Source organism: Monodelphis domestica, chromosome 4, assembly GCF_027887165.1.
Source record: "Monodelphis domestica isolate mMonDom1 chromosome 4, mMonDom1.pri, whole genome shotgun sequence".
Taxonomy (NCBI): domain Eukaryota; kingdom Metazoa; phylum Chordata; class Mammalia; order Didelphimorphia; family Didelphidae; genus Monodelphis; species Monodelphis domestica.
Genome location: NC_077230.1, coordinates 309,991,102 through 310,279,459, shown reverse-complemented (window position 1 = coordinate 310,279,459; position 288,358 = coordinate 309,991,102). Strand labels below are relative to the sequence as shown.

Below are 288,358 nucleotides of genomic sequence, written 5' to 3'. Positions count from 1 at the left end.
TTCCCAAGGACTCTGACACAGAGTCCTACCTGCTCCCACTGAGCTCAGCACAGTGAGACCCATGGGGACTAGGGCTCAGCATGTAGGGGTAGCTCCTTAGGAACTGGTGTGAGGAGACCCTAAGACCCAGCACCCAGTGAGGGCTAGAGCAGAGACTGTGGATTTGGGGACTATAGTCTCATGCTTTTAAATCCTGATTCAATTTAAGGGTAGGTAGCAGACTAGTTCAGTAGCTTGAGAGCTAGCCCTGTAGACTGGAGATTCTAGGTTAAAAATTCAGGATGGGTTAAGTGAGTCACTGGAACAGGTGGCCACTGGCTAACCTCTAAGAGAGGGAAAAGGACTGTTTTCTTTCTAATTTTCTTTCCTCCCTTCACCCTCAAACATTCCTTAGGACTAAGGTAAGAGGAAGTAATTTGGGGGATTCTTTTCTCTTCTCCCTTCCCCCCTCACACATTCCTTTCTCCATGCTTTTGTAGTTAAGGCCTATCCTCAAATGTCTCACCCTCTACAAGCAGTTGTAGAACCACCATGTGGTGAGAAGTAAAACTGCAGGAAATTTAAAAGAAATTTCCTTTACTACTAGTACTACTAGTGATTCAAAAGAATAATATTAAATTGAATACATTTAAATACAAGGATTATTAATAGTTATATATTAATAATATTGAATTAAAATTAAAACCAAATTTATGAAATTGAACAAAGCCAAAATTAAATCAAATTAATTAAATGCGATATACTTTTAGAACACAATATTATTAACAATACTATCAATAACAATAATTATTAATTTCAGTAGCGATTATTAGTCACTACCAACTATTATTAATTATTATTATTGATGATTGATTCTTGTTTATTATTATTTACTATTATTAATTACTACTAAGAATAATTATAATAAATACATATTCATTATTAATACTATTGCTGTGCAACAATTATTTAGTTCCTTATATTAGCTTATTTTTTTAAAACCTACTCTCATTGCCTTCCACAATAACATTGAAGAAATTTGTCTCCATTTTTTTATGTTTTAGGAACATTTCATTGTATAAACTTACCATTTAGCAATACTCAAACTAGCTTAAATAGGCAGATTAAGACAGACAGACTAGACACTATGGGAAATACTGCAATACACCAAGGGAAATCAGAAAATATTCCTCCTGATTCACCCCTGCATAAACTTTTAAATTCTTGGGGTGATCCTAATCTTCCTAAGGATAATTGGGTGACAAAAAAGGAAGCTCAAAAGTTTTGCAAAGCCTAGATGGGCATATATTATACATGGCCAAAATATGGATCCTTTGACTTCAAGATCTTAAAGGATTTGAAGTTAGCCATTAAAAACCAAATATTCCAAAAAGTATAAATCTATCACTCTACCGTCCCTTACCATCCCACTACTCATACCCTCAAGAGTTTCCTCCTTCTCACTACACAGGGCCTGCCTTTTTTCCTATTCCTACCTTCCTTATTATCCTTTTCCCTACCCTCCTACCCTTGATCTTACTATGACTCCTCCTCTAGACTTCATCCATCCTACTCCTTTCCACCATGCCCCCAGTCCCACCCCCTCCTCTCCACCCTGACTCCAGGCCCACACCCTCTCCTCTTAACCCTGCCCCCATTCCTCTCCACCCTGTCCCCAGCCCCACGCCCTTCCTCTCTTTACCACCCCCAACCCCACCCACAATCTTTTTTATCCTGCCTCCCTACCTGCTGACCAGCCCCTCCCTCTCCATTCACCCACTCCTCCTTCCCCTATTAGCCTCACTACAACCCACTCCATTGAAATCCAGAAAACAGGCCAAGCAGCAGATACCACAGATAATTCAAATAAAGGCCTATTTCCTCTCAGAGATGTTCCTACTTATAATAGATGTGGAGATTTAGTAAACATTAGACATCATACACCTTTCTCTCCACAGGACATTGAGAGATTCAAGGAAAAATCTCCCTCCTTTCTATCTGAGCTTGTGCTTGTGATAAATAATGTTGGAAACATTTTCTACACATATAATCCCATATGAATTGATGTGGAAGATTTGTTCCAGGCCTTGATAATAGAAAGGGAAATAAATAAGATTCTTTCTCTTGTTAATCAGGCTCAGGGAGAGGGAATACCAAGTTGGCCAACTGAAGATTCCAAAGGGAACCCAAATTCAGAGCAAGATTACTTACAACTATGCCAGGCTTGAAATGCATTACTAAAACAATGAGAGCCTATTCTGATAGACCTGGTATGTGGACTAAATTCGAAAATCTAAAACAAGAAGATAATGAAAATCTCAGTTTATGGATAGGCTTGTTGAGCTGGGAGGAAGGTATAGAGAATTGGATCTTGATAGTAGTAGTCTCTCGGTAACCAAGGATGACATTTGTCTTTGTGTGCTTTCATCTGTGATGTAGGTGAGTGTGCACAAAAAACAATTGTGCGTGAAGGAGATTTAAGTGGAAAAGTCAATGCACAGAGAGAGTCCCACTCTCTTGGCATTGGAAGCCTGGGTCCATTGGCACGAAAAATCGTTACACTTGGAGACTTCCTCATCTGCATTGGATGGCCATGTTGTCCTTTGTGCTCCAACACGCCCTAAGCACTCCACAGTGCTTTGCTGCGTCGCCATCTCAGCCGTTGAACCTTCTTATTGGTTTCTTCTGTCTGTTCAGCTGAAGCAGTCTTCACATGCTGGGTGAGCAAAGCCTTAGTTCACCAGGGGTCTACGACCCAATGGGTACCCTCACAAGGTTTAGCCGGCCTGTCAAAGCCATTGCCCAGAGTGAAGTTGCTGCCGCATGCTAGCAGCTACTAGGAGCCATAAGTGAGAGCTAGGTGTCGGGTTAGGGTCAGAGGTTGGAGAGCTGCCCTAGAAGGGCATGACAAGCCCTCCATACCAGAGATGCTACTCCTCCCTGAGCACCCCATATACCCCTGGATCTTGATAGGAAATGGTATATTACACAAGTCAAGATAAAATTTGTAAAAAAACAGTTGTAAGCTAGTTAAGAACTATTTTATGACTAGCTGTCCAAACTGGCCCAATATGGACTTCGAAGAATTGAAAGGAGTAGCAGTTTATGTTTTTGAGGGACAAAAGAAGAAGGAGGAGAACATTGATTTAATGAAAACATTAAGGAATGAAATAAAGGGATGAACTGCTAAACAGGGAGAGAAGAATAAAGAGAACACTACTTTAGTGGAGACTTCAGGGAAGGAAATAAAATAATTAGCCAAAAGAATTGCAAAGGCAAAGTAAGAAGAGATCATAGCTCCCTTACGAGACTCCACAAAACAACTACTAACATGATATATTTGTGGAAGGGTGGTCCATGTAATTATGGACTGTAGAAAGAGAAATCAGGTAAATATAAATAGAAGCTTCAAGAATAATGTCAATAATAGGAGAAATACAATTCAAATGAGGCAACTCATAACTCACACCACAACCCCTGTACACAATGCAGGGGAACCCAGAGAAATAGCCAGGAATCTTTCTGATGGTGTGAAGGGAGAGAGAATGCTCTAGAGTGGAGGATTGAGACCTTTGACTTCCCAGACCCTGATGTGATCATGGCTATTATCCCAGTCCAATCCCCTCCCCAAGATAAAAAATAAATTAAAAACCTCACATGACCCTAAAAGTTGGGAACACATATTATGATTGCCTATTAGAAACTTGAGCTTCTAAGTCAGTTTTGATGAGTAAACATGATTCTGAATGTAATCCTATTGGCTCTTTGAATGTAATAGGTATGTTGGGAGCACCTCTAAAGGTTCAAAGCTTTCCCCTTGAATGTTGTCTGTGGGACCCCTCTCAGTGGAACATTCTTTCCCTCTTAATGCCAGATTCCCCTACAAATTTGTTAGAGAGAGATCTTTTATGAAAACTTAGAGCCACAATAACATGCTTTCCAGATGGCTCTATGAAGCTATAATTGCCTGAGAAATGCTTAAAATTATTTCCTATATTTCTTTCAGACAGTCAGGATATGAGAGAAATCACACACACACACACACACACACACACACACACACACACACACACACACACACACCTTTGAAATCCCAGCAGATATACCTGAATCTCTATGGGCTACATCTTCTTCCAATGTTGGACTACATAAATCAGCTGATCCCATTCAGATTAAAACAAAAATTCCCCACCTCCTTCCATAATTTAGTATCCTCTATTAAAAGAGGCAATTGAGGGAATTTCCCCAGTGATAGAATCATTAATATAACAAGGAATAATAATCCCATGCAAATCTGAATATAAAATATCTATTCTCTCTGTAATGAAGTTAAAACTAGGCCCTGATGGAAAATGTGTATATAGGTTTATACCAGATTTGAGGGCTATGAATAATCATGTCATAAAAAGACATCCTGTGGTTGCAAACACAAACACAAAAATTTCTTCTATTTCCCAGCACACCTACATACTTTACTGTAGTGGATTCATGCTCTGCATTTTTCTCGATGCCAATTTATGAGGATTCCAGGCATATCTTTGCTTTTACCTAGAAAGGCTTCCAGTGGACATGGTGTTATCTTCCCCAAGGGTACATGGAAATTCACCCTCCTTGCACAAATTTTGGCCCAAGATACAGATAATATTCAATTTAAACATAGTTGCTTAATTAAATATGTAGATGATTTACTCGAGGCTTCACCAAATGAAGCAGCATGCCAAGAAGATAGCAAACACCTTCTGTTAGAACTATACAAGAGAGACCACAAGGTCTCAAAGGCAAAGATTCAGTGGTGTCTTGCCAAAGTGGAATATTTAGGGTTCATTTTAACTGGTAGGTCCCATTCTATTTCTCCTAAGCACATTGAAGATATTAAAAAATTAAGCACCCCCCCCCACTATTAAAAAACAGTGGAGAGCAATCTTAGGGGCAGCGGGTTTTTTTATACAATGGATTCCTTGTTATGGGGAAATCACAAAACCCCTTATAGCCCTAACAAAGGAATCAGTCACTGAAGTGCTTAGATTAGAACCAGAACACTTGTCAGCCCTCTCATATTTAAAACAAGCTATCTTATTTTCCCCTGCTCTAGGTATCCCACATTATGATAAACCATTCACTTTATATGTACATGAACAGAGAGTGGCTTCAGGTGTTTTAACCCAAAGTCTAGGACCAGCTCAGTGTCTAGTTGCTTATTATTCAGCCCAACTGGACCCAGTAGCTTTAGGAGCACCACCATGCCTCAGAGGCGTAGCTGCCACAGCTTTATTGACAACTAAGGTGGCTGACTTAGTATTGGAATGCCCATTGACAATTATGTGCCCACATGAAGTAGAATCATTGTTGCTCAGGCATAGGACTCGGGCATTCTCTGATCAAAGGCTCACAAGATATGAAAAACCTCACTGAACAACAAAAATATAATTTTAAAACACTGTACAACTCTTAAAGCTGCCAGCTTACTTCCTGATTTGCTAATCTCTGGAGAACCATTACATAGCTGTGAAACTTTAGTGTCCATGGCTAAAAAGCCTTGGGAAGATCTCCTGGATGCTCCTTTAGACAATCCAGTTCTGGTCTTCTTTACTGATGGTTCTTCTTTCATGAAGGATGCTATATGTTACACTGGAGCTGCTGTGGTCCCAGAATTTGCCACTGTGTGGACAGTTTAACTAGCCTCAAATTTAAGTGCTCAAGGCGCAGAACTGATAGCCCTAAAACATGCCTGTATAATTGCCAAGAGTAAGGAGGCAACAATTTATACAGGCTCAAGATATGCATTTGGAATTTGTCATGCAGTCAGTATGTTATGGCTTCAGAGAGGATTTTTTTACCTCAGCTGGGAAAATTATAGCAAATGCAGAAATTATTAATGAAGTTCTTTTTGCTCTACAGCTACCTGAAGTCCTAGCTATAATTCATTGCTCTGCCCATACAGGTGGAACTGATCCTGTCTCTAAGGGAAATGATTGGGCTGATGCCATTGCAAAGTTAGCAACTGTAGAAGGACCTGAATTAATTTTAAGATTAACAAGAAATAATGGATCAGATTTATCACTTTTCTATAATGAAAAGGAAGTAGTTAAAACAGAAGCAACAATTTAAGGCAAAAGAGATAAATGTACCAACAACATGGAAATGGGTTTGAATCAAGAACACATGTGATACCCAATGGAATCACGCGTGGGCTATGGGAGAGGTGGTGGGAGGGGGGAGGGAAGAAAAGAAAATGATCTTTGTTTCCAATGAATAGTGTTTGGAAATGACCAAATAAAAATTAAAAAAAAAACAGATAAATGGAGTATGGGTGTCCTCTGAAGGAAAACCCCTACTCCCTAGAAGTTTTTATCACCAAATATGCCAATCAGTGCATAAGAATGGTCACTTTGGCACTCAGGGTACTGAAGACTGTGTTAAAAAGGTATGAATAGCCCCTGATATAACTAACATAACCTCAAAATTGTGTGTAGCCTGCTCCACATTCCAGGCATATAACTAACATGCTTTTCAAGGCAAGGCTTTTGGTGGGAGTCCATTGGCGTACACACCTTTTGGGCATTTACAAATTGACTTTATTACAATGCCTAAAGCTGGACATTACAAAGTTTGCCTGGTCATAGTAGATAAGGTGACCAGATGGCAGAGGCTTTTCCTAGAGCCTGAGCCACAGCAGCTTTTCTTGGTAAAGTGCTTTTAAGAGAAATTATCCCTTACTTTGGCCTGCCAGCACAAATTGATTCAGACAGGGGAACCCATTACTGATTCTCTTTTGTCCCAGATTTATTCTTGTCTGGAGATCACTCCCCAATTCCATACCATATCACCCCCAGTGCTCAAGCCAAGTTGAGAGAATGAATAGAGAATTTAAAACCATGATTGGAAAATTGTGCACTGAGACTCACTTAAAATGGCCTAAAGTCCTCCCCTTAGCTTTGTCTATCTTTGTAGCAGACCTAGAGAAGATTTACATATCTCACCATTGGAGATGTTTTTTGGACATCCCCCAATGCTGGCTAAGCCTTTTTCTCCTGTATACACATCATTACTAGGCAGGGACACTTCTATTTCTTTTTATATACAGGATTTACAGGTCAGATTGTGAGAACTCCCCGAATCTGGAGATGTGGTACAAGCAGGACCTCTAGACATCTCACTTCATGACCTACACCTAGGAACCAAAGAGAACATAAAGAACTTCCATCACGCTGGAATGCCTGCCTAGGAAGGTCCATTTCAAGTACTGTTATCCATTCCAACATCTATTAAAATTGGAGAAAAGACTCCTGGATTCATTAGTAGTAGTAGTAGTCTCTCAGTAACCGAGGATGACGATTGTCTTTGTGCGTTTTCTTCTATGGTGTATAGATGAGTGTGCACAAAGATACTTGTGTGTGAAGGAAATTTAAGTGGAAAAGTCGTTGCACAGAGACAGTCCCACTCTCTCGGCATTGGAAGCCTGGGTCCATTGGCACGAAAAATCGTTACACCTGGAGACTTCCTCAGCTGCATTGGATGGCCATATTGTCCTTTGTGCTCCAACACGCCCTAAGCACTCCACAGTGCTTTGCTGTGTCACCATCTCAGCCGTTGAACCTTCTTATTGGTTTCTTCCATCTGTTCAGCCAAAGCAGTCTTCACATGCTGGGTGAGCAAAGTCCTGGTTCACCAGGGGTCGACAACCTGATGGCTACCCTCACAAGGTTTAGCCAGCCTGTCAAAGTTGTTGCCTGGGGTGTGGCTGCTGCCACATGCTAGCAGCTACTGGGAGCCACAAGTGAGAGCTGGGTGTCAAGTGGGGGTCAGAGGCTGGAGAGCTGCCCTAGGAGGGCATGACAAGCCCTCCATACCATACCCCTCCCTGAGCACCCCATACTACCATGTAAAAGGGGTACCTTCTATTGATATGGAATGACTGTATTCAGTCACATTTATTGTACTTACTGATTGTTTTAAGATTTAATTTTGTTTTTAAATTCACATATTAATCTGATCTATAATATTCCATTTTACTATGTCACCTTCAATTACTGTGTTTTGGCTATTGGCTATATACTCTGGTACATTGTATTTATTTGTACACTCCCCCTATGACTGGACTGGTGATGATACCATTATAAATGTCCATAGACAAGTTGGACAAACTCTTTTCTGGGGAAAAACCATTGGACCTCACAGGTACTAGGTATGTCACCAGATCCATTGGAGATCTGTTTTGTCATGGGCAACAATTCCAGTCCACAGTAATGATACATTACCACAATTTGCAATACAAGGAAGTCACGTGTTGTCTAAAAGGCCCTTTGCTCCTTTTGCTTTTATTAATTGTCACATTAATGATTTTGGGTGGGCCCCATTGAAATGGTTATGACCTGTATCAGTGACTTTTGAAAAATTTGATGAGCTAAAAATCTTGATTGATTTTAATGGGTCTTCAAAAGTAATTTTCAGATATCTAGGAGCACCACTACCTATGACTGATCATTCGCCCAACCTTTGACTTGTGTATAAGAAGAGGTAAGGGTCCATTGAGTAGTAGTAAGTACATGGGAGGCAAGACACATTACAAACATACTACTGCATTCCCTATCTCCACATTTATCTGTGCTAGAGTACAGCTTAAAAATGAAATGGATGGGACATTTAAATACATGTATTTTATGGCTATTACAATCTCATCCCAGAGGAGGGAAGATTTCCCATGGCATTTGGTCACCCCTGGACAGTTCTATATTTGTAACTCCTCAACTTCTAACTCTACCCTTCCACCAGGATGTTATGATACTTTTGGTTTAGCCTATTTTATTCCACCTATATCTGTGCATGATCATGATGTTGGCTGGATAGACAAATCAACAGCTGGAATTATAGGTTTTGGGTGGCATTCTAGACCCAAGAGGTTAAGACCAAATTCAGTAGCCTCTTCATCAGAAGGACAGACATTTTTCTGGGCTCTCTGCCAAATTTTGGAATGATGGCAGTAATAGACTCTGTTAGGAATATCTCAGCTGGGGTTGAAATATTGGCTCAAGACATAGCTTAAGCTATCTCCCAAACCACTAAAGCCATCTCTTATCTACAGGAGGAGATTGACTCCTCAGCAAAAACAAAATCTTATAAAATCAACTGGCCCTCAACATGCTCACAGTCACATTGGGAGGTTTGTGTGTATTTATTAATAAGTCTTGTTGTTCTTATGTAAATAGGTCTGGTAAACTTGTAACAAATATCCATGAGCTTCAAAAGCTTCTTAATGACATACAGCAAGTAGTTATAGAGACTCATGTGAATCCTAATGGTAGCTGGTGGAACCTCTTATGGCTGCAAGGAATGAGTTTGTTTGCAGTTGTCCTAAAATGGGTCCTTATAATTTTGGGGATTTTGGTACTTCTTAGAATCTGTATTAGTTGTTGTACTATTGTTTTTTAAAGGCTTTTTTACCTGGTGAAAAAATTATGTACACTCACACTGTGGATCCTGGACAACTTAAGAGGGAATTAGGTCTCACTTTTGATTGAGCATGTTTTGTGTTCTGCCTATACTTGACTAACACATTGTCACATGGAATGTGCACAGTGGAATTATGATTTTTTTTAATTTTTAATTTTATTTTTGCAATACGATATTTGATTTTTTCTTTTTTTCCCTCCTATCCTTGGAAGTACTTGAAGTATATGAAATCTGTATTAATGTTTTTAACTTGAAGAATAAAGTATACAGTATAAGTTTACAATGTCTATTGACCCTAATCACTATGCATATCTGAAAGTTTTAGACTATGGAAACCTGCCCTTTTGTTTTTATAAATATTATGGGACTTTGTTTAATGCTTATGTCTGATTCCCAGAGAAGGGAACAAAAGAGCCACTATATAGTGCCAAGAAGCATGAGGTCAAAAAAAGGACCAAACCAATCCAGGGAGGATTGTTGAACTCCTATGCCAATACAAAAGGACTTGAACCTAGTGTGAGACCTGAGTTTGTGGTGCTTGACATATGTTAAGATACAGGACATCTAGTACCACATTCCTTTTGCAATATTCTGTCCAAGGACCTCAGGTTGGCTATCATTCTGGCTCCTCCTATCCCAGACAGTGAAGGTACAATCAGACCAAGGAATAATTTTTCCCATTTTCTGCTAAAACCAAATCCCTTCTCTCTTATGGTTTGGCAATTTTCTGTAGTCCTGGCTGCAAAGGGGTACAGTGTGATATTTCTGCTATTGTTCTACAGGCTTGTGTGACATAAGTCACTTTAATTGGTCTTTGCTACTGATTCAAGAACCTGTTACAGGTTTATTTTTTACTCAGAATTTTATAAACTTAAGATTTTTATTTTTTCTTATTTTCATACTTACTATTTTTATACAGAATTTAATTTTTGCTTTTTATTTGGCATTTTTGGTGAGTTTGTTTTTCTTTTGACAATTGTTTCATATACTCATAATTCAGCTATATATTCCAGGGTGATTCTGGTGTTTGTCAACACCCTCTTCAGGGGGAATTGTGTAATTATCCTAAAATCCAAGATTTAAAATTTTTTGGAGAAATTTCTGAAAAGAAACTTGCCAACATCCCAAATCAAGAAAGGGGAAAGAAATGGAGAAGGTGCTGTCAAGATGCCTACAGAAGCCAGACACTGCATCAAAAGATCCAAAATGAACTTTGGGATATAATGTTATTAGTGGTAGTCTCTAGGTGACCAAGAATGACAATTATCTTTGTGCATTATCATCTATTGATGTACCCTCATGTGGCTTTGGAGTCCAAAGACTGAGGCGCACAGTTTGTGGCACATGGGGCATGGGACGCCAGTTGTTATGGGAGGTGCAGTTGTGGCCTGGTGTCAGCATTCACGCGCAGCGGCAAGACGTCGACATCGTTTTTCTTCAAAGGTGGTGGAGGCATGGTGAATGTGGGTTCGCCAGCTGCTTCTGTCAGAGGCAGCGAGTTCTAGTTGCTTTGGTGTGATGCCAGCCCACTTCAAGTTGGACTTGAGCTGATCCTTGAATCTTTTCTTTGGTCGGCCTTGTTTCCTGAGTCCAGCTGACAGTTCACCATAGAATACCTGTCTTGGTATTCGCTGTGGGTCCATGGGGATGACGTGTCCAGACCATCGTAGCTGGATCTTGAGGACCATGACTTCGATGCTGGTGGAGTTGGCTATGTCGAGGACTTCCTGATTGGTGATTCGGTCCTGCCATTGGATCCTCATGATTGACCGGAGGGAGCGTTGGTGGAATTGCTCCAGCTGTTTCATGTGCTTCCGGTACAGTGTCCATGTCTCACAACCGTACAGGAGCGAGCTGAGGACCACTGCGTTGTACACTTTGAGCTTCGTCGCAGTACTTACACTGCTGTGTTGGAGAACTTTAGAGCGCAGCCGCCTGAGTGCCTGGCTGGCCTTTTGGATCCTGGCATTGATCTCGTGGTCTAGGGACCCGTCGTTGGCAATGGTGGTACCCAGGTACTTGAAAGTGTTGATGTTACAAAGCTGCGTGCCTTTGATTGCAATGCATGGCTGGTTAGTTGGCCTCCCTGGTGCATGGTTGGAATAGCACCTCTGTTTTGCTGAGGCTGATAGTCAGGCCAAACAGTTTTGTTGCGGTGGAGAACCTGTCCACAATGGTTTGGAGATGATTTTCTTGGTGGGCCATGAGAGCACAGTCATCTGCGAAGAGAGCTTCCAGGATGAATCTCTCTGTTGTCTTTGTTTTTGCAGTCAGGTGGCGAAGGTCAAATAGTGAGCCATCCAGCCGGTATTTGATGTAGACGCCCAGGTCTAGATCCATCACAGCATGTCGTAATACTTGGGTGAAAAATAGGTTGAATAGTACCGGAGCAAGGACACAGCCTGTTTCACGCCATTGGAGATGTTGAAGCTATCGGAAGTCTCTCCACCAGATAGGACTTCCCCTGTCATGTCGACATGAAAGGGCTGGATCAGTTTGACAAATTTTGCTGGGCAATCGAGCTTGCTGAGGATCACCCACAATGCATCCCTGTTCACTGTGTCAAATGCCTTTGTCAGGTCTATGAAGACAATGTAGAGATTCAGGTTCTGCTCAAGGTATTTTTCCTGCATTTGCCTCACTGTGAAGACCATGTCAATGGTGCTGCGATCTGGTCGGAAGCCACATTGTGATTCAGGTAGGTTCTGCTCTGAAACAGATGACAGGAGTCTCTTGAGTATAACACGGGAGAGGATCTTTCCAGCAGTGGAGAGTAGTGAGATGCCTCTGTAGTTGTCATAGGCTGCTCGTGAGCCTTTGTTCTTGTATAGGGCTACGATGGAGGCATCTCTGAGTTCTGGGGGCATGTCTTCCTCTTCCCATATGCTGGTCAGCACTATGTGGAATGCCTGGAGTGCTTTTCCATTTAAGGCCTTGTACACCTCGGTTGGGATCCCATCTTTACCAGGTGCCTTGCCTGCACTCATTTGTTTAATGGCTTTTTGGACTTCCTCTATTGAAGGAGGGACGTCAAGTTGTTCAATGGTGCAGTTTTGGGGGATCTGGTCAAGGGCTCTTTGGTCGACTGAAGAGGGTCGGTTGAGAAGCTGACTGAAGTGTTCTTTCCACCTGTTGCTGATGCCTTTTTTATCTTTTATGAGAGTGTCACTGTCAGAGGATATCAAGGGAGTAGTAGTGGGTGGGTTTTAATGGCCCATAGACAGTCTTGAGGGCACTGAAAAATTGTTTGTAGTTTTTCGTATCAGCAAAGCGCTGGATTTCTTCTGCCTTTTTTTCCCACCATCGGTCTTGCATCTTCCTGATCTCACACTGCACTGTGGCTTGGAGAGACTTGAATCTGTCCTTTTTAGGAGCAGAGTTTGGGTTATTTTGCCACTCCATAAAGGCTTTGTTCTCACTTACTGGAAGCTCAACTGAGAAATGGAACCAGTTCAGAGACGCAGTGAAGGAAACATCAAAGGCAGTCCTAGGCCCCAAACAACGTAACCACCGGGACTGGTTTGATGAGAACAACACTGCTATTGAAGACCTATTGGGATATAATGAAATGAACTGAAAAGGGTTGAACATACTTATTATAAATGTAAACTCTTATGCTAAAGGGGACTGCCCCCACCTGGCATTTTGTCAATGTGTCTAACAATCAGTTTTGTATTTTTCTTCTCATGTTTCTCTCTTATCTCTAACTATTGTAACTTCCTCTTAGAAAGTGCAATATTGTATGTGCCTTTAGATAGAAGATATTTAGAGGTATAAGATAGTTATGTTTAAATGATCCATTGGGGAGACTGGTCTCCCAAAGGATCACAGGAGAATTGTGTCAAGGGAAGTTCATCCTCTCCCCCTCTTTGGTTGCTGACCTGTCTGTCAACATTCTTCACATACTAGAGTTACAGCTGTGAACATCTGTGAACGTCCTGTACATCAATATCAGAAAGTGAGTGGAACATACCTGGTCTTTTTTGCATGGACATGGGGCTAGAAAGACAGGTGAGGGAGAGGAAGATGCTTGCAGACTAGGCAACACATGCTCTGAGAACTAAAATTAAGAGATTTAATTGATGCTTTTCTACCTTTTATGTTAATAAGCTTTATGAAAAATAACTGGTAAATTTATTAATTTTAATTATAACAGTGCCAAAGTTAGAATTATAAAGTTTTGATAAGATATGGACCCTACCTTCATCGAGTTGAACATTAAAACATAGCTAGCTTACTAGCACACATCCCAAGAACCCTGACTTAGAACACCAAACCATCACTATATATATTTTACATGTGCCTAATGGTTTGCATGTTGTCTCTCTCATTAGAATATGAGTACTCTCGGAATTTAATACAATGCATTGCACATAGCAAACATTTGATAAATAAAACTGATAAACCAAGGATACATATGCACATGGATGAGGAAGGCATGGTTTAATTGTACAATAAGTAAGGATAATAATACAACAAAATATCACTGTCAAATTTGGACAGTGTTATATATGTGAATTTTTAGAATCTTCTTAAATTTGTCTCTTAATTCAGTTCAATTGAATATGTATCTACTATGTACTAAGTACTGGACTGGGTACTTTAGATGATTGTTATCATTTGGTCCTTCAGTACTATTAAACTCTTCATGTCTCCATATGGGGTTTTCTTGACAAACATACTAGAATGGTTTTTCATTTCCTTCTCCAATATATTAAGGAAATTTGTGGTTAAGTAACTTGCCTAGGGTCACAAAGCTAATAAGGGTCTGAGCCTAGATTTGAACTCAGGTCTTCCTGACTCCAGGCCCAGAATTCTTTCCATTGTGCCACCCAACTTCCTTATTTGAACAAATGAAACAGTCTATCTCTTAAGATGATTTCATTCTTTTAGATGAGTGAGACAACGTGAATACATAAAAGTAAATATATATATATATATATATATATATGTTAATGAACAAGGGGATGAAGTAGGTCTAGTATGGGGATCAGTATTCTAATAGTAAAACAGGGGTTCCAAAGGACAAGAGGGAAAGTGATGGAAGAATGGCATAAGGATTTCTGAGGGATAAGGTTAAAGATAAGGGAATGGAAAGTGGAGGTTAGAGAAGAGATTTTTGGTTTTGTGAATCTGCAACTTGGAAACACAAGAATTCCTTGGGGACACAGAACAGAAGACTATCATATTTTTCATAGTAGTAAAGGTAATATTGATTAATTATAACTTTCTGAGAACCAGGTGAAAGGGAAGTGATAGATGTCCCCACAGTAGGGCAGGAATCTAGCCCTTCATCCACAATTGTCAAGATGAAAGTTGGCTGGTGGGGAAGAAAAAAATCAGATAATATTGGTAACTCTTCCACATTGTGTCTTTCCCTATCACAGTTTCTACGTATCATGAGTTGGCATATGAAAGTAAATGGGATTGGGGAGGGGAGGGGAGTTTTGAGAAGGCCACAGACAAAACACAAAGACCAGCAGATGTCACAGAAAAAGTTTAGAAATTCAGAAATACATAAAATATATGCATAGTGTTATATACTTTTAATATATAATATGCAATATTATATATTATTATATGTTAATATATAAAGTTATATACTTTTGTATTATATCTCTTAACACCATAAATATATACAATTTCTTTTAAAAAACTTTAATATTTAGAAAAATAACAGAAAAGCTAACAGAAAAAAATGCAAAGGCTAGAAATGTAGAGACATCTTAAAATATTTAGTAATTCATAAATGTGTGTAAAGTACTGTAAACACCCCATAAAAGAAAAAAAGAAATAATTCAGACTTCTTCTCTGATACAAAGGGAGGGTAAAAAAAGTTTATGGAGATTTTTCCAGATTGTGGGTGCTATGCCTAAATCCCTACAATGTGGAAAAGATACCTGTTGTTTGAAATTTTAAGGATAGATGTTTGGTCTCAGTTGTTTCAAGGCACTTAACAGAGCCCAGGTCCATATAGCTAACATGTAGGAGAATATCACTCAGCAAGGAGGATTAGAAGCCAGGTCTTCCTGGTTCCTAAGCCCATGCTCTTGTGACCATACCTTATTCCCTCTAGTGAATAGTAATAAATATGCCCAAAAAGAACATCAATAAAACCTTTTAAATGAATAGAAGACAAAAAATACAAAGAGAAGTCAAATATGACAATTTTCTTAAATTGCCTATTTGTGTGTATATGCACATTTCTTAACAAACCTATACATAACAGAAATACAGTCATGTTCTTTATGTATTTATCATGCTGTTCTTTGTATTTTGAAATGCTTATATTTGTTGGTTAAGTTTACAGGAAACAATATAATTTTTTCAAAGGGTGAGTTTAATCAAGGAAATCCCTAATCAGTTTGGTAAATTTCTTTTTTTTATATTGACATGTATCAAGAGGCTTAAATGAGAAAATAGATATAAAGTACTTTATAAATCTTAACCCTATATAAATCTAATTTATTACTATTATTAATGTACAGTCATCAGGCCTCCAGTCTGATGTGAACTTTATTCCCTGAACCTCCAACTCACCTCAAACAATGTTTATAGAGCAATATCAGGGTGTGCTGGTAAATGTTTAACAATCAGAAAAATAAATTTATGTACACATACTTTCTATTTCAAGTTTAATCTGAATTAGTAATACTTTATTAAGTCTGGATAATCAACAAAACAATAAATTAAGCTCTAATTTGTAACAACTGCTTATTTCTGAAATAAATATACTCCTACTTAGCTGGCGCTAGTTAAATCCCTGACCCTAGCCTTTTGCTTAGATTAAATAAGAAGCTCTTCTGATTGATTCTTATTATCTAGGATTGCTTTCAAGATGATTAGCAATTGAGAGTCAGTAGGTATAGATTCTTGGAAGAGTCATCTGTCATCACTATCTTCCCCTTTTCCCTCATTACTTAAAAGGTAGCTGTAATAAAACCTCTTTTTTCCCCTTTTCTCAAACTCACAGGATAAGATTTAAAGCTAGAAGCAGGACTTCTGAAGCTAGTTAGTCCAAATATCACATTTTCCAAATGGGAAAAATGAGACCCACAGAGGCTAAATGACTTCCCAAGGACTCTTCTTTTGGCTTCTAGAGAAAAGTTCAATAAGTAGATGATTTCTCCCTGCTTCCCTCTTGCTAGCAGAAAATTGACTAGGAGTAGAAACAAAAGGAAGTCCAAGGACTTTGAGTTCCTGGCTACTTTCTTCCTTTCTGTTTTATTTTCTGAAAACAGATCAGAAGCATAGGATTAGACTTTGCTCATTCCTGAGAATAAATTTTTCATGAAAATAGAAAGTTGAGATCCAAAGCATTAGCATTCGCTTTTCCTCACTGATTTACTCTCTAATATTGAGTGAAAGCACACTCAGAATAGATCTCACCATGACTTCTCTCCTATGCTTCTCTGCTCTCAGGCCAGTCTCCCAAGTCATCAAATAGCACACAGAAGACCTAAAACTACTTCCTTACATTCCTAAATATCATTCATGGAACTGCTAATGCCTATTTCTCATAGCTGGTTCTGCAAAATCATGTGGAACGAAACCTTCTTGTTCAACAGAACAACTACTAGTCTTTGTTCTCTGTTCTGCCCTATAATATGGTGGTTGTCTTTGCTACTCAAAAAGGACCAAAATTACATCACTCTGATGGAGTCAATGCACAGTGTATCTGATTGTGGCTAATCAAACCAATAAGAAAGCTCTATCACAGGTTAGGAACAAATAGTCCATATTAACATTTGGGATGGATATATATATGTGTGTGTGGTTACAAAATTTATGAAATCTTGTAACAGAACAAATATATAGAGCTAAGCGCATCTATATGTTGCAGTTGATAGAGCACCCAACCCAGCTGGAGTCAAGAAGATCTGAGTTCATTTCTAGCCTCAGACACTTACTAGCTTACTGTTCCTGGGCAAGTCACTTAACCCTGTTTGCCTCAGTTTCTTCATATGTAAATTGGTCTGTAGAAGGAAATGGCAAACCACTCCAGTGTCTTTGCCAAGAAAATCCCAAAAAGGGGTCACAAAAAGTTAGACACAACTAAAATGACTGAACAACAAAGATAGAGTCTAATGTCAAGTCGTGTCCTCTCCCTCTGCTCCCAAGTGTCATCTCAAGTGCTATCTCCTAAATAAGTCTTCATTCCACTGAGTGGAAGCAATATGATTGTAGATAAATAAATGCACAACAGAAATATAAGTATTCCATTTTTTGTGAGCCATGATATTGTTAGAACTGTTCAAGTATAAGTTAACTTCCTCACTTTTCCACATCGGCCAGGATTATTAAAAGCAGGGAAAATATGTTGCATGTATGTGGTATTTGCCCCCAATTGGATTAATATGAAACCCAATTGTGAGCCATTTGGGCAAGAAGAATATATCTTTTAGGATTTGGAAGAGAACCTCTAATAACCTAAGGAACTTCCTTGTTAAGTGCCTCTTAACATTTTTTCTATCAATTTTTATTTTTTTAAATCCTCCAAACTGCTTTTAAAATATACTGAAAATTCCTCCTACCAAAAAAAAAATACAGTATTTAGTAAAGGGACTATTTAAGGGCTCTGACTCTAAGAAACCACTGTATCAAATATCAATAGAGACCTTCATTCCATTACATTCATATACTATAATTTGTTCATCTACTTATTTCCTAGATGATGGATACCCCCCTTAGTTTCTTGTTCTTTGCCACCACAAATTACAAAAGGGACCATTTAAGAGAAATCTGGGAAGATTAATATGAACTGATGCAAAGTTGAACCAGAAGAAAAAACTGCACAATAACAACATTGCAAAGACAAAGGATTTTGAAAGACTTGAGAACTCTGGTCAAATATAATGCAATTATTGTGGAGAAGGAGCCAGACATCCTCATGAATTGCCATTCACAGAATAGGCAAACCAGTCTAGCTGAAACAGCAGTAAGGAGATGGGAAAGATGAATAGTAGCATTTGTCAGGCAATTCAACAAAACTTGCCATGTTGACCACCATCAGCTTTCAAGCTCTGACAAGATAGCTTAGTGTCCCATTAACCATTTGATATGCTTCAAATGCCAATAGTCATTATTGAGGGCAAAAATTGTTGTGGAAAAGGGACCCACTTTTTTCTCACCATCAGTGACAACTGCTGACCATGTATCACCAACCAGCTGAACCAAAAGAGTGACAACATTCCCCAAATTAGTGGTCTTGGTTCCAGACTAGCTCTCATTGTTATCATCTGGAAAGGCAACTTCTATGAAAAAGGGGACAGTCATCCACACCAAATGAAAGTTGGTATTGCTGAAGCCGAAAGGAACCCTGAGGGAGAGGTTCTTATTTCTGTAGAGTATGATATAAATAGGTTTCATTTATGTATAGTATGAATTTTGTGATTCTGTAAATGTAAATATTTGTAATTGTATATTATTTGAGACTTATATGTTGCAAGAATTCTTGTTCTTTCTCTCTTTACTGCTCCCTGTTTAAAATAAAGAGTATAGAATAGTTTTGGTTTAAAGAGTTTTTCTTAATTTCTCCCTTTTTATGTTGAAGAGGAAAGGGAGCAAAAGGATTTCTGAGTAGGAGCCCCCATGTTGTGCAAACTGTCAATTGGTGATAGTTAGAAGGGTGTGGCTGAGAGTTAGTCAGTTACAGCTGGCAGTTAGAAAGGGGCTTTTGCTCTCTGGGTCCCCTGGGGAGAGGAGTGTGTGGCTCCCTCTCTCTGGGACTGTGAGGAGTCAGAGAAATGGATTTAAGGACTTAATGGCCTTATTGATTATTGATTATCTTGGGTAGATAGGTACATAGATATTAGGTAAATTATTAGATAGTCAGAGTAGACAAGTTAAGCCACAGCCTCGCTCTGGCAAAAGGTAATGCCCTTGAAGGAAGATAGATTTAGGATTTTCTAATTTTAGTTAGGATTTGGAAGATTACTCTCACTTTCCTTCTTTCTAATTCCTATCTGTTTTTTCCTAATAATAAACGAAGAATTTTGTATTTAGAAGCTGTTCTCCTGACTTTTCCTACCCCAAAAATTTAGCCCTTTACACCTGGAAGGACTTGTATGAAACTATGAAGAATGAAGAACAGAACAAGAACAGTTTCTATTATAACAATCATATTGTAAAAATGAACAGTTCTGAAAGACCCAAGAACTCTGATCAATCCAATGACCAAATGTGGTTCCAGAGACCTGTAATGAGGAATGCTATCCTTAAAAGAGGTGATAGACTATATATCTAGGTTGAGATCCATTTTAGACATAGCAATATGAGAATTTATTTTGCCTGACTATATTTATCTTTTACAAAGGTGTTGTTTTAATTTGGGTAGGGGGAAAGAGAAAGCAGTGAGAGGGGAAAAATAAATACTTATTAAATGAAAAAATCTTTTTTTTTTCATTGCAAACAACTCATATCTCCTCCTTTCATAGGGTATAACTTGCTTTTCAAAATCTAACAGGACAAATGAATTCCAAGTAAAGGGAAAAAAAGGATGACTGTTTTGCTCCCTTGGTAGTCTGTTGGTCTTACTAGATTGAATTTGTTTTTTTAGAGATACGTCTCTAGAGAATCATAGATTCTAAATTCATTGCTAAGCTTATACAATCCTATACCAGTTTCTCCATTTTGCCCAAATGGAAAAAACCTTAACAGCCATCTAGTGCAATTCAGCACAGAAAAATGGTCTCTACAAAATAGAGATAGATAGCTTCTGATTGAAGATAGCCAAATGATAAGGAGTTTGCTTTCCCAAGGCAAACCATTTTGCTTTTGGAGAAAATAATTCTAAGTCCCCACACACACATTAAGTCTAAACTAGTATTATTACCACATTCCAAATATTTTTAAATGAATTGATTTATTTATACTTTTAATTAAATGAATTTTAGAAGTCTTTCTCTTAAAAATTTTATGCATATATGTGTGTATATATATATATATATATATGTACTGCTCTTTTAGCCTTACAAATTTCATAAGGGAGATGTTCCAGATATTGTTGTTCCCACATATAAGGAAACTGAGGTTAAGAAAGATTAAATGATTTTCTCAGCTGAGAAATGACAGAGGTGGGATTCAGACCCAGGTGGGTGGACAGGTACCACAATGTACTGTGTTATCTTATGGCTCTTTGCATTTTCTACATGTTCCTCTGTCCTCTGAGACTAAACATAATAAGTCTAATAACTCTTCCACATAACAGCTCTTCAAATACTCAAAGTCAACAACAATATCCTACTAGAAACTACTTTCTTCCATGTTAATAATACCAGTTCCTTTAACCAATCTATCTCATATGCCATAGACTCTAGGTCCTTCACCATTTTAGTTGTAATCTTCTGGACATTTTCTGGCTTATTAGTGGCCTTCCTAAACTGTGGTACCAGGAACTCAACATAATATTTCAGATGTGGTTTAATCAGGACAAAGTATGGCAAAATTATCACTTGTTTATTCCCGAAAGTTATGCTTAGCTTTGCTCAGCTCAAATTCACAGTAGATGTTTTTGCTATAATATCATACCATTGATTCATTTTGAGTTTAAACCCCTAAGTCAGCAATGGCAAAGGTTTTCAAGTTCATCTGCAACTTCAAGGCCTGTGAGCCTCCTGCATTACCCCAGAGAGTGGAGGGAAGAAATGCTCACTTTGGTTGAGGGACAGGGCATGAAAAAAATATCATCAGGAGCTGGGAAGAGGGTGAACAGAGAAGCTCCCTCATGTCAGCTCGGCACACTTGCCAATCCTCGCCAATACTGCTGTAAGCCTTCTTATCTTTTTAATACAAATTGCTTTCTAATTCTACAACTCCCTTCTTGTCCTTGTTCAGTAAATTTTAATATAAATAAAAGATTTTATACTTTTTCTATATTAAGTTTTATAAGTTTGAATGGAATGTTCTAGCTCATCAAAATCTCTTTGGATCTTGCCAGTTAGTGTATCAATTATCCCTCCCACCTTTATGTCTTCTGAAAATTTGGGAATCATTACATCTCTCCTTCATCCAAGTCACTGATAAAAATGTTAAATTGCACAGGACAAGTAAAAATTCCTGGGATGCTCCTCTAGAGACTTAATTATAAGATGATATAGGATAATTATTGATTACTCAGGAATGTTGCCATTTAGCCAATTCTAAATCTATCAAACTCAATTTTGTCAAACACTTAGCTAAAATCCAGCTAATCTATATATGAATCATCTGATGTATCAGTTAATAACCTTATCAAAAAAAAGAAATGAATTTAGTCTAGGAGTTATTCTTGAGGAAGGCATTCATGCTGGCTCTTTGTGATCATTACTTCCTTTTCTAAGTATTTTCTAGCTCTGGTGCTATAATATTCTACTGGGTGTTCGTTGCAGATTTACAACTTGATGAAAGGAAAAGCTTTCCAACAAAAAGTTATTCAAAGGTATCCAAATCCAGTTACTTTCACCCTTAAGTGTTCCAATGGACCACTTGTGAGTACCCAATCCATGGTAGTACATTCTGATCTCATATTGGACTGATCATCCATAGCAAAATACACCACACCCTGATTCCCAAATCACTTATATCATTAGTCTTCAAAAATAAAAGACAAACAACAATGAAAATATAATGGACTAATGGGAAGGTAGTATGTTCTTTAAATAGAGGTTTTTCAAAACAAAGTTAGTATGACCACTTGCTAGATAGAAGGAATTCTCTTTAAACAGTAGCCTTGTTTATGCAGATTAGTCTTCTTTACATAGCCTCTAGATGGAAGGAACACTTTCATTAAGATAAAGTGATAAAAGGAAAAGAAAAAGAAAATGTATACTGATTGTCAAATGATGTTGCATATTACTACTGTTATGGATGAACATTTTTATAGCTAATGTAAGTAGGAAAAGAGTATGCACTTCCAATATATGTATGAAAAGGTAACTTTCAGTTTGGGAGAGAAAATGATCCTAATGTAGATGTGAGGATTGGCTCTCTTTGACAACACGATAAAGTGATCCCTTGCTTGTATGAGAACAACTTTGTGTTGTAAGGAGGCAGAATATTAAAAACTGGATAAATGGTATAAAGAAATACAGGTTCAAGGGTATTAATTAAATAGGTAATCATATTGATGTCTTCAAACCTACAAGCAGGATTGTATCTCAACTAATTTGTTAATCTGCTTTATGAGAAAGGGTAAAACTTAAACAATAAGAAATCATAATAAACATTTAGAGATTAAGGCATGATTAAAATAATTTTAAAAGAGGGATTTTGGAGAGTTATAACTTTTCAAATAAAAGGTGAGTCACTGAGATTCAAGAAGCTCTCATTTAAGTTATTGAAGATACAAGAGAGGAAAAGGAACCAAAGTTATGAACCAGAAGAACCTGAAGAAAAGAGTTGAATATAGAGCAATGCAATTGAACATCTTCACTCTCAGAGTGGTGACAGTTGGAAGCAGGGAACTGATTGAAGGCTTTAACTGAACAATTCTTGATTGGCCAAAGGAAAAATGGGCTTAATTGGTTGAGAGTTCCAGTGACTAATTGCTCTTTAATGCCAGCTAGAATTAGAGAAAGATGAAGCTCCTGTGAGACCTTGTTTTCTGCTGCCATATCTGACTTGAAAGGGAAAAGGAGAAAATACTTAGCAGCTACTTTAATATCTTGGTGAACTGGATTAAAACATCAAACTAACTTGTGCTTGGTAAACACTGTGACTGGGCAATTACAGCATCTAAATAAATGAATAAATAATTGGCTGGTTTGGTCTGTGCAAATGATAGGCAGTTAGTTAAATAAGCTTACAGTTCTCTGATGTAAAGAGACCTACTATTCACATTAAGAGCTAACTCTTTCTAAATGTCCATTTTAGAGGAATGGTTAATTAAAAGAACTTGTAAAAGCTACATTTGAGTATAAAAGAAAATAGACCTTATCTAAGAGAAGAGTGGTAAGTATCAATAGTGGGAAGAAAAGTTGTTTTGTGTGAGGCCAATATCCATGAATAGATTAATGACATTAAAGCCTGCAGTCAGAATTGTGTTACTCTTAAAATGATCATATTGGTTCTGTCTTTTTTTTAATTGATCCTGTTTACATTTAGTTGATTCTTTTCCCTGTTACTGCCTAACTCATGGTTCTGTGTCTCTGAACTTAGTTCAGAAATTCAGCTAGACTGTATTGAGATAAGTTTAGAAATCCAGCTCTCCTGCTAACCACAGTTCTATTCTTCTCTCAAGGAAATCTATTATCCTTGAGAAACACAGATGGACACTAAAGAATCTGGTCTAGTATCTTTAAACCTTCAACTGTCCTTCAAAAATATTTGGTTTGTCATCCAAAGAAATCTGGTCTTTGGTCATTAAACATTGAGAGAAGTCACTCACCAAGTTTATTGATTACTAGTAGCCTAACTAATAAATTGATCATGCTCAGACCATTGTTTCTCAATTTACTTTAATTTTCAAATTTAACACCCCAAGTACATGAATTATCCTCCCATATATATGTGTGTGTATATATACATATATATATATATATATATATCCTTGCTATGTACCTTTAAATCATATCTATCCTTCCTTATAGTTATTAAATGCATTAATGGAAGAGGGTAATCTGGTTTCATATGTTAAATTTGATCACAGTCATTATTAGATTATGGGTTCCTCGAGGGCAGCAGCCATCTTTACTTTCTTTGTATTCCCAGATTTTAGTACAATGTCTGGCACATAGTTGATGTTTAAGAAATGATTATTGACTACTATGTGTATTGTATTGTCAGAAAAAGCTTGGCCAAGTTAGGTAGCAGGTACCTCTTTATTGAGGAAAACTTCCTAAACTCTATGCAACTGCATCATTAGTTCCTTACACGTGAAATATACCTAGGCAATCCCCTTTACCTACTACATATGGGAACTAATTGGCAAATGGCTTCCCTTAACTCTATTTTGCACAGATGTGAGTTGTTGCAGATGGTGTCTATGGTGTATTCTAACTCAGATGTTGAGTGAATACACAGTTTCCATTACCTTTACTTTCTTTCCACTCCTAGGAGATGTTAACAAGTATTTCTTTATTTTTGCCCCTTTCATAGTTCTTAGCATCTTAACTAAATTCTATCATTTTGTCAACTTCCTGGTCACCCATTGCCTAAGCAAAATGAAGACCTTTTGCTGAGCCCACACTTTCTCTGTTGTTGAAAAAGTGGGGGGAAAAATTATATCATTTTCTGTGACAGAAGACACAAATCTCCCTGGGTCAAAACTCTTCTAATGTCATGACAGATTAGGACTCTATTTTTAAAAGAACTTACTCTTTGTCATCACTATAAATCCTTCTGGTCTCACAAAAGCTTGCCCAAGGACCTGGCCAAGTCATTCTTCAACTATAAATTCAGATTAAATGATGACAAATCTTTTTCCTTTTCCTTTTCCAACTTGGTATCCTCCTTCTTGATATTAAACTCCAAACTAAGATATAACAAATACAAATTTTGATGTCCCTCCAACTCTTTGGAGGTATGTCTCCACTGGAGGGAATGTGCCCTACTTTCTGAGGAGCTAGCAAAGCACTTAAACCTTAAAGCATCTCTCATGTTCCTGAATGGAACAATTTGAATAATCCATAAACCACTCCAGCCAGCTATCAGCTCTGTTTTTAGGGTGCAGTCAGAGAAGAGGACTTTGCTTCTTGAAATGAGAGGGGTAGTCCTCAAAGGAACACAATTCATCTTGGGAATCCTGAAGTCCTAGCACTACATAGGTATACTTCAGCACAAATAGGCTGAGATTCTATAGTACCTCAGCTATGGTACCTCTTTTTGCTGAATGTGGAAAGAGAGATCAGAATTGTGAGATTAGTAACAATGACAAAGACAAAAAGAGGAAATGAAAGGTCATGTGAAGAACAGCAAGAAGGTCAGGCTCACTGTACTGCAAATGTACATAAAGGGCAGTAACATGCATTAACACTGGAAAGGTAAGGTGGAGACAGGTCTTGAAAGACCTTAAATTCCAAATAGAAGCTTATATTTGATATGAGATATAATAGCAGCAAGGAGGTATGGTGGCTAGAGTACCAGGCACAGAGTCAGGAAGACTTGGGTTCACATCAAGCCTCAGACATTTTCTAGCTTAATATTCCTGGGCAAGTCACTTAACCCTGTTTGCCTCAGTATCCTCATCTGTAAAATGAACTAGAGGAGGAAATGGCAAACTACTCCAGTATTTTTTCCCAGAAAACCTCAACTGGAGTCACAAAGAGTCAGACACAACTGAACAACAAAAAATACTAGAAGTAATAAGGAACCCCTGGAGCTTAATGAATTTGGGAGTGATGTGGCCATATTTGCACTTTAGGAAAATTAGTTTGGCAGCTGAATTGCTGATTTAAGAAACTGAAATGGGGCACAGTAGTATTACAACATATAACACAACAATAAATCCCTTACTTAATTTAGAGAAGAGAAAGAGTATTTTATTTGAGACATCATAAACTCACCCTGAGTTGATTTAGAGAAACCAGAAGGAGAATCAATAGGAAGGGGAGGGAAGAAGAAGGGTGAATGGAGGGAAGAAGAGAGGAAAGGAGGAAGGGAGGAAGGAAGAAGATTAATACTCCTTATCTTTAGTTGTCATTTACTATTCAAATAATTCCCTTATTACAATTTGGCACCCCTCTCTTCCACAGCAAGCAGGCTAGAGAAAAGAATGGGAGGGCAAAGGGGCAGAGAAAATCATTCATATAACCATGGATTATAGTTGGGAGCACTCAGCAGCAAGAGCCTGATAATGATTGAAAATTGCTTGAGGAGCAGGAGATTAAGACCTCATTTTTATAGAGTGTTAGGGGAAACAAACCAACTTCTATCTGAGCCATTTTGGAGTTCGTTCATTATGTCTGAATTATCTCAAAGTTGTGAGTAAAACTTTAAAGTTGGCATGGCCATATCATCTCAAAATTATTAGCACCATTTGGTATACTGCTGATAACACTGGAGATGTCTAGAACTTAATCTGAAATGTACACATTATAAGACCAAAAGGCCCTGACACCAAGGCCTAGATGGCTTCCCCTGATACACAGCACGTGTTGCCAGGATGTCATTTTATATATGATACAATTTGTTAATTATGCTCCTTTGATCTTTGGAAGAGTGTACATGGCTTCTAGGTTCTACTCTGAAATCTTCCTTCCTGCTATTGCTTCTTTATACTAGCTATTTATATAAATTACTTACTTTACTGACTTTCCTGGCTTCTGGAGATATTGGTTCCAGAGATTCCTGCCTTGGCTTTGGAGGAGGCTGTGTTGATGGAACTCTAGCTGAAGATACCACTGGATGTGGGGAAGCCCCTGTCTCTTTAGCTACCTTTTTTCCATTTTCACTCTTTCTATCTCTTTGTAAATAAAGCTACTAAAAGTAAATTTTAACTTGTTATATCTTTAAATCAGCTACCACAAAATTACTTTAGAATTCTCATATTTAACATAAAACCTAAATTTAATTTCTTATACTCCTCTTATTTGCCTTCCTTCAGTTACTCTTAGAGTGTAACAGCCTTGTGAAGACATGGAAGAATTTACTTGTTACTTTAAAGATTAAAATCAAACCAAATAAAAGTTCTAAGATTTTTAAAGGGGGAACTTGCCCCCAAATTAAGAAAGAACCAATTCTGTTAGTTGAAAACATATCCTGTTAGACTCAGGACCACTAGGGAATTCACTCTCTCCTACTAAGAGGCTCTTATTTCTGGATTCACAAGTAAACTAGAATGCCAAGAGGAGCCTGATCCTAAAGAGAAGTAGCAGGTTTTTTCTTCACTGTCCTTGACTCTTTATACTCCATCAACCCTGACCCAACCCTGGTGAAAATCCCTTAAAAGACACTTAGGTCTGGTTCACATCCAGAGACTCAAAAAGAAGCAAAAAAAGTACTCAGTGGTTCAGTAAAAGGAATGTTTAAAATGAAAAGCATTTACCTTGATAAAGGCTGAATCAATAACCTACAACTCCTAGTATATTCTTTCAGGAAGTTGATTCTTAAAACATTAAAACTTAAAAACTCTAGTAAGACTGTTGACTAAATATTAAATCTTCACCATGACTCTATCTGCTCAAATGATTCTCTCAAGGTCCATGTCTCATACAGTTGGTCCAGGGCTTGGGTTCATCATCTCTTTGTGAATATCTTTTCTAAAAAGGAAATAGTTGCCAAACTTTCTCCTGCACCCAGGCAGTTTTGACTAACAGATCTCAAACTCTCTAACTTATGAAATTGCCTCCAAGACCAAAAATGTCCATGCTAGGATCACTTTGTGATCAACTATATTCAGGGAAAGAAAGACAAATTAGTCTCCTCCACACAGAACATATATGACCTGTCATGCATGAGAAGCTGCTTGGGTGGGAGGACAGAGGGATGCCCTCTCTCTAATTCATGAAAAGTTCTAGAACTTTAGAGGTCTAGTTCTAGAGGAAAGAAAGTGAGAGTAAAAATTGTCTTTCCCTTTAAAGTCTACTGAGTTGACAATCTTCCTGTCTTAATGGCTAATTTCCTTCTACATAAGTATCCTTTGATGCCAACAAGTTACTGATGGATTGTCATGTTATGCCAAAGCAACAAATCTATGCACTGAATGCCACATTCAACCTACCAGAAGTGACCCAAGGTCTTACAGATGAAGGTAGAGGACTTAGTTGGTTATCTCCATTATAAAAAGTAATGGGAAAAGTTGTTTATTTATACCTGGTGAAATCACCATTATTCTTACCAAGTGTCTAAGTTTTCACTAAGTATATACAAGGTAGCGACATTTCTATCCCACCCACCTCACACACACACCCCCAGGTGGCAATTCCTATACAAATCTGGGAAACTAATATTTAGGAATCTCTATAGTTGAGAGATGGCACATTGTAATATGATTAATGTTTCATAGAAATAAGATCCCACATTGCTGTCGCAAATGTCTGAGAAACAAGGACAAATGTGGGAAGCAGTTTCTACTCCAGCATGAGAGACTGTCACAGCAAATGAAATGTCATTACTTTCAACTACTAACATTTAACAATAATAACTAAGAAAAAGGAAATGGAACATCAGCTCTCATAGACAGACCTAGGAAAGAAAACTTAACATTTTGGCTTTTGAATCCAAAATTTGATTTCTGCTTAATAAATTGCATTTTTAGAAATATTTGTCATCAGTGTCTCAAAGTTTAGAAGAGAATAGAACTAAAATGAGAAATGAATACATTCCTTCTTTGGAAATATAAATTATTGGGAGAGATAAATGCTCTGAGTTATTCCAAAATTTGAAATCAGTTCCATATAATACTTTAGAAGCTATAGGCTTCTATAGACTTTGGACCATGGCTAAGGAATGAACTGTAACTATACCAAATAATAATATTGTCATTTATCTTGTCAGAACATTTTTTCCTTATCAAGCATGTTTTCCATTACATGGGATTACTATTTTGTTGTGGTGGTGGTTGAATTATTTCTGACTTTTCATGACCTCATTTGGATTTTTTGGCAAAGATAAAATTTGTCATTTTCTTCACCTCATTTTACAGATGAAGAACTGAGGCAAACAGAAGACCAGTGGCTGGCCCATGTTCATACTGCTAGTAAGTGGCTGAGGCTAGATTTGAACTCAAAAAGATGAGCCTTCCTGACTTAGCCCTGTATTCTATCCACTGTGCCACATAACTGGGTATTTCACCTTAGAGTAAATTCCTATTTGCATTTTCTCTATTTTCTGATATTCTGGTCTAGACCATTTGGTCTCTAATAAAGCTAATATTGTGGTGCAGAGAAATTCCCCTGTAGATCTATATTGCTTTACACCTATGAATCAGTGATGAGAACTTATTTTGATCTTGTGAACATCAGGGGAATGTTTGAAGCTCTCTGATCCCAGCTCTATGTGCAAGCTGTCTTGTGCTGAAAAAAATGAAATAAAGATTTCAAGGGTGGGGGGGGGGGGAGGTTATTTTCAACTGCCTGGAAAAGTAAGATTCAGTTGTTTTGGAGGAGAGTTTTTTTTTTTTTAAGGTGGACCTTGATAAAACCAGAGAATAAGCATAGTCAGTCCAGGTTCCATATTAGCTACATTTTCTTTTCCTTGCTCAGAACCTCTCCCTGTGGCATGTGAAGACACTGAGAACTGTTAAGTGAATAGTGGGAGATAAGGTGAGACAACTGTAGAGGAATCTAAGGCTAGACAATAAGGTATCCTTGTTTTTATTGCCAACAGGAAATCATTGATACTTGATACTTAGATACTTGAATAAGGATGCAAAAAAACATAATTTTTTATTCTTGATACCAAATAACAAAACAAAAACAGTATTTTAGGAAGATTCAGCTAAGTTGCCTGAAACAGAGATGCCAGCTAGAAAATTCTCTGGGTAACAAGGATTCAAAGTAATAAATATGTCATGTTGATATATACCTTTACAATTTTCAAATCTAATCACTTTCTTTACAATATTACTATGATTTTTACAGTGCACATATCATTATCACTATCTTACAAATACAGAAACTGATTTCATTAAATAATTCATTAATTTAATCTATGTAGCTAGTGGATGCTCCAGGGCTTGAGTTTAAGCTCAGTAGACCATCCACTATATAATATTGCTCTCTTAGAATATTGGTAGTGGAAATGGAGAGGAAGGAGGTGAATTCAAAACACATTTTGAAGAAGGGAATATCTGAGAGTCTTGCTAGTGCAAAAAGATGAAGCAGAAAAGAGGGTGAGGACTTCATTTCAAAGTTGCCATTTTAGGAGACATGAATAATATAGTATCCTTTAAAATAATATGGAAATTGGAAAAGAAACCCCCATAACATATGATCAAGAAATATTTGTTGAATTTAACTTACTCATCTTAACATTTTATTGAATACCCAAATATATATTATTTGTATAACTTTTTAGAAATTGTTCTAAGATTTTTGTTAATTGAAATATGTAAATATATTAGTACTAATAATAACTAGCATTAATAGTAAAACACCCATTCTTTATTTACTCCATGAATTTTTATCTAGTGCAGGCAAGATCCTCGCTTCTTTCACAATGTGACAAACATTAAATATGTATTATATGATAATATATTTATAATCTTTATCACATTATCTGCCTTCTCAGGAAGTAAAAGGGTGGGAGGGAAAGAGAGAGATCATGAATTGCAAAATATCAGAAAATAAATATTAAGAAATTATACTGACATGTAATCTAGAGAAAATAAAATTTATAATAAAAATGGCAAAATTAGTAATAAGAGCTAGCATTAACCCATACCTGTCAGATTGACTAATATGACAGAAAAGGAAAGTGATATAAATGTTGGATTAGATGTGGGAAGATTGGAACAGTAATGCTCTGATTTTGGTGGAGTTGTGAACTAACCCAATCATTCTGGATTTGGAACAATTTGGAACTATGTCAAAAGGGCTATAAAACTGTGCATACCCTTTGATTCAATAAAACTACCACTAAGTCTGTATCCCAAAAAATATTTTTTTTAAAAGAGAAAATAAAGGACCTATGTGTACAAAAATGTTTACAGTAGCTCTTTTTCTGGTGGCAAATAATTGAAATTGAGATGTCCATTGATTGGGGATGGCTGAATAAGTTCTGTTATATGTTGTAATACTATTGTGCCTATAAGAAATGATGACCTGGAAAGACTTACATGAACTGATACAAAGTGAAGTGAGCAGAACCAGAACACTGTACACAGTAAATAACAATATTTTATGTTCATCAACTATGAATGACTTAGCCATTCTGATCAATACAATAATCCAAGACTCATGACAAACATTGCTATCCATCTCCAGAGAAAGAATGGATAGAGCCTGAACACAGATTAAAGCTTACTATTTTCACTTTATTTTCTTTGTGGGTTTTTTTTTGTTTTATTGAGACTTCTACTGCATAACCAATATAGGAACATGTTTTCCATGATCATACATTTGTAACTTAGGTCAAATCACATGTAATTAGGAAAAATAAAATATTATAGTAATAAAAATATATAATGTAATCAGTTCTTTAAAGAGCTAGCATTTATATAGCATTTTCAGGTGTGCAAAGTACTATTATTCTATTAACTTCATAACAAACCCTGGTAAATATATGCTATTATTTTCTCCATTTTACAGATAAAGAAACTAAAGATGATATTGGTTAAGTGGCTTGCCCATAGTCACACAACTACTAAGTGACTGAGGCCAGATTTTAATTTAGGCCTTAATAATAATAATAGGTAGAATTCATATAGTACCTACTATATATGATAAGTACTGCTTTAACCACCTTACAAGTATTCTTTCTTTTGATTCTCACAACAATATTGTGACATAGATGATTCCAAAATCCATGTTTTATAGTTGAGGAAACTGAAGCAGACAGTGATTGCCAATGATCATTCAATTACTATGTGTCTGAGGGCGATTTGAATTTGTTTATCTGACTTCTTGACCCAGTGCCCTATCCACTGTACTACCTAGCTTCTAAAGATACAAATAATAGTTAGCACTTTGTAAACTTTAAAGTGCTATGTAAATGCAAGATTTTTATTATTTGTATCAGCAATCAGCATAATGTGGTAAGCACTTAAATCATTTTTCTCTTTATCTATTTAGAAGACTGTGAGGAATAAAAATTCAATTTTAACATTTAATGAGCTTGATAAAAGAGTCTTGTAAACTATGAGTGCTTCAATTTATTTCAGAATGTCTGGTTTGGGGCTGATATGACTCCTCTATTTATAAGGATATATTTGCTACTTCCTTTGTAAATAAAAATGAATTTCTCTTGCTTGATCAAATAGTATATGACTGCACACATTGCAATTGCTCATTGATCTTTCTTATAGATGTAAATACCCCACTGAGTAAAATATTGAACAGAAAAAAGGAATGAGTATTAGTCAACCTGTCTTCTGAATCTATAGCATGATTTGTAGAGACTGACTTCAGAGAACTGATTAAAGGCAGAAATTTAGTCTATGAGCAAACTAAATGATACTTTTGTTTTTTGTTTTTCTATAAAGCTTCTTATGAACCTATGGTCCCCTGAATGGAGAGATAAATTATTGAGTTCTTGAGAAGATCTAAGAGAAGAGACCCAATGCATCAGCCAAGAGATGATTGAGCCTCTCTACTTCATTCCTTTTCTCCCCTTTTCACCCTCTCATACAATTACAGAATTCAAAGATCTGAATCATAGATGTAAGAGTAAAGGTAATGGATGAGACCTAATTCCCCACTGATCCTAGAACTCTGGGAAGCAGGGGAAATTGGTGAAAGCAGAGACAGAGAGCCACTTTGGGTGCTGCTACTATCCAAGTGTTCATCAGATACAGACTTAAAAGTTTTGCAGAGATCCCTCCAGCTCTTTCTGATGCTTCAGTCAGCTATATAGAATTTCCTTCTCCAAACTTCATTTAGATAGGAAAGTGCACATTAGTCTTTTGCCTTTCATAATAGAAATACAGATAAACACAGACTACCCATTCTGAGGTATTTGCTGATAAGGATGAGAATATGGGCAAAAGAAGTTGATAGAAATTGATTGCCTGAAAAAAAATCTTAAAAATAGCATAAATACATTATGCAAAGTATATCAGTTATATTTAAGGGAATAAGAATATATCTGGTATGTAGCATACATCTTGAAGGTATATGTTCATAACATGAGCAAGAATAGAGAACATAGATATACCAAGAATTTCCTGCATTTTCTGATAACATGGCCCCATGCCTAAAGCTATCCATTAGATTATATTAGTGTACATAGACTTGGATTCTTTTCCTACCTATTCCTTACAAGCTTATCTCCCTCTTCTACCTTCATCTAGTGGATACTCCCTAAGGTTCTATCCTCAACTCTCTTTTCCTTCTACAACATCCTTTGGATCTCATCTACTGACTACTAGTTTCTAAGCATATGATGCTCAAATGTATATCTCTAACACCAATATGGAATTCTAGTCCTATATTTCCAATGATGATCTTGATTTTTCTAGCTAGATATCTCTCTGATCATCTCAAAATTAACATGACTAAAATTACTATCTTGTCCCAAAACAAGCCTTTTTATAATTTTTCCCCAACTCATTCCCCTGATTCCCTTCTCTTGCTGATTTATCTATTTTTTACTAATGGAATCAGACCAAATCACCAACCAGGAAGTCCTCGACAGAGCCAACTCCACCAGCATCGAAGTCATGGTCCTCCAAACCCAGCTACGATGGTCTGGAAACGTCATCCGCATGGACGCACAGCGAATACCAAGACAGGTATTCTATGGTGAACTGTCAGCTGGACTCAGGAAACAAGGCCGACCAAAGAAAAGATTCAAGGATCAGCTAAAGTCCAACTTGAAGTGGGCTGGCATTACACCAAAGCAACTAGAACTCGCTGCCTCTGACAGAAGCAGCCGGCGAACCCACATTCACCATGCCGCCACCACCTTTGAAGATGAGCGACGTCGACGTCTTGCCGCTGTGAGTGAACGCCGACACCGGGCCACAACCGCACCTCCCGTAACAACTGGCGTCCCATGCCCCATGTGCCACAGACTCTGCGCCTCAGTCTTTGGACTCCAAAGCCACATGAGGGTACATCGTAGATGAAACTGTACAAAGACAATAGTCATTCTCGGTCACCGAGAGACTACCACTACTATACTATACTAATGGAATCTACCATTTCCTGAGTCACTTGAGTTAGAAATCTCAAAGTGATCTTTAATTCCTTCCTCTCTTAGAAATTTCCACAATTTAATTGCACTACATAATTATTTTTTATAATGTTCCTTAAATTCATTCCTTCTCTTCTATTGCTACCATCCAGCTTCAAGTGCTTTTGACCTCATGATTGGACATTTTTTTGTAGTTTAATTATATTCCTTACTTCTTCCTAATATGTCAATTTGATCCCATCACTTAAAAATAAGCAATAGTTTTTTGTTGCCTACCAAATAAAGGCCAAACTCTTCAGCAAAGTATTCAAGGCTTTCATTAGATTATAAGATCCTTGAGGACATGAACTATTTTTTTCATATTTATAACTTAGCACAGTTCCTGACAGACAGCAGGTGCTTAACAAATGTTTATTGATGAACTAGCTTCCACAATTTAGTTCCAAACTATCTTTCAGCTTTATTTCCCACATATGCTCCACACTCAAACCAGAATTATTTACTGTTCTCTAAACACACATTGCCCTTCAGTTATTATACTTTTGCTTGCTTTGTTCGCTCTCACCCTAGAGCTCCCCATCTCAATCTCTACCAACCGAGATCTAACTTATACTTCAAGGCTCAAGTTAAATGCCATGTTCCCCAAACTTATCTACCACTATCTTCCCAACAGGAACCCTCTCCTCTCACAAGAGTGATAAAACTTTGCTTCATTGCCCCAATGGAAACTGACCATTTCTCTGAACTCTTCTATAATAATAATCCTTAGGGATATTTCCCTATCATTTTAAGACCTGCAATGTAATCTGCAAAATTTTATTATTTAAGTCTCACAACAGTCTTCTGAGTTAAGTATTGTATATATTATAACCCCATTTTTTTAAAATGAGTAATGTAAAGGATAATTTAATTCATCAACTTCAGTTTATAGTCATTGTTTAATGTCTCATCAGAGCTGTATATCTTCTGCATGTAATCCCATTATAGTCAGTATTTTAGTGATAAAATGTAAGGAATAATCCTAATGATTAATTGATTGAATAATTATGTATAAGAATCAGTAATAAATAATAATATTGAACATAAAAAAACCAAAAAAATCTCTGAAATGCCTTGGCAAGATATCCTTGCCAAAGGGAGGTTTTGCGTATCTCTAATGTTCTGGAATTTGTCCAGACATTTCTGAAGCCCATGGATTTATGACATCTCAGCTACAGAATGATCTTGGCCTTTACCATATATGGAAAAGAGATTATATATGGTCCCAAGATAACAAAAAAGCCTGATCTTTTCAAAGAAGGAGGCATTCTAGATGTGAAAGTTAGAAGTAGCTGACTAGCTCTCCCTTTCTAGAAGGAGTTTGTGTAATCTGATTTTTTTTTTTTTGTAGACTATGAATACTTGTACTGTTCCACGTCTCAAAGTCTTTCACTATACTGGGCGTGTCTTTGAGCCTGGTATTGTAATTTACAGCTCTCACAATAAATGTCAGTTGAGCTCAGAAAATCCTTTCCCAGTATTTATTTTTCTTTTACAGGAAACTGAAGGTCAGAGAGATTAAGTAATTTTCCCATAGTCACACAAATGTTAAATATCAGAGACCAAATTCAAACTGTTTTTTCCTGTTTTCTTATCTCATGCTTCCTAGTTTTATAATAATTTGCACTCTTCTTATTAGATTACTAATTCCTTAAGAACAGAAACTACCTCTTATTCATCTTTATATACCTCACAACTGCTTGACACAGTATCCATAGTAGAATCTCAGTATAGAATGTCCCCAAATGCACTAAGACTTTAAGTTCATCCTGTATTCATTGAAGAAAAGAACTGATTAGTTTTCTTCCCTGTTCTGTGAGACTGGTGAAGAGAAAATATTACAAAGATAGAACAGGGTTCTAAAAAAAAGCTCAGAGTCAAAAGTGATCACATTTGTAACAGTGTTTTAATATTATACTACTTTATAAGAATTTTGGCAAATGCAATTTTGGATCCTAAAAACTACATTAGATGTCATTTATATAGTATAACAACAAAAAGTATTACTTTCTGCCCAAAGAATTTTATGAATGAATGACTACCAAATACTTATTAAGTGTTGTTGAAAGGAAAATTCTTTTTGGGGGGGGAGGGTTACCCTGATTAATGAAGCAAAACTCAGGACAAAGAAAATAAAAAGGAGTTTATTTGAAGTACCTTAAAGTAGCAACACAATGACAGGCTGATCACTACAGATCAGCAAGGTTAGAAAGTGGGCCAGATTTTTTATAAGATAATATGGATAGGTCCATGTTTTTAAAAGAGTATGGGCCTGAGAGACGAACATGATATGACAAATTTGGGACTACAAAGTTGCATAGTGAGTAACACCTCCCCACAATGCTGATTAACTAACAGGGATGGGAGCAATGGGTCACTGAGCAACATAATTTTTAATAATTCCCCCATTAGGTGATAACCATATATATGGAAAGGATTCAAACACAAACTAAAACAAACAATACATATACACACAAATTTATATGTAGATATATAGTTACAATTAAGATTATCTGGAGATTGTATATTAATTTATAATCATGTATTAGTTGGTTGTCTCTCGAACTGAGGATGACGATTGTCTTTGTGCATTTTTGTGCACAAAGACACTTGTGCATGAAGATTTAAGTGGAAAGGTCGATGCACAGAGACAGTCCCACTCTCTCGGCGTTGGAAACCTGGATCCATTGGCACGAAAAGTCGTTACACCTGGAGACTTCCTCAGCTGCATTGGATGGCCGTGTTGTCTTTTGTGCTCCAACACTCCCTAAGCACTCCACAGTGCTTTGCTGCGTCGCCCTCTCAGCCGTTGAACCTTCTTATTGGTTTCTTCCATCTGTTCCGCCGAAGCAGTCTTCACATGCTGGGTGAGCAAAGCCCTGGTTCACCAGGGGTCGACGTCGACACAATTGCTACCCTCACAAGGTTTGGCCGGCCTGTCGAAGCCGTTGCCTGGAGTGTGGCCGCTGCCTCATGATAGCAGCTACTGGGAGCCACAAGTGAGAGCTGGGTGTCAGGTGGGGGTCAGAGGCTGGAGAGCTGCCTTAGGAGGGCACGACAAGCCCTCCATACCAGAGATATTACCCCTCCCTGAACACCCCATACACCCCATGTATTAGTAAAGATAAGACAAAGAACAAAAGAGAGAATGATCACTTGGTCATGCCTAATTAATTTTCATTTCACAAACTGCATGAGCTCCTTTGCCCAAAGCCACTGATGTCAGCAAATGTCTCCAGTCCCAGTGCTGGGGCTGTTAAAACCCAAAAGAAAGAATTTAGCACTTAGAGTTAATAGCCCCAAAAGGGAGAAAGTGCAAAGTGCCCAGCAAAAGAGACCATGCTTCTTCCCATGCCCCTTCTTATGAAGCCAGTTTTCACCTCCTCCTGGGACTCTCTGGTTGGACAGACTTAACCTCAGGCCAGGTCTGAACCCTGTCTTTCAGACACATCACCAGCCCCTTAGAGCACCAGGTAGCCATACAGTGTCTGATCAAAAGGTTGAGCTGCTATCAACCAAAAATGGGTTTTCAAACTAAAACAATTTATATTAAATTCACACACACACACACACACACAAATTCAGATACAGTCATAACCTCATGTTTCCCATAGAGGACAGACCTTGTGAAAGGACTTTATATGTAAAAAAAATTTTACATATCGTATTTATCAAACTACTTAGAGAGTACATCACATACTGATTTTAGAGAAGAGATATCAGCAAGGCCAACAAGAAAATTCAGTAAGCATAAATTCCATGAAACCAAAGACCAAAGCAATACAACAATGATCATCAATATATATAATATCAATTCTGTAACCTAGTAATCCATACCCAGTATTCAATCAATAAGCATAGTTCATCTTGAGTCCTAGATGTAGATATCTGCTTCTGGGAAACATCTTCCCTTGAACAACCTAGAATAGGAATCCTTCTCAAATGCATTTCTGGAGTGTTCTCTTTCCAGTGGATTTGCTTCTCTATTTGCAAGTTACCTTCAGAATCCTAAGTAATTCTACCAAAACCTGTGAGTAACAGGACTCAGTACAATTTAGTATACCCTCCTAAGTTCACTCTTCTCAATAACTAGGCCATGTGGTGAAAACTAGCTCAGACCTTGTGGTTCTAAGCTTATTGATAACAGAACTATAAGAAGAATATCAATTTAGGAACCCAGAATTCACTTGAAACTTCAGAGAATTTCAGTTATCATATGCCACTTGCCAAAACTACTTTACAATTATTGATGAAATTTTATATGTAAAATTCTGAGTACAGTTTCTTGAACTTATTATTAAACTATGCTCAAGACCTATTTATTCCAATAGAATAATTTATTTTATCATCCTGTTGCTTTCTTAAAATTTCACTCTTGCTAATTCTCTAATTTAAGAGCAAGGGATTTAAGAATCCAGTCCTATGCATAAATACATAGCTCCCAGTACTACCAGTATGCATTGGAAGTTGATGTTCTTTCTAAACTCTGTTAACACAAATGCATTTTCTTGAACGATGCATATTCGACTCCAAATCACAAAAGACTTGGGACAGAGAATGTAAGTATATTCCCAAATAATAACCAGATAAGAGCTTTTATGAAATAAGTTGTCTACAGAAAAACATGTTCAGTCATCAACCATATTCATATAGACATAAACATTACAATACTACTGCTCTCAAAAGCTATTTTAAACAATGGGAACATCGTTAAAGTAACGAGTAGTATGCCTGCATTTTAGGACATGCTACAGACAGTTTCAAATCACAGTTTCAAAAACAACCCTAAATTTAGTCAGATTCCCAATTCAGGTAGCATAAAATAGCTCCTAAGTTATCCTCCAGTAAAGGAACTGATTGCACTGAACAATTGTATTCCTTAATACAAAAAAAGGGGGTTTCCTGACTTTATCTTCACAATTAACAAGTCTGCACCATTGTTTCATAAGCTCCTTTACCTTTATCTAATTATTCCTAAATATTCTGAAAGAATAAGATTCTCCAGAGATTATCTTCTACATATGACACTTCAAACATTAATTTAACTCTTGCTTAGGCTATGGAATGACTGTAAATTCAGATCAAAACAAGATCTTACTCATTTCCAGCTTATGGCAGTAACAGGCTTAGCATTAATCTAATAACTAAAAGATTGAGCATTGCATTGACAAACCTCTTCTACTCTGATAATAAAAATTTGCTATGAGAGAAAGAAGCATTTTTTCACTAGTCACGTTGCAAACCTCATTTAAGGTTATTTAGTATGAAGTAATTAAATTCCATTAAAGAAATAACCATAACAATAGCTAATATTTATATGGTGCTTCCATATGCCAGACACTATGCTAAGTACTTTACAATTATGTGATCCTCACAGTAATCCTGGGAGATGGATGCTATTATTTTATTTTTCCCTTTAACAAAGGTAAAGTCACTAATAAATTTCTGAGTCTATTTTAACTCAGATTTTCCTGAAGCTGTGTATCTCCAAGCATTGTCATTTTTCTCTTAATGCCAAATCACAAATTTATTTTTACAATGAATTTTGATTTACCACAAAAAATACTGTTTATCCTTTTAGGAGAATACACTGTAAATGAGATGTATTGACTTAGAAAACTGCATACTAACATTATCTATATTGTATTTTATTAAATAGTTCCTAATTACATCGTTATATGGTTTAGGGAAGGGTTGAGGCTGTAGTATTTGATACATATGCCTTAGAGAATGCCCTATCAAAGCAGAATGACAACTCAGTCTTAATTTATGGTCTTAGAGAATTGGGTTGAGAAGTTAAAACAACTTCACACAGTCTCTCCCAGAGGTAAAACTTGACACACACACATACTACCTACCCACCATGCCACTAAAGCCTTTCTTTTTTCCAATTATGGCTATTAAAAATATGACTTACTCTTTCCCAAATCTGTCTCTCCATTCCAAAGTGATGTTCAAAATCTTCAGAGACCCACAAATGACAATATATCAAAGTTTGAATTAAATCATTAGAGCCTCTGAAATGATCAAGGATAAGGATTCATCCAAAACTGAACTCATTACCTTTTCTCATAAATTCTATCCCCTTCTAAACATTTTTTATTACTTTTGAGGAAATCACTGTCCTGTCAGTCTCCCAAGCACAATACCTAAGGTGTTCATCATCAGGCCCTCACTATCTCTCACCCTTCCATATTCAATTTCTTGCCAAGTGCTGCCAATTTCACCTTTGCAACACTCCTGAAGTAGGACTTCTCCCCTGATACTCCACCACCCTGGCACAGACTCTATCTCCTTACACTTTAGACTATTTCAATAGCTTGCTTGTTGGTCTACCTCCTGGGATCCTCTCCACTCTAGTCTATCTTCTATTCAGCCATTAAAGTGATTTTCTTAAAGCATATGTCCAAACATCTCACTTCCACTCCCCCTGCTCAATAAACTCCAGCAACTCCCTAATACCAACAAGATCAAATCTACAACCCCCTGGCATTCAACGTCCTTGATAACCTTGGTCTTCCATACACATACCTTTTTAGTCTTCCTTCAGTTGATTGTATCCTGTTTATTCTGTATGTGACTAATTTGCATACATAATTGTCTTCATGTCCTCTTCCCCATTAGATGGTGAGCTCCTTGAAAGCACTGACTATCTTTTGTCTTTCTTTGTATCCTCAATGTTTAGCACAGTGCCTGGCACATAGGAGGCATTTAATAAATGCATAGTGACTGACTTTCTCACCTCCTTACACCTTACATGCTCCCTCAACACGAGTACTCTCAGATCCATTGACAGTTTTGTGTCATAGCCTCCTTGCTATTCCCAAATAAAACACTCCGTCTCCTGTCTTCCAAAAATTTCACTGGCTATTCCCTATGCATGAAATGTTTTCCCACTTTATCTCCTCCTGACTTTCCTGACATCCTTCAAGTCCCAGCTAAAATCTAACCTTCTACCAGACCCCAAATCTATCTTAATTCTAGTGCCTTCCCTCTGTGGATTATTTCCTCTGTATCTTGTATGTAATTTATTCATATTTCGTTGTTTACCTATCTCATACATTAAGCTGTGAGAGTAGGGGTTTTCTTTTACCTTTTTTTGTATACAGAACTTTAGCATAATGCCTGGCACATAGTAGGTACTTAATAAGCACACACTGACTAACTAATACATCAAAATCCAGGAATACTTAAGTGAGTATCATTTCTCATCTACCATCTAGATAGATAAATATAAATTCAGTTTGCTGCATAATTATAGGTATTCTTTCTTCTGATTCATTGGCATATGCTAATTATAATCGCCTTTACTGAAAAACAAATAATTCAGTGAGCATTTATATTATGTACATACTATGTGCTCAGCACTCTGCTAAATATTGGGGAAACAAAGTTAAAAATGAAAATGGTCCTTAAGGTATTTATTGGGAGTTGGGAGGCCAGAATGATGTGCACATAGATGAATAATTTAAAACTATAAACAAAGTAATGGGAAGGAGGATCAGCTTACAATGGAAAGAATGAGAAAAGACAAAATATAGGACCTGGCCCTGTTCTTTAGCTGAGCCTTAAATTCAACTTTTAAAACAACAGAGCTCTTGATATTTCTCTTTCAGGGGTGGTATTTTAATTACCTTAGCATTTTTTTCAAGACTTCTTCCTGGGGTCCTTTTGCTATTTTGCAATATGGGTCTCGCCCAGGATTCATTTCACATATTAATAATTAATCACTGTGTTTCAGAGAGGAGCTGCTTTTAAGATGTCTGAATTGATCTTTATCCTTCATCCTTTGAAATGTTAATCCTTAGGCTTCACTTCAGCTACCTTAATGTAATTTAACACAAACACACCCAAAAACATTTTCCTCTTTTACATACAATCAGCAAAGCATCCTGAAAAGTTCTTTGAAGAATAAATACTATAGGTATCTGGTATAATCATTTATTTGGAATGTGCCATCTGTAAAGATTTAGGCTTTTTGCTGATTATTTTAGCTTTGAACCTAATTAGGTAGCTCAAAATCCCACTTAGGAATCTAATTTTTTTAGTATATCATTTATCCTTTGTGAACCTCAGTTTCCTTTTCTGTGAAATGAGGGGGGTACAATTAAATGACACCTGAAATTCCTTCTGGCTGTGGATCTATGTATTATTCCATGATCTATGAATATAGCTTCATTCTACTGACCTTTATTTGGTTTATAGGCTTTTAAAGATACAGAAAAGTTCAATGGAAAGACTACTGAACTTACAGCAAGCCAACATTAGTTCCAGGACTCTATAACTCAGGAAGCCCACATTGCATTGGTGAAGGAAACAGATATTTATTAACTACCTATATTATGCCTGGCAACTAGATGGCACAGCAGACAGAATACCCAGACTGGAGTCAGGAAGTTGTTATCCATTTGTTTCGTTTGTGACTCATCTATTCCCCGGATCTCCATATATATCTATCTACTGGTCCTATAATACACATATAGAAAAGTCACAAGATCATAGCCAATCAGATTGGGCATTAGAATCTGGAAATTGGGGAGAAGTGTGCTTGGATTAATAGTCACTTTTATTAGGTAGCTAGGTAGCACATAGAATAAAATAGAAGAGCTATAGTGAGAATAAATCTGATTCAAATCATGCCTCAGACTTTTAATGACTGTGTGACCTTGGGCAAGTCATTAAACCTCTGTCTCAGTTTCCTCATCTGTAAAATGGGGATAATAATTGCACCTGCTTCCTAAGATTGCTGTGAGGATCAAATACTTCAAATAAATACTAGCTATTATTTTGGCCTAGGCTAATGATTAAGTTGCTGTTTTGTCATCACTGGGGAATGCCTCTATATTTAAAGATAAACCCCAGATTCCTGCCTTTGTCATATAATAGATATATGGCCATGCTGTAAAATTAAAAATAAATACTTTGAAGATCAATGCTTTAAATAATGGGCATAAGAACTATCTTATTCTTAGCTGATTAATAGAATGGAGAATCTCTTCCCCTATGCAATGTAGACTCTTTGAGCTGTAGGGTCACAGCACTCATGGCTGCTGAGTCTAAGTTCAGTGTTCTCACCATTATGCAACTCTACCTTTTTTTAAGCCCTATAAACCAATTATAGAGTCAGCAGAATGAAGCTAGATTCATAATCATGGAATTATAGATCTTGAACTGGGAGGGACCTCAGAGGTCATCTAATCTAAAACTCTCATTTTACACATGAGAAAACTAGGGACCTGGAAAATTAAGTGTCTTGCCCGATGTTGCACAGACGGTAAGCATCAGAGATGATTTTGCCCTCCGATTTAAAAGAGTCTGGTTCTGTCCTGCCTTGCAGCTGCTTAGCTCTAACGCAGGCCTTTTCAAATCAATGATAATCAGGTTTCCTTCTGGACCAAAAAAAAAAAGATGGCAGCACTGGTACAAAATTCATTGGGGAAAAACCTATCATATTTCTCAATATTCTATTTTGTGATTGACTTCAGAATAGTGAAAGATATAGATGAGGATTTCTGCTAGAGGAAGTCTTATCCAGTTATACATTTGGTAGCACAGGACTTCAAAAAGCACCAGAAAGAAGAGAAAATTGGTCTGGGATTAAAACATTGCTCCAAATGGGGAATTGATTGTACTGCCCTTTCCTTCTGTTTCTTTTAACATTGTAAAAGACAATGAACTCTATCTTAAGTTCATGACTATAATACAGTTGGTCTACAAATAGCTGTGGATCTATAAAGAAGAACATTGGTAACTCATGCATGGGAAAAGCAGAAACTAATTTCAAAACATTTTTTCACAACATTCATCTCAACCTATCTGTCCCTTCCTGCTTCAGATCTGGAATTACAAGTGAAGAGAGAATAGGACAGCTAGATAGCACAGAGGACAAAGTGTCAGAACTAGTGTCAGGAGGAACCGGGTTCAAATTAGACCTCAGATACTTCCTAGCTATGTGATCCTGGATAAGTCACTTAATGCCATTTGCCTAGCCCTTGCTTGCCCTTCTGTCTTAGAGCTGTTATTAAGACAGAAAGTAAAAAGGAGGGGGAGGAGGAAGAGAAGGAATAGAAGGAGGAACAGGAGAAAGAAGAGGACAAAAGAAGAGAAAAGGGCTGAGAGGGGCCTAGCTCAGAGACCTAGAAAATGGTTTTCATATTGCCCTTTCTAGAACTGGATACTGAGACCACTCACTGTTCTGAGTGATGAAATAATGAGGCTAGAACGAATCGGTAGTCTACTTCTGAATATGAGGACAAGATAGGGTAAGCATCAGCTATTATATGTTCTAATTTGTAACACATTGTTAATTCTTTGTTCCAGTGCTCCAGCCTTGGGTCCAAAGCTCCATCCAGAATTTTGGTATGGCATCTGATAAATAGTTATACTGGAAGTAAACTTGGATTATTTTATATTTCTTCACTGGCTCAGAGAAATTCAACAAAATCATTCCCTTGGCCATTCACTCTCAATCTGTTCCTAGACCTTCCATTTCTAAATCCCTTCTACATCCAAGATCATTTCAAGTTTTGGGAGATACTAGGTAGATATTTTATATCCTTATTATGCTTCATTCCCTAATTATTATAAAGTGTTCATTTGCACTGACAGCTCACTATAATAATGGACAGAAATATAACATTGGAAATAGGATGCCAAGGGTCCAAATCCCTTTTCTAACAAGTAACTGAAGTCACTTAACCCCTGTGAGCTCTTAGTATTTTTTTAACTCTGTAAATTGCAAAGAAAGTGTCGACTTCCATTAGTTTCCCCAATGCCACCAGCTCCCTCCACCAAGGAAATTACAAGTCCAGTCCCTTTGCTTATTGATTGTATGTCAAAAATCAATATTGTAAACAGGATCCATGAGCATGTGTGTCTGCTCTTGCAGACAGTCCGAGCTGTTATGCTTAAGTAATATGCCCAGTGACTAATATTCCTTGAAACACAAGTTCAACACAGGAGGTTTTGCCAGGGGAACAGATGGGCCAAAGACTAAATTTTAGTTGGGTAGATCCATTAACCTACATTAAGAACTTCCCCTTTGCTTTCTGGACATTTTGGTTGCCAGAAGGATCAGGGGGGGAAAATGTATATGAAATACAGATAAAACTGTTTAAATAAAAATGCTTGAAGAGCAACCCAGACTGTTCAGGGAGGATCAGAGAAAAAACAGTATCTTTCAGAGGCATAAACCTTGACTAAAGGCAAAGATGTCTGCAGTGCATTATGTTCTACCAGTCATTTGCATATGACTGTTTTCAGAGCTTTGAAGGATATTGTTGAAAAATTATTAAGCGAAACATTAATTAGGGATGGTAGACAAATTCTTTATTGTTTGTGTTATACATGATTGAACTGTGGATTTGGAGCTTTTTTTCAACCATGAGCTAAATGGGGGTCATTACTCATGAACAGACCCTGATTTGAGGCATTAAAAGATACAGGAGATGGGGATACAGGAGAATGTGTAGCAACTAGCTGAAGAGAAAAATGTGGTGGCCAAGACAGCCCCCTACTGTTTCAAAGAAGCAAGGCTGAGGAGAAAAACAAGCTATTAAGATCAGAACCTGGGATACCTGACTGAAGCCAAATAGGCTCAATCACCTCTTAGAGCTTATTAGAAGAAAATAGAATCCTTACTGTTCTTTAGTGCCTGAGAGAGGTTGTGATGCACTTTAGTCAGCCCATCAATCAATAAACATTTATTAAGCATCTGCTATGTGCCAGGCACAATTATAAGTGCTGGGGATACAAATTTTATATATGCATATATATAGCTGAGTCTGGAAGGAAACCTGGAAAGCCACAAGGGAGAAACAAGGAGAGAGTAAGTTCTGGGCATGAGGGAAAGCCACTGAAAATCCTCAGTCTAGAGATGGAGTTTTGTATAAGGAACAACAAGGAAGCCTTACGGTTTTTATTCATATTCATAGTATATTTATTCATATTCATAGTATATGAAAGGAAGAAAAATGTAAGAAGATTGGAAAGGGCTGGACGGAACCAAGTTGCAAAGGACTTTAAAATTCAAGCAGTGGATTTGTTTTACTTTCCTCACTAGCTGGAAAGGAAGAATCAGAGGAGGAAAGATTTTTTATCTGCTTTGCTATGTGATATGCTGATCAGAAAAAGAGGTGTTAATTTTATGCCATTTTAAGAAATGATTTGGAAAGTTACCTTAACGTTATCCATAGCTTGGGAAAGGGGAAGCCATTCATAGGCTCCCCTGTGTTGCTTTTTATTAACTTCTGTTAGGATTAATTAAGCCATAGGGCTAATGAGGACTATTTGGAGTAATTGGAATCTTAGCAGCTAAGGACAGGGTAAAGAATAGTGGGTAAGGGGGGCAGCTGGGTAGCTCAGTGGATTGAGAGCCAGGCCTAGAGACTGGAGGTCCTAGGTTCAAATCTGGCCTCAGACACTTCCCAGCTGTGTGACCCTGGGCAAGTCACTTGACCCCCATTGCCTAGCCCTTACCACTCTTCTGCCTTGGAGCCAATACACAGTATTGACTCCAAGAAGGAAGGTAAGGGTTTAAAAAAAAAAGAATAGTGGGTAAGGTTAAATGGTCCTCATTAGCCCTATGGCTTAATTAATCCTAATATTTCCATGGCTTTAGAAATTCAAAGACACCATGTAACTATAATCAATACTTTGCAATACTGGCATTTTTTCTTCAACTGTTAAAATGAAAATTTCAACATTAACATTTTTCTTTGACATCTACAGCTGGCAAGAAAGAAAACCCTTTGCAGGCTTGCCTACATTGTACTTTACTGTTTTCTATGGCTTAAGAAAAGGGAAAACCCTCAGTCCGCAGAGAATGGACCTGATTAGGTTGGTAGAGTCCATACATGAAGAAACTGCTGCTTCACTTACAAGAATGTAATGCTGCAGTGTGACTGGAAAGTAGTATCCAAGGAGTTTTGTCCAGAAAGAGAGTAGAGAAGCTCTGAAGAACAGCTTGGTTTTGCAGGTTTAAAAGAGATTCGTGACATGCAGATCTACAGTCCAGACTTGGGAAATGACCTACATACATAGTTTCTCCTATTCATGAGTCTCACTGGTAAGTTTTTATAAATATGTGCCCACTTTCCCCTAGAGGCTGCATATATTGTGTAAGGGAGGAATTAATCCAAAGCGCGGGGGTGGTGCAAAGAAAAAAAAGAAAAAAAACCTCAAGATTCCAGAGCACAGAAGGAGGATGGGTGAACTCCAACTGACTTGGTCACTACTTCTTCAGCCAAGAGCCGGAAGGAGGCAAACCTCCCAAGCTGGGAAGAAGCCAGATTTCTCTGGGAATCAACAGCTTTCCCTGTGAACCCCTAGACACCTCTTCCCCATTCTCAACAACAGCATATCTGTGAATATTGTAGACAGGGACTTTGAAAGGAAACCATCTACGGAGAAATCTGCTGTCAAAATCTCCTTCTACATTTCTTCCTGTCCTGTTCCTGGATGCCTGAATTGAAATTTAATTAGCTGAGGAATAGGGATCAACCAACAGCTAACCAGAAGAGGGTTCAAGGCACTCAGCCTTGAACCCCAAAAACTTGGGGGGACCAGTTTACCAGAGGGAAAAAGTGTTAGGGCTTCCTGTTCCTCCATTTTTCATGCCTGACACCCTTATCTCTCTTTCCCTGAGTGAACCCAAATAAATTGTTTACTACTTTAGAATTAGGTCTGGCTGGTTTCTGACACTAGGAAAGGGGACAGAAGATTTGGGGAGAATCGCATCTCTCCCCAAAAGGGGAAGGTTAGCTCATGATCCTAGTGATCCAAACTGCCTAACCCAAGGAACAACATCTCTCCTTGATAGTGCAGTGATCCCAGGTTTCTGGAGGTAAGTGACAGTGGGTGCCCCTAGGGAGACCAGAGGCAGAAGAATCTATCCTGCCTCTCAACAATAGCTGGGACCAAAGGGGAGGCAGTGGGTCATGTCACCAAAGCTAATCTCTCCAGTTCTCATCTTCCATCTCCCAGAACTATCCTCTGAGGAGAATTATTCCTTCTGTCAGGGGGACAAGACTTGGTTTACTTCTCCCCCAGAAAAAGAGAGGGGAAGAAGAATCTTCACCCTCTGTCCCCATTTCCCTCTCTCCTTTCATTCCCTCTCTTCCCTTTCTAATCTTTCTTTTACAGTTGGTAGGCAGTATGATCAAGGTTTGTGAGTAGGCTGGGACATTTTGATTATTCTTGCTTTTATCTTCCTATTGTCTTTATTTTCAAAGCCAAATTGAGATTTTCAGGTATGATAAGGACATGGGAACTGAGTTAAGTCCTTATGAGTATTCACAATGCCCCACTAATGCAATTCTAGATGTGTACAAAGTTGGGGAGCCTTCTTCAGTGAGCATCATGTTGATGTGTAATCAAGCTTGTAGACAGATATTCTGTAACTGGTTTGGATCTGCTGAAAGCATGGTGACAGGGAGCCCTTTTCATTGGTTTTACAGCCAGAAATGGCAGTATATGCAAAACCAGCTGAAGATCCATTTATTTTCTTAGTTTGCCCTCTCTTGGTTTGACTTCTTGTAGTCCTACAGCATATCAATAAGAGAGGGATTGAGTGCTCCCCATCTGAAGCCTCCGTGTCCCCCTGATTGCAAGCCTGGGTTCTTTTACCTCAGGATTTGTTTTTTCAGTTTAAATGAAGGCAGTGAATCTGGAGACTATGACCTTGTGAGTTTGAAAGGTCAGAAGAGTAAGTCACCCAAAGTCTGAGAGTCAAAACTAAGATTTTGCAGCCAGGCACATATGCCTGGCACAGAATAATCACTAAATAAAACTCTTATAGTCTTGCTACCTATCTCTCCCAGCTTTCTGCCATCTACAGATTTGATGAGCTTACCATCTATACCTTTATCTAAGACATTATTAAAAATGTCAAATGACACAAGGCCAAGCACAGATCCCAGGGTTTCTCTACTGGGAATCTCCAGCCACATTAACATTTAACCATTAACAATTACTATTTAAGTTCAACCATTCAACTATGTTTGAATGCATCTAATCATATTATAAGTACCTGATAAATGTCTTTCCATCTTCTCCACAATTATAGTCTGAAAAGGGTTATCAAAAGCTTTGCTAAAATGTTACTAAACTTTATCAGCAGTATTCTCATTTACTAGTTTAGTAATCCTGTCCAAAAAAAAAAAAGGAGGTTAGTCTGGCATAACCAGAATTGATTAGGCCATTTTGGCCTCTGTAAACACTTTTCTTTCTACACATTCACCAACCATGTATTTAATGATCCATGCTAGAACTTCTCCAGAAATCAAAGTCAAGTTAATGTACCTATAGTTAGAAGACTCTACTCTCTTTCCTTTATTGAAAATTGGAACATTTACCCTTCTCTAAGATTTTCCCTGATCTTTCACAAGTATTAATGGTGGTTCAGGAAGTACATATAGTTCTTCAAAGCCCAGAAGATATGGTTCAACTGAACAAGGTGACTTGAATTCATCAAGATTAGTTAGCATATCTTACTATCACCTTTCTTATTTTGGTTATTTCCCATTAGTCATTGTGCCCTGTCCTTTCCTGTTTTAAAGATCATCGTCCCTTGAAGAGAAAACAAAAATGAAATAAAAATTGAGACTCTGCTTTCCCTGTGTTCTCAATTAATAGGCAGGTAGGTGGCACCATAGATTTAAGTGTAGGATTTAGCTTCAGAAAGACCTAAATTCTAATCTCACCTTAGAGATTTACTAGTATTGTGACCTTGGGCAAGGGTAGCTTGCTCTGTGATTTCCATTTATCCTAGGTATTGTGACTTTAACCCACACTGATGATAAAGTTCAGTAATACTTATTACGTAGCTAGTAATCACTATCTGCTGTAGTTTCCTTATCTTAAAAATGGGGACAATAATAGCACTTACCTCACAGAGTTGTTGTGAGGATCAAGAGTTAACTAAAGTAATTAGCAAGTTTTCAAGTGTCATATAAATGCTAGCTATCACCATCTTTTCATTCATTCCAAAGGTTCTGTCTCTTTTTTCTTCCTTTTTCTTAGCTTTAACATAGCTTTAAAAGGGAGAAGAAAAAAAAAGCTTTCCTCTCTCCTACCTCAAAAAAAATATCCCTTTTCAAAGCCTCACTAAAAGGTTTTCCTCAAAATCCCTCTCTCTTTTCTTCTCACTCTTCTCAAACTCCATCTTATCCTACAAATGGTTGAGGTAAATAAATCCTATTTGGGGTTTAATTGTAGGAAAACCATCAGCATAAATAACCATATTAATAATCAAATTAAAAGAAATCACATGATTATCTCAATAGATGCAGAAAAAGCCTTTGACAAAACACAACTTTCTACACATTCCTATTAAAAACATTAGAAAGTATAGGAATAAAAGGTCCTTTCCTCAAAATAATGAACAGTATTTATTTAAAACCACCAGCAAGTATCATCTGCAATGGAGATAAGTTAGAAACCTTCTCAATAAGATCAGGAGTGAAACAAGGATGCCCATTATCACCTCCATTATTTAACATTGTACAAGAAATGCTAGCTATAGCAATTAAAGAAGAAAAATTGAAGGAATTAAGAAGGCAATGAGGAGACTCAACTATCGATCTTTGCAGATGATATGATGAACTACTTAAAGAATCCTAAAGAATCAACTAAAAAACTAGTTGAAATAATAACTTTACAAAGTTGCAGAATACAAAATGAACCCATATAAATCATCAGCATTTCTATATTTTCCCAACAAAACTCTGCAGTAAAAGGTAGAAAGAAAAACTACATTTAAAATCACTAGACAATATAAAATACATGGGAATCTATCTGCCAAAGCTAACAGAAATTACATGAACACAATTACAAAACACTTTTTACACAAATAAAATTATATCTAAACAACTGTAAAAACATTAATTGCTCATGGGTAGGCCAAGCTAATACAATAAAACTGACAGTCCTACATAAATCAACTTACTCAGTGCCACACCTATCAAACTACCAAAAATCATTTTATTGAACTAGAAAAATAATAGCTTAATTTATCTGGAAGAACAAAAGTTCAAGAATATCAAGGGAATGAATTTTAAAAAATGTGATGGATGGTGGCCCAGTAGTACCAGATCTTATACCATACTCTAAAGTAGTGATCATCAAAACAATCTGGTACTGACTAATAAATAGGAGAGTAGATCAATGGAATAGATTAGGGGTAAATGACCTCAACAATCTAGAGTTGTATAAACCCAAAGATCCCAGCTTTTGGGATAAGAACTCACTATTTGACAAAAACTGCTAGGAAAAGTGTAAAACAGTATGGCAAAAATGAGGTTTAAATCAATATCTCACACCCTATACCAAGATAAGTTCAAAATGGGTATATGATCTGAACATAAAGAGTGATATAAGTAAGTTAGGTGAAAATGCAATAGTTTACCTGTCAGATGTATGGAGAAGGGAAGTATTTAAGACCAAACAAGAGAGAGAATATTGCAAGATGTAAAATGAATGATTTTAATTACATTAAATTAAAAGGGGGTTGTACAAACAAAACCAATGCAACCAAGATTAGAAGGGAAGCAACAAACTGGGGGAAACTGTTATAGCAAATTTTTCTGATAAAAATCTCATTTCTGAAATAGAGACCAAGTTATTCCTCATTTAATAAATGGCCAAAGGATATGCATAGGCAATTTTCAGAAGCTATCAATAATCATATTAAAAAAGGTTCTAAATCCCTCTTGATTAGAGAAATATAATTATTAAATAAGCCTTGCTTATCTTGAAATATCCCTCTAACCCTATCACTTAATAGCTGCCTATTCCTCCTACCCAGAGCTGATCTTCTTCTTGACTTTGTCTCTTATATATCATTCTTCCACTATACCATGGAGGTAAGGGTTTCCTAGAAGGATTGCCTGCAGCCTGGACTAACTTTTTATGTGAACTAGATTATCCCGAGTCATGTCCAACTCTTTGTGACCCTGTGGACCATACTTTGTCCATGGGGTTTTCTTGGCAAAGATAGAGCTTTTTAATGAAGCAAAATGATTTTTAGCACCTATGGAGGGCAGGGCAGTTCATGATGAGCTGCATCATTTCTAGGTCTGTGTCTTTCTTGCTGCCACTCTTGTGAAAGGCACTGATGGCTCACTGTTTAGCTATACCTGGAGCTATAACCTGGAGCAAACTCCAAGAGAATGGAGAGTGTTTTTCTTAAAAAGGAAGAGCAGAGACAGAAAAGAGAAAACCAGAGCTGAGGGGCAGAGAGAAGACAGGCTACACAGATTTTTTTCATTTAGTTTCCAAAATGGAACAGGTTTTTTGATCCCTCAGGAGAAGCAGATAGCTCCAGGCGGTTAGTTTCTGGTGGCCAAGTGTTTCAGAAACTCATACCAGATGCAGTAGATTAATGGAGTACTAGAGAGCACATAGTCGGTGCTTAATAAATTTTGGTTGATTGGCACATAGTATGTGCTTTAAAAATGCTTGTTAATCTGACTAAATTTTTGCAAGTGAGTTTATTTGAAAATTTGATTCTGTATCTAGGCAGAAATGAGTATTGGTGGCTTAGATAAGTTAGAAAAGATTTGGCATTTCACATCTGTGAACATTTTTTAAAGCTTCTTGAGCTCAACTATTCATAGTAACTTCAGAGATATACCAGGAATCAAATCGCCATTGTTGCCTGCCACTGACTTCTGGAAAATTTGATTAAACTTGAGGAAAGATTATTTCACACAAGAATGCAATGCTGTCTTAAGGAAGTAGTGATGCATGGGATTCAGTTGATACAGGTGTGCAACCTGGATAATGATGGCAGGGGAAGAAAAGAATGATTGAGGGAGGAAACATTGGAATGATTTTCTATTTGACATTTTGGTCATTTGGTTTTTGCAAGCTGAGTAGTTTTTTTTCTTGAATGCAATATGTGGCAATCTATTTTTTCTGACAATATAAGCTTCTTTGTCTTTTCAAAAAATTAAGCAGATGTAGTAATATATGTATGTATGTAACTACTTAAGATCTCTTTATAAATATTAATAATTATGTCATAATTGCAAATAGGACTTTCCTATCTTTATCTGTGGAATTAGACATCACTTGTTTTTACTCCTGTGTCAAGGAAGTTTATCCCCTTCCCTTCCTGAGTAGCCTGCCTATCAAACATTCCTGACACACCACAGTTGCACCAGGTTTTGGGTTGGTCAATGTGTTGTGCATCAATAAAGGTCAAGATTTTGGGCTTGAAGGGAAGAATTGAGAGAGGATTGTGGGAGAACCAAGAAGAGAAGGAAGAAGGAAGAAGTTGGGAACAGAGCAGGCAGGTGAGGGGGGAAGGAGGAAAGAGACTGGCAGGCTATGGACCATGTGGTTAAGTTACTTAAAGGAATGATTGTCTATACTTTATAGAATATATATCTGGGTAGAAATATTATTCCAATTCTTACACTCCAATTTTGCAGATGAACTAAGACACACCAGAACTTGCCAAGATCACACAGGAAATAGGAAACCATTAGGAAACTCATTGTCAAAAAGTCTAAGGAAAAAAAAAGTCTTAGGAATAATTTAGTTCAGATAAAAAGTTAGTCCAGGCTGCAGACAATCCTTCTAGGAAATCCTTAGTTCTATGGTATGGTGGAAGAATGATATATAAGAGAAAAGGTAAAGAAGAGCATTGGCTCTAAGTTGGTGGAATACCCACCAGATTCTACCCATCTGTCCCAACTGCCACACAACCTCCTAGTTTCTTTAAAAAAAAAAAAAAACCCTTACCTGTATTGGCTCCAAGGCAGAAGAGTGGTAAGGGCTAGGCAATGAAGTGACTTGCCCAGGGTCACACCGCTGGGAAGTGTCTGAGGCCAGATTTGAACCTAGGACCTCCCATCTCTAAGCCTGGCTCTCAATCCACTGAGCTACCCAGCTGTCCCCTAGTTTCTTTTTAAAGTCCAAGCTACCAGAGAGACTAAAACTGGCACATAGAAAGTGTGAAATTAAATTGCTAAATCTAATGGCCTCTTCTCAGGCCTCTTCCTTCTTGACTTCTTGGCAACCTTTGACACTGTTAATTTCTCTTTCTTCCTTTATCCTCTCTTTTCTCCAGGTTTTCAGGACACTGCTCTTTCCTGGTTGTCCTCTCTAATCGATTCTTCTCTATCTCCTTTATGGTAGCCTCATCCAGACCACATCCTCTAACATAGGTGTCCTTCAAGGCTCTATCCTGGGTCCCTTTCTCTTCTCCCTCTTTACTGCTTTGCCTGGTGATCTTATCAGCTCCCATAAATGTAATTACCATCTCTATGTTGATGATTCCCAAATCTGTCTTTCCTGCCCCAGTCTCTCTACTAGTCTCTAATTTCACATCACCAATTGCTTTTCAGACATCTAAATTGGATTTCCAGTAGACATTTCAAAGTCATATGTCCAAAACAACTAATCTTTCCCACTATATTCTACCCCTTCCTCCTGCTTCCCTATCACTGTAGAGGACAACACCATCATTCCTGTCACTCAAGATTGCAACCCAGCAGTCATCTGTAATTCCTCACAGTCTCTTACACCTCATTTCCAAGCTATTACCAAGGCCTGCCAATTTCATCTTTGTGACATTTCTAAATACACTCCCCTCTGTCTTCTGACACTTCCACCACTCTAGTGCAAACCCTTATCAACTCATGCCTAGCCTATTAAAATTGCCTGTTGGTGTCTGCCTTAAGTCTCCTCCCTCCAATCCATCCTCCATTCAGCCACTAAAGTGATTTTCCTAAAGGCCAGGTCTGATCATATCATCCCTCCAACCCTCCATTCAACAAAATCCAGTGATTCCCCATTGCCAGCAGAATTGAATGCAAAAGTCTCTTTGATATTCAAAGCCCTTCATTACCTAGTCCCCTCCTATGTTTCCAGTCTTTTTATACTTTACTCTTTGAAACACACTCTTTGATCCAGCAGTACTGACCTATTGGCTTTTCCAAAAACAAGACACTATCTCTCCACTCCAGAAATTCTCTCTGCCTGTCTAACCATGCTTGAAATACACACCTCTGACTTTTTTTTTGTCCCACATAAAATCTCAAATTCTACAGGAAGCCTTCCCCAACTCCTCTTATTTCCAGAGCCTTAACTCTGTTAATTATTTCCTATTAATTTGGCATATAGCATGTTTTGTATTTTTCATTTTGAAAGACTGTAAATTAAAAGGGACAATCTCAACCAAAGATTATAATTAAAAGGAGAGTAAAATGCAAACAGAAGAATCACAATACCCACCATTCATAAGACACATGCAACAATTGCAGCTTTGTAAGCAACCAGAATCCCAACTCAGAGTAAATATTTATTGAATGTTCATCATTGCATAGCAAATAGCACCAGAACTAAATTGGATATTAAAGGGTCTGAGGGGGAATAATTGACTATTATCATTCTAAATAGTCTTGTTCTCTCTGGGCTTAAGAAAAAATTAAGAACCTGGATCAATTATTTCAAATTTCACCCAACTTATTAATATTGCTACAAATCAAATATGCAGTATTATGCTTTTTCTCAGCATATGTAATATTTATTGGGAAAGGAAATAGGAAGATTGGAAAACAGGGGATAAATGGGGAATAATGGGAGGTTTGTATAGGGGTAAGGAGGAGTTAAAGGGAGAGAGGGAATATTGCTTGGTGATGCAAAGGAGGGAGATGCCCCCTGCTGAGAGGAAACAGCAGGGGTCCAATAAGGATGGTTTGTCTTTGAATGACTGAAACTGTAGTTCAGCTCCTTCTATGACCAGAAAAGATAGTCCACTTATCTGACTGCGAATTCTAATAATATAAGCTTAATAACTAGTTGGGATTGGAGTTTTTCCTTAGCTTCAAAGTATAGAGCCAGGCCCCAGAGGCTGGTGGAGAGTTTGTCCCACTCCCATCTACTCTCGTTGTTCTAATTCAGAATCTTAGCAGTACACAGAAAGCAAACAAGAACAATTCTAACCTTTAGAAGCCTGTGTCTTTGGGCTGAACCAAGAAGAGCATGCCACTCCAGACTGGGCTGAACAAGCTCCCCTCACCTCCAACACCAGGACCCCAGTCTTCCCCCGGCCGGAAGGCAATGCTAGTCACAAGACCCAACTTCCCCCACAAACTGTCAGTCTTGTTTCCTTTCCACACATAGTCCCTAAAATATGGGTTCTAAAGTCAGGAGAATGTATTAATGGAGCTTTGTGTATATCTGAAATCACTTTTATAACCCCCTGTATACATTTCTGATAACCTAGAGTACAATTTGAGAAGGTTTACCATCAAATGAGATTAAGAGGGGGAAAGGTTATGATTTTGTCAAAAAGATTTCAAAGTCAAACAAGAACAAAAACTTTTCATTCATTAGATTTAGACCACAGTCACAATTCTCAAGGACTTAATGAAACTACTTTCAAGAGCATTAAGGAGCAAGGCTTTCCCTCAAGACAGAACCTAGAACAAATCCCTGCTGTGTCCTCATCAGTCTTATGATGGTGAGTGAAATCAAGTTAAAATAATCACTAAGAACAGACTGGAAAGAGAAATAAATCATAAAAGGTTAACTTGAAAAGGAAGAAGGAAAAGAAAGCTTAAATGGTGGAAATGATTTTGGAGTTGATATGGAATATTTTTAGCACTAGTTGTTTGAGTAAACTTCTTTCACATTTGGTACTTCCCAGAGTCAGTCACTGTCCTGCCATCAGAAGCAAAAAATCCTTCCTTCCCCATCTCAAATTTAAAAAAAATTAAGAGTAGGGGGCAATTGACTCTATTTTTACATCCTAGAAACAACTCTGCTAATGAGATTCTCTATAGAACTTTTTAATAGAATTAACCAAGGACTCAAGCTGAGAAATAACACAGGATATCAGTGCTTGTTTCTTTTATTGGTTAGCCTAGGCAAGAAGACTGGGAAAAGTATCTTAAAAAGGAGAAAGATAGAGCACTTTTTGTTACTCTCCACTATTAACATATTATATTTAAGAAATCAAGAACAGTATTGGGATATCTGCCCCCTCATCCATTTTCTTTGAATTCTTTTGATTTTTATTGTTGCACATATAATTGCAGATTCTTTAACATCTCTACCTTTCTCCTGCTGGCAGCAGTTCAAACAGGATATAATCTGGTGCTTTCTCTATAGAGTATTACTGTCAGTGGACAGGGACCAGGGAGAACATTGGTCATAGAGAATTCTTTATTAACAAAAGACAATGTAAATAGTGAAAGTAACCCTAAACTTAGAGTTAGTAGAAATGGGTGTGCATGTAGGCTGTGCTACTTATGACTCATGTGATATTGAACAAATCATTTTCTCTCTCTGGGGCTCCATTTCCTCATCTGTAAAATGAAAATGTTGAACTAGACAATTTCTCAGGATCCTTCCAGCTCTAAATCTTATTATTCTGTGGAAGATAATTCTTTATTCTGTCTTAAGCATAAGCAAGCCTGCCAGAAACAATTTTTATTAATTTAGATGATCTAAATCTAAGCATTTCTACTTTAAGAAAGAGCCAGACACAAAGTCACCCCATGAGTCTTGAAAAGCACTGAGGATAGACAGGCATGCATCAGAGGGAATACCTTGACAAATGTCTCTCACACACAGGCCATTTAGGAATCACAGTAATAGCATTCCTGGACAACAGACAAAATTCTACAATGAGATAAAATAGATGTGGCACTCAGGTCAAAACTTAGCTAACATTTTGGTTCATCAAAAAGGACAATGGTCACTTAACTTTCTGCATATCTTGAAGAATTATCTTCATAAAATCATTCAGTCACTCTTTGACCACTCTGTAAAAATCTCCCTTTCCAACTAGTCAGAGATTAAATTGAGATATTTTCATTAACAGAAGGAATCAAAGGGACAGTTTATTCTAATCTGGTCAAAGAGGATCACTCAAGGGCCCCTTGCTCTTCTCCAGTCATCACCTTAATTACTATAATACTCAGAGCAACTAGGTGGTTCAGTAGATAAAGTATCAAGCCTATAGTGAAAAAGTTTTGCTATTGTACAAATCGGTCATGACCCCATTTGGGGATTTTCTTGGCAAAGATACTGGAGTGGTTTGCTTTTTTCTTGTCTAGCTTATTTTACAGATGAGGAACTGAGGAAAACAAGGCTAAGTGGCTTTTCCAGGGTCACCCAGCTAATATGTATCTAAGGCTGGATTTGAACTCAGGAAGATCAGTCTTCCTGATTCCAAGCCCAGTGCTCTATCCACTGTACTTCCTAACTGCTGTGAATTTTAAAACTATTCCACCCTAATCAGACCATTCTTTAGAAGATCTGATTTAGGTATTTCTTGATCAACAACAATGGAGATACTTGGAATAACAGAATCAGGTCTTAGAAAACTCACATTCTCCACCCTACTCAGTTTAACAGGATTTTGAAAGGTCTGCATCAAACTCAAGATTTAATTATCTGAGGAGATGGCCTTCAACAGACATGTGCAAAAAAAGGACAGACCTCTGGGCTGTCCTAAGTCAAGCTAAGTCCTCATTGGTACAGATGAGACGCAGAAGAATGATGTAAAAACATTCATATAAAGCACGTCACAGTCTGCCTCTCTCTCTTCCCCTGAAGAGACAACTCTGGCTGGCAGCGTGCTAAGCATTCTGACATCTTAGAGTGTTGGGTGGTGAGTTTGCCCTGGAGCTGATTTCAGGTTCGGGCATCTTAGCTAAGCCTCTTTGGAGGTCAAGCTGATTCTTTCTTCCTTCACACTCAAAACTTTACTTTCTAGATCTCCTATCTGCCTGCCTGGTACTAGTCCCTTCCTTCCTTCCTCCTTCTTAAAATCTTCTCTACTATATCAATTAAATCACCATAAAATTTGGCAGCTGACTTGAGTATTTTATTATTTGGGATTTCTTTTGACGACCACTTAAATATAGATTTTTTCAGTCTCAGCCATAATTTCACCCTTTACACTACCCAGGAGTGAAGGGGATCTGACCACAAATCTTCTCTCACTTACTACCTGGGTGACTGTGGGGAAGTCACTTAACATCCATCTACTTTAGTTTTCTCATCTTTAAAATGAGTTTTAATGAGAAAATGAGTTCATATTTACAAAGTGCCTTGAAACTCTCAAAGCACTCTATAAATGTTATTATTATTATTATTTCAAGAGAGGAGTCCTTCCTATGCTGATCAGAGGGATATCAACCACTATTTTGTAATTCATAGTTAAAAACTGATGTGATTTCTCTTACAGATTAGTTTAAAAGTTTCACATGATGACCATTTAAAAATAATCTTTAATATTTCTGAAAAAGGGAGTAGGGAAAGCTTTAATTTCTTCTAAAATGTTTAAAATTGGATCAACCAAGATAACATATGGGCCAACTACCTAGCAATCTCAACTATTATTCGGGCCTAAACTCTCCATTCTTTGGTTTTACCTATAAATTCTTTGCTTAGATTAGTTCAAAAGAATTAATAAGTGAGAGGTTAAGGATACAAGATGCTAAAATAATATCAGAAATTAGTGAAGAACATTAGACTAGTGATGGCAAACCTTTTAGAGATGGAGTGCCAGTCCCTACCCCCACTCCCCAGACTGAATGCTGTGATGGCCCCCCCACAGAGACAGGCCTTGCCCCACCCTTACCCCACACAGAGGAGGGAGGAAACGTTCCCATTGAGCTGCTGGGTGAAGGGGTGGGTGAAGTGAGGAATGTCCTCAACAAGTGTATAGAGCTCTCTGCTGCCTGTGAGTCACCCACCTTTCCCACTATGCACTCCCATTGGGCAGAGGGTCAGAGGATGTGCAAAAATGTCATCAGGCACAGTGGAGAGGAGGAGGGGAACAGCTCTGCCCAAGCCCCTCTGTTTTTCTAGTAATGAACTCAGGTGAAGGGGGAAAGGGGGCAGCGACCAAGTGCCCATAGAGAATGCTCTGTGAACCATCTTTGGCACACATGCCATATTTACCATCACTGCACTAGACTATACTGAGAAACAGAAATAAATGCAAAGAAGACCTCTGCTCAGAGTAGCCACTTAATAAATGTTTGTTCTTTTGTATTTTTAAGAGTTTTCCTTAATTTCTCCCATTTTCTATTTAAGAGGTGTTAAGGGTAAAAATTAGGGTTGTTGACTGAATATATTATTTTAGTGGTCGCCAGGGATTTAAATTTAATCCCAATAAAATACTCAAGTCAGTTTGGGATTCTTATGGTGGTTTAATTACAATAGTAGGAATAAATTAAGAAGAAGAAGAGAGAGCAAAGGGTATAAGATTTCTTCGACCTAGCCTAAATCAAGGGAAGTTCAGAGAACTCAGCCAAGAGGCCTCCTCAGAAGATTAAATCTAGCTTGGCTTCCAGCCATGAGGTCTACTCTGAGATGAGGGGCCTCCTAAGAGGATAGTACTTTAGGAGGTAAAGGAAAGGAGGAATCAGCCTCACCATTCACTAAGACTTGCTCAGGGAAGATGCCTCACCTAAACTATGCTACAAAGCTTCTCCCCATAACCTTACCACCAAGCCACAAACGCCAAACTGCCTCCAGGAGCTCCCAACCTCGCCAAGAGAACACTCTCGGAGAGGGCGGAGAAAGGAAGTGACATCAAATATATAAGCAGTTCTCTATATCATTTCCTGCTTCTCACATGTACCGATGGTAATTTAAGCTTGGCTTAGGACAACCCAGGGGGTCTGTCAGTTGTTTCTGATTTGTCACTTGCTAGCACATGTTGATCACAGGCCATCCTCCTCACAATTAATCCTTAAGTAGGGGGTGTAGACATTCCTGGTTCCTAGAATTCTAAAGACTAAGCAGTGTGGAGTAAATCTAAAATTCACAGAGGCAAGGGAACAAAAAGATTTCTGAGTAAGAGTCCCCCTGCTGTGCAAACTTTCAGTTGGTAACAGTTAGAAGGGTGTGACTGAGAGTTAGTTGGTTACAGCTGGCAGTTGGAAAGGGGCTTTTGGTCTCTGGGTCCCCTGGGGAGAGGAGTGTGTGGCTCCCTCTCTCTGGGACTGTGAGGAGTCAAAGAAATGGATTTAAGGCCTTAACAGCCTTATTGATTATTGATTATCTTGGGTACATAGGTACATACATAGTGGGTAAAATATTAGATAGTCCTAGTAGACAAGTTAGGCCGGAGCCTGGCTCTGGAAGAAGGTAATGCCCTCGAAAGCAGTTAGATTTAGGGTTTTCTAATTTTAGTTAGGATTGGGATCTTGGGTATAGTTATAAGATTACTCTCACTTTCCTCCTTTCTATTTCCTATCTGTATTTTCCTAATAATAAACTAAGAGTTTTGTGTTTCAGAAGCTGCTCTCCTGACTTTTGTTCAAACTCCTACCCCAAAAATTTAACCCTTCACAGTAAATATATTGTATTGTAATGGATTTTTTTTTTAATCCCAGAACTGTTTGAATATTGTAAATAATAAAAATTCAGAATCACAAAAATTTAGAAAAGGGACCTTAGAGAATCTCTGGTTGACTCCCCTTGTTTTATAGATGAAGAAACTGGAATCCAGAGAGGTTATGAGACTTTCTCAGTCTCATGCAATGACCTGTTTTTGAAAAGCAAAGATTTATAAAGAAAACTTAAGGATGATTTAGAGTTGGAGGTTTGTATGTAGTGCAGGAGAAAGTGTCCATAGTTTATTTACTTTTTAAGAAATTAAATTATGTTACTAATTTTAATTTCTCTCCAAATCCCCTCACTGCAATGGTGGGGGGTTGGGTAGGGAGAAAGACATGTAAAAGTAAATGTTCTCTCAGAGGGAACAGAATCAACAGAGGAGTGAGACAGTGTCCCCAGCTGCAAAGCAATCTCTGCCAATAAGAAGGAATAAAAAGCTGTTTTTATTTCTGCTTCTTCCCTTCCCCCACCACCTCATTTGTCAGACACAACACTAATCACAATCTCCTTCTTTGTTCCGTGGACCCATTTCCCAGCATAAAATGGAAACCCAAACTCACTTATTCAGGGATACATTTTCTGTAGTGGATTAAGAGAGACATTGTTACGAGGAGAGGTTCCATCATTAAAGATTGGTAATCAACAGAGTTGTATTATAGCATTCTATACACTATAGAGAAAGCAGAAAAAAATAAGGCAAGAACCATATATTGGGATCAGAAATATACTCCTGAGAGGCTTCTCAGAGGCTACTGAGCCCTACTTCCTCTTTTTTACACATGAGGAAACCAAAGCCAGGGAAGTAAAGTGACTTTTTCAAGGCTCTGCAGGTAGTGTCAGATCTAATAAATTCAGTGCTTTCTCTACTGTGTCATGTTGTTCTTGGATATTTTGTGGCATCTAACATGTACCACAAACACAGGAGATAACCTTGGTTATTCAGTCAAATACAAATGAATGTGAAAAGTGTAAAATTAAAATTAATATACAATAACTATAATATTTTGTAAGATTTATTAATAATCACTTGAAGTAAGGGAATAAAATAGCCTGAGTAAAGAGCAGTTTCCCAGACTTCAAAAGAGGGAGAAGAGAGTGAGGGCAGGGTTACACCAAACTTTTATCTACAAAGCATAAGGATGTAATGTGGGGATGGAAGTGGCTTGCTGGGAAATGAAGTCCAAGGGTACAAAATTCTAATTACACAAAAGAAAAAATGAGGCAACCAGAAAGACAAAGAGAAATCTCATAGTTTCCCACACCAGATACATAATATCCTGAAGAATTGACTTTGTCCATTTCTTCTTTAATTTGGGGGGAAAGGAGGACTATAAGAATATGAATTCTTTAAAAAGGTAGCACAATCATCCCTTGGAGGTAGGAATCTAGAGAGAGGAGAGAGAAAAGATTTGATCATTATATAATTGAAAAGCAAAGGCCTGTATCAGAGGATGTTGTCTCTCTGTCTCTGATCTTCCTCAAAAACTATCAGAATGTGTATTTTCATATAGGTTTTACCTTTTTCATATGTTTTTATTGCCTTAGCATTTTCTAAATTGGGGAATTCTTTTTTTAGACTAAAAATGCATATCAACTTTATGGGAATCACCCTTTCATTGAAAATAAGTGTTTGTTATTGGTAATTTACAATTGCATAGTCTAGAATATTAGAGCCAGAAAGTAACCTTACAGATCATTTTGACCAATCTCCTTTTTTACAGTAAAGAAACTTTGTATTCCATCATTTTCTGTTTTTTAATATTTAAAAGTAAAAAAAAATCATAAGAAAAATACAGAGGAGGGGGCAGCTGGGTAGCTCAGTGGATTGATAGCCAAACCTAGAGATGGGAAGTCCTAGGATCTTCCTAGCTGTGTGACTCTGGGCAAGTCACTTAACCACCATTGTCTAGCCCTTATCACTCTTCTGCCTTAGAACCAATACATAGTACTGATTCTAAGATGGAAGGTAGGTGTTTTAAAAAGAAATACAGAAGAGATACAAATTATATTTGTTTATTTTTTTTAAGAAATCATGTAAAATTTAAAGAAACTGATGTGTTCTTATTCAAGAAGTACATAGAAGAAAACTTCAGGAAAATAACAGATTTATATTTGCATTTAACATTAGTCTAGACAAAACAAATTCACCTGAATATCTTTAAGTTAAACAGTTCTCTACAGACACATATGTCATCACATTTTTAAGTGGAGAGATGTATGAAATAATTTTAAAAGAAAAAAAAAAACTAGTGCTATGTTCTTTTCCTCAGATACTTAGCTAAGAAATGAAAACACTGCCATCTACCCACTAGCTTTCTCTGAAATCTCTTATTCTGTTGTAAGAACAATTTATAGCTATTTGCCTTCAAATTTAGCTTATTTCAAATAGTTGGCACTTTATTTGTCTTTTTCAAAAGATTTACTTCTGTCCACATCTTGTGATTAGGCTCAATGAGTAATAGTAGGCTGTTGATAAGATTCTAAAAAGTCCGTAAAAACCATGGTAGAGGGCTTGTTTGGTTGTGGAGAAGAGTAAGGAAGCAAATAGTGAAGTCATTATTTAAAATGAAGATTTAGAAAATCTGGAGATCCTCTTTATAATGGTTTATTGAGATTGGATTCTGCTTATCATAATGCAAAGGGCAATGTATAACAATATCTAGAAATCTCTACATGCTGACTAGTCAGGTAATGATAAATTTAAAATGTACAAACCCAAGAAATTAATATTATCTAGCTCTTCATTTCTCCCCCAAATGACAATCTCTTCCTTGTTATTATCCCTCTGTCTTTGCCTCTCTGTATCTCTATCTCTCTGCTGCAGTCTGTCTCCATTTCTCTGTTTCTGTATCTTTATCTCCGGTCTTTACCTCCATGTCTCCACATCCGTGTCTCCCTCTCTTTCTCCCCCCTACTGTTCTAAAGTACTTCCTTTGTACCTCATCCTGATATCTATCAAACTGTACCTCATTATAATTATGTGGGTATTTCTTAACTCTCCTACTAGGTTATAGATTCCTCATCCAAAAATAAAGATAAAATTTTTGTGCTAGTTACCTCACAAGACTGTCATGAGGAAAATGTACTATAAATTACTATCTATATGTAAGCTCTTCTTTATGAAAAGCAGTGTGATGGTGTTGAAAAAACATGTGACTTAGAATCAGAAGTCCTGGGTTCATATCTAATTTGGTCATTCACTAGCTATGTGACACTGGAAAACTTGTTTATTCTCTCTGAAATTATTTCCTTGTATGTAAAAAGGGGATAAGACAATTTGCATTACCTGTTTCATAGGGTTATGAGGAAAGTCCTTTACAGTAAACTATAAAGTACCATAAAAATGTGAGCAAATAAGAATATAATTTGTTCATTCTTTGAGGGCATGGAACTAGGTCTTGTTGATATCTAATTCCTTGTACATTGTCCTGTACAATGCCTAGAACATAACAGATAATCAAGCCAATAAGCATTCATTAAGCACTTAACTATATACCAGGCACTGTGCTAAGCACTAGGGATACAAATACAAATGAAAAGGCAATCCCCCTCCTCAAGAAGCTTACATTCTAATGGGGGAAGACAATACATAAAATGTTGCTGAAAAGGAGAAGGGGGCATAGTGGGAAAAGAAGTACAGAAAGTCAGGAACAGAGCCCAGAGTGAAAAGAAGGGTGGCTGGTCTTAACCTTTCTTCTGAATAGATATTCTGAGAATAACTTGTCAATGGAAGAATGGAATTTCAGAGAATGCTAATCAATTTAATTCAATAAACATTTATTAAGCATTGAGAAGATTGGATTTAGCTATCTCCTAATTGTTACAATGAAGGTACTTAGCTCTTCCTGTATTGGGAAGATTGAATTGTAATCCCCAATCTATTTTTAGATTTTAATTCCCAAAAAGGTAGTAAATCAGTATTTGAAGTAGATCTACCCATTTTAACTACAAAAAGGTGGTAACTAACTACAAAAATTGAGCTAACCCAAAAAGGTGTTAACTAACCATAAAGGGTATAACTAACCACAAAAAGGTGTAAATACCCATGTCATGCATTGAGTGGGAGGTCTGTGACCCACATGTGAATGAGTGGGCAGTCCTAGAGAGGAGCATCTGCTGTGATTGGTAGGCGTAAAATTTAGGGGAGGTGACACAAGAGAAAAAGATCTTTAAAGAGAGGACCACAAGAGAGGATGAAAAGAACTCTGACTTGGAAATGAACTGGAGGATCAGTCTCTCAAGCTTGGAGGGAAGAAGAGTCACTCTGAGGAGAGACTGGAAGACAGACACTCAGCCTTGGCTGTGGAACTGAACTCCTGGAGGATCTTGTGCAGGAGACCTCAGACTCAGACTGCTTTCTTTTTATATGGTCACCATTGGTGAGTGAAAGGTTGACTTAGTGACCCTGCCTGTGAACTTCCAAGAAAGGTCCATTATCTTGAGACATTTTTCCTTGATTAGGGCCTTAGAATTTCTACCTGGCTCAGAGGAAGCTGGAGTTCTCTCTCTCTCTCTCTCTCTTTCTCTCTCTCTCTCTCTCTCTCTCTCTCTCTCTCTCTCTCTCTCTCTCTCTCTCTCTCTCTCCTTAAATATCTTCTCTCTATTGTAAATATATGAATTCCATGTTACTTGAATAATTCAATTTAATAATAATAATTTACTTTAATAATAATAATTGGTGACCACCAATTTTAATATATTCCATCCAAATCACATAAAAAATTTAACAGCATCTACTATGTGTTTGGCACTGGACTAAGTGCTAGGGATACAAATAAAACTAACTTAATCCCTGCCTCAAGGAGTTTACAGTTTAATGAGAGAAGATAATATAGAAAGAAAAGCTGCTACAGGTAGGAGCAGAAAACCAAGAGACAACCTCTATATGGGCATGGGAATGATTGGAGTTAAAAACCAAGCAGAGCTACTGATAGAAAATAGAAAATTCCCTGGAACATTTTGAGCTAAAAGAAAGACTTTTGGACATTGTTATTGCTCTGCTCACCAGCCCTCCAAACAAAGGGTAGAGGTAGCTGAGAGAGTTGAGAAAACATTGAGTATTAAAAATTGAGTCAATCTGGGATGAGGATGAAAAGTCTGAAAGAAAAGGAGGGTGGACCAGGGTGAGAAAGAACTAAAGGAACTTCTAGGTTGAGAAGGCAGATGAGACATAATGGTGACATCTGGAGAATCAGAGGCAGATCTTGAGCTAAATTAGAAATAGAAAGGAAACAAAGAGATATGGTATGTTAGGAAATATTGTCTTCTTAATTTTTCATTATTGCTTCATTACCATAAAACCATCATAGAATTAAAAGGGATGTCAGAGGACATCTAGTAGGACCAGCATATGAACATGAATTTCTATAATAATGTAAGATCCCCATCCCACTCAGGCAAAGTAGAGGGACAGCCCTATGCATTGTGCTAGGTATATGGAAGGAGACCTGACTCGTGTTTGGCTGAGGGGATGGCAAGTACATCATAAACCATTGCAGATCTGCATATGCATAGTTCAGTTGCAGACATATTTAAAAAGAAGACTTCAGGAAGGATGGTAAGCAGAAAAAATAAAGTGTGAATTTTTGAATGGCTGAATGGCAAATTGGAGCCCTAGAGTTGCAGGCTGTAATGGGATGCTAACTTCATCATTTTCCTTGACTTTTAGCCTTTTAAGCTTTAGAGAGTGCTAAAAGTGGGTTGCTCTCAACTAAAACTATTTACTTTCTACTTGTTTGATCAACAACCGTTACTTCTCCAAGCTGAAGAGTTAATTTATTTGTATATTTTTGGTACATTTTAGTGCTTCTATTTCTGTTTGTTTTTTCTTATTATTTACTATTTGCAATGGTCTTTTGTGTAACCAGCATTTAGTGGTAGAGGCTAAGCTGATGAGTGTAAGCTAAGAGGTATACCTCTTTCTCCTGAGAAGGATCAGAAATGTCTTTCCTTTTGAATTCCTGAGATTTTTACCCCTAGACTACTGATATTTGAGAGGTGACATGAATAGAATAGATAGAATATGAGATTTAATCTGACTCAACAATTTTCCCAGAGGTCTCCCTTTCCTCTTATGTGGGGAATAGTAGAAGGTCCAAGCCACTCTCTGTGGTGGCAAAAAAATTGGAAAATGAAGGGATGCCCTTCAATTGGGGAATGGCTGAACAAATTGTGGTATATGTTGGTAATGGAATACTATTGTGCTCAAAGGAATAATAAAGTGGAGGAATTCCATGGAGATTGGAATAACCTCCAGGAAGTGATGCAGAGTGAAAGAAGCAGAACCAGGAGAACATTGTACACAGGGACCGATACACTGTGGTACAATCAAATGTGATGGACTTCTCCATCATGCAGTGATCCTGAACAACTTGGAGGGATTTATGAGAAAGAACACTATCCACATTCAGAGGAAAATCTGTGGGAGTAGAAACACAGAAGAAAAACAACTGCTCAATTACATGGGTCAGGGGAAATATGATTGAGGATGTAGACTCTAAATGAACATCCTAATGCAAATACCAACAACATGGAAATAGGTTTTGATCAAGAATACATGTAATACCCAGTGGAATTTCATGTCAGCTATGGGAAAGAATATGATTCTTGTAACCAATGAATAGTGTTCTAAACTAACTAAATAAATAACTTACAATGAAAAAAAAGAAGGCCCATGCCAACATTTACAGAAGTTTACCTAGAGGAAAGGGCAGCAAGGATATAAGACTATGGAGGCTGAATGATGAGATATTTCCTCCAGATCATTTCCTCCTCAAGAACAAGATTGAGCTAGAATTTTCTCCCTCTGGTTCTGAGCAATAAATGCTCAGTTCATCTCTGGTCATATGTTTGAAGCTTTCTCATTTTGGTAGTATCTAACAAAGCTTGTGCTATACAGACTTTGAGAACACAGGATCTCTTCCATAATGCATTATTGAAATAGGACCTTAGTGTAAAAATTATAATGGATCATAAATATAATTGAGGCAGCTCTCCAATGCAATAGATAGAGCATTGGACCTAGTCAAAAGACCTGAGTTCAAATCCAATCTCAGACATTTGTTGGCTGTGTGATTTTGGGTAAGCCTTTCAGACTCATTTTCCTTATCTGAGGGTTGTTGGGATAAAAAAATAATATTTGTAAAGTTTTTTGCAAACCTGAAAGTGCTATGTATATATGAGTTCTTATTAATATTAACTAAATATGAAATTAGAAACTTTATATAATACAGAGGACAAGTAAAAATATTCTATTTCCATTTCGATTTTGGAGTATGGTTGAAATGATACTTATATCCTTTTATTTAGAAGTTGTAGATAATAGTTGATTCAGGCATATCTTGGAGATGTTGCAGGTTCCATTCCAGACCACCACAATAAAGCCAATATCTCAATATAATGAGCCACGCAATTTTTTTGGTTTCCCAGTGCATATGAAATATGTTTATACTATATTCTATGAAGTGTGCTATAATAGTATTGTGTATTAAAACAATGTTACATTCTCAATGAAAATACTTTATTGATAGTAAAACTGGTAGTTATCATCTGAGCCTTTAACTCATTGTAGTCTTTTGTATCAAAGTCTTGCCTTGATGTTGAAGGCTACTGACTAATCAGCATGGTGGCTGCTGGGGATTGGGATAGCTGTGGCAATTTCTTAAAATAAGACAACAAGGAAGTTTACCACATTGAGTTTTTCTTCACTTGAAAATATAGAGGCCATTGTAGGGTTGTTACATTAAATAGCCCACTTTTAATATTATTCTATGTTAGGGAATAGGGAGGCCTTCAGAGAGAGAGTAAAAGAAAGGCTGAGTGAAAGTCAGAACATGCACACAACATTTGTTGATTAAGTTCAGTGTTTTATATGGTGCATGGTTCATGACTTCCCAAAACAATGAAAATAGTAACATCAATAATGAAAAAGTTTTAAATATCACAAGAATGATCAAAATGTGACACATATAAGCACATGCTGTTAGAAAAACGGTGCTAGTAGAATTGCTTGATACAGGGTTGCCACAAACCTTCAACTTGTAAAAAACAACATCTGAGAAACATAATAAAGAAAAGCACAATAAAATGAGGTATTCCTATAATCCTTTAAATATTACAAAGTGTCAATTTCAGGAGTGTATATCAAAATGGCAGATGATCTCTTTCCTCTGTGCCTTTTTCTTTCTCCAGATATGCACCCTAAAATTTCTTTCTTCCTTCTAACTTCTACCCTCCATAAGGATGAAAGCCACTTAGCTTCTTTCTGAACTTACTTCAGCCAATTAAATATTCATTGGACATCTACAAGATATCATTAGGGAACTATTCCTAAATACTTTATTTATGAAAACTGGTTCAAGTAAGAAATTAATTAGTATACATAATTACAAAATTACCAAGCATAGGATTATTTTAGGTTGATGGCTTCTAAAGAGTAGTATTTTTAAAATACAGCATGAAAGCACAACTGTAGTTATCTTCCAGCTCACCAATAGATCAAGAGTAGGTTGGGGCTAGTCATCTCAGTGATCTCAAAAATTGTGATTGACCCTCACAGTCTCACAGCCAGTATACAATGAAGTGTATCTATCTGAACACAAATAAGAGGGAAGCCGTATGAAGACTTTTCAAAAATTATTAAAATGAAATCATTCAGTTGCCAAGGTACTCTTGCCTAACTTCTACTTGATTTCCCAATGAAAGGGAGCATAAGACCAGAATATAGAGAAGGAATAGGTCATATTATAGCTGTTAATCACTCCCTCAAAGGAGGTCAGGGACAATAAGAGAAACAATAAACAGGCATGGAATGTAAAATATGGAATGAAAATCAACTTTTATGAACAATGCATTAGAAAAAGAGCTTATATTATTTATGAAATATCTAAAACAGATCAATACAAATATGAAGGTTAGATGGGAGGATTTAAGGTATGACTAAAAGCTGCCTTTGCATTACCAGTTGAGGGATTCTGCCTAAGAAAGTCAGAAATACCTGCAAATGGAAAGCTTCGATCTATTTTACCAGTGCCCTGGCCACGGGAGACAAGATGATCAGTAGCTAAGAGTCTTTTTAGAAACAACTATGTTACATAATTCAAGGACAGAGAAGTTCTGATGATAGAAAGGGAAGATGTGGAAAATGTATTCTAGTCTGTAGTGAGAAATCTGCACTCGGAGTAAGAAGTGTTGACAAACTAGATGTAGGTAATAGGAGAATTAGGCTACTTGGGAATGGAACAGACAGGTTCAGAGTCAGGCTTAAGCAAAGCAGAACAGAGCAGAATGATCAGTTTTATAGGCCATAAATGAAAACAACAAATAGAAACTTCAGTGACATCATTTCATCTCGACATAAGGAAAAACTTCCTAGCAATTAAGCTGTTTAGAAATAGAATGGAATACCTCAAAAGATGACAAGGTCCCCATATCTGAAGATCTAAAAGCAGAAACTGAGTGACTGCTTTTCAACCGCATAAGGGCAAGTCTTGTTCAGGCATGACTAGACAAAATGGTCTCTGAGGACCTTTCCATTTTTGGAATCCAGTGAAATTCATAGATAGGGGCTTATAGCTAAGAAATAGCTTTAAGGAAAAGCTTTTAAGAACATGTAGGATTTCAACTAGAAAGGACTTAAGGGAAGTCTTTATAGGCATAGGGGATGACTTAAATAAAGGCAGGGAAGAAAGGAATGAAGGGTTATGTTTGGGAGAAGACAAGTAATCCAGTTTGATTAGAATTTAGAGTGTGTGAAAGGGAATAGATACTGCCATAAGACTGCAAAGGTAAATCAGGAACATTTAAGAGTCTTGGACTTTAGTAGACATCAAGAAACCATAGGAGGCTTTTAAGTAATAGCATGATCTAATCAAAGCTTGTATGTTAAGATATGCTCAATCTGGAAATGGAAGTTGAATCTTTGAATGTAGGAGAGAGGGAAAAGGAGATAGGAAGATGTTATGAGGGAGGAAGTAATAAGGGTATGAAGTAGGGCAATGAGAATAGTTTAAAGTGGGAAGAGTGAACAGATAGCAAAATCAATAGAACTTAGCTAATTAATGGATGTGAGGAGAGTCAAGGAGAATGAAAGAGTGACAGGAGAGGGAGTGGTACTATTAACAGAAGCGGGGAAGTCAGGAACATCAAATTGTGAAGGAAAGATGATAAGCTGAATTTAAAGCACACTGAGTTTCTGGTATCCACAGAACATCTGCAAACAGATAAGGGAGTTATAAGAGTAGTGGTCATAACTGGAGTCATGGAAATGGATGAAATATTCATAATTTCTCTTCAAGTATCTAAGATGAGAGAATCAAGGACAGAATCTTATTTGAGGTAGGGAAAATGGGAAGAAGAAAAGCTGGAAAGGGAAACAAAAAATAAGCTAAGAAGACAAAAGAGTACAACGTTTTAGAAAAGAAGAGAATGTTTCTAACTGTTAATGTTGCTAAAAGTTCTAGCAAAAAAATTTACATGTAATAGGGGAAAAATAAAAACATTTCAAACATCTTAAAATAAAAAATAATGTCTAGAAGATGTTCTTTCCCCTTCCCTCCTTGGATCATATTAGATAACCAAACCTGTTGGCCACATGGAAGCTCTGGGTCATGAATGACCTCTCTCTGAGAGGCCCCCTTATTATTGATATTAAAGAGCTGAAAACTCAGGGGATTTGTTAAAATGAGACAGCTTCTGGCTGCCTGATTTCCTCTTAAATTCATCTTTTAAAGTAACAAGATATAATTCTAGTAATGAGTAAGGAAGGGCAAGGTCTTTTCTCTGGCCACAGTGTTATGACAATCTCATCCATGAGGCAGTTGGTGCTAGGGATTATAGTCAAGTAAGCTTATACTTGGACTAGGTGATTTTGTCTTTCTTTTGTGTTTCTTTTCCTTGAGCTGGTATACTTTGAGTTTCAAAAGTTCTGGAAGTCTATAGTATTATTTCTCAAGATGACAGACATGACAATATCCACCAGCATGACATCAGCAGTGATGGCCACCAGAATAGCAGTAGCTGACAGCAGTTAAAATGTTATCTTCATAGGAGAAAGGCTACCAGACAGAAGATTAACTAGGTTGCTGCTTTACTGGAAAGTGGGGGTGATACTAGGAGTTGATGAGGAAGTACAAGTGATTGAAAAGTGATTGAAACAAGTATTAAATGGCCAATTAATAGCCTTTCCAACTGCTCTCTAGCAGGCTGAGGCTTAAATACCAGCATTTTAGCAGATTGTAACTGTGGTTATAAATTGTTACTAAATCTCCTTTAAATTGTTCTATTTGGTTGCACTATGATACTTATGGGTTTAGAGTTTCTTTGAAAAAATAAAAGACTTGGCCGGTACATGATACATTTTGTGCACTGAGTACATTTTCAGGGGAAATTTCATATAAGAGCCATGAATAAAATTCTGATGAGAATGCCAAGATTGAGATTGATACATCAATGAATTCAATGAATGGATAATTTGTTCTTAGTAACAAACCCTGGGGCAAATCACAATGACTAACTACAAGGTAACAAGTACCATAGCAGGTTGATAGTTCACTCTCCCTCTCCAATTATAGAACAAGATCTTCTATGGTCTAAGCTATTAAAGCCAAAAATAAGAACTAAGAAAAGGACTTGGTCATAGGTGACCTTCAAATGCTCAGTTTCCTCAAATGATGAAGATAGAAGATAGACTTCATAGGGTAGAAAAGAGCAGAAGGGCATCTCCCTTTAAATAGATTTTTGGAAAGTTATAGAGCAAAGCATAGAGCAGGGTAGGTGACATCATTGGGCCTGAGGGTTAGAATTTTAGGGAGCTCTGCCTTTGCAAAGGAAGGCAGATGAGAAAAGAATCTTCATTAGGGAAGTCAGTTCTCAGCCCATTCAAGTGGGCCCTGAAAGGTAGGGTGGACAATCATGGATTCAATAAGAAGGCTGGACTTTCTCATGACCTAATATGTCAAAGGTTAGGACTTTGGTGATCCACAGCAATTCTAAAGGACTCAAGATGATAAATGCTATCCACTTCAAGACAGAGAACTGTTGAGATCATACAGAAACATTTTTTCTTTTCTGTATTTTCCTTGCTTTTTTTAATAACATGGCTTATGAAAAAATGTTTCGTAAAACTATATGTACAATAAGTATTATATTTCTTGCCTTCTCAATGGGTAGATGGGAGGAAGAAGAGAATGTGAAACTGAAAAAATGAAATAAAATTTGAAAAGAATTTTAAAATTAAATGTGTGGTTGAGATTGGGCTGGGAACACAAAGAGAAGAGAGAAGGATTAGAAAAGGTAAAAATGAATAATAATACCTTAGGTAAATTGATGGTGCTGAAACAAATCAGAACCAGAACTAATAGCAAATCCAAATCAAAACTAAAATTTAGTAACCACACAGGTCAAGAATCTCTGAAGGAACAAAAGAACAAAGCTGATATAGGAAGAAAATAAATTGGATAAACAGGGTACTACAGGATTGGACAAGGCATATTGCTGGGACTTGCAGGGTAGGAAAGGGAGATATAGCATCCCTTGATTGGACCAAGCCTGTATAGTAACAGAAAAAGCTCTTCCACAAGTTATCTATCTCTTCAATCCTCTCCCTCCCAATAGATAGGACTGTCTTTGCTGTTTTAGTGGTAGGGAAGTTACCAGATAGAGTGGAAGCTGCAAAACAAACAGGGCCAGGGGCAAGATAGAGGAACTACAAAGAAAATGGATTTGCACTGGCTTTCTTAGCTACTCACAAGAGCTAGCATTTATACAGCTCTTTAAAGTCTGCAAAGCACTTTACAAATATTATTTTACTTTATCCTCTCAACACCTGAGAAAAGAATTGGTACAATTATCATCATTCCATATTACAAATGAGGAAACAATCTGAGTGAGGTAAGTGGCTTGCTTAGGGTTACACAGCACTAACTGAGACAGGATTTGACCTTCCTAATTCCAAATCCAAATCTTTTATCTTCTAACATTATTTTTTCAACTTTCTTTTACTTTTTTCAATGACATGTAAAAACAATTTTTGGCTATTGTTTCATGACATTTTGCAATTCACATTCTCTCCTTCCCTCCTTCTCCCACTCAAGGTATGTCAAGTCTATATATAGGTTATACTAGTACTTTCATGCAATACATATTTCCATATTCTCCATGCTGTGACAGAAGACACTTCACACATACAATAAAAAACTCATGAAGGAAATAAAATGAAAGATAGCATGCTTTGATCGGCAATCAGATTCCAACAGTTCATTCTTTGTCTGTGGATATCATTTTTTATGATAAGTCTCTTGTGTTATCTTTGGTTCTTGTTTTCCTGACAGTAGTTTGTTCCTTCACAATCATTATACAATATTTCTGTTACTGTATACACTGTCCCCTTGGTTCTGCACACTTCACTTTGCAAGTCTTTTCAGGTTTGTTTGAACCCATCCTGTTTGTTGTTCCTTATGACATAATACTATTCCATTACAGCCATATACCACAACTTGTTCAGCCATTCTATAATTGATGGACAAACCCCTCCATTTCTAATTCTCTGAGACTACAAAAAGCTGCTAATAAATATTTTTGTACAAGTAGGTCCTTTCCCCCTACTTCTGATTTCTTTGGGAAATAGACTCAGTAGTCAAAAATTTGGCATTGCTAGGTCTAAGGCTATTGCTCTCCAAAATGTAGGGACTCATACCTAAGAAATATGCAAATGATACAAATCAGGGATTGATTAATTTTCTTGTCAATTGTCTAGATTTAAGAAGGTAATGGAGTAAATGTTAATAATGTGAATTAAACCTAAAAGTGTATACAGTGCATGCATACATATACATGTTTATGGACATATGGATACATATGTATATATGTACAAACTGTAAGAGTTTAAATTTAGGTTTTATGCTAAATATGAGAGTTATAAAGTAATATTGTGGACACTGATTTTAAAATATTATCGCTTAAGTCAAAATGACTTTTAGCAACTGTTATTTACAAAGAGGTGGGAAGAATGAAAGTGTAAATGTAGATAAAGAGATAGATTCCTAACAAGTCTTTCAGCTTTTCTCCTGTGAAGTCTGGCTCAGTCCTAGAAGGGGTTTCCCCAAGATTCTGTCTCCACATGGATATCCTGGTAATCCTCAATCAGAAGTCCCCATGGTGTCTTTAGCCAGGGTTCGACCAACACAGCCTCCTCCAAAGCCAAGGTAGAAATCTCAGCCACTTACTCAGCAAGTTGATGCAGGATCCAGGGGAAAAGTCTCCTTCAAGCCAGGAAAGGGATCTCTGGAACCAACCTTTCCAAAATGCCAGGAAAGGAATCTCCAGAATCAATCTCTCCAAATGTCAGGAAGGTAATGAATGCTAGACTATGCTGGTCTCTTCTTTTATACTTCTTTTTCCACATCACTTCCTGTCATTTCCTGTCACTCCCCATTCTTAACAAATACCAATGGCAGTCTTTCAATTTGCCTACTACTGCCTACAGTGGGGAAGAGCAATGGCCTCTGGAGGTGTGAGCTTACTCTCTAGTTAGTGACTTGTGAACTCTCATACTTAATGGTAAGTAGGGGTACTTTAAGTTCTTGATTTGGTTAGCTAAAAATAGACAAGATGAGAGTTAATCCTATCTTCACAAAACCCACATATAAACTCTTATTTTCCTTTTTTCTTTTTCTTACTTTATTCTGAAGACTTTCTTAACAGACCTAACATCTTCATCCAATATTATTTAAATCACTTTGGATTAGTGAGCAATAAAAGAAAAAACTATGGGTTTTATGAGGGAACTAAGGGAGGCTAAGTTAAAAGACCAGTATATATATATGTATATACATATATATAATATGTTCACACACAGATAATTCTATGTATGTGTGTGTTTTTCACAGAATCAATTGTTAAATATTACCAGCACTTCATTATGTGACTAACACTAAGAGGAATACTTGAAATTTTTAGCACATCACATGACAACACTATATCAGAAGTAAAAGGTAGCATTTCTAAAAAGTAGCATATAGTTCAGCCTCATTTTTAACTAATAATAGAGGTCTATGGTAGCTAAAATCATCAAAAACATAGACACAAACTGGAGTATACTGCTGCTTAATTTAGAAAATTCATTGATGATATGTAAAAATGGCATGTAGACACCATTGCAAACAACAAAAGTCAATATTTGAAAAGTAGAATTAAATTCAGGAATCCCTTTCAAATCACCAGGGTAGGGTAGGTAAGAGGCATGGTGCTTCCTGAGATCTAGAAAATCTAAGTAAAAATTTTGCCCTCTGTTTCTATGAAAGAAGCCTGATTTCTTTTTCTTTTGCCTTAATGTAAAATCTGGGTTATACATTATAACTTACATAGGTTATATGTAAGTCAATGATAATGTAGTACATTAACACTACTACTGGTTCTGTATCCCAAAGAGATGATAAAAGTGGAAGGGGAAGGTCCTATTTCTACAAAAACATTTATAGCACCCCTTTTTGTGGTGGTAAAGAATTGGAAATTGAGAGAATGTCTATCAATTGGGGAATGATTGAACAAATTGTGGTATGTGCTGGGGATTGAATACTATTGTGCTGAAAGGAATGATGAACCGGTTAATTTCAGAAAGAGCTGGAAAGACCTTGATAGACTGAGGCAGAGCAAAAAAAGCAGAACTGAGAGAACATTTTGCACAGTAACAGCAATATTGTACAATGACAAACTGTGAAAACTTGGCTGCTCTCAGCAATGCAATGATCTGGTTCAATTCTGAAAGACTTATGGGGAATGCTTTTCACCTCCAGAGAAAGAACTGTTATAGATGTGGATCTTTCACATCAGTGAATTTGCTGGGTGTTGTTTTTGGTTTTGTTTTTTGAAGGAGGAGTGGGCTTGGTTTTGTATGAGGAGTGTGCACCAATATGGGTATGTGTTTTGCATGATAATGCATATAGGGCCCAGATCAAATTGCTTACCATCTCCAAGAGCGGGAAGGGAAAGGGGAGAGAGGGGGGAGAAGACAGTTTGGATTTTTTAATTTTGGAAAATATATATGGAAATTGTTATGGGGATTCGGATGTGTACCCCTGGGGTTCGGGAAGGATACCTTTTGCAAGAATTCAAGACTCCAAAACTCCAAAAAAGAGAAATGTATTAATTTAGGAAAGTAGTGTTGAGAATGGCCAGGAGGATAGCAAGGTGGAACAGCAAGATGGAAGGCTGCTCCCAGAACCCATCAATTCTGGGGATTTTATACTCTTGCAACAAATGCTGTGTCATAGTGTGGACGTGATTCTAGAGTGGTTGTCACTCAGGCATTTGGTGGGGTGGGGTGGGTTGGTCATCTGACTGGGGTCTTCCTGGAGACAAAAGGAATGACCCTCATAAAGATTCCTTAGTTTTAAGGGAACAGACAGATGTCTGAGATACAGCCCAACAGAATCAAGGTGTAGCCTGGAGGTGCATCTCTCTGTCCATCTTAAATCTAAAGGAGAATCAAAGGAGGACAATCATGTCAGGGTCCTATAGGGCTCATTGGATGTTTTAGGCTAGGAGTCATGAAGATGCAAGGGGAGCAAAGGAATTTCCCTGATAATAGTTTGCCTGAGCTTCTGGAGGTACAGTGCCCATGTCAGAAATTATTATTACATATAAATGGGGAAAGAAAATATCTTTGAACTAAAGTTAAAAATACATCTACATTTCTAGCTTTTGTGTCATCTGATAGTTTTTGAGTTTTTTTCAAAAACTTTAAATTTTTACTTATTTTATCTTTTAAAAATAAATTGTATATGTCTATGGTATTAGAAGATAAAATATGTTGCTATTATATAATACTATGCATTTATTTTATGCATTTCTGAGTTTCTAAACTTTTTTGCATGTCATTTGTTGGCCTTCAAGTGTCACCTACAACTTCCACAAAACTCCCCCAAAATTCCTATTTAATTTCTTTTTCCAGCCCATGATATGAAACCATAATGGGAAAAGTTATGATATGGAGAGGATGCTTATGGAATGCCAAAAAAAGATAAATTATAAGTGATTGGTGTAAGAGTTAAAATAGTTGGAGTCATAAATTGTAGTGATTAAAATAGTGGAAGATATAAATTGTAGTAGATATAAGAGCTGGAGAGTAAATTGTGACCACAGAAAATATAGTTTCAAGACAGTGTCTTGTTTTTTATATCAAATATAAGGTGGTCACCAGGGAAATATTCCAAATTATGAATATACCCAAGTCAACTGGGTTTTATAGAGAATTTTAATTAATAATACAATGAGGAATTAAATAAAGGGAAAAAAAGAGAGAAAAGGGGAATAATGAGAAAAGGATAGGCTGGCCCAGGGCAGCCCTTGCCAACCCAGGCCTAAGCCCTAAAAGAAACATCAGTCAGTCCTTAATCACTCACCACAAGATCTGTTCAAGCAAGGATTCTAGTGTCACCAGGCCAGCTTCATCTCAGCTGCCTCCACCAGCTCAATCCTCAATCTGAATCAATCAGAATGAATCTGAGCTCCTATTTAAAGGGGATTTTCTCCTATGTCTCCTCCCCTAAGTTCTCACATCTACCAATCACAGTAGACTGTGATTTTTCAAAGGACAGACCATTCTTAGTTCACACCTGAGTAGACTAATCTTTTGAGTAATTCACACCTGAGTAGACTAGAATCTCTGAATAAGTTTTCACCTCTTTGCTCCTTGTAAGTTCACAAGTTGCCTGACCTTTATAGGTACTTAGCACCCTTTTGTATTATATCCAAAAATAGGCATGGCTTAAAGAACTTTTTGTCTTACTATAAGTATGAGCTTAAGTACTTTTCATTGTTCAGCCAAGAGTTTACAACTTTATCTTCCCCTAAGGCATGCTTAAGTATGGTGAAGTAGAGTTCTCACATTCCTGATCAAGTACCTTCACTGCCCAAATGGGGAATGGTCTTAACCCAACCTTATGAAGTAGGGTCTGGGAAATTTTTAAGGTTCACAATCCTAAACTTATGAAGTAGGATCTGAGAATTGTTTAAGGTTCAGAATGCGGAAGATTTGCAAATAACTTATTTTCATTTTCTCTTTTTCCTCACTTCATCTGTTCTGAAACCTTTCTTGACAGAACTAATAAATATTCTACTAACATTCTGTTCCAATACCATTCAAATCATTTTTGGTTAGTGAGCAATTAAAAAAATATAAGGACTTTTTGAGAGGGGAGGAGCACTCTGGCTGAGGATGGCTGGGTTATAGGGCAAGTTTTTAGATGATAGGATGCTATTTGCTAAATTTAGGTTATATAGTTCTTATTCTATGGTTGTCAATTTTCCTTGCACCTTTATTCCATCTAATGAAATTTATTTGCTAACAAAGGAGCCTTCCAACAGATCAAATGCTTAATCTTCAGAACAAAAGATGTTTTTTATTCATTAAAGTAACAGCAAGATATTAAATTAAAAAGTTTAATATTTAGTAGGGTCAGTCTAACAGGCTATCAGATGTCTAGCTTTTTAGTATAATTTCCCTCCATAAAACACAACACTTTCAAGGAACTATGATAAAGATAAATTTCTACTTGAGTATACTAATTGCTATTTCTTTTATCTTGAGTTAATACAGGTTCTAAAAGTGAATAATTCACTTAGGTGGAGCAATTTATATTCTTCAAGGATCCCATGTCATATATATTCACTTTCTGTTGCAGTATTTAATATTTGGTTAGCATTTTAATTTTTGTCACTTCAGATCTAAACAAAGAAGCACCTGACTTCTATAATCAAGATTTGTGACTAAATACAGTTCCGTGATACTTATCCCTGTTGTGATATAGTATCACAGGCAATTGTCAGTATGTAGATGGAACTTAGGGCAAATATTCCAGTAGATATGACTTCTATTCTTTGTTATTCTCTATCCTATTTTTTTAAAATGAGGCTATTTCCCAAGCTAATTTCTGCTTTAAGGGCTAATTTAATGGAAAAACTTTTTGTCATATTTAAGGATACTATTTATTCAAATATTCTACTCTGCTCTTCACCTCAATGATATTGGCAAAGCTATATGCCTCCACTAGGCTTTAGTTTCTTCATCCAAAAGTTGTAAAGGAATTTGAAGTAGATGATCTCTAAGTTCCTTTCCCTTCCTATTCTAATAAGCTATAATTGTGGACCTAACAATCATTTCTATGTATCAAAATGTATTAACTTAACTTTGATTTTTTTCATTTCAACTCATGTCATGGTTATATTCAGCAGAGATTATTTTCCAAAATTCTCAAGGTCCTAGAAATAAAAATATTTACTTTAAAAGAAATAAAAATCAAACAGAAATTAAAAGGTTAAAAAGGTCAAGAAATATGTAAGGATTTGAAAGCATGGACAAATCCATAATACAAGAAAGAATTGGCAAAAATTATTTGGTTCGGTAAGTACTGAATGCTTATAACTTAATTTGCTTTTCCCCTAGTACTATCATCAGATAGCAACACTCCATCACTACAAATACATTCTTTTAACCCAATATTAACCAAAGAATCATTACTAGTCATTTTTAAGGTAAGCTACAAAAATCACATTTAATAGGGAAAGAGCATTAAAAATAGTGATTCTTGTCCCCCTTTGGGATTTTTTAATAGATTAAGTATCTAATAACTTCAAAAGAAGTCTTTCTACATGGAAGAGATCAATATACATACATAGGGCATGTAAGGTGAATTTGAAGTCTATAATATGAAGGTTCTAAAGCCAGTGAAAGACAGCAAATATGAGTCAAAATTGGCTTGCCAGTCATATGGCTAATGGTACCATTTAGTTTAACTACAGAGAATAATTCATAGTTTTGATGTAGAACTGTATATTAAAAAAAAGATAATTTCCTCTTTTAAAACCTGAGCACCTGCTCAACCTTGTTGGAAGTTTTTAAATTATTCTGAAAAGAAATGGGAAAAAAAGATGGTTTTCTGAATGTTTATAACAGCCATTGCCAACTCCTACTTTAGAAATGTATTGATATTTTTGACAAGGCTGAAGCCAAAGGAGATGGAAGTTTTTTAAGGTATAATTGACTTGTGTAAGGATTAAAATTTAGGGGAGAGGGGGAGACTGAGGCAGGTAGAAATTAGTTTCTCTCTGCAAGGAATATATATTTTTTAGAGGTTTATTAAAGGTTAAAGATTAAGAATATACAAGTAAGAAACATGTGCCTAGGCCAGAGGCCTAGACAAAATAACCTCACATCATGGAAGAGACGCCTCTGCTCCAAAAACGGAAGTCCAAAAGGGCCGAGCCCTTCAAAAGCCTTTGCTTAAATATCTTCTCGATCTCGGCCCAGGTGAGATTACAAGGCATTCTGGGGAAGTGGAGCAAAGGCTCATGGGGATTGTAGTCCTGTATTCGAGTCTATTTTTTACATCCCCCCGTGTGATCATTTGTGGAAAAATTAATTTTTCCCCAAAAGGATCATAAAAACATAATAAACTTAAAAGATTACAATAGTGTGAGGATAAGAGAAAAAAGAATAAAACCAATAATTTCTGAACACATTGACAAAAAGCCGTTAGGGGGCAGTCCCCTTTGGCATAAAAGTATACATACAAATAAATGTTCAATCAACCACACTCAAAGTTCAATTTTGTGCAACTTGTGGTCTGGAGGCTTCTTCATGGTGGCTTCTCCAACAGTTCAGTTCTGGATTCAGAGAGGTAGCATCTTCTTTACCTAAAATTCTTCTCAAAAGGAATTTAAACTTTGCAATTTAAATAATGATATTTTTTTACATTCCCCCGTGTTGTGGGTGATTGAAAGATTCAGAATCAGTTAGGGATGCATGGCTGAGGTATGAGGTATATGAATCAATTGGCAAGAGATATTAAAAAGACATCAGAAAATCCAAAAGAAAAGAAAAATTTCTGGATGAAAATATAGACTATCAAAGTCTTATATGTAAAAATTCCAAGTAGAAGAAAAATAAATCTATAACAGGTCCTTCAATCAGGGCCCAATCAAAATGATCTAAGTAATGATGCATTTACCCAATCAGTGCCAGGACTACAGAAAGGTACCACACTATGAGAGGCAGAAAAGAAAGGGACCAGATTATAGAAGCCAAGTAGGAGCCAAGGTTTTGGGGATACTCGTCTGTGAGTATCTTCAGAGCGAGTGTAGATACAAGGAAAGCCTATGTCTTAACACATGTTAAACATAGTAACCTCGAGTCTTCACACTAGGTTCAAGACCTTTGTATTGGCTTAGAAGTGCATAAATCCATCCTAGATTGGCCTTTCTTTGGCTCTGTGCAATGAATGGCTCTTGTGTGTATATCTTGTCCTGGAATCAGACAGAATCATTAAGCAAAGTCCCATAATTTATTTAAATAATTAGTGGCATCATTTTTATAGTCACAAGCTTTTTAGGGCACGTATTAGCAAATGTATCTTAAACTTGTAGCACTGAAAATCAAAAGGTTAAAGAAAATCTTAATACTGGTGACATGTGCTTCCAATATAAAAAGGAGAGAAAAAATAATAAAAAAACTGAAAAAGTATATTGCACATGCAAGAAAAATATAATAATAAAAGAGCTTTAAAAAATTCAAAAATATAGCTTATAACCATTGACAATCTGTGTCAGCTAAGAAAATATAAAATGCAAGGCTTTCTCACCAAAAAATGAGATCCATTTCCTCTTTGTATCTGGCCATGATCACTGTGAGTAGAAGGCAAATGAATTGAACAAGGTTAACAATTCTTTCATCTTTAAAAATATAGTAGTACAAATATGTAGATATCAAAATCCCCAAAATTCTCAATAGCCCAATTAATTACAATAGCAAAACAAACACACTTTCACATTTCACATAAGTTGCTGTATGACATTTTTAAAACCTATGAATTGATGGACATTTGTCACAATTTTTACAAACATAGCAATCTTTCAACCTTGGTAATAAACATATTTTTTTTTAAACAAAGTAAAACTCATCTAGGGTTAAGAACATAATCAAGAAATCTGGATATCATTCTGGTGCAAGTAAAGTAGTGAGCTGAAGAGTATAAATAAAGGGGTGCTCCTTTTGGAGGCTTCTTAAGGGTACAAATGCCCTGAAATTAACTGCCCAACTTCCATTCACATGTGGGAAGGTTGGGGGTTATAAAATACATTTCACTTCAGCTACTAGAATGGGCCTTTCTTCATGGTAGAGGCAGGCAAAAATAACCAGATTGTTAAAAAAATTTACAAAAATCATATTTAAAAACCCTTAAAATCAAATCATTTGAGGTATTTAGCACATTAAAATTCCAAAGGTTGTTAATACAATTATAACCAGTTCTGAAGTCCATCTATCCTCAGCAAAATAGAAAAAAAGCTGTTTTTTCATATATGGGCTTATTCACAATAATATTTGTTCAACACAGTTATAGGGGAAAAACAACAGAATTTTAAAACTCAGTACATTCAAAATAAATTCAATCAACCTTCAGTTCAAGCAGAATAATATTGAATCCAGTAATATGAACTTAAAATCACAAAGTTATATCTTAAACAAAAAATGCAATAGAATACAGAGATTTTTATAAACCATTGGAGTCTGAAATGCCTTAGAATATAGCCTTTAGTCTCTTCAAAGTTCCTTGGGGTTTTTTGTTTGTTTGTTTGTTTTTAATTATCCATTTAAATGTCTATTGTCCAAAGGTAGAGTAGTAAAGGCTAGGCTAAGGGGTTCAAGGGATCCGTCCAGGGCCCCATAGCTGGGAAGCATCAGAGGCCAGATTTTAACTAGAGATCTCCCGTCTCTGGGCCTGGCTTCCAGTTCGCTGAGCCACCCATTTTCAAATTCAAAGTTGAATCTTTGGGCTGAGTCTGCTCCCAGACAGGCAGGTAAAATCAATGAAACTGCCAGAAGAGTCAGAAATCCTTTTAAACAGCCCATTGCTTTTTAGGTTTCTGTTTGAAAAGTCTGTTTCTTCTCTCTAGTCTTTTCTCTCTTTCCCCTCTCTGATCCTGCAGTGGCCAATACCCCCAGCCACGTGGAGGCTTAGCCTAAGGGAAAATTGCCCGGTCTCCTTTCCCTCTGGTCTCTCCCCTCCGCCCACGTGGCCAATACTGTTACCAGCTGGTCGCAATGAGTCCTGAGCGATCTGCTCCAAGGATCTGGGTGATGAGCCGGCTGGGGTCACGCTTGTGGGTCTGGGGCGCAGAAATAGGCAGGCAGCGGGCCGGTGAGAGGCCAGGAGCAGGAGCAGCTGCGGGGGTGGTCAAGGCCTGGACCAGGTACCAGGTGAGGATGATCAGGGCTGCAGGCTGCAGGCAGGAAGCGGCGGGGCCGAGCCAGGTGGGGTGGGCAGCAGGTCCAGAGCCTGTAGCAGCTTTGCGAGGGTAGAAAACCTTGGCCAGAGACATATGGCTCAAAAAAAAATTTCTAGGTACTAGCTATTAAAACTGAATTTAAGATCAGAAAAGAAATCAGAAGATTGAAAGTTCTTTTTCCCGTAGTGGTTAGCCAAAACTGTAAAGGTTAAAATTTAGGGGAGAGGGGGAGACTGAGGCAGGTAGAAATTAGTTTCTCTCTGCAAGGAATATATATTTTTTAGAGGTTTATTAAAGGTTAAAGATTAAGAATATACAAGTAAGAAACATGTGCCTAGGCCAGAGGCCTAGACAAAATAACCTCACATCATGGAAGAGACGCCTCTGCTCCAAAAACGGAAGTCCAAAAAGGGCCCCGAGCCCTTCAAAAGCCTTTGCTTAAATATCTTCTCGATCTCGGCCCAGGTGAGATTACAAGGCATTCTGGGGAAGTGGAGCAAAGGCTCATGGGGATTGTAGTCCTGTATTCGAGTCTATTTTTTACACTTGTCTTTATTTCACATTCACCAATTATAATTTAAGAAGCTTCCGAGTATAAGGGACACATTTCTTATTATATAGATATAGATGATATAGATATAGGTATAGATATATAGATATAGATACAGATATAGATATGTTGTTTAAATGTGTAAAAGGTTGGCTAGAGTAGAGGAGGTATTGCTAGATATCTCTATAATCTTGCCTAACTTTTTCCAAGTGAGTCTTTGAGTTCTGCCTTGAGGAGATCAGAAGGGCCATGAAGCTGGTGGTTCTTTTCTCCCCTGAGAGAGGGGTACTATATATAATATCCTATCTATCTGCCCTCCTAAATATTGCTGGCCTAATGGCATGACTGATTAAAAATAAAAAATCACAAATTTCCTTGGTTACTATCTTATATACTAACTTATATACTAACTTAATAAGAATAGTAAAAGGGTAGCACCTAAGTTTGCTCACTCAGGCCTTTTCTACCAAATACTAGTTATACACACACATACACACAAAGAGTAAACCCATTTATCCAAGCAAATACCAAATAGAGATCAGAGAAGTTGTACATGCACATCAGAATATGCCAAAAATAGAGAGAGAGTGAATTATTGTGATCCCTGGGAACAATATAGATCAGCTCGAACAAGACAGAGGCTTTGATTTCACCTATGGGGAAATTCCCTAAAGTCTTAAGGGAGGCAAGTTGGAAATCAGAGACATATCAAGGAGTGAGATTATCCTAAATATCTTTATGAGAGTCTTTTTCCTCAGTTGAGTTGGTACCAAACAAAGTCTTGTCTGGAACCACACGTGTTTCTCCTTTCTGAAAGTCTCACCCAAACTTTCCACTCCCCGCCATAATGGCATTAAGGTTAACATTAGCATTATCTCTCCCAATTAGGAGAGTATTGTGCATTTTAAAATTAATATTCAATAATGATTATATCTTAAAAGCTTTATTAATAACAACTAGAGTAAAAACTACCTAAACAATCCAACTTGATCAAGAGAAGAGAAGAAGAGAGAAACGGAGCCTAAGAATCTATACAAAAGTGACCACACAAAGTGGTGGAAAGATTAAAAGAAATTTTGGGAAATACTAAGGAACTTATGGGGGATGAAGTCCAAAGGTTCAAAATCTCCATTTATATAGTATCATAAGAAATTCTTCAGGATTTATTGGAAGTCTCAATTACACATGTCTATACTTATCCCAAGTGTGGCCTAAAACAATAGGACATAACAAATTAACCAAGAAAAATTATGTAATAAACCTCATTAAACTCTAAGACTGACAGCCTGACGAAAGGAAACATGTATCTTATTTACTACATACTTCACAAATGAGAGGATTGTGAGTTCATAGGATTTAGAAGCATTCAAGGAAGGATCCAAGCAAACTGGAATTAGACATAATTTTAGAAAATAAGATCATAGACTAATTCAGCCATCTGACTCTTTTTTAAAATACCATAAAAGAAGTTGAAATTCCAGACCAGATTAAACAACAATATCTTAAAAGAATTGCCATTCATATTTTAATCAATAGTCTGTCAATTAGAGGATAAATAAAATTTATCAAACAAACTGAATACCCCATATATTCATAAAGCATTAATAGAATATTTATGGTCCCTGTCATTGTACTACAGTACAAGAAGTTTTTGTTTGCTTTTTCCTTAACAGTTTTATAAAATCTAAGTCTGTACAATGAATATTCATATAATTTCTAATATATTCAATCAGCAATGGTGAAATTATGAAATTATAATCATGTTTTACTAAATACTTCCATAATGAGCAGTTTGAAATAGAAATAAAGCATTTAGATATAAAAGTATTTGAGCATTATTTTCACATTTATTCTGGAGTATTTATATCAGAAGATTTATGCTAAACACTAAGAAAGAAGGATTCTGAAAAGCAAAGACATGGAGGCAGTGTTTTGTAGGCCTCATGAAGTCATGGAGGTGGAAGATACCATCTCACACATAAGATCAGCTAAAGTGACAGAAAAGGAAAATGACAAATGTTGGAGGGAATGTGAAAAAACAGGGACATGAATGCACTGTTACTGGAGTTGTGAACTTATCCAACCAGTTGGTAGAAAACAATTGGAAATTGAAGGAATATCCTTCAAAAGGGAATGGCTAAACAAATTGTGGCACATGATTATGATGGAATAACATTATGCTATAAAAAAATGACAATTTAGTATGAAGCAAGAAGAAAAGCCATAAAGTTGTTCACTGCTATTTTAAGGAAAAGGATGAATATAATTGATAAGGCTGGGTGAATCTGGAATGTGAGGAGGCATGGAGATTTTTTTGGAAAACAATATCTAGAAATCTATATCTGGATGAAAAAGCAAATAAATTAATGTGGGGATTTAGGTTGCATAGTTAGTATGCTGGCTGATGTGCCTATGCTAGGAAAACTTTTCTTAATGTATTACTGTAGCATTATGAACTTGAATTCTAATCCCAACTTCTCTTCATAGTTGAGAACGTAAAGCTATATAGAAAGAATTACAAGGGAATTGTTTTCTTTCACCCTTTATGTCTTAAACACCGATCTATTTTTAACTTATTTTGCTTAATGGTATAAGATGGTATAAGATGCTGGTCTATGCTTAGGCTCTGCTAAACTACTTCATAGTTTTCCTAGCAATTTTTATCAAATAGTGAGTTCCTGCCACAAAATCTTAGATCTTTGAGTTTTTCAAACACTAGAATACAGTGGCCATTTTCTACTATATATTATGTAACTGATCTATTCCAGTGATCCACTACTGTATTTCTTAGCCAGAACCAAATTGTTTCGATAATAACCACTTTGTAATACATTTTGAAATCTGATATTGCTAAAGCAATTGCCTCACATTTTTTCTTTGATATTTTTGATCATTTGTTCTTCCAGATGAATTACTATTATTTTTTCAAGCAATAAAATTATTTTTGTAGTTTGGTATGGTACTGAATAAGTAAACTAACTTAGAATTGTCATTTTTATTATATCATTTTTATCATATTGACTCAGCCTAACCATGAGCAATTAATATTTTCCCAAAGGTTTAGATCTGTCTTTAATTCCATGAAAAGTATTTTATAATTGTTTTCATATAGTTTCTAGGTTTGTTTCATCAAGTAAACTTCTAAGTATTTTATATTGTCTGCAATCATATGGAATTTATCTCTCCCTGCTTATCTTTTTTAGTAATATATAGAATAGATTCTGCTCCACCCCCTTATTTTGACTGTAAAATTGCATTTTCTAAACAACACATTGTTGAATTGTAGTATCTAATCCATTCTGCTCTCCATTTCCTTTCATGGGTGAATTCATATAACTGACAAAGTTATAATTACTAACTGTGCATTTCCCTCAATACTATTTTCTTTTGTTTATCCTTTTCTCTTTTCATCCTGCCCCTCCTCTAAAGTCTGTTTTAATAGTTGTAAAAAATAGACTCGAATACAGGACTACAATCCCCATGAGCCTTTGCTCCACTTCCCCAGAATGCCTTGTAATCTCACCTGGGCCGAGATCGAGAAGATATTTAAGCAAAGGCTTTTGAAGGGCTCGGGGCCCTTTTTGGACTTCCGTTTTTGGAGCAGAGGCGTCTCTTCCATGATGTGAGGTTATTTTGTCTAGGCCTCTGGCCTAGGCACATGTTTCTTACTTGTATATTCTTAATCTTTAACCTTTAATAAACCTCTAAAAAATATAGTACTCCTTGCAGAGAGTAACTAGTTTCTACCTGCCTCAGTCTCCCCATCTCCCCTAAATTTTAATCTTTACAGTTGGCGAGCCAGCCAGGAGTCGAACCTGGAATCTTCTGATTTCTTTTCTGATCTTAAATTCAGTTTTAATATCTAGTACCAAGAAAAAAAAATTTTTTTTTGAGCCATATCTCTGTGGCCAAGGTTTTCTACCCTCGCAAAGCTGCTACAGGCTCCGGACCTGCCCCGCCGCTTCCTGCCTGCAACCTGCAGCCCTGATCGTCCTCACCTGGTACCTGGTCCCGGCCTTGACCACCCCCGCAGCCGCTCCTGCTCCTGGCCTCTCACCAGCCGCTGCCTGCCTATTTCTGTGCCCCAGACCCACAAGCGTGACCCCAGCCGGCTCATCACCCAGATCCCTGGAGCAGATCGCTCAGAACTCATTGCGACCAGCTGGTAACAGTATTGGCCACGTGGGCGGAGGGGAGAGACCAGAGGGAAAGGAGACCGGGCAATTTTCCCTTAGGCTAAGCCTCCACGTGGCTGGGGGTATTGGCCACTGCGGGATCAGAGGGGAAAGAGAGAAAAGACTAGAGAGAAGAAACAGACTTTTCAAACAGAAACCTAAAAAGCAATGGGCTGTTTAAAAGGATTTTTGACTCTTCTGGCAATTTCATTGATTTTACCTGCCTGTCTGGGAGCAGACTCAGCCCAAAGATTCAACTTTAACTTTGGGGAGGAAAATGGGTGGCTCAGCGAACTGGAAGCCAGGCCCAGAGACGGGAGGTCTCTAGTTAAAATCTGGCCTCCGATGCTTCCCAGCTATGGGGCCCTGGACGGATCCCTTGAACCCCTTAGCCTAGCCTTTACTACTCTACCTTCAGACAATAGACATTTAAATGGATAATTAAAAATAAACAAACAAAAAAAAAAACCCCAAGGAACTTTGAAGAGACTAAAGGCTATATTCTAAGGCATTTCAGACTCCAATGGTTTATAAGAAAATCTCTGTATTCTATTGCATTGTTTTGTTTAAGATATAACTTTGTGATTTTAAGTTCATATATTACTGGATTGAATATTATTCTGTGAACTGAAGGTTGATTGAATTTATTTTGAATGTACTGAGTTTTGAAATTCTGTTGTTTTTCCCCTATAACTGTTGAACAAATATTGTTGTGAATAAGCCCATATATGAAAAAACAGCTTTTTTCTATTTTGCTGAGGATAGATGGACTTCAGAACTGGTTATAATTGTATTAACAACCTTTGGAAAATTTAATGTGCTAAATACCTCAAATGATTTGATTTTAAGGGTTTTTTAAATATGATTTTTGGAATTTTTTTTAACAGTCTGGTTATTTTTGCCTGCCCCTACCACGAGGTAAGGCCCATTCTAGTAGCTGAAGTGAAATGTATTTTATAACCCCCAACCTTCCCACATGTGAATGGAAGTTGGGCAGTTAATTTCAGGGCATTTGTATCCCTATAAGCCTCCAAGAAAAAGGAGCACCTTTATTTATACTCTTCAGCTCACTACTTTACTTGCACCAGAATGATATATAGATTTCTTGATTATGTTCTAAACCCAAGATGAGTTTTACTTTGTTTTAAAAAAATATGTTTAAATACCAAGGTTGAAGGATCGCTATGTTTGTAAAAATTGTGACAAATGTCCATCAATTCATAGGTTTTTAAAATGTCATACAGCAACTTATGTGAAATATGAAAGTGTGTTTGTTTTGCTATTGTAATTAATTGGGCTATTGAGAATTTTGGGGATTTTGATATCTACATATTTGTACTACTGTATTTTTAAAGATGAAAAATTGTTAACCTTGTTCAATTCATTTGCCTTCTACTCACAGTGATCATGGCCAGATACAAAGAGGAAATGGATCTCATTTTTTGTGAGAAAGCCTTGTATTTTCTGATGTCTTTTTAATATCTCTTGCCAATTGATTCATATACCTCATACCTCAGCCATGCATCCCTAACTGATTCTGAATCTTTCAATCACCCACAACACGGGGGAATGTAAAAAAAATCATTATTTAAATTGCAAGTTTAAATTCCTTTTGAGAAGAATTTTAGGTAAAGAAGATGCTACCTCTCTGAATCCAGAACTGAACTGTTGGAGAAGCCACCATGAAGAAGCCTCCAGACCACAAGTTGCACAAAATTGAACTTTGGGTGTGGTTGATTGAACATTTATTTGTATGTATACTTTTATGCCAAAGGGGACTGCCCCCTAACGGCTTTTTGTCAATGTGTTCAGAAATTATTGGTTTTATTTTTTTTTCTCTTATCCTCACACTATTGTAATCTTTTAAGTTTATTATGTTTTTATGATCCTTTTGGGGAAAAATTAATTTTTCCACAAATGATCACACGGGGGGATGTAAAAAATAGACTCGAATACAGGACTACAATCCCCATGAGCCTTTGCTCCACTTCCCCAGAATGCCTTGTAATCTCACCTGGGCCGAGATCGAGAAGATATTTAAGCAAAGGCTTTTGAAGGGCTCGGGGCCCTTTTTGGACTTCCGTTTTTGGAGCAGAGGCGTCTCTTCCATGATGTGAGGTTATTTTGTCTAGGCCTCTGGCCTAGGCACATGTTTCTTACTTGTATATTCTTAATCTTTAACCTTTAATAAACCTCTAAAAAATATAGTACTCCTTGCAGAGAGTAACTAGTTTCTACCTGCCTCAGTCTCCCCATCTCCCCTAAATTTTAATCTTTACATAGTGATTGCTGCCTTCCTTTATCTGCCCTCCCTTTTATAACCCTTCCACCCTGCTTTTTATCCCTTTTCCCCTCTGCTTCCTAATTTACAAAGATTGGTTTCTATATCCAATTGAGTATGTGTATATATATATATTTTTTCTCTCTCTTTGAACCAATTTAGATGAGAACCTCAGTTCAAGGGTTGCCTGCCTTCCCCAACATTTCCCCCTCCACTATAAAACACTGTGTAGCTATTTGTTGTGAGTTAATTTTCTATATTCTTCCTCTCTTCTCCCTTCTGACTACTCCCATTCCCTCTTTCAATGTAGACACCTTCTAACTACCCTATGTAAAGGATAATTTTTAGGGTTGTGACTTAAAATCTAAATTAATTGGTCGCCAGGGAAAAATCCCAAATATAATAGCCAAGTCAGCTGGAAATTTGTGGTGATTTTAATTAATATCGAGGAAAGAAATTAAGAGAGAGAGAGAGAGAGAGAGAGAGAGAGAGAGAGAGAGAGAGAGAGAGAGAGAGAGAGAGAGAGAGAGAGAGAGAGAGAGAGAGAGAGAGAGAAAGAAAGAGTTAATTTAAACTGCTCTAGTTCAGGCTGAGCCAGTCAGGAGTTCAAGGCCTTGGCCAAGGGGCACTCCCCTTGTAAGAATTAAAATGGTTGGGTGTCATAAACTGTAGTGATTAAAATAGTGGAAGATATAAATTGTTATAGATAAAAGAGTGGATGAGTAAATTGTGACCACAGAAAATATGTTTTTACTACAGTGTCTTGGGTTTAAATCAAATATAAGGTGGTCGCCAGGGAAATATTCCCAATTATGAATATACCCAAGTCAACTGGGTTTTATAGAGATTTTCATTAATTAATACAATGAGGAATTAAAGAAAAAGAGAAAGATTAAGAAAGGAATAAGTATGAAGGGCCTTAAGCCAACATGGCCTAGGCCTGAGACTTAAGAGAAAGATCAGTCAGTCCTTAATCACTCACCATAAGATCTGTTCAAGCAAGGATTCAGACACCAGTTCAGCCAGCCATCAGACTCTCTTCAGAGCCTCCTTAGAGACTCTTCTTCTCAACAGCCTCCTTAGAGACTGTTTTTCTTTTAAGAGCCTGTCATTTCCTTATATAGGGAATTTTCTCCTATGTCACCTCCCCTAAGTTCTTCCATCTACCAATCACAGTAGACAATTTTCAAAGGACAGACCATTCTTAGTCCACACATAAGAAGGTGTAAATTTTTGAGTAATTCACACCAGGAAAGCTCTGAGTAAGTTTCTCAGCTCTTTGTTCCTTGTAAATTCACAAGTTGCTTGACCTTTATAGGTATTTATCTTAAGAACTTTTTGCCTTATTATAAGTATGGGTTTAAGTACTTTTCATTGTTCAGAAAAGAATTTACAACTTTATCTTCCCCTAGGGCAGACTTAAGTAGGTGAAGTAGAGTTCTCACATTCCTGATCTAAGTAGAGTTCACTGCCCAAATGGGGAATGGTCTTAATCCAATCTTATGAAGTAGGGTCTGGGAATTTTTAAGGTTCACACCCTGAGAGCCAAGGGAAAAGGGAATTTGTCTTATCACTCACCACATGACCATCTCAAGGAAGCTGTCTGAGGGAGATCCTCCAGGCTCAAGTGCCCAAGCCTGCTCACAGGAAGTGACCAGCCAGATCCACCTCTCTGGGAAAAGAGACCAAAGAGAGGAAGGGATGCAAAATATATGGACAGTTGTACATTACTTTCCTGCATCTCATCTGTATCAATGGTAGCTTAAGCTTCACTTAGGACAGCCCCGCGGTCTGTCAGCTGTTTCTGCACATATCTGTTGAAGGCCATCCTCCTAAATACTTAATCCTTAAGTATGGGTATAGACATACCCGATTTTGTTAGACTAAGTATCTTCATTGTTACAATCAGGAGATAGCTAAATCTAATCTTTACAACCTACCCACTGTAAACCTCAAAATTTCTTAGACTTATAAATGTTGGAAATTTCACCATTGGGAAATTTCATACTTGAAAAATTTCCTATTGATAGTGGGTCTTGACTATTGGAATGTGAACCCCATTGGCATGGGAGGTTCCTTCTCCTCCCTTCTTAAGATTACTTTAGGACAGAAACCTTTTGCTGAACAATGGAAAGGACTTTGACCTATGCTTAAGCATAGAACAGGAATTTCTTTGAGTCATGATTGATTTTAGAATTGATACAATGGAGATACTTGGAATCAATCTCCACCCTATTCAGTCCTAACAGGATTGAGTAAGGGCTGCAGCCTAGATCAAAATTTAATTATTCCAATCTCTACCCTACTCAGGTTAACAGGATTTAGAAAGGGCTGTAGCAAAGGATCAAAGATTTAATTATTTGAAAATATGACCTTCAACAGACATGTGCAAAGCCAGAGACCTCTGGGTGGTCCTGGGTTAAGCTAGAGCCTCCATTGGCACAGGGAAATTGATGGACAGGTGATTGGTAGATGTGAGGACTGAGGGGAGGGAACTTGGATGTTTTCCTTAAGGATAGTGAGGTCTGAAGATGGGGGGGGGGGGTTGAGGAGTTTGTCGGGGTGGTTGCGGTGTGCTCTGAGAAGCTTGCGCTGAAGGAAGCTGAAGGTGGGGACCCCGGAGACTGTTTCTCCATTTTTGGTCACGTGAGTAATAGGGACTGATCTCCTTTCATTGCCCCAGCTATCTAAGGGCTTGGGCCTTTTGGCCCAGCCTAAACAGAAGGGGTATTTAAGCCCTATTCCCTTCTCTCCCCTTTCTCTCTCCCTCTATCTCTCTATCTCTAATTCCTTTCTTCCTCCTGTTTGTAATTAAAACTCCATAAAAGGTTGACGGCTGACTTGAGTTTTCATTTAGGAATTACATAGCTGAATTCCTTGGCGACCTTAAATTAATATATATCAGTCTTTTAAAAGTGATTTCCTTGTCACACCACCCCCCACCCCATGATCATTGGGAGACTAGTTTCCCCACCGATCATTTAACATAATCATCTTGTAGTCCTAAAGCACTTCTAACTACAGATGTATACAATATTCAATTTCTAAGAGGAATTACAATAGTTAGATAGAAGAGGGAAATAGAAGAAAGATGGACAGCAAAACCAATGTTTGCTGGGCGCAATGACAAAAACCAATTAGGGAGCAGACCCCTTTTGGCATAGGAGAATACATTCAAATAAATGTTCAATCAAACTTCAGTTCAATCAACCACACCCAAAGTTCATTCTTGATCTTCTTGATGTATTGTAGGTTTTCTGGCATCTTTCTGCAACAGTTCATTCAAGTTTGACTTTAGCTGATCCTTGAATCTTTTCTTTGGTCGGCCTTGTTTCCTGAGTCCAGCTGACAGTTCACCATAGAACACCTGTCTTGGTATTCACTGTGGGTCCAGGCAGATGACGTGTCCAGACCATCGTAGCTTGGTTTTGAGGACCATGACTTCGATGCTGGTGGAGTTGGCTCTGTCGAGGACTTCCTGGTTGGTGATTCGGTCCTGCCATCAGATCCTCATGATTGACCGGAAAGAGCGTTGGAATTGCTCCAGCTGTTTCATGTGCTTCCAGTACAGTGTCCATGTCTCACAACCATACAGGAGCAAGCTGAGGACCACTGCGTTATACACTTTGAGCTTCGTCGCAGTGCTTACACCTCTGTGTTGGAGGACTTTGCAGCATAGCCGCCCGAGTGCCTGGCTGGCCCTTTGGATCCTGGCATTAATCTCGTGGTCTAGGGACCCGTCGTTGGCGATGGTGCTGCCCAGGTACTTGAAAGTGTTGACGTTAGAAAGCTGCGTGCCGTCGATTGTAATGCCGGGCTGGTTAGTTGGCCTCCCTGGTGCAGGTTGGAACAGCACCTCTGTTTTGCTAAGGCTGATAGTCAGGCCAAACAGTTTTGTTGCAGTGGAGAACCTGTCCACAATGGTTTGGAGATGATTTTCTTGGTGGACCATGAGAGCACAGTCATCTACAAAGAGAGCTTCCAGGATGAGTCTCTCCATTTTCTTTGTTTTTGCAGTCAGGCGGCGAACGTCGAATAGTGAGCCATCCAGTCGGTATTTGATGTAGACACCCAGGTCTAGATCCATCACAGCATGTCATAATACTGGGGTGAAAAATAGGTTGAATAGTACTGGAGTGAGGACACAGCCTTGTTTCACACGATTGGAGATGTTGAAGTGATCAGAAGTCTCTCCACCAGATAGGACTTCCCCTGTCATGTCGACATGAAAGAGCTGCATCAGTTTGACGAATTTTGCTGGGCAACCGAGCTTGCTGAGGATCACCCACAATGCGTCCCTGTTCACTGTGTCAAATGCCTTTGTCAGGACTATGAAGACAATGTAGAGACTCAGGTTCTGCTCAAGACTCAGGTTCTGCTCAAGGCATTTTTCCTGCATTTGCCTCACCGTGAAGACCATGTTGATGGTGCTGCGATCTGGTCGGAAGCCACATTGTGATTCAGGTAGGTTCTGCTCTGAAACAAATGACGGGAGTCTGTTGAGTATAACATGGACGAGGATCTTTCCAGCAGTGGAGAGTAGTGAGATGCCTCTGTAGTTGTCACAGGCTGCTCGTGAGCCTTTGTTCTTGTATAAGGTTACAATGGAGGCATCCCTGAGTTCTGGGGGCATGTCTTCCTCTTCCCATATGCTGGTCAGCACTATGTGGAATGCCTGGAGTGCTTTTCCATTTAAGGCCTTGTACACCTAAGTTGGGATCCCGTCTTTACCGGATGCCTTGCCTGCACTCCTTTGTTTAATGGCTTTTTGGACTTCCTCTATTAAAGGAGGGACGTCAAGTTGTTCAATGGTGCAGTTTTGGGGAAATCGGGTCAAGGGCACTTTGGTCGACTGAAAAGGGTCGGTTGAGAAGCTGACTGAAGTGTTCTTTCCACCTGTTGCTGATGCCTTTTTTATCTTTTATGAGAGTGTCACCATCAGAGGATAGCAAGGGAGTGGTGGTGGGTTTTAATGGCCCATAGACAGTCTTGAGGGCACTGAAAAATTCTTTGTAGTTTTTTGTATCAGCAAAGCGCTGGATTTCTTCTGCCTTTTTTCCCCACCATCGGTCTTGCATCTTCCTGATCTCACACTGTACCATGGCTTGGAGAGACTTGAATCTGTCCTTTTTAGGAGCAGAGTTTGGGTTATTTTGCCACTCCATAAAGGCTTTATTCTTTTTTGCTCAATAGATCTTCAATAGCAGTGTTGTTCTCATCGAAATATAAAAGATATTACTGTAAAAAATATTAATTGTATGTACCTTTAGTATAAGAAATGAGAAAAAAGTCAAATATTCTAATAAAAATAAAAGAAAAGCAATAATAAAAATAAGGGGGAATGAATTCTATGTGTTCTCAAAAAACAGCATCCACTTGTCAGTGGATTATTATCTCCAATGCATGTGATGGGATACAGTCAATCAGTCTCAATAGAAGATGCTCTCTTTACATGTGAGCAATGAATCCAAGAGTCCTTTTCTCCAATCTTTATAGATGTTGGAGTAATTAACAATATTTGGAATGGCCCTTCCCAGGAAGGCTGAGTTGCTCCAGTATGATGGAAATTCTTAATATACACTTTGTCTCCTGGATTCAGGTCATGAAGTGAAAAGACTAGTGGTCTGGCTTATACTGCAGCTCCAGATTCATGGAGTTCATGCAGTTTGTGCTATAATTCCTATATATAGGAAGCAATAGTAGTATCTCCCCCTAATAGTGATGTATATGCAGGGGAAAAAGGTTTAGCCTGTATAGGCGGATGTCCAAAAAGCATCTCAAATGGTGAGATGTGTAGGTCTCCTCTAGGCCTGCTTCTAAGATAAAATAGGGCCAGGGGGAGAATTTCAGGCCATTTTAAATGGGTCTCAGTGCATAGTTTTCCAATCATTGTCTTAAGTTCTTTGTTCATCCTCTCAACTTGTCCTGAGCTCTGGGGATGATATGGAACATGGAATTTGGGAGTTATTCCCAAGCAAGAATATATCTGATTTATGACAGAATCAGTAAAATGACTTCCTCTATCTGAATCAATATGTGCTAGTAGTCCCAAGCGAGGAATAATTTCCTTTAAAAGTAACTTTGCAACAAAATCTTCTGTGGCTCAGGTTGCAGGAAATGCTTCCAGCCATCTGGTTAGTTGATCTACAATTACTAGACAAAATTTATAATGTCCAGCCTTTGGCATTGTTATGAAATCTATCTGTAGATGTTCAAAAGGTGTGTAAGCCAGAGGATGTCCACCAAAGGCTTTTCCACAAAATGCATGTTGGTTATATGCCTGGAAGGTAGAGCAGGCTGAACATACTTTAGAGGCTATAGTAGTTATACCAGGGGCTATCCATACTCTCTTGACAGAGTCCACAATGCCCTGGGTGCCAAAATGACCATTTTTATGAATAGATTGGCAAATTTGGTTATAGAAACTTCTAGGGAGCAGGGGTTTTCCTTCAGATGACACCCATACTCCATTAATCTGTTTTGGTTTGAATTTTTATTTCCATTTTTCCACTTCCTTTTCATTATAGGAAAGTGGTAGATTTAAATCATTAGTGGTTGTTAATGTTAAAATTAATTCCGGTCCTTCTATGGCTGCTAGCTTTGCAGCAGCATCTGCTCAATCATTTCCTATAGAGACAGGGTCAGTGCCACCTGTATGGGCAAAACAATGAACTACAGCTAGGGCTTCAGGAAGCTGGAGAGCAGAAAGAACTTCATTAATAATTTCTGCATTCGCTATAGATTTTCCAGTTGAGGTTAAGAATCCTCTCTGGAGCCATAGCATTCTGACTGAGTGACAAATGCCAAAAGCATATCTAGAATCCATATAAATTGTTGCCTTTTTATCCTTGGCAATTATACAAGCTTGCTTCAGAGCTATGAGTTCTGCTCCTTGAGTGCTAATGTTAGAAGGAGAGTGAAGCTGACCATTCAGTGGCAAATTCTGAGACTATGGCAGCTCCAGTGTAACGTATGCCATCCCTCATAAAAGAGGAACCATTGGTAAATAAAATTAGATCTGCATTGTCTAAGGGAGTGTCCAAGAGATTATCTCAAGGTTTTTCTGCCATGGACACTAATGTTTCACAATTGTGTAATGGTTCTCCTGAAGTTGGTAAATCTGGAAGTAAGGTGGCAGGGTTAAGAGTAGTACAAGGTTTCAAAGTAATGTTTTCGTTATTTAACAATGTTATTTCATACCTTGTAATTCTCTGATCCGAGAAAGCCTGTGTTCTATGTTTTATCAATAATGCTTCTACCTCATGTGGGCACATTATTGTTAATGGACATCCCAATACTAAATCAACAGTTTTTGTTACTAGTAAGGCTGTAGCAGCTACTCCTCTAAGACATGGTGGTGCTCCTGCTGCTACTGGGTCCAGTTGAGCAGAATAATAAGCAATTGGGCACTGAGAAGGTCCCAAAGTCTGAGTTAACACGCCAGAAGCTACTCCTCTTTGCTCATGCACATACAAAGTAAATGGCTTGTTGTAATCTGGGATGCCTAGAGCAGGGGCAGACATGATAGCCTTTTTTAGATCTGATAGAGCTGACAAGTGTTCAGGCTCTAATCTGAGGGATTCAGGAACCGAATCCTTTGTTAATGCTATAAGGGCTTTAGTAATTTCCCCATAGCAAGGAATCCATTGTCTGCAAAACCCTGTTGCTCCTAAAATTGCTCTCAACTGTTTCTTAGTAGTAGGAGCACTTAAATTTTGAATATTCTCAATTTGTTTTGGAGAAATATAATGAGCACCCACAGTCAAGATGAATCCCAAATATTCTACTTTTGGGAGACACCACTGAACCTTATCCTTCGAGATTTTATGTCCTCTTTTGTGCAATTCCAAAAGAAGGTGTTTGCTATCTTCTTGACATGTTTCTGCATCTGTTGAAGCCAAGAGTAGATCATCTACATATTTGATTAATTTACTATTTAGTATATGCCATCCCTCATAAAAGAAGAACCATCAGTAAATAAGACCAGATCTGGATTGTCTAAGGGTGTCCAAGAGATTATCTTGAAGTTTTTCTGCCATGGACACTAGTGTTTCAAAATTGTGTAATGGTTCTCCTGAAATTGGTAAATCTGGAAGCAAGGTGGCAGGGTTAAGAGTTGTACAGCATTTCAAGGTAATGTTTTCACTATTTAACAAGGCTATTTCATACCTTGTAATTCGCTGACCCGAGAATGCCTGTGTTCTATGCCTCAGCAACAATGCTTCTAACTCATGTGGGCACATAATTGTTAATGGGCATCCCAATAGTAGATCAACAGGTTTTTGTCACTAGTAAGGCTGTAGCAGCTACTCCTCTAAGACACGGTGGTGCTCCTGATGCTACTTGGTCCAGTTGGGCAGAATAATAAGCAACTGGGCACTGAGAAGATCCCAAAGTCTGAGTTAAAACACCTGAAGCTACCCCTCTTTGCTCATGTATATACAAAGTAAATGGCTTGTTGTAGTCTGGGATGCCTAGAGCAGGGGCAAACAGGATAGTGTGTTTTAGATCTGTTATAGCTGACAGGTATTCTGGCTCTAATTTGAGGCATTCAAGGACCAAATCCCTTGTTAGTGCTATAAGGGGTTTAGTAATTTCCCCATTACAAGTAATCCATTGTCTACAAAACCCTGTTGCTCCTAAAATTGCTCTCAACTGTTTCTTAGTAGTAGGAGAGCTTAAATTTTGAATATTTTCAATTTGTTTGGGAGAAATAGAGTGGGCACCAGCTGTCAGAATGAACCCCAAATATTCTACTTTAGGGAGACACCATTGAACTTTATCCTTTGAGATCTTATGCCCTCTTTTGTGCAATTCCAAAAGAAGGTGTTTACTATCTTCCTGACATGCTTCTGCATCTGCTGAAGCCAAGAGTAGATCATCTACATATTTGATTAATTTACTATTTTTAAATGTTATAATATCTGTGTCTTAGCCCAAATTTGTGCAAATAAACTCAGGCTTTCCATGTAACCCTGGGGCAGATGACTCCATGTATATTGGGAGCCCTTCCAGGTGAAAGCAAAGATATGCCTGGAATTCTCATGTATGGGTATGGAAAAGAAAGCTGAGCACAAGTCTACTACTGTAAAGTATGTAGGTTTGCTAGGAATAGAGGAAATAATAGTATTTATGTTGGAAATTACAGAGTGTCTCTTTATAATGTGATTGTTCACCACCCTCAAATCCTGTACAAATCTATAGAGGTGCTTGCCATTGGGCCCTCTATAAATTCGTACAGAATTTGAGTAAAGGTTTCCTAATTGGGTTGTTTGTTCCCTAAGGTAAAAGAGATTTAGAAACAGCTCTCCCAGCCAGGACCTTAGAGTCCTGTTGCTAAGATTAAAACAGCTGTGTTCTATCTAATTTAAGGAGAGGGGGGAAAAAATCCAAATTTACTTATCTCTACAGCTGATGAAAATAAGCTATTAAAAGCTGAACTTAGGGATTGCCACAGTAAAGAAAAAGTTTAGGAAAGTTAAGAAGATTGAGGGTATTTCGTCACAACCTACGTGGTCAGCCAAAACTGTAAAGGATAATCTTTAGGGTTGTGATGTAAAATCTAAATTAATTGGTCACCAGGGGAAAATCCCAAATATAATACCCAATTCCAAGCTGGAAATTTTAATTTTAATTTTAATTCATTTAATTTAATTAATATAGAAGAAAGAAATTAGGAAAGAGAGAGGGAAAGAGTTAATTTAAACTGCTCTGGCTCAGGCTGAGCCAGGCAGGAGTTCAAGGCCTTGGCCCAGAGGGCCTCCTTTGAGAGCCAAGGGAAAAAGGAATCAGTCTTATCATTCACCACGTGTGACCTTCTCAAGGAAGCTGTCTGAGGGAGATCCTCCAGGCTCGAGTTCCAAGATTGAATTGGCACCAAGGCCTGCTCACAGGAAATGACTAGCCAGATCCAACTCTCCAGGGAAAGAGACCAAAGAGAGGAAGTGACACGATATATATGGATGGTTTTACATCACTTTCCTGCATCTCATCTGTATCAATGGTAGCTTAAGCTTCACTTAGGACAGCCCAGGGGTCTGTCAGCTGTTTCTGCACATGTCTGTTGAAGGCCATCCTCCTAAATACTTAATCCTTAAGTATGGATATAGACATTCCTGATTTTATTAGACTAAGTATCTTCATTGTTACAATCAGGAGATAGCTAAATCCAATCTTCACACCTAATAATGACAAAGTTCTTAAGATTGTATGAATCTAGGAATTTATTTTAAGTATTTTAACCTTATAGAATCCCTTATGATTCTTTCATATTTACCTGCTTATGATTTTCAAGTCTTTTATTTGACAGGCAGATTTTCTATTTAGCTCCAGTCATTTCAGTAGGGATATTTGAAAATACTCTATTTTATTAAATATTCATTTTCACCCAGAATGATTACACTCAATTTTGCTGGGTGGGTTATTCTTGGTTGTAATCTTAGCTCTTTTACCTTCCAAAATATCATATCCCAAACTCTTCATTGCTTTAATATGTTAGCAGTTGAATCATGTGATTCTGATTATGACTCCAGGGTATCTGAATGTTTTCTGGCTGATTGCATTATTTTCTCTTAGACCTGGGAACTCTGGAATTTGGCTTCCCTTATTCCTAGAAGTTTTCATTTTGGAAACTTTCCCAGGATATGATTGGTAGCTTCTTTTCCATTCTGTTTAATCCTCTGTTACTAGGGTATTAGGGAATTTTTCCTTGATAATTTCTTGAAAGAAGATGTGAAGGCTGTTTTTTTACCATGACTTGCAGGGAATCCAATAATTCTTAAATCATCTCTCCTCAGTCTATTTTCCAGGTCAGTCATTTTTTTTCCAAAGAGATTTTTCACATTTTCTTTTTTTTTATCTTTTTGCATTATTTTGCTTTTTGATGTTTCATGTAGTCATTAGATTTCACTTGCCCAATGCTAATTTTTAAGAATTTCTTTTATTCAGTTAACTTTCTGCCTTATTTTGCCAAATATGCTTTTAAAGGATTTCCTAAGTGAATTTTTCTGCTTCCTTTGCCAAGCTATTGTTGTTTTATAATTTTATTTCCTTGCTCTCGATTTTTTGCACAATTTTTTCCTCTGATATTCAAAGATTTTGAAAATAATTTTTAGCTATTCCATGACTTCTTTAAAAAAAAACCTTATCATTTGTCTTCATATTAATTCTAAGACAGAAAAGTGGCACGTGACTTGCCCAGGATTATTCAGCTAGGAAGTATCGAAGTCCAGATTTAAATTCAGGTCCTCCTGATTCCAGGACTGGTACTCTATTGACTGTGAAGCTATATTTCTTTCATGAATTCTTATTAAGCATTTTTTCTAGGCTTTGCTTGTAAATGTTTTGACATCATTGTGTTCTTCTGGTTTTTTGTCTTGATTTTCCCTGTTACCATAATAGATTTTTATGATCAGATTCTTTTTTTGTTTTGTTCTTTCATTTTTCATCCCATTTCTTGACTTTGACCTTTAAGATAAAATTGAGCTCTGACCCTGGTGTAAGAGGAGCAAGGAGGGACATTGTTCCAAGTTTCATATTTTGTCACCCTTTTAACACACTTTATCTCATAACATCAGTGGTGATACTCCTATACTTCTGTAAGATAGTAAAGAAGAAGAAAATATTATTTTAAAATCAGGAGAAAATACAAAGATGACTAATTGAATATGTGCCAGCAATTAGTTTTTCTTGGCTGAATGTAAAAGTCTAGGTGGAGTCTGACAATGTTAATAATCATTCCAAGCAATGATTTGTTACTTCTCTTTTGATAACGTGATGAAATCTCTCTCAAATAGGCCCCTTTAAGAGACACATGAGGAAGTACCAGCCTCTCATTGGAGTTTACCTCCCTGTGGAGCATGGAAGCCACACTCTTTTGCTCTCAATTATATTTTTGCTTAAATGATTACCTATTAAAGGAAAACTCTATAAACATTAACAATTTTTTTTAATTTTAAAAAGTTTGCAGGTCTAGTTGGGGAGGAGGGGGAAAGTTTTTGGTGCTTTCAAGGTGGTATGATCCAGAGAGAGAGGCATGGACCCTGTGCTCCTGATCTATGCTCTGGTGCTATGATCAAGAAGTACCCTTGATCCCTTGAGATAATTGATATTGCTCCTCAGGGCACCTTCTCCCTTGTGCCTGAAAGTGCTCCTCTCTGCCCTTGAACTGTGACCCAGAAAAGGGTAAAGGCCATGGTGTTGCCAAACAGTATCCAGTCCTGCACTTAGTGCTAACACAGGGATCCTTTATAATTTCTTCTGAATAGTAAGCCAATTTCATTCAAAGCTCCTGAAGCTGCTGCTGTTGCTGTTGCCACCACACAGTCCCAACATTGGTTGTTGCATCCACATTGACTCCATGCCGACCTCTCTCCTCCCGCTCCTGCCCATGTCAAAAATTTCTCCTTCCCTTTTCCTACATTGTCACAGGATGTAAAAATGTTTCATCTGACCTTTTGTTGACTTTCACTCCCGACAATTTGAGGCTTTAAAGGTTTTTTTGGAGGAGAATACTGGGAGAGCTAAAGAGCTTTCTCTATCTTTTTATTATGGTTCTCTTCTTCCTTTCCCACCAGATCTTACATTTCTATATCACTTTAAAGTTGTAAAGAGTTTTGCACATCATTTTATCATTATTACTCCTCTAGAAACAAGAAAACAAGCTCAGAGGTTTATATGACTTGTCCAGAATCAAATGGCTGAGGTAGGAGACTATCAATTAGTCAACAAGCATTTATTAAGTGCCAAATATGTGCCAAATACTAGGCTAAGTTCGGTGGGTGCAAAGACATAAGTCCTTCACTGACAGCATTCTAACCACTATGCCCTGCTACAAGGAATCAAGCTAGTATTTGTAAATACTTGTAAGCATGAGGAACTTAAAGACTTGCTGTCTTTGTGCTCTTTAGCAGGCTAATTTAATAAAAAAAAATGGTATCTCTCTAACAACCACAACAAAACAAGTAAATATAATATATTTTACCTAATATGATTTGTAAAACTAAGATCCCCAAGTAAAATCTTTCTCCCTTCTAGTTTGTCCTAAAGTGTGAAATTCCTATATTACCTCATTCATTATGAATTAAGTAAGATATTAAGTCAGCGAAGTTTATAAGTAGAAGTACTGGACAGCTACTTTCAGAACTGTGAAACATATACCTGCTACTCTAGTAACATTTGGTTTCAAGACAAGTTCTAACAGCATGACAAGTGGAAAAAAATCTAGTATCTATTGCCTTCCCTGATAAGATCTATGACACTATAAGCTAGTCAGTATGCTGCAACTAACTGAAGTCAGAGTGAAAGTCAAATCTATTGACAATGAGAAGTGGTCTAATATCTCCTAACAGCTAAGAAATAACTATAGACATCAAAATGTGGCATAATACTATAAGTTAATACCAGTCACAGTGAAGACTGGGGTTCTTCCCTATCACTTCTTAATTCCTCAACAAACAATTCCTTTTTAGAAACTAGATTAGAAAAACTGTCTCTATTTGATGTTGCCATGCATTTGAGTTAGAAGCTTCTGAATTGGCTTCCTATTTTATAGATGTCCCGGGGGTATGATCATTTTCTCAGTGAATAGCAATATACGTCTTAAGGGAGAGAAAGGTGGATTTAAATTTGTTTAATTTAAGTTTTAAATTTAAAAATTAACAAACATGTTTTCTCTCTTACCCCCACTTCTTAATTTAAAAGGCTAAACAAGTCGTGCTGATCTATTGTACTTTAAGAAATTACAAGGATGGTTTCAGAAAAATCTAGGAAGAAATGTATATGAACTCATGCAAAGTAAAGTGAGTAGAACTAAGAGAACATTGTACACAGTAACAGCAATATGCCAAGGATTATCAAATGGGAAATACTTAGATACTCTGATCAAGATGATGATCCAAGACATTTACAGAGGACTAGTGAAAAATGCTATTCACCTCCAGAGAGAAAACTGATGACATCTGAATGCAAATTGCAGCAATTTTTTTCTTTTCTTTTGCCTGTTTATCTTTGCAACATGGTTAATGGGAAATATGTTTAATATGACTGTATATATAATCAGCATTAAACTACTTATCTTCTCAAGAGGGGATGGAACAGAAAGAATTTCAAACTCAAAAATTTTAAGTGAATGTTTAGAAAATTTACATATAATACAGAAATATTTCATGGAAAAATAAAAATATTTTTAAAAAGAAGCTACCAAATACATTTTCTTTGTGTCACATTCCCTTTCATCTAATGAATTTCTTTGACTTCTAAACTGATCAAGGACTTTTCATACCGAAAGGCTCTAGTTTATTGGAATTGCTTGAGAAATGTTACTAAATTATTTACATCCTTTGACACAGAGATTATATTAGTGAGACTATGTACCTCAAGAAAATTAGTGATAGAAAAAAAAGACCCACAGACATGAAAATATTCCCAAGCAGCACTATGGGTATTGTAGCAGTCCACCCCTAGCTATGAGCAAGGGAAACAGTATGTACAGAGTGGCTTAGAAGAGAGCATGCTCAGTCTTGAGCATAGCTGGGAAAGCCTCTGACCCTTGACCCCAGCTTCTCCCAGGTTAGGCGGGGAAAACAGGTTTCTTTGTGTTCACCTGGCTAAGAGAAACCACACCTATACCTTGTCTTTAACCAATGATAATCATCCCTATGTATTGTGTATATTTGCATATCAAAGAGATTAAATACCAGGCCACAGCAAGCTCCGCCCTCTCTTTCTCTTGGATCTCAGCTCTCACTGATGCCTGTCCTTTAATTCCCTTTAATTCCCTTCCTTATCTACCTCTCCCACCTGGGACCTGGCCTCTGGCCAGGCACTTTCTTTTCTCTATCATGTCTCCGACCTGTGTGGTATTAAATTTGGATCTTTGGATGGGTATAAGCCTTCTGAGTAGTCCACTGATCAGAGTTTTTGCTGTGGCTCCTTGATAATTAATAAGGCCTGGATTTCTGACTTGATTTCTGCCACCTCATATCTCTAACTTGGCTCTGCCATCCCCCTCGTGGCATCCAGAACTTCTATCCTTCCTCTATCTTCCTACCTTGAGGCTTCTCACTGGATCGGGGAAGCTTCATCTGACGCCCAATGTGCCCAGTGCCCACGCAGGTAATAATAAAAAGCTAAAAACAAAATATATGCCCAATAATGGATTTTATGAGGAGTTGCAGAGTAAAGAATCAAAAGAACAATGATTTCAATGTTTAAAAAGCTAACATTGAGAGGCACCAAAACACTAAATACAATGCTCAATGTTACAATCATACTATCAAATTTGAATGATTCATCCCTTCTGTTTTCAGCAAATTTGCTAAGTGATATATATATATATATATATGTGCACATTAAATGCTATGAAAAAATGTTAATTAAATGTCATCATTAGGTATGTTTGTTGGGATGTCTTAAGTAAAAATAAAATGTATCCAATCTAAAAATGAAAACATTTTGTCAAATGAAAAATGAATTTATAGTAGCTGGTACAGTAGAATTTAATACCACTTTGGTAAATTGAGGTAGCCTTCAAAATAAAAATGTCTTCTTTTTTTATTAATTGAGGCACTTCCCACCAATAATGCAGATTTCTTTGTGTCTCAAGTAGCCAAAAGATTCTGAATTTGGAGTGCAATACAATTTTGTAAGTAGAGGACAAAGAATAGAACAAAAATCATATGATTGGTTTTGATATGGGTAACATCAAAGGTTTAAGAAATTATGATCAGTTACAGAAATGAAGGTGGGCATAAGTTCACAAGAGATCAGATCCACCCCTTTCTTTCTGGAAGGAATGCCTTTTCTGAATTTATGTGGTCTAGCTGCATCTCATGGTCATCGTCACCAAACAGGAGTATCAGACTTGGAGACACTGTGGCATGAGAGAGGGCCACCTGAAATTTGTAAGGACAGGGGCTTAGGACAGAACTAGGGTCAATTTGGTCCCGTTCTTAAAATGGCACACAGTTATTATTTAGCTTCTAAACAACTGACGTTATGTGAAGTAACAAACCTCCCTTTGTAGACCTGATTTATAGGATTTGTTTAGATAACATTTAATTAGGAGTGTTCATGAGAAACATATAGTTTATACACTTAGCCACAGAAAGGGAGAGTGAATTTTTTAATTTATAAGCTGCTAGTTTAGAGGTAAAGAGAAGCATTGGACCTGTTGCATGGAATGCAGAATATTTTACAGAGTAAACTCGTTTAGAGTGGAATAAAATATAAAATGCAGAACATAATAGCAGAATTATATAACACCAAACCAATATCTACTTCCATCAATACACTACTGGCCAGATGAATCTGTGAACCAAGGACCAAGACCTAAACAGTTACAGGATTAAATCAATTATTTGTAAATAGGATCAATTAGAAAATGATACAAGATCAATTTTAATCTTCCCATAGCACTTTTAAGCTTTACAAAGTGCTTTTTAATCACAGCCACATTCCAATAAGGTCCTATTTGCCCCATTTTATAGATAAATTTGGTCTTGGAGAGGTTATGCCAAGGTCATCCAGTTAATAAGTAGCATAGCTGTCTCAGAACCAGCACCTTTCATCCTAAATCCAGTGCTCTTTCTACATGCTTGCAATTTCCAATAGGTTTTGCATTATTCAAACCTTTAAATAAGTCATTGTTCTCAAATGACAAGTATTTATGTTAAATGAGGCAGGGAAATTAAGTAATTCAATCAACTTCTGTCTTTTCCCTAAAAAAACCCTCTTATGTTTTTCAAATAAAATTTTAAAATATATCTTTAAAAATTGAATCTGAAAGTATTTAGATCAAGTGTACAAGATTCATTTCTCTCTGAGAGCACTAAGGTCTATATATACAGTTATCTAAAATGTATTGCAGATTTTGAGATATTTTGAAAAAAATATGTTTTCTAGGAGGGGGCTAAGTTTTCTTCTTTCCCTTTCCTAGCCAATATGACATGAGGTTACAAATCTTTAACTATGAGAACATACATATTATTATATAGTATGTGTTAGAGACACTGTGAAGATACTTAATTTTTTTTTCAGTGAACAAAAATAAATCACCATCATTGGAGTCATGTAAAAAAAAAAAAGCATGCCTCCTTCATCACCCTGAATCCATTAATTCTCTGCCAGGAAGTGGATAGCAAGTATAGGCAATACTCTTAATTTACATAACCCAGTTTGCTTTCAATTTCTGTAAAGATTACTGATGTTTACATAGTACTTTAATGTTTGTAAAGTCCTATATATACCTGCTTGATAACAAGAAAGAAACTGGGGCCAAGGAAGATTGTCACTCCCATTGTCACAAGGCTAGTAAATGTCAGTGGCTCTTTATATTACACTCCATGGGATTCTTTCCAAAGGAATATTTTATATAAAGTTGTGTTTATCCACATGGAAGGTTAGCAGGGCATTAAAGCTTAACACCTTCTTAAAATATAAAATATTTATGGCAATAGCAATACAACTTAACACCTTCTTAAAATACCAAATATTTATCGCAATAGCAATACAACACAAATATTTATGAATTATAATTTATTATATAAAGATATAATTATTTATAAACAATATAGAAATATAATTTGCAAATTATAATTAATATTTGTGTTGTATTGCTATTGCTATATATGTCATTTTATTTATAAATACTGTACACAATAATATTCAAATAGGTATTTATATTAAACCGATTGAAGCACTTTTCAAGTCTTAAAAAGCTATGTAAATTATAATAATACAACCCAAGAAACTAATAGCAGTAAATATTTTTTTAAACATTCCAACTGGGAAGTAGGAACCCGAACATAGCTGCCTTGCACAAAAAGTTTTGCCTGGTCTACCCCTCTAGTAGTCCAACGCAATCACTGTATTATTCTACATTTAAAGTTCAAGACTTGGATGAGTCGGCCCCCTAGCTAGGCTCTGTGGTCTCCAGGACGCCTGCGCAGGGGCGGGGGCGGGGGCGGGGTACAGATGAGAGGAGGGGGGACGGCCCTGGGAACGGAGGAGGCGTGGTTGTAGATGGCCTAGGCCGAGTCAGAAGTAAATAAACGCTAAGTCACTTCTAGGGGGCCCAGGATTTGGCTCTTTTCCTTGGATTCCAGTGACACGCTTGTTCTTCTAGGTCTTCGCCCTTTCCAAGATTAGCTTGGGGTGGGGTTTCAGCCTTCCTTGGGGGTAAAGGGCTTGGAAAAAGGAAAGGCCAGAAGACTGGGCGGTGAACGTGTGGGAAATCTCGCCGGGTAGGTGACACTCGAAAGGAAAGCTCAGGTTTCAGGGAACTCGCCGCCAACCCACGGCCCCTGAGTGAGGTTGGGGGCCCGAGCTTAGCCGTTGGAATCAGGCCTACTGGACGAACGGCGTTGAGCTGCCAGACGTCGGGTTTGTCCGAGAGCTGGATCGAGCCTCCCCCTTCCCCTTCCCAGGACGCTCGCTGGAGGAACGTCACGAGCCTGCCCTGTCCTAGGGGCTGGGGGAAGAAGAGCGCGGAGTACTTTGGAACTTTCCCCTACCCCACCTCAAGGTAGAGGGATTGTGACTTCCCGAAGCTGGTGGCCCGGGACGGTCAGTACCCTGCTGGCATCCCTCTGAGAGCTGGTGCTGACGAGCCAGAGCTTTGACAGGTAAAAGCTGGGGCGAGTTTCAAGTTCTGTTCAACGCGGGGGTTGGCCCAGGGTTTGTCAGCAGTACCCGCTTAGAGCCTCGTGACTAGTGCAGCGTCTGCTGAGTCAGCGCGAAAGAGTTGTGGGCTGGTTGTGTGAAAGTGTGTTAGGGGGAGATGGGATCCATGGATGGGGCGTGCGGAACTGCTAAATCAGCGTGCTCCAGGCCCCCACCCCGGAGAGTTCTGGAAACGAGGAATGTGCAGTTGAGTTCACTGTCTAAAGGCAAACTGGGAGACTGCTTTCTTATCTATTTCACCTTTAGGGATAAAACTAATTTCCTTCATTGTCTCTCCCCTCCCCTTTTCTTTTTTCAAATCTTCATTTTGGTTTAGTGGGATCCTGGAGTCCCACAAACAAGAACTGTCTTTTTTTCCCCGCTTAATTTTCATACCCCGTCCTTCTTTCACCATGGTGATTTGATTCAATAAACATTTTTTTAGGCTCCCACTAAATGCCAGGCACTATGCTAAGCTCTGGGGATGCAAAAAACAAAAACAAAAAAAGTTAAAAAGTCGGTTCTTGCTCTCAAAGAGTTTATAATCTAATGGATTCCATTTAATGACTGAAATTGATAGGGTAAAATTGTAAGAGAAGGCACTGGCACCCTTAAATAAATATTAGTGAAAATGAAAGGAATAATTGCCATCTGAAAATTTACTGGCGGATTCAGGAGTTAATAATTTTTTACTTGTATTTTGTTTAACACATTTGTGATATTTGCTTAGGATCTTTCTGGATCATAATTAGGATGATGCTGTTTATCTTGTAACTTACCTATGTCAGATATAAGTTAATGTATGGCTAATAGCACCTCTTTGACTCTGATGTTTAAATAAGCTACTTGGGATTTTTTTATACCCTTTTATTTCTTCACTTGGAATTTGATGAATATGTTTGAGATTGGAACTTGTATCTGAACTAGAAACCTCAAAAATATAACGACATATATTAGTGTTTTTTTACAGTCTGTTAAGAAACAATTTAAATTTCATTGAAAAAGTTATTTAAGGATGCAATGTCCCAAATGAAGGAATCTCCAACAGTATCACTCTCACCTTTTAATCACTAAAACAAAGCAAATTTATTGATTTTTTGAACAACTTAATTGAAAGTGTGGACAAGCAGAGAAACTTTTGCCGCTTTTATTAATGAAGTTAGTATTTAAGCAAAACATATCAGAAGGTATAGGAATATATAAAGAAGACTAGATTTAGAATTAAGGGACTTGGTTTTGAGAGGTAGCCCTGCTACCTATTAGTTGAGTAATTTTGAGCAAATCAGATTGCCTGAGACAAGTGTACCTCTCTATAAAATGGGACTAATAGAACTAATAGAACATTCCTGGACTGCCCTGTGATGAAAACGTGCTTTGTAAAATTTAAAGTGTTACCTAAATTGATTTTTTCACGTGGCCAAACTTTTTATTTTATTTTATTTTTTTAGATTTACCAATACATTTAATTTCTACTTCTGAACCCAACAAAGACTCCTAATAATGACATTTGAGTAACTTTAATTGTTTTCAAAGCATTTTACATTTATTTTCCAGCAAATTTGCTGAAAAGAGAAGGGATTTAAAAAAAAAAGACAGATTCTTCAGATTTCAATGATGATTCTGACATTGAATACTTAACCTTTTTCAAAACTATAGTTCTTTTGACTTTGCTTTTTTTACTCATTACTTCATAAAAGCCATTAGCCATTTTTTGAGCCACATACATTGTTTCCAGCTTTTTATTATTACAAACATTGCTTCCCTGGAATGTTTTTGTGCTTCTTGTCTTTTCTTTCTGTCAATAATTTTCTTGAGGTAAATAGTCGAGGGTAGTAGAATCTCTGGGTCAAAGGATGTAAATAATTTAGTAACTTTTCTTGTATAATTCTAAACTGAAATCAAACCTCTTAACAGGTAATGTATAGGTTGAATTTTTTTGTAATTCTTCAACTTTTTTTAAAGCTTATCTTTACTTTTCCCTAATGCAGGCTATTTAGCAAAGTTGTGTTCTGGAAAAAATTATGTAAACAAATATTCAATATTACAAGCACATTAAAATGATTATATATTTCAATGTCCCAATGACAGATTTAAGGGTGTTTCTGGACTTAGATGGAATGAATACTTCATTATTTCCATTAACCTATAACTGAAATGAGACATTTCTTTCAATAATGAACATAGCCAACAAAACATTCTGAGAAGGGACACAAAGGTTTCACAAAATTGTGAAAGGTGATTATGACATAAAAAAAGTTTAAGAACCCTAGGTGACCCAGGAGATAGAACTCCAGGCCAGGGGTCAGGAAGACTCATCTTCCTGAGTTCAAATCCAGCCTCAGACATTTACTAGCTATGTAGCCATACTTGAGTAAGCCACTTAATCCTATTTGCCTTAGCTTCCTCATCTGTAAAAAGAGCCAGAGAACGAAATGGCAAACTATTCCTGTAAAGATATTTGGCAAAGATGCCAAGAAAATCCCAAAAAGGGCCACAGGGAGATGGATGTAAGTGAAAAACAACTAAACCACAAAAAGTTTAATGAAAAATGGGAGCTGGAAGGTACAGTGGTTGGAGTGCTGGCCTTGAAGTGGGGAAGACCTAAATCCAAATGCAGCCTCAGACACTGAAAAGTAGTATGATTCTGGGGAAGTCATTTAACCTATCTCCCTCCCATTTCCTTTTGTGTGAAATGGAGATGATAATAATAGCACTTGTCTCTATGAGATAACATTTATAAAGCTCTGAGCAAAGAATGTCTTCATCCAGAGTCAAAGAACTCAAGAGGTTTAGTTCTTAGCTCTGTTATATAGTTGTTTTTAATATACTTACTACCTGTGTAAACTTGAACAAGTTGCTGTGTACCTGTGTGTTCTTTATTTGGAAAACAAGGAGGTTGGATTAAATGACCTCTAAGGACTCTTCTTTGAAATCTGTGGAATCACATTTTGGTTTAATTTGTTTCTTTTGTCATATAGTATTTAGAATAACATAATTTACCATCTATAGATTTTATTACATATAAATTTATCAATTAATTTAATAAATATGTATTACATATTCTACTTTAAGAAGAGACAGAATGGCATGATAGCAAGCAAGCTTTAGAACCTGAAAGACATGGTGGGTATAAGTTTTGCCTTTGACACTTATATATCACTGTGTAGTCATAGGCAAGTTACTTAATTGCTGAATGTTCCCAGGCAAATTACAAGAATATAGTTTCTAGTCAGTGCAATTGAAGGAAGTTCCACAATGGGACATGTTCTCACTGGTGAAATAATTGAACCTACTGATTTCTGAGCCTATTTCCACTATTTTGATAATCAATACTAGTTTCAGTACTAATCTATACTATTATCAGTACTCAAATTTTAAATCCTAACCAGAAAATATCCATAGTATCCTTTTTAAAAAAAGAAATTTTATATTTGCTCTTTCACAAGTTAAATATTATTTCATCTTATCTAAAATTGTGCTAATAAGCATTGCACATAAGGAAACCATAGTTCTTGGTTGGTAACCTCAAGACTTTAGGAAAATGGAAATTTGCTCTTTCTTAAAAAAAAAAAAGGTTTCTTGATCTTATGATTTAGAAAATTTTCCATAGCTGTATAGGAAATCTCTAACTTATTAGTAAATTGCACTTCTAAAATTACTTTTAAAAAATCAAATTGGAACACATTTTTCCAGAGAAACAATATGGCTAGATTTCCACTTTCCAAGGTCTGCTTTTAGTGTAATTGCTACAATTACTATGAAGGGGTCGAGGATAGAGCCTTAAGAATCTAGACTTCTCCCCATGGAAGGCTAGGTGAAAGATTTCAACAAAAAGAAGAATTCTGAGCTATGCAAATATAAAATAATGATATTTACCCATTAGAGGTATTATTCTGAGAAGAGTGGATATGAATGGCTTATACAGAGAACTGAACAATCTAAAGGACAGACATAATAGCATTGTTTGCTTGTTTGAGAACCATCTGGCTTTTGTAGCAAGTCAACCAGTTGATATCACATTTCATTCTATCACAGTAAAATGTAACAGACCACATAAACCAGAGTAAAGATCTCAGGAAAGGATAACATTTGGAAACTAGAAGTAATATAATTGTTGGAGAAATGGTTTTCTCTGGAAAAATAGGGCTGGATTTTTCTAATTACTGCTAACCTATTTCCTTGAAGGGAGACCTGTTGGGTCTTTATAGTACTGTTTGAGGGAAGCTTGAAATATGAGGAGAGGATTGTAATTCACTCAAGTACACAGGAAAGAGGTATTTGGCAACACAGCTAGTATAAATCATTCATATTTAGTTCTTTTATCAAGGGTAACAGAACAGGTAGGAACATCAGCCTTTCTCTTATTTTTTTCTCTCTTCTGTCTCCCAATTCCCCTTCAGTAATATCACCAGATAGGAGAAAAGATGTGAACTTTGAGCCCAAAGATGATGGATTTTTGAGCTGAATGTCAGAAGAATAAGGAAGATATAAAACTAGAAGCCAGAGATGAAAGTCTTCCATATTACAAGAACTTATAAGCAAGGGTTCCAAATGAGCTAGTAGGATACCTGGAGAATAATAGCTGACTTTTAGTAGCACTTCAAAATTAAGGGTTACAAAATATTCTTTTCACTTATGTAACTCAATTGATCCCCACAACCCTATGAGAGGTATTATAGATATTATCTCTACCATATAAGGAAACAGGTACAGAGGTTAACTGGCTTGCTATTGTTATAAGGCTTAGAAGTATCAGAAGTGGTACTTATAATCAGTCTCTCCTTGCCCCAAGACTCACCTTCCTTCAGCCTTGATGGATATAAGACAGGATCATTCCTTTCCATATTCTTTTGTGCATGTGGTTTTGGGGTATATAGATTAAGACTTTGTCCTAAAGGGAAAAATTCCACATGCATAGAGAAAATTTTATAGATTGATTTTTAAAAAATCTTCCCACAATAATCATTGGTTACTTTGATTCTCTAATAAATAACTAATCTTGTTTTCAAGAGGAAGAAAAGGGTAAAGAACACGAGAGACAGAAACAGAGAAAGAAACATGCCAAATCCATACTGTTACTAAAGTCACTAGATGTTTGAGTTTGAGGTGTATTCTATGGGATTATTCTGGAGAGCAGTATAGGAAAGTTCTAGCAATATTATTTGTATACATTATTTAAGTTGCGGAGTATTAGTATTGGTAAATTGTATTGGTACAATACAACAATTGGTACAAAAAAGTATTGGTAAAACTGCCTGCACTTTAATGTTTCTAATAAAGCAAAAGCAGCATAATCAAGATGAATTGTTTTCCTTGTTTTATAGCTAAAGAAATACCTACTTATATTTTTATATTTTATAAGGTAGATGCAGTATTCTGTTAACTGTTCACAATTAGAGACTATTTTTTGTTCATGCATCACCATCATCAAAGATCACCAGATTGGTGATCTGATTTTTAGACTAGATTGTTAAAACACCTGCATTTATTCCTTATCTTTTTGGCCTTGGTGTGACCTAATAAGTTTACAGACACATCAAGAAATAATTTTGAATGCTTTCTTCTCAAGAAACCTTTAAAGCAGGTATATAGTAGCCTAAGATGTACTAGAAAATAAAGTGAGGCAGTTTTCTTTTTGAAGTTTTATTTTGTCCTTATTTTTTATCTTTGTTATTTTCTCTTACTTTTTGCTTATAATGTATTTAATATTATTCATCTTCATTTAGTGAGATATTAGGATTAGCATAGACACTAGGGCAGATAAGCACTTTCCCTGTCTGGAATGCTATCTCTCCTCATTTCCACTTCTTGGCTTCCTTCAAGTTCTAGTTAAAATTTCACTTTCCACAGGAATCCTTTCCTGATTTCCCTCTTCTCCTTTGTTTAAAGATAGTCTTCTGGCATAAGGGAGTACTTCCTGGGAAGATGTAAGGTTCCCCCATGATTTCTACAACTTTCAACAACAAAGTTGTTTCAACAATTTCAACAACAAAGTCATGCTTGTAGATATTACTATTAGTAAGTGAAGTCCTTCTCTGGGTATCTAGTTTTAGTTTAAGGAGATGCCTTTGACCCAGCCAGAGATGTTTGAGGAAATCAAATCCTTAGTGAGTTGAGATGCTGAGAATAACATGTAAAACAATGGAAATGGGTTCACTGGAAAGCTTTCAGCCAAGCAGGGTGGAAGGGAAAGGTGCAGTGGACCTAATGTATAACTTAGACATATACACCAACATAAGAATAAAACTCACATAAAAGCCAAATGGCATTGGGGAGCATAGATTCATTCAATGAGAAGAGCATGCTCCAGTAAAAAAGTGTGTTCCCTAGAGTCAGGAGGTGTCCTTCTGAGAATAAGATTTTTAAATTCTAATTTTGTGTGACCCATTTGCTTCTCAGTGGTCAAGGAAAACTATTTTGGTGGCTATCAAGGAGAAAATAAGCTGGTGGTAGACAAAATATTATTTGGGGTGCACAGCTATATTAACAAACTATTTTGGTGGCTATCAAGGAGAAAATAAGCTGGTGGTAGACAAAATATTATTTGGGGTGCACAGCTATATTAACCTCAAAAAATACTGTCACCATTTCCCCATGAATGTGTTCTTTAAACTTACACAGTCTCCTTTAAGAGGAGATCATCAGACATCAGGTCTAATCTTATAACAGTGGCTTCCATGCTGAGATTCTATAAGCTATGGTCTCCTTTAAGGGAAGACTGTCATGGTGAACTGAAGACTACTAGGCCTAATCTTATAACACACTATTGATTATTTCCCAGGTAGCTTTTATATAACTTGATTGTACATAGTTGTTTGCATGTTTTCTCTCACATTAGACTGAATTCCTTGAGAGCAGAAACTTGTACTTCTACCTTTCTTTGTATCCTTAGTGCTTAGCACTCTTTCTGGCCCATGGTACTCACATTATTGACTGATTGAGCATATAGGTTTATAAACTCTACTAAAAAGAAATCTTATTTTCAAAAAGTATAGGTCAGAAATTATTTATTTTATTTCTTCTATTAGGTAAGGAGGGATTTAAAATCAGCAATAAAACGCTTAGCTGTAGTCCCCAGTAGTGAGAGTGTACCCTAGTAAAACCAGCAAATGTATTCTAGTTATCAATTAATAAAAAGATACATGTTGTATGCAGCTCATTCAGCTGTGTTGTCATAACAGCATTTCTTGTTTTGCAGTGATGGAACGAGAGCAAGAACCATACAGTGAAGAACCTGAAGATATTAAAATCATAAAAGAAACTTATAAGCAGGCCTTTGTTTTTGTTAATAAAGGACTGAATGCAGATGAATTGGGGCAAAAGGAAGAAGCAAAGGATTATTACAGTCAAGGAAGAAAATACCTGCTCCAAGGAGTCAGCATTTCATCATCTGGGCCTGAATGCACAGGTTCTGAGTGGGAATCTGCTAGACAGATGCAACAGAAGATGAAAGAAACATTGCAAAATGTCAATACCAGGCTGGGAATCCTGGAGCAAAATCCTTCCCCTTCTAATCTGAATAGTCTTTCAGAAGAATCCAAATTACATTCTGTGTTGACCACTGATGGAAAACCAGAAAGGCCTTCTCTGCCTCCCTCTTTGTCTTTATTATCCGAACAAACAGCAATTGAGAACACTCCCTCCACAAGCAGAAGGCAGGATTCTGTGGTTATTCCTGCATCTTTGGGAGCCCCTCCTGCTTATACACCTTGTGCTAGAGATGGGCACTATACTCTGTCCTATGGAACAGAATCTGGGGAATTTTCATCGGTTGGTGAAGACTATTATGCGATTTCTACTCAGCCTCCTCCTCTTGAAACTCTAGGAGTAGATGTAGAAGAGTTAATTTTAATACCCAGTGGAGTGCAGATTTTCTTTGTAACTCCAGCAGGGGAAGTTAGTGCACCTTCATATCCTGGATATCTTAGAATTGTGAAGTTTTTGGACACTGCCAGTGAAGCTGCTCAAAATCACCCCCAGGGATTTCTTCAGGTAACAAATGGAAAAACTTTAAAATGGAAACCTGCTTGGCACAATATTATCCTTTGTTTTTTTGCTTATGTTTCATAATGTGGCTAACCTAACAATCAGAGAAAGTACTTTAGAAGTTCTAATTCCTTTGAGCTCTACCACATGAAGCTTTATAGAGTTAGGATAAGTAAGTGATGTATTTGGTTTTGGTTTGAGGATTTTTTTTTTTATGTCCATTCATGCTAGAAGAAATAAAGCTGCCAATCAGTCAGTCATTAAACATTTATTAAGCACTTAATTGGTGCTAGACATTGAATAAAAAAAGTGGTTCCAATTAAGTGTCCATGCAACTTAAATTTTCTGATAAAGGAAGACCATGTTATTAATTGAACTAGACATCACTAATGTCTATTCTACTTATCATAACTTTTGCTGCTGTGTGTTGTTTTCTTCCTTTACATACTTGAAGTCAATGTGTGGTTCTGCTTTTTCTATAAAACTCATTATTGATCTTAAGAAATATGTCCACATCTTTCTATAAAGAAACTCAGTGAGACTAAATAGAATTTTAACATCATCAGTTAGTTGAAGGATTGATATTCATAAACTATGAATGTACCCATATACTCAAGCTATAATAGAACGTAATTAAAGAAATTAACAGCTAGAAATATACTAAATAAAAGAATAGCTAAAACTAAGATAATTACTGAATGTGGGAGAGATTGCCTCAATGAAGAGGTATTTAAAAGGATGAAGGCAAAGATTTTCTTTTGTTGTTGGGGTTTGTTTTTGTAGCTCCAGGACCCTACACTTAGTAAATGTTTCATTTGAAATAATGCATTTGAATTCTGGGATAGAAGAGAAAGATGGATGTCTAAAACACTTTTTCCCCATCCTTAAACCCTCAGCATTGTAAAATAGTAGGAGAACCAATTTTCAGGTATCTGCTTTGAAGAAAAACAAGATGTCCGTACACAATGAGAGTGAAGCAGTATCATCTTGGGAATATTATATACCTAATTACATGAGCCTGAATTCTAAGAATTAATTATTCTATTAAAAATTTAAGTTCCTGACATGGGGGGTATCTCTGTTTATTTGCCTGGACATCTTATGAGCTCTTTTTTAATCCTTCCTTTGGTATTTCTAAACTAAAAATGTGCCACAAACTTCATTTTTTAAAAGGAAATATGTTCATGTATTTGTGGAAAAATAGAATTGAAAGGGATGTAATTAGTTTTCTCTTATATCCCATTCCCAATTCAGAAGTTGAATGTTAGAGCTCTGATTAATTTCTTGTACCTCAAAAACTCTAAAAGTTATTTCTTCCTGTTGTAAAGTGATTGCTTTTCTTCTGCTTGAGATCTTGACTTCTGGTGTGAATTTGGTTTGTGGACACAATAGGATCCTATTAAGAATTTTTCAGTGCTTTTCATATAAGCTTTACTCATAGAAGATATTTCTATTATTAAATATTTAAAATTTTAATTCTGGAAAGTTTATCCTAAAAGATTGTATATCCATAGAAATATAAAAGAAAATGGAATAATTTGTAGAGTAACTTAATGCCTTTTTTTTCCTACTTTTTAAGAAGATATGTAATTTTAGGAATGAAGTTTGCAAAATCTTTGGATACTTGATAGTAATAACTATTCAATAGTGAATTCACACTTTTAATTTGAGCTGTGATTTCATAACTATGACATAGGTTCTAGCTCCAAGTTTCAGCCATTAAACTAGGCCACATGAGGTTATCATGCCACAGAACCAATAGATGATTGGTAACCTGTCTTGCTTCCAGATTTATGCTTTACCCAAAGAGATGACTGGTTTTTATAATAAAAAGTTAACTTGCTGGAATATTGCTTATTTTAAAGCTAATTTCCTTGTTAGTTAAATCTGACTTCCCAACATTGACTAAAAGTACATATATTATAACTTTTTACTAAATAGCCGTTCATTGTAGTTATTCTAACAAATTAAAATTTTATCTTCATTGTTGAATTTGATAGGTCTTAAGCTATCTACAGTATGTCTTTGAAATGTTAATTTTCTATTATTTTATTGTTTCTTATGTTATTCTGTTATAGATAAGAAAATTTAAGTAAATATTAGTCCTATTAATAGAACTATTGTTTAAAAATTTTTAGGTTTGTGATTGGGTGTATCCTCTGATGCCTAATCAGTCTCCGGTACTAAGCTGTAGTACTGGAGTCTATATGTTCCCAGGCACAGAGTTACAAATGTCAGGATCCTGTGTGGGTGTAGTCTTGTCTTCTGAACTACCAAAAGAAGATCGAGAGCTCTTTGAGGACCTGTTGAAACAAATGTCTGACCTTCGATTTCAGGTAACCTGTGTAACAATTTCAGTATGTATATTATCACAGTTTCTGTTACTTCTCATTTATATTTTTAACAATTCCAACTTTTCCCAAATACTTCCTGTTAGAGAAGGTGGATTTTTTTTTGGTAGGCATAGTAAAATCAGTATGCAGAAACATCCCTAGGGGTTAAAGAAAGAATAGATTCAAGACTTTTTTTTTTTTAAACCCTTACCTTCTGTCTTGGAATCAATACTGTGTATTGATTCCAAAGCAGAAGAGTGGTAAAGGCTAGGCAATGGGGGTTAAGTGACTTGCCCAGGGTCACACTGCTGGGAAGTGTCTGAGGCCCCTGATTCAAGACTTTAAAAGCACTACAATTAATAAAAATGGTTTGTTGAGTTCAGAAGTTAATCCAAATGCATTTGATAAAGCAATCATTATTTTAACTCAATATTTTCTATTTTATAGGTTTCCTTAATAACATCTATTAACTCCATAACAGCATTTTCCAAATTAAAAAAATATGTTACCATAAAATATTCTGGTATAAAACACAATATGCTCTTGTGTCATAAGAATGGAAAGTCAAACATAAGATTTGAGAAGGCAATTCAATTTTATTTTCTGTTTATATCTGAAAACTTTTGACCTAAAAAATGACTACACACAAAGACTCCAATCCTGCTCAGGTTCTCTTATTTGACATAGTATGGTAGTGGGTCCAGATGTTAAAAAAAGTGAGGTTAGTTGATTTAATAGGACAGTTATTTACTAACATAGGTAGAAACTTGGAGTGGATCATGCAGTCACAAAGTTAGAGCTAGAAGAGATCTTAAAGGTCATCTAGGCAATCTCTTACAGAGAAGGAAATGGACTGGATGGTTAAGTGACTTGTCTAACTAATGTAGCAGAGCAGAGATTCAAACCAAGTATTCTGACTTCAAATGAAATGTGTTTCCTATCCAGATTTCTGCCAACAGAAGAAAAAGGTATTGGTTATGGAGGACTGTTTTTAATACAGTCATAGAATTTAGAGATCAAAAATAGGAAAATTAAAACTGATTTTTAATAATAAACATTTTGAATTATATTTCCTCCCCTGAGTTATTTTCCTCATTTCCTCTGCTGCCTTAATGGGGAAATTGAAATATGATTATGTCTATTAATACACATTGATTAATCACTTACTATGCCAGTAACTTTCAAAGGCTCTAGAATACAAAAACAAAAAAAGAAAAAAATCTCTTCTCGTAAAAAAGCTTTTATCTTTCAAAAGAGACATGTACATGTATACACAGAATAAATATATGCCACCCCCAAAAAAGTGTGGTAGATAAATAACAATTATAATGTATATAAACTTCTCTGGGCCCCAGTTTCTTTTTTTGTAAATGAAGGAATTAGACTAGATGATTTCTAAGGTTCATCTAGGGACTTACAAATCAGTCTGCTTCTCCAGTGCATTCCTCTCCTAGTCATATGAGTAAATGGAACCCAGCAACAACATCCCATAAAAGTACCTCTGCTATTACTTTTTAATACATTATTCCTCTACTGATGTTTTGTTAGAATGTAGCGTATGTAGAATGTCTATTCTTCCATGAAAAATGTGCCTTCTTTTAAGGACTACAATTCTCTTCCATTCCTGGCCCTTACCATACATATCACAGATTTGGAAGTAGATTAGTGTTTCAGTGATGTCATCAATGCTGAAATTGATCATCTCTGCTTCTCTTCATCTCAAAATGCCTTAGCAGCATTCTCTAGTCTCTCCTTCTTTCCAAGTCTTGATAGTGAGATGATCCTTCTTGTCAACCCCTCTAAATGGGCCCTTGACCCCATCTCCTACTGGTTTTTTCAACTCTCTCACTCTCATCTTCTTGTCATGTTCTTCACCTTCACTTTCTCATCTTCAATTTCTCCCTTTGGCTTCTTCCTATCAACTGGCTCCATCCTTGATACTGTAATGATGGGGAGTAGGAAAGAGAACCATTGGGAGTGAATAGAATGTTGAGGATTGACAGTTGCATGAGACAAGAATGACAAGGACTTCTGGGAAATTCTCCTGAGGAACGGGGTCTTGAGGGCTGAGACACAGAAGGGAGTGAAAGGAGGAGCTATTTCTCAGGGCCATTCAAGACACCTATGGAGATTTGTCACTGACAGAAATCTAATATTGAGTGTTCCTGTTTAAACATTGTTGGTTCCTGCAAGAAACCCAATTTCTTCAAAGGCTTTCATTTCCATGAACCAATAAGATACTGGACTCAAATCAGTGAACAGTGCTCTCCCCTATTCTACCTTTCCCCTGGGTATGAGAAAACCTTGTACTTCAGTAATTAATTTTATTTAGAAAGATTTAGGGCAACCTGAACCCCTCTAACCTCGACCCTTTGCCCCAATCAACAATTAAATCAAACAAGCAGTCAGATAGCGAATTCAGTCTCGTTTATTTATATCTAGAGTAAGCCCATTGGCAGACTCCATCTTGTTGAGCACCCCAAAGCAGCGCATATCTGGATTGAGGTCCCTCAAACTTCTCCTTGTAGAGAAGACTTCCCCGCCATAACCATGCCTAAGTTTTCCTCAGCTTTAAAAAAGCATTTACTGCACCCTACTATCTCTTCATGCTGTTATTGAATCTCTCCTCCCCTTTTCAGCCAAAACTCCTTGAAAAAGATATCATCCCTTGGTGCTTCTATGCCTTTCTTCTCAAACCTCTGTAGTTTAGATTCCAACCTCTTTAACTGAAGCTATTCTCTCCAGACTTACTGACAATCTTTTAATGGTTATAGCTGATGGTCTTTTCTTAGTCCTCATTATTAATCTGCATTTTACAATTTTGACAGTCCTCTTTTGGATATTCTCTCCTTTCTGGGTTTTCCTGAATCTAATAATTTCTCCTGGTTCTTCTCCTGTCTGACCTCTCCACAGTTCCTTTTTCTGACAATGGGTAGAACCTACAGTAATTTAGTGCTCATAGAGTGCTGCCTTAGAGAGGTTGTAACACTTTCATAGGTAATGTCATGTCTTAGAAGATGAGAAATCAGAGCTCATGGACACAACCAGGATCCCGAAGGGAGGAGAGCAGTGGGCTAATGTGGAGATTCCATTGTGTTTAGGACAGAAAATGAAGTTGAGGAAGACTAGCAGTAGAAGTGGACTATGCTATCAGAGACTCAGGCAGATTTCTACCACTGGATAATACTTCTAGCCTACTACTTCTCAAAGTTCTTCTAAGAGTGAGACACAAAAGAAAAAAAATGGCAAGAAGAGATAATATCTATGAAACAGTAACATAAAAGTGGTTTTAAAAGACAGACCTCAAATTTGGTACTGACTTTGGAATTTTTCTTTCCATAAGGAACACAAAGACTCTAAATAAGTAATAAATAAGTATAAAGATAAGGAATTAAAGAATAAATTTTTAAAACAAACAGAAGGGCAAGAGAATCAGAAGAATAAAGAAATCTTTTTTTTAGATAATTCATGAAATTAAAAAAAAACAAGTGAAGGAAAGAAGAGAAAGGAGGATTTTAATTAATTGCTTAACTGTGAGGGAGATAAAAAGAGATGTCTTGGATAATTAAATAATAAAAATAAAATTTCCTTTGCTAGCTCATCATCCATGTAATATCCACTGTTTGTGAGGCAACCTCAAGGCTCTGCCCCTAGACCTCTTCTGTTCTCTATATAACCACGCACATGATGACCTCATCAGTTCCAATGAATTTTATTATCTTTCTGCAGATAACTTTCAGGTCTATCTATATGTCCAGCTTTAAGTTTCCCCTTGAGTTTCAATTCCATGTCAACAACTACCTGTTGAACATCTCAAACTCAACATATCTAAACCTGAATCCATTATCTCCTCTCTTCAAACCTAACTTCCAAACTTCCCTATTTTTTGTTGAAGACACTACCATTCTTCCAGTCAACCAGGTTCATAACTTCAGAGTTATCTTATTTTCCTAACTCTATGCATCCAGTAAGAACATCCTTCTGTGTATTTTTAAAATGTTTCATTGACATCCTTTCCTTTCCTTTCCTTTCCTTTCCTTTCTTTTCTTTTCTTTTCTTTTCTTTTTTTTTAAACCCTTACCTTCCTTCTTGGAGTCAATACTGTGTATTGGCTCCAAGGCAGAAGAGTGGTAAGGGCTAGGCAATGGGGGTCAAGTGACTTGCCTAGGGTCACACAGCTGGGAAGTGTCTGAGGCCAGATTTGAACCTAGGACCTCCCATCTCTAGGGCTAGCTCTCAATCCACTGAGCTACCCAGCTGCCCCCTCCTTTCTTTTTTTAAAACACTGTCATACCCATTACTCAGTCCTGTGAGACCTGTGTAAAAATTAAATTTATGTCTCTAATAATAAAAATATTATATTTTATGAGGTTTATTAAGGATCTTTAGGAATCAAGGAATAAAGAAGATACAAAATAAAAAACCACGTGCCCATGGCTGGTTAGCCATTTAAAATCCCCATGCTTAGTTTACCACCATACTTGCTGCATCATTGCAAAGGAAGAGAGGATGTGGGAGGCGTTACTGCCGGTTAAATACCAATAACATGATCTCGCCAACATGGAGACACAGGAGAGATTTATAGGGAATTCTGGGAAATACCAAGGACTTCTGGGGAATGAGGTCTAAGATTCAAAATATCCATTTATACACCTGCTAGTCATACAAAAACAATTCCACACATGGACCACAGCAAATATATTTCATTCAGCACCTTTACTCTAATACTTCTTTGCCAAGAGGTAGGAAGCATTATCCTTTTTAATATTGCAGTTATTGTATAAATGGGCTTTGATAGCATCTTGGATTGAGACAGTTATATTGCAAAACAATTCAGAACTATAACCAAAATCATTAAACTTTGACATGAAACTTAAACCATGATGGTAGTTCTATTAATTTTTTTTGCATCAGTTCATACAAATCTAGATTTCTCTGAACTCTACTTCTTTGATCATTTCTCAAAGTACAGTAATACACCAGACATTTGTATACCATAATTTGTTCAGCCATTCTTCAGTTAATGGACATCCACAGCTGCCAGTTCTTTGCTAGTTTCATTATTTAATAATGACTATACCAATGTGGGTAACTCACTTCTCTGTGAGTTTTAGTTTCATGTTTCATAGACCAGTCATTGTTAGATGACTACTTTCCTTACAAACCTGGCTTAAAACTACACTAAGACTTTTGGGACACACTATGTGTGTGTGTGCTGGATGTGTGTGTGTGTGTGTGTGTGTGTGTGTGTGTGTGTGTGTGTGTGTGTGTGTATTTATTGGTGTTATTGTTTATATAAATGACCTATTAACATAAAGATAAACAAAAGGGATGGTTGCTGCTTAGTGATAGCCACATATTTCTGATATTAGAGAAGGAAGAAAAAGGGCATGTTGAGGTGGCAAAGGAACAAAAGAATTGATTCTTATCCAGGACTGTTCTTTTTTAGTCTTCCAAAAGACTTATCACTACCATAATTGATTTCTTCTCTGTAATAATCTCCAATAGGGATCTATTTATCAGGCAATATTCCTAAAGGGATTTTTTTCCCCTTCCTCTTTATTCCTGATAGTAACAACCAAAGAATGAGGACTCCACTGAATTGCCTTTTACCAGGTTGCATTCTGACTACTTCCTACTCTTACACCTTAACTAGACTGAAATTGTCTAATTAAGCAGACTCGTATTCCCAATTAATATATTTCTGTGCCTTGGACTATGAATATCCTCTAACTAGATGAATAGTAACTATTCAATAAATTCTCATTTGTTGGTTGAATGGTAAGGAGACCATTGAATCCATTGGTAGGCAAAACCAAATTAGCAACACACAGGGAGATAGAACAAAGCACGTGTTCCTTATAGGTTCTAACATATATTTTAATGCCAGAAAAATCACATTTTCCATGGCAGGCGAGTGTGAAAAATTAAATGGCATATGTTACAGTAAAGGTTCAAAACTTCATTATAAACAATTAAACAAAGAAGTTATATCTATACAAATTCCTTATGCCAGCTCTGACAATAGAAGCAGAAACATTAAGAGTTAAGTAGATGTTATATGGCTAATAACAATACTTTTTAGTTATTTGAGTAAATTTCAGGTAACCATTAAAGAATTCTAAATACTTATATGAGTCTGTATTTCAATAGCTTTCACATATTTTGAGAAAATGGCACATTATTTCCTTGACATAGGTTTATGTGAAAATATTTCCCCAAAATTAGAGCTGTCCAAAATTGAAAATTAAAAGTTCTACTTCATCTATCCAGAATATAGCAAAATGCAACTGTCAATTTGAAAATAAAGGGGGTTAAGCAATGTAAGTAGATGTAACAAACCCATCTGATATATAGCATATAGTATATAGTATTCTTTGTATGTTGCCATTAAATTGAAAAAAAATGAAAAAAGGTAGCATACTCTAAATGAATGCATTTGTCCTCTTAAGCATATCATAGTAGACACTCAGATGTATGTCTATCCTAAGGTGAATGATATACTTTAAAGATTTGTCCAAGTTTACATACCCTGACTAAGCGTTTGAGAACTTAAGATCACAAAACTTTACAATAAAACATCAGAGAGTGCTGAATGGAGCAAAACCAGATGGAAGGAAAACAAAAGGAACACGAGTCTGTGATACCTGTTATCTGGTATTTTTGACAAGAGTAACACAAATATAGCTCAAGAAGCCAACTAAGAAAATACATGCTAGTTCATAGTAAGTTTGATCCTTTATTCTTCAGGCCAGCAGCAGGGAAAACAGAGAAGAAATACAAATCCCTGGAGGAATGAAAATACCCTTTGTTCAAATGAAGGAACAGCCTAGCCAGAATTTGAGGAAATTGGACCCTTCTGACCAGGGCATTAAGGATGGTCACCAGAAAGGAGGAAGTGGGACAAAAGTAAGTAAGTTAAAGGATTAGGATTGGTCTGCTGTAGAAAAATTTTTAAGAAAAGGTTAGTTTGAATTATGAAATATGAATATGGAAGAGTATGAATATTATGAATATGCCCAGCAGACTGAAGCAGAGGGAAATATGATGACATGGCCAGAGGCTATCAGCAGTCTTGAAATATCAGTTTCTTTGACCATAACCATCCCCTACATGGATGCCTTCCATATGTGATCAGTCATAGCACATCACATGTCTTCTCTGAGTGTAAACCCTGCCTTGGCTGTTTGTGTTGTTAATTAAACATGTTTGATTATGTCTTTTTGTATGAACTAATAAGGCTTCCAGCTTCCTAGTAAAAGTAAACACCACAGTGAGAGTTTGTGAGCTATAGTTTTAAATAATTACCAAGCTGCAGAGTGTTCAAAACTAGCTTTTCTAGTAATGTTTTGTAGTGAGAGTGTCTTCTGGAGCCTTCTGGTTGACAACTTAAAAGTCTAAAAAAAAATGAAAAAAAGGATACCAATTATATTGAAATAGTTTTGAAAAAAAATTTTAGAGTTCATGAATCTGAGGCCTAGATTCATCTGTTTATGGATTGTGTCAGTAAAATCATTCTCAAACACAGAATTATAGAATATGAGAGTGGGAATAGACCTTATTGGCCATCTTGTCCAATCTGTACCATAAAGCCTCCTTTAAAAGTGAGTTGCCTAGAAATCCATCTAGGAAAAGTCAAGAAGAATGTATTTTTCATATGATGAAATGATGAATATATCATTAAAATAACCCACCAGCATACATACCAATGGACAGGTAATGAAGAATGACAATGAATTGGACCCAGAGTCAAGTAAGAGAAGACTAGGTTAGAATATTTTTTTTGAAAATAAGCATGTAGGCCTTTGGCATTCCCAGGATGATCCCAAAATACAACATATCTTTCCAACATTAATCTTTTTTTAATAGGAATAAGGGTTTTATTAAAATATCTTTGTCTAGTAAAATACACCAGTTAAAGTTCTAGGTAAGACAATTTGTCATCCAATTTAATATACAAAAAAATGTTCATTATGGAGGGAGCAGCACACAATCCCTTTCTATTTCCCCCATGGCCCTATTTTTTGCTCATTAAGGATAACTTTTCTATAATTTATTTAACATTAATCTTAAGAATACTTGTTTTCACACATTTTTAAAACCAGAAATTACTCTTAAAATCAACACAAAAAGTAATTGCAAATGATTATAATATAACCACTTTCTTGTGGGTATAAAAGAAGGTGTTATATATATTAACCTTTATCAAGTGATCATTGATACTGTCCAATGTATTTACCATGAAGGGCAGCTAGATGGTACAAAGGATAAAGTACAGATCTGGAGTCAGGAAAACTCATCTTTCTGAATTCAAATCTGGCTTCATGCACACATTTTATTAACTCTATGACTCTGGGCAAGTCACTAAACCTGTTTGCCTCAATTTTCTTATCTGTAAAATAAGCTAGAAAAGGAATAGCAAAGTACTCTAGAATTTTTGAAAGAAAACTAAATGAGATCATGAAGAGTTGGGCCCAACTGAAAATGACTGAACAGTTAATTTTAGGCAATTGGGTGGTACACAGAATCAGGAAGGTCTGAGTTCAGATATAACCTCAGATATTTACTATGTGATCCTGGGCAAGTCACTTAACCTTATTTTTTTCAATTTCCTTATCTATAAAAAGATCTAGAGAAGGAAATGGCAAACCACTCTAGTATCTTTGAAATCTCCAAAAGGGCTCACAAAGAGTTAAACACAACTGAAAAATGACTAAACAACAACAACCTTACCATGAGTTTTGCTATTATTTGATATCTTCCTTTGTATAATTGAGGTCAGTCAAAACTGCATTTATCCAATTGATAGTACTATATGATTCAGGCTCAGGAAACACCATGAATTCCACAAAATTACAGATGATCCAACGGGTAGTGAAGAAATATATGAAGGATTTAAGGAAGTTGCAGCATATTATCAATAATGAATTGCTTTTTAGAGATAACATGAGACAGTCATCAAGGAACCAAGATAGGAATGGATAACAAATAATGGAGTTAGAATGAGAATCAACATTAAGTTTTTCATATTTATCCAAAAAATATAAAAGAACCACCGAACAGACTTTAATTCATTAGGTAGATGTTCTCTTAAGCATTTGTGAAAGGACATGGACAAGCATCACCCAGGATGGCTGAATTACAGTCTTTTTGTGGTAGAGGAAGCTGCCATATTGATAAAATCACAAATCCATTGAAGAAAAGAGAAGTGCCAAAGGACTTGAATTACATAATTATCTTCAACCTAAGAATCAAGTCTTTTAAAATAGATTAGCATGAGTTCAGTGTAATTCACAAAGTTTTGCAAGCCATTTGACTTATTATTAGTTATATCTAAGAAACTAAGTAAAGTTCTTGGTTACTGCAGTTTTGTTTGCCCTGTAATGACCTAATTACAAAATATTTTGAGCTCTTTAATTTTAGAAAATAAACCACTAATTTTTAATGGTGGCTTTAAAAATAGGGTAGGATCAAAGTGTGATAGATCAGTGGTCAGTCAGTAAAAATTAATAAGCACCCACTATATGCCTGTGACCAGGCATTACTGCGGTAAGCATTGGAGATACAAATAGCAAAAAAAATAAAATAGTTCCTACCCTCAAGGAGCTCACAATTTAATGGGGAAGACAAGACACACAAAAACACTGAAAGGGGAATAGAAGTGGAAGGGGGAAGGTGCCTTTTGTGTAGGCATAGTGGAGAAGTCATAAAAGTTGAAAAAAAGTCACACAGATAGTTGTGAAATTATGTATCTGGCTCCTTGTTTTAAATGGATCCTTTGGAAGAGCAGCTGAGGGAAGTGATGAGGTGTGAGCTCATTTAAAAGTCATAGAATTTGGCTTTTTTTTTTTAAGTTTTTATAAAATAATTTTACTTTAGACAATTAATTGACCTACAGTTAAATCCTTATTTCTGTGAATAGAAGAACAAAGTAGCTACAACATATAGTTACCTTTATATCTTGGTGACATTTTTTCTCTTTCAAATTTGCCTTCTTATCTATAGTTGTTAATTATATCATTGGTTTGAGATTTTGGCACTAGCTGGACTTAGAAATAGTGGCTTGATGCTTATAAATGTCATTATCCTGCAAAATCACATCAACCCTGAAACTCCCTGTCCTTTGGGCCCTTCCCTACAGAGGCCTCTTCTCCAATGGACTTTATCATGCCCCATCCAGGTACTCTCAGCGCTTTTCCTCTCTGTCTGTGTCTTATCTTCTCCCAGAAATTGTGAGCTTCTTGAGGACTGAGATCTTCTTTACCTTCCCACCACTTAACAGGGTGCCTGCCATATAATATATGCTTAATAACATTTATTGATTATAGCACTGTATGTATTCATGTTTAAATGTGATACCTGTTCAAATATTCTGCATTCATTTGAACCAGGTAAATAAGATTTATTATGAATAATGCTGCTACAAATAGGTTTATATAGATGAATCTTTTTTAATAAGTGATACTTTGGGATATAACTCAAGTATTAGAATAATTGAGACATTGGTTTTACAACTTTCACTGTATGATATTCATAGTCTGACAGTATTGAATTTAGTGTTTCTTATTATCGTTGACAGTATCATGTTGGTATAAGGTATATAGGAATTGCTTTTGATTTGCATTTCTCTGAATATTAGAGAACTTGAACAATTTTTCATATGGTTAATTACTTCCTCTCTTCAAATATTTTCTTATCTTTAGGTTTCAGATATTTCAAATGAAGAAATTAATCTGAGTCAGGTTGTTCCCTTTCAACCAGCTCCTGAAGAAAATGTGAGAGTATTACCTGAGTGGAGTGAGAAAGTATCTCAAAATATTTTATCAGGTACTAGGATAATGCTATTTTTGGACATTTTAATTACCTTTTCTCAATCATTTAGAAAAATATGTGGGGGTGCCAGAGAAGCACTACTTTTAAATGATATTTGTCAGAAACATAAAGCTTTCTTCATGGGATGATAAAGGATCAACATACAAAAACATAATAAAAAATTCTAGCTAAAATTATTTTCTAATATTAAAGATATCTATTTTCACTCCAATTTAGTATTCTTCTAAGCCTACACTATTGGTAGATTCCCTTACTTCCTTTGAATCTTAGCTTAAACGCTATTTCCTGCATGACACTAAGAACCAGATTGCAATACTCCCAAATATCCTGAACCAGATTGCAATATAATTGGAAATTCATTAACAAAATCAAATGTACTAGAACATAGATAATGTGACTGTGTGGTTTTTCTAAGTCAGTAGGATGCCCACAGGAATCCTTATATTTGGTTTAATTTGACAGCATTGAGCTAGAATATGACAAAAGGAGGGTAATTAGTAAATGAGAGATGTTGTCATAGGATGACTGAAGGAACTAGTGATGTTTGACATGTAGAAGAAAATATTTAGAGGGAACTTGATAGTTACCCTTAAGCTTTTGAAGGCCTATCACATGGAAAAGGGATTATATTTGTTTGCTTAGTCCCAGAGTCTAGGAAAAAAACAAACAAACAGTAAGATGAAATTTGTTGACACTGGGGATGGGCTACTAAAGTGCAAAGATGCCTGAAGTTAATTAATGTTATCAATTATTATTATATTAATTTGCTTTCTGTATTACTTTATCTGTATACTTTAGTTTTCTTCTGTTTATAAGTTGAGAGGATAAACAGAAGATTTAATACCATGATAGTGATACTTTAAGCCAAAACCCACCTAAATTGGCTTGATATTTTGCCTGTACCTGCAATAGAGACAAAGGGGGCAATTTATATAACGGAATTTTCTTTTTGGTTTTTTCTTTTTTAGGGACTATTTAGAGGATTATTTCTTTGCCACAGACTTAAAAACCAAGTCTTCTTGTTAATGTAGGCTCTGTCATTTGGCATATAAAATAAGTTGAATAAGATAATGGAGTTGCAAGGCTTGTAGTCCAGGTGGGGAAGATATTTAAAATAATTCTGCCCGGGATCTCAGCTCTTCTTTCCGGCTTAATTATGTTTTAAGGGCTTATTTTTTATTTGAAAATTTTTATTTAATTGATTTAGAATATTTTTTCCATGTCTACATGATTCATGTTCTTTCCTTCCTCTCCTCCCAACGGCTTAATTATTTTAAGTGAAATTTGTTACCACAACAGTTGCTTCCTCTCTCAAGAATTTATTGAAAGCCTCTTAATTCAGTAACCTACATTTCTTTAAGGTTTTCTCCTTTTTCTTTAAGATACTTATTTAGAAGTTTATATATGATATTTTTATAGCAGTATGTATCATAAAACTAGTTTGTATTTTTTTTTAATTTTTGAAGGCTATTTTAAAAATATATACATAACCTGTTGTTACCAAAATTTGACTCTAATTTCTATATTATCAAAATCTGATCCCCCAGTGGATTTGTGTGTATGTGTGTGAAAGGCTAATCCTTTTTTTTTCTTTTTTTAAATTCTTACTTTCTCTCTTAGAATCAATACTGTGTATTGGTTCCAAGGCATAAGAGCAGTAAGGGGTAGGCAGTGGGGGTTAAATGACTTTTCCAGGGTCACACAGCTAGGAAGTGTCCGAGACCAGATTTGAAAGTGGGACCTCCTGTCTCTGGGCCTTGCTGCCTGCCTAATCTTTTTGAATAGCTAGTTTACTTAAGAACCATGTGAAATTTACAGATTCCTTTTGAGATACTTGGGCAATTTTATCAAATGAACAACTTTAAACTTCCCTCAAAGGCAAATTATTTCTGGAGTTCATGAATAACAAATACAATACTTAGATAAAGTCCAGCAGACCTCCTACACAAATTTTCTCTTCTAAAAAGGAATAGAAAATACTTCCATGTAAATTTTGGTGGAGACAAATCTATCCAATTCCAGTGAAGACACAAGTTCACCAAATTAAACTGGTAGAAACATACATTCATTCTTGTGGGCCTCTTTTTCTTGATCCCTGCTCTTGACTTACTAGGAATTATAAAGAAAAGGATAGTAACAAAAATATACACTGACAAGACAAGACTTAATACAACATAGCCCATGGAAAAAATCCTTTAAGAGACTAGACTATCTAATCTCAGAGCAGCTGGGATCTTTAATGAGAAAGAATCAGAAAACAGAGCCCCTGTAAGAGAAAAGCTCCTGAGTGCCCCCAGAAAATTTTTCCTCAAGGGATCTCAGTCTTCTGAATCCTTTCTTCACTCCCATTGGATCACTAAACTGTAAGAAATAAAGAAATTTCTGTGTCCTCAATTTTGAGCTGAAGATCCAACCTTTAATTATGGTAAATTAAAGCTGGAGTTTCACCACACCCAACCTGTGGCAAAGACCCCTCCTTCCCCCCCCCCCATCTAGATGTTTGATGATATGTTTTATAGGTTTTTGACAGTTAATTAGCATAAGTTGTTAACAAGGCAGAAGGTACATAGTATGTTAAGAAACATGCTATATAACATTTGCTAACAAATAATGATCTTAATTTTTGCTGTTGAGTTCAGTCTAACTCTTCTTGACCCCATTTTTTTTGTTGTTGTTTTTTTTTGCAAAGATACTGGTTTGCCATTTCCTTCTCTAGCTCATTTTAACAGAGGAGGAACTAAAGCAAACAGGGTTAAGTGACTTGCCCAGGGTCATCATTGAATCTGAGGCCAGATTCAAACTCAAGTCTTCATAATGCCAGGCCTGGTACTTTAACACTGTACCAACTACCTTCCCCAAAGATCTTAAAGAGCTATATAAATATAATTTATTATTAATAACTAATGATCAGAAGCAGAGGAGTAAAAGTTTATGGTGTGTTTAGCCTGCTTAAGAAAGCCAGAAACTAAGTGATATTTTAGAAAATATTGCATTTTTTTAGCTGTTAAAATTTTTTTTTTATATTTAAATGGTTAATATTTTCAGATCTGGAAACTTACCATTTGTAATGATTCATTGCATAAAGGTTCCAGAGAAGGGAAGTTTTGCTCATATGTATTAGATATTTGGATCTGAAAGAGATCCTAGCTAATTCAACCTACTCATTTTAGAAATCAAAGAAACAGATCTAAAATGACCAAATTTATCATGGAGGATTAATGAGAGGACTTAACATACTTTTTTTCTTTTGAACAAACTGAGAATGAAGCTATTCTTTTGAGCTTCATTCTGCTCCATTCTGTGACTTTTAAAAATGTTTCATTGAACTTTTTTCTTTCTCTTTTGAAAATCTTTTATCACCGTATTCCTTCTCCCTAAGTTATAAAACCCTCTTGTGACACATAATTAAGCAAAACAAAATCACACATTAGTCATGTCTGAAAACTTGTGTCTTATTGTATTCCTGTCTGTTCATAACCTCTCTGCCAAGATATGTGAAGGCTGTTGAATGTGGAGAATGTTTTTGTTAGTTTTGATGTACTGTCATCATTCCACACCAATAGCCTCCAAACTGCCCAAAAAAGAAGGAAGTATATTTTTATGACTCTGCCCTTAGAAACAAGTTGGGTCCCAAAACAATATCTAGTTTTCATTTTGGTTTTTATCTTTTCATTTAGTTAAAATTTTTTCAAAATTATTTCTCCTTAATCATTAATTTTTCTGCCAGTTAAATCTCTACCTGTCTTTGTTTTCTATTTGTGTGGTAGTCCCTGTCCCTAACCTTTTCCCGATCAGTAGGCTTAGCGGGGTATTATAAAAAATAAAATAGATATTAATTTACTTCTATAACCCTTGAAAATTTGTCTTCTCTGTTATAGTTTGATCTGTTAAAAATAATAATAACCCTATTCCTTTTCCAGCTTTTTAGTAGATACTGAACAATATGGGCTATTTGCCACATTTTTTAGAACAGTTTTAACATACATACAATATATTTTTCTTTCCTTTTTATAAGGTGCATCCTGGCTGAGTTGGGGTTTAGTTAAAGGAGCTGAATATACTGGAAAGGCAATCCATAAAGGAGCTTCTAAACTTCGAGAACATATTGAACCTGAGGAAAAGCCACTGGAAGTTAGTCCAGCAGTGTCCAAGGGACTTCATATAGCAAAGCAGGCCACAGGAGGAGCAGTGAAAGTCAGTCAATTCCTGGGTAATTATTATTCTCTTATCTCTCTTTTTTCAATTTTAGAAATCTTCATCATTCAAAAGCATTTCCACAGTGGTTGATTTCATTGATGAACATTTGGAATGAAGCAACTTAAACAGTGGTATTGAGGAAATAGGGAGTATCATATCTATCTCTTGAAAATATTTTCTTATCTTTGCTATTTTAAGTGTGTATATCTTTTGATAGTTATGTAGCTAAAATCCTCCAACCTATTTTTTTTTTTAGTCCAATAAATACTTATTTGCAATAACCCAATGCCAGGTCCCAGGGACACAGAGAGAAAATGAAAAATAATCCTTGCTCTCAAGGAGCTTATATTCTATTTGACTTTTATTTTACTGGAATCCTAGTAAAAATCATTTTTGGACATTCATTGTGGCATTTTTGTTATGATGTTTTTTATATTTTATTTTTAAATTATTAAGCACAAAGAAATGTTATTTCATAGTATGCTTATAAGTTAATGTTTTGGAAACACTTAAACTCCTGCTGGTGTTCTATAGGAATGAAAAATGAGAATGATTGTTCTTAAATAAAACTATAAAAGTGCATTAAAATAGCAAGGTTATAAATAGTATTAATTGACACTTCAAGAGTTCAAACTATATGATATTCATTATAATCAGTATTTATTTACCATTTATTTTTTAAGTAGGAAGTATAGCCATGTATAATTGTTTAGTTTTCAAATTCTTAATGTGGTCTCTAAATATTTTGTACACATTAGTGGAAGGAGTATGTTCCATAGCAAACTGTGTTGGAAAAGGATTAGCCCCACATGTCAAGAAACATGGTAGCAGATTTGTTCCAGAGTCTCTTAAAAAAGACAAAGATGGGAAATCCACTTTGGATGGTGCCATGGTTGTAGCAGCAAGTGGTGTTCAAGGTAACTAAGAGATGCATTTATATTTAAGCTAGAAAATGTATTTATTAAGCTAGGAAAGCAGTCTGTTTAATTGTGACTAATCATACTCATTTAAAAATAATTCTTTCAGGTTTTTCTACAATATGGCAAGGATTAGAATGTGCAGCTAAATGCATAGCTACAAAAGTTACTTCAGAAACGGTGCATACAGTTAAACACAAGTAAGTTTAATTTTTATTTTATCAATAACAGAAGCATTCAGTTAACTTTTCTATCATTTATAAAAATCTTGAATTAAAGTAACTTTCCAGCTATTTTTCTTAAGTATTAGACCATAAGTAGACCTATTTTCTACTAATATAATTTACTTTTTCAAACAGTGGAGGCCTGGGGGTTAATATCTTATTTTGATGGGAAGAAAACTATATAAAGTGTTTTCCCTTAATTTTTCTGGGCCTTAGCTTCTTCATGTGTAAAAAAAGAAGGTCGGCCTAGATGGTCTCTAGGATCTTTCCAAAACTATCATTTGGTAATTTGAATATCTTTAACTTTACCTTCATGAATTATAAAACCAACCTCACAAAATGTTGCCCCATCATTGTCATTTCAAAGTTATAGCAATCATTATTATAACCAAATCCCATCCTTAAAATAGCTCCCAACCAGGGGAATTTTAACTTAAGGAAGGGGGGGAGGGCTCCACTAATATCAATATTGTCAAAGTAAGAAATAAGTATGACTGTGTCATCCCCATCATTACCCCATTTCCTTCCTTAGCCTTCCCTGAACTTACAGTGATTTCCTACTGATGCCTCTGGCATAAAATATAAACTCCTCATTTTGACATTTAAAGACCATCACAATCTGGTTCCAGCTTGCTTCACATCCCTGCGCTTCATGCCCTATGTTACAAACTCAGCTGTCCTAATTGCTATTATATGTATTTAGTACCCCAGACCTTACTTCCATCTCTTTGCATAGACTTATTCCTCTATCTGGAATGCACTCCTTCTTCATCTCTGCCTCTTAGAATTTGTAGCTTTCTTCTGGGTTCAGTTTATGTACAACATTCTATAGGTAGCCTATCCTGATCTTATTTTCTCTTTTTTATTTTTGAAAGCACTACACTATTGCTAGCTCTCTTCTCTCACCTAAACCCTGCACCATCATCACCTCATGAAAAAATAAAAACATTCAGTAGTAACTATAAAACCATACATGTATGGCTAATCAGAAAATATGTTTTGCATGACTTTATGTATTTAATGGGTATCATACTGCACTACTTCCCTTTTCAATGGGTAGGGGAGGATCTACAGAGAGGGAGAGAATTTGAAATGCAAAACAAAAAAAATAAGCATTAAAACAATTGCATAAAGAGAAAGTAAAGTATAGGCTTTTTAATGATGGTTTTCTATTCAGCTAACAGTCAAGATAACCTTTTACTTTTGACATGACTAAAAAAGTCACCTACATTAAAGGAACCTTTCAGTACTTTTATAGTTTTGATTATAGTATAGGGCTGTGTTTAACCATTATGCAGGTTTATGATGTTATTGTGATTATGATGCTAATCATTTGGTTGCTTTGATGTTTTTTACTTCTTGTCTAGTATACTCAGCTCTATTAATTCATTAATTGTAACAATGACTAGCAGTTTTCAGAGAATGAATGAATTACTTTACTCTCAGTTACAGTAATATTTTTTCTTATTTTAGATATAGGAACTTGAAGATCTACAGCAACTATGAAAAACAATAAGTAACTTAAACCTGGCACTGTTAATTGCAATACTCTTATCTGTCAAATAATTCACCTCAGTCTTCTTTATAGCTTCTAAATTTCTCTGTCAGGCTTCTTTTTTTTCCACTTAAATCCTTCAAAGAATGGAGCCAGCCAATTTTTTCCACTCAGTAAGATTTCATGCTAGCAAAAAAACATTTTCATGAAGTATAAGTTTAGCTAAAAATACCTTTCTGTAAGAAATGTAGTACTATTTGATTGATTAATAAATTTAGTTAAGATTTTCTTTAAGTTGCGATTGGATATTATCTGAGCTACTATAGTATGACCATGATGGAAAATGTGCTAGAATCCATGCTATATGAGAATCAGATAAAGAAATTGATAACGAGAAGACTTAGGAAGCAGATGTGATAGCTGCCTTGTCTTCAAATATTTGAAGGGCTGACTTGTGAAAGTTGTTCTGTTTAGTCCCAGAAGCCAGAATTAGGAGGAATAGGTAGTTTCAGAGAAACAGATTTTGGCACAATTAAAAAAAAAAACATTCCTAACCAAAAGCTATACCACAGTGATGGCAAATCTATGACCTGGGTGCCAAAGATGGCTTGCTCTCTGTGGACATGCATCCACCCTCCCTCCCAGAGTTGGTTACTAGAAAGGCAGAGGGATTCAGGTGAAGCTGCTCCCCTCTCCCTCTCCATACACTTGATCACTTGATGCATTCTTTTTACATCCCCACCTCTCTGTCCAATAGAAGCACACGGGGTGAAGTGGATAGCTCACAGGTGGCAGAGCTGGAGGGGATCATAGCTCTTGGGCTACTTCCATCTTTACAATCACTTCCCCCACCCCTCCAACCAGCAGCTCAATGGGAGAGCTTCCTTCCTCCCCTGTGTGGGGAAAGGGGTGGAGTGGCAGGGCATGCCTAGCACTTGGGGGAGGGGCATAGCACATGGTCTCTTGGTGGGGGTGGTGAGGTGGGCATAGTACTTGGTGGGGGGATAGAATGGGGTGGGGCCTAGCACTCTGCCTCTAAAAGGCTTGCCATTGCTACTATACCACAATAAAACAGACTGCCTTGAGTGGTAATGAGTTCTCTATCACTAAAAATCTTTAATCAGTGATATTTTCAAATGGATGCTTGAATAAGATAATGGACTAAACTAAATGACCTCTGAGATTCTGTAATATTTTTTCTAGTACAATCTTTATTATGAAACATATGCCATGAAAATTGAGAAATATATATTCAAATTATAGATTTCATTTAATTAAGTGTTCAGATACATCTTTGCCATTGAGGGATTCCTTCAAATATTCTTTACCTATTATACAGTGATATCACACAATACATCATCCCCACTTTGTCAGATAAATAGACTGAATTGCCTTTGTTAAATTGGGAAGTTGTGGTGGGATAAACAAGAGTCTACTCCTATTATTATATTATAAACTAGGGATTCTTTATAGATAACTTATATACTTCCTATTTTCCACTGTATTTATTCAAAATTGCTCAAGAAATTTCTTTCTGAGCTTGAAGACTCACTGTCAGTATTTGCAAGGGACAGAGAAGCTATATCCAGTGGAAGGAAGGTCCCTACTAATCTAGACTCAGATACTGTCAAACTTAGAATTGACCTTGACAGAAGGAAGAAGAAAGAAAACTGTAGAGTCATAAAATCTTTGAGGTTTTCTAATGCAACTCCTATTAATGCAGAAGGCCTAGTTGATCATGTAATCTCTTGATGAACACTTATAGTGACAAAGAATTCCAAATCTGAGGCAGCATTCCTTTGTGTAGTCCCATATTCTGCCTCCCAGCGTCTTCTGTCTTCTGGATCCAGATAGACTATTTATTCTTCCACTTAACAATCCTTTAAATGTTTGAAGGCATCTGCCTTGTTTTCCCTATTGCTTTTTTTTTCTCCTGGCTAAACATTCTTTACCACTACAACACATCAGTTTTGATTTAATTAAACTGGACAAATATTAAGTGCCATTCATGGATAGGATGTTGGGAAATATAAAGATCATTAGACAGTCTCTTTTTAAGAAACAATATAGTGGAATAAATAAGGTGTGAACATGATACTATAAAATAGAACATCATTATAGGGGAAGAACAGTGTAGGTAAAGCACTACTAGAGATTTATTATTTGTATGTTATGAATTCTGACCTTATGGTCAGTCTATTCTGGAAATATTCTTATATAATTAGCTTCTGAATTACCTTCTCTTCTGTCAATGACATGGATAAAGATAAGGTTGAACAGCATGTCCAAGGACAGTGCTTAGAGACCTCCTTCTAGGTTAACAACACTATTTATTGTCACACTTTTGGTGGCAGCTATTCAGTTTATATATTTTTCTGCACATTGTTGACCAAAAGGATAAACTTAATTAAACCAATATTTGTGTCTCCTTTGTGTGAAGTATTATGTACAATATAAAGGGATGAAAAAGTAAAAAATTGTGACTTCTCAAACAGCAAAAAATATAACTAGGAGATAAGATATATAGACAAACAATTATAAGTTAGAGTGTGGTAGTGCATAAGAACAGTTTTAACAGAGGATGCTAGATTCATTTAGCAAGGTAAAGGGCCCAGAGAAAGATGACTTCATGGAAGAGGTGACACCCAAACTAAACTTAAAAGGAAGAGAAAAATTTCTGTAGGCAGATATGAGTGTCTATCCAGGTATTGTGCCTGTGCCAATGCACAATTATGAGTAGATACTAGGAAAAGGCAAATAGTCCAGGGTGGTTACATGGCATCAAATAGCATGAAATGGGGCTAGAATAGAAAAGTCAGGAATAGCAGATTTAGAGCTTTATATTTTATCCTGTAAGCAGTGGGGAGCCACTGAAAGCATCTGAGCAATAAATTGACCTGGTCAAGCATATGCACTGGAAAGACCACTCTAGCATCAGAGTGAGGGGTGTATTTAGAGCAGAGAGATTAGGCAGGGAGAATGGTGTAGAAGCTGTTTGAATAATTCAGGCAAGATGTCATGACAATCTGGATAATTGTGGCAGCATGAGTGGGGAAGAGAAGATAGATACCATATAGGTAGGATTACTAGGACTTGAAAACTAAATAGAATGGAATGGAAATAAATGGAAAAGAAGTATCAAAAGTGAGTTGAGTATAGCTGGTGCTATCAAAAGAACTGAGAAAGTTAGAAGGGGTGGATTATGAGATCAGTTTTAGGCAAATTAAGCTTACAATGCCAGTGGGAATTGTCCATAATAACTTAAACCGTGTAAAAGAGTTCAGTGCAGCATAGCGGACAAAGAGCTGGTCTTAAAGTAAGGAAGATGTGGGTTCAAAACCTCTCTCTGACAAAAACTGTGCTCAGACCACTCTCTAAGACTTTAGGGTACAGTATAAGTGGTGATTTGCATTGGTAGATAAGAGTTCCTCACTGAGAGCTCCCTATGCTGATGAATTCATGGGTTTAGCTAAAAGAAGGGGGAAAATCTGCAAAATGTTTTATATGTATTATCTCATTTACCTCTCACAACAACCTTATGAGGAAGCTGTCATTTGTAATTAGTATCATGCTCACTTTGGAGATGAAGAAATCAAAAGTCAGAAAAGTCTATTGATTGATTGTCCTTTGTCACATAGCTGGCAATTTTCAGAAACAGGAGATGAAGCCAGATTTTCTTGAGTTTTTCCTCTGGATAGTGCTGCTAAGTAAGTCTGAGATCAAGAAATTGAATTTGTTTTCATAGAGATGAAAAATTAAGTTGGGGGGAGGGGGATAGATGAGATCACAGAGAGACAGAATATGGAAGTAAAGGGAGAAAGGGTTTAGAAAAGTAACTTAAGGAACACCCATGCTTAGATGGCAGGAAGAAGAAGAGAAACCAATGCAGAACAAGATTTAACCATTGAAAAATGGAATAACTGAAAAATCAACACCACAAAAGCCAATTGAGGAAAGAATATCCAGAAAACAGCATTGTCAAATTCTGCATGAAATTTGAAGAACTATTATTGCCTTGCCAAATAAATTTATAAACATGCCTAAAGTCTCTTCATTTGACATTCTAAAAATCCTATGCAAAAAAAAGCAGTGACATTAACTTGCTGTGCATGATCTATCTTTGTGGATTCATGCTTACACTTAATTATCACAACATTGTTTTCAAGTACTTAAAAACCATTTACTTAATTTATTCCATAATTTTGTCAGAGATGCGTAGTTAGAATTTGCTCCCCAGGACTCTCCCAGCATCCCATTTATGTTTTTAGCTACATGCTCACATAGGTAGTATATATTTTGAGGTAACTCTGCTCTTTGTGCTCTCTTTTCCAGGGAACACAGTTTGTAGAGGTTGAGTGAGAGCCAGGCAGGAGAATTTTTCCCAAGTGTTTTTACTTGGGTTGTTTTGTTTTGTTTTTTTACTTTTGTTCTATTATTTCTTCTACTTCAAGTATGTACTAAAAAATCTTATAAAATATAATACTTGGAGTTATTGATATTGATTTAAATTTTACAGAGATCAATAGCAATCATTATAAAAGGCTTCTCTTCCCTTTTTCCTTCACAGCTTTCCCCCCAAATCTCTTGATAGGCAGGTTAAATGGAGAGATGATTTGCCTTTCATAGCAAGAGCCTAAGACTCATTCACTGAGATCTCACTACTAGGCCACTTGTGAGTCAAATCAATAGGCATTTATTAATTGACTCCTATGTGCCAGGCACTGTGGTAAGAACTAAGGATACAAATACAAAGAAAGGCAAAAGATAGTTCATACCCTCAAGGAGCTCTCAGTGTAGAGGGAGAGAGAGCATGCAAATAATTCTGCACAATTTAGGCACAGGACAAACTCAACATAATGTCTAGGAGAAGGCACTGGCATTCCCAAAGATTAGAAAAGGCTTCTTATAGAAGGTGTTCTCAAGTAGGGCTTGAAAGAAGCCATTTGATGGAGATGAGGTAGGAAAGAATTTCAGGCATGAGGGACAGCATAAGGAGATGGAGTGTCTTGTGCAAGGGTCTACAAGAAGACCAAAGCTACTGGGACACAGAGCATGTGGAGGGATAGAAGATGTACAAAGCTTGGAAAAGTAGAGGGGGAAGGAAGGTAAGGATAGTACATAAGTGTGTCCTACTAAACAGAGGATTTTCTATCTGATCCTAGCAATAAGAGGGTGTGGGAGCCTTGGAGCTTATTCATAATGGGGAGAGGGAGAAATGTAACTCAATCTGTAGGAAGCTCATTTCAATAGCAAGAGTGGAGAATGAACTTAAGTGAGACTCAGAGACCAACCAAGGCATTATTGCAGCATTTCAACTTTGAGATGAAGAGGACCTGTACCAGGTAGTGGCCATGTAAGGAGAGAAGGGGGCACTTCTTTTTTAAAAAAATTAAGTTTATTTAATTAATTTAGAATATTTTTCCATGGTTACAAAATTCATGTTCTTTTCCTCCCTTCCCTTCACCTCCCTCCCGTAGCTGATGTGCAATTCCACTGGGTTTGACATGCGTCCTTGATCAAGACCTATTTCCATATTAATATTTGCACGAGGGTGCTCATTTAGAGTCTATATCCCCAATCATATCCCCATCGACCCAGTGATCAAGCAGTTGTTTTTTCTTCTGTGTTTCTACTCCCACACTTTTTCCTCTGGATGTGGACAGCATTCTCACAAGTTCCTCTGAATTGTCCCGAGTTATTGCATTGCTGCTAGTAGAGAAGTCCATTTACATTAGTTTGTACCACAGAGTATCAGTCTCTGTGTACATTATTCTCCTGGTTCTGCTAAAAGGGGGAATTTCTGAGAGATATTTCAAAGGAAGTATCAATATGACAACTGATTGGATATGGAGAATAAGAAAATGTGAGGAGTCAGAGATGATACTAGGTTGAAATTCTGGGGGTCTATGAGGGTGGTTGGTGCCTTTGACAATAACAGAGGAGTGATAAGAGAACTTTCTATCTGCCTTGGGCCAATTATGACTATTTCCGCTTTAATACTAGCCATTACAAAATGCAATTGTGGGCGATGAATTTAAATACTAATTATAAATCAAGTTTCAAAGAGGTTCTGGTTGAAATGTTCATTTTGGTTTCAGATTCCATTTTCCTCTACTGATAACTTATAATTCCTTACTGTATTAGTTGTTAGTGAAAAGTTAAACGTGAATTGAATTTTGATAAATTGAGTAAAGTTTTCTCTTTTAATGAACAATTAATTTCAGAAATACCTTACACTTGTCATAGAATCTTAGGGTTGAACTGGATCTTAAAGGTCACTTGCTTTAACCTATACATAAAATGTGAATGCTCCCTTGAACATATCTAACAAATGATGATCTAGTTTTTGTTTTTTGAATTTCCATTAACATAAAACTCATTACCTCCCAAAGTAGCTTATTAACTCTTTAAGGTATTTCTTTTATTGAGCCAAAAAGTATTTTCATATATTTCATCTTTTGATACCAATTCTCTCCATTTACGTAAAAAAGAACATGAATAACTTCTCACTGAGAAAAAAATGGTCACGGTTTTTTCAGCAATTTCTCTACTAATCTGACACTGAACCATTGAAAATCAAACTTCATGATATAAATCAGTGGTTCTCAACCTTTCTAATGCCATGACCCCGCAATACAGTTCCTTGTGTTGCGATGACCCCAAAACAAAAAACTATTTGGGTGGCTACTTCAAAACTGTAATTTTGCTACAGTTATGATTCAGAATGTAAATACCTGATATGCATTATGTATTCTCATTGCTATAAATTGAGAGGTTGAGAACCACTGATATAAATAGACTGATGCCCAGGGATGAGACAACTTGTTGTTCCAGGCCACTTCACACAAGTAAGCCAACCTCACCTTGTTAATGTAGCAGCTGACTGGCTTCCACTACTTAAGGCTTAATGACTTTGGCATTGTAAAATAGCCCCAGCAAATGAGAAAATTCCATACAATCAAGATAATTTGTAACTTGGAGACCTCTTTCTCTATTCCTTGCTTATGTTGGGTGGGCAAGTACTTTCTGTAATTAGAGTAAATTTAGCAGCTTTTCTTTCCTCAGTTAACCTTTTTAGAGTTCCAGATGGCAGCATCTATAATTTACTGCTTCAATAAATTATAATATATGTATAATTTAAAAATAAGCCTACCTCAATATTCTATCTTTGTTACCCTATTAATCTATGATTACTACCCTACAATACCTCTTTTGAATTTAATTCAGAAGTGTTAGTCCCTTATATGGTTGGGGGAATACTACTAGGTCCTTCTCTAAAAGTTGTAAATAATCATCTGAGAACATGTGTAAAGCGCTTAGAATACTGTCCAGCACATGGTAAGTGATATATAAATGCTGATTTCCTTTCTTTCCTTCCCATAATAATCCTCACTATATCCTGGATTTTTTAAACATACTTATGTACTTAATAAAATTTGGCCCTCTCTTGAGGACACCACTGTCCTTACAATGATCTCTAATAAAGTCAACTCCTTTCTGCTCAAGCCACAGAAGAGGAAAGGTAAGAATTCTCTGGACTTTTATTATCTCTCCCAAATTCAAAAATCTTTCATCTTTTGAAGCTACAGTATCCTCCCTTCATATTAACTTCCTTCCCTTATCATTCTTCTAGGTACACCTCATCTATGTTATAATTTTGAATTTTTATAGCAGCCATGCTAATGACCTTTCCTATACCCTAGCCTATACAATTTTTGAATTCTATGTCAGTGACCTTGATCCCATTCTCTTATAGACATGGCCACCCTTTGTACCCTATTGCTCAGAACTTTTACATATTTTCAATTATAAAATTCCCCCCTACTCTGAAATCTACCTTGTTATACCTACTGATTTGTTTTTTGCCCTTATGATATTCTTTTAACACACCTCCACTTCAACTGTTGTATGTTGTAGAACATTTAAACTTTATACCGTGTTTTCACTGGTACTTTAGAATCCTTCTCCAAACTTGTATAAAGTCAGACAACTACATTCTTCAGAATCTTCCAGAATTCCAGATTTGCTGGAGAATATCATGAAGCCAGGCTAACTGAGTCAATTCATGGCTCAGCCAGGGTTTCAATGCTACTTGGCAGTCCTCTTTATCCCTTCTTGACTTTTTCTCCCATTCACTATGACCTAACTTTACTAAGAAGACCATAAATAGCCATCTAAAGTAAGCTTCTACAGCCTTCCTGAATTCCATCTATATCAGACCATTTTTTCCTGTTTCAGAGGAAACAGTTTCCTTCTCCTTTTCTAGTCTTTAACTTTTCCAGTTGTGCCTTTTATCCTGTCTTTTTGTACCTCCTAGAAGACCCTGCTCCAGGAATCATTTCTTTTCACTTAGACCTTTAACTTCTCATTGTGCGTTGGTGATTTCTTTCCTGTAGAAAGAAATGAGTAATTACTCTGGAGAAGGGTGTTAGAAGGCAGAGAGGAAAAAGTGATAAGCATCTAGAGAAAAGCCTATTACAGAATGGTTGTCTGGGCCAGAATAGATGAAGGTATTTGAATTCTAAGTTTTTTATTAACTGGTCTGGGAACTTGCTATTTATGACATTGTTAAAAATTAAAACACATTTTCAAAGAGAAATATATAGCTGAATTACAAATATTTGACAGTTAATTTGTTGAAAAATTGCCTTATTAGCAGAAATATAAAATATAAGTTATTTCTTAAATTTATTTGGAATAGGAGAAAAATTCAGTTACCCTTAAGGAAAAGGCAACCAAATTTCACTAATTACTTTAACAGGTTCTAGGTTTCAAAATGTAGTGAAGTTTTATTTGATTTAGTGTCAGAGTGAATACTTCACATGAAATAAAGTGCTTCCATTTAAAAAATTTATTTTCCCAGAATGAAATGATCTTACTTTTGGAAAAAAAGTGGCTTGGTCTCAAATAAGTGATTTAATCCTTTTTAAAAAACAATCAAATTGAAATAAACTGAGATTTTTCCTTCCAAAGGTAACTTACACTGTTCACCTTATTCTAGTTTAGAATGCTGTTAATTCAGATTTGTAGTTTCACTGGACCTTATTTTTTTCTTAAAGGTATGGGGCTGATGCTGGTCATGCTACAGACAATGCAATGAATTCTGCCATCAATGTTGGTGTCACTGCATTTAATATTGACAACATCGGCATTAAAGCTATGGTGACAAGAACAGCAAAACAAACTGGAAAAGCCATCTTGGAAGAATACAAAATAGTTGAAAAATCAGAGGAGAAAGATGAAAAAGAAACTAATATTAAGAAAGTTGAGAAAAAAGAAAAATTGAAGAAGAAAGATAAATGATGCAAATACTATGGATTAATTCTACCAAAGCCTTACCAAAAATAACTTTAGTCTCCTTGAGCAAAAGTGGAATACTTCTCTCCTATAAGTTAAATTGTATTATAAAAGTTTAATTATTTCTAAAAATATTTTCATAAAATCAAAGGTATGTATGTCTCATAACAAAAGTAAAAATATTTGTTTCTGACCTATAGAAAAAGATCGTCAAAAAGATTACATAAAATTGTTTTGGTTTATGTACTTAAAATGTTTTTTCAATTGTAATGCTGAGATTTTTTTAAACTACCTTCAATCTAATATTAAATTTTGTAATTTTTCTATTTTAGAAAACAAAGTAGTAAAACAGATGTCTGCATGATTTGGAGTATAGTAACCTAATTCAATGTGTAATCACAAGGATTAACCAAGTCATTTATCTCCTGATTATTTCCTACTTTTTTTATAAGTTTCTCCTCTATCCCAATTGCTTATAAATTTTAAGTAGCAAAGCTAAAATCTAAAGCACCATAGAATTAGTATTTTTTTTAAATGAAAATCTCAGGTAGCATTTTCTAAGACTTTTTTTCTGGCAAAGGAAATAATTGCTTATTGAAAGAACCAAGGTTCTGTAAAACTAGTTGTCGGGCTTCAGGCCATCTCTTTTGCAGAAACCAGCATTGTCTCAGTGGTTGAAAATGGTTATAAAAATATATTTATTTTTTAAAAACACTTTATATTTTAAAGACAAGTAGTTAATTAGGAGAACAAGAAAATTATTGATAATTTAAAATATTTATTTATTGTAATACACTTGCATTTCTGTTGCTCCATTTTAACCTTTTTTCCTTGTTTTCAGGAAGTTTAATCGTACAACAGCAGAATTGGGTAAAATACAAGTATACTACTGGTTTTAGGCATTGTTACTACTGAGATTTAAGTCTCTTATGTGTCTAATTATTTTGAGTACGTGTTATTAGAAAATTACATCTTTATGCTCAAAATAATAGTTAAGCCTAAATACCTTAGTTTCCATTATGTCAGATTGTATTTAATAGTATTGTGTTAATATCCATTGCCTTTTAAGATATCTTTAGGTATGAAGATACATAGTTATATTGCATTTAATAATTAGCTACTAATTTTTAAAGGTTGTCACTGGTTTTTGCAACTGCATTCCATTAACAACTTGACAGAACCTGTTAAAGAAGTCAAATAACTTGAAATAACTGATTATTAAACTTGAAACTATCCAAAGATTGTACTTTTTGAATAATATATTCTCTGCTTGTAGATAAATTAAACATATCTTCACCTCAAACTTACCAAAAATGCTTTATGTATTTAGAGGGTGAGAATGTGTCTCTGAGATGACAATTTTGTGTATGAGGCCTATCACTACTATAATAAAGTGTGATACATAGCTAGTTGTTAATATGAAAATTGAACAAGTAGCATTTTTGTATATCATTGAAATGTAATTAATTTGAAAATAAAATTGGTGATTTTTTGTGTGTATGATGAATTAAAGGAAATGTAGCATAACAAATGTTTACCCAGTATGCTTATAGTTAAAAAAGTTTCCAAAGATAAAGTTTTTTTCCCCTACCATCACCATTGTTGTTGTCAGTAAGGCACAAACATACATATACATACATATGTGTTCATATTTTTTCTTTAGCTTTATAACATTCATAACATGTTTCAAGTAGCCTGACTGAGTATGGGTTTCATTGTGATTTATACCTAGTATTTTATAAATTTTATGGTTGCTGGTGGCAATTATAATCGTTATCTTGGGCCTAATTAGACAATAACATTATCAACTGACTTACAGATGTTAAGCCAAATAAACTATATCAGGACATATATGAATGAATGAATAAAGCATTTTCAAAGCACTTATTACATGCAAAATACTATGCTAATCTCTGGAAATACAAATAAAAAAGATAATCCCTGCTCTTGCTCTCAGGGAGCTTATGGAAGATTTTAGCCACAATTCAAATGGAAAGGTCCCATAGTCTGTAGGATATAGTGACAAAGCAAATGGTAACATCTCTTTAATAAAATCATCTTGGCTTCTAATGTTGAACTATTTTACACGATCATTGGTGTAAAAAAAAAAAACAACTTTCTTTTTAGGGATCTTCACTAGAAGTGGTGATAACATTTGCAGTATCAGTTGCCCAGTTGCATCTCCCCAGGTGTTTCTTCCTAGGATGAAGGCTGTGTTTTGGGTTGGGATCCTGAGCTACCTCCAAGCCAGAGAGGAAATGATGATTAAGGTGGTGGTAGCTGTCTTACCTACTCAGCATATGCTGCCTCCTATCTTTCCTTAGGGTATTGGGTTGCTTTTTGGGTGGCAGTTGGTTTGCAATTGGTGGCAATGACAGGCCCTTTCTTGACAGGCAATGCCTCCCAAGATAGTGGCTATGAAGACTTGTTTGGAAGCAGAATCCACCAGTCATCTAGGGTATGATCTTCTGTCTTCTTAGTGATGGACTTATATCCCAGTAACACTAAAAGAACCAAAGGAAGGCTCTTCAAGAGTTTTAAGGAGGATTTTTACCCTTGAAATGAGTACTCATAGCAGAAAGATCATAGGATCTATTGGGCAAATTATTTGTTTTCTGACAAAAAAGTATAAAATTTTTTTCTTAATGGGTTGCTTAAGAAAAGGCCATTTCATAAAAATATTTTAAAAATTAGTTCCTTTGGCTTCAAGGTTGCAGTGGAATGGATATTCTAACCATGCTTCTTTCTTTTGCATTAAGTTAACAAATTCCCTTATTGTCTGTATCAAAAATGTATGCCTCTAGAGTGTATCACCTCTGTCAATGAGGTTGTCTTTGCCTTTTCATAAAATATACTTATTCTTCTTTTCTTATTGTTGTTCAGTTATGTCTGAATCTTCATGACCCCATTTGAGGTTTTCTTGGCAAAGATACTGGAGTGATTTGCCATTTTCTTCTCCAGCTTATTTTACAGATGAGGAACTGAGACAAAAAGAGTTAAGTGGCTTGCCCTAGGTCACACAGCTAGTAAGTGTTTGAGTCCAGATTTGAACTTAAGGAAGATGAGTCTTCCTGATTCCAGGCCTAGCACTCTATACACTGTACCACCTAACTGCCCTTTGTTTTCTTACAATATTCCAACCACAAGCTATCCAGTGTATCCGGAGCCATCCACTTAGTCTTTTCAGTACATTTCCAACCCTCTTTTAATTATATAAGTAGCTGAAGAAAAAAAACTTTTGATGCTGAAAATATTTTTTCTAAAAACCCTATAAAGCACAGTCATAAAAGAGCCACTATTTGTTAAGATAAAAGTATGTATCTAAAATCAAAAGCTATTTAATATGAGTTAATAGAAGCTTTCCCAATAAAATTAGGAGATAGGCATGCCATAGTTGATTGACATGGACCTAGAAATGCTAGAAATTAGTAACAAGAGGGCATAAACATTGACTAAGGAGACTTAAGTTAACTATTGTTATATATGGATTACTTAGAAAACCTCAGAGAATCAGCAAAGAAACAACCTATGGTAAAGTTGCAGGATACCAAAATCACAGAAATCATCAGCAGGACTATGTAGCAATAACAGTGTATGACAGGGAAATCTCTACAAAATAACTAAAAGGATATTTCAAAATGTCAATCTACCACTATACATTATTCAAAATCAAAATCCAAGTTCAAGGAATTAAAGAGATAGTCTTTACTCACTTTTAGCCCAAGGCAAAATAATACCTAAATTTACAGATTTAGTTCTATACCAATCAAATTCCCAAGAAAGTACTTTGCTGAGCTAAAGAATGTACCCCCCCCCCAACACTACCACTTATATGAGAGCTAAGAATTGAAATGTGTAAACACACCAAGCATGAAATGGTCCCTAGATTAAAATTCTCTGGAGTGTATGTTAATTTATAATTATTTGTTAAATAGTAAAAAGCAGGTCTGTCACATGCCTGTTGCCTATATAATCTGAGCTTTTTACTCGCCTCCCATTCCATTCACTCCCACTGCTCCCTCAGAATAAGTACAAGCTTCCTTGAGCCGTAACTTAACTGCACGAAGTCCCTTTTTCTGAGTCGCCCTAATTGAAGAGACTTGACCTCAGACCGGGTGTCTTCTCTTGCCAAGAGTCATGTGGGACAAGAAGCAAAGGTCTTCCTGGAAGCCAGGATGCCACCAGGTTTCTGGTTTGTGGGATAAGGCCCACACATTCACAGAATGCCAAAGGAATTCAATTAAGGCAAAAAGTCAGGGTTTGGGGGAAAGCAGGAGATTGGACTGTAGGAAATTGGTCTTTGCGTCACAGAGAGTCCAAATCTTAAAAAAAAAAAAAATTCCCAGGACAAAGGGAAGTAAGTAATCCTTAATCTATCATAGAACTAGAAAGGGGACAGTTTTTTCTTCTCCTTCCTTTCTTAAAAGTAAACATAGAAACTGACTTTTCTTAAATAACTAGAGCAAGCACACTCAACTGCAAATTGACACTCATTGTGGGGGTTGGGCAGCAACAGAAAGCCCTCCAGAAAAAAAAAACGCACCTCAGGCAATTTTTCCAGATTGGCTCCAAAATTCTCAGACGGTCAAACTGACACTGGTGTTCACCAATCAAAGTACAGGAAGGCGGGGCTCTATTGTTCTACTTCACCAATCAGGGAAGGCTTTCGAACGTCGCCCGGGCTAAGAACCCTAAAGCTCGCTGGCCTATCCCTTAAACATTCCTTTGGACTTGGCGGGTCCTCTTGGGGGTCTTAGAGGAACAGGATGGCGGCCCCCTGGCATTCTTCTGTGTCCTCGGAATCCCCCGTCCTTCTGCTCACGAACCCCCTTCTCTGCCGTCCCACTTCAATGCATCCCTTCGTTTCGACTTCTGCATCGCCGGTGGAGTTAACTCCGGCGGTTCGAGGCGTTATATGCCAGTCGTCCTGTCCCCTGGGACAGGACTGGGAGGGTCCGTACTACGTGACTATGGAGTGGACGGCTCCCTATAGTGACGGCGCCTCCTCAGCTGGGAGTCTTCTCCCGTTTCCGCCCCATCCTCCTTTTTCCAAACCGGCCCCTCGATCTAAAAGGTGCGGGAACCTAGTAAGCTCAAAATATGGGGGAAGGAAGAGGGGATACCCTGTGCAATTGGACCACAGATCGCCTTAGATTGGAATTACTGGAAGAAACTCGATTGAAGTGAGTTGGAAAAAAACGAAGAGAGGAGAGGAGAGGAGAGAAAGGGTGGTGGGGATTGGGGAAGAGAGAGTGAAGAGTCCCTCCCAAGCCTTCAGTGCCATGGAGGTAGCCGGGGTCGCTGATGTTTGCCAAATTCCCTTATACTTTTATTTGTAGTTAAAATATCTTTGGTCCATGTATATACATATAACCTACCGAAATCCCTTCTTTCGTCCCCCATCCCTTTCCCTTCCTCCCCAAGCCCTGACTGATTGGTGGCCTAGAACATCCGCAGGAGACCTTCGTCCAAATTCCAAATCACTGCCCAAGCTGTGAACGTAGAGAAACTCGCTTTCACCTGCCACTGGACCTCAGTTTTCCTATCCGAAAAAAAAAAGGAAAACTTTAGACCAAGAATAGGGTCCTTATTAGCCTTGAATCTTGTAAACACCTGTGTAAATGGATCCTTTGTACCAAAGCAATAATAAGCGGAGATGATGATGGCCATGTTTTACACAATGTAACTCTGAACGGGGCAAATTTCAAAATGTGACCACTTTGGAGATTCATTTACACTAACCGAGATCTGGGTATATGGGGCCTGTGAGAATTTCAGTACATGCTTACAGAAAATTCATTATTTTTACTAATCTTAATATGGCCCAGGATAGATATAAATACTTATATCTCATATATAGACAATATACAACATATATAAATATTTTATATATACATATACACATAACTGTGTGTATTTTACCCGTGGCAACTGATAAAATCACGAACTGAAGTAGTATAGAGGGAGAAGAGAAGGCAACCCAGGACTGAGCCTTCCTAGACTCCTACCTTTAGTAGGCATGACCTGGATGAAGATTTAGCAAAGGAGAGAAGACTGGAGAGAGAAAAGACTAGTGTCTGGGAAACTTGGGGAAAAGATAATATCAAGGAAAAGAGTATGATTGACAGGGTCAGCTGGAAAGAGGTCAAGAAGCTGAGGATTTAAAACAAATTTGTTACATAATCTACTTAGATAATCTATAGACAACTATATATACATATATCTAGATAATCTATAGACATATCTGTATCTATACATAGACAAATATACTATCTTGTAGAGGAAAGGCACTGGGACTATTGGGAAAGGACTACCATAGAAAGTGGAGCCTTAGTTGATACTCAAAGGAAGTTAGGAGATTCCACAAGGGAGAGTTAAGGAGAAAGTATTTTCTATTTAGCAATTGAATTTAGAGCTAGACTTGAAGACAGAAAGACCTGGGTTGGAATCTACATGAAGGACAGAAGTTAGGAGCGAAACATAGGACATAAAGTCCAAGTATAAGGCCATTGTAAAAATCCAGGAGAGGTGACAGGGACCTGATATAAGGTAGGGGTTATGAGAATAGGGAAACTGGTCAGACATAAAGTGAAGGTGTGGAGGTAGAAAAAGGTAGGATTTGGTTGGTGATGAGAAATGTGAGGTGGGAGAGAATAATGATAATGCTGAAGTTGTGAATTTGAGAAATGGAGATGCTCTTGACAGAAAAATGGAAGAGGATTAGTCATGGAGGGAAAAAATAATGACTTGTGTTTTGAAAATATTGGGTTTAAAATGGCCCTGAGACATCCCTTTGACATGTGCAATAAATAGGCAGTTGATGATGTAAGCCTGGGGCTCAAAAGAGGGACTGAGGCTCATTGTAGAGGTCCTAGTCATCTGCATAGTGATAAAAGTTTAAAGTGATGAGGTCACATAGAATATAAAAAGAGACCCAGGACAGAGCCTGGTGGGGTTTACACCTACAATTAAAAGGGAGTGGATATGGATGATGGTTCAGGAAAAAAAACTAAGGCCAGTCAAGCAGGAGGAATAGGAGACAGTGATGTCAGGAAAAAGCCTATCAAGGAAATCAATACTATCAAATGCCGCAACAGAGAGCTCAAGAAGAATTACAAGTGAGAAAAAAAAATCTGATTTTGCAATTAGATCTTTAGGGGTTGCAGGGAGAGATTATTGAAAAGATAACTTTGGAATGAGCAGTTTCAGTTGAGTTATGGTGGCAAGTCAGACTGCAAAAGTTTGAGAAATGAATGGTTAGAGAAGAAATGAAACACAAGTAACTTTCTAGAAATTTGGCTGAGAAATGAAGAAGAGATAGTGAGATGTAGTTTGAAGGGATGACAAAAATCAGTTAAGGTATTTTTAAAGATAGAGGAGAGTCAGTAAGACTCACCTTCCTGAATTCATATCTGGCTTTAGACACTAGCTATTTGACCCTGGGCAAGCCACTTATCTCTATTTGCCTCAGTTTCCTCATTTGTAAAAATAAGCTGCAGAAGAAAATGGCAAAACATTCCAGTGTCTCTGCCAAGAAAATTCCAAAATGGTGTCATGAAGACCCAGACATAACTGAAAATGACTGTACAACAATCAAATACCATAGGGGATGTGAGAGTATGAAGGTGGGGAGGGGAGGGGAGTTGGAGTTTAATAATTGATGGATAAGCAGCTGCTTTAATACAAAACAGAGGAATGGTTTGTATTTATAATTCATAGAGGCACTAGCTAGCCAAGGTGTTTCTTGATCAGGTTAGAGATATATAAAATATATTCTATTGGAATATCACTTTAGCACGTCCTAGAGTGGAACATATAATGCAGAGGGGAAAAATTGGAATTAGGGAAACCAGTGAAGAAGCTACTGACAGGGATGAGACTGAGGACACAGAGCCATTGACCTTGGCAATTTGCCCTTCCTAGTGCTGCTGGCTGCTTTGCTTTCATTTTTTTTTAGTCTATTTTTTACAGTTCTCTCCATTGTGGCCTGTTGGGTTGTTACTTCTTGTATTATACATTTGCTTGCTTCTAGCAGAAATCCTCTTCTGTTTTTTCAATTTGTTGCTTAAAAATCGTCTGTGGCATGTAAACCAGAGCTTTTGGAATCTTATACAAAATAAGAGTAAATTAGGTGCCCAGTCAGTTGCCTGCCAGATTATCCTTTGAAATGCTTGATTTACGGTGGATTACATTAGGGACAACTACTTTAGTTGTACAAAAAATTTTTTTTCTCTTAAGTTTTTATATGCATACTATCCAGGGTGAAGATAAAATGTCTTCTGGAGAAGTAAAATGTTACTGTATTCATTATGGTATTTTTCTTTCTACTGAAAAATGATGAACATTATATAATCAATTTCTTTCATTATATAGGGATATAGTGCAACTCACAACACTTGAAATCAGGAACAAGATAGTAGAATTAGAAGAAGAATTAAAAAGTGTTGAGGATGAAGGTAAAATTTTTCTTTATATTATTATTTTTCTTACTAGGAAAAATGATAAGAGAAAATTATAAAAACAGTATTGTAATAACTATTTGTGTTTGGTGGTTAATAATATTAAGTAACCATGCAATAAAATTCAACTTCAGTAGATCTATTGACATTTCTATCAGTGTGGAAATATTTTCTTTCATCATTACAGGTTGATACAGTTCTATAATTTTTTATCTTGGAATTATTTTCCCACAGATACTATTCTAGGTAATTTTATGTTCTGTGAATACCATTTTCCATGCTTGGATTGTTTGATCTGTTTGGGGGGTGGGGTTGTGACTGTGCTTGTAAAATAAATTATCATTTGCCATTATTGTCTTCTCTCTCTCTCTTTCTCTCTCTCTCTCTCTTTCTCTCTCTCTCTCTCTCTCTCTCTCTCTCTCTCTCTCTCTCTCTCTCTCTCTCTCTCTTTCACACACACACACACACAGACACACACACACTTACACACAATCTCTCTAGCTGCCTGTCTCTCTTTTTCTCTTTCACACCACATATACATTAATGTATGATTTATTTTTAACTTTCTTTTCTTTTTTAATTTTTAGTTCCAAATTCTCTCCCTCCTATCCCTTCCCATACTCACTAAGAAAGCAAGCAATATATCAATTATACATGTGAAATCATGTAAAACATATTTCATATTAGCTATATTTCTAAAATAAGAAAAAAACAAGAAAATGAGAAAATATACATTAGTATATTTAGTTTTCTCTGGATGTGGATAACATTTGTACATCATGAATCTTTTGGAATTGTTTTGGGTCATTATGTCAATCAGAATAGCCAAGTCTTTGACAGTTGATCATCACAACTTTGCTGTTAATATGAACAGTAATCTCTGAGTTCTTCTCACTTCACTTTGCATCAGTTCATAAAAGTTTTGCCATATTTTTTTCTGAAACCACACTCCCCTTCTTATTTCTTATATAGCACAATAATATTCTATCATAATTATATGCCACAATTTTTCAGTCACTTCCCAATTGATGAGCATACATTCTTTACCACTACAAAAAGAGCTGCTATACATATTTTTGTACATATTTTCCTTTTTCTTTGATCTCTTTGGGATACAGATGTAGTAGTGGTTTTGCTCCATCAAAGGGTATGCATAGTTTTATAGCCCTTTGAGCATAGTTCCTCATTGTTCTCCACAATGGTTAGATCAGTTCACTACTCCATCAGTAGTTCATCAGTATACCTATTTATTTCCATCAGCTTTTGTCATTTCTAATAAGTATGAGGCACTACCCCAGAGGTATTTTAATTAGGCATTCTCCAATCAGTAGTGATTTGGAGTAATTTTTCATTTGACTATAGACAGATTTGATTTCTTCTTCTAAAAACTACCTATTAAGTTCTTTGACAGTTTATCAGTTGAGGAACTTTGTGATTTCTTCTTCTAAAAACTACCTATTAAGTTCTTTGACAGTTTATCAGTTGAGGAACTTTGTATTACTTCATTATCTATGATACCTTTTAGCATAATGAAATTTCCTTGATTATCTCTTTAAATTAGGTCTGTTTTTGCTTTTGCTTTGTCTAAGATCATGATTGCTATCACTGCCTTTTTTACCTTAGCTGAATCATATTTTTATTATTTTTTAAACTCTTTGTGTCTCTCTTTTTCAAGCATGTCTCTAAACCAAATACTATTGGATTCTGATTTCTAATCAGAATGTGACCTTTAGCACAAACTGGGCTGTAAAGACACTGGCTCTTTGGGGGGGGGGTCAAATGGGCTATAGCTAAAGGTTACCCCAACCCTAATCAGTTACATTTCTACGTACTCCATAACTAATTCTCAGATCCATTCAAATCAAACCCTATTATTAGTTTTGCTATGTGCTTGTTTTGTTGGTAAACTCATCCTATTCACATTCACATGATTACTAGAAATGCAGTTCCCTCTATCCCATTTTCTTCTATTTCTTCCTCTCTCTTTTTATTCTGACCTTCCTCAAAAACCTATTTTGCTTCTAATCACTGCCTTGATTAATTTGCCCTTCCTTTTATCATTTCCACCTCCCTTTTCAATCATTTTCAAGTACTGCTTGCCACACCCCCATTTTCCCCTCCATTGTAAAAGCTCTTCCTTGCCTGTGAGAAAATTTCCCATTTCACCTCTCCCTTTCCACTTCTCCCACTGCATCCTTCTTCCTCACCCTTGCATTTGGGGGGGAGGAATCATTACAACATATTCAACATTCTGACATTCAAGCCCTCTGTCCACGTAAACTCCATTTAACAGTCCCATAATAATGAAAAGTTCTTACAAGTTACATGCATTATCTTCTCATATAGTAATGTAAACAGTTTAACTTTATTTAGATTCTAATTGTTACTCTATTTTATCTTTTTATGCTCCTCTCCAGTCTTGCATTTGAATGTCAGATTTTCTATTTAGCTCTTGTTTTTTCATCAGGAGGTTATGTTTATTTGTGATCCTTCATTTTCAACATGTGGCTAGCTTCTCATCATTTCTGATCATGTATTTACTGAACTATTTCTCCTATGCCATTTCTTATAAGTTACAGTTCAAAATATATAGCAATAATATTAGTTCATTTCTTCTCATTCAGAATTAACATTCATTAACAATTCAGAGTGGTATGCTAGTTATATGCTAGTATATTCATGATGTAAGTCAACATATAGTTGTAGACTTTTTCATAGAGCCTCAGGGATATACTTCAAAATCTCCCTCTCTCTACTGGGTTTCCAGTTCACAATCTTTTCTGTAATAGTAGAAATACATAACTTATCTTTAACCTTCAGGAGAGGTATTGAGTTTCTGCCCTTCACCATAGTTCTTTTAAGTGAAGGCTGTAGGGTTGCTTTTAAGAAATACTAAAGGTGCAAATTGTATGAACTCTACTTTCCCTCTAATGAGATTTATTTGTTAGCTACCTTAAATAGTTAGAAAGAAAACTAGCAGAAAAGAACCAGAGCTGTCTAGAAATGCAATAGTCTATATTTTGAGGTGATGACTTTTTATGTTTAGTCAAAAGCTTATCGTTTTAGGTGTGTTTCAGGGGGACATGTTCATGAGATAATAGGTTAGTATAAAAGACATCTAAAGGTACTCCCAGATCTGAAATTATATGATTTTAAATTTTTTATTATAATTTTAAATATAAAAGTATCTATGGAAAGAAAAATGAAAATGGATCTAAAAATAGAGTAGTACTTTACAAGGGTAATAGGTATACTTTAAAATTTTTCTTTCTAAATAAACTGCAGTACTTATAAATTTAAATTGAATAATAATATAACACCAAGATATGAAAATGGTAATTTTGCTTTTGTTCTTTTTCTTTATAAAGGTAATGAATGGAAAACTCGTTATGAAGCACAAACTGAACTTAATAATCAATTAGAAAAGCAAATATTAGGTCTTCAAGAGAAAATGGCCAAAATTCATGGAAATCCTTCAGGTAAAGAAGTAATAATATAAATATTTTATGAATGTAGTAAAACTTGATTTTATATCAACAACTGTTGTTTGCTTTGTTGTAGATAGATTATCTTCTATTCGTATCTATGAACGAATGCCAATGGTGAGTAAAATACTAATTTCTCTACATAATTAACAAAAGGGAAAATTTAGAAATAAATTATTTTGGAAAACTTCAAAAAGAATGAAAGATTTTTTCCATGAGAAAGAGTTATCTTAAATATAGTTTCAACTACATATACATTGTATAGAATCCCCTCATTTTCAGTACAAAGGAGCCTATACCTTTGTGTTTCCAAGTGTAGAAAGTTAGATGTGGTAGTGAAGCAAATAATTTTTCTTGGAACAATATCTCCATCTTGTGTAACTTTTAGGAATTACTATTAGAGCTATTTTAAGTTTAAATGGGTTTTATTTAATTTAAAATACCAGTATAGAATAACTCTTGTTATTATTATTATTAACTCTTCTGTCTTAGAATCAATACTCTGTCTCGGTTCCAAGGCAGAAGAGCAGAAAGGTAGAGGCAATAAGTGTTATAAGTGACTTACCCAGGATTACACAGCTAGGAAGTACCCAAGCCCGAGGCCAGATTTGAACCCAATATCTCCCATCTCTACACCTGGCTCTGAATTCACTATATTGCCTAGCTACCCAGCAATAAAATAACATTAAAAATATTATGTTTACAGGGATTAGTTTTGGAATCCAGAAGTGTTAAATATTTTAATTTATTCTAATGAACAACATAGTTTTTTTGTAAATGACACTAAAATTTTAAAAGTATACAGAATGTTGGAGAATTACTATTAAAATTCTCTTTGTAATTTAAGAGGCAGTTTGGAATTAAATGGAATGCATTAAATACAAATTCATTTGGGGACTGGAGATGAATTCAGAAATATAAGATGGAAAAGAATGACTATTGATAACGTTTTTAAATGGTTAAAAATGTTAATAAACAGGGACATTGGTTAAAAAAATGGTCATAAACTACTAGTGCAAGGCTGAAGAGGAGCAAGTGATGAATGGGACCAGACCTGGGACTCCAAAAATCATTAGACAAGATTTAGTGATACATCTGGAAAAAAAACAAGCCAGAGGAAGACATCTAATAGCTAGCTAATGTCAAAACTAGGTATTTCATTAGAAACCAGTCAACAGCTATTATAATTTCCCCTAAAAGTCTCTGCTTTCCAAATTTTCCTTTTCTCTGGAGGATTCTACTATCCTTCTAGGCACCCAGGTTTTCAATATCATAGGCAACCTTAACTCTTTCCTTTCCCTCAGCTCTAATATCCAATTTTCAAGTCTTGTTGATTGTTCATCAAGATATCTATGGAACACTTCCCTTCACTTACTTAGCTAGCTAGCATCTTCCCTACTTTAGGCCACAATTACTTTTTGTCTCTACTATAGCAATAGTTTCCTCATTGATATCTGATTCTAGTCTTTCTCCTTTCCCATTTATCCAAATCACAGATCTGAACATATTATTCCATTTAGAAATTGTCAATTGCTTCTATGACAAAATATAAACACTAGTTTGACATGAAAAACCTACACCATCTATTTCCCACTTGCCTCTCATAGTCTTATTTAAAATTACTCCTGTTCATTCTGTTATTCTCTGTTCCAATCTGAATGGCCTACTTGTTCTTTCCCATAGAGAACACTTCATTTTCTGCCTCTTGGCCTGGCCCAGATGAGTCTCAGTTTCCTCACATCTGCTTTGTAGAATTCATTCCTTTTTTCAGCTTGGTTCCTACCTCCTTAAAAAAGGCCTTTCCTGATTTCCTCAGCTTTCAGTATTCTCTCCTTTTTGTAATTATTTTGTGTTATTGTTCAGTTATTTTATTTGACTCTTCATGACCCCATTTGGAGTCTTCTTGGCAAAGACCCTGAGGCAAGCAGGGTTAAGTAACTTGTCCAGGGTCACACAGCTAAGTATCTGAGGCCAGATTTGAACCTAGGAAAGAGTCTTCCTGACTCCAGCCCAGCACTCTGTCTACTGTACCACCTAGCTGCCTAATTATTTTTGTAAATAACTCTAATTGATGCTGTGGGAAGAGAGCTAGACTGGAAGTTAGTGGACCCGGGTTTAGATATTGACTGCCCTTTATTAATTTTGTGATGTTGTCAAGACTCTTGAGCTCTCTGAGCCTTGGTCTCCTTATCTGTAAAATGATGTGGTTTAATTGGATGACCTTTCAGTCTCAATGATCCTGTGATCTTTCCTGTACTACGTATATATGCCTCCTCCTTTTCCCCAATAAAACATAGGATACTTGAGGGCACGCACTAGTTTATTTTTGTCTTCATATCTCCACCACATGTACAGAACAAGTATATATGTACCCAAGAGGTGTTTTTTACATAACAAGTACTTAATATTGGTTGAATTAAATTTTCAGGGGGGTCCTCAGCACCCCAGGAGAATAACCGTTCAGTTCTGATCTAGGTCTTGTCACTAAAATAATGCAGTAGCCGCAGGAATTATTGCCAGGAAACAGAAGACTAAAGGAGAGATTCTAAGGCCCTTTTGTTGACCTCAGATGCTCCTTCTAAATGTGGTACCCCTAAAGTTACTGCACTCAAGCATTTATAAATGCTGCATAGCCAGCTTTGTGACTGGGAATTAGGTAGGGAAGCACTTTCAAATCACCATTATTCTCTAATAATAGGAGAGAAATATGATCTCTGACTTTGTGTTTTGGTTGGAAAGGAAACCCTGGAGAGGGGAAATCAAATGAATTAGTACCTTCAGAGTGGGTGGCAACACTTGACTGATATAAGTGATACAGGTGTTGGTATATAATGAAACACTATAGTTTTACCTATAAATATGAGTCAGCAGCATGAGTCTTCTCTCAGTTACTGAGTTGATATGACTGGTGTGGAAAATAGAGACACTGTCTCTAGAGAAAGTGATCATAAGGAGCCATATGTGGTGCCACCTGGGCCTAGGACACCTGCTCAAGTCCGAACCACCAACACCAAAAGAGAGCCTATTTTACATCTTAGTGGGGAAATTTGGCCCAAGAAGATGAACCAAGATACAGAGCCACACCTGGAAGTTTACTTAAAAGTAATTCCCCAGAGGGCCCTTTACTTATGAACAAGTGACTTTATTTATGAACTGAAGGTTGAACTATGTGATGTGGTTCTGGATCAGACTGAGGCACTTGTGCTGTAAAACTTGCTGTGAAGACAAAAGACTCAAATGCTGTCCCAATCTTTGTCAGTCAGTGACACATTTGAACTTGGATTTTTGAGGTTGTCTGGGAGAATGAACCTATAAGAGGTCCATTTTTCATGATTGTCCAACTTCTCTAAGTTTTGTCTCTCCTTTTTTCCTAAAAGAAAATAATTTACATAACCAACTAGGTGGCATAGTGGATAGTGTGTTAGGCTTGGAGTCAATAACACTTGAATTCAAATTCAGCCTCATATACTTACCAGTTATGTGGCCCTGAGAAAGTCACCTAACCCCCATTTGCTTCAGTTACCTCAACTGTAAAACAGGGATATAGCACCTACCTTGCAGGATTATTATGAGTATCGAGTGAGATATTTGTAAGTCCTTTGTACAGTATTTAGCCTATAATAGGCCCTATATAAAAGCTAGCTATTACTATCATCATTTCTTTTAAGACTTTGTTAGGGTACCACTTATTGGTTTCTTCCGCCTGTTCCACCGAAGCAGTCTTCACATGCTGGGTGAGCAAAGCCCTGGTTCACCAGGGGTCAGCGACGACCTGATGGCTACCCTCACAAGGTTTGGCTGGCCTGTCAAAGCTGTACTACTAGGGTACCACTTCACACCTATCAGATTGGCCAATATGACAATAAAGGAAAGTGATAAATGTTGGAGGGTGTGTGACAAAATTGGGACACTAATGCATTGTTGGTAGAGTTGTGAACTGATCCAACCATTCTGGAGGGCAATTTGAAACTATGCCCAATGGGCTATATGTTTGTGCATACCCTTTTATCCAATAATACCACTACTAGATCTATATCTTGAAAAGATTTTTAAAACAGAGGAAAGGACATATTTGTACAAAAATATTTATAGCAGCTCTTTTTGTGGTGGAAAAGAATTAGAAAATGAGGAGGATGCCCATCAATTGGGAAATGGCTATAAACAAATTGTGGTATGTGATGAAATACTATTGCGTTGTAAGAAACAATAAGCAAGATGATTTTTTTAAAAAGCTGGAAAAACCTATGTGAACTGACAGAGTGAATAAGCAGAACCAGGAGAACATTGTACTAACAGCAATATTGTATGATGATCAACTGTGAAAAACAATTACTCTCAGCAATACAATGATCCAGGGCAATTCTGAAGAAATTATGACAAAGAATGCTATCTACCTCCATAGAAAAAACTCTTGGGAGTCAGATGCAGATGAAAGCATACTATTTTCCACATTATTTTATTTACTGTTTTATTTTGGGGTTTTTGTTTTATATATTTTCTTATAACAATGAACAATATGGAAATATGTTTTGCATGATAATACATTATAACCCACATTCAAATGACTTAGCAGCTCCTGAAGGAAGCTGGAAGGTGGGGAGGGAGACAATTTGGATCATATAATTTCAGAAAACATATGTGGAAAATGGTTATTACTTGTAATTGGTAAAATAAATTTTCTTTTGCTGCAGCTAGATAGAGTAGTCAAACAGAAGAGATGCCAAAGAACTTCAGAGAGCTAAGAGTGCTGGTTGGGTGAGAATAGGGGAAGCACTTGCCTTGCCTTTGTGCCAGGGACAGAAGCAACTCCATTGATTATTCAATTTCTCTAAAGTTTTAAAGTCTGCTTTCTTCCTAAAATAGGAAGGTATTAAAGAGAAAATAATCTGATTCTTTTTCTATAGGAAGAGAAAGAATAAAATAACATGTAAATATATGCCTAGTCCTAGTAGAGAGGCACCAAGCCTGGGAAAGGTGGTTCTTTGTTATTGATGATATAGGTGCTGCTTCTTTTTTTTTAATGAATGAATTAATTTTTTCAGTTACATGTAGGAACAATTTTTAACAATTGTTTTCTGACACTTTAGGATTCAGATTTTCTTGCTCCCTCTGTTGTCCCCCTCCGCAAGACAGTAAATAGTCTGATATGGGTGATACCAGTACTTCCATGCAACACATATTTCCATATGCTCATATTGTGATAGACAACACACATATCACACATACAATAAAAATCCCATAAAGGAGATAAAGTGGAAGATGACTTTCTTTGATCTGCACTCATTTAAAGACTACTTCTTAAAGAAAATACATCTGGAGCCAGGCCTCGAGATGGGAAATCCTTGATTCAAACCTGGCCTCAGATATTTCTTAACTGGGGAAGTTACCTAACCCCCATTGCCTAGCTCTTACCACTCTTCTGTCACAGAACCAATAAACAATATTGATTTTAAGATGGAAAGTAAGGGTTAAAAAAAAAGAAAATGCATCTTTCAGCACTCTCTCCCCATGTTGTTTTGGTGTTGCCTACCAAGACTTCCTTTGAGGGAAACCTATGCCCAAGTGGGTGTTCACCACACAGATGAAATCCCAGGTGGAAGGAGGCAATATGGCAAATACACAATTCAGTTCAAGTTCAAAGGATCACATAAGAAGGATGTGCGGTATATCAAATTCAGAGACCATATACAGTATATAACCAAAGCATCATATATGTGTTTAATTGCATGCAACAGACCAAGCATAGAGGTCATACACAATACATAGCATTTCATGTTGTTGTGACACTAACATTGGGCAGGGGCCAGTAACTACTACTTCTAGAGCATTCTTTGTAAATCTGGTCACTAGAATAAGGGCCAGAATGTAAGGGGTAAAAATTAAAGAGTTGGACTAAATTTAAGAGAGTGGTCGCCAGAGAGTAATATATCTCAAGTCAGAATAACTTTTTTATGGTAGTTTATTTACAAAAAGAAAAAGAGTAAAAGTAAGAAAAATCAGAGAGAAGTAGATATTTGCTCCATCCAAGTCCTAGCCAGGCAGGACTTAAGAGACCCCAGCAAAGGTGGTCCAGAGGTAAATTAAACAAGGATTTTAGCCATGAGGCCTCCTCCAACATAAGTGACCTCTCCAGAGGCTAGTACCTCCAGAAAGCCAGGAAAGGAGTCAGCCTTTTTCACTCACCCACATGGTAGTCCTAATAGAAAATAGAAAGCAGTCCAAGGACCTCAAACTCCTTCAAGTTAAGTTCCAAGGTGAAAGACCTTGCCACTTTTAAAGACCATTCCTTTCGTCACTTCCTGTGCCTTCCTTCCACTTTTACATGGTTGCTTAGGACTGTCCTGGAGGCAGTCAGTGGGTTCTAATTCATCACTCACTTTCACACTGTGGGTCACAGATCTCCCCATACTTAAGGATAAGTGGGGGTATATATGCTTTTGGTGATTAAATCAAAAAATGGACAGGGGAGAGTTAATCCCATTTTCACACTAGGCCTGACATTTTTTCAGTGGCATGCTGTCAGTTTTCTATCTTAGGTCTCCTCTTTTCTCTGGCTTCAATAAGTTTCTACCTCCTCCTTCTTGGATAAGCCACATTTGGGAGCTGGTTCTATTCTCTATTATTGTGATTTTTAATCAGAGTACTCAGTTGAAGCACATCTCCTTCCCCACTTAAATTAGGGTCAGGTCTGTCCCCTAATTGTTTCCTGCTCTGACTTAAGGCCTCTGATTACTAAAGCTCATGCTAATTTGCAGTTCTCCATTTCAGGCTATTTACAATAGCTCATTTTGCCCACTCTTCTCCCAACCTTCACCTGCCAGGCCCATTTATGATGGGAGTTTGTGTTGACTTTCTACCTTCAACTATATTACCTGGAATTTGGCACTCTTTTTTGTTAAATTATACTTTATTAGAGGAAAGAATGGAGTGTATTCAAGAGATATTGCACAGATGAAATCTATAGGTCTTGACAGTAGGTTAGATATTTGATTACATTTTTTAACATTCATTTTTTAAAAAATTTAAATTCCAAATTTCCTCTTTCTCTTGTTCATCTCCCACAACTTGAGAAGTAAAACAATAATATATTAGTCATACATTTACTCATTTGTCTTCATTTAGTTACTCCTTTACTCAGAGCATCTGGTGAGAGATCAAACTGTGAAGGGAAAAAACCATGGAGCCTTTTCTTTTTTGAGGTCATGTGGCTGTAAGAAGCAAACTTTAGTCCTTGACTTTGTAGTTGTTTTCCATTCTGGGTGGAGATAATAAAGCCTCACAACATAGTGAGGTCATAAGAATGGCACACATTTATCCAGATGTTCCAAAGTCTTGGTTCTAGAACCAGGTCAGCAAAAATATCCTGAGGAGTCAGGAGAGATCTTCAGCTATCAGGCTATATATTGGACATGAATTTAAAAGGATCAATGCAAATACAGAGTGAGATGCAGTTTGAACTTAATCCCCTAGAGACTGAAGGTAGTATATGGTAGAGAATACCCTGGAGGTATTGGGGAAAATGTTTCTACATTTGCTCTCTATACTTTTGAAGTAAATATCCCATTCTTAAAAGCTTATTGATGTTTAGTAATTAATTGGAACTGGAATAGATCTTTAATTGTGGGGAGTACCTAGCCATTGAAGGCTTGAACCAATGGAATAATAAGAGGCACTTCAACCCTTCAGGGCACCCTAGACTGCTGAGGGGAAGCTGTAACTGATCTTAGCCTGCTGGTATGTGGTCAGAGATGAAGACTATAAGCTGGAAGTTTCTGGAGTGAAATGTTTTAGGCACAATAAAAATTCCATTAAAATGAGGTAGAAAAAACCTGTCCAAAAAATCTATGTCCAGAAATCCAGAGATTGATTTACTGGGAGTATCAGTCGTTCATGGGCCTAGGATTGGAGTGTAGGAATTCCTTCCATTGATAGATTAGAAATTTGGTTGTAAGCAGTCTCAGAGCTGCCTGATGCACTTTGAGGTGAAGTGCTTTGCTCATGGTTTCACATTCACTAGCAGTGGCAGAGCAGAAATGCAGTTTTTCTTCCCTCCCAGGCTGGCCTCCATCCTCAGCACTGCTAAATATATGTGAGACTATTCTTATTCATGCCTTAAGTAGCATACCCAGATGTGACCTATGTGCCTGTTGTCTCATCTGTGCAACCCTACTGTATGCAATAGAATGGACACTTGGATATTACCCCCAAACATTTCTGTGAATGTGGTGTAATTTACAAGGGACAATACACATTTTTCACAGGAGGAAGGTTGTAAAGGATATAGAAAAGCTTTACCATGTGGGCAAACATGGTAGAGTTGTTCTCTATCCCCATGTACAATATTTCTAGTGCTTTCTTGAGAATTAGTTAAGATTCAGGACAATTTGCACAGTCAAGCATTAGTTACCCAGGTAGATTTGAAAAGCCTGAGAAAATGGATGCATGTTTATCCCCATCCTCAGAAATGCTATGCAGGAGGTGCCAATATCAGCTCTATCTCCTGAGCTGAGAAGGAGATTCAACTGCTTTAACTCAGCTGAGAGTAAGGGCTAGGCATCTTTCATTGAGAAGGAGATCTCTGAATTTTTATAGCTATCCATCTGAGCAACCCTTTTGTACACCATCCAGATACAGGTTTTGAAGCTACCAATAGTCTCTTGAGCCATGTTGATCTTGACCTAAGAAATATCACTGAAAACAAGGAGAATCCCTGAACCAGTGGCAAGGTAGAGAAGAAGCAACAATTTGTTAGGCATAGATGAGTTGCCAACTGATGACCTTCAGTGGTTGGCCCCTGCAGAAGTAGAATAGATTATTAGTCTATGCTTGGAAACTTAGGATGTGGAGCCAGAGTCAGGTGTGAGGCATAGCCTAGTTGGTAGGAGAACAGAGTCAGGCTGTACATTTTCCCTAAGAAATACCGAAGTCCAAACCCTTCTCCACTTTGGAATCGCTATTCTGCATTTGTAGCCTTCCTCTAGCACTGGGTAAGTCTGTAGGAGAACTTTTTTGTTTGTATATGAAGGCTGAGAATGATTTTGTTGCATGTTTTTTCCTGTTAGATTTTTTTTTTATTCCTTTGTAATAAAAGTCTTCAATATTTTGTGTATGTTTTCTGCCTAGTGTGTGAGAAGACCAGGCTGCCAAACTTGAACTCTTCTTCTATACATTGAGCTCAGTCATCTTACTCAGAATAAAATAACATACATGTAGCACTATTCCTGCAGATAGGATGAAGACATGTAAGCTAGTATATCAATGTCTGGACCCAAAGAGTTTAGTCATTAATGATTCTGTCAGCTTGAGAAGTCTCCAGCCAAGTACCTCAAGTATCTGTGCTTGGTCTTGTGCTCTTTAACATTTTTTTCTGTTACTTGGATTAAGGCTTAGTTAATATGCATATCAGATTTTCAGTGGATATAAAACTTATAGAAATTCATAGATTTAGTGTTTTTAGGATAAAAAAAACCAATATTTCATCTCTTAACTGGCCAGGTGGACTCTTCCAGCCCTTTCTACCCAACCATTAAAGAAAAGAATCAGAACCTATCTATTGGCCTCTAATCTAATACTCTTTCCATCACAGCAAGAAGCACTAGACTGATTCCTGAACCAGAACATGGTCATGGTTGCTCTTGCACAGTTTTATTCGGGGCTCAGATAAAATGCTGGCTTGATAGCATTTGCTTTTATTACTATTAGTTACATTACCCTCAGCCTAACCTGATCCACCACACTGGGGACTACTACTTAGTGATTTTTTGAAATGTTGCCAATCCTTAGTTTATAGAATTTATAAAAACAGAAACTATATGTTCATTTTAAAACATTTTTTCATTTTGTAACACAAAGCAGTTTCTTACATGTATTCTTTATAACAAAAACATTTTTCATTATCTGTTCTAGATTCAGAACATACAGAAAAAAATTCTGTTTTCAAAATTCTAGTTGTATTTCCTTGAAAAATAAGAATTAGAAACATGTGGTCCCTTAGATACCACTGCTTTGACTAAATTTATTCCTAATGATGAGGCTATAAAGGTATCTTTCACTATCATGCCAACCATTTGTTGCCAGAGAAGGTCACTCTTGCACATGCCCTGGATTCCCAAGAATGATCCAGAGACTACAAGATTTGAGTAATACTCACCTGTCAGTTAACAGGTGGCAGAGAGAGAACAATGGTCAAAACTTGGCTTATGGGGCATTATGTTTCAGGAATCATTGGGTTTAGGTTCTCTTCAGATGTCACAAATCAGCTGAAAAAGAATCAGACCCTCAAAAGCCAAGACAAGTTTATAAATAATTTTCCTAGTGTCTATCTAGTCTAAATTTAGTATCTATCTCATTTTCATTTTCATTGGTTTTCAAGTATGAATTTTTTAAAGCATTATTTGCCACAAGGGGGCACTTGATGTTTATGTAAGATTAATTTCAATTCTTCATATATATCACCTACAATAGATATTACTTCATCCCTTAATTGTTGTGTCTGAATATTAGAATTCATTATTTCTGTAAAATAAAACTGATAATTTTTTATTTCTTTAAAAAGACCTATTTTAAAGAAGTGCTCAACTTCACTTTAGTTATTAAATTCTGTATAATATTGCATTCTTCAATTTAATCTTCTGCAGGTTTATTGTTTGTCTATAATAGAAAACACTGCACACGTAGGACAGTGATCAGTCTAATTTTTTTTTATTATCTAAAAGTGAGGAGTACCTAAGACAGAGCAGCGATTCACAATGAAGGTCTGTATTTTTTGTTTGATTAATTAAATTTCTGTTGTCACCCTGACATAAATCCCCTTGCCATAAATTCATCAGTAAAATCTTATGGAGAAGGATGACAAAAACAAAACAAAACAGAAAAACCCTTATAAAATTCACAAAATAATGAGGGCAGTGGCTGGGGTCGGGGATAGGGGGATAATTATAAGGAAAGTTTGGTCATATTCAACTAATCAAAGTCCATCAAAGAAAATTAAAGCTGTAACTGGAAATAGGAACATTAAACAGATGAGAAATGGAAAAGAACTATATCAAACTCTGACACATTCTAATTTTCAAGGAATTGTTGGGTAAATCTTATCACCGTTTAATCTAATCAAATCTTCTTGCCATTCTTTCTTCTTTAGTTGCCATGTCCTTTAACATTAAATTTTGTGTATCCTGTATCATTCCATTTTAGGTTCTAGCCTTGGCTCCTTCTGTCTCCTAATTGCACAGTTTTGAGTCTGGTGTTGGGTCTGTCTCCTGCTAAGCTGCCTGGGTACTAGTCTAGCACTATCCCCTGCTCTCTATTCACAAAACTTGTTTTCCCCATACTCTGCTTCTCAGAGCTTCTACAGAATTCTGACCTATGTTTGGGTGTATATGTGTGCCAAATTGGACTGAATGGAGGAGTTTATTGTGGTTTCTTTTTGGTCTTCTTTATCTTTGCTCCTTCTATGCATTTTTAGAGCTTTATTTGATGTTTGTGGAAATCTGGATTCCCCCTAGGTACTAATATATAGCCATCTTCCATAGTCTATATTACATGATCAAGCTTCAGTGATACTACTACATTTGAATTCTAATAATCAAGACCTGGATAATACTACATGAGGAAGTAGAAATGACACTGAAGAAAGCAATGCTATGAAAAACAAGTTGATGAGGCGAAGTATATACAAAGAAAGTTCATTCTGAGAGTGGAATCACTTTGTTGACAACTGAAAGACATGGAGAAAATCTCTGATCTTATTCCCTAAAATCTAACTAAGAGAATATTCTTAACTACCTCCTCATGTGATGATTTTCACAGCTGTATGAAATTAACATAAAAATATAACTCACAGTCAGCACATGGGCATTAAGGTAGGACACAGAGGCACAGTGTAATTTCTGACTTCCAGAATGGACTGGTAGAAGCCCCCCTGCTCAGCCTCTGACCAGGAGGCATGGTGTGATTAAGTGCCTGAACATCAGAGCATGTACCCCAGATCATCCAATCAAAAGCAAACAGGGCATAACATTACGGGAGATATAAGAGCCAGAAAAAGTAGGAACTCAGGCTCTTTTTGCAAATAAGTCCACACTTTGGCTGACCTTAATTTATCTGGGCTGACCATGTGGTTAGCTAGACCCCCTTGCCACAGCCTGTAAAGTAGACCAGGGTAGGTTGGAAATTTAGGAGCTGGTGAAGCAGCAATATGGCTGGAGACTTTGGGTAGTTAGGCTGGTAATCTTCTTTCTCTTTCTTTCTCTTTACTAAAAAGTAATTATAAATTTAGTAAAGTCTCCAAGATTAATTTTTAATTATAACACAACTACATAACATTTTTGTGAGGATAATCTATAATCTACATGTGCACCAAAGGCATCTTTAAGAAAGGTACAGGAAAGGTACACTTTTACAAATGATGCTCTGAGGCAAACCACATATTTATAGTCACATAATTTATTGAAAGTTATAGAAAATATAAGATTATAATATTAATATCCTCATTTTTTTACTTTTCTTTATAATTTTTAGACTTTTGTGTCTTTTGTTTTTATATAACCTTCATTTTTATTTACCTTAAGTACAGTGAACCATCATCATTTGTGAAAAAAGAGAAGATTTAAAAAGGGGTTTAGCAAAGTTAAACAGCATGTGATATATAGTATATATAGTACTTCCCACCAATAATCTTCCCTACCACCACAAAGACATGAGGGGAGGTACATTTTTTTAATCTTTTCTTCATAGTTGACAAGCTTGATCATTACAATTAACATCAAATAGCTTTTTTTTCTTATTTCTGTTTTTATTCTTCTCATTATATGTTGTTTTCCTTAATTCATTCTGTATCAGTTCATATATATATCTTCTCACACTTGTCTTAATCTTCCTTTTCATTGTGTCTTAAGGTACATTAATATTTCATTACATTCATATCACAATATTTGTTTAGTCATTTCCAAATATGTAGACATATTTTCCCCCCTAATTCTTATGCTAAGAAGGGTAAAGGGAAGGATGCAGTAAAATGAACATTGGGAAATTAGTGGCTTTCACAGCTCACTCACACAGCCTGGTAAGGCACAGGGGAAGCAAAGATGACATTTTTACTGACTGTCAGGCCAATCTTGGTTCTCTTGCTTGCCAACTATATCTACATCACCTTGGCTTTTCTTCCTACCTTCTTTGTCCCTGTGTCACATGGCTGTTTAGTGAGTAATGATAACTTTAGCATCCTTGTGTTTCCCTATTTAGTCAGTCAAACTGGAGTCCAGTTCTTACTAGCCATACCAGGTTCTTTACCAAAAAAATCTTTCTCCCTAAACCCAACAGTAACAGGGAGGAGTGGGGAGAGATTTCAGACAAAGACCTATTAGGAAGCTATTATCATAGTCCAGGTTAGAGATGATAAGGGCCTGAATGAAGGCTATATGAATGGAAAGAAGAGATTTATCAGAGATATTTTTTTGAAAAATAAATGACAAGATTTGTCATCTTTATTAAATATGTAGAAAAGTGAGAGTAAAAAGTCAAGAATGACCTTGATATGAATTTGCATGACTGAAAAGGGGATAGGACCCTTGACAGTGTAAACTGAGGCTGGAACCTTATTGGAACCAAAATCTCATTTTCCTCAAAGGTGTGAAGAGAGAATTAGATTATCTTTGTTTATTTTTAATGTAATTAATCAGCAACCTTTAATTTAATCAATCAAGAATTTGAAGTGCCCCTACTTAGTATTTGGTAAGTCACTAGGTAAGTCACTTACTAGAAAGGCCACAAGCACTGCCCCTCCTTGGGCACCACTAGGGAAATTGGGAGGCTGTGATTGGTTCCCGAGAAGTAGGAGAGAGAAGACAGGAAAGTGATATGGCAAAAGGACTATAAAAGGGGATACCTAGAAGTTTAAGGGTTTTTCCTTGGCTTTTTGGCAAGGACTTTCTCAGTTGGTGCTTCAGTGGGACACTCTCTTCAGTGTGAGTTCTGGTGAGATTGACACTCTCTTCAGTGTGAGTTCTGGTAAGATTCTTGGTGATCTTAGCCTTGTGTGTGCTGAAGATTCTCTGTGGACTTTTCAGAGTCTTCCTGGCTCTTCGGATTTCAGCTTCCTTATTAGGACTTTGAATTCTGGTGAGACTCACTTTTGGATCCACATTCAAGGTCTAGGATTTTAGGGTATTTGTAGCTAGGTGATTTTTTTCTATCTCTTTCCTATATTTCATATCTCTACCCAGGTGTAAGTAAAAGCTGCTTACAATCATTTTGACTGAAGAAGTTAATTATTTTTATAAATGATGACCACAATTCAATTATTTTAATTCATATATTTAGTCAAACCCATTCTAAAACTTACAACGGGGAAGAATACCTGAGAAATACAGTGGCTGATAAAAGACAAAAGTGATCTTTATTAAGTAGGTACATATGTGAGCATATGGAGCAGACAGTCTAATGCTGGAACAGCTCAGCAAAGGGAAAGCAGAGAGTGGTTTATATAGTTTTCTAACAAAGGGAGGTGGGAAATGGGATGATCCAGGGAGGGAATGGGGCATGTTGTGGGTAGAGAGTTCCAGGGACTTCTCTGTAAGTTGAGAATAGGAAACAGAATAAGCAAGATGTTTGATGGAACACCAAGGCCAGCTCCATAACTCTGGAACTGCTCAGAGCTGGTTTGAACTGTTCTCATGCAGGGATATTTGTAGGGCTACTTCCAGGCCAAGTAACATTATTTTATTGCTAATTCTGATGTTCCTCAGTCATCAAGTTCTAGAAAGCAAGCATTTCTAAGCAACACAGAGCTATCAGAAACAGTATCTTCCTGACAATACTAATAGGGAAGTTCAGAAGAGGGATGATTTGGGAGAAAAAGATAATAAACTTTTTAAAGGCTTAACTTGAACATTCATGAAAATGGAGCAATTTCATATACCCCATAGGTCATAAAAATAAGATTATATATAAAACCTGTCAAATTCATACCACTTGCTTTTTAAAAATAATGTATTTAATAAATTTCAATCATCAAAAGACATCCCACTTTCTTGTTATTTCCTTTGGAACTTTGTTCTCTTCTGTTCAGTTAAAAGAAAAAAGGTAATGTATCTCTTTGGGGGGCACCACTATTGCTGAAAGTAAGATTAGATCTAGTGAGTTGGTTCTTTTTTAAAGAATTGGGAGACAGTTGTATTTGTAGGCATTAGAAAACAAAAATCCATAGGTAGGGAAAGGTTGGAGGTTAGAGAGATTGTTATGATAATGGAGGCAATCTTCAAGCATACTGTAGAAGAGCTGGCTCAGGCAGAGACTTAGATGAAGAAAGATAGAGATGATATCAGGGAGATTTAAAATGAGTAGGGGAGAAGATAAGGAGCTATTTGACCTTAAATGTTTTGGGTTTTTTTGCAAGATGTCCTCAGCTAAAAGGGGTGAGGGTAATATAATGATCATTCTATTGCAAATATTAATAATATGGAAAGTGGTCTTGATCAATGATACATGTAAAATCCAGTAGAATTGCTCAATGGCTACTGGAGGGGGACGGAGGAGGGGAGAGAAAAAATGCAAATCGTGTAACCATGGAAAAAGTATTCTAAATTAATCAATTAAATTAATTAATTAAAAAACAAGCCAAATAAATAAAAGGGTGAGGGTAGGGTTCCTAGGAGAGACTTGAGAAGAGAACATTTGGAATAGCTGCTGTGATAAATGTTATAGAAAATTGAGTGAGAAAAGTGAGGGTCCAATAAAATTTGATAACATAAATTTGTATTGGACATAGTTGGCATGGTTTTATGTTTTCCTCTAGGGTCTTTCAACAAAAGAATAGAAATAAGGAAGGCAGATGGTAGGAGCTGAAATTTGTTAAGGTATAATCAGTGATAGGGCAAAGGAATATGAGATTTGATAATAATAATGTAGAACTGAACTGGTTCTCCAAGGAAACTGAGTGTAGAAAAGAAGATTGTAGCTAGCATTGGGGGGGGGGGCGAGGGGTAGCCTATCTCAGCATCTGGAGGTACATTATATGTTATCATTAGGACAAAGAATAGGATTAGGATAATAAGGTAATAGAAGAAATGGCATAAATGTTAAAGAGAACCTGGAAAAGGTCCCAAAACATTTTTTGATGAAAATGTATCTTTTCCCATTGATAGATAGGCTTATCTTTTTGGAATATATTATTTTGGAATGAAAATTAATTACTTTTGTTCCTAAGGGCTATCATGTTCTAGTTTTTTTTTTCTTTTTTTCCCCCTTAAATGAGTAAGTATCTCCTTTGGTTTGGACCATGTTTTGGTATATGAAGGCCTTCCTTTAAACAAATAAAAAGTTGTTTATGGTTGGGACTTACCTCTTCTGGATGCTTGCAATATTTTTCTCGTGCCTAGAAGCTCTATTTTGGCAATAAATTTTTGTCTGTTTTCATTTGGGGGTTATTTTCAGGAGGTAACTGGTCAATTTTCTCTTAGTTTGCTTTCTGATTTTTATAGATTTTTAGCAGATTACTTCATGATTTCTTGAAATATTATGATATCCAGATTTTTTGTTTTGCCATAGTCTTCAGGGAGTCAGATGATTCTTTTTTGTGAATTTTATATTTTTTAATTATTCCAAGTCTTTACAAATCCAAGCAAAATAAGCATTTCCATAGATAAAGAAAAAGAAGATATTATACAAATGAAACCATACAAATAAATCCTGCCCTTACTGTCTCAATCCCTCTTCTTCCTCCCTGCATCACATTGGATATCATGGAGGCCAACATATTCAGATAAATTAAATCTTTCATGTTTTATCTTTGTTTTTACTTTCTGGAGATAACATTCTCAGTTTATCCTGTTCATTATCTTGTTGAGTTCTTTCCAGGTTTTTTTAAAAAATCAATTTTGATTGATTTTTCATCATTTCTTCATTTATTTCATTATTTCTTATAATGCAATAGCCATTCTCCAACTGATGAACCTCGCCTCAGTTTCCAATTCTTTGCCACCACAAAGAGAGCTGCTATAAATATTGTGGAACATATGGGTTATTTTCATCCTTCCTTTTAATCTTCTTAGCAAACATACCCAGCAATGGCATTGTTGAGTCCAAGAGTATACATAATTTAATAAGTCTTTGAGTATAATTCCAAATTACTCTACAGAATGGTTGGATCAGTTCACAGCTCCACCAACACAGTGGTATTAGTGTCCCCATTTTTCCACATCCCCTCTAACATTTGTCACATTGTCCTTTGATCATCTTAGCCAGTTTGGTGGTATGAGGTGATATTTCAGAATTATTTTGGTTTGTATTTCTCTAATAAGTAGTGATTTGAAGCAATTTTTAATATAACCATATGGATGTGATATCTTCATCTGAAAATTGTTTCTTCATATTTTTTGCCCTTTTATCAATTTGTCAAATTTACAAGAATAAAAGACAAAGTACATTATATATTTTAGAGATAAGACCTTCCTCTGAGTGGCTGTCTATAAAATTTTTTTCTCAGTCTTCTGCTTTTCTTCTAATCTTGGCAACATTTGTTTATACAAAACCTTTTCAATTTAATGTATTCAGAATTATCCACTTTACATTTCACAATACTCTCCATCTTTTGTTGACTCACAAGTTCCTCTCCTTTCCATAATGATGAGTGTTATATTCTCTATTCTAATTTATTTACTGTATTTCCTTTTATGTCTAGATCATGTATCCATTTTGATCTAATCTTTGTGAATGGTATAAGACATTGAGTTATACCTAGTTTCTGCCAAACTGGCTTCTCATTATCTCAGCAATTTTTTCCAAACAGTGATTTGTTATCCCAAAATTCTACATCAATGGTTTTACTAAATACTAAATTATTATAAACTTTTTTATTGCTATTTGTTAGATGTTCTGTTCCATTGGTCTATCTTTTTATTTCTTTGCCAGTGCCAGATAGTTTTGATAATTACTTTACAATATAATTTAAAATCTTGTACTTCTAGACCCTTGCATTTTATAAAATAATTCCATTGATATTCTTGATTTTTTATGCTTCCAAATGAATTTTGTTACTATTTTTAAAAACTCAATAAAATTATTTTTTGGTGATTTAATTGAGATGACATTGAATAAGTAGATTAGTTTAGGTAGAATTGTTATTTTAATTATATTGACTCTGCCCATCCATGAATTATCAATATTTCTCCATTTATTTAGATTGAGGCAGATGATTCTTCTATTGTTTCTCATTTATTTTTCTTAGATTTGTTTTTGTTTTTATAAAGGATATTTTATATTTCTATTTTTCAATCTTTTGACCTTTTTCTAATTTTTTTCAAACCTTATCTTCCATCTTAGAAACAATACTGTGTATTGCTTCTAAGGCAGAAGAGTGGTAAGGGCTAGGCAATGGGGGTTAAGTGACTTGCCCAGGGTCACACAGCTAGGAAGTGTCAGAGGCCAGATTTGAACTCAGGACCTTCCATCTCTAGGTCTTACAGCGTGCCAGCCAGTAGTCACTACATAAAAGGAAATATCTATAGGATTATGATTTTGAGGAGGAGAAAGAAGCCGGAGAGAGGGTAATAACTGAGGCAGGCACACACACACAGATTAGATTGCAGGGAGGAAGGACACTTTTTCCTGTTATCTTTCTTTGTAAGGCATACAGTGAAGAAAGATAAAAATTAACCAAGATGCATGGAAAGTAGATTTCTTTGATAGGATAAGGAATCAGGTATGAGGTGAGAAGGGAAGACTTTAGAGACACAATGGAGCTCCATAGCAGGAGCAATCCATATGCCCAGCAGGCAGGTTAGAGAGAGAGAGAGAAGAAAGGAAGAAGAGAAAGAATGGCGCCCCTCCTGACTTTTTATTGAGATAATGAGGTAAGAGGTATGTAATGCATATGCAACAGCACATAGTGGATTTACATTGGCTTAACATATCAATGACATACAAGATAGGGGCATGGGTAAAAGCCCGCTCTTTTCAAACTCCCAGAACAAAGACCACATGGCCTGCTCACAAATCATGCATTGGAATGCTGTCTGACCAGACCAGACCAGACCAGAGCTGAGCCCTCTGTGGCTCAGGCCTAGAGATAATTCTGGCCTCTGATCTGTCTCATTAACTGCTCTGACCAAGTATAATATCATATCAATACATAAACCACATTTTCCAGATGTATATGCCTGGAATCCTATAGGCCTGGCTCTCAATCCACTGAGCTGCCCAACTGCCCTAATTTTTTTTTTCTCTCATGGGGTTATTAAGTTCTCTTAATTCTATTTTTAGGAAATCTATTACTTGGGTAATTTCTTGCTTCTGTTTCTATGTCTTTCATTCAGAGTTCTCATTTCAATTATAATTTGATTTTTAAGAATCTTTTGTGCATGTCTTTCCTTGTAGTCTTAAAAGCCTTGGAGTACAAACCATTTTTGCTCTTCTTGTAGTTGAAGTAGAGTTACTTCTGGTTTTAAAATGTCTTGCACATCATTATGACATAATATTTCTTCATAATGTTTAATGTATTCTTGTGTTTACTCATATCCTTACTGTCAGTTTCTTTTGGAGGGGACATTGGGCCAGGCTCTGCCTTCTTCTGCTTCCACCCTTAAATGGGAGTTGGGAAATGTCAGTATTATTTCATCCTGGGCTCAATTTCTTTCAGGTTTTCCTGGATCTTATGGATTCTAAGTGAATTAATCTTCAGGGACCTCTCTAACATCTCAAGTGAGAGTGCTATGATTTCTGGTCCCACTAGAGCAGTGTTGGCAAACAGTTTTTGTGACCACTTGCCCAAATGCAACTTTAAGCTTCTTGTGAGTCCCCCCAGCCCCATTATCCCAGACAAATGAGAGAGGAAGTGCTTGCATTGGGCAGCTGGATAGATGGGCAGGGTATGCAAAAACATGTCTTTGGGTGCTGTGGAAAGTGGGAACAGAGCCAGCCCCATCTTTGCTATGGGGACATGTGTACCATGTCTTTGCCAACACAGCACTAGGGTGTCTCTGTCAAACCACTTAGTTTTGGCAGTATAGCTGTGGTCAGAGTATCAAAATATTTAGTTTCTGACCCACCTGAAGCTTTCTTTTCTCAGCACTCTGTCCAGGTTTCAGATGTCTCTGAAATATATCCAATCAGAATGTTAGCAAAGTCCTCGATCATTTCCCCATATTTCGCTTCCCAGGCAAAAGGAACCCTACAAACTGAGTGATTACATATGTGTTGTAAGCTGAATAAGAAAGCTTACTGTTATTTTTCATTGAGTTTTTCAATAATTATTTGATCAGGTGCCCTTCTTAGATTTTTTGTTAGAGAATGTGTGGGAGAGCTGGGAATTTTTTTAATAACTTTTCATGCTGCCATCTTAAGAAGCAATACTGATTGTTAAATTATTTCTCCTTGACCTACTTTCCAGGTTAGTTTTTATCATAGACTCTTTACATTATTTTAGTCTTTTGACTTTGTTTTAATATTTATTGCCTCATGAAGTTGTTATATTTACCCCACTTTATTTTTCATCGTGTCTACTACTTAAATAGTTTTCCACCGTTTATTGCAATTTATTTTTCTTTCAAATTTGTTTCATCTTGAAACTTTAATTTCATTTGTAATTTCCTTTAATAAAAACTCATCATCTCCAGGTATTTGTATAGACTTCATGGCCAAGACATCCTTTTTCTAAGGGTTTGGTTGTAGTTGTGAGATTAGTCTCTTCTGGATTTGCCCCTTGGGCTTCTCTTAGTCCATGCTATTTCTTCATTGTGTTTGGTCGTTTCTTCTCGTTTCTCATATTTCCATCCTTTTTTTTTTTAAGTTCTGTCTCTTTGTTGTTTGGATCAACTGCCAATTCCTGACTGGATGGTAAAGATGGTACTAGGCTCCAACTTTTGTCTTAGCTCTTGATTTCTACCCCAGTCTTCTAGAGATCTACTATAATTTCTGATTTCAGTAAGTTTCTGTCTCTTTGAATAAGCAAGCCATAACTGATGTTGGTTTCATTTTTTGCTGTGGCACTGACAAGAACCTGTCAGATGTTGGCAATCATGCTGGTCTCACACTTTCTGCACAACTTCCCTGGCAAGGTCCTTAGTTGGTTCTATCTACTTCTGTAGTTCTTTGAAGCATATCTCTTCCAGTTACTATTAGGATGATGTCTGTCCCCTGATTGTGTTCTGCTCTGGCTTCAGGCATCTGATTACTGGAGCTCATAATGACTTGAAACATTCCAATTCAGGCTATTTATAATTGCTCATTCTGTCTGCTCTGGAGTGTTTCTCCTGGATTGACTCAGCTTCTACCTGCCTAGTCCTTTTATGGTGCAGTTTGTGCTGACTTTCTAGCCTCTACCTTCAAAATCATATTAGAGTTTGACACCATATGGTGTGACCTCTATATCAGCCTCTACCAGCTTCAGACTGCCTTTTGCACAGTTTTTAAACTGGGATTAGAAGTTTGCTTTAGTCTCTCTTTGGTTTTCTGTATGACTATTCTATCTAGGTTCCTTTTGAGATATTAACTATAGTTTGGAAACTAGGTTCCTTGACAACCTTTCACATTGCCATTTTAACCAAAAGTTTCCTGAGAAATCTCTTAAAGAAAGCAAGCTCATGAGAATATTAGTTATGATGTAATTGAAAATACTAATTATTCTTCATTTGTCTCTCCCTGTATTTCTTTTGAGTATAATGTCAGCATTGAAAAAAATATTCTATACAGAATTTGAAGCATATAATTTAAAATCTAGGTTGTATAAAGTTCTATAATTACTGATGAATACATGTGATAAATTTGTTTTATATGATTCCAGAATTCTTTAAATCAATTACTTAAACAGCTAGAAAAAGAAAAACGAAGTCTTGAATATCAAGTAAAAGAATATGAGCATAGACTGGAACAAGCATCAAAGGTTTGTTTTTATTCATTTTTGCTTATTTGTTTTACAATCCTTATGTTCTATCTTAGTGTGGATTCTAAACAGAGTGGCAAGGACTAGGCAGTCAGGATTAAGTAATTACAAGCAAGTGTAAGAGGCCATTTTATTCTATTAAACAAACAAAGTCTTTTTTAGAAATTACTACATCATTTAATGTCTTTGAATGGAAACTAGTATATAGATAATGATATCCACATAAAATATGTAATTGAATAAGCTATGAGATAGTTCAAATTTCTTAATTAATATTGTCATTAATATTACTTAATGATGAATTAATATGTATATTTAATTTAATTTAGGCTTTCCATAAGACCAATGATGAACGACGTGCCTATTTAGCTGAAATGTCTCAGGTAAACCATTTACATCAAAATACTAAGTTTACATAGCTTTTTCTTTACTTGTTTTTAGTTTTCTTTTCTCCTAGGATGCAACTTTCATAGGCAAACATGTAACATTGAAGGAAAACAGAGAAAACAGTGTAGAAGATGGAGAAGGGAGGTAGAAGTATATAGATAATAGAGAAAGGCACTCAGTTTCCATAATTAAAAGAATCCTTTATATAATGAACTTATTTGCAATCTGTTTAGCTAAAACAAATATTTATTTGCCCCAAAGCCATTATTTGGGATGAAAAGTCATAAGTATAGTTTTCCTTTGTCCAAAAAATTCAAAAGTAACCTCACTATAATGTGTTATACAGTTCCTAGGCTAGAACTGTTACTGCTATTGGAAAGTGTATACCTACACTTTCTTGGTTAGAAGTTGGGTGTCATGTCACTGAGAAAAATAGATCCTATGGACAGCATTTTAATAAACTTGAACCTCTCCCATTTATTATATTACTACATCCCAATAAAAACAAACATTGTATCACCTTCCTCTGAGAGAACTACAGTACTGTTGCTTATCTAATTCTATTCCTATATCATATCAGTCTAATGACTTACTCCTAGACTCAAAAAAACAGTCTGTCACATAAAACATTTGAGATACAATTCCTCTAGAAATGCAGTCAATAAACTTTGTTGTAATTAAATAAAGTTTATTGTCTACTACATGTCAAAGCATACTGCTAAGCACTGGGGATTACAAAAAGAAGCAGAAGACAATCCTTGTCTTCAAGGAGCTCATATCCTATTGGAGAAGACTATAAGCAAACAGGTATGTATAAACAAGCTAAATATAAAATAAAAAGGAAATAACAGAAGGGGGAGATACTATTAGAGGGATTAGGAAAGGCTTCCTATAGAAGGTGAGATATTAGTTAAGACTTGAAGAAAGAGAAGTCAAGAGGCCAGAAGGGAGGGCATTCCAGGCATGAGGGACAATTAGAGAAAATTCCCATAGTTAGGAGGTGGATCCAGTCTCCTCTTCATGGAACAGCAAGGAGGCTTGTGTTACTAAAAAGAAGAGTGAGTAGAGGGGTGGGGTAAAAGGTGTAAGAAGATTGAAAAGTTAAGGGGCAGAGGTAGGTAGATTATGAAGAACTTTGAATACCAATGGAGGAATTTTATATTTGACCTGGAGATAATAACAGGGAGGCACTAGAGTTTATTGGGTAGATGAGTTGTATTTTCAGACTGGTGCCTTAAGAAAAAACACTTTAACAGCTGAATGGAAGATGAAATAGAATAGGGAAAGAGTTAAGACAGGCTGACTTACCAACAGACTAATGTAATATTGTCCATGGATGAGGTAATGAAGGCTTGTATCAGGCTAGTGGCAGTATTAGGGAGAGAAGTTGCACAGATAAAATCTATATGGTTTGGCAATAGATTGTAATAGGTGTTGAGAGATAATAGGAGTTGAGGATGTCACTTAGGCATCATAGTGGACTGGGAAAATGGTGGTATCCTCTGCAGTATTAGGGAACTTTAGAGGGGACCAGATTTTAGGGGGAAATTTAATAGGTTCAGTTTTAGACATTTTTAATTTACAATGCCAATTGGCCATCCAAGTTGAGATATTTGAAAGGTAGTTGGAGATATGAATATTGGAGGTCAGGAGAGAAGTTAGGGCAGGATAGGTACATTTAGGCATAGAAATGATAATTAAATCCATGGAAGCTAATGAGATTCAAGTGAAATAGTATAAAGGGAATAGAGCAGAAGACTCAGGATAGAAACCTGAAGGACAACTATGATTAGAGGAGATGACCTGGATCAGGATCTAGCAAAGGAGATGGCTGAGGAGTAGATAGGTACATAGAGAACTAGGGATGGTGGTGTCCCCAAACCCTACTATCAAGAAGAAACAGCAGGTGATCAATGGTGTCTCTGCAGAGCAAAGAGAGACAGAGACAGAGAGAAGGGGAGAGAGAGACACAGAGAGACAGAGACAATGAGGCACCTATTGTTAGACAGTTTTCTTGAAGGGTTTAGCTACAAGGGGCAAAAGAGATATTGGATGATATTTAGTGGAAACTGAAAGATCAATTGAGGGATTTTTTAATATGGGGGAGGGGAGAGACATGGACAGTGTTAATAGGCAGTAAAGAAGGTGCCAATAGATAGGAAGAGATTGAATATAAGTGATAGAATAAGGAATAAGAGAAGAGGTAGCCTATTGAAAGAGATGGTTTGGAACAGGATTGTTTGTGCAGGCATTGGTGTTTGCCTTGGTAAGTGGAGCCACCTATCTATATGAGATAGAAGTGAAGGAGATAGTGGCAGAAGGCATTTAAGTGGTATGATAAAGAGGGGAGAAGATGGAGATCACAGTGAATGGCCTTGCCTTTTTTTCTGTAATCTGTGAGTCAAAGTTTTCAGCTAAGAGGGTAGGGAAAGGGGGTGGCTATGGGACATTTGAGGAGGGATGAAAAGGTTTAAAAGAGGAGCCATGGAGAAAATGATAATGGTTTCAGAAGGGAGATTATATATTAAAGTGATAATGATTTCAGAAGGGAGATATATTAGAGTTGTCTAGTAGCAATGTCTAGAAGTGATGAAATTGAGATTGTATAATAAAATTTGTAGTGGATACAGCAGTTATGTGATTTTCTTAACCTTCATTCAGCAGCATGTGAATAGAAATAAAAGTAAATGATAGGAATAATCCAAGGTTTGAATGGGCACAATAGATGAAATGATAAAGGGTCCAAAAGTTGAACAGGTTCATCAAATGGTCAAGAAGAGGAAAATAGGAACGAGTCACTAATGTAAGAATGAGGGTCTGAGGGGGCAGCTGGGTAGCTCAGTGGATTGAGAGCTAGGCCTAAAGAAGGGAGGTCCTAGGTTCAAATCTGGCCTCAGCCACTTCCTAGCTGTGTGACCCTGGGCAAGTCACTTGACCCCCATTGCCTAGCCCTTACCACTCTTCTGCCTTGGAGCCAATACACAGTATTGACTCCAAAACGGAAGGTAAGGGTTTAAAAAAAAAAAGAATGAGGGTCTGAGAAAGAATTGAGGGGTTAAGAGATTAGATTAGAGGTCATGGTGCAGACAAAGGAGTAGAGTTCTGTAAGAGAAGGCAGGAGGTGAAGAAAGGCAATAGATTATGGTCAGATAAGGAGGTTTCAGAATTCTTATACATGGAGAATGGTATATTTGTGCATGATAGCAAGCACTTCCATCACTTAGTTACCTGTCCTCCTTTCAGGTTCATGACATCTATATGAGTATTTTTGCATATGGCTAAGGTGAATGCAGGAGGAGAGTAAGTCATGGAGAATGAGTAGGCTGAGAAAATTAGTAGTTAGGGTGTTTGAAGGAGAGTCAGTATCTATATTGAAGTCCTTTAGAGGGCAAGCAATGGGGAGGAGAGAGAATTTGTGAGCCAGGTATTAAATTCATTGAGGAAAAAAAAAGGGCAGTGGCCAATAGGTCTGGAGACAAGAGCTATGAAGTTTTTGATTGGTAGATAAGGATTTCATGAACCTGAAAGGAGTAGATGTAACTGAGTGATGGAAGTGGGGAAGGTGGGGCAGGAGGGGAGGGGAGGGGAGACTTGGAAGTGGTAAAGAGTATTCTAATCCCTTTCCTTGGCCAGTGAACTGAGGGCAATGAGCAAAAATGCAGCCAGTATTGGAAAGGATGGCTGGGGGGCTTTGACATCAGTGGAGAACCAGGTTTCAGTGATTGCTGAACAATTGATAGAGTTGGGAGAGGAAGGAATTTAGGACAAAGAGAAATGTGTTGCCTATGGAACAGACATTCCAGAGGGCTTAGTGGAAGGGTGGGTAGCATTAATGAAATTTATGTTAAAGCATCAATGAATAGATATATCTTGGTAGAAATACTAAAATTAAATTGAATAATTAATGCATCAACAAATTTAAAGAATTCTAAAGCAACTTTAAAAATAAGGGATGAAGGAACAATGCAGAATGATGTTCAAAGACTAAAAATATTAATGCAGTTCGAATGAGATGATATGTCAAGTGCTTACCATAGTGCCTGGCACATAGTAGATGCTATATAAATGCTAGCTATTCTTGTTGTTGTTGTTAAAACAGAATAAGTCAAGTCATGATCAATAGCAAAAGTAATATTGAAGAATAGAATCAGAATATCAGAGTTAGTAGAGACCTCAGAAACTATGTAATAGAACTATATCTGGACAAGTACAACTTTTGTTTAAAGATTCCACTATCTTCCAAAGCATTCCATTCCATTTGGGCTACTTCTAATAGGTGGGAAGTTTTCTCCTGCAACTAACCTATATTTTCCTCTTTAAAATATTTAGTAGCTATCTTACTCTATTTTTCCCTATTTCAGTTTGTTCTTGCAAAAACACAATAATTTGGCAAAAAAAAAAGTATAAGGTTCTTTAGCATCTTCTTCAAGGACCAGACAAATTTACTATGGAAAAAAGAGATACATTCTCTAGGTCTGAGTATTAAGAATTGAACTTATATAATGTTGCCGACCTAATTTACTTTACTACTTCTTAATTACAAAGAAGGGTAAAAGATAGTGCCTGCCTTCGAGGTCACAATCTAATGGGAGAGACAACAAGCAGACAAATATATAAATAATTTATGTACAGGATAAACATAAAATAATTAACCAAGGGAAGAATTAAGAGGGTTTGGGAAAGAAAATGGAATATTACTTGGGATTTAAAAGGGAAGCCAAGAAACTTGAAGAGAGAGCATTCTAGGAATGAATGACAGCAAGGAAAAAATCCCCAGAGCCAAGAGATGGATATATCTTGTTCATCACACTACAAAAGGAGTCCAGAGTCACTGGATGGAAGAGTATATGTGAGGTAAGGGGTGAAATATAAAGTATAAGAAAACTGGAAAGGTATGGGGAAGGGCTACGTTATGGAGGTCTTTGAACATGTAACAGAGGCTTATATTTGATTCTGGAGGTGATAGGAAACTAGAATTTATTGAGGAAGAGGGTAACTTTTTAGAGCTGCAGTTTTAGGAAGATCACTTTGGTGGTTGAATAGAGGATGGATGGAAGTGAGGGAGATTTATGGCAGGCAGACGAGGTAGAGGTTATTGCAGTATTCCAGGTATGAAGTAATGAGGGCCCTGTACCAAGACAGTGACTGTTTTAAAGAAGAGAAGTGGTAATATTTGAGATGTTATAAAAGTAAAATCTACTAGTCTTGGCAACAGTTTGGATAGAGGGGGTAAGAGATAATGAGAAGTTTCAGATAACACCTAGGTTGAAAGCAATGGAGGATGTGGTAGTATCCTCTAAATAATGGGAAAGTTTAGAGAGAGGCAAGTTTTAGGGGGGGGGGAGATCATGATTTAAGTTTTGGCTATGTGTATTGTAAAATATATATACATATATATATATATATATATATATATATATATATAATTTGGTATGTATAAAAGATAGAGATATGTGACAGGAGATCAGCAGAGAGGTTAGGGGCAGGATAGGTAGATTTGGGAATAATAATCATAGAGATAATAATTAAATCTATAGAAGTGGACAAGATCACCAAGTGAAGTAGTGTTATAAAGGGAGAAGAACAGAGGACTCAGGACAAGACCTGGATGATGGGGACCTGAATGAAAACTCAGCAAAGGAGTCTGAGGAGCAGCAGTCTGCTAAGTAGGGAGGAGAACCAGGAGGGAAAGGTGCTTATAAAATCATTTGAGTATTGCTGGAAAATAATTGCAAGCAAGATTTTAAAGACAAGCATCTGTCTCACACATCTGCCAGTGTTGGCTTTGTTTGGCATCAAGAAGCCTGGAGAAACACTCTTACCCTCAATTTAAAACATTTCAACTATATTCTGATGAATGTGTTAAGATCACTGAGACTACTTTAAAACTTTCCTTGTATATATACATACAGTTCCCCTAAGAATGATAGCACTGGCTGGTATTTGGGCAAGAGCCTAGCAGCAGTTTTGGAGTTTCTAATGACAGAGGAACATATGTACTCATGATGATTATGTTTTTCAGTCAAGAAACTGAAAGAGAAACGTTTACCACTTAGCTAAACCTTAAACCGGGAAAAATGTTAGAAGAAATAAATGGAGATATAATACTCATATTTATTGTCAGGTCCTTTGACAAGGTGACAGAGGCCTGCCAAGAAATCTTGTCAAGCATGAGACACAAAAGTTAGCAAACCAATGGAAAACAATTCTTATACCTAGTTGTGGAAAGGCTAGGCAACTTCCCTGTTTAAAAAATAGATTAACGGGGAACCTAGTAAAGACAGGCAGAATTGGGGAAATGGTTACATATGTAACCAGGTGATTACCATTTTTACCCTTCTTTTGACTGGTCCCCTCTATTGGATCCTATAAACAAGATATTTTACCAACTTCATCTTGTTTTGAGGTGGGCACTCTTCCGTGATCACCATTTGGACTCCTAAACTCATAGCCCAAGCCATCAAATATCTCCTGGACTTCACCTTCTTGGAGCTTCTCATGGAGCCTTACTCCATGGCTGCTCCCTCCAAATTATCTTACACACAGATAAGCTTAACCTCTAGCTCCTAAATATTGGTCAAGCTTAAACTGACAGATAGAGCAAAGGACCAATAGAAACTAGATGTTTCAAATTCATTTGTCATCAATATTATAAGATACTTAGGCATATCAAAAGGAAGAACTAAAGACAAACTTCAAACTCATGATGAATTTAGAGTAGGAGTTTTTAATCTTTTATGTCAACCCTTTCAGCAGTCTGACAAATCCTATGGACCAATTCTTAAAGAACATTTTTAAATGCATAAAATAAAATCTAGAGGATTATAAATGTAATTGATGTACTCTGTATTGCCTCTATCACATAAAGGAAATCAATATAATCAAATATAGTTATTACTAAATATAAAAAATAGCAAACAGACCCCAGACTAAATACTCTTGCCTAGAAAATGAAATTCACATGACAAAAGGCCTTCACCCTAAGACATGTAAGACATATTGAATAGCATCATAAATATATCTTTAGATCAGTGGATCAATTAAGTGCCTTATAAGGGCCCCTAGTACTCTGTTAATTCTAGGCAAATTTGAGAAGCAAACAGAATATATCATGATATGCATTTGCTGTCCAAGTGGTTTCCTTTTGTGGTGCCCTTCTGGAAGGGCAATACCTACTTATATTTTTATTATGTGTAATATATACCGAAAAAAGAAAGACAAGATGGCATATTGGAGAGAGGACTCTCCTTAGAATCAGAAAGTCCAGGATTTGAAAGCTTGCCTCTGTGATCTGTACTGTCTGTGATGCTGGGTAAGTCATTTAACCTCTCCATTCTTCTAGGCAACTCTATAAGACTAAATAAGTTAAAATGGAGGGGCAAATCCATTGGTATAACGAATTTCCTCACTAAGTTCCCTTGCCTATACAAATTAGATATGTTTCAAAAATATCCTTTCTCAATGAAAACACAAAACAAAAATGAAACTTAAAAAAATTTTTCTGTATGTCAATAGATGTAGAAAAAACTGTAAAAAAATCATTATTCATTGATATTAAAAAACACTAAAAAAATTGTCTAGAAAGAGTTTAAATTTTTTTCTTTTTTGTTACGAGTTTATCCATCAGCCCATACAAGCCTTTCAGCATAAAAATATGAATCTTGAAAAAGGATGGCATAAGAAATCGCATTTGTTGCATTCAGTTCTTTAAAGAACTATACACAAACACAGAGAGAGATAAACAAGTTAGTAATAAACTTTGTATACATGCTTATCCCTCCTTCTGTACTTACTAATGCTCATAGAAAGCTGACCTTGAAGCCAAGAATATCTGCATTAAGGTCTCACTATTGATACACATTGGCTTTGTGACCCTGGACTTTTTCCCACTTTGGTTATCTAATACTTTGAATTGTAGAAAAGATGGTGGCCTAGATTGGTAGAAGGAGTTTCCTCATCCAGGAGTTCCCCATACAAATACAGAATTGGTCAAAGGCCTAGTTCATATTTCTATCACCACCCACTAGCCTTCCCCAACTAATAAAAGCCTCCCTTGAACAAACATATGAGCATAGTGGACTTGTCTAAGAATATATATCTTGAGTCCATTAGACATTTGTTTATTTTTCTAACCCTTTCTTTTCATCCTAGAATCAATATATTGGTTTTAAGGCAAAAAAGTGGGAAGGGCTAAGCCATAGGGCTTAAATGACTTGTCCAGGGTCACACAAATAGGAAGCTTCTGAGGCCATATTTGAACCCAGAACCTCCTGGCGTTAGGCCTGATTTGCAATCCACTAAACTGTGTAGCTACCCTCCATTTTTTCTTATAAGAAAAAGTTTCTTCCATAAGCCAAAGACAACATAATTAACAACAAAGAAATGTTAGAAGCATTTCCACTAAAAATGGGTATAAAACAAAGTTCCTCATTTTCTCCATTTTTCACTAGTTATGAATATTAGTAAGTATTATTGGATAAAATTAGAAATTCTAGCAATTAGAGTTTGAAAAGCAATTTATTTGGAGACTATAGTGTTCCATTGTTAATACTGGTACAACACCAAAAGAATATCATTATTAAAGAGATGGGACTTTGCTTCGAGGAGAAACTTTAGGGTCACTAAAAAAACTTTGCAGTTTTTCAAAGGCTCTCTAATTTATATGCTTTTTCACCTTGTTAAATGTGGGGGCAGTTTATTGCTTATTTTCAGTGACTGTCCAAGAGAAATACTGATGGTTTGAGCTAAATAGGTTGTTCATTCAACTATATCATTGTTTGGACATGGGCCTTCTTCATCCACTTGATTGGCCTATGAATACGGTTAGGTGCAAACTCAGCATGGTACTCTGCAGTGTTCTGGGGTTTGAGATAATCAGAAGGAAACCAAACAAGAGCATCTGGAGGACATCACAGCCTATGGGAATCCCTTTTCTTGAAGTCTGCAGTGGATCTTCACAGGCCAAGATTAGTTCTCTGTTCAGTACCTCACCATCTATTAATCATCACAGGTTAGTTGAACAAGGTTGTCTCTTCTTTTATATATTTTGAGAAATATTATATAATTTTTGCTTACTCATGGGGAGATACCTTGTTAAAGGAGAGAGCCTATAATATGGCATTTTGTATTACCAAATTTTTTAATATAAACAAGGGTAGGATCTTGCATTCTTTATATCTTTTAATCAGTTGTGTGATAGTAGAGATATTATCTCCTATAAAGGATTTTGTGAAATCCTTCCTATTCCCTACTGTGATGGTTGAAAAGAGAAAGGGAGAAAGAGTGGACACCCTCCTTTCTCAAGTTGGGGTCCAGGAGGGACAGCTGATGTTTAATTTGGCCAAGGGAGAGAAAGGGGAAGTAAGTCTGTAGTTCCCCCCTTTCAGCCTCCACTCAGTTATGGTCCCCCCACCCAAACTGCCCCTTGAGTTCTCTTCCATTACTATTGTATACAAGAGCTTCTCCCCTCAGAGAGAGAGAGAGAGAGAGAGAGAGAGAATTCTCTTTACCACAGCTAGAACTGTTTCCCCACTCACACTGGATTCAATTGGGAGAAAAATGTAACAAACTTTATTCTGAGTGATCAATCAGGAATGACACAGGGAAATGCCTGTAAGGAAAGGTCTGTGATGAAAGAGGGAAAGGTGTCCCTAACTGGTGGCTATACCTTCCTCCCCCTCAAGTTGGGGAACCCAGGCCTTGGCAGCTTTTTTTGGGCCCCCTGAGAGATTCAAGTTTGAATGACCCTGTTCTTGGTCACAACTGAACAAAGTTCAGACCCAGGGCACTAGGAGCTGTGAAGTGATCTTGTTAGCTGCTTTGTTTCTTCTCAGGCTGGTCACTTTCAATTGGGAAATCAATGGGGCATGGTGTTCAGGCACCAAGAGAAAGATTTGACTCTTTTCCTCAGGATCCAGTCTTAACAAGACCTTCTTTTGGCTGTCTCAAGGCTGAGAGGCCTAACTAACTTCAGTCAGAACCTTTTGGCTTCTTAAAAGCTAAGACCTCCTGGGGCCCCTCCCCTATCGAGTAGAGAAGATTCAGCAGCACCTCAGCCTGTCACTCTTCCTTGAGTTCATACCTCTGTCACAATACCAGTATCCTAATCAAAGATCTCCTGGATACATATTGATTATACCCATAAAAATCTTGTAAAGATGTGAAATGGGATTTTGGGTCAGTAGTTATTTGTAGTTTTCTCCATTTTTTTTAATAGGACCTGAGGTGGGTTTTTTTTCACACTTGATTTCTTTTCCTTCAGATACCTTGTGACTCATTTCCTCAAGGTCCTCAAAATTGTGCCACTTTCAACATGAAACTTATTTGTATGAAGACATTTTTGTCTTCAGTGCACTTTTACTTTATCAGCATACTGGGACTGTGATGTTAGAGAACAAAAGCGATGGTTCTACTGTCCTTGATGGTGAAAGACTTTATTGTAAAATTTTTTTGTTCATCTTTTTCATCTTTGATCTGTTTCTTGACCTTTCAGTTTCATCCTTAAATGTCCTCAAAATGACTTTTCTTAATTTGGTCTTTCCTAAGCTTTCTTTAAACTTTTTTTTCCCAATTTTCTGATGCCGAAAAATATGTAGCCTTGAAAGTAATATCTCTCCAAATACTCTAATACAACTTTCTAAAAAACTGCAGAATATTTTTCCTTAGACTGCATCAGTTAATTTAATAGAAATGAGAGGGGGCGTGTTCAAGCTGCCAAGGAGAGATGCTAATGTAATAGTTATGAATGCAACTGTTGAGTCCAAGAAGAGCAATAGAAAATAAGGAATTTGCCAAGAAAGCAAGAAAAACCCTTGAGAAGAAGGTTCCCTGTGAAATTATTGTTCATTTTATAGAAAAACAGCCATGCTGTACTGCCCTGTTTGTCATATAGCTAAATTATATACCTGCTACTTCATCTGATAAAAAAAGTGATACAAAACCAAAATGCACCAATATTTACTTAAGAAATCAAGTTCCTTGGGTTATAACTCATAGATTCACATCTTGTATAAATTGTTTTCATCAATAGGAGAGCAGAAAGACCATTATTCATAATAATAATCAAAAAGAAGGCATCAAAGAAAGCAAATTATATAATATAGTCTAGAAAATTTTATATTTAAAAATTTAACATTTCAGCATATAAAGTTTATATTTTATCTGAAAAATTCCATCATGTGGAACAATAGACAATAAAACATGTACAGTTAATGTTTGATATAATTATTTAATAGACAGAATGTTCCTTAATACTATTTTAAGAGGGAATTTCAATGTAGAGTAAATATGATTTTTGCTAGCAGGTGGCAGCCAGGATTTAATGAACCAAAATCTTTTAACTGAAAATCCAACTCTCTTTATACCTTGATGACCTTAGTTGTCATGTTATTTTTTTCTTATACATGTAGTAGGCATGCCTGAGGGGAAAAGTCCTCAGGACTTAATTTACCAAAAGTCTTGCAGCAAAGTCTTATACTAATGATATAATGGTTTGAAGATGGAAGTTTTATTTACATATTGAAAATTTTATTAAAAATTAAAATTTTAATCTAATTTAATCTTTTATTGCTAACTCTAAAGTTTTAAATCTAACCATAGATTGATGAAATGCTAAATACCTATAAATTATGGTGCCAGTATTTTTCATAAATATAGAATCAACTCCTTGTTAACTATATTTGGTCTATTTCTTCCAATACAAAGACCATTCTCCAGAATAAGTACTGGGCAACTCTGTGTCCTCTCTGTTATCTGTTTTTATTGTTGTATCTACCACAAGCAATGATCTTTTAGTATGCTCTTTTCCTCACTTTAGTTTAGAAAAAGAATCCCACCCCTTTTCGTTGTTCTCAATTTTTCTTGTCAGCCAATGGCCATTCTGAACCTTAGCACTCCTGAAATTATTTTTTATAGGACTAAGCCATACTTTTTATACTTATCTTCTGCTACCTTTTAGTTTCTGTATTCTACAAATAATTTTTAAAAATTACATGATTCATTTTATGCTCAGGATCAAATATTTAAAAACTGAAATGAAACTTGGCAATCATCTATCTTACTGAATTTTTTTCCCCTGAAAGAATATACTCATTTTTGCTGGATGGGTGACTCTGGGTTGTAAACCCAATTCTTTCATCTTCTTGAACATCATATTACATGCCTTTCAATCCTTTAATGTAGAAGCCACCAGGACCTGTGTGATCCTGATTGTAGCTCCATGGCATTTGAATTGTTTCTGTCTGCTTGAAGTATTTTCTCCTTGAATTGGTGGTTCTTGAATTTAGCTATGTTCCTGGAAGTTGTCATTTGAGGATTTCTTTCTGGAAGTAATCTGTGAATTTGTTCAATTTCAATTTTATTTCCTTGTTTAAAGATTTCTGGGCTATTTTCTTTGATAATTTCTTGTAATATGATGTCCAAGGTTTTTTCTTCATCATGGCTTTCAGGTAGTCTAATAATTCTCAAATTGTCTCTCCTAGATCCATTTTCTAGATTAGTTGTTTTTTCAATATGATAGTTTATGTTTTCCTCTGTTTTTTCATTCCTTTGATTCTGCTTTATTGTTTTTTGATTTCTCATGAAATCATCAGTTTCTAGGTGGTCAATTTTGATTTTTAAGATCTGATTTTCCTCTGTCAGTTTTTGGTTTTCCTTCTTTTAATTGGTCCATTTCTTCTTACATTACTTTCATTTCTCCTTACACCCCTTTCATTTCTCTTCCCCACTTTTCCTCTGCCTCTCTTAATTGGTTTTTAAAGTCTTTTTTTAGCTTTTCTAGAATCTGTGTCCACTCCATATTTTTCTTTTGGACTTTGCATGTGTTTCCTTTGCTTTCACTGTCCCCTTAAGTGTCTATACCTTGCTCTTTGTCTCCATAAAAATTCTTTAGAATTAGGTGCCTTTTTTGTTGTTTGCTCATTTTCCCTACCTAATAATAGGTAGGCTCTGTTTTCTGGAAAATTGGGGTACCTTAAACTTCAGTCATTTCTTGATGCTATTCTTAGCTTATTTTCTAGGTTTTTACCAGTTTCAGTTCTTGGAAGATGATGTTATAGTCTGAGGGCTGAGAGATCTAAGAAGGCCCCCTTTCCCTGCTAATTCAATTGACCTTGAGATGCTGATAACTTAGATACTTGCCTTGGGCTTGGTTGTAAGCTTTTGCTCTTATTTTGATCTTGATTAGGTCAGGAACTACTTAAATTGTAGCCTCAGGCTTAGGTGTAAGTTTTGGCCTTACTGTGTACTTACTCTTATCAGGCACACCCTTGATTGCACTGTCCTGGAGCTCTGCCCTGAGCTTTAGGCCAAAATATCTGGTCTCCCCCCCTTAGTACTCTCAGCCACCCCAAACTATGAACTATGCCCTCATCCCAAACCCAGACTGGGTATTGGGTATTCCTGGTTTTACTCTGGGCCCACATGGATCAGCCCATTTCAGCTCCAGACTGCCCTGGGTTGGGACTCCAGACTTTTCCACAAGTTTAAATTTCAAGGGATGTGGTTTGGCTTGGACCACTATTTGCCCAGGCAGGATCTTAGCATCTGCATGTTGGCTTGGAATTAGGTTCCAAACCTGGAACAGGAGATGTGGGTTGGGGTGTGTGTGTGTGTGGTTTGCTCTTTTCTCCTTGCTACAGCCTCTTGCTGACTCTGTTCTCTTCTCACCACAGTGCCCCAGATTTTCGCTACCTACCTTTCAGATTTTTCTTTTCTTGAAAGTTGTTTCACTCTGTCTTCCTTGTTGATTCTTTCACTCCTGTATTCATTTTGTGATAATATTTTAATATTTGTTGAAGAGGATTCTCATGGTGCCTTGGTGCTACTCAGGTTACTCCACCATCTGGGCTTTACATCCAGAAGTCTCTGGAACAGACCTTAACGCTGGTCACATAGTATATCTTTCTCACTATAAATTTTAAGAATTGAGAATTAGACAACATTAAGTGACTTACCTAAGGTCACACAGGTGGAAGAGACTGGACTTGAACACAGTTTCTCTGACTTAAGAATCAGTATTGTCACATTGTACCACATAATCTACCTTTTCATTCCCTTGAGAAAATTCTCCCTAGACCTCTTCAGTTGAATTGTTTCTTTGTGTCTTCAGAATCATGTTTTTGAGAGTTTATCATTCTTCTTAGACTGACTTTTCTTATACTCTTTTTTTTTTCCAAGTCCATATTTTATTTTATTTTTTTGACTTTTTAAACATTATTTTATTTGGTTATTTACAAACATTATTCATTGGAAATAATGATCATTATCTTTTCCTCCCCCCACCCCCCTCCCACCACTTCTCCCATAGCTGGCACACAATTCCACTGGGTTTCACATGTGTTCTTGGTTCGAACCCATTTCCATGTTGTTGGTATTTACACTAGAGTGTTCATTTAGAGTCTCTCCTCAGTCATTTACTCTCAGCCCCTGTAGTCAAACAGTTGCTTTTCATTGGTGTTTTTACTCCCACAGTTTATCCTCTGCTTGTGGATAGTATTTTTTAGATCCCTGCAGGTTGTTCAGAGACATTGCATTGTCCCTAGTGGAAGAGTCCATTACCTTCAATTGTACCACAGTTTTCCTGGTTCTGCTCCTTTCGCTCTGCATCACTTCCTGGAGGTTGTTCCAGTCTCCATGGAATTCCTCCACTTTATTATTCCTTTTAGCACAATAGTATTCTATCACCAACATATACCACAATTTGTTCAGCCATTCCCCAATTGAAGGGCATGCTCTCATTTTCCAATTTTTGGCCACCACAAAGAGCGCAGCTATGAATATTCTTGTACAAGTCTTTTTCCTTATTATCTCTTTGGGGTACAAACCCAGCAGTGCTATGGCTGGATCAAAGTGCCCTTTGGGCATAGTTCCAAATTGCCCTCCAGAATGGCTGGATCAGTTCACAACTCCACCAGCAATGAATTAATGTCCCCACTTTACTGCATCCCCTCCAGCATTCATTACTTTCCATAGCTGTCATGTTAGCCAATCTGCTAGGTGTGAGGTGATACCTCAGAGTTATTTTGATTTGCATCTCTCTGATTATAAGAGATGTAGAGCACTTTTTCATGTGCTTATTAATAGTTTTGATTTTTTTGGCTGAGAACTGCCTGTTCATGTCCCTTGCCCATTTATCAATTGGAGAATGGCTTGATTTTTTTTACAATTGATTTAGCTCTTTGTAAATTTGAGTAATTAAACCTTTGTCAGAAGTTTTTATGAAGATTGCTTCCCAATTTGTTGCTTTCCTTCTGATTTTAGTTATATTGGTTTTGTTTGTACAAAAGCTTTTTAATTTGATGTACTCGAAATTATTTATTTTACATTTTGTGACTCTATGTCTTGCTTGATTTTAAAGTCTTTCCCTTCCCAAAGGTCCGACATGTATACTATTCTGTGTTTACCTAATTTACTTATAGTTTCCTTCTTTATGTTCATGTCAGTCACCCATTTTGAATTTATCTTGGTGTAGGGTGTGAGGTGTTGATCTAATTCGAATCTCTCCCACACTGTCTTCCAGTTTTCCCAACAGTTTTTATCGAATAGTGGATTTTTGACCAAAAAGCTGGGATCTTTGGGTTTATCATATATTGTCTTGCTGAGGTCACTTGCCCTCAGTCTATTCCACTGATCCTCCTTTCTGTCGCTTAGCCAGTACCAAATTGTTTTGATGACTGCTACTTTGTAATATAGTTTGAGATCTGGGACTGCAAGGCCCCCTTCCTTTGTATTTTTTTTTCATTATTTCCCTGGATATTCTTGATCCTTTGTTATTCCAAATGAACTTTGTTATGCTTTTTTCTAAATCAGTAAAGAAATTTTTTGGAAGTTCTATGGGTATGGCACTAAATAGATAGATAAGTTTGGGTAGGATGGTCATTTTTATTATATTGGCTTGTCCTACCCATGAGCAGTTAATGTTTTTCCAATTGGTCAAGTCTAGTTTTAGTTGTGTGGAGAGTGTTTTGTAGTTGTGTTCATATAGTTCCTGTGTTTGTCTCGAGAGATAGATTCCTAGGTATTTTATTTTGTCTAAGGTGATTTTGAATGGGATTTCTCTTTCTAGTTTTTGCTGCTGAACTATGTTGGAGATGTATAGAAATGCTGATGACTTATGCGGGTTTATTTTGTATCCTGCAACTTTGCTAAAGTTGTTGATTATTTCAATTAGCTTTTTGGTTGAATCTCTAGGATTCTTTAAGTAGACCATCATGTCATCTGCAAAGAGCGATAATTTGGTCTCCTCCTTGCCTATTTTAATGCCTTCAATTTCTTTTTCTTCTATAATTGCTACTGCTAGTGTTTCTAGTACAATGTCAAATAGTAGAGGTGATAATGGGCATCCTTGTTTCACTCCTGATCTTATTGGGAATGCATTTAGTTTATCCCCATTGCAGATGATATTGCCTGATGGTTTTAGATATATACTGTTTATTATTTTTAGGACTGACCCTCCTATTCCTATGCTTTCTAGTGTTTTCAATAGGAATGGGTGTTGTATTTTATCAAAGGCTTTTTCTGCATCTATTGAAATAATCATGTGATTGTTGTTGGTTTGCTTGTTGATATGGTCGATTATGTGGATGGTTTCCCTAATATTGAACCAGCCCTGCATCCCTGGTATAAATCCTACTTGATCATGGTAGATGACCCTTCTGATCACTTTCTATTTAAGATTTTTCATCTATATTCATTAGGGAAGTCTATAATTTTCTTTCTCTGTTTTTGATCTGCCTGGTTTTGGAATCAGTACCATGTTTGTATCATAAAAGGAGTTTGGTAGAACTCCCTCTTTGCTTATTATGTCAAATAGTTTGTATAGTATTGGGATTAACTGTTCTCTGAATGTTTGATAAAATTCACTTGTGAATCCATCGGGCCCTGGGGGTTTTTTCTTAGGGAGTTCTTTGATGGCCTGTTGGATTTCATTTTCTGATATGGGATTATTTAAGAATTCTATTTCTTCTTCTGTTAGTCTAGGCAGTTTGTATTTTTGTATATATTCATCCATATCGCCTAGATTGCTGTATTTATTGCCATATAATTGGATGAAGTAATTTTTAATGATTGCCTTGATTTCCTCTTCATTGGAGGAAATCTCTTCATGTGTGTTTCTTGAAGACAACATATGGTAGGGTTTTGGATTCTAACCCATCCTGCGATTTGTCTACGTTTTATGGGTGAGTTCATCCCATTCACATTCAAAGTTATGATTGTGACTTGTGAATGCTCTGGCATTTTGATATCCTTCCCTAATTCTAACCTTTCTTCTTTAGCTCTAACCTTTTAATCCAGTGATTTACTTTAAATCAGTCCCCCTTGTCCCCTCCCTTGATATGTTTCCCTTTCTAGCCCCTCTCTTTTTGTTCCCTCCCCCTCCCCCCTCTCCTTCCCTCCCCTTTTGTTTTTCCTCCCTCACCTCCCCCCCCCTAGGTTTTCCCCTTCTCCCTACCCTTGTTGGGTAAGATAGAATTCAAGATCCCAATGGGTCTGGATGTTTTTCCCTCTCAGAGTTGATTTCCCTGAGAATAAGGTTTAAGTAAAAACTCTCTTCCTCTCCTTCTTATAGGAGTTTTCTTCCCCTCCCCTTCCCGTGTGAATCTTTGTGTGAGAAAGATTATTCTATTTGATTTTTCTTTTCCCCCTATTTATACATTTTCCATATATTAATATATATAGATTGATATAAATGTAGTCCTTCTAGAAGAGAGTTTGAATAAATGAAAAGATAACAATTTTCTCCTTTTCCTTTTCCATCATATTTACCTTTTCAGGTATTCCATGCTCTTTGTTTTTCGATATCGAACTTTCCACAGAGCTCTGGTCTTTTCTTTGCAAAAAGCTGGAAATCTATTTTGTTGAATGCCCATACTTTCCCTTGGAAGTATATAGTCAGTTTTGATGGATAGCTGATTCTTGGTTGAAGACCCAGCTCTCTTGCCTTTCTGAAAATCATGTTCCATGCCTTAGGATCATTCAGAGTGGAACTTGCAAGGTCTTGTGTGACCCTGATTAGCATTCCTTTATATCTAAATTGTCTTTTTCTGGCTTCTTGTAGGATTTTTTCTTTTGCTTGAAAGCTTTGGGAATTTGGCAATTACATTCCTGGGAGTTGTCTTTTGGAGATTTAGTGTAGAGGGTGTTCTGTGAGCTCTTTCAGTGGCTGTATTGCCCCCTTGTTCTAGAATCTCTGGGCAATTTTCTTTGATTATATCTTGTATTGAGATGTCGAGTTTGCGGTTTAGTTCTGGATTTTCTAGCAGTCCAATTACTCTTAAATTATCTCTTCTTCCTCCATTTTCCAAGTCTGTCACCTTGTCAGTGAGATATTTTATGTTCTCTTCTAATTTCCTGATCTTTTGGCTTTGCTTTATTGATTCTTGCTCTTTTACCTGCTCGTTGTCTTCCAGTTGCCTAATTCTGACCTTTAAAACCTGGTTTTCCTTTTCAGTTTGGTCAAACTGGTTTTGAAGTTGCGTGAAATTCTTTTGCATTAATTCCCACTTTTCCTGCCAGAAGGCTTCCATCTTTTTGCTCATTTTCGATTCAAATTCTTCAAAAGTTTGTGGAGAGTTTCCATTTCCTTTGGAAGGTTTCGGCGCATTTGCTTGTGTTTCCTCTATTATCTCCTCTGTATTTTGTATTTTTGCTCCATAAAATGTGTCCAAAATTGCCCCTTCTTGTTTTTCCTGTTGTTTTGAGGCTTTTTTGCTTTTGTGCTGTTTGCCATCTCTATCTGAGTGAGGGGGGCTGGCTCTTCTGTTATCTGTCTGATGGTCAGTGGCTTTAGCCCCAGGCAAATTGTCTGTCTTCCCCAGGAAGCCCAGAATTGCTGGTGTTTCGGTGTTACTACCCTCCTCAGTTCCCTTCTGATGCTTCTCTGTTGCCTTACTTCTATGCTCTGCGCCTGGCTTGACACTCTCAGATGTATTTCAATGCCTTTGCTGGCCAGGGGAGCCTGCACTCTGAGGGGGAGGGGCCATGGCTTCCCAGAGCTCCAAGGGCTGGTGATAGGATTAACCTCAGACTGAGTATGCCCTGAGGCAGGGACCTTCGGTGAGACTCAGATGAAAGAATCTTGTCAGGTGGCTATAGGTTCCTCCTGTTTCTCTCTGTTTCCCTGCTGTCTGGGTTCCCCCTCGACTGGGTCAGGTTGTTTTCAGGATGCGGCCTTCAGAATAGCCGGCTCCGGAGGCCCTTTTGCCTGCCCTGAGGTTCCTGCTGCTGTCTCTGATTCAGCGCTCTGGGTTGGGGGTGGGGGATGGGTCCTGGGACCTTCCTTTTGCCTACCCCTTAGATCCGAGTGATATAGGGTTTTGGCTTTTGGGGGGCCGTACCTTTTGATCCAGGTCCAGGAGGAGTGTTCCCAGGGTCTATTCTGTTGTTTGTTTTGAATTTCGGTGCCCTAGGAGCATTCAGTTTGAGATCGGTCAGGAAGGGTTTCTGGAGCTCTGAACTTTAGCTTTCTCTAAGCTGCCATCTTGACCGGAAGTCCCTTTTCTTATACTCTTTAGCTCCCCAGATGACAGCAAGGGGATGGCATTGTTTCAAAGGGGATTGATCTCTAAGCCAAGAAAAAGAACACAATAATTGAATTTAAAGGGAGAGATAATTTCTACATCTGCTTTCCACCCCCTTCCTTAAACTTGCTATTTGGCACTCTCTTAGACTTTCTCTGAGAAGAAATAATTGCATCTTCCCCCATCCTCCTTAGTAGCAATAGGGACTGCTCAAACATGGCATCAAGTCCAAGATTATTTCCTCTTTTATATGCACATTCAGTTCTGGCTTAATAATCACTGTGCCACCAGTTCTTACTTTGTAGCCAGTTTGATAACTCTGCTCACCACAGAGTATATACCCCTGAATCATTGGTGCCCTGAAATAGGCTCACCTTAAGCTTCTATACCCAGACAAGGAAAACAGTGCATGGTGACTTTTTTTTAAATTTACATATTAATGAATCAATCAATAAGCATGTATTAAACAGACACAAGTATACAAAGCTTTAGAAAATACACACCTATATAACCAGAACTTTGCATCTCAAATACATTAATTTTGTTTTTTAAAAATATTTTTCAATGGTTACTTGATTCATGTTCTCTCCCTTGAAACTCCCAAAGATCATAAGCAATTCCACTGGATTATACATGTTTTATCATTTAAAACCTCTTTCCATATTATTCATTTTTATAATAGAATAATTTTTAAAAATCAAAATCCCCAATCATATACCCATAGAACCAAGTAATAAAACGTGTCTACTAGATTTCTGCTCCTACAGATCTTTCTCTAGGTATAGATAGCATTCTTATAAGTCACTCAGGATTTTCCTGGATCATTGCATTGCTATTAGTAGCAAAGTCAATTACATTTGATTGTCCCACAATGTATCCATTTCTATGTACAATGTTCTCCTGGTTCTGCTCATTTTGCTCCACATTAGTTTGTGTAGGTCCTTCTAGTTCTTACAGAAATCAAGCAGTTCATCACTCCTTATAGCACAATAGTATTCCATCACCATTAGATACCACAGTTTGTTCAACCATTCCCCAATCAAGGGATACCCACTCATTTTCCAATTTTTTGCCACCACAAAAAGTACAGCTATGAATATTTTTGTACAAACAAGTCCAGGCCAATTTTTTTTATCAGGGCATGCACTCTTTCAAAGCCCTTTGGGCATAATTCCAAATAACCTTTTAGAATGGTTGGATCAATTCATAATTCCACCAGCAATGCATTAGTGTTCCAATTTTGCCACATTCCCTCCAACATTTATTATTTTCCTTTTCTGTCATAATGGCCAATCTGCAAGGTGTGAGATGGTATCTCAGAGTTGTTTTGATTTACATTTCTCTAATCAGGTGGAATTTAGAATATTTTTTCATATGATTATTGAGAGCTTTGATTACTTCATCTGAAAACTGCCTAATCATATCCCTTGACCATTTGCTAATTAAGGAATGGCTTGATTTCTTGTAAATTTGATTTAGTAGTTCCTTATATATTTGAGAAATTTTTGGTTAGAAAATTTTGTTATAAAATTTCCCCCAGTTTGTTACTTCTCTCCTAATTTTGCTTACAGTGGTTTTGTTTATACAAACTCTTTTTAATTTAATATAATCAAAGTTATTCATTTTTATATCTCTTTTACATGTTCTCTATCTCTTGCTTGATCTTAAATTCTTCCCTTCCCCCAAAATCCTGACAGGTAAACTATTCTACATTCAACTAACACTTATACTGAGTTTACCACCTTTTTGTAGATTAAAATCTAAAAATAGATTGTGGATTACAATTTAATCTTCACAATAAAGGATGAGCTAAGTATCTTAATTATTATAATCAGGAGATAGCTAAATCCAATCTTCATACCATTATATCATCTGCAAAGAGTGATAATTTAGTTTCATCATTGCATACTTTAATCCCTTAATTTCTTTACTCTATTTACAACTGCTAGCATTTCTAGCACAATGTTAAATAATAATGGTGATAATTCTTTATATTTAAGTCATATACCCTTTTTAAATTTATCTTTTTACAAGGTGTGAGATATTGATCTAAATCTAATTTTTCCAATACTGTTTTCCAATTTATCCCAGCAATTTTTGTCAACTTAGTGAATTCATATCTCAAAAGCTGGGATCTTCAGGTTTATCTAACCCTATCTTGCTGAGATCATTTGCTCCTAAGTCCATTCCATTGATCTACCCTTCATTCTTTTAGCCAGTACCATATTGTTTTGATGATTACTGCTTTAAGATCTGGTATTGCTAGGCCACCATCCTTCACCATTTTTTATTAGTTTATTTGATATTTTTCATCTTTTGTTCTTCCTGATGAACTTTATTATTTTTTCTAATACTATGAAAAAGATTTTTGGTAGTTTGATAGCTATGGCACTGAAAAAGTAAATTTAGTAAGACTATCATTTTTGTTATATTGGCTCATCCTACTCATGAGCAATTAGTGTTTTTCCAATTGTTTAGATCTAGTTTTAATTGTATGAAAAGTGTTTGTAGTTGTGTTCATATAATTCCCGAGTATGTCTTGGCAGATAGATTCCCAGATATTTTATATTGTCTAGAATAATTCTAAGTGGAGTTTCTCCTTCTAACTCTTGCTGCTGTATTTTGTTGGAAATATATAAAAATGCTGATTTATGTGAGTTTATTTTTTATCCTGCAACTTTGCTAAAATTATTAATTATTTCCATTAGTTTTTTAGTTTATTTTTTAGGATTCTCCAAGTATACTATTGTTAAAATTAATTTGTGGTTGAGACTGAAATATATTAATTATCTGGTCGCCAGGGATTTAATTTCTAAATCCCAAATGAATTACTAAAGTAAATGAAATTTATGGTAGTTTATTTACAATAGAGGGAAGATATTAAGGAATGACAGAGAAGGGGAGAGAGAGAGATAGAGCTCTGGCTTCCTCTGATACCAGTTAGAATTTCTAAGCCCCAGCCAGGGGAAGAGAGTCTCAAAACGATGGGCCTTTCTCAGAGATCTCTGAGAAAGGCCGAGTCACTAAGTCAGCCTTTCACTCACCAATGGTGACTGTCTAAAAGGAAAAGTAGTCTGAGGTCTCCTGCACGAGTTCCTCCAGGGGTCCAGTTCCTCCAGTCCAACTCTGAGTCAGAGATACTCCATCCAATCAAATCTCGAATGGAATATCTCTTCTTCTGGCTTCTGATCCTCTGTTTAAAAATTTTTTTCTCTTGTGTCACCTCCCCTAAATTTCACGTCTACCAGTCACAGTAGATGCTTTTCTCCAGGACTGCCCACTCTTTAGTTCATACCTTCTTTGGTTAGATTATATCTTTTTGGGTTACTTAACACCTTTTTTGGTTAGTTCACCTTTTGTAGTTATATAACACCTATTTGTAGTTAAAAATGGGTAGATCTACTTAAAATACTGAGTTTACCACCTTTTTGTAGATTAAAATCTAAAAATAGATTGTGGATTACAATTTAATCTTCACAATAAAGGATGAGCTAAGTATCTTAATTATTATAATCAGGAGATAGCTAAATCCAATCTTCATACCATTATATCATCTGCAAAGAGTGATAATTTAGTTTCATCATTGCATACTTTAATCCCTTAATTTCTTTACTCTATTTACAACTGCTAGCATTTCTAGCACAATGTTAAATAATAATGGTGATAATTGTCATCCCCACTTCACTCCTGATCTTATTATTAGGAAGGCTTCTAACTTATCCCCATTGCAGATGATACTTGCTATAATGGTGTTAAACAAGTACTGATTATGTTAAGGAAAGGCCCTTTTACTCCTATACTTTCTAGTGTTTTCAATATGAATGTGTTTTGTATTGTCAAAGGCTTTTTTCTGCATATATTGAGATAATCACGTGATTTCTGTTTGGTTCGATATGGTCAATTTTGTGGATGCTTTTCCTCATGTACACCCTTGCATTCCTGGTATAAATCCCACCTGGTCATAGTGAATAATCTGTGTGATAACTTGCTGTAGTCTCTTTGCTAGTATTTTATTAAGATTTTATGTCTATGTTCATTAAGGGAATTGGTCTGTAGTTTTTTTTTCCCCTCTGTTTTTGGTCTTCCTGGCTTGGTACCATATTTGTGTAAAGAATTTGGTAAGATTCCTTTGCTTATTTTGTCAAATAATTTCTATAGTATTGAGATTAGTTGTTCTTTAAATATTTGATGTAATTCACTTATGAATCCATCTGTCCCTGAGAATTTTTCCTTAGAGAGTTCCTAAATGGCTTGTTCAATTTCTTTTTTCTAAGATGGGATTATCTAAGTATTCTATTTCCTCTTTTATTATATAGGAAATAAAAATTTTTGTAGATATTCATCCATTTCACCTTGATTGTCATATTTATTGACATATAATTGGGCTAAATAACTCCTAAAAATGCCTTAATTTCTTCTTCATTAGAGGTGAGATCATCCTTTTCATTTTTGATATTGTTAATTTGATTCTCTTCTTTCTTTTTAAAATTGGATTAACTAATACTTTATGTATTGTATTTGTTGTTTTTTAAATACTAGCTCCTAGTCTTATTTTACTTTACTTTCAAATTTATTAATTTCTCCTTTGATTTTTTGGATTTCCACTTCAGTTTTTGTCTGGGTTTTAAAATTTGTTCTTTTTCTGTTGTATACCCAATTCATTGTTCTCTTTTTTCTCTATTTTGTTGATATAGGCACCCAGGGATATTAATTTTCTCCTGAATACTGTTTTGGCTAGATCCCATAAATTTTGATATGTTGTTTCCTCATGTGTCTTTCTCTTCTGTGAAAGTAGTAAATGTTTCTATGATTTGTTCTTTTATCCATCAGTTTTGAAGAATTAGATTTAGTTTCTAATTTATTTTTAACTTGCTTCTCCGTGAACCCATATTAATTTTAATTTTATCACATTATGATCTAAAATAAGTTGCATTTATTATTTTAGCTTTTCTGCATCTGTTTGTGGTATTTTTTATCCCCTGTTACATGCTAAATCTTTGTATATGTACCATGTGCTGCTGAAAAGAAGATATAATTCTCTTTATCCCTATTCCATTTTCTCCAGATATCTAATTTTTATAACATTTCATTCACTTTCCTTCTTTATTTATTTTTGGTTTGATTTATCTAGTTCTGATAGGGGAAGATTGAGGTCCCCGACTGGCATAGTTTTACTCTCTATTTCCTCATTAAGCTCCTTTAGTTTCTCCTTTAAAAATCTGGATACTATGCCATTTGGTGTGTGTGTGTGTGTGTGTGTGTGTGTGTGTGTGTGTGTGTATATATATGTTGAGTACTGATACTTCTTCACTCTCTATACTGCCTTTTATTAAGATGTAATTGCCTTCCTTATCTCTTTTAATCAAATTGATTTTTACTTTATCTTTGACTGAGATTGTGCTTACTACTCCTTCCTTTTTTTTTGTTTCAGTTGAAGCCCAATAGATTCTGCTCCAGCCTCTTACCTTTACCCTGTGTGTGTCTACCTGTCTCAAGTGTGTTTCTTGTAAATAGCATATGGTAGGATTCTGGTTTTTAATTCATTCTGCTATCTGTTGCTATTTTATGGGTGAGTTCATCCCATTTATATTCATAGTTATGATTACCATCTGTTCTTCCCCCCCCTCCATTTTGATTTCCTCCTTTAATCTTGACCTTTCTCCTGTCATTCTTTCCCTCTCCTCCAGTGTTCTGCTTTTTTAGTTAGTCTCCCACCTTCTCCCTCCCTTATATTAACCCTCTTCCTACAACCTCCCTTCTTATTCCCCCCTCTTAATATAAGGTCTTTTGATCATCTCCCTAACCACTCCCTCCCTTGTATTACTCCCCTCCCCACTACCCCATTTCTTATTCCCCTTCTATTTCCCTAGGGCAAGATACAATTCTATATCTCAGTGAATCTGGCTATTCTTCCCTCTCTGAGCCAATTCCAATGAGAGTATGGTTTAAGTATTATCTATCATCAACCTTTTCCTTCCTTCTATCTTTTCCCCTAGAAGCTTACCACCACCACATACTTCTTTATGTACTATAATTTACTCCATTTTACTTCTTTTTTCCATTTCTCTCAGTATTACCCTCTTTTTTGCCTCTAGTTTTATTTTTTTGACATATCCTAATCAGCTTACTCTTGTAATAGAGGGTATTTGCCAGTTGGTAAAGAATTAAAGAGGGAGAACAGAGTGCTTTCCCTCTCAAGGCAAGGAAAAGGTGGTATCTTTGTTGTTAAAGTTGACCCAGAAAGAAAAGGAAAGTGAGTCTGTTTTGTTTTCTCCTTCAGCCTTCCTTAACTATTGCCCCTCATCTAGCCTGCCAGATTATTACCCTCTATCACTTTGTTGCTGTTCAGAAAGCCCCTCTTAAGTGAAGATAGGTCACTTCCCTCCCAACACAGTTTGAGATGTCCCTTACTCAGTCTACAACCAGTTAATAATAATATTATAAATTTGTTCTACTGAGGTATAATATACAAGGTGGATTGAGGTAAAGGGAGTGAATTGAGGTAAAGGAAAAAGGAAAAGAGAGGTCCCTAACTATTTAAACCCCTTTCTCCCAAAGTTGGAGTGACTTGAGCTCAAAAACCTCAAGCCCCTGAGGGGTTCAAAGTGGTAAACCCTGACTTTTAGCTCTGCCCAGCAGAAGCTTCAGTTCAGGAGAGGAGACTGATTTATTCTCATAGACTTTCCTTCTTTCTCAATCTCTGTCTACTTCTTGGAGGTTTTGGGGTGATAATAGGTATCAGGAATCAGTGAAAAGAGAGGTTTCTTGGAGTCTGGACCCAGTCAAAAACTGTACTTTATTAAAACCAAAGGCACAGGTTCCAACTGTCTCAGAGCCAGAGAAAGAGAGTGTCCCAGATTCAGAGTCCAACTGTCTCTTTCTGAATTCCTTTCTCTCAGATTTCCAAGATCACCTCGCCCATGCCCTGCAGCTGCAGCTGTGATTTTTGCATCCATTCCAGGCTTTTTGCGTGTCCAAAAAAGTCTCTGGATTTCCTCCTCTTCCACACTCTATCACACCCTCTATGCATACCTTTTCTATTATGATAATAATAATTTTAAGATATATATATATATATATATATATATATATATGTATCATCTTTCCATATAATAATATAAGCCATTTGACTTAATTTGAAGCCCTTAAATTTTGTTCTCTTTCTTATTTACCTTTTTATGCTTCTCTTGAATTTTGTATTTGGGCATCAAATTTTCACTTTAAGACTGGTCTTTTCTTCACGAATGCTTAGAAATCTTCAATTTTATTAAATGACCATACTTTTCCCTTAAACAATATAGTCAGTTTTGCTGAGTAGTTGATTCTTGGCTGTAAACCCAGTTCCCTTGCCTTCCAGAATATCATATTCCAAGTCTTCTGATCCTTCAAAGTGGGGGCTGCTAGATCCTGTGTAATTCTTTCTGGGGGTTCCATGATATCTGAATTGTTTCTTTATAGATTCTTGTAGTATTTTCTCCTTGACCTGGGAGCTCTTAAACTTGGCTATAACATTCCTGGGAGTTAACATTTGGGGATTTAATGCAGGAGGTAATATGTGGATTCTTTCAAGCTTTATTTTACCCTCTTATTCAAGAATATCAGGGCATTTTTCTTGGATAATTTCCTGTATTATGATATTTAGGCTTTATTTTTGGTCATGATTTTCAGGTAGTCCAATAATTCTTAAATTGTCTCTCCTGGATTTATTTTGTGTTTTTTTTTAATGATATTTCATATTTTCTTCTAGTTTTTTCAGTCTTTTGATTTTGTTTTATTATTTCTTGATGTCTCACGAAGTCATTAGCTTCTATTTTTAAAGACTGGATTTCTTCCATGACTTTTTAGATTCTCCTTTTCCATTTGGTCCATTCTTTCCATTCTTCTTTTCAAGTCATTTTTTCCCTCATTTAACATTTTGCCTCTTTTTCTAGTAAGTCAGTTCTGGCTGTTAAGACACTATTTTCTTCCTGTGATTTTCCAAATGACCTATTCTCATTTTTAAGCTTTTGTTTTCTTTTTCCAAATTTTCTTCAATCTGTCTTATTTGATTTTTTAATTCCTTTTTGAGCTCTTCCAGAGCCTGAGTCCAATCCCAAGTTTCTTTTGAAGCTTGGCTTGAGGTTTGTTGGATCCCATCATCCCCTGTTGGTTCTGTTTTTTAGTCTTTATCCCCATAGAAGCTTTGGATCATTACCTTCTTTTTCTGTGTTTACTCATTTTCTTTCTTTTTTTCCCCCTGTGGACTGTAAGCTAGTCCCTCTGCTGATTTATTGGAGCTGCTCTGCCCTGAGACTGAGTCTTCAATCTTCTCTCTCCTTTGCTGGTATACTGGACTAAGTCAATTGAGTTAACCTAGCCAGGGGCTGAATCTTCACTATAGGTATGGAGGTCAAGATTCCCAGTCAGGTGGCCGCTGTTCCTTCCTGTTGGATCTTACAACCTTAAGTAGTATGTCCAAGGTGCTCCTTCACAGTTGAAGCCCCATCCCAGTTGTAGTCCCCACATCCCTGGGTTCCCAAAGTCAGCCCAGGTCTAATTGTAGGTCTTAGTGCAATAGGTAGGGGTGGGAGGTTTGACCAGCCTGGTCTTGTTTCCACTCTCCCCTTTATACCAAAGGTGGAACTATTTCTGTTTTTAAAGTGTAACATAAAAATAAATTAAGCTAAACCAATATTGAACACATAGATTGATGCCAACACTCTCTTGGTCCACATTTCAAATAGTCATATATCATATACAATATATCCAGAGCAAAGAATAGAAGCTACATAATATAGAGGAGAGTGTTATCACTTACTTTCAGTGACCACATTTGCCAACCACATTGTATTTCAGTGTATTTTGTCAAATGGATTTGTGTTTTAACATTATCTGATGATTTTAACTAAATTCACAAAATGGACAAGTACATTAATAAGATTTCTGCAAAGAAGCTATGTATTTGGAGAGAATACTAACAATATAATCACAAGCAAAAAACAGGAAAATAGCAGAGCTGGCCCTTCTATACCTATTACAACTCACAATCAGCCAAATTATTGGGGCAAAAACAATGGCATTCTAATAAAATCTGAAGAAATTGTCTAAAACCCCCCAAATTATCAGGATACTTGAAATTTTTATCTAGCTCCATTGTAATTTACAAAGAACCTTTCTCTACGTATATGTGTGTATACATATTTATACAATTACCTTAAGATATTAGCTAATTATAGTATGAAACCATTATGATTACTAAGATATTTAAAACTAAGCATTTTGCTTTAAAATTTGTTACCAATCAAAACTTTCATATCTACACCTTTAAAAACTTGGAAAAAGAATTTTTAACCTAATTTTTTTTCAATCCCTTACCTTCTGTCTTAGAACCAAAACTGTGTGTTTGTTTTAAGGCAGAAGATTAAGGGCTAGTCAGTGGGGGTTAAGTGATTTGCCAAGGGCCACACAGCTAGGAAGTGGCTGAGGCCAGATTTGAACCTAGGACTTTCTGTCTCTAGGCCTGGCTCTCAATCCACTGAGCCACCCAGTTGCCCCCTTTCTAACCTATTTTTAAAAAATCTTCCAAAGAGAATTCTTTGGGTTTTGAACTTATGTGTTATTAATTCAACACCTTCTAATTAGTTTGCACAATTGATTGACAAAAAAGATGGAGAGTTACTAGTTGAATTTCAATGAAAATTTTTGTATCACATGAGAACTGTATTAAAAAATGAGTGCTATGATTGAGCAAACATAGCCAGTGATATACTTCTTCAATTTGAATCCATTTATCTTTGTGAGGTATTTTTTTCACCTAAAGACAAAGTATCTAAATGAACTAGATTTAGAATCCCAGACTTTTGAATCATTAAAATCACAAAGTACTAAAGCAAAGCTTTTAAAAATAATGAATCACATGCAATTATATTACTTTCTAAAATATTGTTAATAATAATAAAAATATTTAGTGAACACAAATGTTTATTATTAAAAAAATTGATGTTGCCTAATTCATCTTGATTATATCCTTTTAAATTATTTTGTGTATATTTCATAATCTGCCTAATAAAATAGCATAGTATTTTGTGTACAATTTTGTATGCAAATTGTACATATATAGAAAGTCCCAGAAATCTTAGCACAGTTTTAAGCTGTTAAGACCTTTAAGATTTTGGTACATCCTATATTAGGGATGTGTGCTGAAAACTCTTTGCCAATGGAATGCACACACAAAAAAAATTAGAGTCCTCTGGTGTAGATGTATATTTTTAGGTTTTGCCTCAGAGAGAAGGAGGGAAGGGGTTGAATAACCAGGAAAAGCACATCTCCCAGATCTGATGCAAATTAGGCTTTCTTGTTCTTTTCCCCTCCACAAATTAGCTGTTTCAAAATAAGCTTATAATGTAATGATAAGCCCACTTTTCCCTTTTGCTCCCAGGGTTGCATAAGGAAGAGACTCTCTTCAGTCCAGAGGAGAGGAAAATCTCACTTTGTATCAGCTCATATTCTTCATTCAAATAAGGCTTTTTCCCGGTTTGAAAGGAAAATTTGATCCCCCTAGAACCAGCAGTGTCCACAGTCACCAGCAGCAGTCTTTTCTCCATTACAAGAAATGATTCTAACAGGATGCAGTAATGGCTGCTGCCCCCCATGTAAGTTGCCAACCCCAGCTTTATCTTGCCTGAAATCAAGTCCATTTGAGAGCTGCTGACAAGTTTACCCTTAGAAACAGAGCTGCATCAAAGCAAAGGTCACTTTTCCTCATGTAATCCTATAAAGGGATCCTTCTGTGGGCTAATGGGAAACTATTCTTCTTCATAAAAATAAGAATAAGACACATTAACTTATATTTTTTATTCATCTACATGTTAGTTATGGAAGAAAATTATATCATTTCTTATAGAAAGTCACTGGAGGAATGTTTTTTTCATTGATATCATTGCTTTTATGTGACATGGCCTCCCACTGAAAAACAAAAATTAAAAGTGCAAAAATGAAGTAATACCCAACATAAAGTATATTTTGAAACAAACCATAATATGTCAGAGATGTTGACTTTGGTCCTGGTAAAAATAAAAATGATTCAGATCACATCAGAATGACCAAACCTTTATTATACAATATATACAAAATAGTAGGCTCCATTTTCCCAATGCTTGTTTCTAAAGCTGTAGTTTGCCTAGTATTATATATCTACTAACTAGTACAGTAGTATTTCAGTGGGAGAATTGAGGTGTTTGGGTGTTTTTGACCTTCATTAACAATGTCCACTGACTTTCAGTGGCTGAGTTTATACTTAAATAATAATTCAATCAATAATGTCCCCAATGTTTTTGTGCAGTTTCAGCTGCATGAAGACTTTTGGGGCACTGTGTTTTAAAAACAACTTTCATTTTTATAGGATCTTTAAGCATTTGCACAATAGTTACAAGCCTGTAATGTAGTTGTTAAGCACTTCCTATAAGATATTGTTACTATATGCTGGAAATAACACAAAAATCTGTAGATGATATAAGTTCTAGGCCTCTTGAAACTAAATATCTTACTGGAGAAATACATACATGTATTTTTACAATCTATAATCTATGATAAACTGGCATCATGAGAGCTGTGTGAAATGAAAGTAAAGTCTAAGGTGGGAAAAGACATTGCCAATGCAATGAAGGTTTTATTCAAGAGGCAGCATTTAATTGTAATTTAAAGATGGGTAGTAATTCCACAGAAAGAGTGGAGAGGCAGGGTTTTCAGGTATAGGAAACTGTGAGCCAAAGCCTGAAAGTGCAAGACTGGGTTTGTTAAGAGGACAAGAGAATTCTATTGTGGCTAGAGTACAGAGTGAATGGGAAAAAGAAATATAAGATAGGAAAGGAAAGATGATACAAGATTATAGGCATACTGAAATGCCAGGCAAAGAAATATGAAATTCATGTACATATAAATGGCCATACACAATCTGAAACACTCATTTCCCACATGTTAAACTATACTGTGCCTAACAGGTTAGAAAGCCATTTTTTTGTTGAACCTGTGAAAAAGGAACAAAAGTATTTGTATTCTAGATATGGGTTAAATAGATTTAAAACATTTTTACTTATGGAAATTTCTTTTTTCCTCATTAAACTCCTCCTAATTTGGGGGAATTCCAATTTAATGTTATGATATACTGAAATCTCAAACCAAGAAACTCTGAATCTGAATCTTATATGAAGATTTTTCAAGGCCAAAGCTTTCTATATCCTCTAGAAGGCATTATCAGACCTAAAGTGTGTGTCATGGTGTAGTAATTTACCTTCAGAATTCCTAAAGGATTAAAAAGAACACACTGACAAAACAAATTGATTATGCAATAGATTTACACTGAAAATATTTTTAAGTTTATACAATTCAGTTTATAAACATTTTGTATTACAATCATCTTCAAATCATTCCTAATCAATAACAGTGGAGTGGTGGAGAGCATGTTGGGCATGGAAGTCAAAAAGACTTGAGTTTTTTTTTTACTCAGTCACTATATGATCATGGGCAAGTCACTTAAACTTTCAGATACTTAGTATTCCCATTAAACAGAGATAATAATACTTGTAGTAGTTTACTCATAGCATTGCTTTAAAACTTAGATAGGAGAATGATAAGTTCTGTTAAAACTGTAAAGTGCTATAGAACTGTTAGTAATTATTATTCGGTCTTGCTGAGTCTATGTTCTCCAGAAGCTAAGTTAGTTAGCCTGAAGGTAAAAGTTTTTGCATCAGGCACTTCCATGAGAACTTGAATAAGTCTATCTCAGACTACACCAGTCTATATTTTCTTGTGAAACCTGAAAAACTCTCGTCTCCTGATTGCCTGAGAAGATAGGAAGTGGAAAGGAATAAACCCACCTAATCAGTCACCAACCAGATTAAAAGGATTAGGAAAAGAGCCAAAACTACATTTGAGTGGTGTTAACTACTCAAATACATTTAGAGTGGTAGTAACTAAATGTTGTTGTAATTAAATCTATGATGAGATTCTGACTTCAGTGCTTACTGAACATTAGTGAAATCTATAAAAGTTCTGAAGCTGTAGATGATTTCCAGACCCATTCTAATACTTTTGTTGCAACTCAGACCTTTAGAGGTGAAATGGTGGGGATTAGAGACAGGAAGTATGCAGAAATTAGAACCTTGTCCTAGGATACCAACATTGGGGAATGCTTTCCCCTCAAGGTGGGGGTACTGAGAAAGTACAACTCAGGCAGGAGGAGAACTATAAGGGGCTACTGTCATAAAAACATAGAGAGGACAGAGTATGTAAGAGAAAATGTATTCAGTCGTGTCAAATGCTGAAGGAGGAGGTAAAGAAGAACAAGTTTTGAGAAGCCAATAATTTGGTAGTTGATAAAATGAGATAATTATAAAGCCCTTTGCTGAACTTAAAGCACTATGTCAATACTTGCTATTATCATTGGTAACTTCAGAGGGAGTAATTTCATTTGAATGTTGAGATCAGAAGCAGTAGTATAGATTAAAAGGCTCATCTTAACATTTTGATCAGTGACTAGGGTAAAAGCAAAGATAGAAAGTTAATAGATATAAAGGAAGAATTTCTAATTTATCTATATGAAAAGAGATAGAAATTAAAAACATATCCCCTCCTTTTTTTTTACATCAATCAGATGTAAATCCATTGATCAATGGATCAATCAGAAACTATATTAAAATAAGTTGGAAGATGGGAGGGTTAAGTTATCTATGGGTATTACCTAACTGATAAGATTCTGATTCATCATTTAAATGTTGAGCATTAGTGAGAACCACAGAAAATTCTGAAGTTGGCTCCCAGAGATTTTTGGTTGATTGATTGTTTTTCTGAGCCTTTCCTTGGACAAGTGGAGTTACTTTCTTCTGGGCTTCTACCTCTTGGGCTTATCTCAGTTCATAGTACTAAAGTGTATTTTTTTCTTTGGCATTTTCTTTTTTATTCATATCTTCAACTTCACATTCTGTACTATTGTTTGGGGCTTGGATCAGACCCATGTAGTTTCCTATGCTCTTGGATGGAGTGGGAAGGCATTGATTTAGTCCTAGATACAACAGCTAAGATTAGGCCTCAGCCTATGAAGGAAATCTCTTGGTGGTTCTGTTTAGGTTTGGGCCATGACCTATTCTCTTTTACATAGTCTTAAACCAGGAGTTGGCTTCTTTCCTTGTCAAAATTCTGACAGGCCTTCACCCAGTGTTGCTGATTGTGTTAATATCTAGCCTTGTAGAAGAACTCAAGTATTCTCTATCACAGCCTCCCCCACCCCAAATGATCCTTTGTCCTATTATGGTTCAAGCCATGTAGAGTACTCCAGATCTTTTCCATACTTTTTAAGCAACTCAGATTTAGGGGTTATCTATTGAAGATCAGAGCTAGAAATAACATGGAGTAACTTGAATATTGTACCAGGGCATCAACATGGTGATTATGCTTCTTCTCTGCTCTTCCTTCCTCCCAGGATGCTGACTTGGTGAGTAGAGGCAGAGAGGAGAGGAAACGGCAAATTTGTGAATGATGTGAATGTGGGAAAAATAATTAATTTGTTAAGCGACAGAATCAAGATATAGAAAACTCTTTACAGACAAGAACTGTGATAAGATTAAATTTCATAGGGATAAATAAAATACACTTGAGTTAAAAAAAGTCAGCCAAAGAAATGCAGAATGGAGGAAGCTGTAGGTATGAGAAATGTGAGAACAATTCATGTGAAAAAGATCTGGGGATTTATGTGGGCTGGAACTTATCATGACTCATATGACTAAGTAACTCAAAAAAGCAGCTGAGGTCTTGGGGCAAACAAGATACTAAATTCTCTAGAGTTGCTACTAGCAAAAATAAGAAAATATTGAGGATCTTACTAACAATAAGTAAGCAGGACTTGTATTCCTACCACAATTAGTTGATGTCATCTAAGTTTAAAGTGCAAGATTGGTTTCCTTCCTAGAAGTGAGATTTTGCGGATTTTAATAATGGCCTATTCAGTGTCTGGATCAGCTCAGAGAATACAGAGAATCAAGTGTTCCTTAAACATAAAAGGAAAATGGACTCCACAAAGGCAGAGAAGAATCTTCAATTGTATGAAGAGATAGGAACATAAACAAATATAACAGGATGAAGTGACAAAGAAAGATCACTGGACCTAAGAGATATGAGATTCTTCCAGAGGAAGAGGCAATTGGACTCTCTGAGGAGGAAGTAACTGTTTTCTAAAGAATAATCATGTGAATCCATATGTGCTATTGGATGAGAGAATTTCTAGTAAAGGACAGAAGTAGGCAAGAATTGTCAGGTTATTAGGGGATGTCCATCGATTGGGAAATGGCTGAACAAATTGTGGTATCTGATGATGATGGAATACTATTGTGCTGAAAGGAAATAATGAACTGGAGGAATTCCATGTGAACTGGAATGACCTCCAGGACTTGATGCAGAATGAAAGGAGCAGAACCAGGAGAACCTTATACACAGAGATGGATAGACTGTGGCACAATTTAATGTAATAGACTTCTCTACTAGCAGCAATGCAATGATCCAAGACATTTCTGAGGGACTTAGGAACAAGAATGCTATCCATATCCAGAGAAAGAACTGTGGGAATAGAAACAGAAGAAAAATATATGATTGATCACATGGTTTGATTGGGGATATGATTGGGGATATAAACTAAACGATCACTCTATTGCAAATATTAATAATATGGAAAAGGTTTTGAACAATGGCACGTATAACCCAGTTGAATTGTTTGTTGGCTCCAGAAAGGGGGCGGAGAGAGGAGGGGTGAATCATATAACCTTGGGAAAATATTCTAAATTAATTAAATAAAAATGAAATTATTTGGTAGATTATAATGTTTAAAGGAATAAATATGAAAACTTACTTTAAAAGTAAAAAAATAAAAATAAAAAGAATAGTCAGGTTAATATTTCCTGAGCTGTGGGCTAGTGAGGCATCTATTTATCAACTTAATAACACAATAGAAAGATCTTTTTTCTTGCCAGGACATGAGAGAATCTCCTAAGACTTGATAATCATTTTGATTTAAATGTTCTTCTTGTGATTCATGTTAACACATATGATAATGCCAAAAGAAATTTTTAAGATATATATTGCCAAAGTAGATTAAATCTTTTGTGAGAAATCAAATATCTTGGAGGGAAGGACGGAAGGAAGAGGTGTAGTGTTTTAATCACTACTGATCATCATAAGTAAAAGTATTGGAAGGGGAAAAAAAGCAGATTTGAGAGTGAATAACAGATTAAGAAGATAGAATCCAAGAATATGATTTGGATTTCCAAACTATAAAATATAGGAATGACAGGCTTGACAATAATAAAGTACTCCTACCAGAGTAAGAATGTTGTGAAATCTCGAAAATTGAATGAAAAACATTGTACACAAAAAAAAGTAAAGGAAAAAAATTACTTCTTTATATACACCAAACTAGATAACATGGAAGGCAACTCGAAGACTAGCAGTAGAAAAACCCAAAAGTTCACAGAAGACAAAAATTGACATAGCTGGCAGAATGAGTGAAAATACGGAGAAGTTGCAAAAAAAAAAGGGTAGGAACAAATTTAGATTTTATATCAGGAAAAGAATCCTCACAATCAGACTCAACCAAAGGTCAAATAAACTTCTTTTGCTGGTAGTGAGGCTCCCTCTACTACAAGTCTTTAAACAATGTTGGGTTGACTCTTTCTTGAGCATATTCAGGTAATTATTAGATGAAATGGCCTTTGATATCCCTTCCAATTCTGCAATTTTGTGATTCTGATTCTGTATTAATAAAATTATCATGCCTAGAACAAGACAGGCATAACTGCCTCAATCAGATCACATTTGGAATATAGGGCTAAGTTCTTAGCTCTACTTCTTTTTGGAATGATATTGGCGAGCTGCAATATATACAGAGTAGGAAGGTCAAATGATGTTATCCATTTAAAAAATGGGAATTATAATCCTTGAGAAAATACAACTTTGGAGGCATGTGATGGTTATCATCCCATGTTTTCGATGCTTTTTTTAGGGCGGGGTAGAAGGATTAGACCTGTTCATGCCTGAACCCAAATGGAAGATTTTTTTTAAAGGCAGATTTCAGGTACTAAACAAGAAAAAAAAAAACCTCCAGCAAAAACTCAACAATTTGAGTTGTCTAAAACAAAATGGACAATCTGGTGATATGCTGAGTTCCCCTATTAATGAAGATCATTAGGATAGTTTATTTATCAAGAATTTATAATTTATCAAAAATGTGTAAAAGACATTCTCAATAAGTTTCTGGATTAGATTAAGTGATCTCTGAATGCCTTTCTAGCTGTGAGATTTTATACTTTTTTAGACAGGGCCACAGTTTTCATTATATATATTAGAGGGTTTTAGAATCTTTTCAATACATAGAAAACCAAATATAACTCATAAATCAAAAGTTTCTTAGTGACTTAGAACTCTATTTTGGATACATTGCTAATGTAAAAGTCATCCTTTCATTTACTCATGAAAATAAAGACAATTACTTTTAAATTTTGTTTCAGTTAACAATTTCACAATCCTCTAAGAAGCAATCTATGGATTCTTTGCCCAAAATGAAAGAAAATCATCTTAAAAGGTCAGTAATGTCTAATTTCAGTTCAAGATCTAATTTGAGTTCTATGGATGAATCAGTAAATAAATGTAAATGAAAAAGCCTTTATATAAACACTATATGTTTTAGCAATATACTTAATACAAGGAATATAAATACAAAATTGAAATATTCCTTTTTCTTGAGGTTTACATTTTAGTAGGGAAAAACAACACATAAAGGAAGTTACAGGAGTAGAATAGATGGCAAGACTTGGTAGTCTAGAGAGCATATATTCAAGGCAGAAACAAATAGTCTGGAAGATGGTAAGGTGTAGGGGGCAAGACCTGGTGAGCTGAAGGGCAAAGCAGAAGGAGGAATTGAAAAGTTGGAGCATGCAAAGAGGGAGGTGCAGAGTACAGAAGGCAAATCAGCTAGGGGATTGTAAAGACCTACCTTTTTTTCTGTACCCCCAATAATTATCTCCGCATACAAATTACCAAGTATTGGTATCTTTTATTTATCTGAAAAATTGCCTTTCTATTGAAACCAGATGCTCCTGGATTCAAGGCCAGCTCTCTATCAATTATACCAAAATGTCTCTTACAAAAATTTTATTCAATCATATTGTTCTGAATTTAACTTCTTATACTAAATTTTGGCTTTGAAAACAAAATCTTAATTAAAATATGAGGAAAAGAAGATTACATGATTCTTAATAAAGAACAAGTACTACAAATTATTTAAGTACCTGTGTGTAGATAGTATGCTTCTAGTTTAGCAACCATCCAAATCAGGATTTCAGTTCAGTTGTTTCTTGTCACCAAGTCTTGTCTATTTCCTGAACATTTGAGAAGAAAGTTCTAGTTAATCCTTGACGTCTCTGAGCTTAAACTATTTTTAGTATCTGACTAAAAATAAGAACTGACAATATTATTAAGTCAACACTTTGGGAGATATGTTTTAAGATGTATATGTCAGTGATTTCCCACCTGATTTATATTGTTATCTTTGCTAATACACAAATTTTATTACTAATTATCCTTTTAAAAACCCATAAGCTTAAAAAAATCAACAAACCAAGACCTGTATATGTTAGACAAGGTAGATGATAACTTACCACAGCATGATCAAGCCTTCACTCAATTAAATGAGGAGGAGGTTGGAATAATAGGTTCTTATTATCACATTTTCTGATGGAAAAATCTGTTAAGTAGTGCCATGCCTGAGACCTGACATATAAGAGACAAAACTAAGAAAATTGAATAAGCCTATGATATTTATACAAAGTAGATAAGAAATACACTTTAATAGATACATAGCTGAATTTGGATTCAAGAGAGATCTGGGTTTAAATTTTGCTTAATAGCTGTTTGCTTTGTTTACCATAATCAGAATAGATCACTTAAAGTTTCTGAACTTTAGTTTCTTCATCTATAAAATGGTATGATAGATAACACTTCCATTAAGGACCTTTCAGAGTAGTTGGGAGAATCAAATGAGATAACTAAAGCTTTTTGAAAACTTTATGTAAATGCCAATTATTATTATTATGAAGCCTCTTATTAGCAAGGATATGATGAGAAGTGTAATTTTTCTTAGCTAGAAGGAAATGAGGATAGGTTTGGGCCTAGGGGAAGCTTAGGAATTTTGAAAGTCAGCAGGGTGAGGTAAAACTTGGCTAGGGGAATACAGACATACATTAAAATCAGGAGCCAGTTGATTGAAAGTTAAGGGTGCAGTTACCCTAAACTGAATATTAGTCATAAGCCATTTTGAGCTTTGTCTGGCTCTTTGTCCTCCTTGAGAAGTGACTGCCATACAAAATTTTGCTATTTCCCTGACTGATACTATCAGTCCCCACTGAATTTATTCCTTCTCTGCTGCAATTTCCTCTATTTTCCCCATCACCACCTGGTGAAGTGGCACCACTTGCCCTCAAGAATGTCCTATTCTCTTTAAAATTTTCTCTTTTCTTTTTGGTGTAAATACTTTTATGATGAGTTTTGTCACAAGACAGAGAAAAGCTGATTTTTATTGCCTCCTAAATGTTTGCTATAAATGATTGAGGAAAGGTGAAAGGAATTAATGAACCAATACCCTACCCTTATCCACAAAATCACACTGAAGTACTCTTGCTCATGGTCTCTCTCTTTGTCCCGCCTTCTCTCTCCTTCTCTTTCTCCTTTTCTAAAAAGAGGCTTCACAAAAATACATTATTTTATCCACTATGCAATAAAAAGGGTTGCCTTCATGCTTAAATTCTTATACTTTCTGTACATATCACCAATTTTGTTATCTTAGGATCTTAGTACTAGAACTCAATGATCATTTAGTTAAACCTATAAATGAACAAGAATTCTCCCCAAAATATATATAGCAATTGACCATCAAGCTTTTATTTGAAGATCTACAAGCAGGGAGGAGGGGAGGGTTTTAGGTAGAACAATGGTAGAACTCCAGGTAGACCTGGAGTCAAGAGGATTTGAGTTCAGATCTGTCCTCTGACAATGATTGTGTGACCCTGGCTGAGTCACTTAACCCCTGTTTGCCTCAGTTCCTCCTCTGCAGAATGAGTTGGGAAAGGAAATGGCAAAACACTCCAATATCTTTTCCAAGAAAACCCCAAATGGGGAAACAAAGAGTTAGACATGACTGAAAACAACTAAACAACGATTCCCTACTTGATACTTCTCATAGCAGCCTGTTCCATTTTTGGATAGGTTTAATTGTGATGGAGGTTTTGTTGGGGGTTTTTTTCCCCCCATGTCAAAATGAATCATCCTTTAGAAGTTTTATCCATTGCTCCTAGTTTTGTCATGTGGGATAAAACAAAACTAGTCCAACCATTTTTCCATATGATAATTCTTCCGGATTTATATAAAAATTTCTTATTTTCCATTATATTTTCTTCAAGCTAAAACATTCTCAATTCCTTCAGCCATTTCTTTATAACATAGTTTCACAATATTTAAATATTCTGGTTTTTCCTCCCTTTGAAAGTCTTGCACAAGACATCTTCCTAAAAAGTGAAGGTAAAATGTGGAATTCAGGGTTAAAATACCAAAGTTGAGGTCTGACCAGGGACCAATACAGTGAGATTATCACTTCCTTAGTATTGAATTTCCCCCATTCTAGTCACTATATTTCTATTAAGCCTAAAGTCTAAAGCCACATTAGCTTTTTTGACTGCCAGGCGTACACTGAAACACCTAGGGCCTTTTTTTTTTTTTAACATAAACTACTTTGTCTAGTCATATCTCTTCTTGTATTTGTCTTACTGATTTTTTAAAACAAACCTATGACTATACATTTATTGCCCCTTATTTTCATTTTATTAGATTTGACCCTAGGGTCTGACCTAAAGAGATCTTTTGAGATTTTGATTCTCCTTCTCAGTGCATTCATCCTAGCTTTCTGTCACCTAAAAATGGAAAAAATACTGCCATTCATGTTTTCAGTCAAGAGCTATGCTTTGAATTTTTTAATGTAAAAATTAATGGCCATATAAGGTCAGAATATGCTCATTTACTACTTTATGCCAAAATATTAACTATCAAAACAAAGAATTCTGAAAGATTATTTTAACTGACACAAAATTAAGATATTTCTAAAGCCAAAGTACTTCAAATCTTAATATTTTCATGCATTCTAAATTCTTTTTTTACTCTTTTCCCTGAAATATTGGGTGTATACATAATACCAAATATTTGTTATATAGTTTTAGCATTTCTAGGATACAGAATAGATATTTTATTAGGCTCAGCGTAGTTTCATTTGGGCAACATTATTAAACACAATCAAATAGAACTTTAAACCAAGACATGACAATTTCACTAGAAAAGTTGGTAGTCCATAAAACTGGGTATATTACTGGTCTAGCACAAATGCCATCTCTTTTATGAAGTCTTTCTGGAGTCTTTTCCCCTCTATAATAACTTGAAATTATCTCTATCTCCTTTGAATACTCTGCCTTTTTTATTATACTTTCATATACAACTTTATAGTTGTTTATGTACATAATTTTTCCCAGTACTTTTTGTGCCTCATGAGAGAAAAGTCTATGTTTTATTCTTCCTTGTAAACTCCCATCATGCCTTGTAGTAACTTGTATATATGCTAGGCACTCAAGCCAAGACAACAAGCATTTATTAAGCACCTACTAAATACCAGACATTACTCAAAACACTGGAGAAATAATGGCAAAAGCAGTCGTTGCTCTTAAGGAGTTCACAGTCTAATGGGCAAGGATCAATTGCAACTATGTATTCACATACACTTTATTTAAATGTGTATACATATACACATCTATAGGTATCGTATGTGTAGATACATGTTTATACATACATATATGTGTGTTTATGTATATGTGGTTATTGAAACATGTGATTCTGCATATGATTATGTATGTATGTGTGTGCAGGTATGCATGTATGTTGTGTGATCGATTGGAAGTAGCAGAGGGAAGGCTCTAGAATTAATGGAGTTTAAGAAAGTTTCTTGAACCGGTTAAGAGTTTAAGCTGGAACTTGAAGAAAGGTTATTTACTTCTTCCAATGAATCTTGATTGATCTTAATATATGGCTGGGGAGACATCTTATTAATTTAGATGAACAAAAAGGAGGCCCAGGATTGAAAATGAGAGCAGGATGGATTGCTTTAGGAAAATACCAGAGTACATTTAATGACCTTAAATTTAACGATAAAGGCCCATATTTTTAATACAGACTTTTTTTTAGTGTTGCTGGATGGCAGCATGATCTGGTGTACCACTCTCTCTCTAGAGCTAAATCTGAACATCAGACAGAGGCAATAGAAACTTGGATAGTGAATATCCTGTGACATTGAAAAACTCCAAAGATAAACAGTAGGTAAGGGATGTCATCAAAGAATTACATGACAAAAAAAAAAGATGGGTTTGTCAATATGGATAAGATCAAGGAATGATAGATGAACAACTAAAGAGCTTTACTAACACTTTTGTGATGTTGAGGGAAGGCAATGAAAGCCTTGTGTATATTGGGTGGATCCCCTAGGGCTAAATTTGGGGGAGGATATGGATCTTAATTGCACAAGATTTGTAGGCATGGACGGGTTGTGATCTACATCATAGAAGTGAATGACCAAATCAGTGAGATCACAGATAAATTTGAGTATCTGTGTATGTCATTGTTTAAAGGTCACCAAGTATCATAAAATTAAAATATTCATTAGAGACTTTAATCATTTATTTTTATTATATCTACTTACTACTTGAGCTTCAGAATTAAAATTTTAAATATTGAATATATGTACACAAAATCACAAAGCATCTAAATTTTTAAAGAAAAAGGTAATTGATATTCAGGAGGAAATAGTAAAAGTTTTAATAGTGTAGATGTTACTTTAACTCTCATACCTATATAAATTTAATCATAAAATAAACAAGAAATAAGTAGGAAATGAATATAGTCTTAGAAAAGTTTATGAAAAAACTATTGAATGGGAATAGAAAGAAATATACCTATTTCTCATCTGTGGATGGCACCTTCACAGACTGACCATGAATTAAGGCATAAAATCCTTATAAATAAATTCAGAAAAGCACAAATATTAAATACATTTTTCTGATTATAATAACTAAAATTATATTCAGTGAAAGGCCATTGAAGCAGAGATTAAAAATTAATTAGCAGCTAGAAGGATGGGAGGATGAAAGAATAAATCATACAAATTTAGTAATTTTATTAAAGATAACAACAACAATGAGAACAATATACCAGAATTTGTGTGATTTAGTCAAAACAGTACTTCTGGGAAATGTATATCGTTAAATACATCAATAAAAGAGAGAGTAGATTTTAATGGGCATGGAACTTAAAAAAATTAGAAAACAAATTATTTTTAAAAACCCAAATATCAAAATAGAAATTCTGAAAATCAAAATAGAGATTAGCAAAATGAAAAGTAAAAAAACTATTTAGTAAATAAAAGGTATTTTGTTTTGAAAGAACCAAAAATGAACCATTGATTAGTTTGATTTTTAAGAAAGAAGAAAACCATATTACCTGTATGAAAAATGAAAAAGATGAATTTATAACCTATGAAGAGGAAATAAAAGGAACATTAGAATTATTTTATCCAACTATATGACAATAAGATCTTTATGAAGTGGATGAATATTTATAAAAACTTTAATAACCTAGAAATAGACCAAGAAATATAATATTTAAATAATTCCATCTAGAAAAAAAGAAATTTAATAAGCCATAAATTAACTCCTTCAGATAAAAGATCTTAGGACCTGATGTATTTATAAACAAATTGTACCCAAACTTTTAAAGAACAATTAATTATTAATATTACATCAATTCTTTGAAAAAATGGGTAAAAGAATTCTAAATTACTTCTATGACATTAATATGGCCTTGATACCCAAACCAGAAAGAGTTAAAACAATGTAAAGAAATTAAATACTAGCAAGGAGATGACAACAATATATTACAAAGATCTAATACTATGACCAGGTTGGATTTCTACCAAATAGGTAGGCCTGGTTCAAGACTAAGAAATCTCTTAAGTAGAATTGAACCTTATTAATAAAAAATAACAATAATCATTATTGCTTCAGTAAATGCATAAAAGCTTTCTACAAAATACAATACCCATTCCTGTTTTTAAAAAATTGAAAGGTCCAGGAATGAATGGAACTTTTCTTAAAATGATAAGTATGATCTGGATAAAAGCAAGAGCAAGCATTATCTATAATGTGGTTCAATTAGAATGCTTTCTGATGAGATCAAGAGTGAAGCAAGGAAGTCTTTTGTCACCATTACTATTCAAAATTGTACTAGAATTGCTACTTATAATGACAAAACAAGAAAAAGAAATTGAAGGACTAAGCAAAGGTAATGAGGAAATAAAGCTATGACTTTTTTTTTTTTTACAGATGATATGATGTCTAGAGTCAACTAAAAAAATCTAATAGAAAGAACTAATTTCAGCGAAGTTGCAGGATATAAAATAAACCCACACAAACCATCAGTATTTTTGTATATTACTAACAAAACCTAGCAGGAAGAGATAGAAGAATTCCATTAGAAATAACTAAAGACATTATAAAATATTTAGGGAGTCTACCTGCAAAGGATACATACACGAACTATACGAACACACTTGCAAAACCCTCTTCACATAAATATAGACATAAATAATGGAGAAATATTAATTTCTGATAGGTAGTCCAAGCCAATACAATAAAACTGACAATACTTCCTAAATGAATTTATTCAGTGCCATACCAACCAAACTACCAAAGAATTACCTAGCTAGAAAAAATAAAACATTTCATCTGGAGTGGCAGAGCCAACATGACAGAGTAGTGGGAGCATTCAAGTTGAACTCTATTAAAAACTCTTGGAGTGGCACCTGTTGCCTACCCAAGAAAACTGAGTAGTTTCAGAAAAAAGAGTTCTATGACATTGGAGTGGGATCTGGTGGAAAGTGCAACCCAGCAGCAATACCAGATATGGCCTTGGAAATAACAGTAATAGAAGTAGCATCAGCAGTTCCAGGAATTCTCACTGTCCAAAGACAGTAAGGGTACTGTACAACTGGTCAGAAGATTAAAGAGGACCCTTGTACTGACACTAGGTATAGTACTGAGCACTGGGTTTTTTGGCAACTCTATTGCTCATTTTCTAATCTAGATCACAATTTCATTGTAGAGGAGAGCACAAGCACTTGTAGTGGGAAACAGGGTCTCTACTTAGTAAAAATATGTGAAAATTGGGATGGTGATACACACTCCTCCCTACAGAGGAGAAGACTCCAATTCTAATATCAAGTTTAAAGGCAACAAATAGGCTGAAAAAAACGAGCAAATAACAAAAAATAACCTTGACAATAAAAATCTTCTCTGGATAGAGGGAAGCTTAAATCACAAACTCAGAAGATAACATGAATGTGTCTACACAAAGCCTCAAGAGAAAATGCAGATTGGACTCATGCCCAACAAGAATTCTTAAAAAGCTAAAGAAAAAATTTTGCGAACAATTTTTTTGAGAATTTTATTTAATTAGTTGATTCAGAATCTTTTTCCATGGTTACAAGACCTGTGCTCTTTCCCTCCCCTCTCCCAAACCCTTTCTGTAGCTGGTGCACCATTCCACTGGGCCTTACATGTCAAACAAGAATTTTTAAATCAAGAGTATTAGAAGAAAGATTGAGAACAAAAATGAGAGCAATGCAATAAAATTATGAAAAGAAAATTAACATTTTCATGAAAGAAGCACAAAAAATACCAAAGAGAATGTTTTTAAAAAACAGGATGTTTAGTTATTTAGTTTTATAAAACCTCACAGAAGAACTTAAAAATCAGAATTGGCCAAATAGAAAAGGAGATTTAAAATATTACTGAAAAAATAAACTTCTTAAAAATAGAATTAGTCAAGTGGAAACTTAATGAATCCATGAGATTTCAGGAAACAACAAAACAAAGTCAAGAGAATGAAAATAGATGAAAGTATGGAATATCTCATTGGAAAAACAATTGGCCTGGAAAATAAATTAAAAATAAGGAATCATTAGACCACTCGTGGTAGTTTAATAAACCTAAAGATACAAATTATTTGGGGAAAAACTCACTATTTGATGAAAACTGCTGGAAAAAAACAGGGAAACAATATGGCAGAAACAAGGGAAGAAACCAACATCTCATACAATACACCAAGATAAATTCAAAATGGATATTTGATCTAAAAAGAAAAGGAAATATCATAAATTAGGGCAACATGAAAAAGTTTACCTGTCATTTATGGACAAAGGAGCATTTTATGACCAAATAAGACAGAGAACATTACAAAAAATGAAACAGAAAAATTTTATTATATTAAAATGTAAAAGTTTCTGTACAAACAAATCCAAAGTAACCAAATTAGAAGAGAAATGACAAATTAAGGGAAAAAAATTTTAGGAAATGTGTTTGACAAAGGCCTAATTTCTCATATATAGAGAGAACTGAGTCAAATTTATAAGAATACAAATAATTCTCCACTAATAAATGGCCAAAGGTTTCGAAAAGGCAATTCTTAGAGGAAAAAATTAAAACTCTATAGTCATGAATGCTATCCACATCCAGAGAAAGAACTGTATATATAGAAACACAAGAAAAACATTTCCTTGATCACATGGTTTGATGGGGATATGATTGGGGGTGTAGACTCTAAATGATCACTCTACTTCAAATAATAATAATATGGAAGTAGGTCTTGATCAGTGATACATATAAAACCCAGCTGAATTGCTGATGGGCTCTGGGAGGGGGAGGGAGGAAGGAAGGGAAAGAATATGAATCATGTAACCATGGGGAAATAGTCTAAATTAATTAAATAAGTAAATTTTTAAAAAAAGACAAAAAAATCCTCTATAGTCATATTAAGAAATTCTCCAAATTACTAATGATTAGAGAAATGCAAAACAATTCTGAGATACCAATCTCTCATACCTATCAGAGTGGCTAATATGACCAAAAAGAAAAATTATAAATGTTGGATGGCATGTAGGAAAATTAGGACACTAATGCACTATTGGTAGAACTGTGAATGGACACAAACATTCAAGAAAGCAATCAGGAACCACTTCCAAAGGGTCATAAAATTATGCATACCCTTTGACACAGCAATACCACTACTGGGTCTATATCTCAAAGCAGAGATAGGGGAAAAGGACCTACTTGTACAGAAATATTTATAGCAACTCTTTTTGTAGTGGCAAAGAATTGGAAACTAAGGTGATGTTGTGATGTTCATCAATTGGGGAATACCTGAGCAATTATATGTTTGTAATGGGAAACTATTGTGCCATAAGAAATGATGAAAAGGATGAGCACAGAAACACCTGAAAAGACTTCTCTGACTTGATGCAAAATGAAGCAAACGGAATCAGAAGAACTGTATATTCAGTAACAGAAATATATTGTACAATGATCAACTTTAAAGGACTAAATGATTATCACAAAACCAAGGTTCTAAGATAAACCCAAGGGATTCATGCTTTTTAAAATGCTATCCACAGCCAAAGAAGGAACTTTTGGAATATGAATGCAGATCAAACCACTTTGCTTCTTTCGTGAGTGTTTTAAATTGTATATGTGATATGTGCCTTTGGTCACAACATGGGAGGATATAGAAATATGTATTGCATAAAAGTACTGGTACAACCTATTTCAAACTTCCTAGGCAATGGGGAGGGAGGGTGACAGAGAATCTAAATTTCAAAATGTTAGAAAACAGTTGTCAAAAATTATTTTATGTGTAATTTAAAAAAATAAAATTGAATTTTAAAAAATTATTGGACTATGTGAAAGTTATGATAAGAAAAAAATAGCTTAGACCAGCATTGGGGAATGTTTCCAAGATCATGTGCCCAAACTTCAACTTCAAATTGCCTATGAGCCCCCAACACACACCCATTACCCAGTCAGTGGATGGAGGAAGTACTTCCATTAGGTGGCTGGACAGAAGGGCAGGGCAGGCAAAAAAATTTCCTTGGGTGCTGTGGAGAAAGGGAATGGAGCAGCCCTCTCTGTGCTACCACTTTACCAACATGGACTTAGACAATACATTTCAAAAGAAATTATCACAGAAAATTGCCACAATATCTTAAAACTAGTGGGCAAAATAGAAATTGAAAGAATCTACCTATCACCTCTTGAAAGAGATTCTAAAATCAAATCACCCAGGAATGTCATAACCAAATTCGAGATCCCAGGTCAAAGAGAAATTACAGCCACCAGCAAACAGAAACAATTAAAATATTATGGGGCAATAGTCAGGATAGCACACAATTTAGCAGCTATGACAATAAAGGAACCCAGGTCTTAGAATGTTATATTCTAAGTGGCAAATGAACTAGAATAAAAAGCTGGAATAACCTACCCAGCGAAACTGAGTATGATATTTTGTGGGGGAGGAATGAATATTTAATGAAGTATAGGACTTCAGGGCATTCCTAATGAAAAGACAAGAACTAAGTAGAATATTTGAAATTCAAATACAACATTTAAGAGTAGCATAAAATGGTAAACATGAAAGAAAAATCATATGGAACTTAATGAGGTTAAACTCTATTCCTGTAGGGGTAGATGACACCTATAATGCCTAAGAACACTGACAAGTTAGAAGGAGTCCACAGTGAGGGCATGAGTGTAAGTGAAGTGTATTGGGGTGAACTCAAATGGAGAGGTGAAAAAGAGGGATACACTGGAGAAAAGGGGATAAGGAGAGGAAAATGGGGAAAATGGACAGCACTTGAACTTCACTATTCACCTGAACTGATTCAAAGAGGGAAGAAAAAAATATGCACACACTCAGTTGGGTGTAAAAACCTATCTTAACCAACAGGGAAGTAGGAGGGGAAGAGCTTAAGAGAAAAGGTAAAATAATAAGAGGGAGGGCAGATTAAGAGGAAGCAATGGTGAGAGGCAAAACAGACTTCTGAAAAGGAACAAAGTAAAGAGAGAACAATTAGAAAATTTGATGGAGTTAATGCACAGTCATCATAACTATGAATGACAATAGTATAACTCACCCATAAAACAGAAAAAGATAGCGGAATGGATTAGAAGCCAGAATCCAACAATATATTGTTTACAAGAAACATACTTGAAACAGAAAGACACAAATAGGGTTAGAATAAGGACATAGAGCAGAATCTATTTTGCTTCTACTAATGTAAAAGGCAGGGGTAGCAATCATGACCTCAGAGCAAAAATCAACCAAATTAAAAGAAATAAGCAGGGGAAAAAATCTTGCTAAAAGGAACCCAGACAATGAGGTGATATCAATACTAAACATATATACACCTACTGGTGGAGTATCTAAATTGGAAAAGTTAAACAAGGAAACTGTCAACATTCTCCTCCCAGTACTAGGTAAATCTGACCATAAAATAAATCAATTAGAAGTTAAGGAGATGAATAGTATTTTAGAAAAGTTAGATGTGATAGATATCTGGAGAAAATTAAACAGAATAGAAAGGAGTATACCTTTTTCTCAGCTATACCTGGCACCTTCACAAGAATTGGCCATGAATAAAAGTATGCATAACTTCACAAACAAAAAACAAAAAATATTAAATGTACTCCTTTCAGAAAACATGCAATGAAACTGTGTAAATTAAAACCCATCTAATCCAGAAGAATGAATGGGTCAAAGAACACATTATAGAAATGATAATCTCTTTATCATTATGTCATTATATATATATATATATACATATACATATATCATTAAATATTTTGACAATAATGAGATATCATACCAAAATTTGTGGGATATAGTCAAACAGTACTTATAGGAAAATTATTCTCTAAATGCTTACATCAACAAAAAGGTGAAAAGCAGAAAAATGAATTGGGCATGCAATTAAAAAAACTACCAGGGGGCAGCTGGGTAGCTCAGTGGATTGAGAACCAGGCCTAGAGATGGGAGGTCCTGGGTTCAAATCTGGCCTCAGCCACTTCCTAGCTGTGTGACCCTGGGCAAGTCACTTGACCCCCATTGCCTAGCCCTTACCACTCTTCTGCCTTGGAGCCAATACTCAGTATTGACTCCAAAACGGAAGGTAAGGGTTAAAAAAAAAACTACCAAAAGAGCAAATTAAAAATTGTGGTATATGATTGTGATGAAATGTTTTTGTACTTTGAGAAAGGGAAAGCAGGATAGTTATAGAAAAAACCAGGAAGACTTATATGAACAAATGCCAAATGGGAAGTGAACAGAAGCAAGAGAATGTTGTACATAGTAACAGCAATAATGTACCAGTGATTAACTGAAAGACTTAACACTGATTAATACAGTGATCGATGATTGTGACAAAGGACTCCTGATAAAAAATGGTATCCATCTCTAGAGAACTGATGAACTCTGAGTGTAGATTGAAGCATATACTTTCACTTTATTTTTCTTGCATTTTTGCAGCATGGCTAATATAGAAATATATTTTGCATGACTTGACATGTGTAGTGGGTACCATATTGTTTGTCTTTGGAATGGGTAAGGAAAAGACTGGTGGAGAAGAGAGAATTTGGAACTCAAAATTTTTTAAATGAATGTCAAAAACTAAAATTAGCCAAAAAGTTCATCTTGCTGAACAAAAAAGTCAAGAATATCAAGGAAATTGATAAGGGGGGGTAGATAAAGGATTTAATAGTACTAGATCTCAAACTAAGCTATAATTATCAAAATAATTTGGCACAGCCTAAGAAATAGATTATTAGTTTAGGTAAATCAATATACAGAAAAAAAACGAGTTCAATGACCTAGTAGTGTTGGAGAAATCCAAAGATGCTCACTATTGGGGCAAGAATTCACAATTTAATAAAATCTGGTCGGAAGTGATAAAACTTAAATGACACATAACAAACATATTACACTGTATACCAAGATAAGTTCAAAATAGGTTCATGATTTAGAAATAAATGGTGATATAAGCAAATTAGTGGAGGATGGTATTCAGAGATAAAGATCTAGGGGGGAATTTCATAACTAAAAAAGAGCTAGAGAAAGACCATGGGAGATATAATGGATAATTTTAATTATATAAAATTTAAAAAGTTTTGTACACACAAAACTAAAATTAGGGGTAAAACAGGAATCAGGTTAATCTTTTTATTTTAAACCCTTACCTTCTGTCTTAGAATCAATACATCATACTAATTCAAAGGATGAAGAGTGGTCAGGGCCAAGCAATGGGGGTCAAGTGACTTGCTCAGGGTCACACAGCTAGGAACTATATATGAATCTAGATTTGAACCCAGAATCTCCTGTCTCTGGCCCTGGCTCTCAATTCACTGAGCCACCCAGTTGCCCACAAGGGTTAATTTTTGAAACAAATTTCTCTAATAAAAGACTCATTTAAAAAATATATGAATAACTGTGGAATAGGAGATATTCCACAATTTATAAATGGTCTCCATTTTTTGGAGAAGGAAACACAAGCTACCAATAGACTGAAAAATACCTTAAATCTTTAATAATTAGAGAAATGCAGACTTAAACACCTCAGAAGTATCAACTTCAAACCCATAAGAATGGCTAAGATGAGAAAATAGATACATGAACTAGTTCAACCATTCTGGAAAGAAATTTGAAACTATGCCCTGTAAGAGTAGAAATGAATGAATACTCCAAGTATTTAATTTTATAGGATTTAATAACAACAAATTGAGAGAAAGGAGTTCCTTCAGCCAAGTGAGCAGAGCACAGTGCCAGAGACCCACACCTACAGCACTTTACCAAAGCAAAAGCTCCCAAAAGCTTTGTAGCATGGGTTTCAGCAAAATTTATCTCCCCAAACCTCCAGATGGAAAGTGAGGACATAATTTAAAAGAATGCTAGGTAAATGTAGTTCAGGTGTATCAAATTTCTATTTCACATACCCGTATGATCCTTTAGGAGACCAGTTTCCTCCAATGGACCATTTTAAACATAATTAACTTAAAACTTTAAAGATTTTTAACTAAAGGTATATATAATATTGCAGTTTCTAAAGGGAAATTTATAATAATCTGGAGATAAAGGGAAATAAAAGAAAAATGATTTCAGGAAAACCTGGGAAAACTTGTATGAACTGATTCAAAGTGAAATAAACAGAACCATGATGACAATTTATACAATAACACTAATATTGTGAAGATAATCAACTTTGAAAAACTTAGTAACTGATCAACACAATGACCAACCACAATTCTAAATGACTAATGTTGAGACATGCTATAGATCTCCACTGGGACTCATATTTCTTTTTCTTGGGGGAAAGGTTGATTTTTGTGAGGAGGTAGCTGATATGTGAATTTGTTTTGCATAACAAATATTTTTTTGGCTTTTGGGTTTTTTGCCTTCTCTATGGTTGTGGAGGGAAAAAAAGAATTTGTAACTGAAAATTAGATGAAAATTTAACTTTAAAATAAATTTTTCTTACTTCAGTATAGAGAGTAATAGGTATGTTTGAAAAGGGGCTTTGATAGAAAAACATTGACTACTGAAGCTTAAAGGCAACTCAGAGCTTTAATTTTATATTTAAAGAATCTTGGGCCAAGACTCATTTTATGTTTGGTATGGATATTTACATAGATGATGATTGTACCACATATTAATATATATTTTAAACATCCCTTTTGGCACTGTATTATATTAGCAATAAAGACTTGAAAATTTTTAAAGTTTCCTAGTTCTTTTTTAAAAATGGGTTGTTTCCTAACTTTTATACTTAGCTAATTGACATTATTTCATTTGATCCCTCCCCATTTTTAATTATACAGCCTTCTAAAAGGAGTGAATAAAACTTGAGAGTTTTTACTTAGCAGTGATTTTAAATAATTGCAAATAGGCCAGCAACTGGATTGTGGAGTTCATGGAGGGGAATAAAATGAAAAAGACCAGAAAGGTGGTGAGGGTCCAGTTTGAAGAACTTTAAATGCCGAACAGAGAAGTTTATATATCTTTTACTAAAAACAATAGGGAGCCACTGAGCCAGGATGATAGGATGATCATGTTAAAAGAAATCTTGGTTCCACCTTGCCCTGGTCAATGATGCAAACTCAAGAAAAGAAAGGTAAAAATATTTTATTAGCACTCCAAGAAAGCAAGCAATAAAATCATGCATAGATTTTATAGACAGAAGTAAACGATTTCCATTTAAGAGCTGTTTCATGTTTCATGAAGGGACGGGTTTTGTGTCTTCAGCTTTTCCCTCATGCCTTAAGTGTTCATGCACAGGAATATTTCCAAACCTCCATCTCCTTTAGGTTGGTTGAGCAAATACCCGAAGTTTAAGCAAGGTTTTAAACATGGAAGTCACTTAGATTAACTGTGTAAGTGGCTGACTTTGAGCAGCCCCATTTGGTGCTAACTATACCCATTATGCAACACCATAATCAGAACTTATTGCTGCTCCATCTTCACCTGTATCATCTGAATCTCCATTGCTTATAATTTGGCTTAGGAATTAGTTCTTTGCACCAAGGGAAGTGCTATGCACCCAAGGAATGCACAATCCCTATGAAGATACACACAAAAAAGTCCATAGACTTATTTCAGCTATGAAAGATTGGGGACTCAAAAGGTTAGCGCTTTCCATGAGACTGAGATTCCTTTCTATCTTCCCAGAACTTGTTCCAGGCCTTCTGGACTGAATCTAGATGAGTTTGACTGTCATCAAAGTTGTCAGGAACTAAGGTGAAGCACTCTTTGAGAGCACACACTCCTTCCCTCTTTTCTAAGATGAAATCTATAGCCAGTTTTATTTTGTAAAGCCACAGCCCTAAGTGCATGGATCTCAGTATTAAGTTCCTCTACTGTGCCTATGGATTCATTAACAAATACTTGCAAAAATGTGTTAATTTTATTTGAGAGCACTAGCCAGTATCCAGTCACGTACATAGACAATTGATAGAAAAGTACATTCAGTCTCTCTCACTAAAGGAGAAAATGTAGCAGGAACTTATATAGCTACATGTTTTCTTTGGAAGTGTGTGCTAGGAGGCAGGGTAGGTGTGGGCCCAAGGCCACGCACACCCATCCCAACTCACACCCCCAAAATCTGCATGTCCTGGCCCCTGGTTTAAGAAAAATGTTCAGGCCATTCCCCTCCCAGAGAGTGACATTTCATTTCAAGGAAAATTTCCCATTTGCCATCCCATTTGACTTAGTTTTCCTTTTCCCTCATAACACAGAGCCAGTGACCTGATAATATGGTGCAACTCAAGAGGGAAGAGGAGAATTACAAAAGATTAGCAGTCTTTTCCCAATTAAAAGTGAATAAGCAGGAATACTCACTTTTCCAGCCTCCCTCAAGAGAATTTGGTGTTGTTTTTAAGTTTGCTTCATTGATGGCAAATGGATAATCATGAGTCCTGGATGTCTGACCCCACGCCCACCACGAGTATCACTTCCCTTATGGACAAAGGGGTATGTGCACACATTTGGGAATTGGTCCAGGTAAAGGATAAGATACACATAAATGTTGGACTTTTTTGTTCCTGAAACCCCAAGAGTACAGAGTACAGCATAAAACAGAAAAAAATTAAATGCATGGCAGATATTAGGTGAAGGATTAGGTTCTAATTATCATGGTCAAACAAACAAGTACTCAAGCACCACTGATTGGACCAGGCCTTTCCTCAGTTTACATGGATCTAAAGGCTGATCCAGGGTTGCTTCCTCTGGTGGGCAGAAGTCAGTTATGGCAGGCATGAGAGTGATGTATCCAGATGATCTATTCAGCAACCTTGATAGCAATATAGCTGGTCAGTAGAAACCAGAAAGTTTCATTCTAGAAGGGCTGGAAACTAGATGTCTTCCTGAAGTTGTGGATCCATATGTAGTCTCCTGGCTCAAATGGATGCACTGTCTCTTCTAAAGATAAAGTTTACATCAAAGCTATATCCCACCCCCCTTCTGGAACTGTGAAAGAGAACTAGACAAAAAGATCATATATCTTATCAGGCTTTCATCCCCAGTGGCCAGGCTGGGGCTTAAGGGCACAGCCTCTGACTAAGCAGTTGATTTCAAGAGATTTCTAAACAGACAATCCACAGTCCTGCCTAATTTAAAATCTCTTAGTTTGGAGCAAAACAAGAAGTACCTTAGACCATTTTAAATGTGTTTCCTGGCAGCTAGAGATAATATGATGGGTCTCTATATAATGATCAGTGACAAAGCAATACTGGGGAATATGTAGTGTAAGGCCTCAGTCATCCTGTGTCCCTAGGAATGGAATTCCTGCACAGAAAATGTATTAATCATTACGGTATAATGGGGCATCCATCTGGAATGACCCACAGTTTAATGGAATGGCCTCATGTCTTTCTGATAGAATAGCTATGATGTCAATTTTAGTATCTTTGACTTAGAAAGAATAATCAGTGAATGGGCTAGCAGAGAGCATAAGTAGTATGTTTAGTGGTTCTCAAGGACCCAACTGGGCAGCCCATTTTCTCATCTTATCTGTAAACTAGTTGCCATCTTGCAGAAATGACTACTCTATGGGATGGACCAGGCAATGCATCATGGAGATGACCCTGGGGAGAGCCTTTGTGGGTGGGTGTACATCTTATAGGTCTTTGACAAGAACTTGTGTGAATAGAGTGGACAGCCTAATCCAACTATAATTCAAGCCCTTCCAAGTAAAGGCAAAGATGTACATCTTAAAGTACAAAGATGTGAGTCCAGGTCTATTAGAACCCAAAAAAGGCAGAACACAAATCAATAGCAGAATATCCTTTCATATTATAGGGAAAGTTGGTGATAATAGAAACAGGATTCTGGACCACATCTCATAGGATGACACAATTATTAATAGCTCTCCTATCCTGGACAAGATAGTATATAGGTAGGCCTTCATGATCAATTTGATTTTCCTCACTGGAAGTATGGGAGTATTACAAGGTGAAATGGCATGGCACCATCACCCTCAGATGGACATCAGCATCAATGAGTTTCTGAATAGATTTAATAGCCTCTAGTTTGATATATTATTTCACAGAAGGGGGCAGTCAGTCCATAGTCTGGATTTGCACAAATTCACATGATACCATGAACTCCACATCTGAGAGCTTGGTGGGTAAATTTCATAATATGGGAGGCAAATAAGACACTAGGGGGTCCCATAAACTCTTTAGGTTCCTTTAAAATTACCCAATGAGCCAAATCAATTCCTTTGTATTCTAACCTAATCTCTCCTAGATCATAGAGAAAAATGGCCTCAAGTTTACATAACAGGTCCTTTTTTACACAATGAAATAGGTGAATTAGGCATTAGTAAAAAGGAAAAGCAAGATATTAAAACAGGGATCCTCAAACTTTTTACACAGGGGGCCAGTTCACTGTCCCTCAGACCATTGGAGGGCCAGACTATTAAAAAAAAAACAAACTATGAACAAACCCCTATGCACACTGCACATATCTTATTTTAAAGTAAAAAAAAATGGGAACAAATACAATATTTAAAATAAAGAACAAGTAAATTTAAATCAACAAACTGACCAGTATTTCAATGGAAAATATGTCAGGTTCCATATTTGTCACTGCTAGTCATAACAAGTGATGCCAGTTTGCATCAGTTAGTCTAGATCTGGTTGGAGATTTCAGATGTTTCATTCTGGAAAAAGTCTGTTCACAGACATAAGTGCTGCCAAAGATGGTTGCCGTTTTGAATGTATGGTTCCTGAGATTAGGATATGTCTCAAAGGGGAGAGATGCAGAGAAATTAGGCAAGCTGCTTGACTTGAATGCTTCTTTCAGAGAGTCACAATTCTGCAGTTCAGCCAGTTCCATTTGGTAAACTGTATCCACATTTTCAGTGTCAATAGAAAATGGGTTACAGAAAATCTGTATATCTTGTTCATGGAGATGAAGCTCTTTAAATCTGAATTGGAACTCCTTTTGCAACTTTTTCAGTGAATCTACACATGCTTCGTTTGGGAATGCAATCAAGGGTTTTTCTGCTAACAGATTTTGAATTAAGGGGAGATGGCAGAAATTTTCCTCCTTCACTTGTTTGATAAGGAGGCCTAATTTTACTTCAAATGCTTTACATGTAATTGCATATCACAGATGAGCTTCCCTTTTCCTTGAAATTGCACACTGAAACTGTTGAGTAGCTCTGTTACATCTGTCAGAAAGGTGAGGTGCCATTTCCATTCTGCATCATTGAGCTCTGGTACTTCTTTGTTTTCTGAAAGCATAAAAGCTATAATCTGTGGAAGTCATGGAAATGTCTCAAAACTCCTTTGACTCAGACAACGGACTTCTGTGTGGTGTAGAACATCTTCATAGGCAACATTTAGTTCAGACAGAAATTCTTGAAATTGTCTGTGGATTAGTGCATTACCTCTAATGAAATTAACACAAGATACCACAATTTTCATAATAGGGTCCCACTTCAGTGATTTACTACATAGCAATGCTTGTTGGTGGATGAGGCAGTGTAAGGCTATTGGATGAGAATGGTTACGTTTGTCCATCTCTTGGTTAATGTGAGCAATCACTCCTTTCTTAGACCCCACCATGCTAGGAGCACCATCAGTTGTCACACTGGCTAGTTTAGCACAGTCCAGCTCCAAATCCTTCACAGTTTGGGAAACCTTTTCATACTTTGATGCTTTGCAGTGCAGCAAGGTCTTCTGTGACTTAGAAATTGTCATTTGTCTCACGAATAAAAATTAGAAGTTGTGCAGAATCACGAACATCATTGCTCTCATCAAGTGCCAAGGAAAAATAGGAAAGTTTTCTTGTGGAGTTTTGCAAGTGCTGATGCAAATTGTCTCCCATTTCTTCAATCCTTCGTGTAATGGTAGATCCTAAAAAACTAACTGTACTAAATAAGCCTGTCTTTTCTGGACACATCTCTTTGGCAACAGAAAGAAGGCACTCTTTAACAAATTCTCCCTCCATGAATGGTCTGCCAGTGCACACTATTAGCTTGGCAACTTGAAAACTTGCTTGCAGTGATGAAATATTTAGCTGATTCTGCTTCACAAAAGTATTTTGCTGAGTGGTCAATGTATTTTTTAGTTTTAATATTTTATCTTTTCTCACATCTCTGACCAAACAATCATATTTATCCTTATGTTGAGTTTGATAGTGTCAACACAGATTGCATTCTTTGAACACAGACACTATATTCTGGCATATCAAATACACAACTCTTTCCTTGTACTGCAAGAAAAAATAATCATAAGTCCACTGTTCTTTGAATATTCTACACTCCGAGTCAGTTTTTCTCTTTCTTGACATCATTGTTTCCTAGGGATTCCAAATTGCTATTAGTAAAATACCATTATATATTTACAGCCCTACAAAAACAATATACCAACAATAATTTTGCCCACACAGAGGCATACAGACTGCACTGCCCATCAATGCAGTCTGATTTGTGTCCATCAATGCAGCCTTCCCAGTCCACATCATTTCAGCCTCACCAAAGGTCATATTGATGGAACTCCTCTTTTACCTCAGGCTCACACTGGTGCAATGCAGGAATCAGCACGATTACAGAGCCGGTTCCTCCACCACCTTTCCATTTCACACTAACCTGTGAGAACTACACTGCAATCTGTGAACTCACACAGGAATGATCAGATTCCACGGCAGGAAAAAAGAAGGCACAACACTAGTGTGTGTCCTCTTGCGGTCTGTATTTATGGATCTGTAATTATAGACCGTAATACAAAAAATACATGCCTCACTTCCCCCACATAGTACAATGGCAACCATACTCCCCCAGGTGCACAATGTAATGGCCCCTATAACCTCCCTTTGCCCAAAAGTCTCTCCCCACATTACTACATAGTACAAAGGCCCCCATCCCCCAGATGCACAACATAATGGCCCCTATAATAGGTGCAGCTGCATCCTGTGCTCCTCTCACTGACCACCAATGAAAGGGGTGCCCCTTCTGGAAGTGTGATGGGGACCAGATAAATGGCCTCAGGGGGCTGCATGCTGCCCACAGCCTGTAGTTTGGGGACCCCTGTATTAAAGGTTACTATAAGCAGGGTGGTTAAGGTGCAGATGATTTCTTATTCAGTCTTTAACACCAGTAAGCCCTCAGGGGAGTACGTTAGCACTGAGAAAACCACCTCTATGTCCACCAAGCAAACAAAAGGGTGTCCCATTAACAGCAGTCTCAATTAAGGATCCCTTAACTGTTCTCTTATACTCAACATTCCCCCCAAAACCCTATTTTCCAACCACTTCCTTTCTCCTGTCCTTGTGAATATTCACTCCCAGTATCCAAAACAGGGTACAGACCAGTGTTTGTGAAAATTGTGGGCACCAAGGGATGTCCATGTGGTAGCTGGTTCTTTGAGGTCCTCTTTGGATAACTTGGAGGGTGTCAATGTCTGTTGGAGGCCCCAGCTTAGATCCCATTTCCTTCAATATCTCTTAAAGTGCCTCTCCTTTTTATAATAAAAAACACACCAGCACCCACTCCCATGTTCTAGATCTCTCTGGTCCTCTGCCCCTTCTTCTTTGTACTCCTGCATTTCCTCCTTAAATGATGGCCACCAAGATTTTCACTTTCTTTAACCTTTCTTAAGTTTCTTCTCTTCTACCCATCAAACACATACAATGAGATTCCCTGATTTCATTAGTGGTTTTTCCATTCCAGCTGAGACAGAACTTATAAAAGTCATTATAAATGTCTACTGATAATTGTTTAATATAAGCTGAAGCAATTGCTTTTAGACCATGCTCATTTTCTGGATTTAGCTGACCATATTTCTGGGTAGCAGCACACAAATGAATATAGAAAACAATGGGATGCTCATTTAAATTTTGTATACTATCATGGAATTTCCCCCAAACTTTTGGTTGTTATACTGCTTACTCTAGTATCATAGAGTGTCATTTTTGCATCCTTGAATGTTTCCCATTCCCTTCTTTTTTTTAATTTTAAACATTATTTTATTTGGTCATTTCCAAACATTATTCACTGGAAACAAAGAACATTTTCTTTTCCTCCCTGCCCCCCCCCACCTTTCCCTCTCCCATAGCCGACTCACGATTCCACTGGTTATCACATGTGTTCTTGACTCGAACCCATTTCCCTGTTGTTGGTATTTGCATTAGAGTGTTCATTTAGAGTCTCTCCTCAGTCATATTCCCTCCACCCCTGTAGTCAAGCAGTTGCTTTTCATTGGTGTTTTCACTCCCACAGTTTATCCTCTGCTTGTGGATAGTATTTTTTAGATCCCTGCAGATTGTTCAGGGACATTCTCCACTAATGGAGAAGTCCATCACCTTCCATTGTACCACAATGTATCAGTCTCTGTGTACAATGTTTTCCTGGTTCTGCTCCTTTCGCTCTGCATCGTTTCCTGGAGGTTGTTCCAGTCTTCATGGAATTCCTCCACTTTATTATTCCTTTTAGCACAATAGTATTCCATCACCAACATATACCATAATTTGTTCAGCCATTCCCCAATTGATGGGCCTCGCCTCGTTTTCCAATTTTTGGCCACCACAAAGAGCTCAGCTGTGAATATTCTTGTACAAGTCTTTTTCCTTATTATCTCTTTGGGGTACAAACCCAGCAGTGCTATAGGTGGATCAAAGGGCAGACAGTCTTTTAGAGCCCTTTGGGCATAGTTCCAAATTGCCCTCCAGAATGGCTGGATCAATTCACAACTCCACCAGCAATGAATTAGTGTCCCCACTTTGCTACATCCCCTCCAGCATTCATTACTTTCCATAGCTGTCATGTTAGCCAATCTGCTAGGTGTGAGGTGATACCTCAGAGTTATTTTGATTTGCATCTCTCTGATTATAAGAGATGTAGAGCACTTTTTCATGTGCTTATTAATAGTTTTGATTTTTTTGGCTGAGAACTGCCTATTTATTTCCCTTGCCCATTTATCTATTGGAGAATGGCTTGATTTTTTGTACAATTGATTTAGTTCTTTGTAAATTTGAGTAATTAAACCTTTGTCAGAGGTTTTTATGAAGATTGTTTCCCAATTTGTTGCTACCCTTCTGATTTTGGTTACATTGGTTTTGTTTGTACAAAAACTTTTAATTTGATGTATTCCAGATTATTTATTTTGCATTTTGTAACTCTTTCTAAGTCTTGCTTGGTTTTGAAGTCTTTCCCTTCCCAAAGGTCTGACATGTATGCTATTCTGTGTTCACCTAATTTTCTTATAGTTTCCTTCTTTATGTTCAAGTCATTCACCCATTTTGAATTTATCATGGTGTAGGGTGTAAGGTGTTGATCTAAACCTAATCTTTCCCACACTGTCCTCAAATTTTCCCAGCAGTTTTTATGAAGTAGTGGATTTTTGTCCCAAAAGCTGGGATCTTTGGGTTTGTCATATACTGTCTTGCTGAGGTTGCTTGCCCCCAGTCTATTTCACTGATCCTCCTTTCTGTCTCTGACCCAGTACCAGATTGTTTTGGTGACCGCTGCTTTATAATATAGTCTGAGATCTGGGACTGCAAGACCCCCTTCCTTTGTATTTTTTTTCATTATTTCCCTGGATATCCTTGATCTTTTGTTCTTCCAAATGAACTTTGTTATGGTTTTTTCTAAATCAGTAAAAAAATTTTTTTGGAAGTTCCATGGGTATGGCACTAAATAGATAGATGAGTTTGGGTAGGATGGTCATTTTTATTATATTGGCTCGTCCTACCCATGAGCAGTTAATGTTCTTCCAATTGTTCAAGTCTAGTTTTAGTTGTGTGGAAAGTGTTTTGTAGTTGTGTTCATATAGTTCCTGTGTTTATCTCGGGAGATAGATTCCTAAGTATTTTATTTTGTCTAAGGAGATTTTGAATGGGATTTCTCTTTCTAGTTCTTGCTGCTGAGCTGTGTTGGAATTATATAGAAATGCTGATGACTTATGTGGGTTTATTTTGTATCCTGCAACTTTGCTAAAGTTGTTGATTATTTCGATTAGCTTTTTGGTTGAATCTCTAGGATTCTTTAAGTAGACCATCATGTCATCTGCAAAGAGCGATAATTTGGTCTCCTCCTTGCCTATTTTAATGCCTTCAATTTCTTTTTCTTCATTCTCTTCATTTTTATAGTCCAATTGAAATCTGTTCTGAGCCATTACATTCTTGTGATGTTCATCTTCTAACAACAGGACAGAAACTTTGCTTTCTCATCCTTTGTGAAAAGGGTATCCAATAGCTCAAATATTCCCAAGTGGTATTATGGCTTCTTATAGTATTTTAATTTTTTTTAATGATGGTGGCTGCGTCCATCCAAAAAAGTGGTGTAGATTGCTGCTATATGATAATGTGCTTAGTAGAAAGGGGATATGCATTTTCCTCTAATTATTTCCTACAAAAGTGGTTCTTAAGAATGCCATGGTCTTTGATTTGAAAAATCTGGATTATATGGTTGTGGTCTGGTACCTCTAATGGTCATGGCAGTGAAAGGCAGCCTCAGTTTGAAAGCTCTGCTCACTATAGTATCAATAACCCATTTGCCTAGGCTCTAAGTCTTCAGGTCTAACTTCCAACATTTGGAGTTGACCACAATCAAAGATCCCATACATATCTGACCACATTTGCTGCAACAATTATCTAAGTACTTAGACTAGTCCAAACTGAGCTTTCTGGATAAACCACTCACATTCTGGGCATTCCTGATTGAACTGGCAGTTTTCCCTTATCCCAAACTTTTATTTTTTAAATAGCATTTACTTATTAATTAAAAATATTTTTCCATGGTTACATATTCATATTTTTCCCTCCTCTCCCACCCTCCTCCCATAGCCAATGCACAATTATACTGGGTTTTATATGTGCCATTGATCAAGACCTATTTCCATATTATTAATATTTGCACCAGAGTGATCATTTAGAGTCTACATCCCCAATCATATCCCCATAGATTCATGTGATCAAGCAGTTGTTTTCCTTCTGTACTTCAATTCCCACAGTTCTTCCTCTGAATGTGGATAGTGTTCTTTCTCATAAGTCCCTCAGAATTGTCTTGGATCATTGTGTTGCTGCTAGTAGAGAAGTCTATTAGATTATATTGTGCCACAATGTATCCATCTCTGTGTATAAGGTTCTCCTGGTTCTGCTCCTTTCATTCTGCAGCAATTCCTAGAGGTCATTCCAGTTCATCTGGAATTTCTCCAGTTCAATATTCCTTTTAGCACAATAGTATTCCATCACCAAAAAATACCACAATTTGTTCAGCCATTCTCCAATTGAAGGGCATCCCCTCGTTTTCCAATTTTTTGCCACAACAAAGAGCACAGCTATAAATATTTTTGTATAAGCCTTTTTCCTTATGATCTCTTTGGGGCACAAACCCAGCAGTGGTGTGGCTGGATCAAAGGGCAGACAGTCTTATAGTACCCTTTGGGCATAGTTCCAAATTGCCCTCCAGAATGGTTGGATCAATTCATAACTCCACCAGCAATGCATTAATGTCCTAATTTTGCCACATCCCCTCCAACATTTATTACTTTCCTTTGCTGTCATGTTAGCCAATCTGCTAGTTGTACCTCAGAGCTGTTTTGATTTGCATTTCTCTAATTATGAGATTTAGAACACTTTTTCATGTGCTTATTGATAGTTTTGATTTATTTATCTGAAAATTGCCTGTTCATGTCCTTTGCCCATTTATTAAGTATATTAATTTGGATTGGATTGTCATTTTTATTCTGTTAGCTCATCCTACCCACGAGCAATTAATGTTTTTCCAATTGTTTAGAACTAGTTTTAATTGTGTGGAAGGTGTTTTGTATTTGTGTTCATATAATTTCTGTCTTTGTCTTGGCAAATAGATTCCTAAGTATTTTATATTGTCTAGGGTGATTATAAATGGAATTTCTCTTTCTAACTCTTGCTGCTGGGATTTGTTGGAAATATATAGAAATGCTGATGATTTATGAGGTCTTATTTTATATCCTGCAAATTTGCTAAAGTTGTTGATTATTTCCACTAGCTTCTTAGTTGATTCTTTAGGATTCTTAAAGTAGACAATTATATCATCTGCAAAGAGTGATAACTGGGTCTCTTCGTTGCCTATTTTAATACCTTCAATTTCTTTTTCTTCTCTAATTGCTACTGCTAGTGTTTCTAGTATCATGTTAAATGATAGAGGTAATAATGGACATCTCCTGATCTTATTGGGAATGCTTCTAATTTATCCCCATTGCAGACAATGCTTGCTGATGGTTTTAAATATGTACTGTTTATTCTTTTTATGAAAGGTCCTTCTATTCCTATACTTTCTAGTGTTTAAAATAGGAATGTGTTGTATTTTATCAAAGGCTTTTTCTGCATCTATTGAGATAAACATGTGGTTTTTGTTGGTTTGCTTGTTGATATGGTCAATTATGAGGATGGTTTTCCTAATATCAAATCATCCTTGCATTCCTCGTATAAATCCCACCTGATCATAATGAATAACCCTCGTGATCACCTGCTGTAGTCTTTTTTGCTAGTATTCTATTTAAGATTTTTGCATCTATGTTTATTAAGGAGATTGGTCTATAGTTTTCTTTCTCTCTTTTTTTTTTACCTTCCTGACTTTGGAATTGGTACCATATTTGTGTCATAAAAGGAATTTGGTAGAACTCCTTCTTTGCTTATTCTGTCAAGTAGTTTGGGTAATATTGGGATTAGTTGTTCTTTGAATGTTAGATAGAATTCATTTGTGAATCAATCTGGTCCTGGGAGTATTTTCTTAAGGAGTTCTTTGATGGCTTGTTCAATTTCTTTTTCTGATATAGGGTTATTTAGGTATTCTATTTCTTCCTCTGTTAATCTAAGCAATCTATATTTTTGTAAATATTCATCCATATCACCTAGATTGTCATATTTATTGCCATATAATTGTGCAAAATAGTTTTTAATGATTGTCTTAATTTCCTCTTCATTAGAGGTGAGGTCTCCCTTTTCATCTTGGATACTGTTAATTTGGTTTTCTTTTTTCCTTTTATTAATTAGAGTGACCAGTACTTTATCTATTTTATTTGTTTTTTCAAAGTACCAGCTTCTAGTTTTATTTATTAAATCAATAGTTCTTTGACTTTCAATTTCGTTAATTCCTCCTTTGAGTTTTAGGATCTCTAATTTAGTTTTCATCTGAGGATTTTTAATTTGTTCACTTTCTAGTTTTTTTTAATTTGCATGCCTAATTTATTGACCTCTGCCCTCCTTAATTTGTTAATACATGAACTCAAGGATATAAATTTCCCCCTAAGTATTGCTTTGGCTGTATCCCATAGATTTTGAAAGGATGCCTCATCATTGTTATTTTCTTTAATGAAATTATTAACTATTTTTATGATTTGTTATTTAACCGGTTTTGGAGAATTGTATTATTTAATTTTTAATTGATTTTTGATTTGCATCTTTTCATTGCATTGTGATCTGAAATGGTTGTATTTATTATTTCTGTTCTTTTTCACTTGTTTGCCATGTTTTTATGCCCTAGTACATTGTTAACCTTTGTGAATGTACCATGTGCTACTGAAAAGAAGTTGTATTCCTTTTTGTCCCTATTTATTTTTCTCCATATAGCTATTAATTTTAATTTTTAAAAGATTTCATTCACATCTCTTACCTCGTTCTTAATTTTTTTTTGGTTTGATTTATCTAGTTCTGATAGAGGAAGGTTCAGGTCTCCTTCTAGAAAATTTTACTATCTATTTCCTCCTTCAACTCCACTAGTTTCTCCTTTAGAAATTTGGAAGCTGTACCATTTGGTGCATACAGGTTTATTACTGATATTTCCTCATTGTCTATACTGCCTTTTATCAGGATGGGATCAACTTCCCTATCTCTTTTGATCAGATCTATTTTTACTTTGGCTTTGTCAGATATCATGATTGCAACTCCTGCCTTCTTTTTCCAAGTTGAGGCCCAATAGATCTTGTTCCAGCCTTTGATCCTTATTCTATGAGTATCTCCCTGCCCAATACGTGTTTCTTGTAGACAACATATGGTAGGATTTTGGTTTCTAATCCACTCTGCTATTTGCTTTTGTTTTATGGATGAGTTCATTCCATTCAGTCAGAGTTATGATAACCACCTCTGTATTCCCCAACATTTTGATATCCTCTCCTTGTTCTGCCCTTTCTTCTTTCGCTATATCTTTTTAGACCAGTGGTTTGCTTTTAGTTGGCCCCCCTAATCCCCACCCTTATTATAGTCCTCTTTCTGCTCCCTCCCTTTGTTCCCTTCTTGTTTTATTTAGTGTCTATTAAGTTCCCTCCCCCTTCTCTTTCCCTCCTTTTTTGTACTTCCCCTCTCCCCCCTTAGTTTTTCTCTTCTCACTTTCCTTATAGGGTAAGATAGAATTCTATAACAATAGATCTAGATGCTCTTCCCTCTCAGAATTGATTCCACTGAGAATAAGGTTTAAGTATTTCCTATGAGCACTCTCTTCCTCTCCTTCTTATAATAGTATTCTTCCCCTCCCACTCCCATGTGCCTCTTTGTGTGGTAGAGATTATCCTATTTTTTCTTATTTCTTCAAGTTTCTCTTGGTGCCATCTTCTTTTCCCCCTCCTCTTTTTGCATATCATCTTAAACCTCTTAGTACCTGTTAGAATTATAAGGGAGGATAGATGGGGAGGAGCAGGGATGGAGGTAGGAAGGGATAGGAGGGTTGATATGAAAGAGAGAGAGAGTGACAAGAGCTGAGAGAAAGTCTGTATAACTCACCCTCTCCCTCACACCTTAAACATACAAGAGGGAATATCTGTGAATATGTAATAACAAGGATGGACAGGGGCTGTGTCCTAGAAAGTAGATTTCAACAGGTTATGGTTATGGTTTAGACTTTTCCTAAGGACTTTGCTATGCCTGAGACACAAGAAATCTCCTCTGGACACGCAGTTCTGTCAGGCAGGCTGTATGTCAGTTTCTCTGGATTTTGCTCTGCCAAAGCTGATATAAGCACACCTACCCCCATTCCTTCTTTCTGTTTTACTAACCTTCTTGCTTACCTTCTGCAACAACTTGTATCTGACTGCAGTTTTCTTCAGAACAAGGGTGATTTAATTATTCAAGAAACAAGGGAGTGATTAGGTTAGAGGGAGCAGGAAACCCTATGGTGCTATTCAAGTAGCTTGTCACTTCCTTCTTCTGCCAAGCCAAAGGGCTCAGGCTTCAGCATTTCTTCTCCTCCTTTCTCTCTAATTACTTTACTATCCTACTCTAAACAGGTCACTAGTGTCCTTCTTGGGAAGGCAATGGGACGGGATAGGTCTTTGGGGTGACCCCCCCATGAGGTTCAGGGTAAAGCACCCCTCAGCAGCAATTGCTGTTCTCTTTGCTTCTTTGATCAATGATCCAGAGATGTCAGGGATCTTTCTGTCTTTCACTGCAATTGGAAATAGAGTCAAGACTCTGCTACCATAGATTTGGGGTCCCCAGCTCAGGTCCTTCGCTCCTGTCTCTCACAAGTTCACAGGGCAAAAGACCCCCCTTTAAAGCTCCCAATCCCACAAGCCCTTTCTGCTCCTCCAACTACCACTCTTCTTGTCCCTCCCCAAATTCCAAAATAGTTCCTCAGTGCTGGTTTCCTTTCCAAAGTACCCCAACCTCTCTACCTATGAATAATTCTTCTAATTACATACAGTTTTTGACAGTTACAAATAATATTTTTTTCCATATAGGAATATAAACAATTTGACCTAATTGAAACTCTTAAAGAAAAAATTTCAAAAAACTTTTCCCCTCTCTTTCTTATTTACCTTTTTATGTTTCTCTTGATTTTTGAATTTGGCTATAAATTTTTCTGTTTATTTCTGGTCTTTTCTTTAAAAATATTTGGAAATCTTCTATTTTGGTGAATACCCATACTTTCCCCAGGAAGTAGTCAATTTTGATAGGTAGGTGATCCTTGGTTGTATACCCAATTAGCTTGTCTTCTGAATATCATATTCCAGATCTTGTAGTATTTTATTGTGGAGGCTGCCAGATCCTGTGTAATCCTGATTGGTGCTCCTTGATATCTGAACTGTCTCTTTCTGGCTTCTTGTAATATTTTCTCCTTAGCTCAGAAACTCTTGAATTTGGCAAATACATTCCTGAGGGTTGTCTTTTGAGGATTTAATGTAGAGGGTGATCTATGTCTTTCAATGTCTATTTTGCCCTCTTGTTGAAGAATATCAGGGAAGTTTTCTTGGATAGAAGGAATGAAGCAAGGGAGGAAGGAAGAGAAAATAGAAAACTGAATAACTAGTATTAAAAATGAAAAAGAGTTCACAAAAAAAATGATGAAGTAAAAAATTATTAGAAACCATTATGTCCAATTATGTCAAAGAAAACCAACAGCATAAATATAATAGATTAATATTTACAAAAATCAAAACTATTCATATTAACACAGAACAAGAAATAGAGTATTTAAATAAATCAGTCTCTAAAAAATGAAATTGAACAATCCATAAATTAGTTCCCAAAGGAAAGATACAACTATGGCCATACATTTACAAGTGTGACAAGGAAATCACTTTAAAAGACTGATATATATTAATTTAACGTCGCCAAGGAATTCAGCTATGTAATTCCTAAATGAAAACTCAAGTCAGCAGTCAACCTTTTATGGAGTTTTAATTACAAACAGGAGGAAGAAAGGTGAGAGAGAGAGAGAGAGAGAGAGAGAGAGAGAGAGAGAGAGAGAGAGAGAGAGAGAGAGAGAGAGAGAGAGAGAGAAAGGGGATAGAAGGGAATAGGGCTTAAATACCCCCTCTGTTTAGGCTGGGCCAAAAGGCACAAGCCCTTAGATAGCTGAGGCAAAGAAAAGAGATCAGTCCCTATCACTCCCGTGACCAAAATGGAGAAACAGTCTCAGGGGCCTCCACCTCCAGCCTCCTTCAGAGCAAAACTTCTCAGAGCACAACCTCTCAGAGCAAAACCTCTCCCACCACCCCTCAGTCCTCAGACCCTTCTATCTTTAAGGAAACCATCTCAGTTCCCTCCCCTCAGTTCTCACATCTACCAATCACTGTCCATGTCTTCCCTGTGCCAATGGTGGCTCTAGCTTAACCCAGGACTGCCCAGAGGTCTGCCCCTTTGCACATGTCTGTTGAAGGTCATATTCTCAAATAATTAAATTTTGATCTATGCTGCAGCCCTTCCTAAATCCTATTAGGACTGAGTAGGGTGGAGATTGTAAGTTCCAAGACCTGGTTCTGTCATTCCAAGTATCTCTATTGTATCAATTCTAAAATAAATCATGACTCAAAGAACTTCCTGTTCTATGCTTAAGCATAGGTCAAAGCCCTTTCCATTGTTCAGCAAAAGGTTTCTGTCCTAAAGTAATCTTAAGTAGGGAGGAGAAGGACCCTCCCATGCCAAGGGGGTTCACATTCCAATAGACTATTAGTAGGAAATTTTTCAAGTAGGAAATTTCCCAATGGTGAAATTTTCAACATTTATAAGTCTAAGAAATTTTAAGGTTTACACAAGCAAATCCAATCTAATGTTCAAAGAAAAATTAATTCCAGTGTTAGATAAGCTAATATTTTTTTTTAAAAACGAAAAAGAAATTATCTTACTAAATTCACTCTGATAGAAATGTGGTTTTAAAACATAAACCATGTGTTTGGAACACATTCTGATGTGTTCACAATTCTGAGATGTGGGAGAGTAAAAAGTAGAAGTTGATGTATAGGGTTAACTATGGGATTTTGAATGAGACTGCAGGCAGTAATCCCAAAAGAGTATTGATGCCTCTATAAAACAAGCTAAGATGGATTTCTGAACCAAAGAAGCCTTCAGCATAGCCGTAGCTGTCAGGGGCAAAAAGATAGAGTCATGACTGCTTTTAGAAAAGTAATTCTAACTCAAGGCAGAATCTTGAACTAATCTCCACTAACCTGTGAAACTGTCAGGTTGTGTCAATTTGAGGAATAGATGCCAAGAATCTTTCTAATTATTGAGATATACATTTCCTTTCCTGTTCCAATTAAATGTTTTATTGATGATTTTATGCTATTGTTAATTGCTCAGTATTTAGAACCAAAATGATTTCTTATTTCATGTGGGGTTTGGAGCTTGAAACCATCAATGCACATTTAACCAGAAAATCATCCTCCCTTTTCCCATCTCCTACCTCACAATGAACCCAATTCTATGGGAAACTAGTGCTAACTGGCACATGGAAAACAACAATTGGCATTCAAGAAGCATCAGCTGAACATTGTTAAATATGGCATACTTAAATGATTGGTTAACCCCTTTCCTTCTAGGAAGAAACTATTATACTTAAGAAACTATTATTCTTAAAATTCTTAATGTGAAAAAAAGCATACAGCTCTCTCAAGTAATGTTTCTATAACATAAAATGGTGAATAACACTGAATGATTAGCATTTACTTTTTTATAGGGGAAGAGGGATTTCAGCATATTGGAGGACAGCAGATTTCAAGAAAGGACCTATTAAAAAGACTGCAAGAACAAACCATCTTCCAAAACTAAATCCTTGACTCCAGATGTTGATTGACCGTGTTTTTTCACCTATGATATTCAGACTTTACATTTGGTACTCAGTACATTTATTAATTGAATGAAATTGATAACGAAAAACTGACTACCAGACTGCAAAGCTTTGGCTCCTGTGCCAGAAAATCATTACTTTGATAGCACACATGTAACTTTCTTAAGTAGTTATAAAATGCTTTATAGCACTGTCAGGACTTTGAGAGAAATCTATGTAATAAGTGGATAGAGCAAGGGATTAATTCTATTTTTTTTCCATTTACCCTCTAATCTGGTCTAACCTACAGAGATTACTTGTTTCTGTAAATTAATTTACTTTGGCCTTATTTTGGAAATAAATTCATCCATTTGGCTTTGCATTGGATAAACTAAAAGAGTAAGCCATTAATTGGCTATTCGTGTATGGGCCTATAATATATTCCTCTAGGTTGCTTTTTTATGAAATTTCTTAACTATTTCTAAAACTATTTTCCAGGCCTATTACACATCAATTAAGAGTTTCAGATTTTCAAAAGCAACTAAGTAATAAATAATGTGTGTGCTACTTCAGTCAAAATCTTATTCATCAGATCTAGTAATGAACACCAAGTGTTTTGGGTTTTTTGGGGTTTTTTTGTTTTTTTGTTTTTTTTTGAAGTATTTCTTTAAACTTTAAGAGTATCTCTGAGGGGTAGGTAGCTGGGTGGCAGAGAGGATACAGTGCCAGGTTTGGAGTCAGAAGGATCTGGGTTCAAATGTGGCCTCAGACACTTTCTAGCTGTGTGACCCTGGGCAAGTTACTTAACTTGCTTGCCTAACCCTCACCTCTCCGTTTTGGCATTGATACTAGTAGAAAGTAAGGTTTTTTGTTGTTGTTGTTTGTTTTAAGTATGATTATCCATTTTTGTGTTTATGTCAAATATTGAGCCTTTTTATGTGAAAACATGTTGTATAGATGATGTACATTCTTGTTGATCTGCATATTGTCTCCTCCATTAAAACATAAGCTCCTTGAAGGCAGGGAATGTTTCTCTGTTTTTGTCTTTCCTTGTGTCCACAGTGCTTGGCAAAGTGCCCAACACAAAATAAATGTCCAATAAATGCTTGTTTGAGTGATTGATTGAATCTTACAAGTTTACTATAGGAAAAAGTGAATTAACATTTTATATTAAAATATTATAGTTCATCTACTATTTCTAGATTCATGGGAACACCATATATGGGGAAATCATTATAATTGCCTACATGTTATTCAGAGAAATATTTGATTTACTAAGCTATACTGATGTCCTAATTTGCTAGTCGAATAATCCCAGATGCTTGACCTATTAAGTGCATGTCCTCTCATGTGTGGCTTCCTCAAAAGCTACCCCCAGGTTGGAAGCACTTTGTGGGTTGATAACATTTAAAATTATAGCTCCAAGCCCCACAATATTTTTAACAATCAACCAGAAAGGATCAGATTCAAACAAAAGACATCAAAAAGCAAAGCAAATGAAGTAAAATCATTATTTGAATTAAAGTTCTTTTAAACTACAAAATGTTGTCATTCCTTTAGTCCTGGCCCCTTTTTTATTACAAGAAAGTATTGTCTTAAAAATCTCCTGTTCTCTTTCCCCTTATTCTTTTCTTATTATTGTTTCTCATCATTGTGAGTACCTTTAAGTAAATTTTAAAAATATGGCTTTATTTAGGACTTTCTATGTTTTTGCTTTTCTTAATCCCAGTGGTGCTTGTTGATGACGTTAATAACTTTTTTTGGAGGGTTTCTTAACCAGGTGGTGCAGTGGCTAGAGTGCTAAATCTGGAGTCAGAAGGTCTGAGTTCAAATATAACCTCAGATCCTTATTAGCTGTGTGAACCTGAGCAAATCATTTTGCTTCTGTTTGTTCAGTTTCCTCATCTGTAAAATGAGGATAATAATAGCATCTGTCTCCCAGCATTGTTATAAGGTATAAGTAAAAATTAACAATTAGCTTCCTAATCATTTTTAATTAACATTAAATTGTGACTGCTGATTTAATAATAAGTGATAGTCCCAGTTATTCATTGATTGAATAACTTGTGAAAGTTACCCCAAATCATAAAGAATCAAATGATATTAGTGCATATTTAGATACCTATTTGTGATAGCCTCATAATTCTCCTCTCTGACCTTGTTCTCAGTCTCCTTACAACATCCCCTTGACTCAGAGTGTGTGTCCTCAGCATCAGGTGCATTTCTCCAACATGCAAGTCCATGTTTTTTGACAGAAAGCATCAGGCTTAAAGACCTTCTTCCCTGGGCTAATAGTGAAGTCCTAAACTATCTTTGCTGTGGCCTCATTATGGTTTGTGGTTTTATGACACCTTGTATGGGATTATTAATCACATCCTACCCTACTCCCTCTCCCAAGCAAGGGAAAGAAAAGCTTTGCACCTTACTCAGGAGAAGAAGCATTTGCTTGGCTTCTCCTTGCATTGTCTTGTATACCATAAAGACTTGTCTGTTGTAATGTTTGGAGTTTCAGAGCATGCTGGATGTGTCTGCAGACTCTGACTGCTGTGATGTGACCTCTCACAATAAGTGCAATCTCCTCAGAAGACCTTTGCTCAGACTTTTCCTTTTTATAGCTGATCAAATGAAATGATATATTATAGTACTTGCTATATAGTAGGTGCCGCATAAATGTTAACTATTAGCCATTATCATCATTTTTAGACACTGATATTTATTTTTATTACAGTTATAAAAGTTTACCTACTAGCCATAGTAGGTCATGTCAGTCTTGTTTCTGATTGCAACAAAATGAGACACAACATTCTAACAGTTAACAAAAGAAGGTTTATTTAATCATAGGCAGGGAAGAGCATTTAGAGAATGAAAAAGACATACATCCATGACCACAGCATTGATTCTCTGAGTACAGCTTCCCTGCTTTTGTGGTGTCTGGGGTGGCTACCAGGCAGGCCTACGAAGCTGCTGGGTCCTTCTGGTGATGGTGTTTTATTTGGGCAGACAGGAAGTCTTGGCACTAATCCAAGCCTTGGACTTCTGAGACACTGTCTCAAGGACAGTTTCAGTAGTTTTTAAGGAAAAGATTTGTTCACGTGACAGGAGATGGGTGAGGTGGTACAGCTTTTCTTACCATAATTTACTCCTTGGTGGCAAAATCCTACAGGTCTTTTCAAGAACCTTCCACCACTTAAATGGCTTTGGAGTTATTACTGAACAACCTTATTTTGGAGAATAAAAAAGTCTGGCATAGACAGCACTACAGGAGGAAAATAAATGCTAAATTAATAGAAGAGGAATAGAGACTGAGAGGTGATCAACGGAGAAGCACAAGACAAACAACATAATAGCTACTTATAGCAACCAAATATGAGGATCCAATACTAGGTATCTGTGGCTTTCCCTCCCCCCCTTCTGAATCTAAATGATTTGACCCATCCTGGTGGGTGATGCCAACTTTTTCAATTCACATAGGTCTCCCTTGATGAAGTGACAATGAACAGAAACAATACCAGAAATAAAAGTAAAGATGATGCTACTTCCTACCTAGACAATCAATCCTCATCTGTATTAAAATATCTAAGAAGTCATTACCCTCTTGTGTGCTATTTGTCCTGTGAAGATTGGATTTAGCTATCTCCTGATTGTAATAATGAAGATACTTAGCTCGTCCTTTATTGTAATGATAAAATTGTAATCTCCTGATTGTAACAATGAATGTACTTAGCTGTTCCTTTATAGTGAAGCTAGAATTGTAATCCACAATCTATTTTTAGATTTTAATCTACAAAAGGTGATAACTCAGTATTTTAAGTACATCTATCCATTTTAACCACAAAAAAAGTGTTAAGTAACTACAAAAGCTGAACTTCCCAAAAAGGTATTAAGTAACCCAAAAAGATATAATCCAACCAAAGAAGGTGAGAACTAAAGAGTGGGCAGTCCTGGAGAAAAGAGTCTGCTGTGCTTGGTGGATGTGAAATTTAGGGGAGTTGACACAAGAGAAAATGATTCTTTAAAAAGAGGATGAAAGGCCAGAAGAGGAGATATATATTTGATTCGAGTTTCTAGTTGGAGGAAGGATCTCAGACTCAGAGTTGGACTCAGAGGAGAGACTGGAGAAAAACACTTGAGGAGCGACGGGAAGACAGATACCCAGACTTCTTTTCATTTAGATGGTCACCATTGGTGACCCCGCCTTTCTGGAGGTGTGAAGCCTCCAGGAAAAGCCCATCATCTTGAGACTCTCTTCCCTTGGCTGGGGCTTAGAAATTTCTAACTGGCTCAGAGGAAGCCAGAGTTTTCTCCCTCTCTCTCTCTTGCTCTCATTCCTTAATATCTTCCCTCTATTATAAATTAACTACCATAAATTCATTTTTATTTATTTATTTATTTTATTTATTATATTTATTTAGTAATTCATTTGGGATTTAGAAATTTTGGGGGGGATTAGAAATTTAGTAATTCATTTGGGATTTAGAAATTTAAATCCCTGGCAACCATCTATTTTATAGTCAGAGTCCAAACACAAATAAGTTTAACAGTCCCAATGCCAGTAGAGATACTGAGAGATGGCTCACCAGACAGCCTCCCCTGGAAACCTCAGCGTGGATAAAGAAGGAATATTACATTCTGTCCTTTAAAAGGTCTCTAATAGAGTACACCTTCTTTGAGGGATAGGGAAACAGTTTCACCTCTCTACTATCATTGAAAAACAAAATAATCTCCCCAAATTATCACTGATTCCCCTAAATCTTTTCTAGGAAAGAGTAATTCAATGATCACTGATTCTAGCAGTCTTGTAGAAGAGTCCTAGTGGTTCTAGAATATAGTAAGGAAAGGGCTGTTCTGTCCCATGACATTCCCCATTATACTGGGTGCTACTTTACTGCTGCTGGAGCCAGCCCTGTTGCTTGCTGCCAGTAAGACTACTGCTTGATCTTCGGAGGTCAAGTCCTGTTTCCCTGTGCAGGTGGTGGCCATGTTTCCTGTGCCAGGGCCTGAGCACTGCCACTGCTTCCCTTTGCCAGGGAAGAAACACGGCTTCAGGCATTACCAGTCTCTCCTACACACTCCACAAGAAGTTCTTCCTTGACTGGGGTCTGACTTTGTCCCCTATTCTGATGCTGTGTTACCTTCTTAGGCTAGGGCACTGCCACTGTCCCTGAATGACAAGTCGTGAGTGATGACAGGCAAACTCTGCTACCTCTGGGGTTTAAACTGTCTCCCTAAAAATAGCCCTATCCCAGGGCTAGGGATGTGCTCTTCTTTTAGGGGCTACATAGGCACTGCCTCTCTATACTATGACTAGCCTGTCAAGTACTCTCCTCTCAACTGCCTTCTCAGCACCCTGCACTACAGTCACAACAAAGGGCATTTGGCACAGTTTCCAAATGCTACAAATTGCCAGGCAGCTCTTGGCTCTGTATGTTTAGAAAATCAAAAAAGTCTAGTTGGGATGGGAGGGAAAGAATCTGGTGAATTTAGAGATTACTATCAACCCCAAGCACAAAAGTTATTCACATGCAGTTAATGCAGTTTTCAGGACACAATTCTTAAAGAACAGAACAAATTTAAATGTGTCTCCAGTTGCTTAAGGAAAATATCTTCTAGATAAGGGACCACCTTCACCAAAGGATTCAGGAAGCACAAAAATTCTCTGTACCACCCCTCACTCATGTCAACAAAATCATCTTGAACTAACCCTATTGACCTCACAAATAAAGTAGCCCAGGGCTATCCAGGTCAGTCTGGTAGCACAGGTTCCAGATGGGAATAAAATGAGACTTGAATCCAACTAACAGTTAACAAAGGAGGAGATTTAGAGCAGAGAAAGTCAATTTATAAACTAGTACACCACATCCAATATCATTCGCACTGACAATATCTCACATAATATCAACTATTCAACATCAACTAACTTGTATAAATGAATACTTACTGAGAGATTTAACAAGACCCAAAGGATTGCATAAATATCTTAGAAAAAGGAAACCCACTCTCATTCATTATTGTGGGACCAAGGGACAATGGACTCAAACGTGAGATGGTAATTACTATACATTCTCACCAAGTTCACTTCTGGGAATGGCTTAACCAATGGAATGAATCATTTCCATTATTTTGCAAGACTAGTCCCTCAGATGTTGGGTTAATTCATTACTAAGCTGGGTCACACAGGTCATTTCTCCAGACTTACTCCTGACTGGTCATAGCTATCATGCCTACCATCATACTCTGCTATAAGCTCCAGTTTCTTAAAGATTCAGTTCCAATCCCATCTTCTTTGGATGGCCCTTTCCCAGTCCCTCAGATAAATACATTTTAGTTTTTCTTAAAACAAAGGCTTTTTATTTTATTTTTTGAAAGCAATAGATTGAGTGTATTATATACTTTAAATGAAAAAGAAACTATACATGATAGAGATCTGCAGTTTCATGAACAATTAAAAATAAAAATGAAAAGATTGTTAATCTGATATAGGTAAGACTGAATGGCACCATCCAATTCTACTAATGTGATGTTTTTAAAGTGTATAATTTATTGATATTTAATATTCATTTAAAAATTGAGTCCCACATTCTTTTCCTCCCATCACCATTCCCCCTCTCCAGCAATACAATATCACTTTTACATGTGATATCACATAAAAAACATTTCCATATTTACCCCAAAAAGGCAAGAAAAGTAAAAATGAAAAAATATATACTTCAACTTGCACTCAGAATTCATCAATTCCTGTTGGAATAGAAATGCAGATGAAAACATGATTTATTACTTGCTTATTTGGGCATATGTTGGGGGGTTTTGGTTTTATAAGATTATTCTATTATGAAAATGAATAACATGGAAATATATTTTGAGTGATAATACATATATAACCCAGTAGAATTGCTTGTCAGCTCTGGGATGGGGGAGAGAAGAGGGGATGGAGACAACACGAACCATTTAACTTTGAAAATTTATGTGCACATTTATTAGAATAAAAATAAAATTTAAGAATATATCTCTAAAAAAAGAATCAGTTCTTTGTCAAATACATATAGCATTTTCCATCATGAGTCCTTTGGAATTATCTTGGATTATTGTATTGATCAGAGTAGCTAACTTTTTCACAGTCACCATAGTTATAATATTGCTTTTATTGTGTATGATGTTCTGACTCATACTGTGTATGATGAAGCTTACTTCACTCTGTATCAATTCATAAAAGTCTTCCCGGTTTTTTCTGAAGCTATCCCCCTTGTCATTTTTATAGCATAATAGTATTTAATCATAATCACATGCCACAACTTATTCAGCCATTTCCCAGTTGATGAGTGGCCCCTCATTTTCCAGTTCTTTGTCACCACAAAATAAGCTGCTATAAATATTTTTGTACATATAGGTCCTTTTCCTTTTTTTTAAAAAAACAATCTCTTTGGGATACAGACCCAGCTATTGTTGGGTCAAAGGATATGCATAGTTTTATAACTCTTTGGGAATAGTTCCAAATTGCTCTCCAGAATGGTTGGACAAGTTCACAAACTCCACCAATAGTGAATGAATGTTCTTATTTTTCCACATACTTTCTAGCATTTTCCTTTTTTTGTCAGGTTAGCGAATCTGATCAGTGGTTTTAATTTTCATTTTAATCAGTAATTTGGAGCATTTTTCATATGACTATAGATTTCATTTCTTCTTCTGAAAATGGTTCATATCCTTTAACAATTTATTAGAGAATGACTTATTTTTATAAAATCGGTTCAGTTCCTTATATATTATAGAAATGAGGCTTTTACCAAGAAATTTTGCTGTAAAATTTTCCCCAATTTCCTTCTAATTTTAACTATATTCACTTTGTTTATATAAAACCTTTTAATTTCATATAATCAGAATTATCCATTACACTTTCCATGATCCTTTCCATTTCTTTTTTGGTCAAAAATTCTTTATCCATAGATCTAACAGACGAATTCTCCATGTTTGCCTAATTTGCTTGTATCACCTCTTATGTCTAAATCATGTATCCATTTTGACTTTATCTTAGTATTGTTATGGTGAAAATCACCTTTAAAGATTGTTAAAATATTAATTTATGGTCCCCAGGGAATTCAGCTATGTAATTCCCTAAATGAAACACTCAAGTCAGAATGGAGTTTATGGTGGTTTAATCACAATAGGAGTAAGAAAAGGGAGAGGGAGAGAAGGAGAGAGGAGGAAAGGGAAAGAGGTTAATTCAACCTTCTGGTAGAACCAGAGGGAGTTTTAGGCCTCGAAGGCCAAGGTAGAGAAGGGAATCAGTCCTTGACTCACGTGACTGATCTGAAAGAAGCTGTCTTCAGGCCTCCTCCCTCCTCAAGCTCCTAGCAGGAACTGGCGTCTAGCCCTGTCTACAGGAAGTGAGCAAATTCCAGAGGCTCTTCCCTACCTCACTTCCTGTGCCTCACAAGTGCCAATGGTGGCTCTAGCTTGACCTAGGACCGCCCAGAGGTCTGTCCTTTTTTGCACATGTCTGTTGAGGGCCATATTCTCAAATAATTAAATCTTGAGTTTTGCTGTAGCCCTTCCTAATCTCTACCTGAGTAGGGTGGAGATTGCAGTTTCCAAGACCTGACTCTGTTACTCCAAGTATCTCCATTGTCATTGATCAGGAAATAGCTAAATCCCATCCTCCAAAGAATGGTCTGAACAGCATGGAGTAGTTTTGAAATTCACAGTATGAGATGTTGGTTTGTGCCTACTTTCTGCCAACCTGCTCTCCAATTTTTTTGGGGGGGGGTATCTTTTTATTGAAAATTAGAGAATTAAAAAGTCTTGAAGAAATTGGAGTGGAGGTAAAAAGATTTAGGAAATTTCTAGAGCTTATTTGGCAACCAGAAAAAAAAAATGGTAGCAAATCAAAATCCAATCAACTTAGAAAAGCTTGGGCATAGAAAAAAGTCCATAGGACTATGTCCAGACTAACTCAAAGGAAAGAGAAAAGAAATGCAATTTAACAAACATCAAGTACTTTATTATGTGCCATGTTCTCAAAATACAAAGACAAAAGTGAAATGGTCTTTTACCCTCAAGAAGCTTGTCTCTGCTTGTTAAGGTGAAAGAAAATGAACCTGAACTAAGATAGTTATTAGTAGAAATTTACAATATTCTTATCAAAAGGTCTCATATACACTGCTTTAAGGTTTACAAAGTACTTTCTTTGAGGCAAACCTGTGAGACAAGCAGTGCAAGTATTACAACACATATTTTACATATAAGGAAATAACTTCAGGGCTAGCTTGATAAAAAGATATAGGAAAGAATCCAAGGAAGCTGCATAATCTGTCTGGAGTTTTCAAGATGAGCAGTTTCCCTTGGATGATATCTAGTTTATTCCCACTATCACTGCTTCATTCAGGCAGAGTTCTTCATCTGAACTACTAAAACAATCCTCTAGTTGTAATTTCCTATCTATAATCTATTGTCCCTCCAAACCACCTTACACAGCTGCTGGATCATGCTACAGTACCACTTTAATCTTGTCATCCTCTGGTTCAAAAGCCTATGGTGACACCCCAATGCCTAACCAAAATATACAAATTTTTTTTTGTTCTTCCAAATCTTCCCCTCAGTCTTTCTATCCTTATCCCTTATTGTATTCATCAAACTGGTTACCTTTCATTTCTCTATCTTCAGCTTTTTCTGTCTTTATACTTTGATCATATTGTTATTAAATTTATGACTAAGTCATTAATATTACATAGCAACCTAATGATCCTCAAACATCAATTCAGAAACTTTATTCATGCAAAATAGCTATGGACTACCTTCTCCACTTTTTCCAAAAGAGTTGTACCCAAAGAAGTAGATAGAAGTATTCAGAAGGAAAATGACCATTATAATAGCTAATGTATTTTAATATTTCATTTAGTATGATCTCATTGATGTGCATACTCATATCACTGGTGCAGATAGAAACCAACTCATATCTCATCTTTTGTAACTCTTGCCCATGACCTATGTGAAATTATGTTTCTTATTGCCAATTAATAAAGACTTCTTAACCCTAAAGTTATTATGCTCCATAACATTTCTCCTTATGACAGAAAGGATGAGTTATATCTATGTATAGAACCAAAGCCATAGGTCTCTCTAAACATTCATGAGAAAGAATAAAAGAAGTTTCTGGGCATATTGAAGTGAAATTATAAAGCTGGAATCCATTCTGGGATTATGTAAATAATTAATATGTCTTTTACCACTGATAAATGTTAAGATTTGGTGGGAGAGGGGCATATGTAAAAGGAAGTGTTATTCTAGATTGAAGATAGATAATAGAAACACTTGAGTATTCTCTCCAACAGTCCACCTCACAGGCTTTTAGAACCTTTTTATCCTGTGTAATCTTTGTCCCTCTCTTTTGGTAAATCACAAGGTCTCAACAGCCTGGAAACCCCTCCTTTCAGTATCTTGACATTGTGTGAATTCTCCAATTTTTCATTAGGAATGTGCTTCAGACCAGTTAAGAGCCCTCCATATATTTCTCCATTATCTACCTGTTCTTTTAATTTAGAGACTACTATAAAAGATAATTTTTTTAAAGCACACAAATAACCTTCCAGTGGTACTATATGGTTGCAAAACATGGAATAACACAGTAGTAGGAACTACAGAAACTCACACCTTCCCTCACTACTGTGACAAGGAAATCACTTTTAAAAGACTGATATATATTAATTTAAGGTCGCCAAGGAATTCAGCTATGTAATTCCTAAATGAAAACTCAAGTCAGCCATCAACCTTTTATAGAGTTTAATTACAGACAGGAGGAAGAAAGGAATTAGAGACAGAGAGAGAGAGGGAGAGAGAAAGGGGAGAGAAGGGAATAGGGCTTAAATACCCCTTCTGTTTAGGCTGGGCCAAAAGGCCCAAGCCCTTAGATAGCTGGGGCAAAGAAAAGAGATCAGTCCCTATTACTCACGTGACCAAAATGGAGAAACAGTCTCAGAGGCCCCCACCTTCAGCTTCCTTCAGAGCAAGCTTCTCAGAGCACCTCTCCAACCACTCAGAGCCAAAACTCTCCAAGCACCCCCCAGTCCTCAGACCTCTCTCTCTTTAAGGAAACCATCCAAGTTCTCTCCCCTCAGTTCTCACATCTACCAATCACTGTCCATCATTTTCCCTGTGCCAATGGTGGCTCTAGCTTAACCCAGGACCGCCCAGAGGTCTGGGCTTTGCACGTGTCTGTTGGAGGTCATATTCTCAAATAATTAAATTTTGATCTATGCTGCAGCCCTTCCTAAATCCTGTTAGGACTGAGTGGGGTGGAAATTGTATTTTCCAAGACCTGATTCTGTCATTCCAAGTATCTCTATTGTATCAATTCTAAAATCAATCATGACTCAAAGAAATTCCTGTTCTGTGCTTAAGTATAGGTCAAAGCCCTTTCCATTGTTCAGCAAAAGGTTTCTGTCCTAAAGTAATCTTAAGAAGGGAGGAGAAGGAACCTCCCATGCCAATGGGGTTCACATTCCAATACACTATCAGTAAGAAATTTTCCAAGTATGAAATTTCCCAATGGTGAAATTTCCAACATTTATAAGTCTAAGAAATTTTAAGGTTTACAATCCCCCCTGATGATCATTGGGAGACTAGTCTCCCCATTGATCATTTAACATAATCATTTTGTAGTTCTAAATTCACTTCTAACTAAAGATATACACAATATTCAATTTTCTAAGAGAAATTAGAATAGTGAGAGAGGAAATAGAAAAGAAAAGAAAGCAAAACCAATGTTTGCTAGGTGCATTGACAGAAAGTCAAATTAGGGGCAGTCCCTTTTGGCATAAATGTGTACAGTTACAATAAATGTTCAATCAAAAGTTCAGTCCAATCAATCACATCCAAAGTTCATTCTTGATCTTCTTGATGAAGTGTAGGTTTTCAGCATCTTTCTGCAACAGTTCATTCTCTGGATATAAAAGTTTCAAGCTTCTTTCTTGAAGATCTTTTCTCAAACAGAATCAAAATCTTTGAATTTTTTTATAAAAGTAAAATCTTAAACAAAATTCTTGGATTTTTATAAAAATACAATCTCAAACAAAAAAAATTCAAAAATTCTTAGATTTTAAATTAAAATACAATCCCCCCTGAAGTAAGTATTTAAAAAAAAATATCAAGTTTAGCTCAGAATGCAATGTTCAGTTATGGGGGTGTATGTGTCAATTATCAAAAGAATAGAAAAATAATCAAAAACATAAGAAAAATTCAAAATAGACCTTGTATAGGTCCAGTTTAAAGTAATTTCTATCCCACAAGTATGTAGGACAGAATGCAGTAATATTTCACTTAGCCATTTGTAGCCAAGACTACAGGAAGTTGCCATAATATAAGAAGAAAAGAATTAGAATTCTATTTTGATGGGGAAATGTCATTCCTTTGTCTGATTTTTTCCTCAGGGATATAGGGAGCCAGCATGATAGTCAAGCTTTGTACTTGTTTGAGTACTTCGAAAAGAGTGTAGATACAAGGAAGTCCTACGACTTAAACATAAGTTAAGCGTCGCAACCTCGAGTCTCACTTTAATATTTCTTGTGTGCTCTATTGGCACTATTCAGGTTTAGTCTGTGCTCCTTGTTTTTATCCCTTTTCCTGGAATCAGACACAAACATTAATCACAGTCCTATAATATTTTATCAATAAATGGCAGGTTCCCATAGTTTAAAGCTTTTAGGCATATATTGATATTATAGCAAGAGTATATATATTAACTTGTATTACTGCAGGGAAAAATAATATTAATATTAATTATGTGTACCTTCAGTACAAAAAATGAGAAAAAAAATCAAATATTCTGATCAAAAAATAAAAGAAAAGAAATAAGAAAAATAAGGAAAAAAATCAGTAATTCAATATATTCTTGAAAACAGCATCCATTTGTCTATGGATTATTATCTCCAATTCATATGATAAGATAGAGTCACAATTCATATGATAGGATAGAGTCAATCAGTCTCAGCAGAAGATGCTTTCTTCACATGTGAGCAGTGAATCCAAGAGTCTCTTTCTCCAATCTTTATAGATGTTGGAGTAATTAATAATATTTGGAATGGTCCTTCCCATGAAGGTTGAGTTGCTCCAGTTCGCTTGAAATTCTTGATATAAACTTTATCTCCTGGGTTCAGGTCATGCAGAGAAAAGTCTAATGGTCCGGCTTGTACTGCAGCTCCGGATTCATGAAGTTCACGTAATTTGTGCTGTAACTCCTGTATATAGGAAGCAATAGTAATATCTCCCCCTAATAGCGATGTATAAGCCGAGGAGAAAGGCTTAGCCTGTATAGGTGGATGTCCAAAAAGCATCTCAAATGGTGAAATATGTAAGTCTCCTCTAGGCCTGCTTCTAAGATAAAATAGGGCCAGAGGGAGAATTTCAGGCCATTTTAAATGGGTCTCAGTGCATAATTTGCCAATCATAGTCTTAAGTTCTTTATTCATCCTCTCCACTTGGCCTGAGCTCTGGGGGTGATATGGAACATGGAATTTTGGAGTTATCCCCAAGCAAGAATATATTTGATTTAAGACAGAATCGGTAAAATGACTCCCTGTATCGGAGTCAATACGTGCTGGTAGGCCAAAACGAGGAATAATTTCTTTTAAAAGTATCTTTGCAACAAAATCTGCTGTGGCTTGGGTCGTAGGAAATGCTTCCGGCCATCTGGTTAGTTGATCTACAATTACTAGACAAAATTTATAACGTCCAGCCTTTGGCATTGTTATGAAATCTATCTGTAGATGTTCAAAAGGTGTGTAAGCCAGAGGACGTCCCCCAAAGGCTTTTCCACGATATGCATGTTGGTTATATGCCTGGCAAATAGGGCAGGCTGAACATACTTTAGAGGCTACAGTAGTTATACCAGGGGCTATCCATACTCTCTTGACAGAGTCCACGATGCCCTGGGTGCCAAAATGACCATTTTTATGAATAGATTGGCAAATTTGGTTATAGAAACTTCTAGGGAGCAGGGGTTTTCCTTCAGATGACACCCATACTCCATTAATTTGTTTTGCTTTAAAATTTTGTTTCCATTTTTCCACTTCCTTTTCATTATCGGAAAGTGATAAATTTAAATTATCAGTGGTTGTTAATGTTAAAATTAATCCAGGTCTTTCTATGGCTGCTAGTTTTGCAGCTGCATCTGCTCGGTCATTTCCTCTAGAGACAGAGCCACCTGTATGGGCAGAGCAGTGAACTACAGCTAGGGCTTTAGGCAGTTTGAGAGCAGAAAGAACTTCATTAATAATTTCTGCATTAGCTATGGATTTTCCAGCTGAGGTTAAAAATCCTCTCTGGAGCCATAGCATCCCGACTGAGTGACAAATGCCAAAAGCATATCTAGAATCCGTATAAATTGTTGCCTTTTTATCCTTGGCAATTATACAAGCTTGTGTTAGAGCTATGAGTTCTGCTCCTTGAGCGCTAATGTTAGAAGGTAGTGAAGCTGACCATTCAGTGGCAAATTTTGAGACTTTGGTAGCTCCAGTATAACGTATGCCATCCCTCATAAAAGAGGAACCATCGGTAAATAAAATCAGATCTGCATTGTCTAAGGGAGTGTCCAAGAGATTATCTCGAGGCTTTTCTGCTATGGACACTAATGTTTCACAGTTATGTAATGGTTCTCCTGAAGTAGGTAAATCTGGAAGCAAGGTGGCAGGGTTAAGAGTTGAACAGCGTTTCAAGGTAATATTTTCACTATTTAATAAGGTTATTTCATACCTTGTAATTCTCTGATCCGAGAATGCCTGTGTTCTATGTTTTATCAATAATGCTTCAATCTCATGTGGGCACATTATTGTTAATGGACATCCCAATACTAAATCAATGGTTTTTGTTACTAGTAAGGCTGTAGCAGCTACTCCTCTAAGGCATGGTGGTGCTCCTGCTGCTACTGGGTCTAGTTGGGCAGAATAATAAGCAATTGGGCACTGAGAAGGTCCCAAAGTCTGAGTTAACACACCAGAGGCTACTCCTCTTCGCTCATGCACATATAAAGTAAATGGCTTGTTGTAATCTGGGATGCCTAGAGCAGGGGCAGACATGATAGCCTTTTTTAGATCTGATAGAGGTGACAAGTGTTCAGGCTCTAATTTGAGGGGTTCAGGAACCGAATCCTTTGTTAATGCTATAAGGGGTTTAGTGATTTCCCCATAGCAAGAAATCCATTGTCTACAAAACCCTGTTGCTCCTAAAATTGCTCTCAGCTGTTTCTTAGTGGTAGGAGCACTCAATTTTTGAATGTTCTCAATTCGTTTTGGAGAAATATAACGAGCACCCGCAGTCAAGATGAATCCCAAATATTCTAATTTTTGGAGACACCATTGAACTTTACCCTTAGAGATTTTATGTCCTCTTTTGTGCAATTCCAAAAGAAGGTGTTTGCTATCTTCTTGACATGTTTTTGCATCTGTTGAAGCCAAGAGTAGATCATCTACATATTTGATTAATTTGCTATTTTTAAATGTTATATTGTCTGTGTCTTGGCTCAAAATTTGCTCAAATAAACTCGGACTTTCGACATAACCCTGTGGCAGCCGACACCAGGTATATTGTGAGCCCTTCCAGGTGAAAGCAAAAATATGCCTGGAGTTCTCATGTATTGGTATGGAAAAGAAAGCTGAACACAAGTCTACTACTGTAAAGTATGTAGCTGTGCTAGGAATAGATGAAATAATAGTATGTATGTTAGAAACTACGGAGTGTCTCTTTATAATGTGATTATTCACTGCCCTTAGATCCTGTACGAATCTATAGATGTGCTTGCCATTGGGCCCTTTTTTGGTTTTTTAATTGGCAGGATGAGCGTGTTGTATTCAGATTTGCAAGGGATTATTATTCCCTGTTCTATTAATGAGTTAATAACTGGTGTAATACCCTCAATTGCCTCCTTTGAGAGGGGATACTGAGGGATAGAAGGAGGTGGGCTAGATTTAGTTTTTATCTGCACAGGAACAGCAGATTTAAGTAAGCCTACATCCGAAGAAGATGTGGCCCAAAGAGACTCCGGTATATCTTTAGGTATTTCAAAAATGGAAGGTTCTTTTGCCTCCTGGTTTTCCGAGAGAAGTACAGGGAGTAAATTTAAAGATTCCTCTGGTACTTCTAATGATAATGAGCCATCTGGGGAGCAGGTTATTGTGGCTCTGAGTTTGCATAGAAGGTCCCTCCCCAGTAAATTTAAAGGGGAGTCAGGCATCAAAAGGAAGGAGTGTTGTACCTCTAGGGGTCCTACAGACACCATTCTAGGAGGAAGTCTTTTAACTCTTTGGGTTATTCCTGATACTCCCATTACATTCTCTGAGCCAATAGAATAACATTGTAAATCAGGTGTACTCTTTAATACAGACCAGGAAGCTCCGGTGTCTAATAGACAATCATAATAGGTGTTACCCACCTTTAAGGTAACATGGGGTTCATTAGTATGGGGAGGGCAGTGGATAGGGACAACGGGTAGTAGGACATCAGGGTCTGGGAAATCAAAGGTTGTATCCTCTGATTCCTGTGCCCCACCCCCCCCCCAGACACCATCATTGTGTTTGGGATATTCCTTGGGCACCCCCCTGAAGGGCACCTCTCTGAGGGTCATTAGTACCTCGAGTATTTTTTGGACGAGTGCCATTTCTCATATATTGTTGTTGTTCATTATCATTATAATTTTTTTCAATTTGAGCATTGTCATTAATTTCCCAATTCCTATTTCTATAATTCTGGTTTCTAAAGTTCTTATTTCTATATTCATTATAGTTATTTCCATAGTCATTATTATAATTTCTAGAATTCTGGTTTCTATAACCATTATCATCATTTCTATAGTTATTATTTCTAAAACTATTATTAAACTGTGTATTCCTTCCAAACATCTTAAGAAAGGTTCTACATTCCATCATTTTGTGGCCCTTCTTCTCACAGAAGTGGCAAGTAATGGATTGATAATTGGATTTCTGGAGAGGGGCAATTGTCGTTGGTTCATTATCATGCCCACTTTCTAATTTAGTTATCCTATCTATTAAATATCTCATTTTTTTCTTCATTTCCTCCATGTCATCATTATTTTCTTCCTCCTTTTCTTTGTTTCCCTTTAAAACATATATAGCTGTTTTTTGCAATTCTTCAAGGTCCATATCTGACCATCTTGGGCATTGTGTTCTAAAATAATTCTTAATTGCTTTGCAAGAGTTATTTACAAAGATTCTTCTAACTTGTCTTAAACTACTCTCTTTACTTAAGTCCCAATCTTAAGTATCTGTCCCCAAACTCGATAATTCTATCCATAAATCTGGAGGGTGTTTCTTCCTTTTGCTTAATTTTTTCCAGTTCCATCCACTTATCTGTACTGTCTGCACATTCCTTCATTGCCGTGAGGATGGCCTCTCTACAACGGTATAGTTGTAGATAATCCTCAGGATTGTTATAGTCCCATTCAGGATCCTGAGATGGCCAATGTGCTGCATTACGCCCCCGGGTTTTGTTGACATGAGCAATTATTTTATTTTTTTCACGTTCACTTAAAAAAGCCTGTAGTAAGTTCTCAACGTCCTTGTAAGATGGATTATACTGAAAAAATATGTCTCCCATCTTTTTTGTTACTAGAAAATGATCTTGTTCATATGTGGGGATATTTCGTGTAAATTCATTTATTTATTGGGGAGTAAACGGTATCCTATGTCTTAAAGTCACCACATCCCCATTCCGTCCTATTTCAGGTACTTAGAGGTAACAGGCCTCTAGTTGAATTTTGTGCCTGTGGGTCAGTTTGACAAGGACAGGTTTCTCTAGGAGGACAAGATCTCCTTTGCGTTGGAATTTGGTTTTCTGTAGGAGAGGGAACATGAGAAACTGGGATTGCAGGGGAAGGGTTTTGGGGATTAAATTCAGTCAAGATTTGCACTGCACGAGAGAAGCAGTCTGTTAACTGGGCTATAGGGAAGGTGTTTTCCATCTCTATTTCAGGGAAGGAAATTTCCTCATTCAAAGGTTCAGAAACAGGTCTGTTTCTGGTAGAGTGGTTGTTTGCCAATTGATCCTGTAAGAAACTTTTTAGATCTTCTAATTGGGCTTGCATTTTATCCTCAATTTTTCCTATTTTATCCTCCATATTTCCCATTTTATCCTCAATATTTCCTATTTTATCCTCAATATTTCCTATTTTATCCTCAATTTTTTCTATTTTATCCTCAATATTTTTTATTTTAGCATCTCTAAATATAGTATTGAGGAGCACAAAAATGACAGTATCTATTAATATAAAAATTTGGAGGTATCCTGCATTCCTCAATGCCCCTATTTCTTCAGCTGCCATATAATTGTCAAAGAATTTAGTACTCATTTTTTTATATATATATTTTGTAATTTCACAAAACACGTGGGGAGCAGGGCAAAGCCACAAACTTTCCACAAGGTTTTTTGTTTTTTTTTTTCTAATCCAGGAAGTTGTTCCTTAAGGGAAAGGATATTTAGAAACAGCTCTTCCAGCCAGGACTTTAGAGTCCTGTTGCTGAGATTTAAAACAGCTGTTTTCTGTCTATCAGAGTCACACAGCTGGGAAGTATCCTAGGTCCGATTTGAACCCAGGACCTTCTGTCTCTAGGCCTGGCTCTCAATCTGCTGAGCTACCCAGCTGTCCCTGAAGATTAAAGGGAAGAAAAAGAAAAAACTGCTGATTCCAATTTAACTTAAGGAGAAAAGAGAAGAGAGAAAAAGTTTTTATACTCACGTGTTCTAGCAGCTGTGTCTTTAAGCCAAGTTTTTTGTTAAAAAAGGGACTAAGTGGTGAGATGGTATAGTAAAAAGGCAAGGAATTTCAGAAGTTTATTGAGAGGATTCTTTAGACTCCCGTGTGGTCAGCCACAATGTGACAAGGAAATCACTTTTAAAAGACTGATATATATTAATTTAAGGTCGCCAAGGAATTCAGCTATGTAATTCCTAAATGAAAACTCAAGTCAGCCATCAACCTTTTAAAGAGTTTAATTACAGACAGGAGGAAGAAAGGAATTAGAGATAGAGAGAGAGAGGGAGAGAGAAGGGGGAGAGAAGGGAATAGGGCTTAAATACCCCTTCTGTTTAGGCTGGGCCAAAAGGCCCAAGCCCTTAGATAGCTGGGGCAAAGAAAAGAGATCAGTCCCTATTACTCACGTGACCAAAATGGAGAAACAGTCTCAGAGGCCCCCACCTTCAGCTTCCTTCAGAGCAAGCTTCTCAGAGCACCTCTCCAACCACTCAGAGCCAAAACTCTCCAAGCACCCCCCAGTCCTCAGACCTCTCTCTCTTTAAGGAAACCATCCAAGTTCTCTCCCCTCAGTTCTCACATCTACCAATTACTGTCCATCATTTTCCCTGTGCCAATGGTGGCTCTAGCTTAACCCAGGACCGCCCAGAGGTCTGGGCTTTGCACGTGTCTGTTGGAGATCATATTCTCAAATAATTAAATTTTGATCTATGCTGCAGCCCTTCCTAAATCCTGTTAGGACTGAGTGGGGTGGAAATTGTATTTTCCAAGACCTGATTCTGTCATTCCAAGTATCTCTATTGTATCAATTCTAAAATCAATCATGACTCAAAGAAATTCCTGTTCTGTGCTTAAGTATAGGTCAAAGCCCTTTCCATTGTTCAGCAAAAGGTTTCTGTCCTAAAGTAATCTTAAGAAGGGAGGAGAAGGAACCTCCCATGCTAATGGGGTTCACATTCCAATACACTATCAGTAAGAAATTTTCCAAGTATGAAATTTCCCAATGGTGAAATTTCCAACATTTATAAGTCTAAGAAATTTTAAGGTTTACACTACCACTTTATTTTATATAGCACATTATATATTACATATGTATTTACTGTATGGCCATTATTTTCTGTCTTGGAATTAATACTAATTATTATTTCCAAAGCAGAAGAGCAGTAAGGGCTAGGCAATATGGGGATAAGTGATTTGTCTAGAATCACAGAGCTAGAACACCATCATCAGAAGTATATATGGTATACTTCAAATCTGCTGAAAGATAAAACTACCTCCAAAAGGAGACAGTTTAATGGAAAGTCCCTAAAGGGATTGGAAATGGAACAAAAACCCAACTATGAACCTCCCAGGGCCAGTGAAGCACAACTATTTATAAAAAAAAAAAGTTTATTGAAGGTAGGGAAATGATAAAGTCCTAAAATTATACAGCTATAGCTCCTCCTACCAATCTATGCTTCCCCTTGTGAGATTTGCTTTTCTGGTCTTCTCAAGTCCTTCTTATTCACTCCCTGCTCTTATCTAGACCCTATAAAGGTATCTGACTATCTATATACTACAGATTGTCTTTAAAAGCCTGAGAATGCAGGACTCACAGATGTACTAAGTCCTTACCCAAAGCCTGGGGTTGACTTCCTAGGTAAACCCAAAGTTCCAGGTGACAAAACCCTTGGGTTTGCCTTAACTAAGTTGTTTCTGACTTGATCTCTGTACTTAAGGGAAAGGCAGGTATCCTCCAAGGCAATTCTCCAACCCAGGAATTTTCCTAATCTTTCCATAAGATTATTCTTTTCCCAGGGGATTCCAGAACAAAGATCCTCCTTACCAGCTCAGAGGAAAGCCAGATTAGGAGAATCTGTTAAACCCAGTAAAACTCCCAAGCTCCTTCTCTCCTTCCAAAATCTTCTCCCAGGATTTGTGTCTAAATTCTCCTCTTTTCCTCTTAAAGATAATCTATGCATTTTTCTTTATCCCTTATCACTTATCCTTACACTGCAATGGACCATATGTAATATAGGGACTAAAGTGGGGAAAGGAGGATGGAGGGAGAGAGGGAATGAGGTGAGAGGGTGAACAGAGTGTTCTCCCCCTCTCTTCCTTTCTGGAGGAAGATAGCCAAGTCCTGTCTCCTTGACAGAGGGATTATGTCTCCTCAGAGAATGATTCTAGGAGAAGGAGGACAAGAACTAGAGGGGGAAGCCCTAGTAAGATGACACAATGCCCCCCCCCTTAAGATCCTATCTCTTCTTGAGAAGCAAGATGAATTTTTTTGCCTCTGGTTTCCTCTTGGACACCAACTTCCAGTTCCCTTCAGGATCCTGGGGCTTCACCACTACCAAGTAGAGATGTTTATTCCTTGGGCTTGGCAGTTTGGATCACTGGGATCCTGAGGTTAAACCCCCCTTTTGGGGAGAGGTATGACCTCCCCAAATCTTCAGTCCCCTTTACTATTGATAGAAACTGATCCAAACCTAATTCTAGAGTAACAGATGATTTATTTGGGTTCAAACAGGGAAGGAGTGGTAAGGGTATCAAGCAGGGAAAATGGGGGTACAGGAAGCCCTACAATTGTCCCCTCTGGTAAATTGGCCCTCCAAAGTTAAGGGTTTCAAGGCTTTCACAGCCTTGATTCCTCTTTTTGTCCTCTGCCAGTTGATCCTGTAAATCTTGAAATCTCTCAGACTTGTGAATGTTAAAAATTTCCCCATCAGGGAATTCTTAATTGGAACAAATTCCCTACTGAGAAACATTCCCCATTTTGATGTGAGAACTCGCCAGGATCAGAAATGGGAGGACCTCTACTCCAACCTACTTAAGACTGCTTTAGGGGAAAAAAAACTCCTTGCTAAACAATGAAAGTACTTGGACCCATGCTTATAATAAGGCAAGGAGTTATTTGAGCCAGGCCTGTTTTTAGAATTGATACAATGGGATGCTAGGTACCTAAAAGGGTTGGGCAAGTTTTCTCTTGATGAGATTAGTTGACTCAGCTGTGTTCTCTCTAGTTCAGACTTACTGAGGAGATTTGGTCGACACAGCAGCATTTTTTCTGATTCAGACTTACTGAGGAGATTGGTCGACTTAGCAGGAATTTAGATGGGCAGTCCTTTGGAAAGTGTCTACAGTGATTGGTAGATGTAGGGACTTAGGAGAGGTGACATGGGAGAAAAACCCCTATATAAGAAAAAGCAGAATCTCTTGATGATAGATCCTTTTGGAGAAATCCTTTTGGAGGATCTCTGATGAGGATCGCTTGAGAAGAATCTCTTGAGAGAGGCTCTGGAGAGAGGCCCTTTGGAACAGTCTCTGGCTGGAAGGCTCTCTGGTGAAGTCAGCTGAGATGGAGCTGGCCTGCTGTCACTAGAATCCTTGTTTAGTCAGACCTTGTGGTGAGTGTTAAAAAACTGACTGATTTCTCTCTTAAGACTCAGGTCTAGGCCATATTGGCTTGAGGCCCTTCATACTTATTCCTTTCTTACTCTCTCTCTCTTTCTTTGATTACTCATTGTATTGTTAATTAAAATCTCTATAAAACCCAATTGACATGGGTATTTGAATAATTGGGAGTATTTCCCTGGCAACCACCTTATATTTGATTTAAAAACCAAGACACTGTGGTGAAACATATTTCTGTGGTCAAATTTACTCACCCTCTCTTATATCTATCACAATTTATATCTTCCACCATTTTAACTCACTACAGTTTAAGACCTCAACCATTTTAAATCTCACAATCCCTACTCCTAAGCTAACTAGCTTTGAATACAGGAGTCCAGGAACAAAAAGGAGGAGAGATAGAGGAGATCATTGAAAAAGGATCTCTGTGGAAGGCTTTCTTCAAAGTCCCAGGCCACAATATCCATTGATGGCTTTTGATTATAGTTATTTGGGAGTGGTACCCAGGGGTTTAGGAACAGATAGTTGATCTCCAGAGAAACAGTTTCTTCCCAGCTAGGAGATCTGCTTCTTCCCACTGGCTCCCAGCTGGAAGAAGTGTGAAGTGAAGTGAAGTGGTCATTTGCCCTTCTCAGCTTCTCATTCTTTCCTAGAACTTTCAGTTTTTTCTTCTTGCACCTCCCCCACTCTCTCTGCAGCTCATCTGTCAGAGACTGCTCTTGCTCAAAGTGGATTATCTCTCCTCCTACCTTACACATATTTCATTCATCAACCAAATAATTTATTCATATATTGTTCCTATCTCTAAATTGAACACTAAAACCTCAGGGAAAAATACTTAAACTTACTTATACAAAAATATCTATATAACACATGAATAACCCAGTGGAATTCCTTGTTGGCTCTGGGAGGGAGAAGGGGGGAAAGGTAGGGAAAGTACATGAATTTTCCATGTAACCATGGAAAAATATGTAAAATTTCAAAAAAATATCTTTAGTAGGGCTTTTTGTGGTGGCAAAAAAAAAGAATTGGAAAAATGAGGGGGTGTCCCTCGATTGGGGAATGGCTGAACAAATTGTGGTATGTGATGGTGATGGAATACTATTGTGCTATAAGGAATGATAAACAGGATGATTACAGAAAGAGCTGGAAAGAAAGACCTTCATGAACTTATGCAGAATGAAATAAGCAGAACCAGGAGAACATCATACATAATAACAGTGATATTATGGGATAATCAACTGTGATAGACAGCTATGTGACCATGAAAATGTGGGTTTCAAGACTTTGAATTGCCAAAACTGTAAAGATAATTTTTAGTGTCTTGAGTTAAATCAAAAATAAGTGGTTGCCATGGGAAAAATTCCCAAATATGAAATACCCAAGTCAGGTGGGTTTTATGGAGATTTTAATTAATAAAAATGAAGGAATTAAGGGAAGGGAAAGAGACAGAGTAAGAGGAAATAGTAGGAAAAGGTCTAGGCCAGCCTAGGCCTAAGCCTTAAGAGAGAAAACTAAGTCAGTCTTTAATCACTCACCACAAGGTCATTCCAAGCAAAACTCTAGTGTTCAGAGACCCAGCTACTCCAACTAGTCCAAACTCCAACTCCTTCAGAGCTTCCTCTGACTCCTGACCTCTAATTCTGCTTCCAAAGCTGAACTAACTCCAGAGGCCTCAAGCTCCTTCCTTTTAAAGAAAATTTTCTCTTGTGTCACCTCCCCTAAATTTTCACGTCTACCAATCACGGTAGAAGCTTTTCCTAGGACTGCCCATTCTTAGTTTTTAGTTCTCACCTTCTCTGGGTAGATTATATCTTCTGAGTGCTTCACAGCTCTTTTGTTAAGCTTGCCTTTTGTAAGTTGCTTGACCTTTTAGTGATTAATTTGACCTTCATAAGTACTAAGCACTCTTTTGTATTAGATCTAAAAATAGACCTAGCATAAGGGCTTGGCCTCACTATAAGTATGGGTTGCAGACTTTTTCTCATTGTTCCATCAGGAGTTTACAACTTTATCTTCCCCTAAAGTATGCCTATGTATGGGTGAAGTAATGTAAAGTTCTCAATACATTCCTGACCAAGTACCTTCATTATTTAAAATGGGGAATAGCCTTAACCAAATGTTCCAAGGTAGAGTCTGAGAAATTTTAAGATTCACAGCTACTCTCAGCAATACAATGATCCAGGACATTCTGAAGGACTTATGACAAAGAATGCAATTCACCTCCAGAGAATGAACTATAGGAGTCAGAATGCAGATCAAAGCAAAAAGTTTTTCACTTTAGTTTATCTGAGTTTCTATTTTGGGGTCTTGGTTTTATGAGTATCCTCTCATAAAAAATGAACAATATGGAAATATGTTTTGCATGATAATACATATGTAACCCAGATTACTTACAATCTCTGGGAAGGGGGAGGAAAGGGAAGGAGGAGACAATTTGGATCATACAATTTCAGTAAATTTATGTGAAGCATTGTTATTATGTGTAATGGCAAAATAAAATGTCTTTTCAAAAAAAGAAAAATACTTAAATTCTTGCTTTAGGCTTGCAATATGTTCTTTGGATTTTTAAACTAGATATATATGTTTATTTACCTTGTATTCTTATTTCTTGTTCCCTTTAAAAAGTCAAGAAATGTTATATAATAGTTATATAATTTATTTTACTTATATTACTACCATTCAAAGACTATCCCTATATTTTTAGTAAACTTGAGCAAGAAAAATTCAATATAGTCTTACCATCCACTACTACACTCAAATTCCCCTTAGAATGTAACTCCTCAGAGCAGGCAGTCTTTTCATTTTTATCTCTCATTTCTCTGGGATATTGTTATCTCTGATGCTTAGCATAATGTCTTGCAAATAGTATGCGTTTCAAGGGCAGTTAGCACTTTAATAAATGCTTGTTGAATTGATATTGATGTGGGCTGAAATATCCCACAAACCCTGCCAAGTAGCTGTACACAATCAATAAAACATAGAAATAATAACTAGTTGATTAGAGCAGGGCTACCTTTCATATAGAGCATATGAGTTGCTTATATTCACAATTATAATAAAACTCCTCATCAATCTTCAGACATAACCTAGGTCCTTAGCTGGGGTCTCTGGACAGCAAGTACAGTTGGTTCAGTTTCCTAGTCACACAGGACTAGATTCAAATAATGCTCAATTTCCATACTAACTGCCTTCCTTAGAGTCCACACAGAAAAGAGTGAACCATGGATAAAATGACATCAGTTCCCTGGAGTCATAGGGCAACAACTGCCCAAACAAATGACCCCTTCCTTAGGAACTAAGCAAGATAAAAAGTATTCTTGACCCCTATATATTCTCTTATTTAACATACTATTTACTCCCTCATTAATTCTATTTTCCACACCTCTTTGCCTCCTTCCCTTCTCTTAATTAATTACTTATTATACTAGCTACTGTTACTATATTCTCTTAGAATAAAGCTTGTTTCCTGGAAATGGAGTCAGTTGAGTCATCAATCAATTCTTTGGATGAGACCAAATGAAAATTAACCCCATAAATATAAGTATTATGAAATAATTTTAGAAATAATATTAAAATATATAATAGGCATTACTATATATATATATATATACATATATATATATATATACATAGGTATATATATATATATATTTTTTTAATTGTAATGAAGTAGAATGCAACTATTAAGAATGTGTTAATATGTTGAATTCCAGGGGCAGAGGCCCATGGCTTTTGCTAAGGAACTAACAGATCTAATAAAACCAGTTGAACTAGTTCCAGACAGTGTCCAATCAGATATCTAGACTTCCCATTTTTGTAATGATTGAATTCTCAAGAGGCAGTATTCATTAAGTTAATTAATTGGGCCCTCAAGAAAATAAACTAGCCAGTAGACTTTCTCCATAATCCAAACAGATGCCAAAGAGTGGAAGTACGGCAAAACAGATTGAGTTCCTGTGGTGCAGACCAATATATATCCCTTGTGTTATCACCAGTCAATCCCTCCCCAAGACAATTCTGATTGAAAAATTGTGATTGAGAAGATGGACCCAGAGACCCCAATTCCTCCCTCATTACTTTGTCACAGGAAGAGGCAGATCTTAAGGACATCAAGCCTCTTCCTTTCCACTAGATGGTGGTGTCAACTTGGCTGCCTAGCACATGGTAGCTAGAGCTTGCTGACTTAATTTAATCTTATAAGTGAGTTAAATGTCTGCTCAGCCCTACCCCAAATCCTGTTATCCTCAGCAAAGATCTCAACAAAAGGTGGTACCTAACATATTTTCATAGACTGGAGGAGAAACTGTAGCTTCAGCTTAGAATCAGATAATTTTCCAGGGTGTCGCTAAATAGAAAATTATTGCACAAGAAATACCACAATTTGATATCATTTTTCTACATTCCCTACTTTGATTTGTGGTGAATCATTCCAGATATGAGATTTATATATTTAATGATTATTTCAACAATACCATAGGGCCCAAAGGTACTATACATTTCATGGGGGGTTCAATTATTCTTGGGTGTTTCTTAACATGATCTTTAAAATAATTGATAGACACATTGACAGGGATCCATTAGAAGACATGCCCCATTTGGTACAAAGGTTTTACATAAAATAAAGTATTGGGGCATGAAGAGGGCCAAGGGTGGCTCAAATTTCAGGGTTTAGTTCATTATATCCAAAAGCTTAGAGTCTCATGATATAGCTGTCTGATTTCTAGGGACATCTTTTATTGCTGTCATCCTCTTGGGCCATCTAGAATCATGCTGGATCTTAGAGCAGTTTCTTTGACAGATCTGCTTTTCTCCATCTAGTCACTGGTAAATCTTTTCTTAAAATTGCTGGGGAAAATAGATCTTAATACAAAGAATCCATAAGGATATAACCTTTTTAGATATCTTCTCATTTCCCCTTCAGGAGGATGAGATACTGCTAAGGATCTAATCCTATACATAAGCACAATGATAACATTTTTTATAAATGAGGATTTGTGTTTGAGTCATGATGGTAACACAGCAGAATATTTCCAGTGTATTCTTTTACAACAATAGGCTTGTTATAGAATTTACATATGGCTGAGCCAATTATTTAACAACATATCAAATAAGGCAACCAAATAAAATATAAATCACATTTCCCAAAGATAAGAAAAAATATGAATTAAAAATTCTAACAAGCCCCTGATAATTTAGCTTATATAATATAGCTTATGTATTAGGTGAAATAATATCGCAATTACCCACCATCTGTCACAACTACAGAAAGTTGCCATAACAAAAAAAGATGGGACAATATTATGACAAAGTGAATGTGACCTCCTAGTCCAGTTTTGGTGAAGATGTGGCACACATGGAGAACTGGCACTCTGGGAGTTGCTCTCTTTCCCCTCTTCCCACCTCCCAAGGACATATTTTGAATGCCCCATCCTTATGTCCAGCATCCCAAAGCAAGCATTTCCTCTCTCAGCTCTCTCCAGTAATGCAGGGGTTCCTAGACAGCTTGAATTTGCCCTCTGGGCATGCAAACTTGGAAAAGGTTCACCAGTGCTATACTAGTCTGATGTCTACTATAGTCTGACATTAACTCCATATGAGAGTTTTAGGGACAGCAACCTGGAATAGGAGCTAGGTTGAAATGTTTCCCTCAAGAGAAGACGTTCTATAAGGGAAATCAAGTGAGCCATTGACAAAGTCACTCTTCCAACCTGTCCCCAAGCAGCTTACATATGGTACCGCCACATGAGCTGTTAAATCTTGTAAAATGATCCTTCAAATCAGATTATCAAGTATAATTCCATAAATTCAAATAAAAATCATACTTAAAATGTTAAAAAAATCATAAGAAAATCATTTCCCAAACTCATTTGACAAAGTAGCAGTTAAGCATATGTATTTTAAAGAAATAGAGAGATTACTTAAAAGCCAAATCTAATCCCTCATTTTATTTTCTTCATGAGTTTTTTTTTGTCTTTAAATATTAGATTGCATTTTCATGGAATATCTGGTCATAGTTTGTTGGGGTTTTTTATCCCCTTTTAGGAACTATATCTGTAGATTCCATAAAAGAAAAAATTCTTTGTAACATAAATTAGAGCTTGCTCCTAAAACAAATTCTCACATATATTAGGAAATCTCCCAGGCCTTTGGCTTACTTTGAGGTGACTCAATCCCTCTTTTTTTCTCACTATGCTCTATCTTAAATAAATTCTTAGACTGCTAGACCTGGTAAAAATTTATGATTTTAACAGAAAATGAATGCTTTATTTTTGACAAGCATTATCCATAAAATTTTTTGGTCCAAGTCTAATTCATTCTTGTAAACTACTTTATTAATGGACTTCATTGGACTATGATTATTACTACTGGTATTCATAATAAGAAATAACAAGAATACTATCTCAATATTTTTATTCAGACTTATGATTTCATTTGGTGTGAAGAAATGAATTGAAAGAAAAAGAAAATACAGATTTTTGTTTCATTAAAATTTTCTTCTTATATATTTAAATAAGTAAGAAAATTCAGGTAGTTAGAATGAGTTTAATAGGTACTAAAAGGCCAACTTATTATTCGTTGAAGCCAAGAACTATAATAGTAATAAAAAGTTAATTTTGTTCATGTGTAGCTTAAGGAAAAGAATATTCTCTCTTTCACTGTATATACAAATTATATATATATATATATATATATACATGCATATAGACTTATATTGATATAATAAATCAACCCTCATTTAAATAGTAACAAAATGTCAAACCACTTCAAATTTCTACTTCCAGTCTATAATGGTGGAAAGGCTATAAAAGGAACAGGATAAGAGAGAAGAATTTGCATGAAATAAGAATGAATTGTGTTGGTGATTCAGAAATGTTTGTATTAGGTAAATAGATCAGAGTTTTAATTTGGGGAAGAATAACTTGGAATACAATGAAGAAAAATTTTTAAATAATCTCCAGGCCTGAAGGTGAAGAAGAGACCAGATTGTGGTCCCTCCCCAACTTAAAAAAACTCAGCCTCAGGCAAAAGGCTTTGTTTTCTGTCTCCCCTTTTGCCTAGAAGAGTTGATTGGATTAAAAGCCTTTTAAAAGAAACTACACACTTAACTTTTGTTTTCACACCCTGACTTTAACCCCTAGCCAGTAGCAACAAATAATACTATTACATGATATGATTTCTTGAAATATATTTTAAAATAAATTCATAAATTTCTTACCCTATCAATGTCTTGGGTTGTCCAAATGTAAAATGACAGTGATACATGCAAAATTTATCCCACAGCTTTGTTATTAGGCTTAAATGAGATATATTTAAAGCACTTGAGAAACTTTAAAGAACTATAAAAACCTAGTTATTACAGGAGAGTCAGCCCAGCAAGGGAATAGAAGTAAGGACTTGGAGTTAAAAGGAACAAATACAAATAATCTCTCTTGGACTAGTGTCTTATTTTGTTTCAATGGTAAACTATCAGGGGACTGGCCTGAGCAAGAATTATCCTGGAAAACCATTTCTAACTCTAATGTTTTACCTCCTATGAGAATAAATAAATGATGTTCACATGATACCCAAGAGGATATGTTCCCTTTGAATATATAGGGAGGAAATATATATAAAATTGGTAATTGACAAAATCTATTTGAATTAGGTAATTAGTGAAGAGTAGATAAAATTAGATTGCTAAGGACACATAAAACTGGATAAGCCACAAATTCCTGCTTGAAATTTGCTGTAAGAAACTTTGTGGATTATGGGTAAAAAAATCTCTCCTGTTTAAAATTTTCCAAGATTTAAATATATATTCTTATTTTAAAATGTTATTAGGTTTAAATATATATAATGTTGCTTAGAAGTTTTACAACAATATTCAGTTTGCATGAATCATGAATGATATTGTGAGCTACTCATTTGGAATACTTCTTTAAAAAAAAAAGGAATTATGTATGCAAAACAATTTTCTCAAATAGAAAATTTAATACTGAAAATACATTCAACATACTGCATTTCCCTTATTTTGATATGCTTAGCAGAAAGAAGTAAAACCAAATAGAAATTCATCTTAATCTTTCCAAATTTTATGATGCATAGCATTACATTTCCAATGAGTATAACCAACATATTAAAATTCTTCAGAACCACAGAAAGCATCTTTCTGTCCTCTTGTGTCTGGTAAGCATGAATAATGTAAATGACCATATGACTCTTTAATTAAAGATGACACTGAATTAAATGGTTTCAATTTCCTATCTACCTGTATTGTAATTCAGTGTTTTGTGCTTTGATTTATATGAATTTATATAGCAAATTGTTTTCCTTTCTTTTATATTAGGAGGAGATACTCAGGAATCTAGCTAGGTAACATTTACTAAAATTGGGCAGCTGGGTGGTACTGTGGATAGAATGTTGGGCCTGAAGTCAGGAAGATTCATCTTCCCAAGTTCAAATCTGGCTAAAGACACTTATTAGCTGTGTGACCCAATGCAAGTCATTTAACCCTCAGTTCCTCATTTGTCAAACAAGTTAGAAAAACAAAATGGCAGACCATTCCATTATCTTTGGCAAGAAAATCCCAAATGGGATCACAAAATGCCAGATGAGGCTGAAATGACTGAACAACCACATGCACTAAGATTAAAAGACAGGAATTATATTGTTTATTTTTTTCTTAGAATAGGGCAGGGTTGGTGAGCATTTTTGAGTATGTGGCCAAACTGCAACTTCAAGCTGCCTATGAGCCCCCTGCATTACCCCAGAGAGCAGAGGAAGTGCTCGCTTTGAGTGGCTGGACAGAGTAGACACGCAAAAAATGTCCTCAGGGCATTGGGATGAGGGAAAAAGAGCAGCTACGCCCCACCCCATACTGGCATGTGTGCCAATACTTTGCCAATGCTGGTACAGGGAATATGTAGTAAGGTAATTACTACTCTTGTTCTCAAAACACCTGAGTTCAAAATTCCAACTGTTAATTAGTAGTTGTATGGTCCTAGGAAAATGTCAACCTCTTTATACCTCAGTTTCCTCATTTTTTAAATGGGGATAATATATAAGTGATGTACTGTAAGGCTGTATTTTATGTTAGATAGAAAGGGAAATGACTTAACCTGATCATGAGACTGGCAGTTCCCTAAAACTATCAGCTGTAAGTTTCTGATTGACACCTGTGACAGAGGCTGGCACTAAAGAAAAAGTGCCAGACTAAAGAGTATATGAAATCGATCACCTCGATGGGGGAGGGGACCCAGGAGTAGAATTGGAAGGAGGAGAAGACTCTGGCTATGAGAGCAGAGAGGCCTTCATTTGGGAGAGCTGGATAAAGACTTTTTCCTGAGGGTTACCCATTTTTCCTGCTGGTGACTGGAAATCTTTCCCCCCCAACACTTCCCAATTGAAGGACTTCTTTCCCCCTCTCCATATAGAGAGTCCAAACTTCCCCACGGTGTATAAAACTTCCTTCTTTTTATTTTTTTTTTACGACACATCAGGAATCCTCACTAGGAATTCATTCCATTAATGAAATCATAGGAATGGTTCCAAAAAAATTGCTGTCCCAGTTTCTCTTCTATATTCTTATTGAGGTTTCTGGTATCAAAAGTAATAAGGAGGGGGCAGCTGGGTGGCTTAGGGGATTGAGAACCAGGCTTAGAGATGGGAGGTCCTAGGTTCAAATCTGACCTTAGATACTTCTTAGCTGTGTGACCCTGGCCAAGTCACTTATCCCCCATTGCCTAGCCCTTACCACCCTTCTGCACTGGAACCAATACACAGTATTGATTCTAAGATGGAAGGTAAAGGTTTAAAAAACAGTAATAAGGAACCCAGCACCCCAAAAGCATTTATTAGGGACTTGAATTATGTATACACACAAACATCTACATATATATGCATATACAGGGTATTTAATATGCTATTAATATTTAACAGGATAAAACAGAACCAAGACTTTTAGAACACCTTGTGTTGATATATGTATTTGTATATCTATATATAATATCAGTATCTATCTACCTAATGTGATATTGAAATCACTTTAAAAGATTGATATATATTAATTTAAGGTCGCCAAGGAATTCACTTATGTAATTCCAAAATGAAACACTCAAGTCAGCTGCCAAATTTTTATGGTGTTTTAATTACAAACAGGAGGAAGAAAGTATTAGAGGGAAAGAGAGAGAGAGAGAGAGAGAGAGAGAGAGAGAGAGAGAGAGAGAGAGAGAGAGAGAGAGAGAGAGAGAGAGAGAGAGAGAAAGGAAATAAGTTTAACCCAGACTCACTCTGGCTCAGGCTTTAAGGCCTTGGATAGCCAAGGCAAGGAAAGGGATCAGTCCTTATCACTCACGTGAGCAATCTGAAGGAAAGCAGTCCGCGGGGCTCCTCCAACTCCAAGCACCAGCCTCCAACTGACTCTTGCCCTCCTCACAGGAAGTCCTGAGAACTCCTGAGGCTGTTCTCTACCTCACTTCCTGTGTCTCACATATGCCAATGGTGGTTCAAGCTTGACTTAGGACCACCCAGAGGTCTGTCCTTTTTTTTTTGCACATGTCTGCTGAAGGCCATTTTCTCAAATAATTAAATCTTGAGTTTGATGCAGCCCTTCCTAATCTTGTTACACTGAGTAGGGTGGAAAATGTAGTTTCCAAGACCTGATTCTGTTATTCCACGTATCTTTATTGTTATTGATCAGGAAATAGCTAAATCTGATCTTCTAAAGAATGGTCTGAATAAGGTGGAGTAGTTTTGAAATTCACACTAGCTAGCCAGCTATATATAGCCCCATGGGCAAGGACATTATAGAGCTCAAATGTTATAGTATATATAAAGCACTATAAACCTTAAAATGCTATGTAGATGTGAGTTATTATTACCGTTATTATTATCAGCCTTTAGTCACCAGGTTTCCAGTCTAGGGATGCCTTCAGTCCCTGAGCCTCCTACAATATTCCCATCGAGTTCAAGCAATATTCATAGAGCAATAAAGAGATATACAGTTTCATGTTTAACAGCCAGGTATCCACGGTAGAAGAAATGTATGCACACACACTTTTGAGTTTAGTCTGCATTGTTAACATTTTCTTAAGTCCAGAAATCAACACTACAATAAAATAAGTTCTAATTTCTATATTTCCTTCTTCACTGCCCCCAACTCCAAACACATTCTTGTTAATACATTCCTGAGTTAGAAATGAGTTGTTGAATCTTTAGGCCATTAAAAAAGCAGAATTAAAAAAAAACAATAATATTTGCATACTTCTAAGGTATGAATTTTTCCACACTGAAAATTTAACAGTCTAGTATAGAGCTGCAGCATATCCCTGCCCACAGGGTGGTAGCAAGATTGTATCTCTTCACCAATCCCAAGATAGTTCCTGTTTTTATCATCTGTTTTCAGCATCATCTGTTTTCATCAAATCATCCAAAACCTCTATGAGCTGTGAAAATTAATGACTTATTCACACTTCATTTTTTAATTGATTTATTGATCTAATCAAGGTTTCTTAAAGGTAAACCTCTACCCTTACACATAAAATATACACTTAATAAATTGGTTATCAGGTGGTATCATAAGAATGAGAAAGTATACATTAGTTTTTTGTGTGGATGCATGTAGGTAATAAATAAATATAATTTTCTTTTGAAAACTGGATATTTGTAGATTAATGAATCATCTTCAATTGTTTACTTTGTGCATGTCTTGTTTCTTCATTGGGGTAGAAAGTAGCATAAATTCAGAATTTGTCTTTTACTCTTGCGATAGCTTACAGAGTAGGCAAATGTTCAAGAAATTTCATAATACAAGCATTGATTTTTCTATTCCTAGGGTCTCAACTTTAACTGTAGCTATAATTCTTAATGGATTTTCTTAGATAAATATTATGGATCATTCAATGTTGCTGTGAAAAATTTTAATAAATAAAAATCAATACAAAAGCACTATTTTATGAATTACACTACAACTAATTGCACCTATGCAAGATTTTTTTAAAAAATGCTTACCTTCTGTCTTAGAATCAATACTAAGTATTAGTTCCATGGAAGAAGAGTGGTAAGGGCTCCGCAATATTAAGTGACTTGTTCAGGGTCATATAGCAAGGAAGTATCTGAGGCCAAATTAGAACCCAGGAACTCTCCTCTCCATGCCTGGCTTTCTATCTACTATCTAACTGCCCCCTGTGTAAGATTCTTGAAAAGAAAACACAAGGTAAATAGATTCCACTTTGACCTCTATGAATTTATAATCCAAGGCTAGTACAGCATAGCCAAAATGTTAGAAATTAACCCCTTAACACTATCTCTTGTAAAATGAACATAACTCCTACAAAAACATTCAATAAAGTCCTCTCTGAAATGTAGAGATTGACTAGGCAGCAGAAAACCTAATATTGAGAATTTTGAACACTAATGCTACTAATTAATTATAAAACAGTCAATGGTGCTGAGATTAAAAGAAGTTAAATTCCTATTGTCATACAACTAGTGTATGTCAGACTTACAAATAGAATTACCAAATTCTAGTCTCCTGATCCAGGTCTAATGTACATTCCAAAGTACCATGAAATTGGAATACACTTTCCTTTTATTTTCTAATTCTTTTATCCATCATATTATACTACAATTTCTTCAACTCTTCTTATTTGGGAATCTTACATCAAAAGTATAATCCAGAGTGAATTAGTCTTTTGAACATAAACATAAACTGAAGGAACAAGGAAAATTAAGGAACAAAAATATATATAACCAGATAATGGAAATGAGTTGACCACTGGATGATTTCTAATGTGCTGTGCCCCTTGTACAGAACTTCATCATTATCAAGCTCGCAGGAAATTTTATCATAAAAAATTCATCCTCCCTCAAGTTATATTAGCTCTGGTATTCATACCATTAACAATTTCAGTACTTTCTGCCCTTCTGATTTGGAGCTATAGCGTAGAACAAAGAATTTTCCCCAAAGCCTACATTTAAAGAGTTTTTTAGTCTTTATTTCCCCACAAGCTGCACTCCTTGGACTAGACTCTACTCTGCCTCCATACCAGGGACATTTTCCCCCAGGCTCACCTTCTTTTTTCAGCTTTCTTTCATTTATTGTCTTCCCCCATTAGATTGTAAGTTCCTAGAAGGTAGGGACTTGTCTTTCTCTTTCATATTTGTATCCCCAGCATGTAGCACAGTGCTTGGCATATAACAGACGTTTAATAAATGATTATTGAATGACTGTTAAACACACCTAAGAAGAAAGCTATATTTATGGACACAGTTTGCCACAATGTTCTAAGCACTGGGAAATCAGGGATTCCAAAAATAAACTTGACAAGTTTTCAGAGATACTGTAACAATTAGCAGTGTTCCTATTAAAGTATCATGAAGATTAATGGTGCTGCATGTGTTCTAAATAATTATTAAAGGAGGTCTGATGTTATGGCTGATTTTAGAAGTAGAGAAATGGGAAGTTCTTCCAAGTAGCAGGACCTACAGCAAGGAAAAACTTGTGCTCTAGGGCAGTGATGTCAAATCTTTTAGAGACCATGTGCTGTATGCTGTACCCCACACACTCACAGAGTGTTGGGCACACCTTGCCCTGCCCACCTCACCTTACCCCATACAGTGGAGGAAGGAAATACTCCCATTGGGCTACAGGGTAAAGGGGCAGGTAAAGTGAAGAATGTCCTCACCAAATGTAGAAAGGGGGAGGGGAGTAGCCCAAGTGCTCTACTCCCCTCCAGCTCTGCTGCTTGTGAGCCAACCACCTTACTCCATGTGTGTTCTCATTGGACTGCTGGGAAGAGGGGTAGGTGAGTTGAAAAAAATGTTGGCAGGCACAATGGAGAGGGGGAAGGGAGAAGCTCTACCCATGTCCCTCTGTCTTTATAGTAACAAAATTGAGGGGGAGAGAATGGGCACGGTGGCAAGTGTACCCACAGAGAGTGCTCTGTGTGCCATCTTTGGCACCCATGCCTTAGGTACACCATCACTGCTCTAGGGATAGGGATCTGTATAAATTATAGAAGGTCCCTTTATCTTGAGTCAAGGTCTTCCACATATGGATTAATGCCTCCAAATGTTCTTGTACTGTTATGTCCTTGCACTAAGACCAAATCATAAGAAAGATGGCTACTAAAACAGTAAATCATAATGTGAGGATGGGGAAAGTAAAGAATGATCATATATACTCTCCTTTTCTGACTGTATCAAAAAGATGCTATATGTACTTCACATAA

At 36.3% G+C, this 288,358-nt stretch overlaps 2 protein-coding genes and 1 long non-coding RNA gene across 25 annotated transcripts; 2 read left to right on the top strand and 1 right to left on the bottom strand.

Annotated features, from left to right (window-relative positions):
- The first annotated feature begins 109,806 nt into the window (after nucleotides 1–109,806).
- Nucleotides 109,807–149,310, top strand: SPART (spartin). 3 transcript variants are annotated; one of them, XM_007495331.3, is made up of 10 exons: nucleotides 109,814–110,460; nucleotides 117,696–118,489; nucleotides 120,622–120,819; nucleotides 127,567–127,725; nucleotides 131,520–131,643; nucleotides 135,665–135,859; nucleotides 136,605–136,763; nucleotides 136,873–136,963; nucleotides 138,461–138,503; nucleotides 147,542–147,764. In XM_007495331.3, exons 2-9 carry the CDS (start codon nucleotides 117,698–117,700, stop codon nucleotides 138,501–138,503), a joined length of 1,761 nt encoding a protein of 586 aa, XP_007495393.1. In that variant the 5' UTR covers nucleotides 109,814–110,460; nucleotides 117,696–117,697; the 3' UTR covers nucleotides 147,542–147,764. The 3 variants fall into 3 exon arrangements, with proteins under 3 accessions (XP_007495392.1, XP_007495393.1, XP_007495391.1); XM_007495329.3 differs by lacking the exon at nucleotides 138,461–138,503 and having other exon boundaries at nucleotides 109,815–110,460; nucleotides 147,542–149,310; XM_007495330.3 differs by lacking the exons at nucleotides 127,567–127,725; nucleotides 138,461–138,503 and having other exon boundaries at nucleotides 109,807–110,460; nucleotides 147,542–149,310.
- Nucleotides 148,454–152,455, bottom strand: LOC103105345 (uncharacterized). Its single transcript, XR_008911392.1, has 2 exons — nucleotides 152,323–152,455; nucleotides 148,454–150,283 (listed from the first exon to the last, which is right to left on the bottom strand). It is a non-coding gene; the product is annotated as an uncharacterized LOC103105345 (long non-coding RNA).
- Nucleotides 150,277–252,021, top strand: CCDC169 (coiled-coil domain containing 169). 21 transcript variants are annotated; one of them, XM_056794758.1, is made up of 10 exons: nucleotides 150,277–152,853; nucleotides 156,153–156,235; nucleotides 159,607–159,717; nucleotides 159,800–159,840; nucleotides 181,499–181,597; nucleotides 181,927–181,980; nucleotides 219,030–219,103; nucleotides 235,207–235,275; nucleotides 235,773–236,007; nucleotides 251,915–252,021. In XM_056794758.1, exons 1-9 carry the CDS (start codon nucleotides 152,546–152,548, stop codon nucleotides 235,831–235,833), a joined length of 900 nt encoding a protein of 299 aa, XP_056650736.1. In that variant the 5' UTR covers nucleotides 150,277–152,545; the 3' UTR covers nucleotides 235,834–236,007; nucleotides 251,915–252,021. The 21 variants fall into 21 exon arrangements, with proteins under 21 accessions (XP_056650736.1, XP_056650735.1, XP_056650739.1 ...); XM_056794757.1 differs by having other exon boundaries at nucleotides 235,773–236,037; XM_056794761.1 differs by lacking the exons at nucleotides 219,030–219,103; nucleotides 235,207–235,275; nucleotides 235,773–236,007; nucleotides 251,915–252,021 and adding exons at nucleotides 182,696–182,791; nucleotides 190,812–190,994; nucleotides 192,246–192,422; nucleotides 211,919–212,057.
- Nucleotides 252,022–288,358: the final 36,337 nt, after the last annotated feature.

What these genes read in the sequence shown, in the direction of transcription:
- SPART (XM_007495329.3), top strand. Translation starts at nt 117,698, where the DNA reads ATGGAACGAGAGCAAGAACCATACAGTGAAGAACCTGAAGATATTAAA. An exon ending in TGTCTGACCTTCGATTTCAG is followed by an intron (nt 120,820 to 127,566) that starts GTAACCTGTGTA and finishes TTTATTCTTCAG; the next exon opens with GCCAGCAGCAGGGAAAACAG. An exon ending in GTGCATACAGTTAAACACAA is followed by an intron (nt 136,964 to 147,541) that starts GTAAGTTTAATT and finishes TTTTTCTTAAAG; the next exon opens with GTATGGGGCTGATGCTGGTC.
- CCDC169 (XM_056794756.1), top strand. Translation starts at nt 152,546, where the DNA reads ATGGCGGCCCCCTGGCATTCTTCTGTGTCCTCGGAATCCCCCGTCCTT. An exon ending in AATTCATGGAAATCCTTCAG is followed by an intron (nt 159,718 to 159,799) that starts GTAAAGAAGTAA and finishes GCTTTGTTGTAG; the next exon opens with ATAGATTATCTTCTATTCGT. An exon ending in GACTGGAACAAGCATCAAAG is followed by an intron (nt 181,598 to 181,926) that starts GTTTGTTTTTAT and finishes AATTTAATTTAG; the next exon opens with GCTTTCCATAAGACCAATGA.